A 288,358-nucleotide genomic window follows, 5' to 3' on the forward strand; every position below is an offset into this window, starting at 1 on the left:
TTATTGATAGTAATTCTTTATAATGAACTGCTGTCCTCTAAATGTTTATACTGCCATTTCCTCTTCCCGTTAACCTACACGTCCCCCCCCCCCCTCCAAGGTCTTGTGCACAAATGTTATTGTTCCAAACCCAAGGCCTTCACTAGTGTTGGTGACAAACCAAATCTCACTTGAGGATGTTTTGTCTGTTACATGGCTAAAGAATAAAACTTTTTATTGGCTGGCAGACCTTTATGAACATGTGAAACTGTGTGAATTTCCCTTTTAACCATTTATTTTGGAATTGTCTAGCTACCCAATCTTACTGGGTTGAGGTAATAACAAAAATTTTACTTGTACTCAGCTTTGGGCTACCATATGTTTAGGTAAGATAGCATAAATACCTTCTTAAAATATTCCTCATAACCAGTTTAAATACAATAACAATGTGACAGTTGAATAAGGATCCACCAATTGCAGGGGAATGATTGGGCATTTTGAAGGATATTTATTAAATGAACCTGAGGAATAAAAACTGAAACTTTATGACTGTTTTTCCTCTTTGTAACCGTCTACATTGCACTGTTAGTATATGAACATGAGTACGTTTGTAAACATGAAATATGTAAACATAGTTATTTCTTGTTGTTTCTGAAGGTAAGACTGCATCAAGTTTCTGATATGTTGATTTTTCTTACTGCTGTTTCATTTTAGTTTAGTTTTGATTTAAAAAATAATAATAAATTTATAAGCAAAAACTTTTTTTTTCCTCCAGCTCTTAGAATGAATAATTTATCATTATCTTGAAATGTTCATTCCTGTGTGTTTGTACGAAAGCACATTATTTAAAACAAACAGTTTTTCTGTAAAACAACAAGCGAAAATTGATACCAGTTGAAATGTGGGTCAAAATTGTAGAAATAATGACTCAGCATTCTTGATATTTTTTTTGTTGATACCCCTATCTTTTCTGCCGTATACTGATTATATTGTCACTTGTGCTTCTGAGGGATTATGTTATGAGCGCTAGTATTAACCGTTACGATACTGATTTTAAGAAGTTTTTACGTTACTTAACGTGCACACACCTTGTACATGAAAAAAAGGCACTAGCAAGTGTCACTCAAACCTAATGTGAAGTTAAAACTTGCTGGTATAAAACACAAATTCTTTGGCATGGATGTCTTTTCAAATCTGTCTGACCCACTATAGCGTATACTGTCCATACATAGGAAATAATAGACTTGGTATAGGAAGCACTTGCACTCATTTGCAGAGTTATAACTACTGGTTGAACAGCTGTGGAGAAGAGAGGGTGAACCAGGGACAAAGATAAAAGTGGTGGGGAACTAGACGAGTCCATTAATATAAGAGGTAAAAGGATAAAGAAAAGGGAGAAGGACAAGTCTGGGAGCTGCCATGATGGACAGGCAGGGAGGAAGGGAGGGAGGGCATGTCTGCGTGGAGGAGGGTGTGAGACTACAAGAGAAAGGGGGAAGATGGATGAGTAGGGACCAGTGAGAGAAGAGTGAAATAATGCAGAAAAAAATAAATGGTTGGAAAAGAATAGGCAAATGTACAGGACAAGAGTGTAGCTGTAGCTCTCAGAATCAATTGTTTATGTATTAGTTAAACGGACCCAGTATACGGGAGTAAGTGCTAAATGTTTGTGTTTTCAATCAGTGAGAGTCAGTCAATTCTCTTCTGCAGGAGAGTGTGTGTCTGTGTCTGGCAGATGGTCAGGGCCACACACACACAAATACACATACAGCTGACCGTCCCCAAGGGTCGTATAATAGCTTCTCCTGTTGTAGTCGTTCTACCCTTCAGAGGAATCCACTCTCTCTGACCCGGCATGCCTTAGAAGGACTTTTACTGTGTACACTGAAGAGTCCTGAACCAGCCAGCTGTTCCTTTCTCTAAACCATTATTTGCATTTTTATTGATATTCATGATTACAAGCTGGTGGCTCAGTGACCCCCTGCTGGAGTTAAGTTTTAGCATTTAGTTCCAGTTTAAGGCGGTCCTGGTTTATTTATAGGAGTGACCAAACTCCAAGAACCTACTGAAAGGTTGTGTCCTCTCGTTTGTAGCCTTCTCCTTTGAGCTGGTGTTAACTCTAGCGTTTGCCATTTAACGTGACAGCAAACAACAGCCGTAGATGAGAAACTATGCGAGTATTTTTGCCAAAAGACCAAAAAAGTGCTACTAAACACAAATCTTGGAGACATCACACAGGGTATCAATCATCTCAGTCATTGAGCATACTTTAGCACAGCCCTGGAAGCGGGGAAATTGACTTCTGTGGCTGTAATGCTGCTCCAACAAGTGCTCCAATTTATGCTTTCACATATTTTTAAGCGCTAGTTCTGTTCGCATTGGCAGAAGTCTAAACAAAAATGCTACAAAGACATTTTATCATTTCGGCTTGCTATCAAAGTATTAAATGTAAGACAGTTTGCTGCTAGGAGGCACGTTTCTGTACTGTACACATGGTCTGAAATGATGTCCGTCTGAGCTGTTAGTTTTTGTTGTTTGTTGCGGATCATCTTTTTTGTTATTATCATGCGCATGTAAAAGTGGTCCAGCAGCATTTTTCTGCAGTTACTGCAGGTCAGTTGAACACCGGTCAGTTTGATTATGTTCCTTCAGCTTGTGTTCTCTGATCATAATCAGGCTGTTTAACAATAGCAAACACGGGCTCAGTTGTTCAGATCAGATTCTTAGGTTTGAGATTAGAGAGCGGGTCAGTTGAATCCAGTCTGCTACCGTGTTATTTTAGTTTGTACAGTATGACTAACTGCTGTGCTGTGAGTGATTCAGAGCGGATAAAGCTGTGCTGTTCACTCATCGTCACACAGCAGGGGAATTTCTCTGTCCTGTGTTTTAGTTCCCTGTCATCCTATCGGTCATGTTCATCATGCTGTATTTATAACTGTGTCTGTCTGTTCATTACACAAGATCTAGCTAATGGGCAAAAATAAAGTTGGGTGCAGTGCTGCTCTCTTTTCTTTTTTTCTGTTTTCCCTTTTTTTAAGTATCTGGTGTATGAATCAGTTTTTAAGGAGATTACTGGAATACAAAGTATTTTGAAAATGTCCTAGTGTTATACTGATACTGATACTCAGAGGTTGTTGCTAAAAATATCACATAACACTGAGGCACACAGGGTCAGACCTCTATTCTGTTCTCATATCCACTAACAGAGGGCTGAAGTCAGCCTTCAGTCTGGTGTGGGAGAAAAGAAAACGTGGCTCCGATCCAACTATTGTATAAAAATTGGCTCAGGCGAAATTCTCAAGCACATCTACTTTACTTTAATCTTCCCCTCTTCAGTGGAAATATTAAATTGTTATCCATTTGCTAACTTATGTGGATTTTATTGGCTTCGTTTTCAGACACAGTGTAGCTACAGATTTTGTTTCAGAGTGTGCACATGAAATTTTTTGTTTTTTAAAAAAAAAAGGGGGGGAAATCCATTAAATAGAGATGGGGTGTTATTCAGAGGTCAGATTAACTTGCTGCATCTACTAAACATTAGCGAAAAGTGCTAGTAAGTATTTCTGTATGTATGAACACTTGAAAGAGAGTGAGAATGATGGCTTTGTGTCTCCATTAAAGAGAGACAACTACTGTATACTGGCTGTGTGCGCCATTTCATCTCAGTCAGTGCTTCATGTCAGCCATTGTTACACAAATGTATAGCTGAGATTACTGTTCGTTATAACACACCTGAAGACAGCTAATTTGTTTGATTCATTCACTTAGTTTCCTTTATATTTGCAGGAACTCAGTAAAGTTCTTAATCTTTATTAAGTAATCCAAAGTCATGGTGTATGTCATTACTGTTTAACAGTAAATGTCTGTATGTGTTTTGTTTCCAGAGTTGAGGATGATGGCAGAGGGGCGTTTTGCTAGTCTGCCCAGGTCTCTTCAAGCACACCACACCCTGGGAGGAGGCACAGGCCACTCTGGAGTACCCAGCAGCCCTCTTGGTGCCCCAAGCAATAATACCTGCTCCTCCAGGAGGCACCAGGCCTCTCTCACATCCTCCATGGATCTTCTCAGCTCCAGACCTGGGTAAGCTGTGTAACCATCATAAGCTCACTGCTGTTGAGTCATTTATTAGAAATCAGCAATAGTAACATTTCCCAGTGTGAGTAACTGTTTGCTTTTTGTCCTGCAGTCTCCATCCAGGCCAGTGTGGCAGCCTATCAGAAAAGCCAGCTGCCACCTACCAGCCAATCTCTATTCATGGGACTCTGCCTCGGCGCAAAAGAGGAGGGGTCAACCTCACACATGGAAACTACACCTGGGACCCCAAAGCCAATCACACAGAGCCTTTAATTTATGAGAATGCATTACTGACTGCTGAGTACCCTCATCAGTCCATGACCTCTTCACTGGTCCAAAATATCGCTGATGACTTCCATGGTTACAGGTAAACATGTTCACAAACACAGACAAACATGGATAATGCTTCTGGATGTTTATAGTTTCATTTTCATTCTGCGGTTTGTTCTTGCACATTCTGGGCAAATGACAGTCTTCATCACAAGTACGACTGTTGCTTATCTTTATATCTGTCAGATGTTTGTGTAGGGAAACCATCTTTCAGAAGAAGCACCTTTTGTTCAGTACTATCATGATAAAAGGTGATTGTTGCAGGGGTGTCTTGTCATTCTGAAGGCTGGCAATGTTTGATGATCAGAGACTGTTAGTGCTCTCGAGAAAACACTGCTCCTCTTCAGACTGGAGAGTGAGACAGTGTGGAGTTGGATGGAGAAAAGTGAGGTTGTATAGAGACCCCTGAGGGGGTGTAGTGATTAGCTCAACTTCAGAGGGAGCACACACACACACACACACAAACCCACACACATCTCATCCCTCATCATGTCCTCCACCTTTCTATCTCTAGTGTAGAGTTACAACAGACTGTATCTGATGTAGCCAGCTTTGTGTGTGCATGTGATGTGCGTCTGTGGGCGCATTCGTGTAGCCCCCAGCAGTTGGGTTACCTTTGTTGGTCAGGGTGTGGCGTGGCAGATCAGAGACTACTGTGAAGTCTTTGTCTCTACTTTTTATCTGTCTGCCTCCATGCCGGATAGATTTCATAGACCGCTGACATACAGTGGGACAATTTGTCCAGGTCAAATTCAGCCTGTACAGGTGGCAAAATAATGAGTAGCATATTGTTCTTTTTTTGTGTGTTCTTTCACAACGTTAGTACAACTTCATGGGTATTTTCTTGTTCTTTTAAACAGCTAGCACAGAAAGTGCCAGTTTTTACACCTTTCATGCATAAATGAGCCTTTTGACTGATTAAAGTTCATGAAAATTCAGCCATTACCTGATGATAAAGTTCATCAAGAAAGCATATTTCTAAAGTTTTGGCATGTCGGTTCTCATCCACCCAGGGGCGTAATTTCCAGGGGGGTTAAGGGGGTTATGACCCCCCCCCCTCAATAATCAGACCCAGCCAATATAACCCCCTCAGTAAAATTATGAATTATCTTGCATAAATAGGCTGCTAATTGTCTTTACTCATTTTGAATGTGAAATAGTTGCATGTTTAATCATCTGGGAATTTACCCAGATTTATTTATTTATTTAGACAGAGATCTTGACACCGCCCCCACCCCCCACCCCCAGCCTTACTTCAAGTTAAGACTGTGAGAATCAGGCAAAAGTTGCTTTTGATTATTCCTTCAGATTACCTGTGCAGGTTTGAACCATTCAGATGTTGAGTCCAAATATCGAGACTACAGATAATTAAACATATCTTTTTAAAATATCTACATACTCAGGAAACAAATACGATTATTAGGTTACTGGGTAAAGAGGGAACGGAAGGAAAGTGAGCATGCTGTTGTGTAGAAAAACACGAAAACACAGTCTTATCTTTTGCTCAGCATGAAACTGGAGATAAACAAACCACCAGGGACCTGCTGTGATAGCTTGATAACCTGGTCGTTTCAGTGATGAATCAGCGCAGTTGAGTTTTTAAACTTATCCATCTACTGACTCAAATCCAGAGTATTTCCAAATAAGGCTCAGTTAGTATATTTGTCTCTCTCGTGTTGTGAACTCTCTGTCGTCATTACCACTCAGTTGTTGAATTATTCCAGGCCAAAACTCACAGCCCCACTGGGGCGAGGCACCTTGAGGAGACTGTTGTTGTGATTTGGCGTTATACAAATAAAATTGAGCTGAATAACTTCAGATGATATAACACAGTTTTGCATTCTGAGCTACTTTTCATTTTTTAAAAACGTGTCTAATTTGATTTAGATTGTTTGCCATTAACTCCACTTTAGGCTGACAGCAAAGAATGTCAATAGTGTTCCCTTTAAGCAGTCAGAGCAGATCCAAAATTATTGCAACTTTAAGTAATAAACTTTGGATCTCGATGCCTTTGAAATGGTTGCTTCAAAGACGAGGACCAGGTTTGCACCCACTCAGTCAATTGCTGTCGTCAGATTGATTACAGTGTGTTGGCAAGCTGCAAGTCTGCATTTATGAATTAGACTGCAATAATTTGCTTGCGCACTCCAATCTGTCGCAGTGTGGTCGCAGTCAAGCCAAGTTGGGCCACAGTTTTTGTAGCCATGTGCTTTCTGCACCCAGGCAAACCTTGTGATTGAAAGTGATCACCCTGAGGTTGAGGACATGTGCAACCATGACAACCACCTAGTCACACGCTCTTCTATTTTGACTCTAGGGTGACTGAGCCATAATGTAAGGATGGCAGCTAATGACCTGACAGAAAGGAAAGTATCTTATTCAAGTCCACATCCTCAAATTTAAAGTTTCCTGTTCAATTATGCTGGTTCTTCTTAGTTTTTATGAGTTGACACAAATTCTTTTTCCTATTCAAACTAAAACATTCAAACTTTTTATTTTTCTAGTGCACATATAGATTGCTTGCTTACTGTGATCTTAACACTCCCAGAAATTTTCCAAATTCCAGAGTTTCCTCCCACCTCTGGTCATTTGGTTTCAAACTACAAACAATTCACAGCAGAGATTTCTATAAAATGATGAGTATGTCTTTATGGAATGTAACCACTGACTGTCCATTGCTGGCCTATGACCCCTAACCTTATGTCACACTATCTTCCCATTGGTCCATGTGTCTTTGTGTTGACCTTTGAGGGCAGCTCTAGGACCACCAAGAAAGGAGGGGGAGGAGGAAACTGAGCAGACAGAGTTCAGAGTTGGAGGGAGTATAGATGGACAATAACAGACTGGTGATATCTGAAACTTTTCTTTTTATTTGTATAGTGTAAATGAAATTCTGAATTCCCCACCCGCTAACAATAATTCACTAACAAGTACTTTATGTAAGGTTTGTTCATATAGTGCTTTTTAAGAGCCAGAAAGTGCTTTACTGTATAAAATAAGATGCAACAAATTGTATAAATGGATAAAACGAAGCAAACGCAATCGTGCACGGATCTCAAGTCCAAGGAAAGCAAATTCTACACAAACAGATATCAAACATTTCTTTAGAACAATAGTTCAGTGTTTAATTTTAAACATTATGCTACCTTGGATACCTTGGATGCACTATAAAATGCATACCAGTAAACAGATCATCATTGATCATCAAGAACAAAATGGACTTCCTTTTTCCAAATGCACTCAATATTATTGTTTTTTTTTTTTGTAGTTTTGTGAAAGCTGAATCATTACAAAAGGTTCACTAAAAATGTCCTTTTGTAGGCTAAACTCAACAGATTGTCCTGGAAAGGGGATGATTCAGAGTAAATCTGCTATCTACAGCAGTGCAAATGACATTTAGCCTTGTATTTTACCTGTTTGTACTGAAAAGATGTTGTATCTGAAAAGATGCCAGGTGTCAGAGCCGTTCTTATTCTAATTTATTCTAATTTATCAGTTTATTTAGTTTTTGTTACTCCGTTTCATTTCTGCTTTGCATTGTAGGACAACTGTCTGCCAACAGAGCCAGTGTGTTTTGCAGCATATTGTACGAAACTAAGATCAAATGCCTTTTGGGAATTAATTAATGCCATTTATTTTAGAATAACTGTTCAGCCTGTGGTATTAAAACTAGAATGCATAGAAATCAGCTAAGATAAACACAAACTGACAGTAAATTGAGACTTTTCACTTTCTAATGGAAGCACACTGACCTCTGTAGGCTGCCTTCAGACTCTGCATGCTGCCATCAACTTTTTCCATTTCTCCCTATCCTTGTCTGTCTCTCTCTCTCTGTCTTAGCCTCCCTTCAACACACTCTCTCTCCCACACACACAAATATAGTGTAGTTCCTAACTTAAGCCAGTTGTGGTCTTGCTGAGTATTGTGCGGTGAAGCGCAAAGAACAACAGTAGCCAGAAAAAGATTGTGGCGAGTGCTGCCTCGCAGTGGTCAGCTCGTGTCCCCTGGAATGCTTCGCTATCGCACATCCATCATGCTCTGTTTAAATTCTTTTAACGCTGTAGCCAGGATGAGTAAACATTGCTAACCTAGCACACAAGGAGTGACACCGAATCTCTGTTTGCTCCGGGGCTATCACTCTGTTTGTGAGCCTGACCTTTGACCTGCCTGAGGGGAATTTTCAAAAAAGGGAATTTCCCTCCCTCAATTTTGGCACTTTTAACCCAGGAGGATGTAGATGGGTGTTGTCTGTCTGCATTGAACCCACCTAATCCTGGAGATCCAGGCTGAGGTTACAAGGGGCAAGTGGTTGGAGTGGTAAAAAACTTTGGTCCCATCAAAGGTCCAGCAAACCACTGACCTCGGAGAAGCAACACACATGGATACAGAAAATGTTCAGTGAGTTTCTGATTTTAGTTCAGATTTCAAACCACAGAAATTCCTCTACTGCTTCTATGTCCTTTATCTTCAGCGTTGAATATCAAGCACTAATCAGTGTATGCCAAACATAATGCATTACCTGCAGCAGGTGCTTTTATAACATAGGACAGAGGCTCTGCAGCCACTCACAGCTCTTTTCCCATTGGTAGAAGCTTCCCATTGCTTTGATATAGAGTATCACACCAGCAGTTCACATTTTAAATTTTGTCAGCATGTCAGCAGTGCAGTGGTTAGCACTGTCATCTCACGGCAAGAAGGTCTCTGGCTATTTATAGCTTCCTCCCACAATCCAAAGACATGTGTTAGATTAACTGGTGACTTTTAAAATTGAATTTAGGTACAAATGTAAGCATAAATGTTTGTGTCTCTATTACCCTGCAGTAGACTGGTGACCTGTCCAGGGTGTACACAACCTATCAGACAGCTGGGATAGGCGCCATCCCCACTGTGACCCCTATATTGGATAAGTGAAAGAGGATGGATGGAGTAAAAGAAAGCTACATCTATCGCTTGGTGCTTCATCCTGTAATTTTGGAATAGCGGGGGAGAGCATGGATGCATACACATACCCATCTAGTTTTTTATTCCTCATAGTTGTATATTTTACTTTTTTTTAAAAAAGCAAAGGAAAATTGAGAATTTAACAGCAGGCAAACAGATTCGTTTGCTGTCTCTGCTAATACCTGAAACTTGTCTTGTCTTACTTCTGTAAATGGTCTACAGTGAAAAAAAATAACCCCAAAAATGTGAAAAGACGTTTCAGGAATGAGCACACGGCATCTGTATGGGAATGAATGAAAGGGAGCAATTTCGGAAATGCTGTGGAAAGTAGAGTAGATCGAAAGCACTTGATCACATCTTCAAACTCGATGCTGCTGCTAGTTTTGTGGCAGTTTAGGAGGTGAGGCAAGGGGGCGGTTCAGAGCGTGAATTCCTGAAAGAGCGCCCCATTCTTAGACTTCAAAAAACTTTCACAACATTACATTCGATACTGTTGACCATAATATCCTATTAGAGCGATTAGAACATGCTGTAGGTATTACAGGTACTGCACTGCAGTGGTTTGTATCATATCTATCTAATAGACTCCAGTTTGTTCATGTAAATGGAGAGTCCTCTTCACACACTGAGGTTAATTATGGAGTTCCACAGGGTTCAGTGCTAGGACCAATTCTGTTTACATTATACATGCTTCCCTTGGGCAGCATCATTAGAAGACATAGCATACATTTTCACTGCTATGCAGATGACACCCAGCTCTATCTGTCCATGAAGCCAGATAACACACACCAATTAGTTAAACTGCAGGAATGTCTTAAAGACATAAAGATCTGGATGGCCGCTAACTTTCTGCTTCTTAATTCAGATAAAACTGAGGTTATTGTACTCGGCCCTGAAAAGCCTAGAAATATGGTATCTAACCAGATTCTTACTCTGGATGGCATTACCTTGGCCTCCAGTAACACTGTGAGGAACCTTGGAGTCATTTTTGACCAGGACATGTCCTTCAACACACATATTAAACAAATATGTAAGACTGCGTTCTTCCATTTGCGCAACATCTCTAAAATTAGAAATATCCTGTCTCAGAGTGACGCTGAAAAACTAGTTCATGCATTTATTACTTCCAGGCTGGACTACTGTAATTCATTATTATCAGGATGTCCTAAAAACTCACTGAAAAGCCTTCAGCTAATCCAAAATGCTGCAGCAAGAGTCCTGACAGGGACTAGAAAGAGAGAGCATATTTCTCCTGTTTTCAGGCCCCTCTTCTGTGGAACCAGCTTCCAGTTTGGATTCAGGAGACAGACACTATCTCTACTTTCAAGATTAGGCTTAATCCTGAGCCCCTCCCTGAGCCTGGTTCTGCCGGAGGTTTCTTCCTGTTAAAAGGGAGTTTTTCCTTCCCACTGTTGCCAAAGTGCTTGCTCATAGGGGGTCATATGATTGTTGGGTTTTTCTCTGTATCTATGAAGCGCCTTGAGGCGACTTATGTTGTGATTTGGCGCTATATAAATAAAATTGAATTGAATTGAATTTATGGCGCTTTTTCCAAATACAGTGATGGACTGAGTCATACAATCGTCAAATAAACCTCACAAAGAAATTAGTTCAGCTCCAGTATAGTCAAGTGCTTTAAGTTTTACTTTATAATACATTTAATTTGATTTATTTTGTACTCAGGTATGCATGCATACATTTATAGATCTGTTTCCAAATAGGACTACACATGCTAATGGATGTTGTTTTCATCCGTTTGGCAATTTTGAAGTTTTGTTGGTAATCATTCTGTCATAATGTCATAAATGCAACACACACATATACGGTATTATTGCAATGGCTGAATGTTTAGTGTATAGTATAGGGGTTTACACTGGTGAAGGATGCCCAGTTTGATTTTAGGTGACAATACAAAACAAAACAAAAAATCAACCTGGCAGAGCGACCTACTGTAGCGACTCCTTGTGGTGCAGCTGAAAGTGCTTTCTCTCAGCACCTTCAGGAAGTTCCTGATTGTGTCAGACACAGCCACTGAGAGGAAACCTCGGTGCAGATTTCATCTGTAAGCCCTGACAACCTGCCAGATGACTGATCTGTGCACCTAAAATAGAATCAGGTTTAATATGCTGCATTTCATCGGTTCTGCAAACTCATTAAGGGTAAGAGTGATCTGAACACCTTCCATGAATGATGACTATACATTGTTGTGAATGGGGGCTTCTGTTCAGTTACATAACTAAATCCCACTCATTATTTGGGGCCATGTTTAAACTGTGAGGGCTTAGAGCTGCACATATTTGGTTAGGTAAGTAATGGACTGTGCTAATATTCCCGTGGGAAAACCAATGCAGGCCTAAGGGATTTAAACTACCAACCTTGGTAATGTAGCCACGGATTTGAGCTAATTACCCCTTTCACTGAGCCCCTGGTTGTAAGCCTCCTGTCGAGACTGAGCTGCAACTCGAGTACCAATGTTCAACGCAGAGATGGAGAGCACAGAAAGAGTTTTGTTAAGGGATAAAATGTGACAAGCTAACATTGGCGGAAAAAACAAACGGAGAACAAAAATACGAAGACTGAAAATGAGTAATCTGATCTTTAAACAATTGATAAACAAAAGTGATTAAAAAAGCAGATAAAACTGCAGCGCGTGTAAGCTGAGATTAGGAAGATGGACAAAAGCATTTTTTTGTGAATAAGAGAATTACAGAAAAATGCAAAAAGAGGAAATTAGAAAAGTGTGTGTTTGTGTGTGTGCTCTAACCTCTCTGTGAAATTGTCAGTGGACTCTGAATGGCAGGCGTGTGGCTGTGATGTGTTATGATGGGGGAGGAGAGAGAGAGAGAAAGAGAGAGAGAGGCCAAGTCAGACAGGCAGTAAGGGAACATGTTTACCACTAAAAGAAAGGGAGTGAAAGTCAGGCAGCGAAACCGGGAAAACAGGAGACTTAAGGCAGTGTAGTGCAAACTTTGGTTCCACTTGATTCTTTTTTCTTTTCTTTGAGAAACCCACTCCCAAGTGGGACCTACAGTAGTAGATGTGGATTAACTCTGCGTTGCCACAAGAATCAGCCCTCTGCTTTAGAGCGCAGGTTTGGCTTCTTATCATACAGGCACTTGTTTGGATCACCCTGTTAGACCTTTAAAGAAAAAGTGCCACACCTCCACACCTATAATTCATCTCCTACGGAGTGACGAGGGCTGAATACCCATCTTCAGCACTAGTCAGCGAGCGGCCTTGACTGTGCAGTTTATTTGTAATAGGAGCTATAAGGAGGACCTAAAGGTCCCATCTGGGTCCTTTTGGCAGGATGTGTTCTCTAAATCGGACCTTGTCTCTGTCTGTGTTCCCCAGGGAGCCTGCAGCCGGGCCCGACGCCACAGTGGACTACGTTAAGGTAGGAAAAGCAGTGGTGCTATATTGTTTGTCTGCTGTTGCTGAAAATAAGCGGTTCCATGATAATCAATGTAAATATTTTGTTTACTGAAAATATGGCTGCTTATTACTGCCTATAACGCATAAAACAGTATTTAAAAAGACTGATTGTAAAATGGTAAAACAATGGCTTAATTTAGTTTAGCAGACTAAAGTGGAAGCTTGTTGTGTGTATTATAGTAGGAAGGAAAAAGTTATACTAGCAGTTATGTAAAACCTCAGACCTCCCACCCTGCTGTGAAAATACTGCAGTACTAAAGTAAAGACATTTTGCAAGGGGGAATAAAAGTAAAACATTTAGTAAAGCCCACCAATAAAGGATTACATCTAACGGGACACATCTGCCACTGGATATGAAACACCAGCTGTTTCTGCAGACTGAGGTGTAAACATCACTCTTAGGTGAGGTTAATCTAATTGCACCTCGACTACTTGGATAATGTGCCTTTAAATCATACGCTCAGTTTTGTTGCTGTCACACAGCATTAAATCATTTTCGTACCACCTGCACCGCAGTTTTCAGTCAAAGACAGATGACGACCGAGATGCGATGGCTCTGTTAACACAGTTCTTTGCCTTTCTTATTTTTGGCTCCTGTCTGCTCGGTTGTTAAGAAATTTGTATTATTAAGACCATCAAACAAAATACAAACCTTCTGTACTGCACATTTAGTGGAGAAAAGGCAGGGTATCTAATCTAAATACATTTTGAGCAGCAACCAAATTGAGTGCTGAAGCTGGTTTACCTAATCTTTGGTCAGACATTGCCTTATTTAAATCATAATTATGCCTGTATTTTTGCAGGTTTCTTAGAACAACAGTGTTAAACAGACACTGACATGATTGCATTACTGGGAAAGAGTCTGTATTTTTATGTTTTGTTTTGGTTTTAAATCAATGAATGAAATTAAACAGGAACGATTTTCCGATTCCCACGCTTGCAACTGTGTGGCTAGAGAAGAGACAAGTAAACAAATAAACCAGCAAAAATCAAATTGTATTATGAGGCAAAGGCGTGGGAGGAAAAAGCGCAGCAGATAATCAGGCCTGTAGTCACAGACAGCTGTTCATATATCAGCACAGCTCATCGTAGACGGCTCGTCTGTACCTTCTGTTCATAAAGAAATGCGCAGGTTTGTGGACGATTTACACTCAACTTCATTATTTATCAAAATAAATAATTCTGTCATTTTCCTAAATGATATTTGTTTGTGTGAAAATGGTAAACTTTCTTTCCTTGAATGGGGGAAAAAACTGTTTTTATACCTCACAATAAAAAACAAACAAATTACTCAATCCCTGCATCTCTGTCATAGATTGTAGACGTAGGCAAGAAACAGTGGAAATCAGAGAGAGGAGGGTGGCATGCAAATATGTCCTGAGCTGGAGTCATGCATGAAGTTTGCATTATGTGGTGTCCACACCGACGCTTTGGCCCTCATGACACTGACCTATGTGATCTAATTTTGTCCTGTGAACAGCGACATCATTAGTTTCTTTCAGATCTTTGCAGATGTCATAACATTTACTGCAAACTACTAGATTTTACTGTAAATAAAGCCTGTCATTACATACAAACCCGCAGTGGTTTCTCCACTTTTCTTTTTCCCAACATTTTCTTTCAAATCAGTTCTTTTTCTCTGCGTACGACCACGTCCCAACTACTCCTCTCTCCTCCATCTGTTGGCTCATATGTTTGGATGCTAACACCCCATTGTAAAAAGCTAACTCTGTCCTTCCCATGCGAGCGGGTCACACATGTGGGAGCTAACCTCACAGAACACTTATGGGCTCAAAATGTGGTCATAAATATTTTGTACTTGTAAATCAGGATTTGTATGTGTAAACAGAATTTGTGTGTGTGTAAAAGAAGATTTGTGTGTGTAAAAAAAGATTTGTGTGTGTAAAAGAAGATTTGTGTGTGGACTTAGCCAAAAAAAAGCAAGTTACAAGTACAAATTTTGACCCTATTTTTCTTCCTTTCATCTGATTGGCCAATGTCATGTCAATCACAAATGTAACTATCCAATCAGAGAACAGATGGGTTTGGCTGTCGGATGGGGTGCTTTTTTGGACTGCAGGTCCTTGAAGGGTAATACAGTTTGAAGCTGGAGGATCTCTATATAAATATCTGATAGCAGTTAGGTGCCCTAACTTTCAGCAGCTGTTGAAAGGATAAAGTTGTGGTATATCAGTGGTTAGAAATACCATTATTACTTTAGGATTAGTTTAACGCAAAGTCAGGGCTGACCCGGGACCATGGCTGTGAGTCACAGTGCGCAGCATAAAGGTCCTTTCACATCGGATGCAGGGGAAAGCGCATCAAATCCGACTTCTTTGACCCTCTGCGACTCATCTATCCGATCATGGTGTGACGGTGTGAACGACACAAATTCAATATTTTCAAATCCGATCTGGGTCACTTTCGTATGTGGTGCTGAATCCGATACATATCTGATTTTTTAGAAAGCGACTGCTGTTTGATGGTCATGTTGCATTAAATCAGTCTTCTACGTCACTGACACAAGACAGACGCCAACTATCAGCGCCCGACATGGTGAACGCTCCTATCCAGTGAAACTGTTGGGAAGACAACGTTGGAGAAACGTGAACATTTTATTTGTACTGTATAATCTGCAGATTCTGACAGAAATCTGCAGCTAGAAGCAGCGCTCCTCTAAAACAGCAGTAAGGATCATTATTAGGCCAAATGTAAATAACAAAACTTTATAACTTAAAGCAAAACTGGGAAACGTAAAGTCTGAAGTCTTTACATTAAGGGCCATCAGTCACACAATACTGTTTGCTCTGGGTCTAAACAGAGCGCGTCGTGTGTGACGTCTTCTTTTGCGCATGCGGCCGCTCTGAGCGTTCACACTAGAGCGCGTTTGCTGTCGCATTTTAATTGTAGTGTGAACAAGCAGACAAAAAAATCAGATTTGATCAAAAAATCGGAATTGAGCATCAAGACCTGCAGAGTGAATGTAGCCTAAGACTGTTTTTTGATTTTTACAGTTAGGAATATGGCTCTCTGTCTACAATGTGCCGTCTCTCAAGACAGTCAAAACCCTTTAACTGGAACTTGATCAGTCAGGCTAAAATCAAAAGTACTGATATCATCAGGACATTTTCACACTGAGCCAACACCTCTCTGTTACAGAGCTGAGGATGCCTTTGTGCCAAATATCTAGAATAAATATCTACATTTAACCTACAATGACAAAACCAACTCAAAGTGCTCTGACTAAATAGTTTGTGCGATTGTCTCTACATTGTGATTGATGAGACTACAAACCATTATACACATTTAACAATTAAATGTTCTGACAAACACATTTGTTTCGTTTTCTGCTCATTTTATTTCCAAATTAAGAAGCAAATTATGTGAGTGATTTAGAGTGTCCGATCAAAGTGCATGTCTGCACTGTGAGAGGCCCCACAGAGCCGCTGCTGCTCACTCTGTCACTCTGTTTCTGATTCGCTGCTCATGCAGCAACTGAACAGCCTCCTCAAAGATCTACAAAAAGAAGCGAGGGCCCTAACGATACAGTTTCTCGGCCTGTCTTTCTGGGAACCTGTGGATCCATATTGTACCTTGTCCTCACTAGCAGATTGTTGCGTTTTGTTCTCACTGGCTGGAGAAACGCTTTTGTCACTTTCTAAACGTCTCAGCGCGTGACTGGAGCCACTCGATGCTTTTAGCTCCGCTTTTAATAGGTCCACAACGGCTGCTACAAAAGTCGCGTAACCCTTTTCCATCACAAACTGAAGCACGTATTTGGATCCAAATTTGCGACACAGGTCTTTGTACATTATGATGTACAAGTTTTTTACAGTTTTTAGAGGAGTCAAGTCTCCCCCAATCTTCTCTCTTATATCAGTCACTATCTGCTGAAAATTCAGCTTTACAGCAGTTGTTTGTGTTTTCTCAGAAACGTGAGCGACTAAATTTGCAAGACACAAAGTGAGAAAGGTATCGGTCTCTGCAGGCGTAGGAAGCGTCCCAGACGAACACTGCAGGGCGTCGCTACATTTTTCTTCACTCTCTGAACTCTCACAGTCAAGATTTTGGACATCGGTGATTTGAAATATATCACTGTTGACCTCGCTACCCAAATCTCCCTCACCTACACAAGCTTGAGTCTGTGTGCCAAGCCCGGATAAAGGTGCAGGGTTGGAATTGTGACATTAAAAAAAAATTGCTAAAAATTTAATTTGTAGTTCTAAATAAATTCTAAATGCATTTAGGAAATTTTTTACTCACTTTATGTCTCTTCCACGGTTTTATTTCTCTCCAACAACGTAGGTTACAATTACATTAGCATGACCAATTATGCAAATTAGGCGATGACATCATTTGGCGACTTCTAGCGACTTTTAGGACAACCAATAGCGATTTTCCTTACTGAGGAGTTGGCAACACTGCATGGAGGCAGCATATGCCGCTAATGCTAACTGCTAGCTAAAGGCCAAGGATCCAGAATTTGTTGCGCTGGCTGCTGAGCTCTGTGGGGTTTTGCGGCAGCTCTACCTGTACTAGATTCACCTGCTCCTTGTAGTTTCTATCTCTGACTTTATGTCCTCTACAAGAGTTTCTGTTTTTTTATCTTCAAATGTTCAATAAAAACGTATTGCTAATTCAAAATGAAGAAGGCTTTGTAACTATCCCCACTAGTGAAGACTGTGCCATTTCCACAACACTGCCCCCTCTCCCGAGGTCCGCAGCGCTGTTGAAAAGGCTCTGGAGGTCCCTGTATTAAGCACGTAAACCTGTGACACAAAAATCACCAAACTCGGGCCACCACAGACTGTTTTCCTTCGTGGTGATGAAGGAAAACGCTGGGTTGGCATGTAAAAGGGCATTTATTCCCTTCAAAGACCTGCAGTTCAAAAAAGCGCCCCTCCGACAGCCAAACCCATCTGTTCTCTGATTGGATTGTTACATTTGTGATTGACATGACATTGACCAATCAGATGAAAGGAAGAAAAATAGGGTCAGAATTCGTACTTGTAACTTGCAGGTTTTTTTTGGCTAAGTCCACACACAAATCTTTTTACACATACAAATCCTGATTTACAAGTACAAAATATTTATGACCACATTTTGAGCCCATAAACACTCTCAAACCTGTGAGCCCACATGCACAAATAGTACTTTGTGTGCATTTCTTTGGTCACACACATGGTGTATCAACAGAGTGCGTAGCCTATTTTGTGTGTGTCTGCGTGCTGACCGCATATGTGGCCTACTGTATTCCAGGTATTATATAATATGTGTGAAAGCCTAGCTGTCAGCTCTGCTTCTGTGCTGCTCCAGGTGTGTTTGCATTTCCACTGTGGATGAATCCACACACATAGACCGTACAGGTACAGTACAGGTGTTGTGTGGCATATGCTTTGGAAACTGTTTTTTTACAAACAGTTGTCAGTACAGTGAGTGTTGCATTGTTCTCTGTGATTATGTCAAGTAGATGTGAGCAGAATGGGTGTTTGTTGGGAAGGAAGTCTCTGTGGAAAACAATAGTTTTAATATATTCTCAACTTCACCACCTTATGGCCAGTTTCTCTTCTCGTTGACAGCCTCTGTTTGATGTTCGTCACTAAGCATCCAATCAGCTTGTTTCCTTCTCTAGAAATAGACATAACATGAAGAAGAAGTCTAGTACCCTGTCTTCCAAATTTAAAGACAATGGAACCTGATTTTGCTAAATGTACTAGGTTCTTCCTTTAATCATGCTCCACCTATTGACCAGATTAAAAGAAAACCAACAAGGTGTTGTTTAGTAATCGTGCTGACAAAGAGGCAAAAGCACTGGTGAAGGAATGAAGTCAAATTGAAGTGTCTCTTTCTCACAGAAAGTAAAATTTACTGAGGATTATAAAGTAGGTATCAAGATAAGTACTGTATAACTTTACTGAGTAGAAAGTAATAGGAGCAGATTGTTGATTTTACTATGACTTGGCCAGACTTAATAGTATAATACAGCACGATCTCTGTATTATTTGATGACAAATTAAATGATAGAGAGGAAAAGAAAGACCCTCAGTGATTCAGTGTGAACACAACTCTTCTTCTACTAAGCCTTTGCTAAAAGACTCTTTTGCACTCTTTTATTCCCACACAATGAGTTGAAAGTTGCTGTAAACCCTCATGAGAGAGCTTTAGGAAACAATAATGCTCTGTGTGTGTGTGCGTGCGTGTGCGTGCGTGTGTGTGTGTGTGTGTGTGTGTGGTCTTGGGTTGCAGTAGCTATTAACTCTGTGTGGATGACACTTGTATAGAGCACACACACATACTGAAGGCACCAGTTTAAAACTGTGCTTTGCTAATAATAAAGATAAAAGAGCAGTAACTGTTTGAATTCACTTACAAACAGCTATTCATGCATTTGTTGAGTTTTAGAGGAGTGCACCATCTGCTGGCCAAACTGAGGAAAGGGACTGTCAGACCCGAAAGTAGAAATGTCGCTGTAGATGGATGTTGTTGTGAATGTTTGTTAATTAGAAGTCCAAACAATAGTGTGACTTTCATACCAGTCTGTCAGTGAGCCAGCATGACTTCAACAGCAAGCAGCCAGCCACGCTCGGCACCCCACCAACCAGCTTGGTTTGTCTCTCTGCTCGTCCATGAACTGGACACCCAGTCAGTTATTCAGTTTGTCAGCCTATAAGTGGAACAGGCAGCTGGCCAGTAACCCCCACAGCTTGCTACAGAATATCATCAGTAATAATTTTCCTGTTAATTCATCAGTGGCTGTTCAGTCTCCAGATTTTCTCAGTGATGATTTTGAGCAAGTGTGGTCAGGTTACAGAAATCGTGATCATACGCTCTATGCTCAAGGGAAAAAGCAAGTAACATCAAGGTTTGTCTTTGTCATCTTATATTCAGATTTACCTAAAAAAACATTAAAACTTTTGGGTAATAATCTAGACACGGATATTTTTTTTCTCCTTTATTGAAGCTATCGCCCGTTTTTAAACAGCTGTAGCTCAAGCTGAGTAATTGTCTGTTTTTAGATTTGGGTCAAACCATATGAGCCAGTTTCTCAGACATGGATTTAATCTAAATCTGGGCTAAAGAGAGAGTCACAGAAGAATCGTACTGAAGAAAATAGTCTAGAACCAGTCTTCGTGTCATGAAAATGGAAGTCACGTTGCTCATATGTATGGATGTATTAATGTTAAAATACTTGTCTTTCATGTTATATTAAATTGTCTGCACTGTAAATAAAAGATGAAAAATTTTCCAGTGTTCAAACCAAATATCAGATGCTTCTTGCATTAACTGTGAAGCTGATCTTCTCTTTGTAAAATTGTTATGTTTGTATTCTTGTTTTTCAAGTATACAATAAAGTAAATAAGTATGAGTAGTAGTTTGTATTTTTAATTGTAGTTTATGGAACTTTGGTGCTCCAGTGTACTTTACAAAAGCAAATACACCAACAAATTAGTTTCTCTTTTGACCCACATAAGATGTATTGTAGCCTCTTACTGCATGCGCTTTCACTGACTATATAAGGATCACGTTGAACCAATCAGTACGGCTCGACACCAGTCTATTATATTATTGATCACTCAGTCACCAACACCTCATATACACACACAGTCTGCACATGTGTGCATGTGACAGACTCACCCAGAGGGTGAATAGAAGTGTCACTGATTTTATTGATGCATTAGGGGATGAGGAAGCGTGATGAATGCTGCCTAACTGGTACAGAAGGACAGTGAAGCTTCGATTGTGGTGTGATATCATACTGCACCGTAGAATCCAATTTCTGCCAACCAAGCTTGCAGCCACTGTCAGGAAATGTAAAACCTGTACCTACTGCATGTCTCCTTTACTGTATTTATCATTGAGACTGTTGGGAATCGTGACCTTGTAAATGGATGTGTAGTACATTTGGACATGAATTCTTTATTAGGTTTACTACCTAATGCAATTTGATGCAGATTGTATGAGATGTGTTTATAGAACAAATGCAAACTGAAAGATGAATCACTTGTATTTGTTCGTTCTCGTAGAAAGCACTTCTCATCTTTATATTTTGCTACTGTTCTGATCAGTTTTGTATATTGGTGGCAGCTCAGGCTTACATTAGCATCCCATTGTCCTATTGTACTTTGGCCAGTTAAGCTGCATTATGGGAAATTTAGGGGCCTTGTATGTCTTTAGGTACTTCAATTCAGGCTTTGGCAAAAGAAGTTAAAATAAATCCTAGGATGAGTGAAATATTCTGTTAACACATCATGAAAAGAGAAAAGATCCTTTACTTTCAACATCATTGACTGCATATAGTTTCTCTCAGTCCCCCCGGACAGTAAAATATACATCCTGAAATAAAACTACATATTTAAGCCAATTTTTACATAGAAAATAGCCCTCTTTCATCCCCAATTTTCCATTTTATTATATTTCATGTAATTAGCTTAGGTTGCTGAAACAGCACAGTCTCTCGTATTTGACAGAACCAACAAACAGATAGAAATAGAAAACATAGAACCTCAGCGCCCCAATTTCTGTCCTTCACTGTTTTTCCAAAGCATTCCTGGAGCGACGGATGTGTGTATTTTAAGGTGGACGTTTAGCCTAGCTGGTGATTTGGGGCTTCTGTGGTCGCCAGTCGTGTGTGTGTGTGTGTGTGTGTGTGTGTGTGTGTGTGTGTGTGTGTGTGTGTGTGTGTGTGTGTGTGTGTGTGTGTGTGTGTGTGTGTGTGTGTGTGTGTGTGTGTGTGTGTGTGTGTGTGTGTGTTTGTGTGGGAGTGTGTGCGCCTCTATGTGGTGCCTTAGGGAATGTTCTACATGTATTTCCTTCATGGGTCCTCATGAGAGTTCACACTGTAATTAGTGGCTCAGTTTCCTGCGACCGAATATTCCCTTCAACTTGTTGCTGCTGGCGTGTCACCCTCAGTGTGTGTCTAGTCTTTGTGTGCATGTGGCTGTTCTTATGGTAAATGGCCTGTATTTGTATAGCGCTTTTCTAGTCCCTAAGGACCCCAAAGCGCTTTACACAACCAGTCATCCACCCATTCGCACACACATTCACACAATGGTGATGGCAAGCTACATTGTAGATGGTAGTGTTTGTGCTGTATACTCATGGTTATTTCTTTATTTTCTGTCTTTGTACGCTGCCATGTACACTCTGGATCTAGTTACGTTTGTCCAACCGTTTTCCTCACTTTCTTCCCTGAAGAAGTTGATAAGTTTTACTGGCCTGAAACATGCCAATATACTTTTTTCACTTTCCTGCTTTGGGGCCAGTTTCCTTATGTCAGATGTCAGTATGGGTCTGTGTGTGAACTGGTGTGAAAGCTAAGAGTTTCACCAGTGTGTGGGCGTAATTGCTCAACAAGCATTAAGTAACACAAGTGGCCAGCATCAGTCCACAGCACACATGCGCACTCACTCTTAGCAGACCCTTCCCTTTGTCTCCAAGTGGATTATTTAGTACACAACACTGGTTGAACAGCAGCTATTTCCTATTGAAACTTTCTTTGTGACTCATAGCTGTTTTCTTAAAATACTTACTGCCAACTGTGGAAGTGATATACTTTTAGTTTTTTTTTTTTTTCTTCTGTGATGTGTTTTCTGTTCTCAAACTGCTGGTTTGAGCAGTTGGAAGAGCCACAATTCCAACCATGGCTTTACACCAAAAAAGAGCATCTCTTATGGAAACGTTAACATCGTCTATATGAGACTGAAAGACAGTCGCACAAGGGCTGGACATTGTTTTTGATGGGCAGATAAACCTAAAGTAGTAATGCAGAAACTCCACAGCTGTGAGTACTCAGAAAGAAAAGGCATACATAATTATTTGGCCAGTATTTTGGTCAAACTGTCACTTTAGAGACTAAATTGAGTAACAAACCAATCAGCACAATCAGTGCAAACTCTGAAAAAATGATTTTGAGTCAGAGGGAAACAATAGCAACAGTTTAGGTTTGAAGTGTCATACTGAATGCATGCAGAGGATGCAAAGCCGATGTACACAGCTTTCTTTCCATTGCCCATGTGTTTGCAGTGAGAGCAGGCGGGAGACTCTGCCTTTGGGTCACTCCTAGTTTATCAACACTTGATTGGTGCAAACCACCTCACATGGGTCTTTCTCTCTCCCATATATGGAGCTTAGGGGGGCAGGGCAAAAGGGAAATTTAAAGAAAAAATGTGTGAGAAAGTGGAGGGCTCACTCTGCGGGGACTGTGGAGGAGAGAGGCAGAGACGACAGAATGTTAGTAACAGTTATCCCAGGGGAGATGTTCACTCCTTAGTCTGAGAGACTGGAAAAATTCTGACTTGTGATATTGATCCAGCTGCAGAGTTAGTACTCGACCATCTGTGTAACTCTTAATGAAGGTTTTACTGGAAGAGGCAAATGGGAATCATTGGGAACTTGTCGTTCAAGTTGTTCTTCAGTCACCTTGACCGCAGATCTAACTGAGCTGGCCGAAGGCAGCATTTGTTACCCCGTTAGTGTCGGCAGATAGAGTCGATAATGTCGGAGAGATGCAACCTCAAAGCCCTGACAGCAGCTCTGTGTTGCTTCTACCACAAGAATTCTGTCATCGGCGCAAAGGTGAGGAAACACAGGAGAGTGTGTGTGAGAATGTGTCCATGTTACCTATTTTATCATTGAATTCATCTTCATGTTTTGTACTTTTGCTTTGTGTAAAATTCATCATACAAGGTGTAACTGTAAGTGCCCATGTGCAGGTGTTTTGTGAATGCTTGCATGCTACAGACTTTATGCTGGTGTTGTCCATCATGAGATGATCTTAGTCCAGGGGTAGGTTAAAAAGTAAGAGGTTTGTTTGCCTTTAAAGTATTAATAGCATGCAACTTCAGAAACATTCTTTAATGCAAGCGTGCTTTTCAAGGCTCGTTTCATCCTGTTGTTTCAAGGAGATGGTGGAAAGAAAACAACATATTGCCCTGCAGAAAACAGTCTGAAAAGTGCGTGGTAACACTTCCAGCCTGAGCAAAATCTAATCAGCCTAAATAGTCCTTCTCTTTCCCATCGCTCTCACTGTGAACACTGGGCTTTTATTAGTCAGACCAGACACTCTCATAAATGGCCAACTGTGTGACTGTCTATCTGAGGGTGTGATTGTGAGATATATGCTGGCTTCATCCATAACTAGTGCTGGCAGACAGATAAGGCTGTGTGTGAAGGAAGTGGTGAGATGGTTAGACAGTTAACAGGACAGGGGTAGTAGTCCTCATGTGAATGATAAATTACCAGCTTGTGCTAGTTTGTCTTCTTTATGACATCAGTAAATTGTATGAATGTCATTACTTGATTGGATGCAGCGAGCAGCAGTGGGGCAGGAGGCTGAGGTGGGGTGGTGTGTCCCTCTGTGGATCAGCCTGTACATTTCCATCTGCTGCTAAAATGCACTTTGTGCCTGGATAAAGTCTGTTTACAGGTCTTTATATGTATCTTCTAAGAGCACACACTGATCTCACCACAAAGTATGCCCAGAAGTTGTTCTGAAGTTTTCAGCATATTGCATCTTCATCAGACTATATTTTTGTGTGCATTTTCTCCGGTCAACTCTCAACCTTGCCGTGCTGATGTTGCAGCGTGCTGTCATCAGCACGCTGCAACACTTAAAATCCATTTCTCTTCAAATGGAAAGCTGTCAAAGAGGGGGAAAAGTATTACTCTGTGCTCTCAAACCAATCCAAACCATCCAGGAAAACTTGGATTCCTACTTAATGCATATGGCAGTTCATCAGCACTTCCTCTCACTAAGAGTTGCCTCTAATGGCTGTTGTTGTTGTGTGCAGTCTATCCAGACCTTCTGTTTCAGAGAGAAAATAAATGACCAATAGTTACATTACTGCTCATTTAGAAATTGAATGAATAAAACCTGAGATGTTCTGTCTGTCACTCTCTTGGTTATTTTAAGAATCCTCCAGTCTGTTCATTTAAATGATGCTTCGATGCAATGTGAACTTGTTATCCTTATTTGATATCTTTGTTGTTTTCTCAAGAACCAGAACTGCACAGCACCGCTCCCATCCATCTCATGCTCTTCTGTCTCTTTTGTGAGTTTTCCCCCAGCTCATCCTCATCCTCTTCATTAGTGCTTTTCTATTTTCTCTCTGTCTCTCTGTGTCTTTACTTTTGACTCCATATTGCCTGGGGTTTTGTTCCATTCCCCTTTTCATTCTCCCCTCCATCTGTTTCTCTGGGAGGTCGCCATTTATCCACAGAGGCCCTGCTTCCTGTTTCTGTGCCTGCTGAGATTCAGGCTTACTTGTGCTGGTATCCTTAGCTATTAGATCACATCATTGACACTTTTTCGTTGTTTTTTTTTTGTTTGCATTAGCTGCCATGATCCAACATAGCTGGGTTGTATGCATAGTTAGATTGCTTCTGTGCGTACATTTGCTGTAAAACGATGCATTAAAAAGTTCTTTTTATCTTAATCCCGTTGCATGATAAGGTTCTTTCTCTATCGTTGTATAGCAGAAACCATTATTCATCTTTAGCTCTTAAAACATGATGCTCTAAAACTTAAAAACCCTCAGTTGCTATTTCAGGCTTAGCTCATTGCTTGGAGATCAATCCTTTCTACTGTTTCTAAAAAATCTTTTTACATCACTAAGCATGAATCTCATCTGTATCTTTGAGGCAGTCGACCTCAGTTATCGCTGTAGGATTTGAATCTGGAAGCAATCCTCTTTTGACTTTCACAGTATATGACGAACAGGCTATAGCCATTCAGTCGTTGTTCATACAGGTTCAGGAACCTAGCTGCAGAGATTTGTTCCCACTCTTCCACAAGAGCATTAGTGAGGCACCGATGCTGGTGCTGAGATTGTGGCTTACAGAACAAATTAAGATGGCACTGACGATGAACTCTCTTTGGCTGCCCCAGGCTGACCAATCAGATGCTCTCTGGCCTAAACACAGGAAGATGTTTGTATTTAGTTGTGTGTAAACAGGAAAGGAAGGGACCTTTTTGATGACGAAGACAACACGCAGAGATAGAAAATCAAAACATCAACAGCTATTAGGTTTTATCAACTGTCCTCAGCGGTAATGATGCCCATTCAATTCAATGTTAGAGTCAAACACAGTGTTGTTGTCAGGCCCTAAAAAGCTAAACTGAAGCTCTGAGGAAAAGCATTTGGATGCTGCATGACTGTTCAGCAGGAATATTCTCATTAAGCCCACCTCAATTCTACATGTATTCTTGACACAACCTGCACTGCTGTTTGCATTCATGTATTCACTTTTTAAAGCTTTGTGACTTGATTGGGGATGCATACTATGCAGTATGTAGACACAGTGGGAAATGGTAGCATGAAGAGAGGGAGGAGGAAAAAACTGAAATTGTTAAGAGAGATGAAAAGAAAAGGAAATGCCAGAAATACAGCAGACCAAAGAGTTGTTATTTTAATGATGATTGCCCCAGTGAAACCCATTTGATGGGTATCCCAACTCTCATTTAAGCATTTTGTTTGTTGAACTTTCAAAACTTTTGCCTTTAGCAACTCAAGACTTTCATAATACTAATTGGTTGCATTCTAAAAATAGAAATAAAGAAGATGAAAAGCTGCATAGCCTGACTTCACCTCTAAAATGATCTCAGACGTCACCATAATTGTAATGATGTGTCTGTTATGGTGCTGCGTTGCTTGTATACTGTTGCAGTGGTCATAATCCCACTGTACAGTGTAGCATCACAGATAAAGATTATTTTGAGACCCAACCAGAGACCAGGGCAATAGTTTTTATTGTTTCTTCTTGAAAGAAATGTGTTGCAACTGAGGCAGCAGAAGAGTTTCCTCTATGGTCTTCTACGGTGTTTTAGTTGGTGTTTGAAGAATTGTTAATATACTGACTCCGCTGCATATTTGAACATGATTCAAATGGAGCTGCTTCTTCTAGTCAGTCTTCAGGGTTTTTTGTTATCTGCAATCCTGCAGGCTGGCGGTATCAACTAAGAATCTCAGGTTCACTGCTTTATTTCAGCTCATAAGCCGCATAAGTTGAGGTAAGGTGAGGATTATAACGTCATCTAATGTATTTGTAACTTTACATGTGTGTAAGGTGATGAGGGATCAGAGTTATGATGTTAAAAGGTTGTTTGCCTTTTGTGTTCAGTGAAGTGAGGACAAGCAGCTTACCCAGGTGGCCGCTGCTTCTGAATGGTTGCCACACACGACTGGATTATTACAGAAATGTATCATCGTCACCATATATAGAGAAACCTTTAAAGGGTTAAAAGTACCTTCAATCTTCAAATCCATGAAATCAGAAGAAAATCCAATCACTGCAGAGATCCTTTTTAACAGTACCTTTGTTTTTAGTTGGAGATTATTTTCTGTGGCATGTCAGATTTTTTTTTTTTAAGCTGCTTAACACTGAGCTATGAAATCACAAAACATAACCAACTCGAGGGATGAATCACTGTTGTCTACACATAACAGATGACAAAGAATCAATTTTTAGGTGCCTTGTTACAAGCAGTCTGTTGTAAAAACACATCATTTGTTCATCTTGATGCATGCTCATCCAGGTAAGTAAATCCCAAAAGTTGATTCTGTTCATCTGGATGCAGCGTTTTCAGTGGGAGAAACATTTCTTCACTCATCCAAGTGACTTCTTCAGTCTCTGCTGACTGCAGGTTTCCCCAATCTTATAAACAGTACATTTGCACAATGACTGAAACCAGGCCACTTAACAAACAATGGGCTTTGAGGTCAGATCCCTTGATCATTAATATGCAAATTGTCATGACCATCCAGGCTGGACATTCGTCAAAGCTGGGAAGGCGCCAAAAGAAAGCTCCAGCCGATCCAGGAGAGAAGGACAACCGATACCTAAGCGAAAACCCTTAGTGATCCTGTATGTGTCAGGAGTATCAGAACAGCTGAGATGCATTTTTTCTAAACACCGTGTCTCTGTGGCTTTTAAACCCCAAAACACGCTGTGCTGTTGTTTATCAATGGTCACCTCACCTCACAGCCCATTGTTCATTCAGTGGGCTAGTTTCAGTCATTGTGCAAATGTACAGTTTGTTACCGTTTGCTGCAGGGTCTACCTTACCATATAAAGCACCTTGAGGCGACTTTTGCTGTCATTTGGCGCTGTATAAATAAAACTGAACTGACTAAGGTTGTGGAAACCTGCAGTCGGCTGAGACTAAACAAGTCACTTGGATGAGTGACGAAACGTTTCTCCCACTGAAAACATTACGTCCAGATGAACAGAATCATCCTTTTGGGACATCATTTATTCCCATTTCTTTAGTTTAAGCTATGAAAAATACCAAAGATAACAGTTGAACAGGCATAAAATAGGATTTTTCCAACAACAAGGAGGCTCCCAAAATGCTGTTAGCTGAAAACTTGGTGCATGGTGTGCAGTGTATCCTCATTAGAAACGGTCTCAGTGGCTGTTACGAAATCATTCTTAATGAAAGGACTGAGAAAAGGCTGAATTACACAAGAACTGGACCGAAATTCACTGAATCCAAAATTTAATGATTTGATACAAATTATCATTAATTTGTATGGGGAATGTCAGGAGATTTTGCTAACTTAAGAAGAACGTTTACCTTAATGCATGGGTTTTATTTTGATTTCAATGTGTGTTTCAACGGTAAGCATCACCATGGGATAACGCTGAGCAAGTTTTGCAGTTCATATGAAATGAAGCTTGGCGTCAGTGTATTGTTTATCCCATATTTTGTCACAACTGAAGTCATTCACGCTAGAAGGAAAGGCTGTAGGCCATGAAGCAGGCCAGTCCAGTTCACTGTACTTCACTGCTGTGTTGTGGTCCACACACAGGCTGGTACGGTATAAATGTAGCCACTCTCTGAGGATGACATCATATTGCAGGATCTTATTAAAGGCCAGGCTATTAAACAAAACCTCACATCCAATATATCCATCTCCTCCCTCCTATTTCCTTCTCTGCTTCCTTCCTCTTATTCCTTCAGTTTCTCTTCAATTTTTCTTTCTGTGCTCTTTCACTCTTCTGTTAATTTGCATTAACCATGTATCCCCATCTCCATTAATCACTGTTCAACTTTATATGTACATGTCATCCTTGCCGCTGCCGTGCATCCCTCTTCTCACCAGCTCTCCCGCGCTTTCATTCATCAGTCTGTTGGCACTGAGACTGCAGACGTAAAAGCAACGTATTGTGTCTTTTGAAATAAATGTGAGAATCACAAATGCGAGTGGAGTCGGTAACAAATCCAGATAAGCTGGGAATAATACAAACCAGCAGCCGTCATGTTTTCAGTTATTACAGTTGATCATGTGCATTTTAAAATTGTTGCGCAATGCCCGTACAACCGGAAAAACATGCTGCAAGCCGTGCGTTATGGGTGTAGTGTATCCTGTTTTAACACATCACAGCACCTAAGGAAAGAAAATGATTAAAAGCAAAACAAAAAGTGAAACAAAAGAAAGGTGCATGAATTTGGAGTTGTAGTTTGGTCCCAGCCTATCTCTGTCCACGTGTTGTCCCTGTCGGAGACATATCCAAATAGCTATGGATGATCTATAAGTAAATATAACAACAAAAAGTGCATCTATGAGCAAATGTTTGTCTGTCAGTCAGATGTTAGAAAGACAGATGTTAGATAGACCATTAGCTTACTCCAATGGCACCAACTGTTAATGTTGATTGATAAGAGAAAGCTCCAATAAAATGATCGTGTAATTCAGACTGTCTGCTATCATTTACTTACTCATTGAATCTTTTGTTTAAAAAATGGCAGGAAAAAAACACGAGCCCAGGAGACTTAGTGACAGCACAATTACACCGCCCCAAGTATTTTCCACTGCTACACACACACATACACAGTGTTTCTGGTTCAAACTGGAAATAAAGTAAATTGTTGGATGTGCACCATGGTGCCAAGCCAGTGATCAGTTTAATATTTGCTGTAATGTGACACTTTGATTTTCTGTCATGTATGGAGACTCGGGGCAGGGGGTCTATTCTAATGACTTTAGAGAGGAAGAGAGCTAGTGTAGCCGCAGAGAGATAAAAATGGCACAGATATGATATTCCAAGTTTCCTGCATGGACATGGATTAGTAATTCCTGTTTGTGTGAGCGTGTTTGCTTTTTTCCTCAGTGTTCTACCTCAAACCTCTTCTTCTTCTTCTTCTTCTTGGATCAAAGCCTTCTTCTGAGAGCTTGTCCATGACGACCTTCAGTCTTCAGACTTTTAGCTGAAGACTGTCAGTTGAAACTTTACCTGTAACTGTACCTGAACCTGAGCCAGTACTGTTACCCCAGAGGCTGTGAGACATGTAAATATGTATTTATCATCATCATAACAGTTGCCTAACTTCGGTCATCATCATCATCATCATTACGTTGGCAGTGTTTGTCATGCTAAAAAATCTGATGATTCTTTTCTACATTTATTCAATTGTAACAATATCCCCGGCACCACAAACGCATCCCAAACCCTGACAGATCCTCCATCATGTTTTAAAGATGGAGGTAGACGCTCCTTGTGGTACCTCTCTCCTTTTTTCGGACCACGTTGACAGCAATTTTAACTAAAAGTTGCCAATTTGGATCCATCGCTCTACAAGTCTTGTTGCCACAGACTTTCAGTCCAGTTCTTGTGTAATTTGGCAAAACCTCAGCCCTATTCTCCCTGTTTCCCTCAGTTAATAAGGACTTTCTGACAGCCACAGAGACCATTTCTGATGAGGCTTCGGTGAACAGTAGATCAACTTAAAGGGCCAGTTGCTTCTCTTAGGGGCTTTGCTGTTTCCCCCTACTTCTTAAGTAGAATAGAATAGAATGCCTTTATTGTCAATATACAGTTGTACAATGAGATACAGAGCATCTCCTACTCAGTGCAAACATGAAGGGGGGGGGGGGGGGGCTGTGTTATCGGTGCATGTGTGAGTTCAGGGTGGTTATGGCTTTGGGGAGGGAACTGTTTTTGAGTCTGTGGGTTTTTGTGTTGATGCACCTGTAGCGCTTCTCTGAGGAAAGCAGGCTGAACATGTTGAAACCAGGGTGGGAGCTGTCCTTGATGATGTTTGCTGCTCTGCTGAGACAGCGGGAGGAATAAATGTCCATCAGGGAGGGGAGAGGGCAGCCGATGATCTTCTGTGCTGTCTTGACCACACTCTGAAGCCTCACTCTATCCGCCTTGGTGCAGCTGCCGTACCATACCGTGATGCAGTAGGTTAGCAGGCTCTCAATGGATGAGCAGTATAAGGTCAGCAGCAGGTTGGAGTTCAGCTTGTACTTCCTGAGGACTCTCAGGGAGTGCAGCCACTGTTGGGCCTTCTTGATGACCGCTGAGATGTTGTCTGTCCAGGAGATGTCAGCAGAGATGAGGACACCAAGGAACTGGAAGGTGTGGACCCTCTCCACACATCCACACACTCCCCGTTGATGTAAACGGGGGCCAAGTCAGTGCTGTGTCTCCTGAAGTCAACAATGAGCTCTTTGGTTTTCTTAGTGTTCAGTGCCAGGTTGTTTTCTGAACACCAGGCTGCCAACTTCAGGACTTCCTCTCTGTAGTCTGCCTCGTCTGCCTTTGAGATGAGTCCGACTACCGTGGTGTCATCAGCAAACTTGATGATGAGATTGTTGTTGTGGGTCGGACTGCAGTCGTGGGTGTAGAGAGAATACAGGAGGGGGCTCAGCACACAGCCCTGTGGGGAGCCGGTGCTCAGTGTGCGAGTGGAGGAGAGATGAGGGCCAGGTCTTACAGTTTGGGGTCTGTTTGTGAGAAAGTCCTTTATCCAGGCACATGTGAGAGGAGGGAGGGCAAGAGTGACCAGTTTGGTGATGAGGATGTCCGGGATGATTGTATTAAAGGCTGAGCTGTAGTCCACGAAGAGCATTCGGACGTAGCTCTGCCGCTGCTCTAGGTGACTCAGCACAGCGTGGAGGGCTGTGGCGATGGCGTCTTCTGTGGATCTGTTTGTGCGGTATGCAAACTGGTGGGGGTCGAATTCTGGGGGGAGGTAATCCTTGATGTGCTGAAGGACTAGTCTCTCGAAGCATTTCATGATTACCGGTGTGAGGGCGGTAATCATTCAGGCTGGAGATGGGAGACGTCTTTGGCACTGGGATGATTGTGGCTGATTTTAGACAGGATGGGATGGCTGCCTGATCCAGTGAGAGGTTGAAGAGTCTGGTGAAGATGAGGGTGAGCTGGTGGGCACATGCTCTTAGTACCTTGCCAGGTACTCCTTCTGGACCGGCCACAAGTAGTACTTTACTTGCGGCCGTACAAGTAGCACCGCAAGTCATGTACTTTCAGTATCTGAAAGTACATGACTTTCAGATACTGTTCATGCTGTAGGGAATTTTTAGGCTTTACACTTTTTTATGTTCCATTTTTCCTAACATTTTTTTTTTCATGGACATGCTGCACAACATGCCAAGACATTCCATGTTTTCAGCGTATAACCCTTTGGGAATCACCTGTTGGTATGAAAATACAATTTTAATACTAACCTGTGTTAGAAGCAGTTTGACAAACATACAACCAGCATAAAACCAGTGTTATGTCTACACAGCCAGTGTTGTTTAGACACAACACTGGTTTGTCCATACAGTTAGGTGTTTTATGCTCAAATGATGCAGGTCAGTGAGGTCAGTGACGGATACAAGGACTAGAGCAGCGGTCCCCAACCCCCGGGCCTGGGACCAGTACCGGTCCGTGAGTCGTTTGGTACCGGGCCGCGAGAGTTGAGGCTCAGGTGTGAAATGTATAGTTTTCAGGGTTTTTATCGGTTTTCAGCTTTATTTTGTTATCATTTTTATCGTTAACTCGGTTTTCCTTGGTCTTTTCACGTGTGTTATGAATAAATCTTCTTTTTTTTCGGTACCGGTACTAGTTTTATTTTGTTGTATTTATCCGCGACACCTTAAAGGCTGGTCCGTGAAAATATTGTCGGGCATAAACCGGTCGGTGGCGCAAAAAAGGTTGGAGACCGCTGGACTAGAGTGCAAATGAGTGAAAAAGCAGCCAATGTCCAAAGAACCATTTGGAAATCCCTTCAGAACGTCTGGAGGAATATTGCTCTGGGCCATTTGAAAAAAATTAGAATAAAGTCCTGCTGCTTGGATAAATAAATAGCTCAAGACATTTGTACTGACATTTAAATGATTGAAATGCAAAAGTATAGAATAAACTGACTGAGTGTAGCAGTAATGGGTTAAAAAGAAAAAAGGTTTAGTTTAGATAAGTTTATGCGTCACTCAGAGGTGTGTGTGTCTGTGGGTGCGTGTGCGTGCGTGTACTTGTCTACGTTAGGTGAAGGTGTGCATAGAGGCCGGTCTGGGTAGCTGGGCGGTGTCAGGATGATGACATTTCTTTGAATGACTCTGGACGAAGGCAAGAAAGGAAGTGATAAAGGAGAAAATCACAGAGGAGGCAGACGCAGACAGAGGCTGTGTGCGGGCTTGTTGTTTGAGCAAACAGAAGAGACTTAACTATAGTGTGCGTGAGTTTTAATGTGTCTGCTATGAAGTTTGTTATTGAAGATCAGAGAAAGGTGGCAGGATGGAGAGACCAAGCAGCTGTCATGTAAGTGTGTGTGTGTGTGGTGTTTGGGGTGTGTGTGTTGTGGTTCAGGTGGTTGTGTTGACTCGACATCCCGTCAGGGTTAACAGAGCTGTCTGTCCTTTACTTTCCATTTAGGCAACCTTTTTGGGCTTTGCTGGGATTAAAGTGGCTGATCAATAGTTTCAGTAATTTCACTGGAATTAGATTACAGTCCTGGTTTCTACCTATCCCGGCTCTGCGGTGTTTTATTTGGTGTTGTTTTACTGTAGAACAGCAGAGGCGACTTTAAACAAATCAGTCAAAAGTTTCCTATTTTTTCCTGCTTCCTTTTTTACTTTGTTGAAATAAATAAATAAATTAAATATGTGGATGTTGAATTTCTGTCATCTGTCTTTGGGTTTCTCAGCTATGCAGGATAAAGTTACAAAATCAGCTTTTTCTGCTTTTATTCCAGTTCTCCAGAGATCAGTTCATCCTGGACTGTCCTTCAGAGAAACTTCGCAAGGAGCTCGAGGAAGAACTGAAGATGGACTGCGAGGAGCCGAGAAGTCACGCGTGGTACCACGGATCGATTCCCAGACAGGTAACACTGCTCGCACACAAATCTGAGTCACAAGTCCCTCCTTTTAAAAGCCAGGTTAGAAACTTGTTGAACCAGATTACCTATTATTAGTCTTCCATGCTACACACATGGTGCTTACAGGAAGACTGTTGCGTAAAGAGTGGCCCCTGCAGCAGCGCTGACAGAAAGAAAGGCTTCATTCTGTATGGTGTGTTTATGTGTGTTGTGTGTGCGCGCATATGTGAGAGAGAGATCTTGTGTGTTCCCCTGAAAACCAGCACTGAGATGTAATCTTTTTTAATAAGCTGCTTCCCTTGGCTAAGCTAAACCACCGTTCTAACTTATACAAACATTTGCTTAATTAAAGTCTGAAACTGTGGATGACAGAGAGTGTATGTGTTCGAGAAGAGCGAGCGAGAACCAATAAATGTAACAAGGCAGGGAAATAAAGAGCACTGCATGTGTAAACGGTCAAAGAAATATCGGGGTTTTTTTAATCATATAATAAATGAAAGTCAAATTTATTTTTAAAGTGCATTTAACAGTGCTTTATAATACTTTATAACACATCCAACAGTTGACACTGGCCAAGGTGCTCTTTAAAAGACAGAATGGATAAAAATAAGTAAAATACATGCTAGTAGGTGGTAAATATAAACAGTCATGGCTTACATAGGCACATATAATGACCATAAGAATCAAAAGCCAATAAATAAATATATGTGTTCAGTCTAGTTTTATCAGTCATTTGAAGGAAATGCTGTTCCACAGTTCAGGGGCAAACACAGAGAGTAGACTGAGCTGGAAGGAGCTAAAACAGGTGAAATATGATCTCTTTTTTTCTTCTTCTTCTTCTTCGGGTGCCTGTGAGGAGCCTACAACTGACTGAGACCCGTGTAAAGTGATTTGCAGTAGTCCAGGAGGAGGAGATTAGGTCATGAATGACAATCTTGAGATCTCTTATGGAAAGAAAAGGCTTAATTTTCTTTCCATAAGAGAAGGCTAATTTTTAACCACCGAGTTACTTTGATAATAGGTCTCATTTTTTCTGTGGTAAATGATAAACGGGGATCAAGCTTGTCAAAAATGTTGTCATTTGACTTGTGCATTGATAGATGCACAAAAACACTGAAAAGTTTTCTGGATTAAAGCTTTATTATTTTGATTTCCCATATAAAGGTTTTAGCGTGAAATGAATGTGATTCTACATGAAACTGTCCCTTAAGCGTCTAGGTCACTAACTGGATAAATTGGAATGGTCCTCGTGTCTTACATAACCATCACTAAGCTCGCAAAGCTGGTACTAGCCTACCATTAAACGTTTGTATTGTAAACAATCACTGTGGGCCACTGTAGGTGTTCGTGTGTGTGTGGGCCGGTTATTATGGGCTCCTAAATCTGTTTGAACAGTCACGTGATGCAGGCTGGGCTTTCTCAGGGGCCAACATCATCTATGAATTTTCAGGTTAGGACATGTCTTAAGGTTAAGGTAAGGGTAACGGTTAGGCATGTAGTTGTTATCGTTAACGGTAAGTCACCAGGAAGTGAGTGAGACAACGTAAAGTCCTCTAATGTCATGGCTGCGTAAAGTTGAGTGTGCCCGTGTGTCACTTATTTCTTTTTGCAGGTTGCAGAAAACCTGGTGCAGCGAGATGGAGACTTCCTGATCCGTGATTCGCTGTCTTTACCAGGAAGTTACGTTCTCACATGCCAATGGCGAAACACTGCTCAGCACTTTAAAATTAACAAGAAGGTACATATGAGCTTCCAGCTACACTGAGGTGAATATTTGACTAGAGTATATAAAAGGTACAATAGCTAGGTCTGTTATTTTGCCTGTCGCCTTCAGGTCGTGATGCTGAATGAAGCTTACTCCAGAGTTGAGTACCGCCTAGACAGAGAAGGGTTCGACAGCATCCCTGCACTCATCAGATACTATGTTGGCAACAGAAAACCTGTCTCACAGGTGGGTTTAGTCACTATTTTTCTTTTAATTAATCTTGCTTCAAAGTTTATTTTATACTGTTATTGTTCTGGTTGGTGGTTTTCCTCATTATAGCACATAAAAGAAAAACTTTTGGTAGTTAATAGTAAGTTGTGTTTAAGTGCTAAGAGTTTCAAGCTTGTGAGATAAATATAGTCGCAGATAAATAAAATATGTTGAGGTTTCTTTAGGTCACCTTATCTGTTCTTCCGCCCACACATTGAAGGTGGTAGGGGCCATCATCTTCCAGCCAATCAACCGGGGGCTGCCGCTGCGCTGCTTAGAGGAAAAGCACGGACTGTCGAGCAGTCACCGGGAGAGGCTGATGTCGCAGGAGAGGCGGAACCAGAAACGCCTCAGCCTCAATATTACCAACGGACACACATACGACAACACACAGGCCATGCACGACAGCACACACTGCCAGGACAATGGCATTGCCCGAGGCAGCCAGCTCAGGTTTGCGCTCTAGAAACACACGCAAACACACTAATTAACACCTGAACACTGTAATTCCTCGCTGGCTCTCATAACGTGGTTGTTGTTCCACTGAGCATGTGAGATTTCTTGGATTTGATTAATATAAGCCTATTACTGCAAGTGGATAGTGGGCTACAGACCAAATACCAATCTGTCTGCTGTGTTTGAATAGTAGAGACCCACCTTTGCACAGTCTCCACCTCCACACATCGTTCTGCTTTTAAGGTTTTACTCTTTGCACTGAGCTGTTTACATTCAATCGTTCTGACTGAAGTTCGCACATACACATGTCCCATACACATCATACGTCCTCTGTAAATGAAGAGCTGTTGTCTGTGTGCAATTTCAATGCACACAGACATTAAACAGGGTTCTGTATCTATCTGAGAGAGGTCAGACCAGCTGTGAGGGGATAATAAATACAGAGCTGAGAGTAAAACAGAACACAGAGATGAACAAGAGGATATATGGACAGAGAAAAGGCTTTTTAAAAAGTCAAAGAAGGGATGAAAGGATTAGTGTTTATAACGTGATTTACTTTTTTTTGAATACTAATGGTACCTTTTTATTATTATATTGGAAATATTTGTAAGAGGTTTATCCGATGCCCATGTGTGAGTGGGATGTTTTTATCGCCCTTCCTCCTCTTTCAGGTTGAAGGATCGCTGCGGCAGCCAACCAGCAAGTCTCAATCAAGTCCAGGAGCGGCGACACCCACTCAAGGCGCACCAATCAGAAAGCTTCCTTCCTCTTGGTAAGTAAAAGCTAGGAGGTTCTGAAAAGCTGTGTGACCTTTGAGGAGAGGCTGAAAGTTTTTATTATAATTACACATCTGTATAATAAACACTCAGAGAGAGCTGAGTGTAAAAGCGAAGCTGTCGATTTACCACTCGACCCAAACTCCTCAGCTCTGGTAGAGACCGAAAGAATGAGGTCATGGACACGAGCAGCAGAAAGGAACTTTCTCCAAAGGGCAGCCGTGCTCTCTGTAAGTCAGAGGTCAGCAACCTGCAGCTCACGAGCCACGGATTAGGATTACATCTCTCCAATTAACTCTAAAAAGTTTAATACATAAACTATATGTACTAATTTATGCTCTTCCAATTACATCTGTTATACACTCGCATCCACAGTCACACGTGTCTGCCGGTTGTTTTGGGGGGTTTTTCTCGCCACCGCTCCTCCACATCAAAAGGAGCCCATTGAGGTGGTTTGAGTGTCTGACAAGGATGCCTCCTAAGTGAGGTGTTTGGGGCATGTTCTGCTGGGAGGATGTCTCAGGGCAGGACGTCCAGACATGCTGCAGAGATGATAAGCTAGAGGGGGTCTGGGGAGAGAGCGGTCTGGGTTTCTCTGCTTAGGCTGCTGCCTCCATGAATCGGTTAAGTGGAAGAAAATGAGATTAATAGATCTTAGTGGCTTGAAGTATTTTGAATCCTTTATTTTTCTCTGTATCTGTTGTATCTAATTTTTACAAACTGATCTAATGTATATGAGACCTCAAAAACAAAAGTGGGAATTCTAATCAACTCAGTGCCTTTTTTTAAAAATTATTTCCTTTCCTCCCCACCTCCACCTCATCTTTTCCTTTTTTTTTGTAACCTTTTTTTTAATTTATTTCTATTTACCCACTGTCTCATTATCTTCTCTTTCATCTCTTTAACTCCATCTTCTGTAATTTTGTTCCGTCTTCAGGATCCAAACCGCAGCCCCTGCAGACACCTGACTCGCTCCTTCCCAGCCCAAACTCCAAGTCGCCGGTGTTTCGGACAGGCAGCGAGCCACTGCTGAGCCCCTCTTTCCCACGGAAATCAGCAGAGCCTCTAGCAGGTATACAAATATTTTGGTGGAGAAGAACCAGCAGTATACAGATGAGTTTCTTCAGCGATAATTGCGTTTATACAGACGAATCCCTGAAGACTTTTACGTATAGTGGTTCATATAATAGAAAATGGTAAATGGCCTGTATTTGTACAGTGCTTTACTAGTCCCTAAGGACCCCAAAGCGCTTTACACATTCAGTCATTCGCCCATTCACACACATTCACACACTGGTGATGGCAAGCTACATTGTAGCCACAGCCACCCTGGGGCGCACTGACAGAGGCGAGGCTGCCGGACACTGGCGCCACCGGGCCCTCTGACCACCACCAGTAAGCAACGGGTTAAGTGTCTTGCCCAAGGACACAACGACCGAGACTGTCGAAGCCGGGGCTCGAACCAGCAACCTTCCGATTACAAGACGAACTGACAATTCTTGAGCCACGATCGCCCCTAATAGAGTCTATTAAGCCTAACAATTGCAAGACATGTGATACAAATAGGTGTTTGGCTTTATTTGTAGTATTACTGTCCTCTTTATCAGTATTAACTTTTAATGTTAACTGTAAAATAGATTAAAATAGATTTGCTTGGTCATAGTGCATAAAATGTACAGTATAGAGCAGCACTCATGCTAGACACAGAGCTACAAACAGAACAATTGAGAAAAAAACTGCAATTAACAAAAGCAGCCTGAGCGCCCACAGCTCTGCCAAGACTAAAAGTTCCCTATACAGGTTGTATAAATCAAGTCCCAAAGGACAAGGATGGCCTGATCCAGGGATTGAGTTTGATATTTTGTTGAGAACATCATGATGATGTCTCCAATTTTTGTTTTGGTATGAATTTATAAAGATTAGATGCAAGATGACAAGTTTGCCCTGCGTCATAATGACGGTTTATGGACAAATCCAAAATGTACTGACTTCTAAATGTTGGTACTTTTCACCTCTTTCTTTATTTTTAATCCTGCAAACAAAACCACTTTATCACTTTGATGGAGGAAAAAATGACAAGAATAGCAATCGAGGATGAAATAAAGTAGCCTTGGTCCAGGCATCTGAACGGTATAGAAATAATGAAGCTAAACAAAGTGGCAGTTTGGACTGATTATCAGGCTAAAAATAACTGTGTGGTGCTTGCTAGGAGCCAATAAAAGCCCACGTGGGGTTTTTAAAATTAATCAGCCGTTGTGCCTTCCTAAGTATGTGGGTGTAATATAATACACTCTCCCGGGCTGCTCCTGCCATTGCTTGAATGTTAGACAATGAATTTTCCTCCTGTTCTGCTGGGGCTCTGTGCTCTAATTCACAATCTGATAATATAGCTGAAATCTGAGTGTGATGCATGCTTTTCATTGTATTTGAATTTAAATAATAATATCTTAAACATGTTAAAAAGTCAGAGGGGTTGTAATATTAGATACTTAAAAACGTTCCAAGTCTTTATATGTATAAAAGCCAAAACAGCTTTTGTGTAACTTTTACGGCACTCGTGTTCCTCCAGGCCAAGCGATCCGGGGCTCTGACAGCCAGCTGTGTCCTAAACCGCCTCCCAAACCCAGCAAGGTTCCTCTGGCTAGGCTGGCTCACTCCTCTTGTCCTCAGGCTAGAGTTCCCTCCTCCAGCTCCTCAAACCTCACAGACACCTCCTGTGTCTCTCCCAGACTGGCTGCACCTCCACAGGAGCCCAGACGTGTAGAAACCCCTGATTCTTCCTGGGCGGGTGGAGGTATCCTTTTATTTTATATATCTTTTTTAAATATATTTATGCAAAGTTATTTGATTATTATTGGATGGTAAACATCTGTTTACATCAATATTGACTTTTATTTTCAAATGCAACATTATAGATGGATGTGTTTGTTATTCCACAGCCACTGCAGGCCCTCCTGTTCCTCCAGTGAAGCCCCTGAAATTGCAACATCTACGGCTGCCTGCAGACTCCTGCTGCTCCTCTGGGTCTCTAGTTTCACCTGCTGATGCTGCTAAGTGTCCCGATTCAGAGACAATAACAGGACAGGGTGAAAGACTGCAGCCCAGCCCTGCAGACCTGAGGTCCTGCAGCCCTCTGGAGTGGGAATCGTCAAACTCTGCTAACCCCATCACAGAGCACAGCCGTGAAGCTCAGCTAACACTCTGCAGCTATGTGGAGAGACTGAAGAGAGAAGGGGAGATGGGGAAAGAGGAGGAGGAGGTGTCAGGAGACAGAAGCTCCTACCATCATGCTATCGCAGCCTTGGAAAACACCAGTGAAGAAGAGGATGAAGATGCAGGGAAAGACGAGGAGAAGGATAAGAGGAGGAAAAAAGAGAGGAGTAGTTTTCAGCGGCCTGTCATAGAGACGGAGTCCATGTTCAGGCCAGCAGAGTTCGACTCGCGACTTCTGCCTCTAGAAAACAAACCACTGGAGATGGCGGTTCTGAAGAGAGCAAAGGAGCTGGTGCTCAGCCACAATCACCACAGCCTAGCCAGACACCTGCTGATGGCTGACTGCCAGGTATACATACACTCTCTCTAAACCTAAATATAACAACCGTAATTTATTTTTCACATGGTTATATCCTCCTCCGCAAAGTCATTATCTTTCGTCTTCCTGATTTTTTTCTTTTTATAGACTGATTTTCTGGATGCTTTAGAGCTTTTCTTTTTTTAATTAGTTAGTTGGTCGTGACTACTATATATATATATATATATATATATATATATATATATATATATATATATATATATATATATATATATATATATATATATATAAACAAAAACAAAGGAAGCTTGTTATGAAACAACTACTTAAGTAGAAAGTGAGCAGTGAAAAAGAAGGAAAATAAAAGAATATTTCTATTTTCTGTTGCCTGCGTTGTTGACTGTGAGTAGGGAAGAGGTTAAAGTGGGATTGAGCGTGTGGTGAAACTCTAACATCAGCTGTCGTCGCTCAGCGTGGAGAAAAGAATCACAATTTCTATTGAGGGCTGCAGTGAGTTTCTTTGTGTACAGGCTGTGATCAGCTGATCTGGGCTACTGCTCTGAGGTTTACTGCCCTTTGTGGATTTACACACCTCAATTTAAGATGTAAGCAGATGTTTTATGAGTTGTCCTGTTCCATCCTCTACACTGTTTGTACTGTCTTTATATTAGACAGTATAAAATTGGTGAAGGTGGAATTTGATGAATGAATCTCAGCATCATTAGCTTAACTTCAAATTCATCTGTGCTGTACCTGATATAATCTAACTCTGACCATGAAACACAGCCACTGTGCACCAGTCACACACTGTTCTTTACTTTTAATCCATCACAGTACAGCAAACTAACCTGTTTTTATCTTCACTAACTGCAGAGGATCTTCATCCAATTCTTAAAAAACAGTCTGCCTCAGTTTGATTAGCAGTAGTTTCGCATTATGATAAAGCGTAATGTGACATGTGCACACATAATATTTGGGTTAAAACATGAGGATTTATATTAAAGCTTTTCCAGTATATCAAATCCCACTGAGCATGCTTACCTGTACATCTAACCTGTTCTTCCTCTCCTGTCCTGTCTTATCTTTCTCCATCTCTGGGTGAGCTCTTTCTTTTCTCTCCTTGTGAAATACAGCAGCTGGACCTTTAGCTAGCAACACACTGTGCAACAAACTGCACACAAGCAGTTTGTGTGCTTGCTGATGTTTGTTAAGCTGATAGAATTATTTAAAAAAGATACTCGTTTTGCTCCTCTCACTCTTCGTTCCTCCTTTGTAGCACTTGTGCACACCTGCAGTCGTTCGGGTGTCGTGCCCAAAAAGCACAAAACAAAAAAACTCACCCCAAAACACCAGCCCACTTTAATTCCCGACTATGGTACATGATTTTACCTCTTTCGTCTTTTTATACAACCTCGTGATTAATACACAAACAGAATTGTCTTTCACGTGTTACTGTTTAGGCTCAAATTGGTTTGATGGAGTGACGTAAAAAAAAGGTTTGCCTCACACCTCAAAATGCATCAAACCAATAGTAACGAGCCTGTTTTGAAAATGTAAGGAGAAGAAAGTACAGATTTTTATTTAAGAGAGTAAAAATAAAAAGTTGTCAGAAAGATAAATAGTCAAGATACCTGAAAATTCTACTGAAGTACAGAAACTAAGTATTTGTACTTCATTACTTCCCACCTCTGGCAGTAACTGATGGTTTTAGAATTTAGTAAATGTACTAGTGCTGCAAAGACCCGGTATGATTCATTGTTAATAATAACATATCAGAAAGTGCTGCAAACAGCATCACCGTGCTGGGAAAATGAAAACTGACACTGACGCGTGCATTTAATCTGCAGGTAAACATGTTTACTGCTGCTGTGACACACAGATCCTCTCTGTGTGTATGTGTGTGTGTGTTTGTGCACTATAGAGAATTAGATTTCCACCCTGCACCTGATGATGCTGCTGCAGAACAAAAATGATCTTCATGATGCAGAGACACAACCAAATAAAATGTTTTGCCTCATCCAAACACATGCGCTAGGCACATCCAATGAAGCAGGGTGACAAACTATAACAGAAAACTGTTCTAACAGCTACTTGTAAAATTTCTTTTCTTCCCACCAGGTTGCCAGGATACTGGGAGTGACTCCAGAGCTTAAAGGTCAAATGGGCGTGTCCTCCGGTCTGGAGCTGGTGACATTGCCGCACGGTCGTCAGCTGAGGCTGGACCTGATGGAAAGGTAAATACACTGTATTGGTTAGCTCTTTTGGGGTAGTAGCAGACACAATTCAATTCTCTTCTGTTTTGATTGTATAGAACCAAATCACAACAGCAGCCGCCTCAAGGGGCTCTATACTTTAAGATAAAGATCCTACAATAAAACAGTCAAATGACCCAGTACGAGCAAACACTTGGCGACACTGGCAAGCAAAAAGTCCCTTTTAACAGGAAGAAACCTCCAGCAGACTCAAGGAGGACAGCCATGACCAGTTCTGGGTGAGGGGAGGAAGACAGGACAAAGACGAGATGTGGGCGAGAGCCAGAGATTAATAACAACTAATGATTAATTGCAGAGAGGTGTATAAAGACATGGAGAGTGATGAACAAAGCTCAGTGCATCATGAGAAGCCCGCAGCATGACTAAGGGACTAGTTGTTAGAAGTTTGAACTGAAGCTGATATACCACCATTAAACATGGTGGTATATCAGTATATCGTACAGGGGAACCCATCGTGGAACTCGCCCCTCCAGGCAGTGAGGTCTGTAGTTAGACTACTGCACCGCTGGACGATCAGATAAGGAACAAAAGACATTGCTGTTGGGGGCTGTTTGTAATCCACCCATCTCCTCCATCTGTCTCCTAGGCACCACACCATGGCAATAGCTGTTGCTGTGGATATTCTGGGATGTACGGGTAGCGTGGAGGAGCGGGCTTCCACTTTAAATCGCCTCATTCTGGTTGCTATAGAGCTGAAGGACACGGTTGGGGACCTGTTTGCTTTCACAGCCCTGATGAAAGCTCTGGACCTGCCTCAGGTAATGAATGCCTAGCCCTAAACCCTAAGCATAACCCAATCGTAACAATGACACTAAAGCCACATTTTGAGTCTCAAAAATGCCTTCAAACTTGTGGGAACTGGATTTTGGTCCCCATAAATTTAGTAAACTTCCAATTTATGGTCCCCACAATGATATGAATAGACACACACATGAATATGACAACTAGAATCTCTCTATCATGTAAAAAAACAAAAAGGAGAGATTTAATTGTAGTTTGAAACTCTTAAAGTTGATGTTTGTTGTTGATGTAGATCAGTCGTTTGGAGGAAACATGGACGACTCTACGAAGGAATTTCACACAGACCGCTATCAGCTACGAGAAAACACTCAAGCCTTTCTACAAGAATCTGTACGAAGGCACCGGTAAGAGGACAAACACAGCCTATAGCCACTGATAACAGCTTAAATATATAATATGTATTATTTCCCAAAAAAAGAAAAGAAATTACATCAAATCATCATTTAGACTTACAGGAAGTGTGAGGCTGTGTTTTTGGGACTCTCTGAAAATGTAGCATCCAGGTTACATGGTCTCCATCTCTGTGTTAGTCAGGGCTGTATTAAGGGTATCGAGGATGTGCATGTCACTTAGAATCCAGACACCACACGACTGACTTCATAGTTTTCATCAACAACCTTTGTTTTTCCTGGTGAAAGTAAGATGATGAGCAGGTCTGGACTGGGACAAAAGATTGCCACGGCATTTTTGCTCCAGGCAGCCCACCTCACTCTCCGCTAGCAACAGCAGCCTCCTGTGACTGTGAGGGTTGTTGTTGATGCTACTGTTAACGGTACAGCAGCAGCAGCCCGATAACTAAGGTGTCAGCTAATTTGACACATTTTGGTGCATATGTTTTTGCTTTATTTTTATTTTTCTCTCTTAGTTTTGCCCCTAAATCTTTTCACTTTTCTTTGGCCAGCAACCAATTCTTCCACACTTAACTTTAATCTGCATGAACACACAGGGAAGGTAGGGGAAGGGCCGGTTGCCAAGTTGATCGTAGCCTGTATGACTATATCGAAAAGAACAAAATGTATATATTATAACAACAAACATGTCGTGTTCGAAGTCACTTAAATAACCTCGCTTCCCCATTTTAAAGTTCAAATTAAACTTCAGCAGGTCGCCTTGACCACGTCTACATGACTAAATGCATCAAGTTGCTGCCATGTGATTGGCTGATTAGACATTTGTGTAAAGGAGCAGTTGAACAGGTGTGCCTGATACAGTTGCTGGTGAATGTGAGAATTTGGATGATAGCATTACTGTAATTTAAAATATATATATCCTATTGTTCATAAATGAAACATCATCAAATAAATTGAGTATATTTTGTTTCGTCTTTTTAATAAAATACATGGGGTAAGTAGATCCTAAGCATTGTCTTATAAAAGGGTTACTGTTGCTATAAAAAACCCTTTTGTTCAAATTCAGCCAGTAAGGATGAACATTGCATTATTTTTTTTTCTATATTTACAGTTTAAAAAAAGCAAAAGTCAGTGTTTATGTTTTTTATGGCGCTCATAAACTCTACTAACCTCACTCTGCTGCAGCCTCCTCTCCTCCGGTGGTCTGTGTGCCCCTCCTCCTGCCATTCCTCACGCTGATGGAGCGTCCTTCAATTGCACCTGACGGGGTGGAGCTCTGGGAGACCAGCGACCAGGGCTGTGACATCATGCTGCGCCACCTGGAGGCTGCACGCAACGTTGCACGCAATGCGCACGGCTACACTGCCAATGCACAGAAGATCTTACAAGGTAAACACCAGAAGAGTCCACCAAATTCTACCAAAAACGGGCGTTACGTGTTCCTTTAAAAACAAATGAATAAATAAAATCCACCTGTGTGTTTGTTCTTTAGGGTTTCAGTGTGACGACGATCTGCTCGAAGTTTTTAAGACAGACTTTCAGCTGCGACTGCTCTGGGGAAGTCGCGGAGCTACGGTCAACCAATCAGATCGCTACAACAAATTCAACCTCATCCTCACTGCGTTGTCACGGAAACTGGAGCCTCCATCTACAACACCAACCATAATCTGACTTCTTCTACGCGAACACAGCAGAACAGAAAAGACAGGAAGTGATTAGTGAGCCAATCAGGATCATCAGGAGGATCACTGTTCTCTGAAGGCGCTCAGCAGCACAGCAGGCGGGAACGTTCACCTTCAGGTCAATGTGCTCTGATGGAATGTGAACCAAAGCCGGGCTCATTTCATTCATGAAAAGCTTCAGAACATCTGTGAAAACTGAACTCCTTTTTTTCAGTCCAGATGTTCACTGTCCCGTCAGGTCAGCTTTAATTATGTAGCCCAATATTACACATCCCAGGTTTGCCTGATGGCTTTTTAGAGTGAAACAGCTTCTGATTCCCTTTGTCTGAGAAAAGGATTAAGGGGAATAAATACAAATTTTAGGAAGGAGAAAGAATGAATTTACAGTACGGACAATCACCAGAAAAAAACCTTTACAGCTAAGTAGTTTCAGTCAAATAAAACACTGGAAAGCTCAAAAAATATTACCGCTGTCATGACACACTAGACTGAAAAGTGATGTCTGCACCCAAACCCCTCAGACACATCTCGCTTTTAACTTTTTTAATCAGACTGATGCAGTGGAAGCTATTTCAGGAAGTGATGTGAACACTGATCCACTTTTAAATTGATAAGTTAATATCACATGGTTGTGTTTAACTTTGCAACAGTGGATTTGAGACTAACTTAGGTAAACTGATTCATACTCATTCATGTTCATTCATTTTCAGTGGAACAGCTGTCCATCGTTTCCAGCTGTTTTAGTCGGTCTATATCACTGTTTTGAAAATCAGGGTGTAGAGGGGGTAACAAGAAAAGGGTCTGTGTACTGTCTGTACACAAATCACTTGTGCGTCTAATTAGAATGACTGATGAGCAGCAGCACGGTGGTGCGGGTGTCATCTCACAGCAGGTGGGCCTTTGCGTGTGGAGTTTGCATGATCTCCCTGTGCTTGCATGGGTTTCCTTGCACAGTCCCAAGACATGCACTTCAGGTGAAATGGTCTTTCTACACTGACTGTAGGTGTGGTTGTCTCTCTGTGTTCAGGGTTTAAATGGCCTGGTAAAAAAATAAATAACGCCACATTGTCGTTCTCATACTGTACATTGCTCCAGCAGCTGTTTTTAGCCTTTGTCTGCAGTGCTCTCTTTAAGATGACTAACGTGTGTGTGTGTGGTCATTTCTGTCAGATGATGTTGCTCGATGTCGTCAGTGTACATTAGCAGGTTGAAAAATGTCACACCTGCGGCACCTGAACAAGTGATAGAGAAAAAGGACGGACGATTTCCAACAGTGTCAGAATTGTATTTTTGTTCTGTTTTCTGTTAGCCTCATTAGCTTTGCACTATTATGCTGGTATGTTACATAACAAATATATATAATAATCAGGGCACTTTAAATCTATGTGGCCATTTGCTACAAACACCGCTCACCCAGCAATAAAAGAGGTAAATATCTGAGATGATGAATTCTTCCACTCAGCAGGCGACAGAAGGAATCAGCAGGTAATCATTTTTTGCGAGCAGAAAGTCATGATCTGTGTGCCTGAGTAATGTGTTTGTACAGACACACACGCAGAAATAATGGAAATATGTTAATAAGCAAGACATTAAAGCTGTACATATTTAAAGCATGTTAATAATAGACTGTAAATACTTTCTGTAGATGACTGTTTAAGAAAAAAAAACGTGCTGATAAATTTTAATGTTTATATTATTATGAACTACTGTGGTAAGATTAAATGCCATAAGCACGATCTGGAGAAGTTGAGCGTGTTACCATTGAATGTGTGCACTGTCATTGTTCTAAAATCTTCCACAAACTTCCACTGAAACAACTCCACTTCTTTTCAATGCTGCTTATTTTATTAGAACAATATTCTGAGAGAAGAAAAAAAGCATTTTGTTCACAAAGTGTCCAAAGACATTCAAAGTAAAAAGATGTGCACAACAATACGAAAAGAGAAGTACTGCAATTGGTTACAACATGGTAGAAACACAGATTTACATGTTAACATCCTGCTAAAGCACCTTGTACCTGCTGTTCTTGTATTTCTTTCTGATTTTAAATAAAAAGTTTAAACAGCTGGAAAGTATCTTTACATGGTTGCTGGATACAAAGTTTCCACAGGACAAAAACAGGAATGTGGAGAACATGTGGTTTTTGCTGGGTAGTGAACAGCACCACGCTCACAGTGTTATTAAAAAACAAACCGTTTGTACATAAAACTTACTGCAGATTTAGTATAGCGTCAAAGCTCAATTGTTATTTAGTACTTTTGCATTATATTCAGAGTTACAGCACAGTGTCCATTAGAATACACAGTTTTATGCATATATTTGGAGTCTGGTGTGTTTTCTCACTTGCAAACTGCTGCATCACTCAGCAGCTCTATAGGGACGGCACGCTCCAAACGGGCCTTGAGCCAAACCAAAGTGTAGCAGTCACATATAAAGCATCACATCTAGTTAAGGGTTTGCATGAAATGCTTACCATTCTAAATGCTCTGCAACATAAATGTCAGCAAAATTTTAATCGTATTCCTGTTGGAAGTTTATCACACTCACAACATGATTTCGCTGTCTGACAATAATGGCCTGAAGGTTATGGTGGGGTAAGTTTGAATGCTGAAACAATCAGTGGAACATTCAAGCTTCTCATATGTGAAGCTAACTGGAAGTCATATCTTGCAGTTTGTTGCAACTCGTTCATAATTGTTACACTTGACTGTCCGGCGATTAAAAACTATTAGCTGTGGTCTTCACTGCTTTAAAGCAGAAACTGGATGACCTGATATGACTGCATTAACACTGGAACAAAAAGTCATATGTACACATAAGAAAAATCACTGATGAAGCTTGGTGACGTCTTTGCAAATCAAATCAAATGTACACTGAACAAGTCCTGGAAGTATCAGTTGTAGTCCTAGATGAAGAGGGCGGGGCGAAAAGTTCAAGTAACAACATCTACAGCATTGTTCTGCACGGTTCACAGCTTCATCAAAGAAACATAGATTACAACGAAAGCATGGCCACCTGCTGTTTACACTTACGTCACGTGAGATGAATCGTTGGCGGCTTTTTACGTTAAGTAGTAGGTGTATAATTTTGTTAGTCTAACAGAAGATCAAGTGGGCCATTAAAAAAAAAAAACTAACTGGTGAATGAATTCAAAGACTACAAAATCATGCACAAAAAAAAAAAGCCTCTTTGCTCAAAATGAGATACAAAAAGAGTATAAAACAGTCAAGAGAAATTACTCACGCTTATTTGTTTGGTTTCTCACGTCTGCACAGGGGTCATTCAGATAGTTCACGTGTCTCTCACCTTCATTCATTCATTCATCTAGTCACTGTTTGTCAGATTTAAATGCTGTAGTACTTTCGGACAAAGTGCATCGGTTCAATTCAAAACATGTCTCTCATAAAAATGGCCGATAAACCTAAAAACAATCACCACGGAAACACATTCAACATGACAGATGTTAATATGTACAAATCATTCAATGGTTAAAAACTAACAAAAACGCACATGTGCACAAATTAACATGTTCACATGTATGGAAAGCCTATCAAGCCGGGGGGCAGGGAGGGGACAAAAAACTCATTGGTATGTGTAAATGTTTGGCCTTCCGTACACGAGTACATGTCGCTGATGCATGCGTGCTTGTCATCACATTCACATGTACAACCTATTAAATGGGAAACCTCTTCAGTCGCCCGATAGAGGTCAGGTCAGCCCAGTTGGCCGATGGGAGATGTAGTCAGGCGGAAAAGCAGACGCATCGTTTTATGCTTGTGAGAAAAATCCATCCACAGGAAAACAAGGTGAAGTTTTAAGGCAGTCTTAATTGCAAAGACACCGGAGCTCCTCCTCCTCTTTCTTAGTTTGGTGTTCAGGCACAGTCCGGAGCGAGCAGAGCTGTGGTTTGGTGAGGGAAGGCCGCCATCTGCTGGTCAACTGGTGGAATCGCAACCCAACGAGGAAAAGGAGAAGAAAGAAAAACGGAAAGAGGGGAGAGAGGGCCTGTATTTCCCCGATAGTCCTGCTATCTGTCTAATGAGCCGCACGGAGACATTAAACCGAACAAAATCCCATTCATGCTGGAACATCATGGCATTCGACACACACAGAGCTGGAGTCACATATGCACAGTCACAGGTGGAAGGAAAGAAAGAAAACTCGCACAGGATCATAGCTGAGACACATTTATGACACATTATTTTTTTTAAAAAAACAAACAAACAAAAACCCCACATGCGACTGTAAGAGAGTGAAGGCAGGCAACGAGGAGCAGAGTGGCTCAGGCAGGCAGACACCAACACAGCACAGATAAGGATGAGGAGTGAGCAGGAGCGGGACAGGACTGACTGTTGGTTAGTGGCAGCAAATGCTGGATGAGCACCTGACCCTGAAAGATAAGAAAACCCTGGCGTGGACTCTGACGTCTGCTGTTATTTTTAATTTATTTATTTAAATCTTGCCACAAGCTGGACGCAAAGTCTGAGAGAAAGTGTGTGTATGTGTGTGTGTGAGAGAGATACACTTTAAAAAATATGGTGAGAAATTTTTAAATAAATAAACCAGCAAGGTGGGAACAAGTTGTACTTGTGGGGCACTTATAAAAAACAACTTTGTTATTATAGGAGAAAAATTTTAAGACTTGCCCCCAAACAGTGTGTCCAGCAGATACAGAGAGTAATGTAATTTATAGAAGGGATAAGCTGATATTTAACACTAAAAGATAAATTCAAGAAATGTAAAACTAATCAGTTTATTAGGTTCACCAAGCAGAAGTGGTCCTAACCTACCTTTAAAATCCATTTCTTATATTTAGTCACATTTGTACGTGATACAGGTGACCCATCGATACAAGGTCAGAACCAGGCAGCTCGACATAAAGGCCCACAAAGTGAGCAGCGTGGCACAGAAATAAAAGATCGATGCTCAGATTTTACTGAAGCTGCTTATGATGGTTTAACAGGAAGTAGTTGGTAAAATCCGGAGCTTTCTGTAGTTTCAACATAAAGTCTTTACAATTCTCACTTAATGTCAGGACTGCATGCAGCTGAGCTTGGTGTAGCTAATAAACTGCTGTGGTTGCTACTTCCTACCCTGAAAGACAAAAATGGTCCACAGCTCAGAGGTCAGTTTGGATCTCATGTGAAGATATTAAATCCTTTATTGCTTGTTCGTGGCTTTGGCATCATCTCTTCTACCTCCCTCCTCTGAAAGCCCAGAATGCTTTGCTGCTTATGGACACGTGAGCATGCAGACATGCAAACCTCCCCGGCAGCTCGCCTAATCTCCGACCTCCTCCACCTCCCTCTCTCCCTTTTCCGCTCTCTCTCTTTCTTAGTCACCCTCCCCAGCACCAATAATCAGCAATCAGCACGAGCCCTCCACCAGCCAATCAAACCGCCCGGCCACTCTGCGGCCCCTCAGGAACCTGCAGTCACATAGAGGAGAAGAGACCGTTAACAGAAAAGCACACACGAGCTGAACCTGCTCACACTCAGCTCAAGTTGAGGATGCTCGCGTTTCGGACACAGTAGAAAAGTTCAAATGGCGAATGGAAATGAAGGATGATGTGGCGCCCTTTGCTGCGATAAACACTCTTCAGACACGACTTGCTTCAGCTTGCACAGACGCCGTTAATACCTGCGCTGCTTGGTTTTTATCCTCATGGATAGCGGTGGAAACACTGAGGGTCAGGCCAGGTTTCAATCAGTGACTCAAACAACAAACCAGGTCTACACATCTTAGTCTCCTGGGCCTAAAAAAAGCTCTATAACCGGTTTAAAAACAATTAGGCTCACTAACTGCAACTCTTAATTTGTGTTGATCCTACATAAGACCCTCTGATAGAATTATAGCACATAAAAGCGCTATCCTGATTCAAAAAGGACAAAACAGTGACTAATAATTTTAATTTACTGCTTTGCTTTGCTACAAACTACAGCCTTTAATTTAAAAAAAAGATACATTATTCATTGTGGTCTGTTGTCTCAGTTAGTCCTAATCTAAAAGGCTGGACTGGACTGAAAGTTTACAGAATGTGGGTGTTCAAGCATCCTTCAATAACCTGAGAATTTGACCCACATGAGGAACAAGAATTCCTGCCTCGTCTGATGAACATGCACCAGAGCAGGCGACTCCTGTAACAACATGCACTGCCCACTCTGCAAAACTAATAGGTAGAGATTTTATCCAGATCCTTTACAGAGATAACTGATAAATCGGCATTACAATGGCACAAAAATGCATACACACACACACACACACACACACACACACACACACACACACACAGAAATCAGACAGAAAGGCAAAGTAAATGCAGCATATTTCATTTCAATAAACACAGACATGTCAAGAGCTTAAAATCAAGAATTTGATCATCTCCAGTTAAAAATAACATAGACAGTAAAATAATTAGAATACATGTTAAAATAAAAATAAAGTCTTTCTAACGTATAATATAAAACAATCTTAATTCATTTGATCTAGGAGAAGAGGTGTAGCTTACATACAGCGGTGGATGCGCACACGAATGCCTCATATATTACACACAAATCGCTCAGACACCGCACGATGAGTCCTTCCTGTTTGTGCTTAGAAACATCGCAGGTATGAGAGGAAGACGAGTGATTATGGGGTTAAAAGAATGAGCGGGCGTGCAGGATGAAGGGATGGGATGGAAACGAGGCAAACAAGACGACAGGAGTCCATGCAGATGTTTCACAGTGATGTCTCTTTTCCTTTTAGTGGTGTTACACTGAGAAGCAGGCAGACATGGAGAGCATGACAGACAGAGGACAGCGGAGCCTCAGATGTAGGTGACGGCACCTTTGCTGTTTTTCTCCAGCGTGATTTCTACGTAGGAAGTGGGAACGTAGCCCTCCTCCCCGCTCTGCTTCCTCGCCCGCGTCCACCCGTCGCCTTTGTCCTCCTCGATGATGTACAACACCTGCGGGCAGGCAGACAGTCAGGACGTCACGTTCTCCCACGACTCACCGGAGACGAGTTTTCAAATTGCACCATTCAAATCAAACTCAAGAGTCTCACCTCGTCTTCTGCCATCACTAGCGTGCCCTCGTTCTGACCTGAGAGTCAAACAAAAACAGGACACTTAGACCACATCAGGCTTGATACTCTGTAACCAGCTCAGTTCAGACTGCATGTGCTTACCGTCAAACGAGTAGAGCGCTTTGCAGTGTCCGATGACAGGCAGAGGGTCGTCGTCGTCGAACTCGTCGTCGAACTCGTGTGGGTCGGGGTTGGGATGTCGAGGCTGCGCTGGACCGGGCCGGTGATGAGGCGTTTGATGCTCCTGGCTGGTGTCGTCTGTGTAACTGCCCTCAGGGCTGACAGGAAACAGGCGTGAGCTTAGTGTGCACGGGACTGGTCACACTTATATTTGATTTAGAAGATAAACAAGAACCAGCGAGAGTACACATGGAAAAATGGTGACCAAAAAAGGGAAAAGGCTTTACTTTGGCCCATGAAACATTTGTACTGCTTTGAGGCAACTGTTGTTGTGATTTGGAGCTATATAAAGAAAACTGAATAAAGTTGTAGAAAATATGCTGGACAGAAAAATGAAAGGACGTGGGGGCGAGACCAGCCGCTGAATACCAATTTAAGCTGCCGCAATTAAATTCAGCAAAGTGGACAAGCTTGCTGCATCAGTTTTCTTTGATTTGATTTTTGGGCTATCTCTGAAATCTGCCCTTTCATTTCCATCCAAAGATGTGGCATCTTTTCATCCTTTAAGTCCTAACTCTGGTGCATGATTGAGATCTGATGTGTTTTCAATCTGTTTCTTTAACTTTTCTGAACAGTGAAAAACAAAGGTCCATTTTCAGTGAGGAACATAAGTCCTCCAAAGAAAAGACGGGAACATTTGATACCTCTCTCTGCCTTGAGGACCATGGTGATGGTTATCAGCGCTGTGCCTTCTGTCTCCTCTGGAGCTTTGCTTTCCCTCCACCTCAGACAACCACGTCTGTCAGTGACACGGTTCATTAGTATACATTTCAACAGGTGGCCAGAAGCTGCATGTAGATAATGACTGAGACCTTGTTGTCCCGTCTTTACCTCATTTTTGTGGATTTCGGAGCGCAGTTTCTCCATGTTACAAATGGTCTCTGATATTTTGGGCTGCAGGCTGTTGGGGTCTCCCATCTGAGGATTCTTCTCATACACGTCCTTCATCTTGTTCAGAGCATCTCTGACAGAAACACACAAGCAAACAAGCGAAGCTTATAGAGCAGACTGATGGCGATAAACAGTTCGAGGGCCATAAAAGCGAAACTGGATCCTGGATGGAAATATCTGACAGTGACATCATTTAACAGTTGTAAGATCCAGAGCAGGTTTCCTACAATCTTGCTGGTTTGGATGGCTTGGCCAGTGTCTTACCTCTGATCCATCTCTTTCTGGAGCTCTCTGTTGAGTTCATCAATCCTCTGCTGCAGTCGCTTCCTCCTCTGCTCAGGAGGTAAGTGGCTGAAATCCTCCAGAGACGGTGCCTGGGGCAGGAAAAAACAAAACAAAAACAGGATTAGACTCTGTCGCGGAATTGATTAACTTTAGTGATGCCAGAGAATGATCCCCAGAAAGCACAACAAAAGCAACAAAGCTTATTGCATTTGCTTTTTTGTTAAGATGCAATTACACCAGCGACTCATTTCCATTAGGAGCCCAGATGATGCAGCGTGAGCTGGTTTGTTGTGGAAATAAGCGGCTCAAATGTTAGAGGTGAAAGAAACAGCAGCTTTTCTAGAGCCTCTGATCCAGAAACTGTCAAAAGAGCTTCATCAGCAATTCATTTGTTCGGTTGTCATGGAAATGTTCACATTGCTGTTTTCCCTTTCTCTGAATTTTAAAGAAGACCACCAAATCAAACCTTTGATCTTCAGTAGTAAATATCCATCTAGAGTGCTTTGATGCGAGTCGCCTCATTCTTGAGACATCAGCTGGAGAGATGTGTGCCTTAATTTGAAAAAAGGGGAACTAATCAACGTGACTTTTCCACAACGCTCAAAAAATATATACATTAAAGAAAAAAAAAACATTTTCTTCCACAAAGCATGACCTAGCTAGTGAAAATAACAACACAAACAAACCTTCCTATCCATGCACCACCAGCCTTATCAGTGTGCCTCCGCCTGTGACGCGGGCTCGTGACGGTATGCAAATACTGAACTGTAACGCTAGCTAGCTGCATGCTTCACTTGCTTAGCTGGGCGACTCACACCAAAATAATCTGCAGGGATAAACAGCAGCACAGTGTAGAGGGAAAACATGAAGACTGGATTAATGTGAGCTCAAAGGGACAGCTCACACACTGTGCTGGCCTTAAAGTCCACTCATGGTGTGATGAGTCTGCTTCATCAATTCCATAGCAGAAAATATATAAAGCATGATAATAATATAAATAATTTATATATAGCCTAATAAACAGCTCTGAATGCAGCTGACAGGAACAACAGCTGTTCCTCTAAAACTGAGGAAGTCTGTATTCGTGAGGATCCACATGTACTGTTTGTACTGACAGACAACAGGAAATCTATTCTACCTGGAGAGGAAGTGGCCAGCTAACACTACTGGGCTGTGCACTGTGTGTTGGACACTATGGGAGTCCTACATGGTGAGGTTAGATGCACTGGCACCTACATGGCCGAGTCTTCTCAACAGCACTAGTCTACACACTCACGCAGACTCACTTACCATCTTCACTGACCACTGAGCCGTCACACATTAACAAAAAAAGAAAGAACAACAGTGGATGCTGTTAGTTGTCAGAAGAGTGTTCACACAGGTTACTGGATGTGTTTACTGTGTGCGTTCTCAGTGTGGTCCAGCACCTCGTGTTTACTAAACACAGCAGCAGCGTGTGTGTCCCCCCCCCGTGAAACTTCCCGCTGATTGTGTTTTACGCTTTCACAGGTACACACCACTCCTGCTTGTTTTTGGTGCAAAGTTACAGCACTTTCCATAACTCAGGAGATTCTCATGGTGGGAAGATTTCTTGCTGATTCATTAAGGGACAAAGGAAAACACAAAACTAACAGAGAGCAACAAACGTACTGGTAAACTAGTTAAAAACATGTTCTTGCATCAAATAACAACATCCCAACTACCCAATGTGTGGGCAGTGACAGCCTGCAGAGCGTTTGAGTCACAGTTCACATTTAAAGGAATGTCTTGTAAAGTACTGCATCCTGCTGCTGGCTTTGTGCTACTCTGCTCTTTGACAGCAGGTGGCAGCACAACAGTCACTGATGCACAGTTCATTCTCCACATAAAGCCGGGCTTGCTGCTGCTGCTGCCATCTTGCTCAGGGAGGTCTGACTACAGGCTCTGACCCAGTCCTATAAAATGTCATATGCTGTGCTGCTAAATGGCTCATCGGCAGCTTCCTAACCAAGTCAAGCTCTCTTCCACAATGTGTCTTCAGTCTTGTCTCCCATCCCTCACCCCCAATCGGTCGCTGCATATGGCTGCCTCTCCCTGAGCCTGGTTCTGCTGGAGGTTTTCTTCCTGTTAAAAAAACATTTTCCTTCTCACTGTCGCCAAGAGGTTGCTCAATAAATAAAAATTAATCGTATTGACTTGATCCTGTCCTGTTTTACATTTCACGGCAGAGCCTCACAATAAAAGCAGCTGCAGAATAATATGGACCTTGCACAATATTTTATAAAACTCATACTAGGTCTACAAAAACAAGCATTTTCTAACTGAAATTTTTCATTTTAAAATGTCCTCACATCATCTGTAAAAGTAGAATGAACACCGTGCTCCAAATTCAGCAGCATAAGATTTCTTTCTTTCTTTCTTTCTTTCTTTTTTTTTTTTTTTTAAATCCTCTGTCCTCGTTCATACATGGCCCAGGCATGGCTGCACCTGAGCAATAACACAGGAGCGCAGATGCATTTTTTCAAAGATCAGCAGCGAGCAGTGTGTGTTATATTCACAGGCACAGTACCTGTGAGTGAAGATGGCAGATTCATGCTGGCAGACATGGAGGTAAACAAAGTACGATCCAATAACAGGGCTTCAAATTGCAAGATATTATCACGTTCCATACTGGTACTTCAACTATCCATATATCCATGAATCTACTGTTAACAGTATACTGCTTTGTTTTTACCCTGTCCAAGAAGAATAAAGCGGCTCAAAGAGATGCACTCAAAATGAATCCATTATCATAAACACTTGCTAAAATATGCCACCTTGCACATTTGTTTAAACTCTCAGATTGCATCAAATTTAGTAGACCAAACAAAAAGCCGCCAATCACAGATGAAGCTGACAGACCTGAAAGGAATAAAAGCCAATTAAAGCAGAGGACTGAAACGGAGTCTGAATGTTATTCACATGTTTGTGTTAAAACTGTGAGAGAGCAAAAAGCTCTGTTTGACAGCTGAATGAAGCCATTAGCAGAGCGACACACACACACACACTACAACTACAGCCTCAGACCAACATCTGCACAACACGTCTGATGTTGGCATCTCTGTTTTTATTTTGTATGCCTCCCACAAACACAACACTGCAGCCACAATGCCAAAAATACCCTCTGAATCCCTCGCACACCGACACACCGTCAATCACCAAGGATCCTCCGTCTTGGGATTAGAGCAAAATTCCATCTTATACATGAAGGAAGCAAAATAATCACACCAAGAGAAAAAAGAACGAGAGATAAAAAGAAAAGCAGAGGGTGGAGGATATGGGAGGAAGGGAAAACAGGAAAAAAAGGAGAAATGAGAAGAAGAAATTATATTTTAGGGTGTCTGCAAGTTTCTCAAGTCAAATGACAATGTATGGGCTCGATGTATTCATCAATCAAGGACAAAAGTAGTTAAACGATCCAGGTCAAAACTGAAAGTGTGCTTTTTGTGCTCATTGTGTAAGTCAAGATTGTTATCGTCCACAGAGGGCCTGCAGACAGCCTGTAGAAGAATCGAAAACCAAAAAACACATCAACCTGTCTCACTCGAACACACTACAGGCACTACTGTTTGTCTCACCCCTCTCCTCAGGCTCCGCAAATTTCGCGGGATTCTGGGAACTGTAGTCTTTATCTCAGATAGGTAGTGGCTGACGAGGTCAGAACTAAACCGGCGTGCAAGGAATAACTGGGAGGTGGACCAGGGACGAGAGGAGGAAGGTGGTGGAGGAGGGGAACAGGCGGGGGACTGGGTGGGGGGCAGGAAGAGAGGACAGAGCCAGAGGTCAGGATGACTTATTGGATTCACGGTGCAGTGTTTCTCCTGACGGCAGGTCGTTTTAGATCAGGATGAAATTCTGGGTTTTAACGATCGCTGGAACTTCTACATTTAATTCGCCGAGCCCTTTAAACCTAATAAACTTTGAAAATAAAACAGGAAGTAAGTTTATGACGCTGATTTGTTCAAAAAAAGTGACACATACACAAATACATATTCAGTTTATCTGATGGGAATGCAAACAATCCAGATGAAAAGGGTGCTTTCCCCACTCTGCTGGTACGAGCTCTGCATGCGAGTCCTTTAGTGGTTCAGCCATCATAATCCATCCACAGTCGAATCCTCTAACTCAGCACATTTTTGTTGTAGAGATCTACCAAAAACCTCCACATGCAACTCATCAAATCTCCTGAAAAATCTATCTCAATCAGCTTCTTCACATGATCGCTGGAGCCCGGCGTGGACACTGTTTATTCCAAACTGAGATCAGTTTCACTTTAACATTTTTCTGTCAACGTGGATCGGGGGAGCTCTCTGTTGAAAAGAAGTGATGTCAAATCTAAGCCACACAGTCTTTAAAAAGAAATGATGATGCTCAGATGAACCAACAGCAGGCAGTTAATGATTGATCAATACGGTCTTTATGGAGAGGGGCAAGGTCCAAGGAGTGTGTTGGAGGAAGCATTTGAGGGTGTTGTTATTGGAAAGGTGACAAAAAAAAAAAAGCTGCAGCTCAACGCGAGCTGAGAATACAAGCTTGATCCAGAGGAAGTGATTAAATATGGGGGAATAACATTAATAATATCTGAAAATATGCAAAAAAAATGACTCTGTAAGAGAAAAATGTATGATGGAAAAGGGCAGGGACGGTTAAAATCAAATGAGCTCCTAATGAAGCTGTCTGACTGTATGTATGAAGTCTGTTAAAGAACACGCTCTAGTGCAATGTAGGTATGTAGGTCACTATGGAGAGCCCTTATAAAGATCCTACTGAGTGATAAACATCTAAGGATTATGGGTAAATAACTGCAAATTCACCTGCAAACAGAAATTTTCAGATCTTTTCTGGATGTTTTACGTTATGACACTATTATTTTTTTAGGTCTATATTTTGATTAGGGGCGATCGTGGCTCAAGAGTTGGGCGTTCGTCTTGTAATCGGAAGGTTGCCGGTTCAAGCCCCGGCTGTGACAGTCTCGGTCGTTGTGTCCTTGGGCAAGACACTTCACCCGTTGCCTACTGGTGGTGGTCAGAGGGCCCGGTGGCGCCAGTGTCCGGCAGCCTCGCCTCTGTCAGTGCGCCCCAGGGTGGCTGTGGCTACAATGTAGCTTACCATCACCAGTGTGTGAATGTGTGCGTGAATGGGTGGATGACTGTGTATAGTGTAAAGCGCTATACAAATACAGACCATTTGATAGACTAACATGAACAGGTCCACAAGGGTGAATTATTCAACAACAAGAAGCATTCATCACTTCCTGTACCTTTGGTTTCTTCCCAAACAGCCAGAGCTTGTTCTTGGTTCTGCTCATGGGGTGTTTCGGATCAGATCGTGGCCCCGGTGCCCCGTCTCGCTCTCTGTCTCCTTTGGGCGTGTTGCTGATGGTACCATCTGAGCCCGTTCTGCTCAAATTCTGACTGAAGTCCTCGAAGGGGAAGTCAGCAGGAGGTTCAAAGCCAGATTTGAATGACTCCACAACTATTGCTGAATCCTGGGAAGTGAGGAGGAAAATAAGTTTTCCTATCTTTATCCAAACACCAACCCCACGTCTAGACAGACAGATTTCTGAAGATGCTAGCAATAACCGCTCTTTTTCCTTTCTTCCTACACTTACCCTTCGCTCGTCTACAGCCTTGGCAGCTGAAACCATTCCCTCTAGACATTTGGAGATGATGGGAATAACTCTCCGCTCTGCCTCAGCAAAGCTTCGATATGTCTCTCCAAGCTTTACCGTCCGACGTTCATCCATGTTCTGCAGATTCTGTTACACAGAGCACAGGAAATGGAATCAACACTAGGAAGTAGCCAAGTACTACACACACATAGACACACGTGCAAACCCCTGCAAGCAGATCCTTTTAATGACAAACACTGATACCTGGTTAGAAGATCAGTTAAAGCCATGTGTTAAACATTTAATGGGTCACTAACACAGAGCACTATGCTTTCACTGAAATGGAAACCTTTATACAAAGTCATTGAAAAACAATGAAAAAGAATCAGTGAGATTGTGTCCGTAAATAACAACGTGGACTTGAAGGTACAATTCCCTTCAAATCGTTTCAGTTTTATTTATATTGAGCCAAATAACAACAACAACCTCTTCAAGGTCCTTTATATTGTAAGGTAAAGACCCCTCAATAAAATCAAATGACCCCCCAACACCCAACCCAACCCCTTCCTCCATGAGCACGCACTTGGCGACAGTGGGATGGAAAATCTCCCTTTTAACAGGAAGAAACCTCCAGGTTCATGGAGGAGGGACTATGTGTTGTGACAGGTTCTGTGTGAGGGGAGGAAGGTGTGCTGTAGAGAGAGAGCCAGAGCTACAGTTCAACATGTCTGAGTTACCTTAAAGATCTGTGGTATGGCACTGTGGAAATGTTTCCACTGCTCTGCATTGAAGCTCTGGAGCTGAGCGGCGTACTCGTTCTTGCTCTCATCAGCCGCGTGAGTGCGCATGTAGAACTGGGCTTTGGCCTGAACAGATCATACACACCAACACAACATCAACAGTCACTGATGTCCCACCAACCTCCAGTCTGTCCACATTATAAATCACATGCATCACGGTGCTACGACTAATTCTGAAGCCATAACAAATTCAAATACTGTGTTTTCCAATTTTCAAAAGGAGGGAAAAGTCACGTCATTGCATAGATCCCACAGTGCAAACAAGCCGAGGAGACTGCTACCACAGCATCTTACAGTTTAAGGCACATAACGGTGTTATTACAGGTGGGGGCTTCCTACCTTCTCCACCTCTGATTTGGTGGCGTTGATGTCATTATCTAGCCGCTCATAGGTGATCTGGGACTTCTCTGCTTCTTTGCACTCTCTTTCAAATTTCTTTTTACTCTGAAAGGGAGAAAATAAACGCACAATTTTAAATAAATTGAGTAATCAAAAGATTATATAACATTTTCGCAGCCTCTCCATTTCTTGTCTCAATAAAAAAAATGTAAAAATAAAAAAAAATATGTGAATGAGAGGGAGATGAATCAGAGAGGAGGATAGTTTATTTCCTGCCAAGCCATCTGGGTTACATTACCAGTGAAGGAAACGCAGCGAATAGCTGAGACATTACAGTTCAGTCACCAGGTAGTCACCATTAAAGTCACGCAGCCCACACACTGAAACACTCGAATGGTTGTGCAGCACTGAACTCAACTAATGGGCCTCGGGCCAGGAAATGTGAAAAGATAAGAATTATTAACTTTTTTATTTACGTTTATTTTGGAGTTGTTGTGATTACAGAGAGGTCTTGTAATGAGCACTGGTGTAAAATAACTCAGCTCACGCAAGTGAATGATCTCAGATGAACAAATGCAGTCTCTCGCTCCTTCTTTCTCTCTCTTGAGCCCGTAAAGAGCCAAAAAGCAAGCCTGTCAGGGGCCAAATGCGGCACATGGGCCTTGCCTTGCTGTGGGAGGGGTTGGTCTGCACTGAGGTCTCTGTGTATGTGTGTTTTTTCAGTGTGTTTCCTGGTCTTGGCCCCTGTCTTCAGTCCCTGCAGACTGGGAAGTTTGCCAGGAAGAAGAAAGGAACCCAGCTGTCTTTTCACACTCAGAAACATGTGCTTTAATATTACAATATTACATATACATACATACATATATATGTGTTTATATATATAAATTAGCACAGATAGTGAAATGCTAAAATCAAATGCAAGTACCCTGAAATTGCATATTTCATTCTTGTATAAATAATGTAACGTGTGGAAGTGGGGGATAAAGTGGATCCTATTTGTCCTTCTGTTACCTTTGTTAACATATCTTACATTCCTCATGCAAACAAGTATGAGATGAATAAAGCCGGCTGTCCTGAGCAGATGATATTTACACTAAACAGTACATTTTTCTACTCAAACCTCCTCCTTCTCGCCTCACTTACATTGTCCATCTGTTTCCAGCAGTGATCCAAATGCTGCTGGGCCTTTCTGCCCTCCTGTAGATGCTGCTCATTTATGCACACACACAAACACACACAACGAGACACATTTACACAGAAGCAGAAAATACATATAAATATGTGCACAAATACAAAATTACTGGACTCTGTGTCACAGTCACATATATAACAACAATTACTTGAAGGAAGAGTTCAGTTCAGTTACTAAAGCAGTAAATGTCCTCAGCTGTACCAGACGCCTTAGTTTGTGCGATTGTCATGGAAATGAATCTGTTGACATGCATATTGAGAACTATGTGATGCACTTAAAAGTTTATAAGACTAATACTGCAGTGGCTGTTCAGCTGGGATTGTTGCCACACTGATATTAGTATATTTGTGATAATATATTATAAACGAAAGAATGGACAGCACTTCTCTGCCAGCATTAGAATCTATGCCAACCTTTCATGCTTTTCAATCCTAAATGTACAGTTACTCTGTTCAAAGATTATATTATAGATGGGAAAGACTTGAGCTGCTACGAAGGATATCACGAAGTCTCTCTAGCTGCAGCCCCACCCACCTGCTATTAAAACGTCCTGATCCTAAACCTATATGTAGTCTTTAAACATCTAAATACAAACAAAACCCACTATCATGTTGGTGTAATCCTAAGATACTACTGTCCCTACAAGAATGAGTGTTGGATTGCTATAGAGCACAAAACCAGCAGAGGGCGCTGTTTTCCCCCAAACACATGGCTTTTAGCCTTTCACTTTTTGCCATCAGCAGATGGTGGAAAAGACAGATGGTTAACATTACATCCAACATATTTATCCTCTTAAGTAAAGCCAAGCAGAACACAAATTCATATGAAGGCGACACAGCGGATGTTAAGGGCAAACAGCAACATCCGTTTTATGACGGGAAGCAACAGTTTCTTTGACAAATGTGATCTAACAGCGAATGAGCTGAAAACGGACAGAAAAGAAAGCACATGTTTGGCTTTTGTTCAGTGGCACGCAGCGGGAGCAGTGAAGTATGAACATGTTAATGTACTCACATGCTTCCTCTCAGCTTTCAGGTCCTGGCTGTACCTCATCAGCTCGCCATAAACCCTGTGAGCCATCTCCTCCGCCACCACCTCCCTCTGACCGGCATAGTCATTAAGCTCATTGAGTATGGAGTAGAAAGACAGACATGACGTGAACCTGCAGGAGAGACACATAATTAACACGTGATTAAGACATAACATGTCCCGTGTCTTCTAGTGTACTACACGCATATGCACAAAAACATAAACTCTAAGCCAGGGACATCAAACTCATTTTACATCATGGGTGCATCTCCCTTTGATCTTAAGTGGGCCGGATCAGTGAAACTCCCTTTGTTTTTTATAGTGTAAAGAAGTTTATCTACACATTTAGTCCTGAAATATCTTAATATAAGAAAAAGAAGTGAAACTGCAACAGCATGTCTCAGTTTTGAAAAACAAAAAAAATATACGGCAGTAGTAAATGAAAGAAATGGGCCAGCACTGCTCTTTAGGCTTAAATTGTAAGAAATAAATGTGTAAAATTACAGGAAAGGATCTGGTAGCTCAATGGACATATTTAGATAGTGAAATACAGGAACCTTTCAGTCATTCCATTGTTTAATCTATTACTTAATTACATTGGTGTATTATTAATGGCCATGTGGAAGGTCTTTATCGCCTAAATGTATGAAAATGCAGTTACAACTCCAAAATTTATGCTCTTCTTTACATTTTCCATAGCTGTCCAGTGGGCCCGACTGGAGTCTTTGCTAGGCTGATTCTGATCCCTGGGCTTCAAGTTTGACACCCCTGCTCCAAACAAACTACTACATCCAAACATTCTGCACTGCTTTATTTAGTTTTTTTTATTTGTGTCATATTCTTTAGTTACATATAAATGACACTCAAACTGGTGTGGAACTCATTTTAACGTATCCCGCTGCAGTTAGAAGCTTACATACATTCATCATGGAGGTGAATGTTTTGTTAATATTAGCCTTTCAATTATTTCTGTGAACTGTTGTTGTTTTGAGGCTGAATGATTACACTGCAAACATCATTTAAATCACAGCTTTAATTTTTGCAGAAATAAATACAGGGTATACATACTTTACATGCAGCGCACCTGATTTAAAAAAAACAAAGTGACTCTCAGGAAGCTGCACCTTTACCAGGTGCTTCTGGTGTCAACAAGTTTCTGGCACAATTTCTGGTTGCTCTTCTAGGAAGGATTAGTGGAGTTAAATTGAAATGGTTGTTTTCCTGGCAACTGACTTTTAGTTGTTTTATATATTTCAGAGGCAGCCTTAATGTGCGACTGAGGTCACTGCCCAGCTGAGTCCAAGCTTCAAATGGCAGTTTGAGGTTATGCTGAGGCAGTCTACCTTCTTCATTATCATGGGTACAGTGCTCTCGTTCCTCACTTTTACGCCTACAAAACAAAGTAGCATCTAAAGGTGTGACTCATCTGACCATTTAATTTCCAGAAGCTCTCAGTACTAGAGAACATGCATCTTTCTTGGACAACAGCCTATCAGTCCATGGCGATGTGAAGCTTCTTGACAGCAGACTGTGACATTGATGTTTCACTGATGTCTTGGAGGATTTTTTTTTTTCTTCTGACCATCTGAACCAACTCATCTCAGGGTGACAGCCAGCCTCTCTTTCAGACCTAAGCTAAATGGATATCCTCCCCAGCAACTTGTACTTTTCACCTGATGTTCTGCAAACATTAAACTCTGGAGCTCTCAGGCACATGGGCCCAGAAACCAGTTGGCAACCCGCTGGTCACGTCATGTCCCAAGGGAAAAATGTGTCGTTTCTGAAGGCTGTAAGCTGGGTGAAATTAGAGAGTCGCAGAGAAGCTGGTTTCTTCTACACAAACTACGGACAGCTGTGGCAATCTGCTCTTGCTAGGAGGTTTTCACTGCAGCATGATATACCTCTAAGACCAATTTCACCAACAACCTTCCACAACCGTTCACCAACCGTTCAGGGAATGCACATTGTTCCCCAGTGTCCTGTGGCTACCAGGCAGTCACTGACCAGTCTCTTGGCCTGCATAACTGGAGCTTTAACAAGAGATTTCCCGACAACTGCCAGGAACCATCAACAGCCACTCACAACTGGTCAAATTATACTCATTCTTCCACAGTGCCCAGTGGTTGCCAGGCAGTTGCCAACTGGTCTCTAGGTCTGTGTGACTGGGGCCTTAGAAATGGCTCCAAGAAACATTATAGACGCGTGTGAATCTACAGTTCTCCTCTTCAGATCTGAACTGAGCACCCTGGACTTTTTTACTGTTCTTGGTCAGACCGACGAGTGCTGTGAAAAGAAAATCTATAAGAAAAGAAGCTGCAGCTGTGATCAGTCAGGATCACTCACAGGAATTGTGAGTGCCTTGTCAACACATTTTGAAACTTTTAGTACCTCTGAAAGACAGTGCAAGTATATTGTTGGCTATGTATATTTAATTTCAACTTAAAACATATTTTAGGAAACCCATAATAAATTCCTGAGTCATTTGCATGTTATGCATCTAGTCCAGCATTAAAAAACAAAAAAAAAAAGCAGTTCACAGAATTTACTGAAACCCAAGATAGCGAAAATATTTACATCCATGATGAGTGTGTGCCAACTTTCTAAAGAAACTGTGTCTCCAAACCTTCAAACAAAGAAACAAAGAATCCACATTCTCAGACTTTTGTTTGTAAGACATCAGCCTTCACAAACTCGCAGCTTAATGGTGTATTATCCTTTTCTACTTAATGAAAATCAAAAATCAGTCATGTGATTCGGCTGTGGCTTTTGCTTACAATTAAAGAACAGAAAAACAAAGACTGAACAGTTTTGACATTTTTAGTAATTTTTTTTATTTTTTTATTTTTTTAGCACACATATGCCATGGCATCAAAGCCAGCGTCTGGGTCCTTCCAACGGACAAACAGTATTTATAAAGTGTCCCACAGGCCTTTTCCGCTCTTACCGTCTGCAGACATCCGACAAGTAAACAAAAGCAGAAACACAGACACTTAAGGTTACTCACCTCGGCTCCTCATCTTTGGAGCGCTTTGGACAATATTTCTTCACCAAGTTCCTGACAGACAAAAGACACAGAGAAGCAGACTTGTGTAAGACATTTTAACTGTGGTAGAGAGACACACACATGTATACACACACACACACACATATAGAAAATAGGCATCATAGTTTATTATTAGAGATGAATAACACATTTAAACATCAAAGTCTCTGCCTGTCCATTCCCTCAGGCTCTGCTAGCACAAACTACAGTTACAGTGTGATTTAATTATTTAGCTAGAGTGCAGAGGAATGTGTGTGTGCAACAAACTATGCATGCGTGTGTGCGCACGCACACACGCAGGCATGCGAGTTGTCTTGCTATCAGTGACAAAATAAGGAGTTTCTGCCTGATTTCCTGGAAACATGTTTCATGCAGACCTTTGATCACTCTTCACAAATCCTCAGCGGTGTGCGTCTTTTTTTCATCTATTCACAAGAGATATCCCCCCTTTGAAATCCCAAATGCGCCGCCAGTGGGACTCTACTGGTTTTTAAATGTGAGTTACTAGGTCCGTGCCCGGTGAGTTTTGAAAAAGGTTGAATCAACAGACACAGTGAATAAACACACGAGGCACTGTGCTGATGCTGTTATAGCTCAGACTTTGAGCATGCTGGAGACAAAGACAGGCTGCTGTTAAATACATATATTTACTAGAGATGGACCGATCCGATATCGGTATCGGTCCGATACTGACCTAAATTACTGGATCGGATATCGGAGAAAAATAAAAAATGTAATCCGATCCATTAAATATCACGAAAGCACCTCACAAAACTTGCAACACGCCGTAACTCACCTCAGAACGTTAGCACGTCGGAGCAGTATGCATCACGTGATAGAGCGGCTGTGGCATGCGGGACCTGTCGGTGGTCTGGATAGCATTTGGAGCTTCGCTAGCAACCCGGCATTTCATCTCCGACAAAGTTATCCCCGAGAGAAGTAAAGCAAGTGTGTAAGTCCATCTCTGAATGTTTGTAAAGCATTCCTGCATTAAGCTTAACAAACGATATATGGAGCGACTGCCTCTTCTTGCTGCTACTTCAATCATGAAACTGCTTAACGATCAGCTGATCGGCTTTTCTGTCGCGAGTCCATGTCTCTAGTTTGCTTTTGGCCCACTTTGCACCAGAAAGAGGAAACCAGCAGCTGAACAACAGCAGCACGTTTAAGCTTGATCAGCTGTTGTTAGAATTTATTTATTATTACTTTCTACTCCAGGATCTTTTTCTACGTAGCTGACGCTGTGCGCCCTATGTGTTGTAAGGAGGACGTAGTAGAGAACACCATGAGAACGTTAAAGGGTGAAGTGTGGGCGTTGATCGTATATACCGGGACAATCGCACATACCTGTATAAAAGAACAGGTATGTGCATTATGCAGGACATCGTTGTTTTAACAACCCTCAAAATGGCAAAGAGACACGCTTACGAAGCACAGTTTAAACTGAAGGCCATCAGCTACGCGGAGGAACATGGAAATCGAGCAGCGGCGAGAGAATTTAAGATTAACGAATCGATGGTTTGCAAATGGAGGAAGCTGGAAAACAAGCTCCGGCAGGTCAAGAAAACGCAGCTGAGTTTCCGCGGACATAAGGCAAGGTGGCTCGAGTTGGAGGAAAGACTCGAGCGGTGGATCATCGAGCAAAGAGCGAGCGGGAGAAGCGTTTCGACGGTCACCATTCGGCTAAAAGCAGTTTCACTAGCTGAAGAGATGAACATTGAACATTTCCAAGGAGGTCCGTCTTGGTGCTTTCGTTTTATGAAACGGTGCCATTTTTCCATCCGGACCAGGACTACGGTAGCGCAGCAACTTCCAGCGGATTATAAGGAAAAGCTGGCCATCTTCCGCTCCTACTGCAGCAAACACATCGACGACAAAAACATCCAGCCCAGCCACATCACAAACATGGACGAGGTCCCGCTCACTTTTGACATCCCGGTGAGTCACACTGTGGAGAAGCAGGGGACCAGCACGGTAGCGATACGCACAACGGGGTATGAAAAGTCTTCTTTTACTGTTGTGCTTGGCTGCCATGCTAATGGACAGAAACTGCCGCCTATGGTGATTTTTAAGCGAAAGACTTTGCCTAAAGAGAAGTTTCCAGCAGGAATCATCATTAAGGCAAATGAAAAGGGCTGGATGGATGAGGAAATGATGAAAGACTGGCTGAGGGAGACCAGGTGGTTTTTTCCACGCATCACCATCGCTGTTGATCTGTGACTCTATGCGTGCCCATCTCACAGCCGATGTGAAAAAACTTGTGAAGCAAATGAACTGTGAGCTTGCTGTCATTCCGGGAGGCCTGACAAAGGAACTCCAACCGCTGGACATCGGTGTGAACCGCCCGTTCAAAGTAAGGCTGCGAGCGGCCTGGGAGCGATGGATGACCGGTGGAGACCACAGTTTCACTAAGAGTGGAAGGCAGCGCCGGGCGAGTTACGCCACAATTTGCCAATGGATTGTAGATGCTTGGGCTAACATGTCTGCTGGCACTGTTGTTCGAGCTTTCGCAAAAGCCGGCATCGTTTCCGAGGAGCCGCACGGCACGGAAAGTGACTCTGACGGTGAAGACAGTGAACCTGGCATGTTTGATGGAGATTTAGCGCAGCTGTTCAATTCAGACACAGAGGATGAGGACTTCGATGGGTTTGATTGATGATAAAAATGTGAGTACCAAACTTTGTTTTGCTCCTGCTTTATTTTTAAATACGCACACTTGTATGCTTGTGTGTTGTTGATGATGACGATTACCGGCAATAGAAATGTGAGTAAGGTACCGAATTCAGGTTTGCTCCCGCTTTATTTTTAAATACGCATACGGTACTTGTATGCGCCCTATGGTCCAGTGCGCCTTATGTGTGTGTTAAATACAGTAAGGGCACACATAACTGAGACTGCGCCTTTTAGCACAGTGCGCCTTATGGTCGTGAAAATACGGTATTCTAAGTATATTGCATTTTTTGTCTTGAAGAAAGGCTTTTTGCTGTTGGTGTGTTACTGCTCTTAATGAACCCAACAGTGCACACGCAGCTGTATTATACCAAAGGATATAAATATTCATTTGGGATTCAGTCCCAGGAGTGGCAGCATTTACATTAGCCTGATCAAATGCACAAAAAAAAGCTTCAATATAGAATCTTCAGCATCAAAGGATTACCCAGTATGTATATGAAGGAAAAGACAACACCATCACACTTAATCTGTGTCTCATAAAGCTGCATTTTATGCTTTTTTTGTCTTAAAGTATATCAATATAACTTTCTGTATTTGACATTTCGAATATGTGTGTGTGTGTGTGTGTGTGTGTGTGTGTGTGTGTGTGTGTGTGTGTGTGTGTGTGTGTACCGTAGCTGCTTGGCATAGTTTTGCTCTATCTCCAGTCTCTCCTTGACAAACTTTGCATAGCGCTCAAGAAAGTCAATCCCCCATTGAGTGTGTTTGTCCAGATTCTCGAACTGGTCCTAAAGACAAAAACACAGTAAGACAGAAAAAGACACATTTAATAAGGACTTTCAGGACACGGTGAACAAAGGGTTCAATTTCAAAGATTAGTCAGCAGTCCATGTGGAATGACTCTGAACATACAAATGAGATACACATTTCCTTCTGCTGGCTCAGCTCTAAAAAGTATTAGTGAGCTGTGTACATCTCATGCATCCCTGATTTAAACCACCACATGTGGACAAATCACAATAAATCAGCTGCAGACTCGACATCAGAAGCAGCAAAATGAAGATCAGCATGAGGACGGAATAATGATTGATTCGTACAAATTACATATGACATACTGTTTCAGACTTCAGTATTATTGGTGGTTTGATGAGGAACCCAAAGGCCAGTGAAATCAGTGTCTGTGGCCACATGCCCACATTCGATCCATTCTCATTGAAATCCATCCAGCTGAAGGTTTTCGGGCCAACTGTTTACATTTATTGTGAGTGAACAAGGCATTTTCATGTCCAGATGAGTTGAATCAGCATGATGCATGCAACAACTGTCAAATATGTCCTGCATCATTCTTTTTCATGGGCTACCAATCATCTGTTCACTGCAGTAGTTGCAGTTATTGTCCTGCTCCTGCAGTCAAAGGTTTCTGACTCTCCAGAGGGGATCAGTTCAGCTTGGAAGAGGAGATGTTAACATCTCCATGTGCTTACACAGACGGAGGATACGCATGCAAAGAATGGAGACAGAAAGCAGCCAGGGCGAACATTTACATCCCAGAAATGCTCTTTATAGTCCATCCCTCTCAAACTGATGGAAGCTTCATTGGGTTTGGGTTCTGGTTGCTTTGCTTGAGGTGTTTTTTGAAAAGGAAACCAAGACTTCACTGTAAACTGGTGGTGCAACAATTTTAAACTTTATAATTTAATATATTAGCTTTTTTTGTTTTGTTTTTTGTTGCATTGTAGTTTTTTTTTTTTCTATCCACAGTGCACTGCCTCATGGCGGTAAACGATCAAGCATCCTGCTCCACAATCACCCTCATCAAACACAATCAACCCTGGACCCTGCCCAGGACAAACACTCTTATCTATAGCCCACATTGGTGGTTGCTGGTCACTTAATTGTTTTGCGTAAGGCCACCACAATGGCTGTAGATTTGCTAATGGCTGTAGCAATTCTTCAGCTGGAACCAGCTTGCACTGTTACTGCTTTTATAGTGGATCTTACTCTGCCTTTTTCACTCAAATACTGAACATCCTTGTCACTTCTGTCAACTCAGATGAACACCATGACTTTTTCAAAGTACTGAAAGCTCTCCATTAAGACAAAATCAAACCAAAAATGTGGAAATATGTCAACTACTGTGGACACTGACATCAAAATACCCATCAAGTGAGCCACATGAGCTACTGCTCTGTGTGCTTTAGGCTGCATGTGGGTGTGTGAGCGTGTGTGTGTCAACATGAAGCTTGAACTGGAGAAAAAGAAGGTCACAGAGGCAAACATGAAACAGCCAACCCTTGCTTGTCCAGTTATTACTTTCTTCAAACACAAAGAGAACAAAAGGAAGCCGAAACAATACTGCAATTTACCTTGCTGTGTACATAGAACAGCAGTGTCAGCAGCAACTGATACCCATACTTAAATGCCAAGTATGGTCTTAAAATCATTAGCAATATGTTCAGAAGTTAACTGCCAGAGTTCTCACCCACCCTAAGCCTTGGCAGCACATCACCCCCACCCTTATGCATCTTCACTGGCTCCTGGTTAAGTTCTGTATCTCCTACAAAATCCCCCTCCTCACCAACAGATCCCTACACAGCACTCTAGGACGTCCTCCTTCCCTTCACATCATCCTGGAATCGGATTTCCACCAACAGGGATCTACTGTTCACCCCACACACCAGCCTGCCATCCTAAATTTGGCAATGCCCCTCTCTGGCAATTTCAAAAAGCAATTATTATAATAATTATTATTATTATAACCTCAGTTCACACACAGAAACAGCTTCTCTAAATCATATTTCTCTAACCAATGTGGAAAAATCTGCATGTTACTAAAAATGACAGGCATTTTTCCCTCCTGCTATACTTGAATTCAATGTATCACTCTACTATTCTGCCACGTTTTCCTCCCCACTGTCCACTGAGGTCCATAATAAGTGCTTCACTAAAGCTTGTAACATCGTGTTTCCACTGTGAAGTGTGGAAGAAATTCTGTCTGGTTCAAGACAAAAACTGCAAACAAGAGGGGGGGCTGCAGTCCAAAAGCAGCCATCAGTCAAAGAATATGCTCACTAATTACAACCAGTGAGATAAACAAAGCGACCCCAGCATGTTCACACAAGCAGCAGGATGAAACACAGAGTTCCCATTGGTCTCTATGGAGCGTGCTGGCAGTTTCCTCTAAGTGAGAAATAAACTGCAAAAGGGCACATTTTCTTATTCAAGCATAAAGATTTCACCCAAAACCGAGCAGCCAAAGACAAAACAAGAAGCCGAGCAGCAGGGTGAAAAAACAAAAATCAAAGAACGGCAATCTGCATGTTTTGGTGGAGCTTTTGGATCAATATTTTCTGCATCCTGTCTGTCTGGATGCATCTGGTTAATGCGTACCGGCCCTGTTTCTTGCCAGCCTGTCTGGCTCGTTTTAGCAGCATGTCTGGCTGTGGTTGCGTCAGCCTCTGTGACGGTGCCTATGAATAAGTAATACGAGTATGAGCTCATCCTGTAGTTTGTGGCAAGCTGAGCACAGGCTGCCTCACTGGGGAAATGACAGCATCTTCCCGGTCTTCTCTGGGATGAAAATAACGCTGGCTGAAGAGTTGCAGCCTAAATCTGGGATTTGCAATGTGGCTTGGTCTCAGTAAAGGCACCTGCACCACTCACACTTTCTCTGCAGGGAGTCAAATATCAGTTTTTGGACATCTAGTATTCCTCATAACTACGGTAAGTACTAAGTAACAAGACCAGCAATAGTTTTTTTAACCTGTGTATCCAGTCCCGTGTTAAGCCAGTCAGCCGTTATCAGAGTTAGACTGCAGTCTAAGAAGAGAAACTCAGGCATCCCCAGCAACCTCTTCCAACTAGTTCAGGGGAACACCAAGGGTTCCAAAGCCAGCTGGGAGATCTCATTTCTCCGGAGTTTGTCCCAGGTTCTCTTCCCTCACAGAGGAGACATCCAGGAGGCAACCAGTCTCCAAACAGCTGCAGTCTGACTGCAATCACTCTCAGACAGATTGGTGAAGGTTTGCAAATAACTGCCGTCCAATTTGTAGATGGAGACAGACTGCCTACACAATTAATTAGAGTCAGTCTGCACCAGTGATCATCATTTTGCAGCTGAGGAATTGCAGGTCTGCAGACTGAGTAGTGGAGACAGTGGATGAGAGGTTGGGTTTTTGTTTTTTTACAATAATTTATTAAAACGTCTTTCTCATTTTGATGTAGACAGCCATGTGGTCAGATTTAAAATGCAAGCAGTGAGTGGTTCAGTGTTTCGCAGCGTATACACAGTGTATTTTAGCCCAACTCGATCCAAAATTCATTGTGAACTTTTCAATGATGATATTCTACAATGAATTACTGAGATGTGTTATGTGTGTTACTTGTTATACTCTTTGCTCTTTAATACATTTTACCCATTATGACCTGTAATTAATTATCAGAATTTTATTTTTTATTTTTTTGTTAAACAAATACAACCACTAAAATTGAATCTTAAATGCTTATTTTGTTCATTCTAACTTGTATTTGGAAAAATTTGCTGGAAATTCACAACTTAACTTTTTTCAGGAAATGACTTCTTTATCACTAATGCTGTTGTTCCAGGACGGGGTCAAACTTTTCCCTGCAGTATCGAAAATGGTATTGAGCAGCAAGTATTTTCCTCAGTATCGAGTTTGAAATTCTAGTATATTGACAACTCTAGTATTAACACGAGCAGAGGGAGCTCATTTCTGTCGTTTGTATCCGTGATCTCTTCTTTTTTCCACTGCCCAAAGCCTGCAGACACAGGTGAGGACAGGCAGGTAGACTGACCAGTAAATCAATAGCTTCAGTTTCACACTCAGTTTTCTCTTCACTGCAACATCTACCAATCTCTCCATTTCTTGTGAACAAGACCCCAGGGTACTTAAACTCCTCTACTTGAGGCAGTAACGGTGGTGCCAATTATCATCTCCGCAACTTCACACTGGGCTTCAAACCTCCCCAGTATGAGCTGGAGGTCACCATCTAATGAGCCAAAAGAACTACATCATCCACGGAAAACAGAGTGCTGCTTGGCTGTGCCTATCAACTAATCAACTAAGTTTAATATTTAAACTGCTGGTACATTGATCCAAAACAATGTTCATATGTACAAATGAAATATTAAAATGATAAACATACACCTTGGGATTTGATTTCACTGTTTCTGTTTGTATACTATGTGATATTTAAAAAGACTAGCTCACAAAATAACACACATCATACGAGCTGAACCCTCAAAGCAGCAGAAAGGTGAACTAACAGCAATATTATCATCAGCAGGAACACAACATCCTGTCACACAATCCCCACATAATCACAGGAAGAGGTGCCTCCACAAACACAGCAGTAACACTAGACCCCTCCATCACAATGCATTTGGACTGTTGTACAGTGTGTGCTGGGGATAAAAATACTTGCACTGAAAGCGATATCATTTAGCCAGAGCGAAAAATACTTTAACTGAAAATCTTTTAACAAAATAAATAAACCATGCTATTTTTTTGGTTTTAAAGTCTAAACTTTAAAAAAAAAAAAACAGAAAAATTAGAGGAAATATTTTTTTTAAGTCTCTCCACCCAAACTAGCATAGATAGCATATCAAAAATAAATTAATGTTGACCTTTGGCTTCATGCACAATCCCAGCTCAGGTAAATGTCCTCTGCTTAACCCATTATGCCCATTAGCCCATTATAACAAAATTCCGGACCAGAGAAGGTGTAACAGTGTAAGTTCCCTATCAGTTAATTACAATATGATGAAAGATTATTACAGATTTTTTTTTTCTGTCTAGTCAAATCATAACACACTCCACTTTTATGACTCACTAGTGGAAAAAAAGATTGTCATTATCTTTATATAACCCAGACTGAGAATCATAGATGACATCAATGCTGCAGTAATGCTTTTGAACATTAACACACATGAACATTTCACTATAAGGAAACTAGGGAGCAAAAAATAAAAATAATGACAATCAATTCCAGTTAGCCTTTATTTCTGCTGGGAGATACAGATACAGGTCCTAGTGAACAGTCTGAACACAGCCGGTCGATTGGTAAATTCATAACATCAGTAAATGTGAAGCTTCATGCTGTCCTTACACTGTACTTTTAAGATAGCTCCAAGGTGGACAAGCTTATATAGCCAAGGCTTGTTTGCTGATTGAAAATGTTCATAAAGTCGTTGCAATCTTAAAAAAATCTTAAAAAAACAAAACAAAACCAAGTACACCCTCGCTGTTCCATAGGAACTGAGCGGTAGTCAGGTTATGAACACTTGAATAATTGATCATAAGCAACTGTGAGAACTAGAGCTGGGCGATATGAGATTTTTTCATATCACGATATGTTTTTTTCATTTCAGGCGATAACGATATCTATCACGATATGAGCCAAATAACTATATTTGTAAGATTTAAATGTGCCGTTGCTCACAAGTAAAATGTGAAATAATCACCAGCTTGTTTTTATTTAAATATTTATTTCCCATAATAAGTTCAACAGGGTAGATGTACTTAAGGAACATGAGACTTTTTCAGATAAATAAAGGCAAATATTGCAAACTACACAAAAGGCAGCCGCTAAAGCGTTTAAGTTTCAAAATAGAACAAATGAAACAGACTAAATTGTCAATTCCACTTAGAAACAAAATATTAATTCTAAAAATAAATCTTAGTTTGTTTTACAGAAGAACAGACAAAACTGACTAACTTTTGTCAATATCAAATAAACTGAGAACTAAAAGGAAATTCTCAATCTCTCCTTGTTGTATAGCTTAGCTTTTCAAACAGTTTTAACAGTTACTTTAGTCTGACAAAAGCCGAATGACGAATTAGCGCTTCCAGTCAGAGACTGAGGCTACGTCCACACGTACACGGGTATTTGTGAAAACGGAGATTTTCCGTTTTCGTTTTAAAAAATAATCCCGTCCGCACATAAAGGCAGAAATGAAGGAAAACGCTGCTATGAACATGCCAAAGCAGCAGGTGGCGCTAGATTCCTAACCGTGCAGAAATGTTGGCCAATCAGAAGTCTAGAAGCCTCGGTGGGAAAAAGTAAACAAAGCTGGGGCATAGAAGCAGAACCGAGTCGTATGTGTGGATGGACAGTAACTGTGTGTATATGTAAGCATTTAAACACTGCAGAGAGTAGAATTAACAGTATTGTAGAAATTCATTTCACCGAAACAATAACGTGGCGCACAGTGTGACGCATGCTCCAGTTTATTGTATTTCCAGACTTGCTTTCGGCACAATTTACAGTGCACGTTACTCTGTTTTTTGTCAGACTTGAAATTAGGGCTGCTCAATTAATCGAATTTTAATCACGATTACGATCTGGGCTTTCAACGATCATTAAAAATGACTGAGCCGATTATTAGCCCCTCCCTCATGCTTTACTCTCGCGCTGCTCCGTGTGGCAAATCAAGCGCACTGCTCTGCATTTCGAACACGCGTCACAACAATTAAGAGGACCCGAGGGAAGCTCGGAAAGCTAAGCAGAAGTTATTTGGAGAGGAGAGTGACTGCCGTTGGTTGAAAAGAAAGGTAAAGAAAAAAAACTTCAGTGGTGTGGAAACATTATGGGTTCGCGGAGTCAGATGTGGATCAAGTAGACACAGTGTGTAAACTTTGCTATGGTGTCGTAGCTGCACCACAGAGCAACACTGCAAAGTTCACATTTTTCATTTATTTCTTATATTACAAACATTTGCACTGTTATCAGTATTTGCACACTATTTTATATTATTTTTTTAAAGTCATTATTCAATACATTGTTATTCTTAACCCTTTAAAGCCGGTCAGAGCAGCATGCTCATTTTGTATATCTATTTTTAAATCCCTGTAGAACCTGAACCGCTAAGCTAGCACAATAAATTTTTTTCCATATGAAACCAGAGGAGTTACATCTTATGCCATCAGCTTGTCCTAGGTCACGGTTTCCTTCCACATATAGCTTTGCAAAAATTGCATAAAAAGCGCTTGCAGGAACAAAAACATAATATTCCAGAAACACGCTTTGCCGATCCGATCAGCTGTTCATAACACTTCCCACATTGAAAAAGACGTCAACGCGAACTATCGCAAGTGACGTCGTTTTTGCGGAAAATGTAGTTTTTTTTTACTTGTAGGCCTTAGAACTCGAATTGCACTGCTGGAAATTGTTTATTTTGATGCACATGCACATTCTTTGCAAATTTGCATCATAGGATTGTTTTTTTGTTTTTCCTGCAGTATATAAAAATTGCTGTATCTCCAAAAATAAAACTATGAAGACACTCAAAATAAATTTCCTGTTGTTGTAAACTATTTTTTGCAACTTTTTTGTATTTAAAGTTTTGAGGGATAAACCTCTTAAATTTCTCCAAGTAGAAATATATGTAAAAAAAACAAAACAAAAACGATTTTCAATTTTTTTTTGTAGTTTATTGCACTTTTTTGCAATTAATGTAGTTACTATGGACTTAATACATACACATTTTAAAAATATGGGCTATAACAGTTGTATTGATGTATAGCAACGTGAAATGCTCCCACAAATGGCACTACAGCATGTAAAAAAAAAAATATATAAGCTCTGGCGGACGAAATAAATATCGTCAAATAATCGTGATCTCAATTTCAGTGAAAATAATCGTGATTATCATTTTTGCCATAATCGAGCAGCCCTACTTGAAATAGCCGAAATACCTTCACACTACGGAACTTCTATGGCTCTTCCGTTCGACAATCTCTCCGGCATTGGAACCATCATCTGTTTTCTCTTCGGTCACGCTCGGTTGATTTTTCTAGTCGGCACACTCATTTCCTCCATTACGCGCTGGCTCCATTACCCGCTGGCTGCTTCCCAAACAAACACACGTGCGGCTTGGCACTTGTGCTGTACGTAACAAGCCACGCAACGTGACGCTGCGGCTGTGATTGGTTCGGCTCTGCGCTACTTAATTTGGATTGGCTGACCTTTTTTTTTTTTTTTTTTTTAAGAGGACAAGAGCGGCGAGGTCTATCGCGATAGCTTAATTTCTCTATCGAGTAAAAGTTATATCGCGATACATATTGTTATCGTTCTATCGCCCAGCTCTAGTGAGAACTTCTATAAAAGCAGATGCAGCAATCTTAAAGAAGCAATTTTTGTGGGCCATCAAGCTAGGAAGCTTGTTTTAAGTCCACTTCCAAACAATTTTCCAATCTTTCCACAGTTAAAAACAGAATTCACAAATGGAAAACATGGAAGATAGTCTTTCCAGGAGTGGATGTCCCAGCAAATTCACCACAAGATCAGATAGTCAGACTTTACAGGCCTCCGTTTGCATGTTAAATGTTCATGATGGATTCATGATAATGCACTTAGAAAAAGACCGAACAAGTATGGCTTAGTTGGATGGGTTGCCTTGCTTCTTCTCTCTTAAAACATCGCAGCACAGCTTTCGGTTTGCATGAAAAATATACTAAACTTCTGGGACAAAGTCATTTGTACAGCCGAGGCCAATGTGAAGCTGTCTGGCTATAATGCACAGCACCACAAAAACCCCAAACACAGCATATCAGCACAAATAGAGCAGTGCGATATGACCAAAAATATTTATCACGATATACATTTGAAAATTTGCGATAACAATATAACTGACAATATAATTGGCACTAGACAAAATACTTTACAACTCCACAACTAGTGCAAAAAAAACCAAAAAACAAACCCATCAATGTATTTTCACTTAAACAAGCAGCTGTTTTTTTATGTGCATTAAAGTCATAAAAATTTAACAGTGCAAATGCAAATTCCTTGCTGACAGTTGAACCAAAAGGCATTTCCAGTGGAAATTGGCCGACATATCCTCAGCATAACCATGTATAATATCCACAAAATTAAAAAGAGGTTATACACACACAATACGGTAGAAGCACAGTATGTATCACTCCGCGAGGCTCCTGCCTACGATAGCCGCAATGCTCCGACAATCCACGAAGCGGTGCGGCTTTGTAGCTTAGCAAAGTCGTACTGAAACATTTGACAGATTTTCAAGCGCCGTGTACGACATAAAATCGTTTCGAGGTCAGTAAACACAACCAGAATTCATACATAAGGCCCGCGGGATTATAAGGGGCACTGTCGATTTTCAGAAAAATCAAAGGATGGATTTTAAGTGTGCTGTACTTTCCAAAAAACACGGTAATAACGATGGCCCGCTAGCACGCTCTACCAAAAATAGTACTTTGTTGTGTATCTGACGGACGAAAGCTAACCCAGTTCCACACCACTGAAGTTGCAGCATTTTTACAAACCAGTTCTGGTTCATCAGTTTCATTCAACGATCCGCTTTCACCCTTCTCATTCTCCGTCATGTGCGTATGAAAACAACGGCACTGCGCATGCGCGTTTTACCCATATTCTATCGCGATATTTCATTTTCTTATCCTTGCCCAAAATTATACCGGTATATGGCCCAGCCCTACTCACAAACACTTCATACAAACTGCACGGTGGTGGAGGGGTGATGATTTGGGTTTGTGTTGCAGTCACAGGACTTGGGCAAAGTATTTTAGAGTCAAATGTGATTCCATACAAAGAAAAATGTCAGCCAATATATCAGAGTCAGTGTTCAGGTGAGGCCATTAAAACTAGTGTTTAACTTTTAGGCTGACACATGACTAATTGGACACATGACACTGTAGCTGGTATATGGTGAAATCTCTAAAAAAAAAATGGCTCACAGCATGATAAAAATGGGTCACAAATCTACTTTGGCTGAGATTCTCTCTAACAAAGCACTGCTCTGCTTTAATGAACTTAAATCTCAGGGTGAGAGAATAAATTAGTCATTTAGCTCCCAGTTGCGAGGGGCTAAAGATTCTTTGTGTGCAGATTATATAGCAAATACACCTCCTGCTAACCAATCAGACGGCCACACGGCACTTCCAAAGCCAATCAGATACTCAGCCAGCCTGGGAGCATTCAACGGGATAACGCGAGGTTAATTAGCATAGAGAATACTACTAAGACAACAGACTAATTACACACTGTTTCCTTCAAGAGCGTGGTGCGCACACGCACAAACACACAGACACACTGGTGTGCACAAGGCAGACACTGGGTGGGAAATGTCAACTTGTCTGAAATACTGGCATCACACTGAAGACCCTCAGGCTATGTCTGCACTGTGTGTATATGTGTGTGTGTGTTTACTGTGTCTATCGGCGCTCACGCTACCCAAAAACCAAAAAAAGAAAAAAGAAATTTCTACCAGGAATGTGGTGGGGAGATGAGACAGAAATGTGTGTGTTGGAGGCTGAAGAGGGAGCGTGCGGGAGGAGAGGCCTGGAGAGAGAGGAGGTAAGAAAAACAAGTGGATAACAGGAGGAAGATTGGTGCATGAGCCCTGTTTGAGATAATTATTTTGTCTAAGTCTGCATACAGGGACGCAGACGGTGAGCCATGACACAACCACAGCCCAGCAAAAGAAGCCTGAGCCATAAGCAGATTTTAGATTTATTGAGGATACTGATCAAGTCAAATACTTAAAAAACAAAAAAAACAAAAACAAAAAAAAACAGGACAGCAAAATGTTTTTTTGTCTTTTATGTTGTTTTTATCTCCATCAAAAATAAAAGTGGGTTCATTTTGAGCGTAAAACTCCTGGCTACCTTCAGCCCTGTTAGAGAGCAAGAGGTAAAAACACATAGTGTGTGTGTACCTGAATGTTACACAAACACACACACATTGCTTTTTCCCTTGATGTGAGCATGTGGATTTGAATAGACTTGGGTTTGTTGCTGTAAGGTTGTTGGGTTGAACAGCATCCAATTGCCATCTAAGGGCAAAGCAGAAGGGGGCTCTGGCATGCCGTCGACTTTACCTCCTTAACTGTGCTGCAGACAGCAGGAACAGCCAGCTTCTTGAACCCATTTCACTCTCTGCTACAGGTGTTATTCAGTTTTTCGAACTGACTCCCCAGAGAGCGCTCAGAGAGCTCTTCTATCCCATTAGTATGATTCTGTGGTGGAGGGTTTACTAAATGCTTAAGTACTCCACACAGCACTGCACGTTCTTTCACCTGTTCTCGTACGCAGCTTCTAGCTTTCAAACCAGCAACAAAAATACAGTACGGGGGGTTAAGGTATTTAACCTTAGATTTGTGTTGTTTGGATAGATCTCAGTGTGCCAGGTTGAAAAGTTAATTGAGATAGTTAATTGAGCGTTTTCACACACTGTAAACACATGCGCAAAAACACACACCTATACATCTACTACTATTTGTTTTGCCTTGCAGGCCTCATTCTTTGCCCAGCAGAAATAGAAACCAGTGCATGCATCACTGTGACCCTGCACAAACAAACCTGCCTATCCACACAAACCTTAAAGGAACTCTGTGATTCACAGGTGTCCAAATTATAGACCATTTTGGTGGATTAAAACAAATCGGTGAGTCTTGTGGATTACACTCTGCTCTGAGTCAGTGAGCTGCTTCAGGCCTGCAGACACACACTGAGACTGTTTTCCCATGTAAACCCGCTAAGCTCTTGTCCAGTCAGGGTGTGTGTTTTTGTTTACCACTGCAAATGGTTCGGTTGAGGTGAGCACACGGGTGTTTCCTCTCATGTGATAGTCAGAGCATTTGTTTTTCAGTCTGCGTGTTTACTGTCAGATTTGAGGATTATCTCCAAGAGTTCACAGATGTGTGCAGTTATTACAGAGGAAACTATTAATTGATTTCACATGACTGCAACCATGACTTGGCATCTGCGGAGGTTCAAAGCAAAGAAATTGGATTGTAACTGAGAATATTATTAACCATTGTCAACAGATACTTCTCTAGCATAGGTCATACATTTTTGGCCCATCATTGGTCCTGGACCCCCTTTAATAGAAACCAGCATTTGCTGTGTTCCAGCAACTGTGACTTTGAGGAAAACATCTAGAAAGAAAAAAAGCTTTACAGATGCTTAAAAAGAAAAACTCACTATGAACACAGATGTTTTAACACAAACTGAAAAATGGAAAGTTGGAACAGATGCTGGTTGAAAACACTGTACTTTTACAAGTAAAAATGCAACAGTGCAACAGTGGATGTTCACCTGTTTCCAAGCACGTTAAGAGGTCATCAAATACAAGATCAACGTCCATTAACCCATAATATATAAATTAGGGGTGCAACAATACTCGTATCGATATTGAACCGTTCGATACAGTGCTTTCGGTTCGGTGCGCATATGTATCGAACAATACAAAATTTTTAATTTATTTTATCAACTTTCTTTCTGACGATGCTGTCTGTGTTGAGCGCTCAGTGGATCTGCGCTCGACAGTGCAGCCTAGGTGGAGCAGTCGAACGCAGATTCACTGAGCGCAGGGTAAGCTAGCGAGACAGAAGTTAAGCTCTCCTTGCAACATGGCAAATTGAACCTCCCCCACCCTCATTCAGATGTGGCGTTTGGAACTATTTTGGTTTTCATGTGAAGTATGACCTTGAAGGTAAGCACGTCATGGACTAAAGTAAAACAGTATGTCGGATGTGCCACGCAATGCTCAATTACATGGGTGGGAACTAGTGCGTTAGCGCAGTTTGCTTGTTAACGTGTTGGCCATCCAGCCCCACCCACGTCGCGATCCGCGGTAGCTCGTTAACGGAGATTTGCCGTGTTGTGGCGTTAACGTCATTTCAACGAGATTAACGCTGACAGCACTAGTGGGAACACAACGAATATGACTGCACATTTACTCCGACATCATCCTAGTGCAAAGACAAGTGGAAGCAGACAAAAACAACAAGCAGGCATGCTACAAACTTTACCCGAGTCATTTAGACAGCCGTTAGCACAGGATTCTCCTTATGGGGACCTGATATGTTTAATATGCTGCTGAGAATATAGCCCAGAAGAAGCGTATAGTATAGCTTTTATTTTGGAAAGAGCCATTTCTCTGTAATAAACTCTCTTTTCCAAAGATGAGTGATTTCTCGATCAGATAGATTTATTTTTTTTATTACTTTGTTGTTTCAGCAACATTAAATTTAAAAACTGTACTTTTGAGTTAAAATATATATTTATAATTTTAATAAATGACATATTAAAAAAGGCATGAACATTTTTTTGTATCGAAAAAATATCGAACCGTGACACTAAAGTCTCGAACCAAACTGAACCGTGAATTTTGTGTATCGTTGCACCCCTAATATAAATATATCAAGAGGTTACCTTACACGTGTAGGAACACCTTTACCGTATTTTTGGGACCATAAGACGCAAAGGATTATAAGGCGCACTGCCGATGTACGAGTCTGTTTTCATACATAAGGCGCACCGGATTATAAGGGGCAAAGCAAAACAGATAAGTCAAAATTTACTCAACTCATTCTTCTTGCTTCCTCCACTTCTGTACCATTAATGCTGAAATCTCTCGCAGCTGCTCTATTCCATGTTGTTGCAGTATATTAATGACTAACCTCGTATTGTGAATGGATTATCTCAGTTGTTCTCCTGACTGAAGTTTGGTCCGTTTACAGCATCCTGCCATGGGATTGCATTTGTCCCTGACCATTGGGAACCCTTGCCTTAACTTTTACCGAGTGGAAAACAGTTGGCGTTCATCCTCCAGCTTCACTGTGTTTATGTTATGCTAACATAGCTGTGTCGCTAGCAATCACGTAGCACATCATTATATACCAGCTAGCCAAACTTCAGTAACCCTAAAAACATCACTGCTGTTTAGTTTTCTGTCTTCATTTATGGTATAAGTGATAGCAGAGCTAACTTCCTTCTAACTTCTAACTCTGTTAAATTTCATAAAGTCTGTTTTCATGGATGCCTGGATGTTAAACTTAACTGTTACACCCTGTAAAGCAGCAATGCTGATCATTTTATTAAAGATGAAAAAATTTAGACAGTTTTTAACTCTCAGTGATGCCGCAGTGTTCGTTTGACTTTGGGAGCTGAAGGGGACGGAGTTTTGAACCCACATTACTCCGCGAGGCTCCCGACTACAGTAGACGTAATGCTCCGACAATCCATCAAGCATTGCGACTTCATAGCTTACCAAAGTCGTACTAATACATTTTTTGACAGATATTTTAGTGCCGTGTACCACATAAGGTTCAAGGTCTGTAGGAACAACCAGAATTCATACATAAGGTGCACTGTCGAATTTTGAGAAAATTTTGGATTTTAAGTGCACCTTATAGTGCGGATAATACGGTAGTCAAACACAGTGGCTAACTGTGTAACTTATGCAACTGAAATTGTGCTGAAATCAGTCTGCTGAAGGTGGAAGTAACAAATCTGTTTCAGCACTTGAAACAAAAACACACCATCAAGTACTACCAGGCTATGGAGGAGAAAATGCTAGCAGGTGCTCCACTGAGCACAAGCTAGTTACACTCCAAAAACTAATGCAGGACTTTAACCCTTGTGTGGTGTTCATATTTTTGTTACTCAGCCAGTGTTCATGGGTCTGGTGGACCCGCTAGAGTTTTGGCTTTCCAAATGAACACTATCAAACAATTTTATGTTAAATTACTCAACAGATGTTTACTTCATCCCAATTACAAGCCATATGAACAGCAAACATGGTTAATTTTTTCCCTTTACCTTTGTTAGATCACATTTATGAATTAATGTGCTTCTCGTTTTTTTTTGTTTTTTTTATAAAATGTTATAAAAAAATAAATCAGTTATAATCAAGTGGAGTGAGTGGAAAGACACAACACATTTACACGTGAAGCAATATGTTTCACAACTAAATGGGATCAGCTGCTCATCAATGGTGACATTAGGCCCAGGGTTGTAAAACAAGGGGAGGTGGTGCACACACTTATCCCACACTGTCCTGATGGCAGCTAGCTTGTCTCTCTGCCGTCGAGCTGGTCTGTTGTCTCGGTTATCAAAACTGATAATCCTGGAAATTTTGTGGAAGTTTTCCAGAGACACTGATGCACGGAAAGCTTCTTGCCGGTTTCTGCATCCCACAGGGATTCTGTGGATTCCCCTTTGGACCTGAAAACTCCTGCAAGGATAAGAACCCCATAGTAGGCCTTTGGGGTTCTTAGATGAATTTGGTCCATCTCCTTCCACCTCTCTCCAAAAACACACCTTCCTTCTAGATTACTGCAATCCAGAATAATTTTCTGGATGGAATCTGGGATGAAAAGCTCAAATGAAGACTTGATGTCCTGCACATGAGTAAATGTCAGCCGTGTTGGCCCTGGCTTATCACAGTAACAGCTCTGCAGGGTGGCTCATTTCTTGGGCAAGAAGACCATTCAATTTCACCAGTTATTGACATCCATATTTCTTCACTTGCTGTCTGGTGGGCTTGTTCTGGTCCTGAGCTGGCTGCAGATGGGGTACTCGTCTTCGTTTTGTTACTAAATGGTGCTCAACCTCATCCTCTTCTTCAAAGTCACTGTCAGACTCTGAATTTTCAGAAATGTGAAATATTCTGAAACCTCTTTGTCAACATCATCATCAGAAGCCCCTCTCTCTTCCAAAATCAATTGGATGGCCCTCGCAGCAGATAATCTTTTGCCATCTTGATCAGTTGTGATAAAGAACCACACTGGCAAATTCTTATTTATAGTATTATGCCCCTAATTTGCAGGTGGGACAGGGTATGAGAAAATAAAATTTGGATCCCTCAAGAAAGAGGGTAAAATGTGTGGGAATGTAAGAGCAGACGGTGTTGATAGTTGAATTTTCAACAATGTTGCAACTTTGTGCGCCAGCAGGAGGGGAAGAAAACACTATCAGCAGCACCAGAAAGGAGGAAGACAGAGTGTGGGAACACAGGACCTACACTTTCAACACTTTTATTAGACCTGGGTCCAGTGGACCCGAACACCTTGTATGTAATGTAAATGCGTGGGGGGGGGGTACAGTATGAGGTCATTGAAAATTAGTTCGGATTTATGTTCTTCACAGAAAATAAGCCAAAGCCAATGAATTTCAGGTTGAAAAAAGAATTAATTGTTTAATTTTTCTTTTGAGAAAAACTGAAAACGGGTCTCACAGACCCGAACACCATACAAGGGTTAAGTACATTGCTAAAAAGCTTGAACTAAGATAAAACCCAATTTTAAAACTACAGCTTTGAGACTAGCTAGCCTAGAACCTTGTAATTTCCACTCAAACTATGACCACAGCAATGTGCTAGTGAAATCACAAAAAGGGTTTTGCCAACTAGTTAAAGGAATACACATTTTTCCCGTAGCGACAAGTGCTCGCCAAGGTGTCACTGACCAGTCTGTAGGCCTGTATGACTGGGGGCTTAGCAGTCATTTTCTCAACAAAAGCCATCAACTTCCAACTGATCGAGTAATACTTGTTTATTACTTCATGACTGATGCTTGCCAGATAGTTGCAGAGGACTCCAGCCTCTGTGACTGGGTTCTTAAACAGTCCAAAGAAATAATGAAGAATAAAAACGACTGCACACCAGCTACACTTGAGCTAGTGAGCCATTTCAGATAGAACATTGAGATGTGTTTAAACATTAACCAAATGCTTCCCTGCCACAGAAGAACACCCCGGCGTGTATTACCCCTGCATCAGTAATTTAGCCACTGTTAACTCCAGCAAATAATGACTTAAAAAACACCTAAAAACAAACAAAACTACGTATTTAGTGTCTTTTTATAAACTCATGTAGTGCACTTTTTCTAATTTTTCTTGTTCTTGATTCTTAAATCCACATGTTTTCTGGTCATGTCAAAGAAAAGCTGCCTCCCCCTCTGCCATTACAATCCAACCATAAATCACTAACAGTTACACTTTAACCACATCAGACTTACTCAGTGCATAACAAGCTTTTGTTGCTGACAGATGAAAAAATATTAAACTAGTTTAAGCAGAGTGCACGTGTGTGTCATATGCTGATCATAAACATGGATGGATGATGCTAATCATCTGATCACATTTACCACGATACACACTCACACACTGTTTTCCTGTGTTCTTTCCATATCAGCAGAACAATATATGAATATCTTTGTGCCAATGTGCCCCATGAAAAAACAACAATCCCTGTAACTTATTTTCTTTTAGCTAAAATAAAATAATAATAAAAAATAAAATAATGTCTCTTCTTTAAATTTTCATTTATAGGCCATTGTTAAAGCTAAAACTGATAGATAGCCTAGTCTAGTAGACTGTGTGACTTGTAAAAAAATGTTGCTTAAATTCAAAGATATATAAAGTAACATTTTCATAGTTGCATATTTTTACTATGAAATTACACATTCATCGTCTGTAGCTACACACAAAAATGCTAACAAACAAAATAAACCTCGCATTTTGTTGCAACAAAAAAAAAGAATGAACACACGAGGCAACATTTAACAATACCAAATAAGTTATGGCCTTTGGTCAATGTTGAATGAAACTATTTACAGCTGGTATAGATAACTGATAACGCAACCACCCACTCATTTTAATTCCAAACACTGTGGTTTTGCTCTTACACGTCATTCATGTTATATTTAATACCTGTACGAGCAAAACAAACTTATACCTGGGCACTCCTGCATGGGCCTATCTAGTCTGGTTTCATTGCAACCTGATCCCTACCATTGTCTAGCTACCCTGCTGCCACGCATACACACCCTGATAGACTAGTTAGACCAGAGAGAGTGAGAGAGTGAGAGAGAGAGATGTGATAGATAGACATGAATCTAATGATATGATTGTGTTCTAGCAAGTTCTGGTTATAGCACATTTTTAAAAATTTAACCATGTTACCAATACAAGTAACATAGTCCATGGCTATTCTAACCAGTCTTTCAATGTCAACTGAAAACATGCAGATATGATGATGCTGTGACAGATCGTAGTAGTGTTTCACAGGAGACGACAGAAACTTTATCCCTTTTTTTTGGGAGGGGAAAGGACCGCTGTTTAATTTTGAACATCTTGTTGGTCAACTTCAGGTAATTTGCTTTAAAAAACAAAAACTAAAAAAAAACTAAATAATTAAGTGCTTTCAGTTTGTTTTCAAGACTGAAAGGGAACAAAATTTTCCAGTTAGTCACACTTGTCCTGCGATATTTAATGAAGACAAAATGTGAACAGAGAAAAAGATGCTTGGGGAAAACAGGCGACCCTTTGACACTGAAGGGTGATGCTGGGTCACCATCTGACTCTGAAAAGGAGCAGCAGGGGAAACCCTTTGGACAGATGTGTGAGGGCCCTTTTATTCTGAGCCTTTAAAAGGCCAGATGTGTTAGAGGATGACATCAGTTCACAGAGCAAGCAGATGTGCAAAAAGACATTTTTTTGCACGTGATAGGATGGACTGAATATTTTTACAATTTGAAGCCACCAACAGTTACACAGTCTTTCTATACATGTTCTCCCTCAGCCCACAAAAATATTATAGTGGTTTTCTTGTGTGGTTTAACTCTTTCCCACAAAAAAGACAACATTTGATGAGCTCCCCTGTACCCTTAATGATGACTTTTGAGACTTCCTTACATCAGTTAAAATGTTGATATATGTTGCGTCGTTGATGACCATTAGAACAGGTTCTGAGTTTTTCCAAGGTTTCCTCTGGTAAGCTGATCATCCTCATTAATTTCTGATCCATCCTCAATTTGTCAATGAAATCTGACAGAAACCATTCAGTTCAGAAAAGAAAAACAAGGGTTACCCTTAATTCAAGGTTTTCAGTGTTGCACATACATGTATGTATGTGGGTACTCAAATCCTGGGTTGATTTCAATCTGATGAAACATGACTATTACAAAGCTTGAACAGTTATTGGGCTCATTACGTTGTCTTTTTAAGGCTTCTGTAATTTGTTATATTGAATATGAACAAATATAACCCACACAGAACAAAAATGGGAAAACTTTAAGCAAGTGCTTATTTTACATGAGCATGCATCTCAGACTTAAGTCTCACATCATTACTCATGATTTGCTCATCGAAACAGCTCCTTTTCCATTTTTCCAGTTCAGCATAATTAAAATAATTCTGTATGAATCAAGTAAATGTAATGTTACATTAAAAAAAAGGCAAAGGGCCAACTTCCATGAGTAAATCATGAGACATACAAGTCTTAAGAGACGGTTATGACTTATACCGCATGAACATGGACTCCAGAAGCTCTCCCAATATATACATCCTGGTGAGCTGAAATTCAGACTGAATTGGGGAAGAAAGGTGATTTAAGTGACACAATTGTTGATACCAGAATGGCTGTTTTGAGTATTTCATGAAGTTCGAGTAGATCAGAAGTCACCACCCAGTAGGGAGGGTAATGGTTTTGGCAAAAAAACATTTTTCTTAAAATGGTCCAAAGACAAATTTTAAAAAGCATTCACTGGAGATCTACTGCTAAAGACCACTGTAAAACAGCAGTCCCCAACCTTTTTTGTGCTGCGGACCGGCCTTTAACCCTCTCGAGGCAGGCGTTGCCGATTTGCAACAGTTAAAAACTAACAACCTGATTACCCCACATACATATTTTATGAGTTTTATTTACTCAGAAGTACCACTGCAGGACTTGGTTGTGCATTAGCAACAAAAAGTTTAATTTGAGCTTGAGAGGGTTAAGGTGTCGCGGATGAATACAACAAAATGAAACCAGTACGAGTGAGTTAACGATTAAAAAAAACAAAAAAAACAATTGCGATAAAAAATGATAAAACCCCTGAAAACCATAAATTTTTCACCCTAGCCTCAACTCTCACGGCCCAGCACCAAACGACTCAAAGACCGGTACCGGACTTTTGTTCAGTACTGAAGCTTCAGGTTAGCTCAGAACAGCTGAAAGCATTGTGTTTATCGTTTTCTGCACTACTGAGACGGTAAAAGTTTACAACTTGGAATATATTAAGCATATCAGTCCATCTGTTTTGCTAAATTTGTTGTCAGCATCTTTAACTAGTGCCACAGCACATTAGTGGTATGTCTATTACAAAGAGTAAAAATACAGATTTTTGACAGCTCTTTTAATACCAACACGCCTTCTCTCAACTGAAACTACTACCAATCCCTTTAGGTGATGACTATTCTATATCCAAGTTGTAGCCTCCTAGTATATATTAGTCATATCAGATAGAGTTAATGGTTAAACCACATGATCCACATTCAGTGGGCTGGCCTACACAAGTTGTCCTTTCAACATGTAAACACCAAAGGGAAAAAAAACCTGTTCACAGTCACATGATGAGTGCAATCATGCTCAGACACTCCCTAAAGAAGGGCATTTCTGCATGCTTATGCATACCAGGGTAAAGAGTTATCTGAGGAGATGTTTCCACTGAAGGCATGCACTTTCTGAGTTAAAAAGCTATTTAAGGAAATTTTCCACTGGCTATACGGGAACACTGTGGTATCATTGTAAGGAATATTCCAATGATACTGCTATGTGAGGCGCTCTTCATTTGCGAGGCACACACAGATTTAAACATTTGTTAAAGTCTTGTCTGAGACTTTGAACTGTTTTGCTGAAAGGAATGGGTCATAATTTTGTCTAGCATTTTTTTAAGACAAGAGCTGCATAAATAATCGACCCAATCCTTGATAGTAACTCTGTTATTCACATTTCAACAGAGGTAAAAAAACACAAGCATTTTCCCATATCAATAAAAATAATTGTTTTTTTTAGATTTGAGTCGATTTAAACCGATGTGATGTGTTTGTTGTCTAAAGAAAAAACATGCCCGCTCTCAGCACCCAAAACAAGCGTCATAACCTGCAGTCATCCACATTAACCAGTATGTATCCTGTGTTGGGTAGGTGTCATGATCATTACACACATTCTACCACACACACGCACACAGCTGGACCCTCATGTTGAACCCTGACTGTGATATTAAGGCACTTTGCAGTTAGCGGTTGGATAAATTGAGCATGCTTGAGCTTTTTTTTCCAGAGATGAATGAGCTGTTTGTTTGTGATTGTACACACAGGCCTGATGACACAACTCAGTGGACTGCTGAACAGATTTAGTAATTATCACATCCTGCACTTTCATATTGTGGACACAGACACACACACACACACACACACACACACACACACTGGATGTGTGGTGGTTAATGTGAATAACCACTGAAACTCACTGTGCGGAAGTCGTGCGCGCCTGTGTGTGTATATAGATACTCAGATTTGTTTTTACTTTTTTTTACTCTTTATCAAGTACTTAGGCTATAGATAAAAGACTTTAGGCTGTTCTGTGGTTGGTGGGCAGTACCTGTTCTCAGTCACATACTCTTTATGATGCAAGGAAAACCCCACTATGTAACACAGACAAGTAAATTGTTGACTTCTCTTTAGAGAAATGGTTGCATCACTTTTTTTTTAGGAGAATTTCCCGTGAGTAAATTGACTGACATATCAGCTCAATGACTGTTTTATTGAGCTCTTTTCAAGAAATCACTCCAGGAATTTTGGTCTGGCAACAAAAGCATTTGTGCAGTGCTTTCTGATGACGTATCTATCCGGCCTGTACTACACCTTTTTGCCAATAGCCAGCTAAGACATGCTCCAAATCCTCTGTCCAAACCCTCTACAGAATAAGGGTATGGCATGCGCTTTAATGGCCAACTAAATGTCAGTAACTGAACCACTTTTTTAGTTGACCAAGCTAAATGGTCAGTTGAACATGAGTCAATCAGAAGATTAGGCTGGAAAATTTCAGTGTGTGAGCCTGTGGTGGTGACATGAAGCGTCTGCAGGCAGATTTCAATTTAAAAACATGAACAGTCTGGATTTAGCCACAGTCTTATTATTACAGTTGAAAATTTCACTCAATTGTAGGACGGCGTTAAAAATGTAACTTGGAACACTTTTTATCCGACCTTTATCCAGACTAGTGACTAGGAAACCATTTCATTTTTGCTAGGGAGTAACAATATAGTACATGTTCATATTAAGTGCTTGCATTATAAATAAAAGGTAATGTTAAAACATTTCATTGATACTTTTGGTATCATACAATGAATTTTAATAGCACTGGTAGCAACAAAGAATGGTTCGGATGCCTTCCTAGTTAGTACTAAGACCATTACTAGCTTTACTGCATCTCTTTTTTTTTAACCTTTTTAACATTGTTTGTCTGGCCAAGAGGGTTTAAATGAACAATGGAGAGTCTAGACTAAATCAGAATAAAGTAGTGTTTGTTGAAGACTGCCTTGAGACAATACAGGGTCACAAATGGCTTTAAATTGGTTCACAAATGGCTTCAGTAATATGAATCCTGTTTGGAGGCTATTGTTGCCATCTACCTAGACTGGGTTTCACACAATATCAAGTACTGGATAGAAAAAGGCTGTCAGGAAAAAAAAGAGCTACAGTAAGTATATTTCCCACTTTTCAAAGAAAGAATAACAGGTCTTTTACATGCTCTCATATCATGTTTCCTGAATTTGGAGGTAGGCTGCTACTCTCAGCAGTCTGACTACCTGATATATTATGGTCTGGGGTGCCTGCTGTAACCAGGAGGTACTTGGTAGACAGGTTACCAAGGTAACCAGCAACCCTCCATGCTGAGCAGCTAGTGCGAGTATGTGCAAATGAGCAGCTCACAGTGTAGCAACACAGCATTTTTATGGGCCTCTGAAACTTCATTGGCCAAATAAAAAGCCTGGGAAAACTCTTGCTGCTAGAATGAGCATTGTTTCCTCATATGCAAGCAGGCTGTATGTTGGGCACGGGAGGGGGGGTGAAAGAAAAGAAAGACAGGAAAGGGGAGAGGGGCCTGTCCTAGTTTCACTCGAGCCATGTATATGCATTCTCTCAATATGTCACTATATTTAGGGTATGCAAAATATGGCAAACCTCTGACAAAGGCCAGTGATTCCCATACATGCTACGTCACAACAAGAAATACCCCACAAATACGTCCACTGTATTTTTCCCATGCAATGTGAGCAGCAAGCTAAACAATCAGGATTCATAGAAATCACTGAGAGGTTTCTTGTAAACCACAGCTGATATCAGACCTGTGGGACTGACATCCAGTTGATGACTTTGCTCAACATATCAAAATTTCAGGCATTTCTCACAATTTCCTGACTTTACACATGGACCAGTAAAACCAAATAAGCAGCATTTTGTTGTCTCTTTCGCATACTTTACTCACACCAGGATTTCATCCAGTTTAACTCAAACAGACAGAAAGAAAAACATCTTCCCACATGCAGCCCATGGGAGAAAACTTCTTTGAAAAGCGTTTCACCATCACTAAAGTCTATTTGAGGCTCTGTGACATTAAACCATTTTGAAAGACTTCCTATTTTATCTTGGCCCGTGGGAAACCCCTTACCAAAAGTATCTGTGCTGGAATTGTCCAAACATGATCCCGGGACAGAAGAGGATGGGTTGGATTAAGTTCTTTAGCATAAGAATGGAGAAGAATGGAGTCATTACAATTACAGTACAAACCAATCAGCCATGAGATGACAACATTCTGTCTCCAAATTTTACCATTTAATCCACACCTTCGATGCCATAACTTGACTGTGAAGTTGGAATTTCCATAACAGTTCATCTTTTTATCTTCTTAGAGCACCAGAAACCCCTCCCCATTTGTTGCTTTGCTTGCCGTAGCAACATCATCACACAGTTGTGTCTATTTATGCCAGCCGTTAAGGCATCATAAGCTTGCTGCGGTATTCTCCTGAACAATATTTGTCACCACTCAGACAATACTGCCACATACGTGTTGATGTAGGAAGAAAATATCTCAACAATGGAAGCAAAGACTTTGCCAAGTGTTTCCTCCTTACATAGTCTCAAGTTTTCAAACTGTTGCAACCTCTCCCTCTGTATATAGAGGTAAAAAACCAGCATGATCCTGCACCTGTGTCTTTAACCCAGCTGCAGCGGCAGGTTGCAAAAATCGAGAGGCCCACGACCGACCGAAGTACAACAAAGATTATGCCACACAGCACATGATGTAACGTCAAACTCAGCAAGCGCCATGCTTGCATGACAACCATAAAAACACCATTAGAAGTTCCTCCTTCTGTAATCAGGGATTACAGTTATGGATTGGTGAATAGTAAGTTTCCCACATTCATCACTTGATTGCTAAATCAAGTCTCAGCCTGCCATAAATCACTCAAGGTGAAGACGCCTTTAGGGAAAACACTGAGAAAGATCACTAAACTTGAAACTGAGGACAATGAGCGCCTCGATGTTGTTCTTGTGAAACACTGCAAGTCCCGGTGTTTTGTTTTTAAGTCTGTAGCGATTTGGTATCATGTCCAGCCGCACAGCAGATATCATCAGTCCAGCAGGTGAGCAAGTTTAGCCGGCACCTGACATGTTTAGTACACAACAAGCAAAGGACATCAGCTGGAGGGCATTTATCATCTATGAAGCGCTCTTGCATGGTCTATCAGGCTCACCAAAGACTCCACAGCCTAATAAAACCTTGCTTGGATCTATTTTAATCGAATTTATCAAAGCATGCTGCTTCTATGTAAAGGCAATAATATAATTATATAAAATACTATATTAAATGAAATAGTAGTAGTGGCTTCTGTGTAATCCATAGAGTGGTATACTGAAAAATAAAAACCATGTCATCACAGTGATGTAAACAGGATGTTGATAAAAAGGACTCTGCTCACTAACTTGCAACTGAGCTGTTTCCCTAACAGGTAGATGATCTGCTAATTATTTTGTTGATTTAATATTTAATAACAATAAGAAAGAAAGAAACCCAGAAACACCACACAAGCAAATATATTTTGAAAATTAATAAATAAAAAATAAATAAAAACCTGATTTACAAAGATAAAAAAAACACGTTATAATATGACTAATTGCAGGGGGCTTATTCCATTAAAGAGAATTTCAGCTTGAAGGTTGGTACACTAAAATAAGGAGGTAACAAGTCAAGTTTTTACAGCACACAAAAAAAATGTATACTGTAAGTAAAAGAAAAGAAGCAGTACCCAACTTCGTGTATTTTACAGGAAATAAGAACTAATTAGAAGGTAAGTAACTTTAAGTAGTGAATGAGTCATTGTAAGTTGAGTAAGTAGTATTTTAGAGAAAAGGAGAAAATACAAGAAGCAAGTAGTTTTAAATACTGTGTAATCTCATGGTAACTAATAATATTTTCCCATCACACACTGTATTTTTGGGGTCCAGGCTGTATTATGAAGTGGCTTAACCTTGCCTAACTTCCAGGTATTTTGCAGGACATGGGACCCTCCCTTCCTGTACACCAAGTTATGTTTGGACAGTGATGGTGAAAGAAAAAAAAAGGTTAGACTGCATCTTCATAAAGTTGCACAGGCCTGCAAATGTTGATGCCATTTATTTTTTCTTAAGTTGGTAAGGGAGAACAGTCCTCATTAAATTCATATTAGTAGACTGTAAGGACAGTTGAATCACAGAACATTTCATACTTGCAGTATAATCATTTCTTTGCTTCCTTTAAAAACTGGATTTTTCGCTCCCTTATTCTAGAACATTGAAATTCTGTTGAATGACAGGGGAATTATGCCCTTGGTTGGGGACAGTATTATAAAGTGTGACCTAAAATGCTTATATTTAATAAGTAAATCGATTATTTGACCTAATTTTACACACAGCTATAAATAATGTAGCATACACTAATAAGCGGGCACAGTTATAGGATTTGCTCTGAAAAGGTAATACAATATTAATTATTAACAAGTAATGGGTTCCTTATTCCTTTTTTAAACTTTATTTATTAAAATTATTCACATTTTTTAATATACTTTTTTTTTTTTTTTTTTTAAAGGAATAGGCCATAGCATGCTCAATACCATACTTCAACCAGGCAGGCTTCAAATACACTGATGGAAACCCTGCATGTCATGGCCATAGACCCCCACCGACTTTAGACTCTCCATGTTAAAGATTCAACATGTTGCACTGTGTTTTGTTTTTTATCAAACAAAGTTACAAAATTCAGTAAAGAAAACAGCAGCTGTTGCACACTGTAAACTGTGTTTTGTCACATAAGACCACTTAAATTCTCCAAAAGGTGATGCTGTAAGGCTTGGCATTTTAATCCGAGTCCGTGGGGTTTAACTTGCTTTTAAAGTCAGCCTCAGGTGGCTTTGTGAAGAAACTGCAGTTTTCAAATCTTCTATGCTGTCTTCATTTTTCAGCCCCTGTGGGTTCCACTTGGTTGTAAGTGCCAAATTCTAAGATGTTATATTGATAATTTCAGCAAGCTTAATTCCTTTAAATTGATGGACTGTTTAAGATAAAGTCAAAATATTGCAAACAAAGACCTAATCAAACCAAATATGCACATATATTAAAGAGATACATGGATATAATAGTATTTGAAGCTGTATTTTCTTAAAGACTAGTTGTGATAATTAATTAAAAGAGAATTAATATAAAATTTACCATTGTCTGTTTTCATGTTACACAAGCAGAGATTGACAGCAGCCAGACATTCAGCAGAGGTTTAGTGTAATGACTGGTTTGGAGTTCTAGGGAAAATTCACCAGAAAAATTCCCAACAGCTTCCAATTTTCCACATGTCCTAAAGCAGCATTTTTATCCACTGGCTAATAAAGTAACTGACTAATAAACAGTTGACAGACTGACTGACTCCTGGAAGACAGCGCAACACTGAACCCAGCTGCAGCTCTGACAAGTCGTGACTCTAAGCTCCAAGGTCTAAAACTGGTTCTGTCTGTGGTGAATCACTTTATACTTCCTGAAAATAAATCAGAATAAATGATGAAACATCAAAATGTATAAATAGTAAGATGTTATGTTTATGATTAGTATGAGGAAACACAGCTAATGAGTTAAAGTCAAAAATCTAAAATGCATCTAAAAATAGGCCAAATGTCACTCGCCAAATTCCCAAATAGGAACCAGTACGGAAATTCCAGGAGACTTGTAACCACAATTAGTCCCCTGGCTAAAGAACAAACAGTAATAACAATCCCAAAGTTTAAAAAAGAACAACTTTAATGTCAAATAAAGGTACTGTTTACAGCAACAATAATTTCTGACACAGCTAGGTCATGTAGCACACATTGACCCATGTAGACAGATGGGACAAGGGTTCATCCTGGGTCACAGTGCTGGTATGAAAGGGGCACAGGTGTCCTGTGGTCTGAACTCAAGAGGAGCTTGACTGCTAAACAGCTGGGAGGATGGATGCAGCTGTGATCGAATCCAGAGGGAGGCAATAGGAGGATAAGAGGAAGGAAGAGAAGAAGGGACGAGTGGAACAGTGGAGATAAATTCTGTAAAAATGCCAAGAGGAAGGAGGCTCTGTGTTTGTGTGTGTGTGTACTAGCCTGCAGGAATGAAATTAGGTGGGATGGTGATTCTGTAATTCATTTTCTTCTTTTTGTAGCCAACTGTTTCATTTCACCGTCTCCCTTTCCTTGTCTACGGCATCCCTGACATTGCTGGCACAATTCAAACGCACAGATTTTGATTAAATCTCACCATTACGTCGGGGATAGGGTGTGCTAAAATCACTTTCCAGAGAGACTAGTTGATTACTAATTGAAACATTGTCTTTCTGAGCTCTTCAAAGCTCTGTACACCCGACAGGTGTTTTCAATGAGTCTGCTTATATGCTGTGTTTTGGAATTTCAGGAAATCTGTCAGCAACGTAGACAGATGCATGTGAGAGACACATTAGTAAATTGAAGCCTTCAGCTGAGCATTTAGGTCACTGTACTGATGGATGTGGACTCCAAATCGGACATTATTACAACAGCATGACTTGAAACTATCAACCAAGGTTAAAAACTTCTCAGGAAATTTTCTTCTGAGGTCACATAGTGAGCGAGCTAATGCCAATTTTCTCAAAGACTTAACACATGCAGAATTATTTTTGCAACCAAATTCATCACTCCCTGGTGGCCAACAGAACATATGCATGTTTAAGGTAAGTATTTTCAACCCTGCAAGCTGCATCAATTTTGTGTAGGTGTGCCTCAGAGGAGGCAGAGCAGGTTGTGTGTGTGTGTGTGTGTGTGTGTGTGTGTGTGTGTGTGTGTGTGTGTGTGTGTGTGTGTGTGTGTGTGTGTGTACGCTAGAAAGCAGAAAAAGTTGCTTGTACGAATCAAAATTTAGTCCATTATTATCCTTTATGTCCAGCATGTGATGAGGTAACCAAATTTAAAGACCTGGAATAAGGCCTTGATTACAACTTCCACTTCCATGAGTCTCAACAAAATTTTGGCATTGGACATTGAGCGTAAGGGTCTCTATGGCTGTTTCTTACCACCACGCAAATCATTCACACTAGCTGTGTGTATGTCCCAGGTGGCAAACGCAAATACGTTTAATGGAAATGACTACCTGGTTGTTTCTCCAGCTCTCTGTGTTCACAGTGGAGACCTTTAAATATGGTCTAAAATGTCCAGTTTAAGTAAGAGCTCTCAAATCATGCACAAAACAACTCTTCTGGGCGCTTTGAGTGCTCGGAAGAGTAGAAAAGCGCTATATAAGAACCAGTCCATGTATATACGTGATGAGAGAAGTTGTAAAACTTCAGCAGGAAGTATTTTATCATTACAAGGTAGGTTTGTGATTTCTGGGACTATCACAGTTCATAATACCCATCATAGTCCTCCATGCTCAGTGGCTGACAATCACAAGTAATTTCTGCTTTCTCTACCAACCAAAAGACAGCGAGCAAAGTGGCTACATTCATATTTCAGACCGTATAAGCTCTGATATAACTAATGTAATCCATAAACTAATGAATAACCTAAATCGCAGCACCAAAAAACAGACACAAGTAACAGCAACACTCTTAACAGCGCCCACTTCTGACTGACATCTACTGAGCCATGCTGGCATCTCTTCATTAGAAAATTAGATGTTCCAGTCATTGAATCCAAATATTTCGATAGACACAAACGTGAGACTAAAATTTTCACCCGGACGTTTGAGAGAAAAACAAAGAGAAAAAGACAGCTTTGTAGGGTAATTTCCACTGCCATTCAGCAAAATTGATTAATGTTTGGATCCGTTTATCTAAACTCATTATGCTCTGCTTTGACCCACTACATCCTATTCATACTTGATGTACCCTGTCTCTAATGATTTTCCCACTAGGATGATTAGAGTTGCATCTCACCCATTAAGTCTTTAAAATCTACTTGCTACGCAATCCATCCGCCTTCATCTATTCACCTCCTACCACCCAAAACCTCCCTCTTCTCTCATCATTAACCTCCTCCCTCTGCAGCGTTTCTTCTCTCACACTTCCTTCATTCCTGTCCACCTTCATCATCATCCCTGTCTTTAGTAAATGTGTGTTGGCACAGCTTCAGTTAATTAAGAAAGACATCCACCCTAACAAGCAGGACGTCCACGAAGCAATGTGGGCGTCAAGCATCAGTCGCGTCACACATCCAGAGCTGAAAACAACGTGCCTCTCACTAGCACCTACAAAAACACCCCCTCCACATTCATGCAATGTGTTGACAAGCTTGGCCAGGCCTGACTGTAACAGCTTGTCATGTCCAGGCCACTGCCCTTGGCTTCAACATGACATCATTCGCACCCGCTGTGACCTGCAACGAACCGGACCACTGCCCGGTTAAACAGTAGGAACCTTCTTAAAAGACCTTCCGCTATCAAAGTGGAAGACAAAGAGAAGACACTGCCCATAAAAGCCTGAGATTTGTTCTCTGTTTATGCTACACAGACAGTCACACAGAGCTGTCAAAATATTTTACACATTCAGAAACTAAAGCTAAGAACTCCCCATAAAATTTGAATAATTACTCTGCATGCTGCAAACCAGATGTACTCTTAAGTTATCAGTTTTATATCATCATAAGAATAACAGACCCTGGGCTACAGTCAACGGAAACTGGAAGCAGACATTATCAGAAGTCTGTGGACATCAGACTAAAACCAGGCACAGCCTCAATGGGAGAAGGAGTGAGGAGAACTCTGGAAAATGATCAAGGGACTTGTTGTTTTTTAAAGATTCAGACTGAAATGGCCCAATAATACCACTGCAACAAAGTCAGAAAACAATAGAGGACAAAATGTAGCATACGTACACAATACAGCACATCCTCAGAGCTGCACATTGATAACACATCACAACTGCCAACTACACAAGTGTAAATCCTGACTAAAAATTGAGTGACATCAATTGTACAAAAGAAAATGGTGAAAAAACCTCCAACGGTTCAGAAAAACATGCCTGGTAAGGGGGGGGGGGGGGGGGGGGGGGGGGGGTAATACTCTGGAAAGAAGAGGAATGAAAGTCACTAGAAGAAAGACAAAAAACGTGTGTGCAACTGACACTTAGACAGGTGGAAAGGTAAACAGAGATAGTGAAGATAGGAGCAGCGATACTGAGGGTCGATACATGGGTTTAAACATCCAAAGCAACAGACAATGTACAGGAGTGGATAAGAAGAGAGCGCACACAGGGTGGAGCAGCTGGAGATGAGTGTCAGAGGGATTTGTTAGAGAAGCATAGCAACAAGATTGAAAGGAAAGTTTTATAAGATGGTAGTGAGTCCTGCTGGTTTGGTTTGGAGATGGTGGCACTGACAAAAAGACAGGAGGCCAAGCTAGAGATGTTAAGATTTTCACTAGTCGTGACCAAAGTGGACAAGATTAGAAATTAGCACATCAGAGGGACAGCTCAGGCTGATTGATTTGGAGACAAATTCATAGAAAAAAGGCTGGACATGTTCTGGGGAGGAATAGTGGATATATTGGAGCTGCCAGGCAGGAGGAAAGGGGGGAAGACCACAGAGAAGATTCATGTAGTGAAGGAAAATGCAGAGGGTTGGTGTGACAGAGGAGGGACAGGGTGAGATGCTGAAAGAAGAAAAAGATGATGATGAAACAAAAAAAAAAGAACAAATAAAAGCTGCAAATGTGAGGTGTTTGGTGGCAAATCGATAGCTGAATGGCTGCAAAAGACAACAAACAGGAGCAGCTTCCAGCTGTCAGCACCGAGTCTCAGGTTTAATTCCAGCCTGGGTAAAATGTATAGCCCTGTTCAATTTCCCAATGATTTTTGTCTTTCTCTAATAATGGCACAATGCCATATAGTAAGTATACTTTTTACTACTACTGTATACAACATTATTCAAAAGTATCTAATCTTTTGCATAAAAGACACAAAAAGACCTGAAAGCAGCAAGAATAGTGCCATAAAAATAGATGACGCTAGACTCTGACATACTGCAGGCCAGTCTATAAATATCACCAACACGAGCAATGATAACAAACACCCTTGTATGAGTCTGAAGGCCACCTGATGCCAAGAACGCAAACAATCCTCTTGCTAAATGCATGAAATCATTTACACGTAACCCCCACTACCCTGCACAGCACCTCCCGTGTGACATGTGAAGAATCAAAATAGCGAGTCTTTTCTGACAATGTGCACGACAGATGAAGGAAAGAGCACCAAAGTCCTGTGAGCCTTTGTGCATGAAGCTAAAACCAGGTCGCTGTTCTGAATCTGAGCCTCGACAATCAGTCTCCTTTCCATCGGACGGCCTTTTAAGTGAAATCATGTCCAGCCTGTCCTTTCTCCAACTACCCCACACCTTCCCATTCTCGATCCCCTTATCCTAGTCTTTCGGTTTGGCCGATCAGCAGAGACGACCGCCCGTCAGCCTCTTGTCCTTCAGTCAGACTTGGCTGCTCCACTGTGCTGGCCTCCAACTCACCTCGTCCAGAGAGACCAAAGCACAGCATGGCAGCATCCTGGCACTAACGCACACACTCATACAACACACAGAAGAGCTTTAATTCAGACAAACGCTTCCTACTTCACGAGTGTGTGTCGGACGGCAGGAAGCCAGCGAGGTAATAGGATGTTCCTTGCTCGCTTTGTAGCGTCTCAAAGAGCTGGGCTAAAGCCAAAGAGTGGAGTAAAAGCACAAAGCCGCACTGAAAACGACGCTGGCTTCCCTTCTTCCCGTTTCATTTAGGGACGACACCTAAGAAGGTGATACAGGGTGAAATACAAACAAACAAACTGCGATTGGGGTGACTTAGTGTTAAATTCTGCCGCCCAAATGTGAGAATTTCATTTTTTTTTAATCTGATTGAGTTTTGAACTGCTCACATTAGAATATAGCAAAATGTAGCCAGTATCTTAATAGGTGAAGCAGCCACTTACCCAACTGTACATAGAATAACAGTTTTTTAAGCCAACTGTAATCTTTTAGTTGGACACAGTTTTATTGTTATTCTCAGACTTTTATTTGAAATCAGAGACTTCAATTTTAGAATAAAACAAAAACAGAAAATAAAAGCACACTTCCTGACATTAGAGGGGCAGTCATCTGTAAAGCACAACAGCCAATCAACAGTTTTATGTGGTGTCTTGGGGAGGATAAGCCCTAATCTGACATCAGACAGCCAACACATTAATCCCATCAGCGGACTCGGGGATTATGACGGTGTGTGTCAGCCAGCGTCTACAGTCAGCATATCGGAAGCGCTTCACTGATGGTATACAGACTGGAGCATGTGACAGCGTATCTCATCATTCATAATTTTCTGTTACTCATATACAGTACACTGCTTGGGCTGTGGTAAACACAAGACAGAGCATTTCATGTAAAACCCCCACACAGACTTATGCTTTCCTTTGTTTATATCAATGCATTTCTGCAGCTCACAAACTCATCACAACCACAACATTAGCACAGTGGATCACCATTCATTCACATCTCTTTGTGATTTTGATCCACAGAAGAAAAACTGAATGGGAAACTCTCAAAGCAGACGCGAGGCCAACAAACCCCTGACAAATCATATGTGAGTCCATGTGTGCTTTATTTCCCAAGTCTTCCCCCCCCCCCTTTTTTTCTTTTGCATCTCAGGCAACCAAACAGATCTCTCTTTGTGGGTAGCAGATGATCGGGTTACATGTGAGGGCTGAGCAAGAAAAAAGAAAAAGAAAAGGAAAAAAATATGAATTTATTTTAAAATGTAGATAATAATCACTGAGGTCAGCCGGAGGAGTATCATCTTGGGGAGATGAAGTGCTCCCTCCTCCTCCTCCTGCACACACATATACAGAGAGAGAGGGGGGGGAGTGCTTCTGGTAGCCTTTCTGGTTACACAGCTCGTAATGGCCAACACCCAAAAAAAATACAGGATGGAGCCCCACCGCAAGATTAATTTAAGCTAAAATCTGCATACACTGCAACTAAGAAACACTATTTTGAGAAAGGGATGGTAAAAAAAATCATCTTCTAATATCGGCTGCAGCTCGTGTTTGACACACTTGTAACATTTAAATGTTACTCACATTTTAGCCATGATTTCACTATAAAGGTAGGACACACACGGCGTGAGGTCCACATGTAACGCCGTATGTGTGTCTATAATAACCATGTGTTCCTTCCAGTAACATGGAAGTTGGGACAAAAGGCTGGAGAACTGGCAACAAAGGGAAGCGTTATGCCAATTAGTAAGTGAATCAAACGGCTGTGAAGTTGCGATTCGTTTAAAAGGAGACCGAGCAGGACAGTGGGCTCTCTCCCCTCCACCCTCCAGCCGGGAGTCCCTGCCAGAAACTGGGTGTAACACATGTAAGAAAACCGTCAACATCCAACTTAGTAAGTTGCCAGACAAACAAACAATTTTTTAAAATCAATTTACCACCACAGATATTATTAAAGCTGGCAAATAGCCGGGTGGTGGAGGCAGCGTGACCCGCACCCCGGCTCGCTGTCGTGGCCGTGTGTCTGCAGCCGTGCCTGCCTATTGTTTCCTCCGCTGTCACAGCCGTTAAGGTGCGCCTCGGATTAGCTTTAGCTTTAGCCTCGCCGGCTACAGCACCGCAGCCGACCAGGCTAGCACCAGCGCCTAGCCGCTCTCCGCGACACAAAGCTAAAAAGGTAACACGGCACCTTTCTTCCGCTCTATTGCCCCAAAGTCGCGGCGGTGTCCGGGCCGAAACACAAAGAAAACAAGCCAAGCACTTTCTCACAAGCACACTTAAAAAGAGTTGAAACGTACCCAGAGCTCCGTTCCCCAACTCATTGCGAAATCCTCTTTCTGAGTTCTCCAGTACTGGAAGCAGTTTTCCCCCCGCTCAGACTCTCCAAACGGCCGCCGGGATTCGGTCCTTCCGACTGTCTGCCGACTGAACTCACACTCCACCTCCTTCACCTCCTCCTCCTGAATCAGCAGGGACGCCCTTCCAGGGGCCCTGGACCACAGACAATCTACAAAGAGAAAAACGGATTTATGTTCAGTGAACATTTTTAATCAGGTCTTTCATATTAAGTGTATTTACCTGTAACCAACAATAAAGAAAGAACAGAGTAAAGCAAAAATACAAATAAAAAAAGACACATTTTCAGCAGCTCAGTTTAATTCAAACACTGATTAAATGTATGAACTGGATACAAACTCGAGTATAGAAATGGAATGAATTATTTAGTCGGCATAATACGAAATGCTGCAGGAAAAAATTACAAAAACAGATTTTATGGTATGACAATGTAATACATTTTAATTTCAGTCATTTTCATATTTCACGAAGCTCTCTTTTGGCGCATTTGTTGACTGGTTATTTAAAATTAATTAAAATAAGAAGTAATTTACATTGTCCCATTTTACTGGCCAATAAAACAAATATTTAGATAAATATTTTAATTTCGTTTGTCTTTGGTGTATTTTAATTATTTTTTTTATTTTTTTATTTGTCCGGATCTCTTACCATATTTCCATCATTACACATCATTTCTATAAAGCCGGTTGTTATTGGTGTTAATAATAAATTAATTTATAATTCATTATAGTTCCTTTTATTTCAAAAAGTCATGTTTAAAGCTACGTGTTTGGATAGCTTTATTTTTGTTTTGTTTTGCTATTTTGACATCAGCGCGTATATTAAAAGTTCGTACGAGGCAAAATATTTATTTGAAAAGTGTTGAAAAGTATCAGAAAAGTATTTCTGATGACCTAGAGCATTAAAAACGCTTTAAATATAATCCGTTTACAGTTTCTTTAATAATGATTTAGTGGTTCCCTCTAGCGGCCAAGATGAATGATTACAGATCTTGATTTATATATAATTAATAAATAAATATTGTAAATTTTTGCAAGTTGAACCTGGAAATAATCCAAAAGGTTGAAGAATTTAAATACTACGTTTAAAATTAAAAATAAATGTTTTTAATTCTGCTCCATTCCTGTCTACATAGTTGCAAATTCTGCTGCATTAGACTGGCTCTTCACAGGTTTGTTGCCATAAATCAGCTTGATTTATCATATTTATTTGCTGTTAAATTTGATAGTAACTCACGTTTCCACCTGAAAACTTTGTATTATGTAGGCATTAAGTTTAAACTGCTGGCTTGAATCTTTCTGTAGAAGATTAATACCGCAGCAGGACAAACTGCACCACAGAGCTTGGCAAGAACTAAAGGCCAGTGAAAACTAAAAATTACTGACCTCAGCATGAGGCCTCCTTATAATTATATTGCTTACACGGATACAGTGGATATAAAAAAAAAGTCTACACAACCCTGTTTAAATGCATCATTTTTGCGATGTTAAAAAATGTGATCACAATGATTCAAAAGTTTTCCCACTTTAATGTGACCTGTAATAATTCAACTGATGAACAAATGTGTTAGGAGAAAATAATAATTTTAATAACAAAAAATGTTTTTTAAGGTGTATTTTTGTCAGAAAACACTTCTGTCCTGCAACCCTATCACATAATTTCGACATATGGAAATACATGACATTGTTGCCACGTGTAATACACATCTAGTGCATGGCGAGTCCCCTGGCAGCCTCACTGACCAGTATTCATCTTGGCTTTTAATCAGTTTTGGGGGGCATCCAGGTTTTTCGTCCCATGTTTTCTCCACTGGGTTCCACAGTATATCCAATGTTGTGGAAATTTTTTGTACCCTTCTCCTGCCTGATACATTTAAACAATGAGATCCTTTGATGCTTTTTAAATCCCTGCTTGCCCTGCAGGGGGTCTTTGTTTATCCTTCAAGCTCCCAGTTTGGGGGTCCCTCCTGAGTGCTCCATTTACCACGGGGATCACTATTGCCTTCACCCTCCACATCTTCTCTAAGTCCTGTGTGTTTCTCAAGCTTCTTGCGTCAGTTCTCTCCAGGTACATAGGCCCATAGGAGTGAATGTGAGCATGAATGGTTGTCTGTTTCTATGCTAGCCCTGTAACAGCCTGGGGACTTGTCGTACTCTGCTTCTCAGCTTTGGAAGCTGAGATAGGCTCCACTGCGTCCCTGTTTCTTTGCTCAAATACTGCAGTAATTTAAGACCAGCAAAAGCAACAAATGATCAAATATGAAATGTTTTATTGACACTGCACAATACATGAAACATTGCTAAGGCAAGAGGCAAAACAAATTTCCCATGTCTAGTCATAAACCTAATTCAGTAGCATAAAGGCACAAATTACACTTATAGTAAAAGTAGTAATTATGGGAGCTGCTGGGTGAGTTTTTAATAATACCGCATGATATTTTTTACACCTGCAAAATAATAAGAAACTAAAGCTTTGAAATGAACGGAAGAGAGTAGAGTAGGTAGATTTTATTTGCCTCCAAATTATTTTGGAGTGGAAGTAGCAGCATTACCGTCTAATCCAAACTCCGTAGCGGTTGGTGGCGGAATTGCGCCACCCTACAGTATACCGCGAGGAAGAAGAAGAAGAAGAAGCAGCACCATCTGGAGGGGGATTGAGTTTCTGTTTGGTTCTGATTGGCAATGCACTTACGAACAATTAAATAATCTGGAATTTATTTGTATGACAGATATGCACCGCTACACTGCAAGGTAAGAGGTGTTTATATGTCTCCCAACTGTCATTTATCAGCAGACTGACCTTTGGCACACTTTGCAACTGCTGAGCTCTGGTGGTGCGTTAATTTCTGATAAAAAACAAAACAAAAACACAACTGTTGGCACATAGAGGTTAACGCTTCAGCAACACTTTGCCGTTTAATCAAATTTGTTCAAGCTCATAAATATTACAGACTTATTTTATTTCTTTTTTGCATTGGGGGGTAAAAGTTCCAAAGCAGCCAATCATATACATGCTAACGCATGGGCCAATCATCGTCCCTGGCAAAGGATTCAATAGAAAACCTGGCTGATGTCAGGTTTCAGTGTAAATTAGGGGGCTCAAATTTGCGGCCCGTATGTTGACGTGAAGAAATATGCAATTTGGCCCTTGAAGTTACTTTTTGTTTTGTTGTTGACTGAAATGTTAAAATAAGTTCTTTAAAAAGTAACAAATTATTAATGAGCAGGAAGTACAAACATGTTGAGGGATTGGCTGTGTTAGTTCAGTGAGAGTTATTTGTAAAGAAAACAATTTAAGTAGCAGTTAAAAACTAATGTGCACACTTATGTCTGCATTTTTATTTTGTTAAATACAAAGAAAGTTATAGCAGAAGTGCTGCCACATGTGTGGCCAGGAAGAGAGCACTAATTTGTTTATTTGGTAGTTCAATGAAAGGCTTCAGTTAGTTAAGAGCAAGAAGAACAATAATTGACAACAACAAGAACTAGAATCAGCAAATCTAAGCTGATGTGACCAAATGAGGGAGAACCCAGTCTATGTACCATTACAGCTTTGCCCCCTCCAGGAGCAAAAAAACCCCCAAACACTACTGCAAGGGTGTCCAACTCCAGGCCTCGAGAGCCAGTGTCCTGCAGGTTTTAGATGTCCTTGATCCATCACAGCTGATTTAAATGGCTAAATTACCTCCTAAACATTTCTTGAGGTTTTCCAGGGGCCTGGTAATGATCTAATCATTTGATTCAGGCGTGCTGACCCAGGGTGATATCTAAAACCTGCAGGACTTCAACCCTTGAGGCCTGGAGTTGGCACTACTGCATACAAAATCCTGGAATTAAAACAGTAATTTGAACTCTTCAGTGTACTGTTGGACAATAATTTACTCTCCAGATTTTCATAATCTTTTTTTTGCAGTTCTCTCTTCTTTTGTTGTCATGTTGCAAATAAGTCTTTAAATGTTTTTTCCCTGATTCTTGTTTAGCAGGTTTGTTGAGCGGTACTGGCAGCGTTCAGTCTGCGGTATGAGCTCTGTTGCAGGGAGGAGGAGAGCCCTGCCGAGTGCCTTCCCTGTGCTGGACCTGCCCCTTCTGCCCATCCACAAACACATTTATGAAGCAAACCTCAGAAATAGCAACGCCTGGTGTAAGAAGTAGGTTTTGCTCACACATTTGCTCTCACATTTCCTAGTGTATTAGTATGTGCTTTGTTGCAATTTGGTGTTTCTAATCAACTATTTTAGATTTATTAAGTGGATTTTTGTTTGTTTTTTTAATCTCAAAATAAATTCCCTGCTTGTTTGTGTGTGACAGTGTGTTGCCAGATCTGCACTTGTTGTCATTCATTATCCCTGGTTATCTCCATTTATTAGGTACACAGAGTTTAGTGAGAAGGTGATGGAAGGGGGAGGGGAGAGGGCCATAGCCAGACACACTCAGAGAAACAGGAAGTTGCTGGTCAGAGACAGGCTTCGCCTCCTATTGGATGACGAGGACTTTCTGGAGCTGTCACTATTTGCTGGTTTGGGTCTTCCGTACGGGGACATACCTTCAGCCGGCAGTATGACTGGTCAGAAACGACTACAGATTAGTGTGACCGCAGCTAAATACCCTCATTTAATTTCTTTATTTCAGATTGTCTTCTGTTTACTCCACATCTTCTGGGATCCGAGTGTGACACTTTATGCATTTTTTTTATTCGTCTGTACAAACATCATTCAGGCATCGGCAGGATCAACGGTCTGTGGTGTGTGTTTGTTGCCAGCGACGCTACGGTGAAAGGAGGCACATCGTATCCTATCACGGTAAAGAAGAATCTCCGAGCGCAGGAAATAGCAATCAAAAATCGTTTGCCTTGCGTGTACCTGGTCGACTCGGGTGGAGCGTTCCTGCCGCTGCAGGTTAGCGCACGCACACATAAGCACATCTCCGATTTAATATGCGTAAGGGTTCTACCTTTAGAGTAAGTGAATGCTAGTGGAATTTATACTGACTGCTGTTTCCTCGTCTGTGTATAAATGTCCAGTCAGAGATTTTTCCTGATAAGAATCACGGAGGAAGGACGTTTTACAATGAAGCCATCATGTCTGCCATGAAGATCCCCCAGGTAAGGATGAGCTAGAAGGCTTTGGTCTTTACATAGATTATCATTCCTGTTTATAAGCTACACTTTGCCTTTAAAATGTTTCATATGCACACACTTGTTTTCTAAAACATTCTCATAATTTGTGAACTGTTGTGCCCCTCCAGGGAGACCATAATCTGAAGACCGTGACTCTATTTAAAATTTTGGCATAATTAATCTCCACAGGCAGAGAATTTTTAAGTCTAAAAATGAAGAGAGAACAAGTTACCATTGTTAAGTTCTCATTGTTTTCTTTGTTTTTGCTTTTGGTTTTTTCACTATTTCAAATTGCAGTTCTGATATGAAAATTGATCATCCTAAAGGTAGCTGTTGTGTGCGGGTCATGCACGGCGGGTGGAGCTTACATGCCCACTATGGCGGAGGAAGCTGTAATGGTGCACAGAATAGGAACCATATTCCTGGGCGGACCGCCACTTGTGAAAGCTGCCACTGGAGAGGAGGTGACGCCAGAGGACCTGGGAGGGGCCAGGCTCCATGCTGAGTATGTGTGTAAATCTAATCAGTCCTGAATAGTATCAGAAGAATTAGTTCATATCATCATGTATCAAGTTACCATCTTGTTCCAGAGTGAGTGGCTGCGTGGATCACTTTGCCTGGGAGGAGAAGGAGGCTTTTGATTACACTAGAAACATTATATCAACCCTCAACTTCCTGCTGCCTGAGGAAGAGGAGGAGACAAAGAAGAGGAACGCAGAGGAGGAGCCACTGCACAGTCTGGAAGAGCTTTTAGGACTCGCCCCTAAGAGTTACAACTACAGCCTGGATGTTAAGATGGTACAATGTGACGGACACAAATGCACAAAGTGCTCTAGTCGGATGAGTTTGTTACTCTTATGCTGAGTTGCGGCTCTGTGACCTTTAGTTGGTTGTTTCTGTTGTTCTGCCCAGGTAGTCAGTCGACTGGTAGATGGGAGCCGCTTTCTGGAATTTAAAGCTCGCTATGGAACCTCACTCGTCACTGGCTTTGCAAAGATACATGGGTAAAAGATATAAACACAACCAATACGCTCACTGAAGTCTTCTTGTAGCACATAAACTCTGATTGTTGACATTGTGTTCCTAATGTTTTTTGTAATACTGAGGACACAGTTTACATTTACTGCAGTCCTGCTTTTTATTCTTGGACTCAACTAGAGTAGCTCTGCATGATTATCTAAAATAATCCTTATTTATCCCATACGGGCCATGATGGAGCTTCTCATTTCACCCACTGCCTGAAACAAGCACTTGCCGTTCCTTTCTCTTCCTTTTAAACCAGCTTTCCTCTGATTGGCTGCCCCTTGTGTGCAGTAGGTGGATTGATCTGTTGTGTATGTTATAGCCAGAGTTGTGCGCTTGAGAGGGCCAGATTAGGGAAATTGGCTCACACTGACATCAAACTGAAACAGTAGCAACATTTTCTTTTAAAAGCGTTTACAGTAGCCTGAAACCCGAGCTTTCATCTAGTAGCTTTGCTAATATAATTTTGGTTTCACTTTAAAATATGATGTTACACCTGTTACATGTGGCTGATAATGAATACCTTAAGTAATACTTCACCTAAACTTAAGGTAATTCTTTCTTTGTGTTCACTGCGTCAGTCACCTAGTTGGAATTTTAGCGAATGATGGACAGCTGTCATATGAGGCCACACTGAAAGGAAGCCATTTTGTCCAGTTGTGCAACCAGAGAGACGTCCCACTCCTCTTCCTCCAGAACACGGCACCCACTGCAGCACTGACACTGTCCACAAAACAGGTATTCACTCTCACTTCATTCTCACTAAAAACAAATGCACAGGGACTCAAGTTTGGGAGAGTTTAGAATCACTTTGAGTCCCCAGTAAGTGTAAAAAACCATCCCAAGTACCATTTATTCATGTGTGTCTCCCAGGCAGAGATGAACAGTAACCATCTAAAAGCTCAGGGTTCAATGATGTCAGCAGTAGCATCCGCCTCTGTCCCCAAGATCACTGTGGTGATTGGTGGTTGCCATGGTGCAGACAGCTATGCTATGGTGAGCGAATCAATTTATTTTTCAGTCTAAAGTTTGTACATGACCATTTTCAGATCATTTTTCTGTTTGTTAAACCATGTAACACTGATCGATGAATCAAACGTGATATAAAAGGCACCTAAATTAAGGGATGAACCAGTGTTGTTCCCATATAACAGACAACCTGGCAAAGAGTCCATTTTTAATGTGCCAGTGGGTTTCTGGTCGCCTCTGCAAAAACAAGTGACGCAGTTTCACAGGCATAAAATAGTATTTTTACAGGAAGAAGGTGCTTCCTAAAGAACTTTTAAACAAAAACTTGGAATATCTAAGCTTGGCGTGAGGTGTGTTCTTAAAAAAAATCTGAAGTGAAGGACAAAATAAGTGACATGCCTGGAAAAAAACTAGAAGATAAACAAATGTCATAGTTTGAGAATACATATCCGGAAGTGATGTTAGGGATAACAATGATCCCAAACATGCTGCCATTACAGTAAAAGCATTTCTGGATAGGAAAGCAAGCAATGAAACGCTATCAGTCATGTCATGGACTGACCTGCCAGGAGCTCTGACCGCAACATGACTAAAGCCGTGCAGGATCATCTTGACAGTGAACAGAATAAAAGGCAGCCAACTTCCAAAAAGATTTGAATGTCCTTCAACTATTCCTTAAGACTGCTTAAAGACACAAGACAGCCTCAAGTCTCTACCGCAGAGAGTTTAGAGAAGATATTAGTGGTGCAACGGATCACAGTTGATCCGTAATCCGAACCGATCCCACTCCACGGTTTGGCACGCACGTGATTCGAAAAAGAAGAAAAAAAGTATGTGTATAAAAGCTATTGGGGTGTTTAGCTGCAGACGGGAGGCCGTTTTCCGTTGTGCAAAACAAGGGTTTTAAACTAGTCAACGCGTTAGTTGACGCATTGACGCCGTGCAGCCCCACGCACGGGGCGATAACTAGTTAACAGAGATTTGCCGCATTAATGCAGTTATGGCATTAACATCATTTTAACGAGATTTACTCTGACAGCACTAGTTTAAACTATGATGAACGTGCTTGAGCCACGCTATGATATCCCGTCGCGCCTCCACTTCAGTGACAAGATCGCTCCAAGCATGTATGAGCAGGAAAAGTTTAAAGTTATAACTGAACTGTCCCAGGCATCTTCTGTTACAAACGGGTGGACCTCCAGGGCAACGGAAAGCTACGTGACCGTGACCACTCATTATATCACAGCGGAGTGGGAGATAGAAAGCCCTGTACTGCCCTATATTGCATCTTAATTTGTTTTTATATAATTGCGTGGAATGAGTCTTGAGTGGAATGCTTTTTAATAGGCAAAAAATACTTAAATAAGTAAATGGCGAGTTAAATTTTTGTCTTCTTTTTTTCTGCTGATCCGAAAATTGATCCAATCCGTGACGAAAAAAAACGTGATCCGAACCGTGAGACTTTTGATCCGTTGCACCACTAGAAGATATGCAAAAAAAACCCCAGAAATTGCACATAATGATAATTCTTACCGATTCATTGTAATCTTGTAGAATGTGGCTTACAGTAATAATTCCTTCTTCGTTCCTCACCAGTGTGGCCGAGCATTTGATCCTAATTTCTTGTTCCTGTGGCCCAATGCCAAAGTTTCTATTGCCCCTCCGGGTCACATTGGCTCTCTGCTTCCCCTTGATGGTGAGCAAGAAGGAGAGCAGAAGAAGCAGGAAGAGGAACTAAACAGGATGTTGGTGGAAGAGAGTTCAGCTTTCTTCTCCTCCAGCAGGATGTGGGATGATGGAGTCATTCTGCCGCAGAACACCCGGAAGGTAAAAATGACCCATTTTTAAGGGATTATCTGTGTCTTTGGGAACATTCGAGAGCACATTTAAGAACGCTTCTTTTTTGTTGTTGTTGTATTTATTGCTTTTTGGTTTCAGGTTCTTAGAGACGTTTTGGACATCATCAAACAGCAGCGGTATCAGCTGTCTACAGAGACTCTGCAATCGATACCTCTGCGTATGTAGAGGCTTCTGTCCCCATCAGATTTAACTGCTCCTGTTGGACTCACAACAATCCCGTTTTCACTTGTAATGGAAGAAGCTTCTCTGTAAATTTGTTGAGGTCACCACAACAAATATGTAATCAATCCTGTGTACTGTAAATGTAGGCGCTAAGTCAAACCACTCTGGAGAGAGGGATTTAAATCCTGCACAGTTCCTCATCAGGTTTTGATTGTCAGCACTTTCAGACCAAGTTGCAGAACAAAATATTTCTCTGGGATGTTTACACACAGCAGCCTAGTGGTGGATCATTCCTCACACAGAATGCCTGACAGCGAGTTGATCTATAAGCGATTCAATCAGTTCAGTTGTTTGTTCTTTACAACACAAAGCATGAACAGCAGTGCATTGGCTCCTTTTACCTGTAGCCTTACATGTAAAAGAATGATTTCCAGTTTCTTTCTCACAGTGAGGATTAATGCTTATTAATATAACATGAGCATCACTTTGGTACTTAAGCTACGTATCTGCATTGGATCAGAACTGGAAAAGTTGGATCAGTGCAGCCTGCATTTTGGTTTAAAATTAGTTTCTTCCTAAAAAAAAAAAACAGTTGCCTAGAAACGTGCACTCTATTTCTGTCAGTTTGTTCCAAAAGAAACCCAGTTTAGAAAAAAAATTATAATGTAACTATTGTAGTACAGTTTTTAGTTTAATTATCATGGATTTTAACATTTTGTGTAGTCATTTGTTTGTAATGTTTTGAGGAAGAACAGAGAACACAAGTTTTGTTTTTTGTTTTTTTTATTAACCAAAAAGTGAAATTACACATTCACATAAAATTTAAAAAACTCATCTTATATCAATTAAAAAACTACATGTAATATGAGACGAGAAGACACGTACATGTCGTTGGTCAGTGGGAGTGCTGATGCCAGGGTGGTATGCTGCTGAATAAACAGAGATCTGCTTTAGTTTAATAACCCAACATTTGACCTGGGGCCCGTTCTTCGTACGTCGCTTACTACATCCAAGATCAAATGACACATCCAAGATCAAATCATCGCGCTAACCGTGAGCTCGCTAATCCGGTTCCCCGAACACACCTGCTGTTGACGATTACTACAGCTGGACGCAGGAATGTGACATCACTGGGTGTCGTAAAAGGGGCTACGCATCGATAGTAGAAACATTGATCGGCAACCCGCTGATTGGTCGGCGAAAATGTCGAAGGGGCGTGCTCGGTATTTTCCGGCAGCAGAGCAAGAACTCATGAGTGAGGGATTTCAGGAGTTTCAGAGTTTAATTAAAACGCAAGAGAACACTGCAAAGGCTGCAAAAGCAAGGAGAGAGGGCTGGCAGAAAGTTGCTGACAAATCAAACTCGTAGGTAATTTAATAATAATAATAATAATGGATTGGATTTATATAGCGCTTTCCAAGGCACCCAAAGCGCTTTACGATACCACTATTCATTCACTCCCACATTCACACACTGGTGGAGGCAGCTACGGTTGTAGCCAGGCTGCCATATCGCGCCATCGGCCCCTCTGGCCAACACCAGTAGGCGGTAGGGTAGATCTATCATATGACACTATATTGTCCAATATCATATGGCATTATATTATATTATATTATAATATGTTATATTATATCCCCTTTCACATTAGAGCCACAACAGGACCCACAAGAAAATGGGAACAAGTAAAAGTGGAATACAGGAGTATTCTACAGAATGGTAATATTTATCTCTTAGATTGCTTTGCGTCTCTTGGCAAGGTAATACTGGCCTGTAATACTCTGTTAGTTTGTTCATAACAGCAACCAAGAAAAGGGCAGAGGAAAAAAAGACAGGTGGTGGTCCTGCACCCCCTCGTCAACAAGTTGGTTAAGTAAATAATACCCTCACGGGAATATCGATATCTCTCTATGAGCACACTGTCGCGCTGAGGTAAAGGATCCTGTCTGTCCCGCAATATACGCTGAATTCTGAGGACTCTCCTTATCAATCTTGCACCTTCCGCAATGGGTTGGTCGCGTATACGGACAGGACATGGCTGCGACAGGCTTCCCAAATCCACCTTCACTTTTATAGCCGTGGTCTCTCATCTTGATTACACAAAGTAATTTGCAATTACTACTCTGAAATATGAATTACATCTGTAATAATCACATACATGTAATAGAATGTTAATAGTTCATTTCCCTTTTTTAGGAAATGACCTGTATGTATCTGTGTGACATCAATAAAAGGATCAAGTGCTGCATTACCTTTAGTTACATTGATAATATTTATTTATGGTGAAACAGTGGAAAAATATCGCTGTTGCTTTCGTATAAATGAAGCGGACATACCTGCGTGGCCGCGATCTAATCCTGTTTACATAAAGTAAACCTGCTCCCGAGCAGGTTTACGCTTACGGCTCTGTTGCTATGACAGCAAGTCCCGGATGAGCTTCGGGGAACCGACTGATCCAGGATCACGCGAAATCGTCAACAATCTAATCCGGCTAACCTACTTAGCGAGGTACGAAGAACGGGCCCCTGCTTGTGCAAGCTGTGGACCTGCAGCCAGCTTTATTTCCAATCGTAGAAAAATAGTACTGCTTTTATTTGCATCTACATTTTTTTCTTCTAAATTCAACAATATAATTGGCTTATAAACAGTGCTGCATATACATGAAGGTCAACGATAAACAGCTAGCTTTCACAAAGCACTGTGGAAGTTTGATTATACTCCATATTTACTGTATTTGGTGCCAAACTAAGTTGTAACAACCACAGTGTGTACACAGAAACAAGTTTAGGAACATATATGTATAAAGTACAGTTAATCCACAACTATTCATCTGGTATTATAACATGCTGTTGATTTTCTAAAAAGATGTTGAAATCTGAAGTTTGAATGCAATGAAGAGTCAAATTTAAAGTGATATCAAAAGTCCATACGCAACAAGCAATGGTGCTTAATCCAAATGACATGGATGCACCAATATATAACTCTTTTCTAATATCATGTTAATCTCAGTTTTGGATTTTTAGTACGTGGTCAGACCCATATCCTGCTCATCATATAATTTTACTGGATTGGTAGGATTACATGTTTTTATAGCTCACATTTCCAAATGTTGCCTCAATTTTGTGATGAGTGATGAATGTATGCACAGATTTATTTTTACAACATGTGTTGTCAAAACAAATACACATTAACAGTTTTTGTATTTGACCAAAATTGTTTCAAATACCTGTAGCAAAAATACCGTCTGTGTACATTTGTGGATTTACAACAACAATTACATAAACAAACTGATTATGCAGTAAATGTGGTTGATGTAATGCTTCGCTGGGCTTCTTCTCACCACCAGCTACAGCTACAGGAAAAATAGAACCAACATGCATTGTGTGGCCAGGTAACATATGACAGAGACTGCTGAAGATTTTTATTTTTTTTTTAGCAGCATTGTAAAGCAATGATGGGGTTTCATTTCCATAAGAAAACTCATCTATGGTGGGAGAAAAGAGCCAGACTGGTGTATTTCATGAAGCACCTGTTTGGAAGAAACGCAGCTTCATGGCTTGTAAGTCCCATGCAGGGTGATGGGGATGATAGTGTTGACCTCTGCCCTGGCGAGCTCTGTCAGGTTTCTGGCATCCAGCACCAGGAGGGAACCTGGTCTCTGCGCACCTGGCTTTACCACAATGCTCAGCAACACACCTGTAAAACCCAGACACGGGAGGCAACTGCTTGCGTGTTCTACAGCAAACGTTCATAAGGAAAAACGCAAAAAAGTTGTTTCAAATGAGCGTAATGTGTCTACAGTTAGAGTTTGGGTGTGTAAAGATTATAAAATATGTATATTTGATGCTGAATGAATGAAAGAAAGGATACGTTTGCATCCCATATTTAGGTTGTGTCATCTGTGCTAGGCAGAGATTTATGTAGCGCTAATAAAAACTTTGGTTTGAAACATACATTACACAAAATCGACTTGTATATCAAACACTTGCCAATGTGTGAATGACTGCAGTGTAGCTTAAAATGTAGCTTTACTCATCTAATTTTCCATGAAAACTTAAAGCATTTACAGGAGTTCCACTTACTGGACATAGAAAATAATGCGCCTTTGGATGATAAACTGTATATAAAAACATGGAGGCGGTCACTTTACCCATTGAGCATATTCTAGATGATCCTTGTTCGTTTGTTTTTTTTTTTACTTAATATAATGACAACAACAAAAATGATAAGCATCTAATAAAGAAGACAATAATTTAATAAATTAATTTCATGCTTGATTCAATATGATCTGAAAGCCACAAACACCCTGAAGACCAGTGTTAGTGTGTAATTCTGTGGGCTAAGATGTGAGAATGTGTCCTACCATCATCCTCCTCTGTAGCTCCGGGTGACGGCACAAACAGTGGCTCTGATGGGTAACTGTCCTCCTCCTGCCACACCCAGGTCTCTTTGGTCTGCACATTCAGCTTGACGATCTAAAGCAGCAACCAGTTGCTTTTAATGTCTTGTGGAGTTAGCTAACGTCACGGGCCCTGCAACTGTCCTCGTCTCCTGATGTGTTCAATGAAAACCCTTCTTACCCTGTCAGGAATGAAGTGGTTGAGTCCCAGGCCATAGGCGAAGGAGTACTTCTTCCCACAGCACTTTGAATAGTTGATCTGTGGAAACTCGAAAGCTGAGAGAGTGACACAGAGAAAAGAAATGAATATGGGCACATATTTAATATGTTATAACAATCAGTGTATTATGTACCCTTCAGGATACACATATTGGAATATACAGAGAACATGTAAACTATAGTGTATATGTGATACCCTGTCTTGGTCCAGAAAACAGCACTTCAGGTTCGAGCCAGATAGTACCGTCGCTGTGAAGAACGGCGGTCGCTGTAGTGTACGACAGAGATACCAGATTCTTCCCCCGATCCTCCTGAAAACACACACAAAGTTGTGTACAGAATACCGTGGAGCTTAAAGATAAAGAGATATCATTCCTAGGTTACAGTAAATGTTTTGGCTTCATGCAGGGTTTTTTTTTAGGGTTGAATAAATATGGAACGACAGAACATTTTGTTGTCACAAATTAAAATTATTTGTGATGCTGCACAATTTTCTCAGATCTCAGATCTTGTATGTCATATTACAACTAGATTTTTATTTGGGCTATTTTGTTACTTCCTGATATGACAAACAAGCTAACTAATTGATCAGTCCAATGTTGTAAATCCAGCTCTATGGGAACCATTACAGTAAGGATCTAATAAAAGCAATACAAAGTAAAAATACAATTTTATTTATATAGCACTTTTAAAGGTAAATATCTCAAACTGCCACACAACAAAATGCTGAAAATACAAAGATAAAATTTGCCCCAAAGCAAGTTTTAGCCTTTCAAAACAGATCCCATTATTTCATTATTTTCTGATTCATGAATGTCTAATACCGCTCTCACAGTTTTGATGAAGAGTTTAACGGGTGAAACAAAAGGTATTTAAATACATTATTAAGTTTTTAAGTACATTTTCGGTTACACAGAGAGGCTAATGATTGTTATTCCCAATTATACTATGATATAATATAATAATAATAATATAATATTGCATCTAATATAAGTAGATTTAATTTAACTTGACCTATATTCAGATAAACAGGTACACATAAATAACAGTGACAACACCTTTTCCACTTATACTGTAGTAGCAAAAATTAGCTTTAGAGGCTGTGAGCTGACCAATTAAAACTGATATGAAGAAACGATTCCATGAGTCCATTAATCACTATTTGTCATTTACAATGTTTCTGATCAATCCTATGACATATTAGATTAAAAAACTGGTAACACTTTATAATACGACCTGTGTATTAGGTGTAAGTACCCTGTAATTATATGCAATTTGCAGGCCAGCGTTTGGAGGAAACAATGACACTGTAAGACCCACGACAAAGGTGCAAGTGTCCTGTACTTATGTGGAATTTGCAAGCAACAAGTCAGGTTTTTGCAGGACAAGCCAGGACCCTTACTGGATACTCGGTGGGAATTGAGCTTGCAACTCTCGCTCTAAAGGTTTGTAGTCTTACCACTACACCATCTAGCTGCTACAATACCTAATACCGTGTTGTTATAAAGAATTTTCTTCTGCATTTTAAAAAATGTGGCCTGCCTAATCAGTATGATGGATCCTGTTACAGTGCTAAATAATCACTATTAATGATCAAACATATAACTGATGACATAAATAACTTGCACTATCTCTGTGTGTAGACTCACTCTGTGAATATCCAGTGGAAGGACATATCGTCTGACCTCAGGCTGTGGAGCTCGTGCAGCTGCTTTCTTCACCTCCTCCCACTCCTCTTTCACATTAGCCAGGTACAGGTAGTTATACACAAATTCATGACTGTAAAGAAACACAGAGAGAGTGAGAGAGAGAGAGATGTCACATAATTGCATGTAAGACACTTGCACATACACACAGCTTTACACTTACCCTTTCCACGCGCAGAGATCGACAACGATGAATCCTTCGTCTTCATAGGCGTTAATATGGTGAAAGAGGTTGAATGCTGATGTTCTGAACTTGTGACTACTCAGATAACCCGCTGGCTCTTTACTGGCCAAGTGGAACCATGTCTGCAGCACACAAACACACATACTCACTGACCAGATGATACCAAGCAGACACACATGACCAATCAATTAACTTTTTCCCAGGAGAAGGCTCAGAAACTTGGAGCAAGCAGGTGACTTTAGTAAATAGCACAGCTGTGTGGCTTTTAGTGAAATTAATGCAAAAGAGTCCAAAAGATCTAATATAAATTATATTCAGATATTGCAGGTGTTTGTAACTCCAGCATTCAAGAACAGACTGGATTCCAGGGGCCTTCTTTAATGCCTGTGCCCTGCCTACCCCCATGCTGGCGTTGGGCTCAAAGCAGTCCATGTATGTGGCTCCTCTGAAGCTCCAAGCTGACAAGAACTTGAGCAGGTTGATCTTCACCGGCTGCTCCACGAATACAAAATAGTTGTCTGTCATACCGAAGCTGGAGACAGATAAGCAAAACAGTGAAAGACACTCAGAGGCAAAGCACAGTTCATCTTAATGGTAAAACGTCAAATACAAAGAGAAAGGAACAAAAACAAAAACCAGGCTTTGTGTACATGTATGAGATAACTCTGTACCTGTGTACGTAGGAGGGTTTAAGCCTCTCACTGCTTGGCAGCTGGACCAACACTTGGGACTTCTCTATGGGGTCTGATTTATCTGGAATCACAGAGATACAAACATATACATTGTTCCTGACAATTTTATTTGAATTCTCTGCATTCTGCTTGCTTCAACTTTTCTTTTAAACCTTTTTCTTTTTTTAAATCTTTGTCTCATTTTCTTTTCTCCTTTTTTCTGTTATCCACCGTTTTCTTCTATCCTGTTCGCTCCCTTTTTATCTATCATATTCTTCTTTTTTCTTGACAGTCTATCGTCGCGGTAACAAACAGTCAGTGCTTAAAAGCTTATCTGGAAAACTCAGGCATGATACTCCTTTCAAACCCAAATCTCTATAAGATAAAAATTTACAATATAATTTAAAGGTCAATAAACATCAATAAACATAATAATAATAAAATAATAAAATAATAATCAATTAAAACATATCCATTGATAGTCATTGAGAGTATTGTGTATAATGAACTCACCTTTCGGAACAGGTGGGATCTTAACAATGTTATAAGCCAGACTCATGTTCTTGCCAAAGCAGTTGCCAATGTTGTAGAGCGTGCCATCTCGTTCAGTGTGGGGGTGGGCGGTCACCCCATTCACTGAGAGGTACTTACAAAGATCCACCTATTGCAAATTGGAAGACATTCAAGTTGAAAGCTAAATATGTAAAATCACAACCGGAAACAGTCATAGATGCTGCAAGGAAAGAATAATAAAGCAACTGAAAATGCAGCAATGTTGAAAACTAGAACTCTTCCTTCTGGCATATTTGGGGAGGGTATAGGTTTAATAACGCTACCAGAAAATGACGATGGCTCTAGCTTACTGTAAATTTAAACCAATCAGCTCCCACCTTTTTTAATGTCTCCAGTGAATCAGGGTCAACTTTGGTAATGTAGTTGGTCTCAGTGACTGCGTAGAAGTCTTCACCAATCGGGTAGACGTTCACTAAACAGTTATCAGTCACTTCAATGCCTCTGAAGTAAGTAAAGAACCTGAAATTACAAGCACGAGGAAAACTTTATATTAAACCAACCGTTTCCCTAAACCCATAGTAATAATACAACAACACAGGCACAACATGATAAGATCAGTGTATGTGAACCAAAAGCTCAAGTTTGACACTGTTTTACTCCTGGGATTTGTAAAGCATCAAAGAGGGAGGATACCTTAATATGGTCATCTCAGGAACCCCAACCCACCTACTGGTAAAACTACCTGTTTCTGATGAAGGTTGAGTTACAAGGAGGGAGCTAAATGGATTGTTTACAGTGTATGAGCTGAGAGGATGCACCAAGGCTCATTATAATATAACATGGATATTTATTAGAATATTGATAGTTATTCATAACTATGACTCATGAAAACTACTATATGAAGTTCCAGAATAAAAATATAGCACTGGGAATGAGCACGGTTCATTTAAGAACACTGAAAGGGGATATGTGGAACATAAATGACAAACACTAAGGATTTTTTTTTAAATCTATAAATAGATCTTGAAAAAAAAAACCCCAACAGGTTTCTCCATTTGAACGCTTTCAACATCGTGCACTTCACAACCACAGGAATGTTGGACGCTTCCAGTCTAACTGTTCAGTACAGTCTCCTGGCCTCAGCTTCGCGCCAAATGAAAGGTTTTATCTTCTTATCTTGTTTTTTTGCAATACATCAATAAACCAATAATAAAGAAATAACCGTACATTGACAATTGATTAAATGGAAAATCAAATGAGAAAAGCACGTTTAAATGCAATCAAGGAAGCACAATAATTTAAGTCATATAAATAAAATGTTTTTTAATTGAATTGCATATTAAGTTATTTATTTATTGAGCTATTTGTTTTAATTCGACAGCTTTTGTACAGTGTAATGTTCCTTTTGTGTGCATTTTAGGGCATGGGTTTGGGATTACCTTGAGAAGATGTTTTTGCAGGGGTCTGGGTAGGCTGCCGTGCCAAACTCAGTGATGACAACTCTGTTCTCTGTCATGGCCCGAACATAAGCATCTGTCCTAATAAACCTGAGCACAAACATCAACTAGTATGTCAGCTGTTTTTGAATCCCACTCATATTACTTAAAAGATTTTCATTGTGACACGTGACTGAAATCTTTGAAACACAAAAAGCCTTCTTCATTCGTTGCCTGTTTCATTGCAACATCCCACTTTTCCTCAGCTGCAAAGAACTGCAAACCAAAATCAGATGTCATAAAAACCCACAACTGGAGCTTGGAGCTGCTGGGAATATGAGAACCAGATTTTCTTCTTCTTCTTTTTCTTTTGTGATTTAAGAAAAAATGCCTTAACGTCCTGATGTCAGTACAGCTAGAAACGTACGTTCTTAAAAGGTATTTCCTCAGAATACTGCAACTTGAAATATGAAATATTAAAAATAATGTGCTCTGCTTTTGTAGATTAATCCGTTTTCTTACTTCCGGTAATAAGTCACCTGACCGTTTTTCAGGTCAAACTTGTGGATGAGAGCCTGTCCATCAAACAGGTGCTGGAAATGTTCATCTCCCACCTCGAAGAGACCTGGACCCATCCTCAGAAGACTTCCCCCCAGCCATGACGGGATAACACCTGCAGTGATAAAACCATCAAACGAAGCCGTGCACATCCTGACCACATGATGCCACATTCTGCTGTCTAAAAACTCAGACTATAGGATTCTGTCTACACTTGTTTTCACACTATGCACATCAAGTGGTTAGTATCAAACTTTACCCATTTCTAACACCCCAGTGTCACTTATAACACTACAGTATTTTTATCCACAAGACTGATCCTGGCAGTAACACCAAAAATGCATTTTGCGTAGATGGGTGAACAGGTCAGGCCTGAAGCTGAGTATATCTCAGACTAAGTCAGACTAATGTCTTCTCTCTATTTTCCTTGCATCAAAGGATTTACTTTCACAGTAGCCTTTATGTTAACCAATGTACAACATTTAGTTCAATCAAAAAACATTATACTCCATGAGGCAGTACATATACATGCCACACATATACATATTTATATTTATTCGTATATGTTACATAATAATGTTATTATAAATCCTAACTATTGATTTTCTTAAGTATTATGTTCATTTTATTATCCTTCTGTGATAGCAATGTTTGTGTCTTTTGCGTGTCATGTTCAATGTACGTTACCTGTGAGTAACCTAATGGTCACCAAAGGAGTTTTATTTGAGTAAACACTAAATACAGAACTAACAAATAACTATACGTAATTTAAAAAAGCACACTTGTGTAGTGATAATGCTGGCCAGTGTATTTTCAGGCGTTATGCTACTATGCCGTACATATTTATTTTAGTGTATATTAGATGATTGCGTTAATATAATCCGCTAACTTGTGTTTATTGTTTCACTATGACTTTGAAATAGGCAGTGCACTTGTGGATGTCATAGGAGAAATGCCTTTTGCAGATGTTTCCATTTGACATTTCAGATGATAAAAAAATAGGAGAAACCGCACGCTTGTGATGAAATTTAGTTGTTATATCAATGCAACCATCAGTGGAAGTTTTCAAGAGAGGGGTTAGAAAACCATAAATGTAGATTCCATGTGAGGAAACACAGCCAGTGTAAAATGCTTTAGCCCTGCATGCAATCTGAAGGCCACCAGATGGGGATAGCTGTGGTTACTGAAAGTGTTCAGGTCCCACAGCAGTCTATGGGAAAAGTCTTCCCGCATTCCCCTGTGTTAACCCTTTCCTGAGTTTATGGGCTCAGTCACTTATTTCATGAAGAACAGTGAAGTCTATTTTGTAAATCTTGGTTATACTACGTTTCAGAATGACATGTCAATTTGTTGATGACTTGTGATTGACAAGTAGTTAGGGAGAGAGCAATCACACCTGCCCGTGTTTGTCGCACCTGCTTAAATTTTTGGTGACAATGAAAACACCAATCATGACGTTTCAAAACTGCACTTTAGAAATCAACAGATGACATTGTGACAGTAGCTGTATGTCCAGTTTTTATACTGTGCATGGCCTGGATCCTTCCCCTCCCCCTTTCCTACAGTCCATCATTGTAAACATATGCAGTGACATGACCTGAAAGTTGTTGCGCAAGTTATAAAAGCAAACCAATATACTTTTAAGTTTAGAAAAATGGGCTCCCCCTTGTATACCTGCCATTACCTGCCACCTTCACACTGCAAATGTGAACATATAATAGAAGAGTGTGGCACATTGTTCTTTGCTTCTGCCACTCATAAGTAATAGTCATCAGATCATAGATGCAAGTTTACGGAGACAGGAGATCTATCACAGCTAAATGTTCCTCAGCAAAATAAAGAATTTCTAATTTCCCACATGTGATCCTTGATTTGTTCATAATTGCCCAACCTGTAATGATAAATCTTTAGAGGACTCTCATAATATCTAAAGCATATTTAACTGCAGATTATTCATTACCACTAAATCAGAAATCTCATGAACACTGGTACTGGAGGAAATTTCAGGTGATTCGCTGTCTTGGAACCATAAATGTTAGTGATTAAAGCCACACTGCCATCGACACAGCCATGCATTGCTACTTGTTTTTTGTCAGTCGCTCTTTCCTACCAGTGATAACTGCTGGTATGGGTTCACTCAGCTCCTCCACAGACTCAAAGATCTTCTTGTAGCTGGCAGCAGGATGCTCCACGCTGCAAACAAAATACAAAAAGTTTTTCTTTTTTGGACTTCAGAAATAATGAAATATGTCTACAAGTTTTCTCAACTGCTTGTTCCTTGTTTGTCTTGTTAACAGCCAGTTCGTTTGTCGTTTGTTGGATATCTTACCCATTGTCCTCCCCTCAAAGGGAGGAAGTATGTAATTGATTCCATTTGTTTGTTTGCAGTCTAGCATCCATAGCTGTCAAGATATCATTTCCACATTTTCTCAGACGGTAGATACCAACAACAGCTCGAGCTGATTTACTTTTTGTGAAAATCAGGTCAAAGTCCAGGTCACACTGCATTATATTTCCTCAGCTGTCTTCAAACTTCACAGAAGTACAGTGGGCCTCCTCTGGGGGTTCTGAGTGGTCTTGTTTTGTCATGTATTATTATTTTTGTGTTTTCTTACATTTCTCTATTCCTTTTAAAATCAACATTCTTTCTCACAGTTTTGTTTTGCTTTGTTGCATTTGTGTAGAAGCAGGGCTGAAATTCTTCCTCAGTTACTGGGCCAAGATTCCTTCAGAGTACATACATCAGCTTTTCTAAGCTTTTCTAAGATCCATCGAGTATTTTACTACAGCACCAGTGACTTACTGTGAAATTTCAGGTTGAAACTCCCGAGGTAAACTGTTTGAAATCTGCTCCGATGACTCATCATCAGATCATTTCGAGCAGAGCAGAACAAAGCACGTCTGCCAGCTGCTTTCTGTTATGTTGTTGGGGAAAACCAGCAAAACCCAACCTTGAAAAGTCATTTTCAACCTTTCAAGCTTTTGTCTTCACTGCCATGCATCTGAGAAACTAAAGAGAAGGTGTTACTCACCGGCTGACCATGCTGCTACGCTCTTCACACACTTTCACACAAGCTGCTTACAAAAGAGGCTCTGGCTGGTATTTAAACCCTGCACAGATTTCCTGTGGTAAGCAATGGAAACGGTGCCCCATCCACCCTCCTCTCCTTCTCCCCTCCCCTTTTCCATCCCTCCTCGCTCCCCGTCCTCCTCTCCTCCTCTTATTTTCCCTTCATGCCTTTTGCTCCCCCTTTTCAGCACCCCTTCCCAAACCTCTTCCACCTCCCCCCAAGTCTTAACCAGAGCTGAACAAGCCAGCTTTGTGTCCTCTCCTTTCAGACGCCAGGCCCCCGGCTCTTTGCAGAACTTTCTCCGGCCCACCTAAACAAGGTCTGGGAACACAAACAGTCACCAGTGATGTGGGTCAAACTAGCAAATTCAGCCTTTAAAAGCAGTGTGTTTGAAGGTGGATATGCTTGCAGAAAGAATCTTATCTAATTAGTTCCAGACAGCTTTGACAAAGGCTGAGAAACTATTTTAATTAGCTACTCAGTGAGGAAGGAGAGTAACACACACACACACACACACACACACACACACACACACACACACACACACACACACACACACACAAATGGGCTGCATTTCATCCTGCAACAGGTGGAATTCTTATTGGTTTGAGATGCTTTCCCTACCACCTGCGGCTTGCAGTATCACAAGAAATGAAGGTGGGTAAGTCAAGGAACCGTATCAAAGTGTTTCTTTGTTTGTTTCCTAAAAGCTGATAGCTATCTAGACAAGACTTTTGGGTCTTGACTGCGATCGTAGTGTTGCTGTCTACTGGAGCGCGTTCAGTTGCATAATCTGACAAACATTAAGACACAAAACAACCATTTATTTTGTGATTCAGATTTAGTGAATTTAATTCTAGTATTTTAATAATCTGTTGGCACAAATTATCAGGCATTTAGCAACTTATTGTCACATCTAAATATCTCTGCTTCTGGATCACAAAATCCAACAAGACAGCAGCCAAAATGCTATAACCTACGTTTTTAAGGCAGAATCCAGAAATTAATCGGAAATCATACTGTGTCCATCTTTTAGATACATGATACTTCTTCCATGGCATAATAATATGGTTGTTATTATGATGCCATGGAAGAAGTATCGTGTAAATATTGGATCACAAGAAAGATCACGGAGGTAATAGAGGACAATAAAAATATGAAATCATGAAGCCCGCCAGTTTACACATTTGCAAATAATAAACTTTGTGGTTTAATTCTGACTGGCTACACTCAGATTATAGTTACTTCTAACAAGTAACAAAAAGTTGAGAAACTTCGGGCACACTGAACGAGCTTCTTTAGCAGCGGCCTGGCTGCCCGTGTTTGTTCTGCCTGCTGCTTTGTGAAGCAGCTTTTAGGTTTAAGGAATATTCAGGATATTAAATGCATCTAAGTGATTCTCTATTATAATCTTCCCACCAGGAGCATCAGAGTAACGTAAAAAGAAGTAGGTAATATTACCTAACTGGTGGCCAGGCAGATGTAATCGTGTACCTTTATTGCTGTCCTGTCAGTACAAACACTACTGAAATACTGGACAGCTACACAAGTTTATTCCCAGGACTTTGCAATGGAAACAATGTAGGTACAAAACACCGATGATGAATGCATGTGTGGTTAAACATGCACACGCCATCTGATCTGAGGTAAGCTCAAACATATCAGGGGAGAAGTAATACTTCATGCAGCTTAAGATAAATAAAAAAGGAGAGTTTGACACTTGGGAGTTGAATTTGTTGAGATTTTTTCAGATACTTGAGACAGGTTGTGTAATTCACCCCAGCGTACACCTGTCAGCATGAAACACTGGAATAAATGGATGCTGTTTTTTTAGAAACAAGAAGTCACATGGTACTGCCCGCTAATATAAAACTGTGAAGCTGCTTTTAGGTTTAAACAGTCTCCAGGATACAAAATGCATTTAGGGGTTGCTCGATTATAATTTAAAATCAGTGCAAAAATCTCTCCAACACAAACATCAATTTAATATCAAAGGGAAAAAAATCCTGCCAGGTAGATGTTCAACACCAGAAATAATAATAATGTTCTAAATAAAGCTGTCACTTCAATACAAACACCACTGAAACACTGAACAGCTAAAAACAATTTATTTCCCAGGACTTTGCATAGTAAACAATGTAGAGGAACAGTTGTAGAACACCAATGATGAGTGCGTGTGCGGTTAAACATGCATGCACCATCTGATCTGAGGTAAACACAAACATACCAGGGTAGAAGTAATACTTCATGTAGCTTAAGATAAATAAAAGAGCGTTTGACACCATTTGAATATTAAGATTTCTTCAGACACTTGACATGAGTTGTGTAATTCCCCTCAGTTTACCAAATACCTGTCAGCATGCAGCACTGAAATGAATGGATGCGCATTCAGGTCAAGCTCTCACAAGGCACTACCCATACCAAGGGCATATCAGGTGTCTGATGGAAAAACTTGGTTTGGGAAGTCTAATAAGCCTTAAATATGTATAAATGACCACACTGGTGATTGACATAAGCATGCTGGCCTAGCTCCAAGTGCAAACAATCCACTAAACAAAGCAGGGATGAGACACACAAGCTCAAGAAGTAAAAAGAAACTGGAAAGATTAACGCGATTTAAATAACTGAGCTAGATATGAAAAAGCTGGCATCCTGAAAAAAGATCACCAAGAAATAAAACTAAGATTTCAAAAAGAGTTTTAAAAACTCCATACTTGACAGAGGGAAAAATAAGATGAGGGCAAAGAAAGAGAAAATGCTCAACATCAGGCCTGACAAATAGTTTCAAATAAAACTTAAGCATCTATGATAGAAAATATTGAAACTTCAAAAAAACATCAACATAACAAAAAACAAACAACAACTAGCACTCCCTCCTGCTGTCGACATTCATATAAATTAAGAAATCTAATTGCTCCCATATTGACCAGTGATCTTAGAATTGCATATTTTTCTCCCAATTGCCTTTTGGAGCTTGCTTCTTACTTGAAGTGACGCGCACGCACGCACGCACGCACGCACGCACGATACAAATAGAAAAGAAAAGTGAGGGGACAACAGGTAAAGTACCTTTCTTCATAAAACATGTAAATGGTATGAGCGACTCTGTAGAGCTACGGTCACAAGCCTTCATCTAAGTCAGCACACAAAACTCAATACAAATATACACAACACATGAATACACAAATCAACTCCTGTTAAAATCATCCAGTCTACATTTACTTACAATAAACACAACAGTAAAAACAGCATTTCCAATGTAACACACTGCTTTTGGCTGCCATGGGAAAAACGACTTCTCAATTGTCCTGCCAGGAGTGTGATATCAGTGCAGCGATCACGACGTAAGCGGCGAGAGCGCGCCTCCTGCAGTCGTTCAGTTCCTGATGCTGAAAGCTTTGGTCTTCTTGATGTTGAGGAGTGGAGGTTTAATCTTTGGTTTGTTGTCAGTCTTGCTCTCTCGGTCTGGGGAGGGGAATCGTTGCCTGTAGATGTCTGGGTACTGCTTCTGAAACTTAGGACAACAATAAGAAAATTACACTTTGCTGAGTCTGCAGATTTCCAGCATTTTTGAGGATATGAAGTGACTTGTTATATCCTTGTGTGAACGTCAGGAATCTGAAGGCTACTGAAAATAGCTTTCAAGTTGAAAACACTGCAAATTGACTCAAAACCAAATATGTGTGAGTGTGTATCAAAGACAGCCACTGTTACCTCTCCCATAAGTAAGTGGGAGACTGTTTAAAACCATGGGGTTTGGCATGTTAGCTACCACTGTTACAGTTTAAAACATCACGCCATACTGAAGGAAATTTGAAACTTGATGAGAAACTCATTGGTCAAGTACTAGGGTTACAAATCAAGACAGGAAGAGGGACACTTCTTTATTCACTTTGCATCTGTGTGCAAACAGAACCAGACTTGAGGCATCGCCTGGACTTTCAGTAGACCGTTACCTGTTTCAGTTTCTTGCGTCTGTCCTTCTCACTGATGTTTTGATCTGTCACCAGGATCTCTAGCAGCTCCTCCATGGCCTTCTGAGAAGACTCCAGTTTTTGCTGTTCAAACTCAGCGCCACTGATCTGATGGCAGAACGTGTAGACCGGCAATGGAGGGCAAACCGGATCGCTTTTGTCAGTCTTTGAAACAGAGTCAATTGGGACCTGAAATCAGGACAGCACAAACATGAAGAAATCAACATGTTAACAGATTTTAAAGCTCCCAATGAAGCTGGCAGGTTCCTCCAGCAGCATGAAAAGGTGTCTTTTGAGCATTCACAGCTATCAGCTTGCTTCTGCAGTTGTATTTGAACAGACATGCAGGGTATCACTTACTCTGCTTCTTTAAGAATTAGTTGGTTGTGGTTTACAGTTTGAAGGTATACCTGTGATGTTCGTAGGTACTGTATATGGTCACTGATGGCACCAAGCAGGTACTCTGGGACTGAGAGGATGCTTTGCTGATGATCCATTAAAAATGACACCAGCCTGGTTGCTAACAGCTCATCCAAATCACACTCTTCAGCACTGCCCAGGACACAGCCTGAAAATGTGTGAACCATCTGAAATCCACGACAAACATCCAGATACACAAGTGAATAAAAGGTAAACAAACAGGGACATCATGATAAAAGAACATGACATACATGTCTGTGCTCACACTTCTTTAGGGAATGTTCAGAGTATTAGACAGGAACAAAAAATATTTGCTAGCTCCTTACCAATGTCCGGGTGCCGATAGCAGGGTGGAGGAGAGGCATGTCTACATTCTGGCTGATGCGTGACGCCATCCTCATGAGCAGCTGCAACTTCCTGCGGGAGGCGGGTGGAAGGAGGAGGGTGCAGAGCTGCAGGGCCTCGATGGCTACACGTTCACACTGAGGCTGGAGAACGCCTACATACAGGAACACCGTTAGAAAGTCACGCACACGCAAGTAAGTGTTTTCAGTCAAACTGAAGAACCACACTTCAGCACCACATTCATCCATTGCTACGTCACACTTGCTAGACTACACAATGAATGGATGAATGAGAAAATGAATCGACTACAGCTATGGTGTGAATTGAGGCAGGTAAAGCTTGTGAACATGACACTGCAGCACGACTGTCATCCAGGAATGAAGGACTCCTATGCCATCTTCCTTTTAGACTGTTTCTATAGATTTTAATGAAATCTGGGGGTCTGTATGAGAAAACAAGCACTATTTATCTGGCTAAACTGTGCTGCAGCTACATGATCTGTGAAACAGACTTTTGCCTTTTTCCTGTTGTTAAATGTTAAAGGTCAACTGCTGAATACAAAAACAGAGGCCATTTTCTGGAACTGGCCTTCCTGCTTTGAGTGAGGGAACAAACTGGAGCTAGTAGGGGTGAGATGTTAGATGAGGTTAATTTGATTAGACATAGACACAGAGACAGGTAGAGGTGAGAGGGTCTTACTGTGCTCATTTTGGTTTTTGGGGGGTTGGGAGTTGCCGGCGGACACAGACACAGGCGCTTTGAGCAGTGAAACAGGTTGTGACAGGTGGGACACTTCCAGAGAGCTGAGGCAGCGGCGAACAGCAGCAGGTGCAGGAAGCGTCCAAAGGTTAGAGGTGCTGGAGGCCGGTCTGGGTCCTGTAGCAGCATTAGACCCTTGTGCTTTGGTTGCAGCAGATGAGAAAGAAGAAGGGAAAGGACGAAAGGAGGAAGAGAAGGGATGACAGGAAGATAGTGATGGAGGATGTGAAGCTGAGGAAGCCTGACACTGACTGGAAGGAGAGTTTACACTGAGGCAGCTTGCTGCTCGACCCTGCCACTTAAGCTCTTTGACATCTTCCTCCCTGGTCTCTATGACGATGTCCAGGCAGCTGCTGAAGCTGTGAGGCCGTAAGGAACGAGACCTGTGTGAAGCTGACAGTCCAGCCAAGGGTATGACAGACAGCCTGTTTCTGGCTGTAACTCCTGGAGCGTTTTCAGAAGTAATGGGTGCTGGTTTGGACACAGATGTCCCGAATGAACGAGTGTGAGGTGTTGTGATGGAAGAGCTGTCGTCCTGGCTCCTGCTGCTATAGGCAAAGGATGCCAGGCTGTCACTGGACTGAAACAGCTGTTGTCTAGTAAGAGGGGCAGAGTCATCCAGGATTGTTTCCAGGGAGCAACTCCTTGTTTGAGGTCTTGTGGGAACAACTGTACTGAGGCTGATGCAGCTGCCTCCTAATGGGCCGTCATCGGCACCGCCGCCTCCTTTCAGTGCTGCCAGCCGGGACTGAAGTTTCCCACCAATTACCTCCCTCATGGGGGATTCTGTCTCGTCGCATGTCCCCTGTCTGAGCAGCGACAGGAGGAGACACTCCGTGGAGCGAAAAGACGACTTGGCTGGAGGGGGGACTGCAGGAAGGTCTGATTTCTTGCGCTTCAAATGCTGGCACATAGAAGGCGCTGCAACGTAGCCGCAGAACACTGAAAGTGAATGAAGACATGGAGAAGGGGGGCAGAGAAAGCCAAGGGGGCAGGCAGGGTGTCAGTGCAAGCAGACAGCAAAGGGGAAGGAGAAGGTTTAGTTAGTTCAAACCATTACTGTTCATACAGCTGATCAGCCACAACAAAAACAAAAAGTGCAGCAGCTCACATCACAGTTAGGATTCCACAAACAACCAAAACTTCTGTTAGGGGGTCACAAAGCACTGTTAGAGCTCAAACACTCAACTCACATTGGAGACAACATGTCAGAAAAGACCTGCAGCCGAATTTGATCCTAACACAACACCAACATGTAGATTCTGCAAGGCCTAAAAGATTAACAGGAAGCAGCAAACCCACCTAGAACATTGATAAACAGCTCATACAGTTCATATGTGAGCAGTGGCTGTGGGAGGCTGTAGAAGTAATCGGACACTGTTTTGAAGACATCTCTTTCAAAGCCAGGATAGGATTGTTGTGTGCCGTTGTACTTTGGCCCTGGAAATAAACACCATGTTACTGCAACTGTAACAACACTGAATAATATCTTCAGTAAATAGATCCATTAAACCACATAAAAAAATCTATTAAAAAAATAATAATAATAAAAAAAAAAAAGCTTTTTCCTTTTAAAACTGTTAATGCAGGACATAGTTGCAGCTACTCACAATTGGCCAGGCTCCTCATGGCAGACAGAACCCAGTCTGGAAGGTCATCTATGGAGGCAGTTCTAATGTTAGACTCTTTGTTGGTTTACAGTATAATGAGTCAAACTCATTTAAGTTCGAGACCTCTGGATTAAATTATGTCCAGACTTTTTGGTTCAAAATTGCCCAGAAACACCACATTTTCACAGATACTTTTACCTGAAGAAAAAAAAAATGTATTATGTTGTTTTGGCCTTTTACACTGGAGAATGGCACTTCTAGGACTTTAGTATGTGGTTCAAAGCACATCCTTATGGTAAAAAGTATTTTTTCAAAGATGAGGTCTTTATACATAAACTATCCTGTACATTTTTTTCCTTTATACTGGTGTGTGAACCTACTGGTCTTGTCGTCCAGTGTGACCACTCCGTGTTTGTTGACTTTGGTCATATTGTGGATGATGTTCTGTGGATTCACATAACGATGGTCTAAAACCTCGTCAAGAGATGGAACATCCAGAATCCTCTGAAGACTGAAACACATACACAAGTTTTAGATATACATGGAAGTCTTTCTCATTTTTTTTTAATTTTTTTTTGCACAGAATGGTTTTTTGGGGGGTTAGATTTGTGTGTTTATACTGGGTCAGCGTGATGTCTCTCCAGATCTCCTGTTCATCCTCCACTGTCAGCTCTCGTCTCTGTTTCTGCTGCTCTTCTTCTGGCTGATTGTCGCCTTCCTGCTGTATTCGGAGTGCAGGATCCACATTTTCCTGAAACACATGTACGGAACAAGGACCAACATCACAGAGTGAATCTTATTTTTTTTCTATTAGTGCAAAACTGCATCTATGAACTTGTTTTTCTCTCAAATGCAACATATTATTGTTTTAAATTGAAACAGTGATAAATCTAACTCACCTGGGTTTCTTTCTCCTGCCTTCTTGTGCTTCTAAACCTGAAGAAACCTTCTTTGTCCTTGAATGAAGGTCTCTTTTTTATGGATCTGGACTCTGAGGCTGGAGCTAAACAGGGGATGGGTTTCAGAGGAGAAGTGGAAGGAAACCTGTGGACAAAGAAAACAAAACCAAAAAAAAAACCAGACTGCTTGATGCTGTGTGGAGCACAATCAACATATTAAGCCCCGTTTTGTTAAATAATCCCCAAAAGCACATTTCTGCCAACAGATTACCTGTACAGCACATTGTTGTCCTCCAGGTCCTCTGTTCCCCAGCGTCCCTTTACATCTTCAATCACATGGTTCTTCAGAAACTTCTTTAGAAGCTGAACTGTCTGTTGCCTGGTAACGTCGGGGCCAAAGTTGCTGTTGTTACAGAGCAGCTGGTGCAGCCAATCAACAGCAGCAGAAGCAGTGAAACAGGAAGCATAGTGCCTGAAGTTCTGGCGATGTTTCCTGAGGGGCATGCCAGCCCGAAACAAACGTGTCACCTCATTCCACTGAAACAGGACACGCACAGTTCAAGCAAGGAAACAAGATAACAATGTGTCATACGGTACAGAATTGCTCCATTGGAAAGCTGATAAAAGTGCACAACAATATAATGACAATTGACCGTGAGAAGTAACAGTGGGTAAGACAGGACGCTTCTACTATAGAGAAGATCGCTAAGCTGTAATTAAGCCAGCACAGGATCTGCTGATTCAGATGCTGGCAGATATAGCCAAGCGTTGGTACACATTTCATCAACTGGTAGCTCATTATGCACAAAATTCAAAAAGCATGTGCAGCGTTAAGACCAGTTTTACTTTAAAACAAACTATTTTGGTTTCTGCAGGCATATTGCAGATTCAGGAATCACAAGACCAATGACCTGCAGAAGTCACTTAAGTTGTGAAATAAATTCCTGCACTGATGGACTGGAGGTTTGACAGCAACCGGATTGACAGGTGATCTATCCTTTAGGTCCACCATTAAAGGTGAATGTTAAATGGTCTGTATTTGTATAGCGCTTTACTAGTCCGTAAGGACCCCAAAGCGCTTTACACATTCAGTCATCCACCCATTCACACACTGGTGATGGTAAGCTACATTGTAGCCACAGCCACCCTGGGGCGCACTGACAGAGGCGAGGCTGCCGGACACTGGCGCCACCGGGCCCTCTGACCACCACCAGTAGACAACGGGTTTAGTGTCTTTCCCAAGGATACAACGACCGAGACTGTCCAAGACGGAACTCGAACCGGCAACCTTCCGATTACGAGCGATCGTGAATTTTCTTTTTTAAAAACATATAAACACAGTTTCTTTAAGAACCATATTTGTCAGCCCTATGACACCTGCGCATCTGTTACACTTATACAATAACAGAGTAATCGAGCAGCCATGGGACGTTAATTGCAAACATTATTGGTTTAGGATAAGGATTGATCTTAATGAATGAACTAATATTTGTAAACAGAATTGCTCTAAATATTCCAATTCCACCATCCCAGTGAATTTCTTTTATTAGAAACTCAAATATGTGAGTGTCTATAGCTCACTGAACAAAGGTTGTTGACATATATATTTAAAAGACATCACCGCATATATTGGATTAAAATCACATCAGTGTCGTTAATGAAAATTCGTACTTTGAGGTCCAGTTTTCAAACGCCATGTAAACTAATCGGTCTCGTTAGCTGGATTACAGGTGACGTTTGTTGCTGAAACAAAGTCATGAAGATGATATTAAATCAGAGAGAGCCACAATTTTGCAACGCTGAAACACAGAGAGGATACTTTACTGTGAATTTCTTGCAGTATTGCTTTTAGAGAAGCCGGCAAAACGCGTGTGTTTAAAAGCAGCTGCAGCTCAGTTTAGCGCTTCCGTTGATGACGATCTTACACTGGGTAGCTAGGTATTAGCTAGCTCGTGAACTTTAACTTACCAATTTCGTGGCTCGGTACGGTCCAGGGCTGATAACATGAGAACTCATATTTATCACGGAAGGGCAGCGCTAAGGGTTTCCTTCATTCGCTGTAGCGACGGATACTATCCATCACTCGAAGAAATATTTACGCATTTCTCGCTACAACCTTTAGTTTAGTTACGGAGAAACTCTCCACAGCCTGGCAGCTCCCCATCTGTTCAAAATTACGAGCCCTGTGCTTCTGCCACCGGATTGGATGGACGTTCTGGTCACGTGACCAGCCTCTAACGGAAGAGGGTGGAGGATCAAAAACAAAAAGTGGACTGTGGGGTATTTGGTAGTATGGCTATTTGAAAATTCTCCCAGTTGACACTAAATTTAGGTCTACAGTTAGTTACAGCTGTGTCAGCTGTAGAAAATGACTGTATTGCTATATGCTGAAAGGCCATGCAGGTGTATTTCCTCGTGTGCTACGGTACCCTTTTCTTCAGTTTTCGTTACATTGCGCATTCTTATATAATAATATTCATTAAATCACCGGCACGTAAGCTGTTAAAGTTAATTCCAGGAATTTCCCACCTCTATCATACGCTGTATTTGTGTTTTAGACCTGAAGATTCAGTAATTATAAGCCAGTGGTATAATGCATTTGTTATCTAGATGCCAATTTAAGATTTGTATAATTATACTTGTAAACCAATGCAACATCTAAAAGTATGCCTTTGACTGTTGCACTCTGATGGCTCTTAAAAACCTCATTAATCTTTGCTTTTAAACACACTGGATGCTCCTCCTCAACCAAAAACTCAAACATATTTGACTACAAAGCCCAGCTACAGAACCAGGCTCATCACCAGAGCCTATATTTAAACTTCATGCTCTTTGCACATGGGTTTCTATTTAAAAGGTTTCTAATAAAAATAATTAATAATTATACATTTTATATAAAGATGTGAGTGTTTTACTGTTCGGACTATCCTTCTGTTCCAGCCTGTCTTAAGTGAAGGAGCAAGTCCTCCTGGGGAGGCCTTTTGCATTCACTGAGGCATGGAATTTACATTAGCATATCTTTAAAAGCACTCTGTAGGGGAAATCATTTACAGCCACAAAGAGATGAAAGACAAAAAAGACAGTGGGTGTTAGAGACAATTCTAAAGGGATAGATACCAGGAGGATGTGGTTGACTCTGGCCACACAGTAATGATTCCTTCCACTTGCCTCCGAAGTTGGGAATTGGAAGTGACATGAGTCCTAGACTGAATGCTTGGCTTTCTATCCTAATGATAGAGCCTAATGCTCTGCGATTGGCTCATTTAGCGAGTCACAAAAGCTCAATAGTGGCAGTACATATTGAAGCTTTTACAGTTTTACTGATGTTTACTTGAAATATCACCATCTTGGTTTGTTAAGTTGGGGTTGGTGGAGCTGCTCCAATTTTCTGAGTGGCAAGATATTTCCTATTTTATGCACCCTTGTATTTTTACAGTTGCATTTTTTCTATTGGTATTTGACATTGAAAATATCTGTGGCTCATTTGATGGATTATGAGATGATAACTTTTATTCCCCAGTGGTTCCCAAACAAGATTTCCAGACAATAATTCCCCCCCCCCCAATCCTCTCACACTTTTTTCATGCGTTATCTGCTATCCAGATGTTCAGGCCACAAAGGCCCTAAAAGATGGGCTCCATAGATCAAGTCAGCAGACTAACTGAGGAAATCAGAGACTGAGATATAATTTGTCTTGGTTCCCCTTGAAGGAAGCCAGTCTGCAACTGTAACCCACCTCTGATGCACAAAGTAGACAAAACTAACATCATATGGATGAGTTACAACAGTAAAATGCTGCTTTTGGATTGCTGCATAAGTGAACATAGCTACAGCGAGGGCCTTGAGCCACTCAGGGAGAGCTGGGTCAGGAAGGGCATTCGGCATAAAAATGCCAAATAAAATGCATAGATCACTAAAATGCATCAGTGAAGGCAATCTACAGTAATGTCATATATAACAATACTTGATAGGGGTCCTTTTCAATCATTTTTAAGATTTAAGTTAGAATTCTGGGTCTGCTGTGTATGTGCTGAAAAGTGTAATATCGAGTTTCTGCTTATCATTATAGTTATTATTTAAAAAACTGAAAACGTTTCATTCACTGCGTAATGAACTGATTTAATTCATTCCCAGCCGAGAAGACTGTATTTGTGTCTTTACTGTATGACTTGAACGGAAATCGACAAGCTGTTGCTGAAATAATGAGAAAGGCTGCCCCCAGCTGGGCACAATAGGGAACTACTGCATTTTTGGAAACCTAGTCACTCTTTGGTAATTTCAGTATTTTTGTTTTTACGCTTGTTTAAGATAAGAGATAAGATAAGATAGAACTTTATTAATCCCTCTGGTGGGTTCCTCTGGGAATTTCGATTTCCAAAAAGCACAGCACCGACAGAAGTTACAGTTACAGAATGTTATATATATATACACACACACACATATATAAATACAGAGACAAATATAAATAAAATATACAAAGGGGATAAATAGAATAAATAGGAATAAAAATAAAAATACAAGTGAATTGCACATTTCAAGTATTGAGGTCTATTGCACTGTTGACTATTTACAAAAAGTATTGCACAAGGTATTGTACAGTGAGGTGAAGAGGCACTACAGCTTAGTTGTTCCCCCCTCCTTTGTCCTCCTGTTTCCCCTCCCTCTCCCCTCCAGGGAGGAGTTAAACAGTCTGATGGCGTGTGGGACAAAGGAGTTTTTAAGTCTGTTAGTTCTTGTCTTGGGGAGAAGCAACCTGTCACTGAACAGACTCTTCTGGTTGTTAATGGCCGTGTGCAGAGGATGCCCAGCATTGTCCATGATGTCCATCAGTTTCTTTAATGTCCTTTTCTCTGCCACTGTCACCAGAGTGTCCAGCTTCATGCCGACCACAGAGCTAGCCCTCCTGATCAGTTTCTCCAGCCTGGATGAGTCCCTCTTTGCTGTGCTGCTCCCCCAGCACACCACAGCATAGAAAAGTACTCCAGCAACCACCGACTGGTAAAACATCCTCAGGAGCTTCCTGCAGATGTTAAAAGACCTCAGCCTCCTGAGGAAGTACAGTCGGCTTTGGGCTTTTTTATACAGGTGCTCTGTGTTGCAAGACCAGTCCAGTTTATTGTCCACCCACAGCCCGAGGTACTTGTACTTGTTGACCACCTCCTCCCCCTCTATCTGAACCGGCAGTGGACCTTCTCTGGACCTCCCGAAGTCCACAACCAGTTTATATGTCACAAAGACAAACGGGAATATTTTGGGGTATGCACTCTTCACTATAGTATTTGATTTTATTCTGTACAGTTGTGTACTGTATTTATTCTTATTATATTCAAATTTTTGCTACATAACTTTTGCACTGTCCACTTCCTTCTGTGACAAAACAAATTTAGTTTTGTAATAAAGGTTATCTTATCTTATCGTATCTTAGAGAGCGAATAAAGATCTTACAAGTGTTAAGGACGACAGCCAAAGTGCTAGTTAAAGTTGGTTTCCAATTACAATTCAGTTATGTTTTTTTCACTTCCTAGTTCAGAAATAACTTAAAATATGTCTGATCCGACAGGATTTGTGTTACTTTTTTTTAAAATAATATTTTTTGCAGGGAAAAATTTGCCGTGACCCGGATTCGAACCGGGGTTGCTGCGGCCACAACGCAGAGTACTAACCACTATACGATCACGGCGAGCTATCCGTGGGATGAGAAGCACGAGTCGTTGACAGAACCCCTATGCTCGCATAGTGGTGAAACACTAAAATCCTATTAATTATGGCCAATACGGGACCAACAGAAAAGTCATTTAGAAATTCGAATTACAGTTTTTATCAGACTTTGCTGAGCGAGCAGCAAGTTACTTCTAAAACGGTGAGAGACACGTTTGCGGTCTGTTTGCTTATGGCTCTACTTTCTTCACGTAGTAGAGTGGACATATTTTCTGTGCCTCGTGGTGTGGGCGTAGCCTACGGCGTTTTAAAAACGTATTCGCTTGCTGATTGGTCAACCGTCGTGTATTCATACGGATTCAATGCATTCTCTTTACCCATTGGTTACGGGGTCGTTATCTCTCGTTTATCATTGGTTCAATAAACAAGACGTCCGAATTTCAAACTAGATTGTCTGTCAGTGTGTTGTCGAAGGAAGCGAGAGTGAACGTTTGCTAGCTAACAAGTGTTGGGTCTAAACGGCCATTTGGAAACAGTTAACATGTAATTAATGTTAACTAAGCTGTTTTTTTCTAATTCATTTTATAAGCTACAAGATTGACTTTATTAATTACAAATGGCACAAGGCGTACATTCGGGACAGAGAGGATTTTTGGACTTCAGTCCAACAAGGAGAGACTACACAGACAAAGAGAACGATGTTCCTGTCCTGAGTTTGATCCAGTTTTCAAAGGCTCCTTTCGTAACCTTTGGGTCGGTTAAGCTGGGTACCTCCAAGTCGGCTGTTCTGAGGATTGAGAACCCTACAGAGTATGCTGCAGCGGAGGTTTCTGTTGATAAGATCCCCTCAAGTAAAGGCTTTTCAGTGGACTGCAGCACGTTCAAAATCCAGGTATGTTTTAGCTTATACAGAAAATACACGAGTACCCATTCACACACCAGATTCCAAAATCCACGGGGATTTTCATATCATTAAATACACTCTTAAAGATTTCTGTTTATAAGAGTCGGTCCTTGTTTCCAGCCTGGGGGCTCATTCACTCTGGTGGTGACCTGGACGCCAACCGAAGAAGGTGGGATCAGAGAGCTAATCGTCTTAAATGCCAGTGGTGTCCTCAAACACCAGGCTGTCCTGCTGGGGAGAGCAGAGGCACCAAAAAGGAAAAAGGTAAGCATCCACAGCTTTACACGGAGGCTCTTACAGCTAATGTTACTCTCAGATAGCTGAAGTTTTTTTTTCCGCCTTCACTTTGCAGTATGTCTTGATGAGCAGCTGCCAAGTAAGAAAGCAGCAGTGAAGACATTATTTATTCCAAAATACACTGTTAATCATCGGAGGTCACATCAGTCACTAAACAGAAGTGAAACCATGTGAAAAGTAAAACAAAAGCATTTTTAGATCAAGACAAGTTGTTGGATATGAAATATGGTCATTGATCTGTAAATTGTAATGTGCACGTAATGACAGACTCAGTGAAAACTGAGATATATTTATATCAGGATGTTCATCATTGTGTTGTGTCTGGCTTCAGCTTTTTTTTTTTTTTTTTTTTAAATTTTAATGTTGCCTATTGTAACAGTGTTTTTTAACATACATTGCATCCACTGGCCTGTCTCACTTGAGGTTAAGTTAGGCTGTATGTGAATGAATGACTTTAAGCTATTTTAGGTAAAGAATATCACATTTGACCTCAAATGAGAAAATGCCTTGCCTTTTTTGTACCAACAGTAAGATACAAAAGTAAGGCTTTTGGTGATATTTGGTGAGTTCAGTGCAGTTGTGATGTGTGCTTTCAGTAATAACTGATATGACTCTTTAGTCTGATTATTATGAGGCAGTTATAGCCTTAACTGGAGGCCTAGCTTATATGATTTGTTTTGTAGGCTGCAACTTTACACATCATTGAAAATGTGTGTGTGTGTGTTTTCAGAAGACCTTATGGGACACAATCAAAAGCAAGAGAGAGGGTGAAAAAATGACAACACTCAGAAGGAAGGTCGAGCACCCCCCTCTCAAGATGGCTGCCAATAAAACCTTCCAAGTGTCTCGAAATCCACAGTACAAACGAGACAAGCCACGCAGCCCGCTCGCTTCACTTAACGAGGGCAAAGGTGCCATAGAGAGGTCCCTAATCAAGCACAGCCCCGCTGGGGATCGCTGCCTGAAATCAGACAAGCAGAAAGCCTTAAATCTGAGCCAGGAGCAACAGTCTCTGGTCTTGCCAGAAAAGGAGAACGTCCAACAACTTAATAGGAACTCTCCGCTGGTTTTGCTTGTCCCGGCTGCACAGGTGGTAGACTCTGGTAGCATGTCCGCGAGCCCAGATGTCCTTGCAGGAAAACCTGAAAACAAAGATCTTACCAAAATCCTCAACAGGACGCTGTCGCCAATTGGGACGCCAGAGAGGTTTAAGAAGCTCATGCCTTGGATTGAGTCAGAAATCCCACTCCCTGCTACTGCAAAGTCTGCAGCTGCTGCTGCTGACAGTGAGTTACCTAGAAGCCCCCTCCCGTCTTTGAAAGAGGCCCTGTTTCTCATCGACTCTGATCTGATCGATGTTAACACCAGCCCTCCAGATAATAATTCGAGCTGTAACTTTTCAGATTCGCTCGAATCTAACAGTGAAAAACACGGCTGTCGACCTGACACAGATGTCCTCAAAGCGTCATCTGGTAGCCCTGAGCTGTCAGAGTCCAGCGAGCCCAGACTTACTTTCTTTGTCAGCAAAAAAGCAGAGAAAGTGAGAGAGCTGTGTGTTTCGGAGGCTGATAAACTTCCTGAAAGGACAAAAAAAGGTTCTTTCACCTCTGCCACAGTGACAAAGGGTAAGGCACCGGTGGAGGCAAATGGTTCAAGTGGAAGGAAAATAAAGAAGTCACGACGAAGGCTCCTGCAGAATACGCTGGAGCTGTCTGATGGCAGCTGTCCGTGTGAGTCAGGTCCAGAAAGTCCTAGCCTTCCTGTCATCGACTCGGACAAAGGAATCAGCCCGTGTGATGACAAACCTCAGGTCCCAGAGTTTATCTTCTCCAGCACCAGCCCGAGGCTCGCTGCCTCACCTGCACCCATCACCTTCCCTGTCTCCTCCCCTCCACCTGTGGCTCCTTCTCGCTTTTCTTTCTCAGTAACGTCCCCACCTCATTCAGTCCTTGCTCCTGTTGCTTTTACCGTCGCCTCTCCAACACCTGTGAGCTCATCTTCTCCTCATCATCATGACCTTTTGTCAAAATCTAAAGTGTACGAGCAGCCCCTAGCAGTTTTTACACCTCCTCATGTTCAGGAAGACTTGTTTCCCGTTAACGTAGTAGCGAAGAGCAAGAAGAGGAAGAGTGAGGAATTTCTGAAAACTGATGGGAAGAGTGAAGATGACAGGAAAACCAAGCAGGTAAAAAGGAGCAAGGTAGTTCCTGGGAAAACCGAGCCCTCCCGATCAGTCCAGGAGAGGAGAGGTGCATCACAAAGGCAGAGAACATCAGGTGAGCCTCCTTCAAGAAGGTTGTTCATGTCTTTGTTGAGTTGGAGGCTGTAGCTTGTGTGTCTGCTGTTTTAGATATGCTTTATACTAACAGCTCTATTATGTTCAGAGAGAGGAGGAATAAAAAAATCTAGACTATATCTCCACAAACTTTAAATCAGCTCCTTTTGAATTGTTTAAGCTACTTATGCTCAACACATTTGTTTTCTTTTTGTATCACATATTTATTTATTTATTTCACTTTCAATAAAAGGGTTGCTGGTGATAGTGATATATGGCTCATGCCAGTATCGGTTGATGTTGGTATCAGCCGATGTTGTCCTTGCTGACTGATTATTAGTGGATGTCACTGGCTGATATTTATCTGTCACATCAGTTTTGCAAACTGGCTACAAAACCAGAGACAGTTCAGTTGATTTTAAAAAGATTTCATTCCCTAAACAAAGGGCTAAATGACAGACAGAAAAAATTAAATTTAGCCATCCATCATGGGAAGCTGGAGTTTCTCTCAGTCTGTCACAGGGTTGTAAAATAAAATAAGAACGGAAAAGATATCGTTATTTTAAACTTTGGTGCTGGACTCGGAGCACGGGGTGTTATTTTCAGGCCGTGTTTGTAATATTGGCAGTTTGAAGGTGAATAACCTGCTGACGGTTAATGTCCTTATATTGTGGATTTATTGAAGTCTGATGCAATTTCTATCCCTCCCCGTAGGCTCAGTTCGCTCAGTGACCGCATCATCTCTAAGGACTATGAAGTCTGCAGTTCCCGCCCAGGCTAAGCTACCACACTCCAAAGCAGTCTCACAAGGTATACAGGAATATGTTGAAAAATTCGGGTTAAATAATGCTTATAATCCTTTCTGCACTGTTACAAAAATGGATATTCGTACAACTCAGGGCTAAAGTTTTAAGTAATAAGTTAGCTTGCATACAAGTCATTTGTACGAGCTAAAAACTCTTTTCCTTGACTTTGGTAGGAAATGTACCATTGGTGGGGAAAAAACAAAACAGCTTAATTAAAAGGATTGGAAAAGAGTGTGTTTAGCCTATAAAGTGACATGAAGTGCTATCATCTATCTTAATCACTTATCCAGTTCAGGGTTGCAGGGGATGGACGTAGTCCTGCTGTCACAGGGTGAATGCCAGGCTGACAGGTTGCCAGTCAATCATTTAGCTTTTTCTTATTATGGTTATCAGAGATGCTTTGAGTCACTTCATTCAATAAGCATCCTCCTTAAAGAAAATTCACTACTCCATCACAGCCATAAGACCAACACAGATTATTTTGATCTGTGTGAGTCCAAAGATAAAAGTATGGAGCTGGAAAAGGGCATAATATAACACATATAACATAATATATGTTTAACTGCAGCAAAGAACCAAATACTTCATGTGATTGTGTGCCAAGAGTGGAACTGTGGTCATTTATGTGGGAGTCAGGAGTCAAAGTGAAGTATGTGAGGGTGGTGCAAGACATGTATGAAGACATGTAGGAATTTCAGGGTGGCTGAAAGGTATGGTCAGATAGGAGTCTCTTCAACTATCTTTACCCATCACACGACTCACTATGAGCAAGGATTTGGTGACAGTGGGAAGGAAAAACTCCCCTTTAACAGGAAGAACTTTAACTCGGCGATCTGCTGCGATTAGTTGAGGGAAGGAAGAAGAGTGAAAGTCAGTGGAAGTGTGATAGAACATACGTGTGTGTGAATGAAGGATGATACCCTGTTACGACTCATAAAGGGAGCAGCTGATGATGATGAGGATAATGGCGTCAATAACAGTTCCTTCTGTTGTTCACAGGTGCTCCATCTCGAAAGGCACCTGGTGCTCCCTCTATGAAGACAGCAAAAGTAATCGCTGTGGCACAGTCGAAGCTGAGCTTTATTAAGCCTGCACAAACAGGTGTGTGAACATTGGAAGAATCATAAACACTGTGAAATGAGCTTTGTGATTTGCTTTTATCTTTAATTTGTTTGTTTTTTGTTTTTGTACTATTTTCTTTCAGCTCTACCCAGACACCCGATGCCGTTTGCTGCCAAGAACATGTTTTACGACGAGAGGTGGATAGAGAAGCAGGAGAGGGGTTTCACATGGTGGATCAACTACGTCCTCACCCCAGATGACTTTAAGGTCAACACCGAAGTCGCCAAAGGTAACAGGCAGCAGGCTCAAACATGAGAAGATCATGGTAACACCTTAAATATCTCTAACCTCTTAAATCTGTACCCTCCTCTTGTGTGTCTCGTGTAGTAAATGCTGTGTCCCTTGCTATGGGCGGTGACGACAAGTATAGTGTGCCCAAAGCTCCCACCAAAGAGGAGATGTCCTTCAGCACTTACACAGCCAGACGCAAGCTAAATCGCCTCCGTCGCTCCGCCTGCCAGCTGTTCACATCTGACGCCATGGTCAAGGCCATTCAGAGGCTCGAACTGGAGGTGGAGGCCCGGCGACTGCTTGTCAGGAAGGACCGCCACCTTTGGAAGGACATAGGTAAGAGTCCTGCTTAATGAAAGCTCAATGCTCTGAGATTCCTGTCACTAAGGCCTGTTCGTGTCATCTTTCAGGTGAACGTAAAAAAGTCCTCAACTGGCTCCTCTCGTACAACCCTCTGTGGTTACGGATCGGACTTGAGGTATTCTGACACATGTGTTTTCTTCTAATGTTCAGCGTTTGCCATTTCCAACAATGTTGTTATTATTTATTTATTTATTTTTACCCTGAATATTGCTCATCTTCAGACGATCTACGGAGAGCTGATCTCACTGGAAAGCAACAGCGACACCTTGGGCCTGGCTGTGTTCATCCTCCAGCGACTGCTGTGGAACCCGGACATTGCTGCAGAGTTCAGACACCCCCGAGTGCCCCACCTTTACAAAGATGGTAATTTGAGAGGATGTTGGGTCAGCGTCAGAGCTAATAGAAATACCAGGAGAGCCGAGACTTTTAGTTTAATTGAATTCAAAGTAATTAAAAATGGGGCATTGTTTGTGTGTTGATCAGCCCAGGTTTGCTTTTGAATTTCCCACTTGAGCTGTAGCACAAGTCTCGGTTTGCCTTTATCATCACCAGACAGAAACACTTTATTATAGAAAATTAACAACTTGGGCATGAGTGCAACCTTAATTAACCGACTTCTTGTTATTCCTTCGCTGACTCAAACTTTTAATTTCCTTCTAACAACACAACAACAATGACATTTTGCACTGGAATAGATGTGCTTTATATTATTAGACCGAGAAAAAAAAGAAGTAAAATAGATGAGGAAATGGGCAGCACAACCAAATAAATATAACTAAATAATAAATATAGATACAGTGTGCATGATGCTCAATGTTATGCTGCCAGATCTATAACTGTCTGAAATGTGCAGCTGCAGTTGCTTCAGTTGATGTGATGATTATTGGATGATCATGATTATTCAAATGTTCCAAACACAAACATAATTGATTAACACTCAGGTGAAAAACAGGATGTTTCACTTTTTCTTTTCCCCTCTTCACTTTGAGTAACCGATTACTTTTTGAATGTGATTAGTTCTCATGAGGCTTAAAGATCACTTTGGATTCATTGGATTAATGTCCCAAAACCTCTAATGTTTTATTCCTAAAATTAATCTGGGAACATAATGCTGAAGAGCCCAAGACAGATGACAGAGCAAAGGATGAAGGAAATACTTTCCTGATTTTGTAGATGTTTGGAATTCCTTTTTAATCCCACTTGCAATTAAATAATTCAAACAACTTGGGAGTGTAAAGACTACTTTTTAAAACAAGGATATCTTGTGATCAAAATAAGATTTCCTTTGTAAACTGGAAATTGTCTTGATTGTCACTGTATGAATGCCTGTTTACCTTTTCTCGGTTAGGCCACGAGGAGGCGCTGTCCCGCTTCACTTTGAAGAAGCTGCTGCTGCTCGTGTGTTTCCTGGACAAAGCCAAAGAGTCCCGGCTCATTGAACACGACCCCTGTCTGTTCTGTGTTGATGCTGAGTTCAAGGTACGCCAGAGACACAATGTGTCACCAACAAACATTTGTGGAAAATTACAATTTTTGTACATTGAATAAAAGCTTAAGATAGTTACTCTTTTCTTGGTATTGAATGGGAGAGCATATGATGTCATTGTGCTTTTGGAATGATGATAAAGAAAAAAAAGCTTAAATAGGTTAAAAAGATGAGTCTTGAACTGCTTTTTGAGTATACTGAGCTCATGGATCAAAGAATCGAGGAGAGAGATTTCAAGAGTAAGGGTCACGATTGCAAAGGCTCAGTTAGCTTTAGTTAGTTTTTCTTCTAGATTTAGGGATGGATAATAAGCTCTGATCAGGCGCCCCAAGAGTCCTGGTGAAAAGTTAATCTCTGTACAGATATGCTTCACCATGAAGAGGCCTGAAGATAAAAACTAGAGGTTTGAATTGAATTCGAAATTTAATGGGGAGCCAGCACAGTGAGATCTGCAGAGGTGTGACGTTAGAGGTCTCGAAGGATGTGGTAACGAGCCTCGCAGCAGCATTTTGCACAAGCTGGAGACGATCCAGGGAGGTTTTACTGAGGGAGGCGAAGAGTGACTGAAATAAAAGCATGAAAAACAGTTTCCCCTCTTCTGGTCTTTTTGGCTTGTGTTAACCTCTGTCGTGCTATGTACTGCTCAATTTTTTACATTTTTATTTAACAGGCAAGTAAAGACCTGCTGCTGGCCTTCTCAAGGGACTTCCTGAGCGGAGAGGGGATCCTCCCGCGGCACCTCAGCTACCTCGGGTTACCCGTCTCCCACGTTCAGACGCCCCTGGACGAGTTCGACTTCGCTGTGAAGAATTTGGCAGTTGACTTAAAATGTGGCGTTCGTCTAGTGTGAGTGTGTCGGCATGAATTTTAATGCGATGCTCGGATCCCAGATGCGTGTGTGCTTCTCTCAGAGGTCAGGCTCAGATAGGCAAGGGAATTGGGAGCTAAGGACTCTCAGACAAGGCGGTTTCAGACAGGGGATTTCCTTCCTTGATTTCTCACTGAAGGATTGGCTCTTAGACAGCCCTGACAGTGGTTCAGTTTGTGTCTGTGAGTCTGTTAAATAAATTTTTTTTTTCTTCAGAGCAAATCTTTGACTCCATTTTATTTGTGTCAGGTTCCCTACAGGTTATGATGCAATTTAATGTTACATATTTTTCTGTTTTGTAATTACATGGGTATTTTTTTTTTTTTTTTTTTAAATATCCTGTATTTCAAGTGGGTATGTTGCCCCTAATGTTGTCCTGTACTCTGATTGGCCAACATGTAGTTAGGGTTATAACAGCATTTAATTAAATGTATTTAAAGAATTCAAATTGACATGAGCCAGATTTAAATTGGCAAAAGCTGGATTTGACCTTGACTAGCCCTGTATGTGTGGATCAGGTTCTCATTAGATACTCATTTATGTTCAGCTGCTGCTGCTGTGGGATTTAAATGTGTGACATAAACATTTCATTGCATGACAAATCAGTTGAAGCGATGATGATGATGATGATGGAAGCTAAGGATCATCTTTTTGCTTTAGGAGAGTGATGGAGCTCCTTGTCCAGGACTGGACTTTATCTGTGAAGCTCCGCCTCCCGGCCATCAGCCGCCTGCAGAAGGTCCACAACGTCGATGTCGCTCTACAAGTTCTCAAAAGCAAAGGGATCGACCTGAAGGACGAACGTGGTAATTAATCAATTTCTGAAAATCAAATTTGTATATACTGTTTAAGATATGAACATATTCGTTGTGTTTTATATTCAGACACTTTCTTTGGAAATCTCACTGCTATAGTTTTGCCTTGAGTGTAAACAAGTTCTATATCACCTTGTAGTCTGCTGACTTTCTTTCTTACTAAACTTTATTGAGCTTACATGAAAAGAAAATTCAGAACTTTGCTTTGATGGTATTTAAATGTTTTGTTTTTATTTTCAGGCTCAACCATTGATTCAAGAGACATTGTGGATGGACACAGAGAAAAGACGCTGAGCCTGCTGTGGAAAATCATCTTTGCATTTCATGTGTGTATGCCTTTGTTTCCCCCATTTGAGAACCCCCATCCCAATAAGTGAAGAGAGTTGATTGATATGGTGTTACTGCATCATATGTTCAGGTGGAGGTGATTCTGAATGAGGATCAGCTCAAGCAGGAGATTGGCTTTCTGAAGAAAACCCTGAGGACTAAACGGAGGCTAGCATCTCTGAAGGCCGATCGGGGTCTTCGGCAGACGCCTGCAAAAACCAGAGTCCCGTACGAACATGGCAGCACCAAAGTTACCCTGCTTATGGACTGGGTCCGTTCCGTTTGTGACTTTTACAACCTGCAGGTGAGACTAAATAGTTTAATTTTAGCTAAGAAACCAAAGAAAATAGTTTCACATTCAGAATTAAACTGATTTAATTGAGGCTTGTTTAAGTTTTATCTCTTTTACTGGTTGCTTTTACACTTTGCCCACTAACTACATTTTTTTTTTTTTTTAACTTGAGGTTGATGCACACTAAATAAAACGTTACCTTGATCTTACAAAGCTGTAATACAGTAGATTTTGGTCATTGTTTTGTGTCGCTTTTAGATTATATCTACACACTTTTCCTCATTGCTTATCATCTTCATCTTTTTATAATCTTTGCAGCTTCTTGTTTGCATTTTTTTTATAAAGAAAATAAATAAATAAATTATCTACTTTAGGCTACTAAATCTCAGTTTATTTGCAATGCATGTATTCTAACTCCTTTGCAAAGACCGCATCATGATTTAGACACAGATTTTAAGAACATGGAAGATAACCTTGTGCATTCACGTGACTTACTTTATACAATGTTACAAAGATATATTTTCACCCAGGCAGTGTAGGCGTTTACCCATTTCAATGTGCGTTGTAGGCAAGTTATCCAAACAAGGATACATTTAGCTGAACCATGGAATTCGTGGTGGGCTACATTGCTAGAGCACCCAAAACCCGCAAATTTTGGATGTGGTTGAAAAACGCCTTTCAATGTCTATTTTTTTTTTTTTCTAGCTTAAACCCTAAATATGCTTTTCGGTGGCATCTCAGGGCTTTCAGAAGAACAAAACGAAACAACACTGTAAATATAAATGATATTTGTGTGATGCAAAATGACAGGTTTGTTGGTTTTTGCTGACCTTTGGAATTATCATATTTGCCACAAAACGCAACCTTGACATTGTAATATATAGATATAGAGAGAGAAATTTTCAGAAAACTCTAGTTGGAAACGATAAATAAAGTCTCTCTCTGCCTGTGTGTGTGCAGGTGGAGAACTTCACCGTGACGTTCTCGGATGGCCGCGTCCTGTGCTACCTTATCCACCACTACCACCCGGGTCTCCTGCCAGAAGCGTCTGTCAGTCACCGCACCACTCAGACTGTCGAGTGCTCACCAAGAGGCCGACTGGAGCTCAGCTGCTCAGCCAGCGACTCCGACAGCTCCTTTGAGTCCCTGCCCACAGGCCCAAACGGTATGTCAGCTGTGTGCTGCAACCTTAGTGCAACCATCTGTGCCGGGGGGGATTTAAAGAGGAAAAAAAAAAGTTCACTTGGATGTTTGTACCTCAGACATTTGTAGTCTGTCAGAACATGAAAACGGTGAATATGAAAGGAACTCTGAATTATTAAAAAAAAAAAAAAGAAGAAGAAAAAAAAAAGAAATGTAACAAATAAATAACACAGTACGTTTATTACATTACATCTTAATTTTTAAATTTTTTTTAAGTCACGGTTACCTCAGCTTCGTGATGTCATAACATCAAAATACATACACAATACAAAAGAGAGTTGTTACTGACAGTATCTATTTATTCGCCAACAGGACCTGATTCTCCATCGCTGGAGTTTAAAGAGCTACTGAAGAACGAGAAAAGCAACTTCAAACTGGTCAACAGTGCGGTGTCTTTTCTGGGCGGTGTGCCCGCTATGATCAACCCGGCCGACATGTCCAACACTATCCCCAATGAGAAGGTGAGACCAGGTGGGAGGTGTGTCATAGCTTGCAGGAACACAGAACATTGTTTTTGGTGAAATTCATAACAACTGATTATTAATCCACATTCAGTGTGTTTTATATGTACTTAACAAAGAGAAACACATTCCCAACACTACACTAAGCTTATTCCCCCGCTAATTCCCTGCCTGCAGTCTTGTGCTACAGATGTATAAATGATCATGTGTAAAAACAATAATACAAATGTAGCTTTCTGATTCAGTAGCTCTGTGACAGATGTTGGCTTTTAAATGAATTAAGCTCACTTTACAGGAGTTGGCTGACTTTGTGGCTGCCTCACCCATGTAACCTGACTAAATTTCCGCCCTCATGAGGACAAACTCTCTTGCAATCATTTGTCTTTAAAATCTCAGGATTTGGTAAAATAAGGCTTTTAACGCCTCAATTGTAAAGATATTTAATGTACCAAAATGTGAGAGAGAATGCAGCACTGTCTTCATCCACGTAAACTGACTTGCAGGTGGTGATGTCGTACTTGTCCTTCCTGTGCGCTCGCCTGTTGGACCTACGGGACGAAACCAGAGCTGCGCGGGTCATACAGGGAGCCTGGAGGAAATACAAGCTCAAGAAAGATTTAGAACTCTACAAGGTTTGTGGTTTTTACTTATTTATCATTTAAATTAAACTCACAGTTAAGTCAAGTGTTAATGAGACCCTTTAGCCCTTTATGTCTGATACTGGCCTAATATTGGTCATGGGTAACTATGGGTGTTTGAGGTGTACTTGTCAATAAATGAACCTTGAAGACGTTGGTGGATGTAAGTCACACGTTAAAGGATCGTTAACTCTACACCCATCATGTTTGCAGACTGATACGCTTACAAAATGCTACCAAAAAAGTAACCTCTGTAGAGAAGGTTATAATGTGTTTAATGTAGAGCTGGGCGATAGAACGATAACGATATGTATCGCGATATAACTTTTACTCGATAGAGAAATTAAGCTATCGCGATAGACTTCGCCGCTCTTGTCCTCTAAAAAAAAAAAAAAAAAAAAAGGTCAGCCAATCCAAATTAAGTAGCGCAGAGCCGAACCAATGACAGCCGCAGCGTCACGTCGCGTGACTTGTAACGTACAGCACAAGTGCCAAGCCGCACGTGTGTTTGTTTGGGAAGCAGCCAGCGCGTAATGGAGGAAATGAGTGTGCCGACTAGAAAAATCAACCGAGCGTGACCGAAGAGAAAACAGATGATGGTTCCAATGCCGGAGAGATTGTCGAACGGAAGAGCCATAGAAGTTCCGTAGTGTGAAGGTATTTCGGCTATTTCAAGTCTGACAAAAACAGAGTAGCGTGCACTGTAAATTGTGCCGAAAGCAAGTCTGGAAATACAATAAACTGGTGCATGCGTCACACTGTGCGCCACGTTATTGTTTCGGTGAAATGAATTTCTACAATACTGTTACTGTTAATTCTACTCTCTGCAGTGTTTAAATGCTTACATATACACACAGTTACTGTCCCTCCACACATACGACTCGGTTCTGCTTCTATGCCCCAGCTTTGTTTACTTTTTCCCACCGAGGCTTCTAGACTTCTGATTGGCCAACATTTCTGCACGGTTAGGAATCTAGCGCCACCTGCTGCTTTGGCATGTTCATAGCAGCGTTTTCCTTCATTTCTCCCTTTATGTGTGGACGGGATTATTTTTTTTAAAACGAAAACGGAAAATCTCAGTTTTCAAAAATACCCGTGTACGTGTGGATGTAGCCTCAGTCTCTGACTGGAAGCGCTAATTCGTCATTCGGCTTTTGTCAGACTAAAGTAACTGTTAAAACTGTTTGAAAAGCTAAGCTATACAACAAGGAGAGATTGAGAATTTCCTTTTAGTTCTCAGTTTATTTGATATTGACAAAAGTTAGTCAGTTTTGTCTGTTCTTCTGTAAAACAAACTAAGATTTATTTTTAGAATTAATATTTTGTTTCTAAGTGGAATTGACAATTTAGTCTGTTTCGTTTGTTCTATTTTGAAACTTAAACGCTTTAGCGGCTGCCTTTTGTGTAGTTTGCAATATTTGCCTTTATTTATCTGAAAAAGTCTCATGTTCCTTAAGTACATCTACCCTGTCGAACTTATTATGGGAAATAAATATTTAAATAAAAACAAGCTGCTGATTATTTCACATTTTACTTGTGAGCAACGGCACATTTAAATCTTACAAATATAGTTATTTGGCTTATATCGTGATAGATATCGTTATCGCCTGAAATGAAAAAAACATATCGTGATATGAAAAAATCTCATATCGCCCAGCTCTAGTTTAATGTTGCTTCTTGTTTCCATGCAGGAAAGAAACATGGCTGCCATGAAAATCCAAGTATTTGTGAGGAATTTTCTTCAGAGGCGCAGAGCTAAGAGGCAGAACCAGGCTGCTGTTGTCATCCAGACCTCATGGAGAGGTTATGCAGCCCGCAAAAAGCTGCGACTTAGAAAACAGGCTCAACTTCGGGCTATGCAGCATGAAGCAGCAACCGTCATCCAGGTGTGTATGTGCGTTATATATCTGAGGGTTAGAAGTGGTGTTTGACAAAGTCACATATGGCTTTGGCTTTTTGAATCTAACTAGATTCAGCTTCTCAGGTGATGGTTAATCTGACTTTGTTTCTAGTTGTGAATGACTTTGTTCAAGGACATTTTGATGTTCATGATCATCTATTAATGTGCTGTCTAGTAAACACTGTGATTACACTTCTTTTTTTTGGATAATTTTACTGTTTTGTCATATCAAGGATAAATCCAGCATAATGAAGCTACCACGTGTTTTTGTTCTTTGAATTAAATGGGTCTTATCTTGTCCTTGCAGGCTCAGTGGAGGATGTTTTCAACTATGAGGGCTTACCAGTGCCTCAGATATCATACCATTGTTGTCCAAGCACAATGGCGAATGAGGAGGGCGGCCTCCGCTTATGGGAAAATCTACTGGGCAACGACAGTCATTCAGAAGTACTCACGAGCATGGGCCATCTCAAAAAGAGACAGAGCACATTATCTCTTACTAAGGAGCGCTGTGGTAAAAATACAAAGAGGCTATAGAAGATGGAAAGCTCAGAAAATACAAAAGGAAAACTGTGCGGTCAGAGTGATACAAGCTGCTTTTAAGAAATGGTACGGAAGAAAAATGTCCCAAAGAACTGCCGCTGCTGTGAGAATCCAGTCCTGGTACAGGATGCAAAAGTGTCTCAATCAGTACAGAAAGATCAAGGGAAGTGCTTTCCTCATTCAGGCTCAGTACAGAGGCCTTGCACAGAGGCGCCTTTTTCTCACATTAAAACTGCAGCACCACTCAGCTGTTGTCATCCAGAGTGCCTTCAGAGGGCACGCTGTCAGAAAAGAAGTGTCGGAAATGAGGTGTGCTGCAGTCGTAATCCAGCGCTGGTGCAGAGCTTCCATAACAAGAGACGCGGAGAGGAAAAAGTTTGTCAGGATGAAACGCGCGGCCGTTACCATACAGGCAGCGTATCGTGGGAAAGTGGCTCGAGACTCTCTGAAAAAACAGGACAGGGCAGCAGCTGTGATCCAGGCAGCTTTTAGGAAGCACGCTGCCCGTAGGCGCTACCTGATCTTGAAAAGAGCTGCAGTTCTAATACAGCAAAAGTACAGAGCAACACTTTTGAGTCGCAAGACAAATAATGAATATAACTCTCTGAGGGCCGCTGTGCTCACTGTGCAAGCTAACTGGAGAGGCAGAGTGGACAGGAAGAGGATAGAAAAGTGGCATCAGTGTGCATCTTTTATACAGGCTTGTTATCGTCGGCACAAAGTGCAAGCAGAGTACAGAGCCAAGAGGGCAGCAGCTGTGGTTCTACAGAGCCATTACAGAGCTTATTTGGCTGGAAGGAAGATGAGGAGAGGATACCTAGAAAAGAAAGCGGCATCCATTACTCTCCAAGCTGCATTCAGAGGGATGAGAGTTAGGGCAGAGTTGAAGAAAAAGCACCAGGCAGCGACTGTCATTCAGGCTTTAGCCAGGATGTTTTTATGTAGGAAACGTTATCTTCTGCTTCACAGTGCAGCGATTGTCATCCAGAGCCGATACAGAGCTCTTTTGCTGTGCAGGGTGCAGCTAAATGAATTCAGAAAACTTAAGCAGGCGACTGTTAAGATACAAGCTGTGTTTCGGGGATTTAGAGAAAGGCGGGACTTGAAGAGGCAACATAAAGCATCCAGAGCAATCCAAGCTCACTTCAGGATGCACAGAATGCGTGTGGCTTACCTTGCCCTTAAGTGTGCCTCCATCATTATTCAGGAAAGGTACAGGGCCAAACGGCTCATGGATCAACAGATGCAGAGTTACAGAACAATGAAACATGCAGTCATAGTAATCCAAGCAGCATACCGTGGCCACAAGGCCAGGAGAAAGATTGCAAACATGCACCAAGCTGCTTCAGTCATTCAGCGAAAGTTTCTGGCCATCCGGGATAGAAAAAACTTCCTGGCTGTCAGAGTGGCAGTTTTGGCCTGTCAGCAGAGGTACAGAGCAGTAACCCTGGCAAGAAAAGCACGGCTGGACTATCTCTCAAAGAGAAGGGCAGTAGTTTGTCTACAAGCAGCTTACAGAGGATATGTAGTTCGAAAGCGGCTGTGTATTGAGCACATGGCAGCTGTAACAATTCAGTCTCAGTATAGAATGTACCAGCAGAAAAACAACTACAAGAGACTCTGCTGGGCAGCCACTGTATTGCAAACACGCTACAGAGCTAACAAAAAGATGAGAGCAGAGGTGCATGCCCTGAGTGTTAAGAAAAATGCAGCTGTTGTCTTACAAGCTGCCTTCCGTGGAATGAAATTAAGACAGATGATCAAACTACAGCATCAAGCTGCCAGTGTTATCCAGAGAGCTTACAGAGCTCACTGCGAACACAGGGAGTATCTCACTCTGAAATCCTCTGTCCTGACTCTTCAGAGAAGATATCGAGCCTCTGTAGCAGCAAAGAAACAGTGGCAAACATATCAGAAACTGCACAGAGCTGCTGTTGTTCTTCAGGCAGCGTACAGAGGGCAGCAGGTCAGACAGGAAGTTGCTCGTTGGCATCAAGCTGCTACTGTGATCCAGTCTGCCTTCAGAAAACACAGAGAAGTCGTCAAATTCCAGGCCATGCGTCTATCTGCCATCATCATCCAGAGACGTCATCGGGCTCGTGTTCTTCAGAGGCAAGAAAGGGAAAACTTCCTAAGAATGAGACATTCTGCTGTGGTCCTACAAGCAGCTTTCAGAGGTCATCGTGTCAGGTCTGACATTGCCAAGATGCACAGAGCAGCTACTGTCATTCAAGCAAACTTCAGGAGATATAAACTTCAATCAGAGTTCAGGCGACAAAGCTGGGCAACCTGTGTCTTACAGCAGAGGTTCAGAGCTCAAAGAACCAGAAACCTTGTGGTGAAACATTATCAAGAGGTTAGAAAAGCTGCCATCATTCTACAGGCTGCATATCGTAGAATGAAATCCAGACAGATGATCAAACTACAGCATCAAGCTGCCAGTGTTATCCAGAGAGCTTACAGAGCTCACTGCGAACACAGGGAGTATCTCACTCTGAAATCCTCTGTCCTGACTCTTCAGAGAAGATATCGAGCCTCTGTAGCAGCAAAGAAACAGTTGCAAACATATCAGAAACTGCACAGAGCTGCTGTTGTTCTTCAGGCAGCGTACAGAGGGCAGCAGGTCAGACAGGAAGTTGCTCGTTGGCATCAAGCTGCTACTGTGATCCAGTCTGCCTTCAGAAAACACAGAGAAGTCGTCAAATTCCAGGCCATGCGTCTATCTGCCATCATCATCCAGAGACGTCATCGGGCTCGTGTTCTTCAGAGGCAAGAAAGGGAAAACTTCCTAAGAATGAGACATTCTGCTGTGGTCCTACAAGCAGCTTTCAGAGGTCATCGTGTCAGGTCTGACATTGCCAAGATGCACAGAGCAGCTACTGTCATTCAAGCAAACTTCAGGAGATATAAACTTCAATCAGAGTTCAGGCGACAACGCTGGGCAACCTGTGTCTTACAGCAGAGGTTCAGAGCTCAAAGAACCAGAAACCTTGTGGTGAAACATTATCAAGAGGTTAGAAAAGCTGCCATCATTCTACAGGCTGCATATCGTAGAATGAAATCCAGACAGATGATCAAACTACAGCATCAAGCTGCCAGTGTTATCCAGAGAGCTTACAGAGCTCACTGCGAACACAGAGAGTATCTCACTCTGAAATCCTCTGTCCTGACTCTTCAGACAAGATATCGAGCCTCTGTAGCAGCAAAGAAACAGTTGCAAACATATCAGAAACTGCACAGAGCTGCTGTTGTTCTTCAGGCAGCGTACAGAGGGCAGCAGGTCAGACAGGAAGTTGCTCGTTGGCATCAAGCTGCTACTGTGATCCAGTCTGCCTTCAGAAAACACAGAGAAGTCGTCAAATTCCAGGCCATGCATCTATCTGCCATCATCATCCAGAGACGTTATCGGGCTCGTGTTCTTCAGAGGCAAGAAAGGGAAAACTTCCTAAGAATGAGACATTCTGCTGTGGTCCTACAAGCAGCTTTCAGAGGTCATCGTGTCAGGTCTGACATTGCCAAGATGCACAGAGCAGCTACTGTCATTCAAGCAAACTTCAGGAGATATAAACTTCAATCAGAGTTCAGGCGACAAAGCTGGGCAACCTGTGTCTTACAGCAGAGGTTCAGAGCTCAAAGAACCAGAAACCTTGTGGTGAAACATTATCAAGAGGTTAGAAAAGCTGCCATCATTCTACAGGCTGCATATCGTAGAATGAAATCCAGACAGATGATCAAACTACAGCATCAAGCTGCCAGTGTTATCCAGAGAGCTTACAGAGCTCACTGCGAACACAGGGAGTATCTCACTCTGAAATCCTCTGTCCTGACTCTTCAGAGAAGATATCGAGCCTCTGTAGCAGCAAAGAAACAGTTGCAAACATATCAGAAACTGCGCAGAGCTGCTGTTGTTCTTCAGGCAGCGTACAGAGGGCAGCAGGTCAGACAGGAAGTTGCTCGTTGGCATCAAGCTGCTACTGTGATCCAGTCTGCCTTCAGAAAACACAGAGAAGTCGTCAAATTCCAGGCCATGCGTCTATCTGCCATCATCATCCAGAGACGTTATCGGGCTCGTGTTCTTCAGAGGCAAGAAAGGGAAAACTTCCTAAGAATGAGACATTCTGCTGTGGTCCTACAAGCAGCTTTCAGAGGTCATCGTGTCAGGTCTGACATTGCCAAGATGCACAGAGCAGCTACTGTCATTCAAGCAAACTTCAGGAGATATAAACTTCAATCAGAGTTCAGGCGACAACGCTGGGCAACCTGTGTCTTACAGCAGAGGTTCAGAGCTCAAAGAACCAGAAACCTTGTGGTGAAACATTATCAAGAGGTTAGAAAAGCTGCCATCATTCTACAGGCTGCATATCGTAGAATGAAATCCAGACAGATGATCAAACTACAGCATCAAGCTGCCAGTGTTATCCAGAGAGCTTACAGAGCTCACTGCGAACACAGGGAGTATCTCACTCTGAAATCCTCTGTCCTGACTCTTCAGACAAGATATCGAGCCTCTGTAGCAGCAAAGAAACAGTTGCAAACATATCAAAAACTGCGCAGAGCTGCTGTTGTTCTTCAGGCAGCGTACAGAGGGCAGCAGGTCAGACAGGAAGTTGCTCGTTGGCATCAAGCTGCTACTGTGATCCAGTCTTCCTTCAGAAAACACAGAGAAGTCGTCAAATTCCAGGCCATGCGTCTATCTGCCATCATCATCCAGAGACGTCATCGGGCTCGTGTTCTTCAGAGGCAAGAAAGAGCAAAGTTTTTGAAGTTTAAACAATCCGCCATAGTTCTCCAGGCAGCACTGAGAGGCTGGCGCGTCAGGAGGGATGTTAGCCTACAAAATCATGCTGCTGTTGTAATCCAGTCATACTGGAAATGTTTGGTGGAACGACGTATCTTCCAAAGAAAGAAAGATGCAGCTGTGAAACTTCAGCAGAGGATTCGAGCAGTGCAGCTCGGCAGGCAGGAGAGAAGCAAATACATCCAAGTGAGGCAAGCTGCCATCACACTTCAGAAACACTGGCAAGCCTGGATTGCAAGACAGCAGGTAAAGTTCATTTGCAGTACAAAAATAAACAGAGTACCGTAATTAAGAGGAACTGCAGCTTGTTTGGAGTCTCACAGTGTTGAAATGTGATTTGTAGTAAGCAGTCTCAATGTGTTATGTGGAGGGGAAAAAAAGTTGCTGGTTAAATGTAAGCCAATGTTTTTCAGGTACTAAAGGCCGCTCGTGCAGAGAGGAGGCTACGTTTTACGTCGGCCATATTTCACCATCTCAGTGCCATAAAGATCCAACGAGCACTCAGAGCTCACTGGGCTTTGGAGTCCGCTAAAAGACAGATCCATTCTGTTATCACCATACAGGTAGAGTCACAAAACATCCACAGTGCTACATCTATTGAAGAGTACAACAGTTTTTACAAATGGCATCTTGACTTTTTTTTTTTTTTTAAGCGACTGGTGAGAGCGAGGCAACAGAGAAGACGCTATCTGGAGTACAAGCTGAAGGTGGCTACAGCTCAGAGAGCAGTCAGGCACTGGCTAGCTCGTCGCCACAAGGCTGCGACTGTCATCCAGCAGGCTGTCTGGAAATTCCTCCTCCTCAGGCGTCAGAAGAGGGTTCAGCAGGGTATTCTCAAGGCCCAGGTACCGTAGTCAGTGCTGAGTGTGGTAAAGATGTTGCCTGTAATTCTAAAGGGGAGAGTCGCAGATTTCCAATTCAGTCTATATTTAGGTGTCCAAAGTTCATTCAACCCTCAGTCACCTCAGTTAGAACAGCCCATTAAAGATTTGCTAAATCTTTTCTTTCTACAATGATCAGTCCATGACATTATAACTGGGAAACAATTTCAGGAGGAGGACTGTTTTTAACATCTGACTGTTGCGAACATGGCCTAATTTTACAAAGAAAATATAGGTAACACTTTATATGACAACCCATAGGTAAGCAAAGAAAGGGATGCACAGAACTCCCCTGTCCCCAGCCACCTCTTCCAGCTCATCTGAGAAACACAGAGATGTTCTCAGGCCAGGCAAGAGATATAAACTCTACAATATCTTCTGAGTCTGCCACGGGGCCTCGTCCTGGTGGGACAGACCTAGAACACCTTATCCAGGAGGCATTCTTATCTGCCTCCTGGATAAGAATGCCTCCTGGATAAGGCACCTCAACTGGCTCCTTTTACTGTAGAGGGTATAGCGGCTCTACAGTAACATTATTTCTAAGTAAAAAGGCCACCCATCATTCCAAGAAAGCTCATTTCTGACACTTGTATTCCTGATCTCATTCTTTAGGCCATTACCCAGAGCTTGTGACTAGGGCTGGGTGATATGGCCTAAAATCCATATCGCGATATAATTTGAAGCACGTGCGGTAACGATATATATCGCAATATATTCTTTTCTTCTGTATAACGTATTTTCCACACTATAAGGCACACATAAAATCCTTTCATTTTCTCCAAAATCGAGAGTGTGCCTTATGTATGAATTCTGGTTGTGCTTACTGACCTCAAACCGATTTGGGCGTGCAGAAATCTGTTAAAAATGTTTTAGTACAACTTTGGTAAGCCGCACTGCTTGATGGATTGTCAGAGCATTACGGCTGCCATAGTGAGGAGCTTCGCGGAGTAATCTGGGTCCAAAACTCCTTCTGCTTCAGGTCCCAAAGTCAAATGAACACTGAGCGTTAAAAACGGTCTAAATTCTTTCATCTTTAATAAAATCATCAGCGTTGCTGCTTTACCAGGTGTAACAATTAAGTTTAACATCCAGGCTTCCATGAAAACAGAATTTCTTAAATTTAACGGAGTTAGAAGTTAACAGGAAGTTAGCTCGCTAGTTTCCACCTAAACATTTCATACCATGTTCTGACAGAGATTTTTGAAACTAATTAAAACGTACAGCTCTGCTACCACTTCCAACATAAATGAAGACAGAAAACTAAACAGCAGTGGCGTTTGCAGGGTTACTGAAGTTGGACTACCTGGTGTTTAATGTTGTGCTACGTGATTGCTAGCGACACAGCTATGTTAGCATAACATTAGCACAGTGAAGCTGGAGGATGAACGCCAACTTTTTTTCCACTCGATAAAAGTTAACGTGAGGGATTCTGGTGGTCAGGGACGAATGCAATCGCATAGCAGGATGCTATACACGGGCCAAACCTCAGTCAGGAGAACAACTGAGACTTTTCATCCACAATAGGTTAGTTATTAATATACTGCAACAACATGGGGATAGGAACAGCTGTGAGAGAATTCAACATAAATGAATCAAATTTACGGAAGTGGAGGACGCGCAGTTTTTGGCTTTCCCCATATTTCAAAAGTGCTTCATCTCTTTGCTATGACTGTCGCCTGGCATAATTTGCAGATGATAATGGTTGTAGCCGCTGCGATGCTTTCAACCAAAACAGGCATCATTAACATGCGGTAGAGCGGTATAGTCAAAATCTCTATCGTTGGCCAAATTTACATTGTTTCTATCGTATATCGTTTCTATCGCCCACCCCTACTTGTGACCATAGATGAGAGTAGGGACGTAGATTGACTGGTAAATCGAGAGTTTCACTTTTACTCTCAGCTCTCTGTTCAGCACAACGGATCGGTTCAGCATCACTGCAACCATAGACCCGTCCGTCTCCCGCTCCCCTCAGTCATGAACAAGAGCCCAAGATGCTTGGGCCATGGCCTCAGACTTGGAGGTGCTGATTCTCATTCCCACCACTTTATACTTGGCCAGTGTCAGCTGGAGGCGACAGAACTGATCAAGTCAAAAGAACAACATAATCAATGAAAAGCAGAGATTCTGGGACCACAAAAGTGAAAGCCTCCTGCCACTTTGCTATGCCTACAAATTCTGTCTATAAAAATTATAAACAGAATTGGTGACAAAGGGCACCCTTGGAAGAATCCAATACCCACTGGGAATGAATCTAACTTATTGCCAGTAATGTGGACCAAGCTCTTGCAACGGTTGTATAAGGGCCGAATGGCTCATATTAACAAGCAACACACCAAGGAATCAAACCCTCTCGTCTACCGGGGGAAAAAAACTCCAATATACAGGCAGCCAGCCAAGGACATGCCAAGATACCGCTTGTCACCAAAAGCAACTTCTAGCTGGGACAGAGTCCAGCCCCTGTCCAGGAGGCTGGTTCCAGAGCTCAAGCTGTGTATTGAGGTGAGCCCGGTTATATCTCTTTGGTACCTTTCAACCTCACACACCAGCTCATGCTCCTCCTCCACCAGAAAGTTGACGTTTCACCAGCCTCAGTAGCTTGGGATCAGCCCACCAGGGTCTCCCTTGACTGGCACCCGTCACACACTGCACCCAACCCCTATAGCACCCAACCCTCTCCTGTGGATGGTGGGCCTACAGGAGGAAATGCTCATTTGCCTTCTCCAGGTTGCGTCCGGTCAGGCCTCCAGGCCACCAGGGGCTCTCCTTCAGGTACCCTCCCCAGACCTGGCTCCAGGGCAGAGCTCCACTAACCTTATCCCAGGCAGGGTGAACTGTTCCCTTGATTGTGTACACATAACGGTCTTCTAAACAGCTCTTTGTCTGGTTCCTCACCCAGGACCAATTTACCATGGGAGATCCTACCAGGGGCAAAAGGCCTTCCGAGTGCATAGCCCCTGGAATTCTTGGGACACACAAACCCCTTGACTACAATAATATAGCAAATTACAGAGGAGAATTTATGTAATGCATAAGTAACGTTAATAATTTTATAACTTAAGGTATTTTATAGGAAAAAAGACAATTTATACTTTTAAGTACTGCCCAATTTCACGGAAATTTTATGGACAAGCAATTTCCCAATTTTACATCATAAATAAACTGTACTGTTCTATGGACATGTCATAGTATGGAGTAGATTAATTGTGCCTTTGTATATTATTATTATTATTATTATTATCTTTTTTTTTTTTTTTTTACATCTTTTCTTAATATTCATCATGTTTGTGAGTATGACAGATCTTTTAAAAATAAAATTGATTTCTCCCAACCCCTGAGTTTTTGTAGGTAACTATAATGACATTGTTATTAAAAGAAAAATAAATTGAAATTCAATTTAATGATGGAGGAATCACTCCCTTAGTTGCAGGCTGTGTTTTAAAGTGTTACCAAAATTAAAAGCAACAACTTGTTATCCAGTCTTTACTTTATCCTCATCATTTTGATATTTGTTGACAATGTAGTCAGCAAAATGTTGTTACAACCTACAAAGTAAGGCAGTAACAGCCTTGCTGGGATCATTTCTTTAATTTTGCTGTTAATATTTAATACTTCTAATAACAGTTTACACTAGCAAAATGTTTGCTATGAATTGATGGAAATCAAATAATTTTATACACATTTTGCCCTGAAAATTGTTAACTTATTTAGTTTTCCAACAGTTTGAAACTAATGTGAGTTTTTGTTTTGTTTGTTTGTTTTTAATTTAATTTAATTTTAACCACTTTCTCCTTCTAGGCTCTGTGGAGAGGACACTGCTCCCGCAGATTGAATGACAATCCCAAGATTGTAAAGCTGAGGCACCGCTTACGTGTGGTCACTGCCAGTGTCCGAGAGGAAGACAAACTGTGCAATAAAACCTCATGTGCACTGGACTACCTTCTTCGTTATAAACACTTCTCGTACATTCTGGAGGCCTTGAAAAATCTTGGTAAGGCTTTTTGTTGTCTACTCGTTTCCCCTCATGCTGAGTACAAAAATGGAAAAATAGTTTTAAACAGCATTTTCCCTGCAAGTCATCCCACAGCTTTAGATGTGGCAACTTATGTAACACTAAACAGCTTAATGACAATATCTTTGGCTCACCCCACCACAGCACTGAACAAACGCCATGCAAGTTATAGTTTACTCAGCTTACGATCAGACATTATTTTCAACTGAGTGAATGAGCACACGTGAGCCATGACGAATTATTTCACATATCATTATGAGAGGCAGAAGATGCATGTAGTTCCTACCAAACATTTAGATGGTCCCAGTAATATAGTTACTTTTCACTGTGAAGTAACAGTGATTTCTGGAAGTGTTCCTGGGCCCAGGCAATGATTTCATGACACAGCCATGCTTGGTTTTAAAGCAGTGTTGCCTGAGGGCCCAAAGATGGCAGATATTCAATACTGATTTGTACTTGTGCCTCTTGCATGCTGATATTTCTCCTCATTCTAATAATCTTTAGATGAGATATTCTGTGCAATTTAACATTGAGGACCATTATAAATGAGTGAATGGACAACTCGAGAATGAGTATTTAAATTGATACCATAGACGTATCTACTAGAAATTCTTCTGAGAAACTGCCTCTTTAAAACGCTTCAGCATTTCTGGAGCATTTCTTTGTGTTTCTTGTCTTTCTAATGTGTGATGTGTAGAATCAAAACCCACTTCTGGTCTTTGAATTATGGTGGGTAATATTTTAGGGACTATTTCTACAATCACTCCCAAATCTATTAAATATTTTATAGTTTAAAATGTGTAAATATATATGTGCCTAATTGGCCAAAATGCATACTTCTTATTCATGTAAGAGTGCATCTTATGATTTGTCCTGACTGAAATCTCTTTGTGCGTGCCTCTGTGTTTGCATGTTGCATTCGTGTGCAGAAACCGCCACCAGGCTGTCCCCAGAGTGCTGCGAGCGGCTTGTGGAGAGCGGAGCCACTAACGTCATCTTCACACTAATCCGTTGCTGTAACAGGAGCGTCCCCTGCATGGACGTCATCACCTTCTCCATTCAGATACTTCTCAACCTTTCCAAGGTACTGCAGACACAGAACAGCACTTTGTATTTTATGCTTCCTCATGAAGTAATCCGGTACTCTCAGGTTATAAACATAAAAGGTAAACCGGTTAATTAGTTTAGTGTGACATTAAAGCTGAAGGTAGACAGTTGTTTATTTTTTGTTTTTGTTTTCCTACAGGCCCAACATTAGATTAAGCTGTTTTAACTGTCTGTAGACACATGAAATGGAGGAGATGTTTTAGCTTATATTTTGCTATCTCCACCTCCTCCACTCCTCAGTTCCAGCATATTTAACAATGTCAGTGTCAGATTTCACCTAAGACTAAGGGTAGGACAGCAACCTCCTTGTGACTAGAAAGAAATTATAGTTTCCCATTGGTTGCATTGAATTTCTTCACATTAGGCAAAAGTTAACAAGTATTTCCACCTAGGTGTGTCACGATACTGGACATTAGTAGTCGGTACAAACAGCAGTAGAACTGAACAATTCTCACAGCCCAATTCGATACCAAAACAGAAATGATCTGAAGTGACATCTCGCATACTCGACCATAAACTGCCTCATTAAAGTCATTTTTAAAACACTGGCAGATCATTTATTTAAAATGTTAACATTGTATAGCCTACTAATGTTATATTACACTAGCATAAGCATTTAATGTTAGCCATTGCAAACATTTTAGCCAGTGGAACAAAGCTGATTTCACAGCTTTGTTGGTAATTTACATTTTGGCATAATAAAAGCAGGATAATGGTTTGGATGTTTGTAATGTTAATTGAAAAGCATTCACGCTGATCTATTCAAACTGATCTGGGAGCTATTCTTTTAGTTCACTTAGGCCACACAATTTCAGTACAGTACAGTAACATGCTTGCATACGGCTTTTTGGGAAATCAGTCCTTACTCACATTTTCAGAATTTTGGTAGGAAGTGATACAACACATATTGGTTCTGGTGACATCCCTAGTTACAGCAACCAACCTACCACACACTTACACAATGGTTTTGGGCCAGCCATTGTTTTCCTTAGTGTGACTGTAATATAAGGTGGTAACAAATACTTATTTATGTACAGATATGTTAAATGCAGAGTACTTTTATACAGTATTCTCATGGCTAGACATTTTGTGTCATCATATAAAGGTACATAAAAGTATATAAAAGTTGGTGCTGCATCACTATCCAGTATTTCTTAAATTCAGCAGTATTTTTGGTTGCATTATTTTAAACAGTAACTTGCAAGAACACAGAGAAGATGCATTTAAAGAGCTCTATCACTTAACTCTGGTTGTCTGAAAATATCAGAACTAAAGTGTTATCAAGCTTTCCTGTTTTCTCTAAAAGCATTTCCCATTTCCTGTATATAGATCTGACCCTCTGTCAGACTGTTTGCTGTTATCGATTTCTCTCTTCTCGCTGTGAACTTTGTTCTTCTTGCAACATAATCTGCCTGACTGTGACGGGAACATGTTGGCGTGGTAGACCCAGACATCTTACTTATTTGTTTTGAATCTTCTGGCTGGAAAGGGATTGTTTAGACAAGTGGGGGTTGAATAAACCTGTAATCTGTATACTGTCGATGGTAAATGACCGTCAGCACACCCGTGCTTTTGAGAAGCTTACACTGCTGTGGATGAGGGCAGCAGCAAAACATTTGTATGGGAATGTAAAGCTTTTGGATCCAAATATGTTCCCTCACAAAAGCCACCAGACTCATTTGACAAAAACAGGTTAATTTGTACCGTTCTAAAACGTCAAACAATAGGACAAACTAATCCCTGCTTAGTTTTGAGAAATTACACCTCCCATCATTCTGTGCAGTGTTTAATGAAATGAGATTACCAGCATGGAAGCTGTCTCATGATTGTGGCTTTAACAGCTTTGCTTAAGGCCTTACATGTCATCTACAATCTATAAGAAACTGCTTTCTGTAAAGCTAATTTAACTGCAAAGTGACCATTTATGTGGATATGTAGCAGATAAAACATGTATTATGTTCACTTTTTTGTGTGTGCGTGAAGCATTAAATATGAAGAACAAAGTGGACGAGGGTGGTGTTTATTTTTGAGTGTTTCTGTCTTTTTCAGCCAAAATAGAACATGCAACAGTGGATGCGTTAGTGTTGTTTAAGTGTGCAGGACTAACATCGTCTCCCCTCCCTCCTCAGTACCACAAGACCATTGAGGCGGTGTATTCAGTGGAAAACTCTGTGGAGACGCTGCTGGACCTGCTGCAGAGATACCGGGAGAAGGCAGGGGATAAAGTGGCAGAAAAGGGTGGAAGCATCTTCACTAAGGCCTGTTTCCTTCTTGCGCTCCTGCTGCAGGACAAGCAACGCACTGAGGTCCGTAGACACTGTAACAAACGGATAACACGAGTGCATAAATACCAATATCAATGATATTTTTACACAAGAGAAAATGCTAACTATTTTGCTTACTGTATTTTCTTTAGGAGGTCAAAAAGCTACCCAAGGTCTTGGATAGGATCCACAGTATTTACCGCCTCACTGCTCGCAAACACAAGATGGACACAGAAAGAACAATCATCAAGCAGAAGATGAGCGCGTCGATCAACGGGAGCTTCTTCGTTCCAGTGACGCCTCGTAAATCCCGCGCTGCACCAAAGTATGGATATTCCTGAGTTACATAATATACTGAAAGTGTGCTTGTATGTTTCCAGAGATAACTAAAAGTTTTTTCTTTTCTTTCAGGTTTTCACCAGATTGGGTTCTCAGGCGAGATAAGCTCAAAGACATTGTAGACCCCCTCAGGGCCATTCAGATGGTGGCGAACACACTGTCCATTGTGCTGTAAATAAACATGCTCATATATATATATATATATATATATATATATATATATATATATATATAAAAAATTTTAATCCATGATCTTCTTTTTAAAAACTTAAGAAAAGTATTGCCGTCTTATTTTTATTTTTTGTAAACCAATTCATTTTTATGTATATAATAAAATGGATTTGTCTATTAAATTGTTTCTTCTGGATCTACTACAGTGGGGAGAGGCATGCAAGGTTAACCTGTAACAGCACATGTCAGGATCGCCATTACTCCCAAAATGGCAGTTTTTACTAAAATCCCTTTTGATGTAATACCGGCCTGTGCAAACAAGAAGACAGTATGAACAGATGGGCGCAGGAGTGTGTCATTGGCTGCTGACTTGTGATTAACAAGTCCTGTGATAATCCTCCACTCACACTTAGAATGACTGAAATTTACAAAATGGACTACAGTAGGGGTTAATGGTTAAGGTGTGACAGTGGGTAAAAATGAGCCACACCCTGTTAGGTAATCATAAGCAACAGTCATTATGTGACAATAACCACTGAAGAGTTGAAAGAGCAGTAAGCAAACTAGACCAGTGAAAATTATTTTTGGCATGTTCATATAAGTTCATTTAAGGCAGCGGTCCCCAACCTTTTTTCCGCCACGGACCAAAATTTAACGGACCGGCCTTTAAGGTGTCGCGGATAAATACATCAACAACAAAAAAACTAGTATTGGTACCGAAAAAAAGATTTATTCATAACACACGTGAAAAGACCCAGAAAAACCGATTTGGCGATTAAAAACAATAACAAAATAACGCTAAAAACCGATAAAAATCCTGAAAACCTGAATGCCATAAATGTCATCAATTAGGCTGGAATAATTTGTTTCTAGTGGCTTCTATTGTAAGTGCTTTACATTTCAGCATGACATCCTGTATGTGTCCTACAATGAGGACACTTGAAGCTGGTCATTTTCTTAGAATGGAGCTAAAGATAAAACCAAAACAAAACAAAACTTTCATAAGAAATCTTTATTCTGCAGTAAGGGACATTAAAAACCTAATAATGTTATCATTAAAAATATTAAAATGTGAAGTAAGAGCAAAATGTATGTTTGATACATTCAGTCATGAGTATTTTATACTCTTATTATTCCTGTTAAGAGTATCTGGAATATGCACTTCTTACAGTGGCCATGTTACACAGTACTCTGCTCAAATGTAGGTAATGTTAGACATGAGTCTCCTGGAATTAGACCTCAGTACTGTTAAAGTTGATTTACTGACCCGTTGCTGTGTCAATAAAAGTGCAAAAAATAAGAGTGCTTCTGGTGTCTTGCTTTAAGATAAAGTCCCATATTTTTTTTTGTTGTAGCTTTTTGAACAGATGGTGTCTTATTCTCAGCGATTTTTTCTAATTATTGTTCTCAGAGTTAAGATTTAATTCTTATATTTAACTCAATCAAGAAAGAAACAATTCAGTCTCTTTCCTTGTAATAAGTCAAATTTTCTTCATTTAAGCATAAATTTTAGACAGTTTTGTCTAGTTAAAAGGCATCGATTAATTTCTAGTTTTAACAATTCTAGTCAAGCAACTTTTGCTCACCACAATGGCAGATTTTTTTTCTTCTCAAAACAAGAAACTTTTGTCAGATTTAAGAATATTTGGCCTGTTTCAAGTATAACTGTTTATGCAGTGCCGGATCTCAGTGGGGGGTACACTGCGAAAACTCAAAATCTTATCAAGTATATTTGTCTTGTTTCTAGTCAAAATTTCTAATCACACTTAAAATACGAGAAATCAGCTACAGAGCAACATTTCAGTGAGATATAGGAACTTGTGAAAAAGTCTTGAAAACATATTGTTTTATTTTATTGTTTTATTTTTTGTACCTTTTTAACATTTCACAAAGTAAACTTGTTTTGTATTATGAACACATGTTTTTGTTGGCTGGTTAGAGTTACTTTAATAAATGCACGACATCTTGCATTACTTAAGAGTGCTTGTGGATTAGATTTATACATTTTAACTTAACATATGAGTTTTACTTCTAGTGTGAAGTAGAAGAAAGCAGAAAACGGACCAAATCAGACAATCTGTGATTTATTATTCCACATCTGAAAACAGAGGATCAGAAATCATTTCAACTTTTCACTCTCGGCATGTGGGTAGGACTAACACACCACTATTACATCTCTGACGCATTGCCACAGTACCAGTAGATAATCCTCTGGTACACCTGAACTCTATTATTTCATCATGAACTAAATACTTAGTGCCACTTGATTTCAAGGTGATGTTATGCTGTCTCATTTCATCTTCATTCACAATGCAAGGCCCTGCAAGAGACAAAGATATAAGAATATTATGATAAAGATGTAAAAGAATATTATGATAAAATTATTCTTAATATTGGGGAGAACTGTAACTTACTGAGGCATCTCATGTGTCCAGTCCATTCACCATAGAGGCAGGTTTTGTAAGGTTCTCCCTCCATAATGTAGTGACTCTGACACATGTATTCAATAGTTTCATTATGGCTGTAATGCTCTTTGATGGCAGTCTTGGTGTCTCCATCCTCAAGAGCTGGAGGTATCCCACAGGGTGGAATTTCTGAAAATAAGTGAAGAGCCAAGATTGACAAAAAGATGATCATGTGGCGCAGCTGTGATACTTTCAGGAACGTTGGTATGCTGGCTTTTGAGGAAATGCTGTTCAATTATGTTTTTTCCTTCAATGAAAAATGCCTCAAAACCTTAGAAAGAAACATGTAGCTGTATTTGTTTTCCTGAGTAACTAATATTATTTTCTCATATTTATTCTATATATCGTTTACTGAAGGACATGAATAATTAAGTAAATGTCTAAAACATGCATTTGCTAATAATAAGCATTAAAAGTTTTCTTAACCATTCATTAATTTACTTAAGAAACTGTTCCCTTAATCACAAGTAGCAGATCTGAGTTTTTTTTCTTTTTGACATTTTTCAGGGAATTGAATTCATATGATGCTATAATAAGTGAATTCATTTGAAATTGAACACAGTTTCACAAATTTAGTATTTGTATCCATTCTTGCCGGGGGAGCTAGATGATTTTTGTGGGGGTGGCCAGCCTGAAAATATGATTTACACATGATTTTAAATTCAAAATCCAGAAACTCACAATTCACTTACTGTTCTGTACTACTACAAAACACTGTGTGGCTACAACACGCAACTCAATGATGTGGTCGTACATGCTACTTGCAAACTGAAATAGTAGTAAAAGAAAAAGCCAATTTTCGCCTCTTGTATCCTCGATCTTGTTCTTTCAGTCACTACCCACAGCTTGTGACCATAGGTGAGGGTAGGGACGTAGATCAACTGGTAAATCAAGAGCTTCTCTTTTACACTCAGATCTCTCTTGAACAAGATGGACCAGTATACCGCATCACCAATCCATTTGTGGATCTCCTGCTCTCTTCTCCCCTCAGTTGTGAACAAGACCCCGAGATACTTAAACTCCGAGAAACACTTGGGGCAGGAACTCATCCCTGACCTGGAGTGGGCACTCCACCCTTTTCCAGCTGAAGACCATAGCGTCATATCTGGAGGTGGTGATTCTCATTCCCACCGCTTCACAGTCAGCTCCGAACTGTTCCAGTGCAAACTGGAGGCTTGCCTAGATTATTTTGTGCACTGGAATTTAATAGTACAATTTTAAATAGTATATTACTAATAGTAAGAAAGTAAGTAAGTAAAATTTATTCATATAGCACTTTTCACAGATAAAAATCACAAAGTGCTTTACAACACAGGAAATGGAAATATAAAAACAATATAACAGTAAATAAAACAATGTAAAACAATAAAACTATAAAAACAGCATAAGAAGAAATTAATCAAATGCTTTTCTAAATAAAAATGTCTTCAGCTGTTTCTTAAAAGAATCAATGGAGTCCGTGCAGCGAAGAGACAGTGGGAGAGAATTCCCCAACCGTGGTGCCACAGTCTGAAAAGCCCGATCACCACGAGTTTTAAAACGAGTGTGCGGTACCACCAGCAGTCTCTGATCTAATGACCTTAAAGCCCGAGAAGATGTATGTGGTTTCAGCAGGTCAGATAAATATTGAGGAGCTTGACCATGTAGGGCCCTAAAGGTTAGAACTAAAATTTTAAAATGAAACCTAAAATTTACAGGCAACCAGTGAAGGGAGGCCAAGACTGGAGTGATATGCGATCTTCTCTTGGTGCCTGTTAAGAGACGTGCTGCAGCATTCTGCACAGTCGGAAGACGATTTAAGGCTGATTGGTTAAAACAAGTAAAAAGGCCATTACAATAGTCTAAACGAGAAGAAATAAAAGCATGAATAATCATCTCACGTTCAAGCTTTGATACCATTAGTCTGAGTTTAGAAATATTCCGTAAATGATAAAAACAGTTTCGGACCAGCTGCTTAGAATGCTGCTCGAGCGACATCGAGCTGTCAAATATGGCACCGAGGTTTCTAAGGGTTGATTTTACAGAAGGGTCTAAGAAGCTGATATGCTGTCTAATTTCTGGGACCATGTGGTCTGGAGCAATAATTAGAGTTTCTGTTTTATCAGAGTTTAGTTGGAGAAAATTATCATTTAACCATTTGTTGATTTCTGTCAGGCAATTACTTAAATTAGACAATTTATAAAACTCAGACATTTTGAAGGAACAGTATAGTTGGATGTTGTCAGCATAGAGATGATAGGAGATATATTTATAGCGCTTAATAATTTGGCCTAGGGGAAATACATAAAGTAAAAAGAGAATTGGACCCAGGACAGATCCCTGAGGTACCCCACACGGCAAAACTGTTGATTCTGATGTGACATGATTCATGCAAACAGTAAAAGATCTCTCAGACAGATTTGATATAAACCATTTTAAAACAACACCAGTAATCCCAAACAAGTTCTTGAGTCTGTTTATCATGATACTGTGATCTACTGTGTCAAGAGCAGAGCTGAGATCCAACAGGACCAGCACTGTATATTCTCCAGAGTCTGCTGCCATCAAGATATCACTAGATACTCTAAGTAAGGCCGTTTCAGTGGAATGCAATTTACGAAAACCAGACTGGAACAGCATTTTTAACGGCATTTTTATCCAGAAAATAGTTAAGTTGTTCTACTACTGCTTTTTCTAAAATTTTCGATATAAAAGGCAATTTGCATATTGGCCTATAACTGTTAGGAAGAGATGGATCCAGCTGGGGTTTCTTTCATTTTGGCTCAACAATAGCTTGTTTAAAGAAGCTGGGGACTGAGCCAGTATGAAGAGAAGTATTTATCATTTCCACAATATAGGGGCCAATTGAATCAAACACACTAGTGAAAAATGAAGATGGAAGGACATCAAGGGGGCTTGAAGTCTGTTTTATATGACAAAGCAGGCATCTGATGTCTTGTAATGTAAAAGGAGTAAAAGAGGACCAAGTATCAGAGGAGAGCAAGTTGAAAGTTTGATATTGAGAAGATGATGGAGAGAGTAGTATAGTATAAATAGTATAGAATAGAATAGTATAAAATGTTGTGTGTGTGCGTCTGCTGTTTGTGAGCTGGAAAGGTGCCAGTGTCCCTGAGACATTTTCACAGCATGCACATAATCATGTGGTAAAAGATTTCAGTCTGTGTAACTGTAATAAAGAAAACAAAATCAAAAATTTTCTGTGTTAAAAATAGTACAGGATACTCCCAATACCTAGCTTCCAAACACTCACTGCTTTTTAACCATTTCCAGTTTCTCATTGCTGCAGTGAAACTGAAATTAATGCCCAGTTCTTACAGGTTTTTTTTGATGATGTAAAGTATTTGCCCCACCATTTTTATTTATTTATGTCATGTACGTACGTAAACACTTAATGGCGAGCTCCTTCCATTCCCCAGCTATGCAGTTAATCGTAGCTTTTCCTTCCATAATGTAATTGTCAAAGCACTGATAGGTTACTTCAGAGCGAGATGGGTATTGCTTCCGATAACAAGTTGTAATAACAGCATTTTCAACTTTGGGTGGAGGGCTGCAGTTATCATGATTAGCTGTAAGACATCACAACATGTACACTATTAATTTACACTCTGTAATCTTTTCATAAAAACATGCATCAAAATAATGCTTGAGGTGACTGACATTTACAGATATCATCAAGTGATCCATTTAAATCCCATCGTCCGTCACGACAGGTTAATTCCTCAATCTTAGCAGAGTATCCTTCATTGCAATCAATGAATATCATTTCTTGGGTCTGTCCGTGTTGTTCAGTATTCCCTAGTATTCCTTCCCCATTAGGAATCTCAGGAGCTTCTCGACACTTTTGTTCCTCTAAGGTGGATATGATTACAAACAATCAGGCAAAATATTACAGATGGATGAAATCCATTTCCATATTTAAAAATGTGATCAGAATAAGCAATGGAAGAAACTCTGTATGAATGCACTTATTGTAAGATATTACAGAAAATATTTTCACACCAGTTTTCTTAAACATAACTGCAGATAAAACTCAAATGTTAAAAAGATGTTTAAAACAGATTTCAAAACTTATATTTTTCTACCTAAACATCTTATACTCCCCATCTTGACATTGGTATTGAACAAGTCACTGTGTTTGCTTCAAGCTAATAACAGAAGATACTTTAATTAGAAACTTTAATTACCAATACAGCTTTCAACTCCAGACCAAACACCGTGCACACATGTGGCTTCACCCCACCAGCCTTTGCTGAGAGGTTTGTAACCATCCTCACACCTGAAGTAAAGTTTGTCACCATGTTGCCAAACTTTAAGTCTGCGGTCAAAGCTCGTTGTTGGACATCCTGTTATAGCTATCAGAAAGACAGATATTACATTTAGATATTATCAAAGAGCAGTCAGAATACATTCTTGTGTTATTAGTAGTGATTCATAGATAACATTATTCAACTATCTTTGGACTAGGCTTAAATATCCTTAATACTATTGAATAGACTGTGTAATGTCTGTTATTAAGTGACTAGCATTGAATCCTGCTGACTTTGGCAAACCTCCATTTCGTGTGGTTTTTGATTGTCTTTACGTGAGATGTTTGGATGAAATTTGGTTCATGACTGTCACTACTATTAGACTTTCAGACTGCAGCTTTAGATTCTTACCAAAACAGCAAAAACCTCAGCCACAAGTGAGACTGAGCTTTCAACTTGCATTTGACTTTTACCACTGCCATCTTAATGGATGGGTTCACCCGGGTCTACGCCTTTAGCAAACTAGTGAACTCAGTAGGCATTAACAAACATACTTCTCTTTTGTATTTACCACCCCAATATCAAATTTTTTGAGATGCAGTACAAAAGGTAAATGAAAAGATACAGAAATGATTTGCAAATGTCATAAACTGAAAAATACACAATTTTAGGATTTTTCTTTTTTAAATTTGATGCTAGCGACACATCTGAAAGAAGTTGACAAGGAAAGAGTCATCCTTTCTACTAGCATCCCTTCTTATATATTAGAATTGAAGAAATCAGGTGCTGGACCTTTGGGACAGCCGCCCTGTGGAATAGGCTTTTAGTTGCGCAAAGCCTTCCCATGATGTGTCAGATGTTAGTGAGCGAGGACCCAAAATGCAGACTCAGGGAAGCAGAGGGAGCTAAACAAAACAAGAGCTGGTGATTTCAACTGATAAACAGACACAAATCAAATAATAATTTTTTTTATATTTGCGGTTCTATTTCTTACAGGAGCATGTGTAACAGAAAACAATACCTCATCTCATTATTATTATTTTTGTTGTGTATGGTAAAGATCAATATAGACTATCCAGTCACTTATACACTGCAATCCAAAGTGTAATTAAAGAAATATTATATAAATAATACATAAATATCTTATTCGAATGGTTACTGTCATGAGTGAAAGTTAGAAAGTCAGCCACTGGAGTTGGAGCTCCATTCACTCATATCAGCAAGGAGAGAATGGCACAATGTACTGTAAATTCATTAAGATCAAACAGCCTCTGTTTTAATAAAACAGACTTTTACAGCTATGACTCCATCTGTTCTCTGTAAAATGTTATTTACTGCATTAACTGACTTCATGGTCAGTATATAACGTTACTCATATACTGCACTGACATAAGGAATATATATATACCTGAAAATTAAATGTTAGAAAAACAAATTCATTAATTAGAGGCGACCTACTTCTTAACAGTTTTTTTTTTAATTCTCACTGATGCTTCTGGTGTGAATCTCTCATAAAGAACAGCAGGAGGTTCGCTATGACAAAAACTCCAGACCCTGAGTAAAACATCATGCCCATTATCATGATATGGCAATAGCCAAACTGGCCTCCAGGTGTCACTTTGGAGATTTCAGATTGAGGAAAAAAGATGAATGAAGCAAAACCAGAAGCAAAACATAAGGAACACAAACTCTCAAAATAAAACAGGAAGTGAGATATCACAGAAGACACATAAATGAACTAAATAAAAGGAAGACGACACAAGCATGGAAGACTAAAGCAGGAATCAAACTAATAGAAGTGGGAATTAGGAATAGAAGTAAATGTGAACGCTAAACAAAAAAAGGATTCAAACAGATACTTAAGCCAAGGTTAAAGTCGGATGCAGACATGGACAACCGGAGACCCAAAGGCCCAGTTATTATTCTGTGTTAAACTTCTTTGATGTCTGCTCGACGTCTACCACCAGGTGCAATACCATACAAATTCTTTTTGGATAAGTTAGCTCCGTCAAAAAAAAAATCAGTACCTTGGCACGAAACCTCGCTCTAACCATCTGATGACAAAATTTACGGCACTGGGATCCGAATGAGCCCCAAGCAGATTTGTATGTGTGGAAAGTATAACCTTTTCTTTATTTTCAGGGCAAGAAATCCCAGAAAAAGATGGACAAGGCGATGACATCATTGTCAAGGAAAATGCATGTTACTCTTTGATAAGAGTAACATGCATTGCTTCACAAAAGAAAAATGTTTGTGGAGCTCATCAAGGAATCTAAAGACAAAGATAGACTAAAGATAGACTTCTGTCAGAGGGCCCGGTGGCGCCAGTGTCCGGCAGCCTCGCCTCTGTCAGTGCGCCCCAGGGCGGCTGTGGCTACAATGTAGCTTGCCATCACCAGTGTGTGAATGTGTGTGTGAATGGGTGGATGACTGAATGTGTAAAGCGCTTTGGGGTCCTTACGGACTAGTAAAGCGCTATACAAATACAGATCATTTACCATTCTGTAGAACCAGATGCTTTTCTGCAAGTTCCCCGATTTGAGAGAATTCATGTTGACTGAACTTTCATATTAGCTTCACTTTTCAGTCCTGAAAGCAATGCTCACCTTTTATATACAGTTTATACATTTGTCTTTTGTCATCAGTTGTTTACAACATTTATATTTGTCATGAAAAACAGTAGTCCTTGAATAACTGAATAAATGTATCCTTTTAAGTTTATTGCATTTTCTTACCTGTACATTCATTAGACCTATGCCAGCCATCTTCTCTACAGGTTAGAGTGAAACTTCCTTCATAACCTCTCCTGCAGTTATACTGGACACGATCGTTGTACCTGTATTCAGCCTGAATTTTTCCAGTAATATCTGCATTATTAAACTGTTGCCTCCTGCATTTTATCTCTGAAAGGAACAAAACCACATTTATTAAGCTTCTGCATTTACTTTGATTCAGATAATTTTGTCATGTAAAACATTCAGATACTTTCATATAATCATTTAAGTAAAAGCAGCAGCTCCCCAGTGTAAATGTGATTCCATTTAACAGTTCTGCATTTTATATTTGAATATGTTCAGTCAAAGGACAAGAAAAGTGTTCAGTTGTGGATTCAACATCCAGCTGAAAGTTGTTGTGGCAGTAGAAATGTTTCTTGCAGTTTGTACAGAAAATAGTATCCAGTGAGTATTTGTACACTCTTTCGGTTAGTGCTTGGTTAGTACACAAATAAACAAAAAAATGAATGTTATTACCATTTTCTCTCACTATGAACTATCACACAGAGTCTCTAAAATTTATATTGCTGGTTCGTAAGATTTTACTCTATGACTGAATGATCCTTTGAGGCTTCTGTTTGACCAAAGACACTCTGCAGTTCTCTCCTGTTTTCTCAAATATGGACTAATATTAAAGAAATTAAAAACGATCATGTCAGAATTAGAAGAAAAGTGAACTAAACTCCACCATACCTTCACAAAGTGGATTTGGTTCCCATCCATCTCTGGTGCATGTGGCCCGAGTGACGCCATCTTTCCTCCTGTATCCTGATATACATGTGTACCTGACAGTATCACCCAATTTCTTTGTCTCATCACGCCAAGACGCCTCCCAGCGGGACAAAAGTCTATCTTGTGGACGGATACATGTAACCTCTGTAAAGAAAGAAAGACTGGATAATCTTCAAAAAAATTGTTCATCATCCTCATGGCTGATTGAACTACATGAAAGCAAAGAACAGTGAGCTTAGAATATGTGTCTAAAGCTTTTGTAGTTTTATACCTTGACATACTGGTCTGACAGACCACTGTCCATCCTCATTGCAAGTAGTCTCAACTGAGCGCGTGCGGGTTCTCCCAATCCAGTATCTCTCCTCACATGTAACTGTTACCGTTTCACCAGGTGAAAACCTACTTCTATGAGCAGGTCTTACGAGGACACAGAGGACGCAGCGGAGGATCTGAGAACACGGGGCATAGAGGTGGTCCCCACACGCGCAAACTCGGGGCCCAGCACCGAAGAGAAAGTATGTAACGCATTTTCATGGCAAGGACCACTCCTTGCCATGTCCCTCTCCATATGTGGATATGGAGAGGGACAGAGGGCCACGAATGGAAACTCGAGTCCGACGCAAACTGCGGGAATATAGAAGAGACTACTAAATATGAATGACAAGGAGGATAGGAGCTACACTCACAGGCAAGCAGTCTAAATAAGAAGGTAATATGCTCTATTTGGTTTCATTGTGTCCAAGTCGGTATGTTGATAGTTCAGTTGATCAGATTTATAAGTTACCATATATGTTGGACTCATCTAGTGTAAGTGGGATATACCAGTTGGACAGTCGCCACAACACTAGGGAAAGCCCCCACCATATGGTGGGTCCTTTCTCTCCTCTCTCCAACAGGGACCTAAAGGGGTCGAATGATCCTGAGTATATGGACGACTCTATATTGGTTCTATTGTTTTTGTGTACTAATCTTAGTTTTGTGTTAACAGTGGGGGCACAATGTTTTATTTCAGTGACATTTGGAATGCACATTCATGGTTCTGTCTGGCGGTATAATAAAGCCAAATGTTAAAGGTACTCTCACTTAACGTAAATGGACTCCAAAGCCCGACAAAGCAGGGAAAAATTCTTAGTAAACCGAAAAGAGAGGATATTGATGTGGCATTTCTACAAGAGACACATTTGGTGGGCCTTGAGCACGAGACACTTAAGAGACAAGGTTTCAAGCACGCTTATTACTCTTCAAATGGTTTAAGACATACAAGAGGAGGGGGGTTATTTTAATATCAGGGAAGGTCATTCTTGAACACTTTGCTACAATTAGGGATAGAGAAGGCAGATTTATCCTGGTACAGGGCAAATTGGATGGGGAATTGATCACGTTCTATAATGTTTATATTCCTCCAGGTTCCACATTTGATTTCTATATGCAAGTACTCGAGAAAGTAGTGACAGAGGCACAGGGATTACTTGTCTGCGGAGGAGACCTTAATATTACATTAAAACCACATCTGGACGCATCGGGGAAGAGAATATCTCAATCACAAAAACTAACTAGAAAACTGAACCTTCTGATAGAGGAGATGGGATTGGTGGATACTTGGAGGCGTCTTAATCCAACGGCAAGGAACTATACTTACTATTCATCTCCACATGCAACTTATTTGAGAATAGACTACTTCCTCACTTTTGGTACTGATATGAACAAAATACACGAGTACCATATTGGGCAAATGGACCTTTCAATCATTGCCCTCAATATTTATCTTTAAACTCTACTCAAAGGAGAAAAATAACCAACTGGAAATTAAATTCTAGTATACTGAACGAACGGACATGTGAACAGTTGACAAAAGACATTGCTGAATACCTGGAATTCAATGATAATAATAATAATGGATTGAATTTATATAGCGCTTTTCAAGGCACCCAAAGCGCTTTACAATGCCACTATTCATTCACTCTCGCATTCATACACTGGTGGAGGCAAGCTACGGTTGTAGCCACAGCTGCCCTGGGGCAGACTGACAGAAGCGAGGCTGCCATTTCGCGCCATCGGCCGCTCTGGCCAGCACCAGTAGGCAAGTAGGGTAAAGTGTCTTGCCCAAGGACACAACGACCAGGACAGAGAGCCCAGGGATCGAACCGGTGACCTTCCGGTTACAGATACACTTCCCAACCCCCTGAGCCACGGCCACGGTCGCCACGCCTGATAAAGATGAGTTACCCCCACCGATTTTGTGGGATGCGTGCAAAGCAGTGATGAGAGGAAAAGTTATTGCTATAACCTCCAATATTAAAAAATCCAAAGTTGCAAGATTCCAGAAGTTGCAGTTGGAACTATTGTAATTAGAGGCCACACATAAAAATACTATTGATACTAAGACAAAATTAGAAATGGCAAAGAAGAGAAATTTAATTAATGAGATATACACTCATGACATCCAAACGAAATTAATGTTGACCAAACAAAGATATTATGAGGGGGGAGCTAAATATATGAAACAATTGGCATATAGATTTAGGAAACAACAAGCAGACAGAACAATGTACAGGATAAGGGACCCGGAAACCAAAATGGAAATGCAGGGTATAGAGGAAATTAAGGATTGCTTTAAGAGATACTATGAAAAATTATATTCACAACCACCCACAAACAACGATGATCAAATGGAGAGTTTGCTTGACATGTTACACCTCCCTAAACTTACAGTAGAAGAAAACAAATCATTAGTGAAGCAAATTACAAGGGAAGAACTTCACATGGCGATTGGAAAACTTAAGGCAAACAAATCTCCAGGTACAGATGGTTTTACTGCGGAGTGGTATAAGAAATTAGGGGAACCTTTGACACCGGTCTTACTTAAAACATTTAATTGGCTACTTACGAAACTAGAATGTTCCAACTACAGGCCAATAAGTGTATTAAATGTAGATTACAAATTGTTTACGTCAATCATAGCACGGAGACTTGAAGGGTCTAGACCAAACTGGATTTGTTAGGTCGCACCAAACCCACGATAGTGTTAAGAGAACTCTGCAAATTATTAGACATATTAATCTAAATAAAATACCAGCTATATTATTGAGTCTAGATGCTGAAAAAGCTTTCGACTCTGTGAGATGGGAATTTTTATTCCAAGCAATGCTTAGATTTGGGTTTAATGGGTCCATCATTACAATATTGAGGGCTTTGTATAATAGCCCAACTGTAAAAATAAAGATTAACGGTGAACTTTCAGATGCTTTTAAGCTTGAAAGGTCCACAAGACAAGGATGCCCACTGAGTCCACTCTTATTTGCTATTTTTATAGAGCCATTGGCTCAAAGGATTAGGCAGAATGGTAAAATAAAAGGGATTAATATTGCTGGAAGTGAGCAGAAATTGGCCTTGTTCGCAGATGATGTTTTGGTTTACTTATCAAAACCTACTGAATCACTTATGGAGCTCATGTCAGTGTTAAAGGAGTATGGGCTATACTCGAGTCGGGATATAAATTGAATATACAAAAAACCCAAGTTCTTAGTGGGCGACCGTGGCTCAGGGGGTTGGGAAGCGTATCTGTAACCGGAAGGTCGCCGGTTCGATCCCTGGGCTCTCTGTCCTGGTCGTTGTGTCCTTGGGCAAGACACTTTACCCTACCGCCTACTGGTGATGGCCAGAGGGGCCGATGGCGCGAAATGGCAGCCTCGCTTCTGTCAGTCTGCCCCAGGGCAGCTGTGGCTACAACTGTAGCTTGCCTCCACCAGTGTATGAATGCAAGAGTGAATGAATAGTGGTATTGTAAAGCGCTTTGGGTGCCTTGAAAAGCGCTATATAAATCAAATCCATTATTATTATTATTAGTAGCTTTTATAGCCCCCCCCCCCAAAAAAAAAATCTGCACAGCAAACGCAAACTAAGCTGGGACAAAAGAACTATCAAATATCTGGGCATAAACTTATCAATGGATACAGGGATATAGGGCAAGGGCAACCCTTGGATAGTAAGTTCATTAAAGATATGGGAAAGAGTACTTAAAAAGTATCAATTAAACCAGAGGGCCGGATTCCTTAAGTGGTTTGCATATGACCCAGAATTTTTGCCTAGTAAGAGCGACTCGACATTCAAAACATGGGCAAATAAAGGTTTCACCACATACAGTACCTTGTTGAAAAATGGAAAAGTGATGAGTTTCCAGGACCTTAAGAAAAAGTTTGGGTTGCAAAATCAAGATTTTGTTAGATACTTGCAACTGAGGGACTTCCTGAATAAAAAGTTAAAAAATCCTCAGTTATCGACTGGGAAGGAAGAGATTATATATATATTCGAGAATGCATATAGAGATGCACCCTATCAAAAAATTATTTCCAAATTATATTGTTCACTGATCAATCTACAGGATGATGATACAAGATATGTTAAAGCAAGATGGGAAACAGAGAGCAATCTATCCCTAACAGGAGAGGAATGGGATGGGATCTGTAGGCAGCAGTGGCCAGTAACAAGCTCTCCCTCGTGGAGGGAATTCAGTTGGAAGAATGTAATTCGTTATTTTATTACCTCAGCTCAAAAATCCAATTATTCTCAGAATACAACATGCTGAAGGCATTGTGGACATGCAACAGCAAATCATTTCCACATTTTTTGGGAATGTCCCCGTGTGGTTCCATTTTGGAAGGAAATACATAAGGTCATGGAAACAATCTTCCAAAAGAAAATACAATTTCATTTTGCATTATTGTACCTAGGCAACCTAGAGAGTCTTAATCTATGCAAACTGGATAAATATTTGTTCAGTGTGCTGTCAGTAGCTTCCAAAAAGGCCATAACTCGCCTTTGGCTTAAAGAGGATGCTCCTACTATAGATGAATGGATTGATGTGATATATACTATTTTTGTTATGGAAAGAATAACTTTTAGGCTAAAGTGGCAGGCGGACTCATTTGAAGAATATTGGTTGAAATGGTTGAAATAAGTACAAAATGGGAGGCCCAATTTTGTATAATGTCATTTTATTTCTTGGTTTGTTTCGTTTGTTTTTGTTTTTGTTTTTGTTTTGGTCCGTTTGTCTCTTTTGTTGTTGTTTTGTTTTGCCTTGCTTTTCCCCCCACGGTGATTAAGTTGAATTTGTTGTACATGTTGTATAAATAAGAAAACTAATAAAACATAAATTAAAAAAAGAAAAAGAAAGTGTACATAAAAGGTAATTGCTGATTAACCTGTTGTAAAAGGAAGATTTCTGATAAAGTGAAAGCGATCGCTTTACTGGCAAAACCAGCAAAGTAGCTGCAATGTTTTCTTATTAATTACAATTTTAGAAGTTCAGTTTCAGAGTTGCTGCTCTATTCTCTATCAGGTGGTTGGTGATTGTTTGGCTGTTACTATTTAACTGCTGAAAGAAGGCGCTTCTAAAAGCAATCTTTGCTTTACTGTCACATTTTGGATTGCCGTACTCCAAAGCAGTGGCAGTCCTAGCCTGTCTGGTGCCCTTGGCAAACACTCACCACCACCCCCCTCCACACACACACACACACACACACACACACACACACACACACACACACACACACACACACACACCATATTAAAGATTGTACATCAACATAAAACTGTTGTCGCAACCATACTGAATTTCACCAGAGAAACACACACACACACATATGAAGAGAGAGAGAGTATGCATAGTATGCAAATGGCTACCAAACAGCCATCATAATTCGTCATACAATGAGAACAGGACAAATCAGCAATTGACAATGACTAATTAATATTAAAATCTGCAACATAATGTATTGTTTGGAGTTTAGTCTGTTACTGTTATCATGGTCCGGGTGTGTGCCAGTGTGTCTCCCTCCGAGCCGGCATCTCCACCCCTGGGAGGGGCCTCAGTGTTCTGCTGATTGCTCACACCTGTGGGTAATTTAGCCGGGGTCTCATAAGGCCAGCGCACTCAACCTCTCTTCGCCAGATTCTCAGCTAACCCTAGTTAGTGCAGGGCACCACCGTGATTTCGCACTCGCTTTGTGAATTACCTTGTCTCATCATGTGTTTCTCTCATAGCCACACCAAGCTGCCAAACACTAATCTCTGCCGAAGAGCTCCAACCCGGACGCTGGACCACCTGACAGTCCCACAGGCTGTTCACCCGAACCACCTGCCTGCCTCCACGCCAGGAATTTCGGACCACACACCCGGACCACTCACCCCTCCACGTCACCACCGACCGACTCTGACCCTTTCCCTGGACCCAGTGTGACTCTCCCTCCAGCCCAATCCCCGGAACTGCTGTTTCCACTGACCAAGACCAGATTGCTTACTTAGCCCAGGCTGCTTAAGACCCCTTTGATTCAGTTGTGGCACTTCGCACTTGTTAACCTCACTTTCCAGTTTATGAACACTTACTGAGTAAATAAACATCGTCTCTAAAACTACTTACGTGCTGTTCGGCGTCCTGCATTTGAGTCCTTTCCCCTTTGAGGCGGCCTCGGCCGTGACAACTGTTACTATTTTTACCATTTCTTCTCAGAGCAACTGCAACCCACATAATTTCCTAAGTATTCTGATTCTGATTGTGGAGGTCTAAGTGCTGTCTCCGTAAGTCTGCATTTAAGTCCTACCCTGCCTGCATTACACAGCCAGTTCATGACACCAACTCCTGGATAAACTCCCATTATTCACATTAACATGAAAACCATCAAAATATCATGTAATAATTGAAATCACTTGAAGTACTTACCTTGGCTCTTCACTGACGTCAGTGAACATATGCACAAAAACAGGATTTTGGTTATTGCATGCATGTTGTCTTTGTGCGTCTGATCCCTCAAAGAAAACTAAACACTGCAGACAGAGAAAAAAAAGGTTGTTCAGTGATTTACACAAGTCTGTTCCTGCCTCCAAAAACAATCTCAGGCTCACTGGAAACAGATATAAATACTGTGATCACATGCTGCCACTTTAAAGACACAGTGGGACCCTAACAAACTGTTATAAACACCATAATGCTTCCCTAATGTTATTACACATAACAAAGTCACACACTGCAAAAACTAGATAATTAGATAACTCAGTAGACAAATAGTAGATTTTTCAGGCTGTTATATAAATTATTATTATGAGGTCATGTCATGCCATTAAAAATACAATTCACCAGTTGGTGAAAACACAAATATTTATAAATGGCTAAATGTTGATTTGATTTTTTGTTCCCGTTAATCATCTGCAGGAATCAATAGAGCAAAGAACATTTTTAACCTTACCAAGGTTTGAGTTGGAATTTTTTTTTTTTAAAGTACAGCAGTCTGAATATAAATGAACAGTCTGAATTACACTTAGGTACAAACTGGGAAAAACTTGGATAATCTTGTAAGAAAGGAGAGAACTGCATTCGAAATCAACAGTGATGAACTCTGACCTCTTGCAAACTACTAAAACAAAATGTAGCTGTTGAGCAATGCAGGATTTGCCTTTGTTTCTTAATATGGCCTCACGCTATTTATTCTACTTCTTGTCAACATACTTTACAGAAAAAGTAAACAGAAAGTTCAAAAACATGTCCCTGCCAGCACCACTTTTTTCCAAGAAATGTAAGACAGAAAGTAGGCCAGTGCTCAATGTTTTCACTCTTTAACACGTGTTTTCCTGTGTTTGCTCCAGAAAACATTGGTTTGATTTTATGCATATGTAGGAAAGTATAAAAAAGTTGTTTGTCTATTAATTAATATATTAATTTATAGCATTCAAAGCAGGAAGAGACAGAGAGGACAAAGTAATGTTGAAATGATGTAGGCTTTTGAAAAATTAAAGAAAACTCAAGTAACTCTCGTGAATGAAATGTCCATACAGTTTTGTCCTTTCCTTCATCTTCAGTCATTTTGATTTGAATTGTAATGTAAATCTAACCTTTTCCAGCTTTTGTACTTAACAAGTTCCTTCTAAAGAAGAGATTAATGTCACATTTGGTTGGTCTAAAACATTTGTGATGGTAAATTGTGAATCATTTTCTAATTTTGAAGTTTTGCCATTGGACACGACTTGGTTATAACTCAAATATACATGTTCAGTTCAACCTAAACTCATACAAGATAAGAGGCCAGACTTGGAAACAACTGCACGTCACTAATGTTGTGTTGTGTCCCGAGGCAGTCAGTATACATGAGATTTGTTTTGTGTGTGTAATGACAGGAACAACTACAAACTCAATAAAGAGCCAAATGTTTTCTGTCTTTTATTGGAAATGAAATCAGAAGTAAAGAAGGAGTGAATACAGATTGTCAGCAAACATTTGTCTCTAGTGATCCACTCCATATTTGCAATTATGTTCAACCTAAAAACAGCAAAAATGGTCAAACTCACATCTCTTTCCATAACCATTTCCATTTACCCTTCAATTCATCTGATGTAAGAATTGTTGTATAGATTTAGTAATATCATGTCCCAGATTAGGAGCGCTTATTATGACTTCAGTATTATACTGTAATAAATTTTGCCAAAAATAGTTTTGAGATCAGAAATCATAATTAGAATTTGTAGTTTGTCTCATTTATTTTTCTAATGAATTTGAATGTAATGAATTTTTCACACAGGGCGGGGTAGGTTTGGATGGATTTTCCCTTAATAAAAAAAATGATAATTTAACAACTGTGTTTTGCATTTACTCCTGTTATATTTGTCTAATATTAAAATTTGTTTGATTGTCTGAAACATGTAAGTGTGACAAATATGCAAAAAATCAGGAAGGGACAAAAACTTTTTCACAGCACTATAAAGTTGAGAAAGAAAGAAGGGGGGGGTCCAAATTCAGGGGCTGCATCTTCCTGCGGACCTGGCCTTCGCGGTCTACGTGGGCTGGATCCTCTGACGGCCAGTTAGACCGGAAGTGAGCGGCTGTGAAATTGGATGGTCTAGCCTTCAGATTTGCGTCACCACCTGTCTCGGTGGAGTTCAGCTGTCTGCTCCTTACTTTTTAAAACATAACAGGACACTGGCGCAAATTCTCGATCATGTCACACTTCTGTTTAATCAGTTTTCCGTATGTCGTTTATTCAGCTGTAATCTCAGCCAAACCGATTTACTCACTAGCAAATAAAACATTGAAAAAAGCCAAACAATAACATTTTTAAGTTATCTAAGTGACCTATATATCATGTTTAACCTGAGTAGCGACAACCTGTTCTCACGTACTCTAGTGAACCGCCTAGCTATCGAGCTGGTGGGTAACAGACTTCTCCGAAAACGTCAGAGCTCTTTGCAAATATGTGATGTCTTAAAAAAACGAGCAAATATTTGAAGGTTACACAGCTACATTCTTGCCTGAAAATATCTTAAAAGTTTATTTTGTGACCCAGAAAGAGTAATAAGAGTAATATTAAAACTAAGTAGCAGCCGCCTATGGGCAGAAATCTGTGCCATCAGAAACAGAATTTGAATAAGTTAAATTTGAATTTGAATTGCTCGGATTGAATCTGAATTGTAACTTGAATAAAAGCTTTTAAAAACTGAATATGAATTAGCCTAATTTGAAATTCAATTTATTGGTTTGAAAATGATCATCACTAAATTGAAATAGAATTTTATATTTTGAAAATGAATTTATTTGCTTTGTAACCGTATTTTATCCTTTAAAAGTTTAGCTCTCGAATAAGTTCAGATTCACTTCTCACCATTCAGTTTCAGTTCTACAATTTAATTTCAGTTCCAAAATTCAGTTTTTTGGGACTTACATCCGGTTCTGGTTCAAGAGTAATCGAGCGCAGATTAATAGAACTACGTTTTACTAGCGGACCGAAAGTGTTACTGACGGGAATCTACAGCATCTTTAGCTGAATTAACACTTCAGAAGTCATTCGTCATGTCGAATGACCAGCGGATAAACTCTCAGGTTGGTAATAAATGTATTACATGTATAAGAACAAGCATCATGTTAACAAATGATAGCCGTAAGGTAACTTTTATGCTCATTGTAGCTGTTAGCTAAAGACGCCAATTTAGCGTAGTTTGCCCTGGATTCAGCTTTGACAAACAAATAGGATCGACTGTTTCTAGTAGAATTCCAAAGTTGTCATCTTGGACCCTGTCAGAGCCCTGTATGCTGTAGAGACCCCTATAGTAGGGAAACATGCAAAACGGTGTCCAAACCTTTGTATTTTAGCTTTATTTATGTCTTGCACAGCATCCCAACTCTTTAGCTAACTTAATAACTTTAGCTAAAGTGAATAGTTAGTGTAATTCATTAGTGCAGCATTACTGGATCACCTCTGTTTGAAGTGATATGATATGTGACTATCACTGTGTTTAACTATCATAATAATTCTTAGGGTACCGAGTGCATGCTTAATTCGTTGGGGTTTTTTTAAACATACTTCTCCATTGCTATGTTTGACAGGCTGAAGTTGTCGGGTCACCTCCTAAATCGATCATCTGTTACAGGTGTTTTGTGCCAGAAATGGAGTGTCCACTGAAGACTGAAGATACTGAATCTCTACGCCTTGCCATTGATCCCTCTCGTGCCTTCATCTAGACAAGTGACATTAACTTAACCACTCTCACATGCTCTGTACCTACATCACCTTCCCTGACAGTCGTAGCTTGGCTCATCTGAGGGTGAAATTATAAGAATGTGTTATTTTGCAAAGTGCTCTCTAGGGTTCCTAAATAAAATATGACATTGAGGTCATTTCTTTTGAATTAATCCCTTCTTCTGAAATATAAGAACCTCTCCTGGTTTTAATGGCACTTTGGATTTCCTTACTTTCTGTTCCACTCCCAACCCCAAATAGATGCTGACAAGCTGACACAGTAACATGGAAGAGGGAAAGAAGTTGGAAAGGACTACTACAAATAAACCTAATGCCTAACAATGTAAAATAAGAACAATAATAATAATAAAGATAAAAGATGAAGTAACAATTTTTTAGTTTCTTGTTTATTCCAAATGATCATCCAGATGTCTGTGACATGTGATGACAAACACCATAATGGAAGGCCTTTGTCATCACATGCTTAAACTCATCATATATTTTTGCATATGTTGAACAGGCAGTCAGACATGCTGTAACGGTGGGGTAGAAAACTGCAGAACACCATACGGCAGGGGTCTCAAATTCCAGTCCTTGAGGGCCACTGTCCTGCAACTTTTCCATGTGTCCCTGTTGCAACACACCTAGTAGGTCATTAGCAAGACTATAGAACTTGACTGCATGCTGAGTTGGCAATTCAGACATTTGATTCATGTTACAGCAGCTCATGAGTGAATGAACATGGTGCAATAAAAGTATTTTTTTTAGAAGTATATGTTTCCAAATACATACATTTACTTAAATTTCCTTGAGTAGGGTTAGGGGTTGCCACCTCAGCATGCAGTCAAGTTCTATACTCTTGCTAATGACCTACTAATTGTATTCAGGTGTGTTGCACCAGGGACACATGGAAAAGTTGCATGACACCGGCCCTCAAGGACTGGAGTTTGAGACCCCTGTCATACGGAATATGACAGGTGTGGTTGAACTGCATGAAGACTCCTAAGTTTCTCTTCTGGCAGGACAGGAATGTAGCCTTGTCCTGTGAGCCACCGTAAGGGTGTACTTGGAGTAGAACTGGACTGTCACCGGCCTCAGGCTCTTCACCTTTTCAAAGACAAAGCAGTCATTTAGATAAAATATTAGATATTGTTTACCTGAGGATCTGACACAGACTGATTCATGTTCTACACAGTTCTGACAAGTTCATAGAAATTTCTGTTCAATTAGAACCAAGTATTTGAGGTGAATTAACACTTCTGAATTGTTAATTCAGCTAAAGACGCTGTAGATTCCCGTCAGTAACACTTTCGGTCCGCTAGTAAAACGTAGTTCTATTAATCTGCGCTCGATTACTCTTGAACCGGATGTAAGTAAACTGAATTTTGGAACTGAAATTGAATTGTAGAACTGAAACTGAATGGTGAGAAGTGAATATGAAATTATTCGAGAGCTAAACTTTTAAAGGATAAAATACGGTTTCAAAGCAAATAAATTCATTTTCAAAATATAAAATTCAATTTCAATTTAGTGATGATCATTTTCAAACCAATAAATTGAATTTCAAATTAGGCTAATTCATATTCAGTTTTTAAAAGCTTTTATTCAAGTTACAATTCAGATTCAATCCGAGCAATTCAAATTCAAATTTAACTTATTCAAATTCAGTTTCTGATGGCACAGATTTCTGCCCATAGCCGCCATTGTTGGAAACTGGAGTAGGCTGGGCTGCGCAATGAATTCTGGGATATGGTGTAGTGATGTGTCGGTGGCGAACAAAATGGATAGACATGATCAGAGCATCAGGTTTACATGTAAAGTCAATGTAGAAGCACGATTGTGGGTCCCGCGAAAATTCAGAAGCAGATTTGCGTCGCAAAAACGCGTGAAACGCGCGTCAAAGCAGCGTGTCTGGCGCGTTTGAGTCGGGCCACCGTGGCTCAGGGGGTTGGGAATCGCATCTGTAACCGGAAGGTCGCCGGTTCGATCCCTGGGCTCTCTGTCCTGGTCGTTGTGTCCCTGGGCAAGACACTTTACCCTACTTGCCTACTGGTGTTGGCCAGAGGGGCCGATGGCGCGATATGGCAGCCTCGCTTCTGTCAGTCTGCCCCAGGGCAGCTGTGGCTACAACTGTAGCTTGCCTCCACCAGTGTGTGAATGTGAGAGTGAATGAATAGTGGTATTGTAAAGCGCTTTGGGTGCCTTGAAAAGCGCTATATAAATCCAATCCATTATTAAAAACGCGTGAAACGCGCGTCAAAGCAGCGTTTGACTCGTGAATAAAACCACACGCGTCAGTTATTGTGTTGCATTTTGTGCATACGCGCGTTTCGCGTCTACCGCTGGAAAAATATGAACTCCAGCGTCAATTCGCGCCGCGACAACCAATCAGGAGCCTGGTGACGTGGCTCTGACCTAAGTCAAAGGGGCAGATCCAGCCAAAGCCCTTCATACTTCATTCAATATGGAGGAAAGGCTAATCAACCGTAGCAAACCACCCAGAGCTGTACGACACCAGCTGCTTTCTTTACCGAGACAGGAATATAAAGGACCGAGCTTGGAGGAAGATATGTGAAGAGATCGGGCGAGCTGGTAAGTTCATTCATTTCTCTTTTGAAATTTTTGACTGACCCGGGGAAGCTGCCCAAAAGCTAGCAAGCCACCGCTATTTTCCCACTAACGTACAAATACCGTTCTGCTTTCATGCATGTTGTCATATAGGAATATATTTTATTGTTTATTAATAAACAGCACACAGTGGTCCCGGTGTTCATCCGTCACTGCTTCGCTTTTTCGCTGATTTTTTATTGCACCATACAGCATTGCATTCTGCAGCCTGATTGACAAATCTCCTCCGTGTGTGTCTCCTGCGCTTGCCAAATTTATCACGTTTGGCTTTGATAACCATCACGTCCAATAGAAAAAACAGCACAAAAACACCCATAACTATGACCTTCATTTGGAAATAGACACCTGCACCGGGAGGGAAAAAGGCCCACGAAAGTGGCAGGCAGATGAAGACAAAACGCGGCATAATAATACTTTTAGGTTTTGTAATCTACAAAGGTTTGCACTTTGAGAATCAACTTGTGAGAACTGTGACTAATGTTCATGTGAGTGGGGAAAAAAGTGAATAAAGTGCGTAGCCAGGGGCTAGTTATTCTGAGAACCCCTGCTGCAATAAAGGAGGGACCCCTGTATATACTTTCTCTGATTATTGTTTAAAACCTGTTAACATTTATTATTGTCTTGATAGAACCAACTGAATCTGCAGCAGAGCATCCCCTGTTGCTTCTCCTGGCTCCCCGGTCCCTGATCCCTCCGCTCCTGCTGCTGCACCCACAGGTATGCAATTGTAGCATCAGATGTACAGCAAGCACTGATAGCTTTTTACTCGCTTGGATTCCCTTATGATCACCTTTACTAAATATCTACAACCAATCTGATTATATCCTGTTTTGTTGTTTTTTTTTTTCCAATGTTGAAAATGAAAATCTAGTAGCAGCCTTCTCATTTCTTTGTGTTTTACAGGCCCACAGAGGAGGACAGCTCCGAGGCAGATGAGGGACGGGTCCCAGGACGGTCCATCGGCGGTGGAGCTGGCCATTCTGGAGTCCCTGAAGAGGCCACACCAGTCTCCAACGGAGCATTTCCTCCTCAGCCTTGTTCCTGCTCTGGAGAGCAGCTGGGTCCTTTTTATTCCTGTCTCTCTGTAAATACTTATATTTTATATATTTATGTTTAATGTTTTTCTGTTTGTAAATTTTAATAATTATTTCAAATAAATTTTTATAATGACTAATGTCTCAGTTCTACTACACAGCAAACGTTGGCACACGACTTGACACATGTAGAATTTATTTCATATTATACTAATGACAAAACATACTAATACAGTGGGATGCAAAAGTTTGGGCAACATTGTTAATAGCCATTATTTTCCTGTATAAATCGTTGGTTGTTACAATAAAAAATGTCAGTTAAATATACCATATAAGAGACACACAGTGATATTTGAGAAGTGAAAAGAAGTTTACTGGATTTACAGAAAGTGTGCAATAATTGTTTAAACAAAATCAAGCAGGTGCATAAATTTGGGCATCACAAAAAAAAGAAATAAATATTTAGTGTATATCAATGTGTGTGTCTCCTATGTGATTTTCCAGCACGTCCAGCCTTTGTCTGGACGTGCTTCCCATCCAGAGCTCCACAGCAGAGAGGGAAATTCCAGCGCTCTTGGAATCCCTCTGTGATGGACCGCCAGTCTGCAGCTGAAGGCAAAGCCATGAAATCATCCACTAGACAGTCCCAGATGGCCGTCGCTACCTGGGGGGTGATCTGGCACACCGTGGACACACCAACTCTAAAACTAAACGCGATGGCCCTGAAGGAGTCCCCGGTGACAAGGAACCTGGACAAAATTGTTCAAAATTTGTATTATGTGTGCTGCAGTTACAAAATACATTATTCAAATTCCAAAACACTTTTGTGATGTCAGATTTAAATTACAAAACATAAATCTTACATAAAACATTTTGTAATTATAAGGATAATTACATGATATATATTAGATATAATATAAAACAGTCAGTTGTGTTTTGTTTTAACTTTACTATATCATAATTTGATTGGCAGCAACTTTTACCAATCACTCATAATTCCTAGACATGTCAATCAGGTAGGAATGAAGTAAGACATTAATAGAAATAAAGAGTTGTATGCTGACATGTAGCCCTTTCCTTCCTTAAATCATTGTATATATTTTTGAAAAATTAAACTGTGATAAGACATCGCATATCAAGATAGAATATGCTAGATAGAACCATATAAATAAAGGTGAACCAAACTGTTCACAATTTTATCTAGCTCTCAGTTTTAAAAAGGCTGGTGACCCCTGTTATAGAGTCTGACAGCTTCGAGGATTATATACAAATATTCAACTATACCAGAATTAAACCAGGTCTAAATAAAAAAAGGAGTGAGTATCACAACAAAGATTAACCCACAGTGGTCCTCATACCACATAAGACACCACAGCCATGCCATCATTGCAAACACTGATAACAGCATAAATCGAATTAAATCGGGACTTGATGAGACCTTTCGAGTATCATCAGAAATATTATACAGTCGTCTCCATACCAAAGTTTGCTATCAGTAAACAACGTAGGCATTCACTGATAGCATACACTGATTTGACACCACAGCCAAGCTATCATTGCTAACACTGATAACAGCATAAATCGAATTAAATCGAGACTTGATGAGACCTTTCGAGTATCATCAGAAATATTATACAGTCGTCTCCATACTGAATGACTGAATGACTACAGACCTGTCGCCTTGACGTCTGTGGTCATGAAATCCTTCGAACGACTGGTGTTAGCCCATCTGAAAGACATTACAGGCCGCCAGCTGGACCCTCTGCAGTTTGCCTACCGGGCAAACAGGTCGGTGGATGATGCAGTGAACATGGGGCTGCATTACATCCTGCAACACCTTGACCGCCCGGGAACTTATGCCAGGGTCCTGTTTGTGGACTTTAGTTCGGCTTTTAACACCATTGTGCCTGAACTTCTTTCCTCCAAACTCTCCCAGCTCAGCGTGTCACCAGCTACCTGTCAGTGGATCACCAGCTTCCTGACAGACAGAAAGCAACAAGTGAGGCTGGGGGAGATCACCTCTGAAACCCGGTCCCTCAGTATTGGTGCCCCTCAAGGATGTGTCCTCTCACCACTACTGTTCTCCCTCTACACTAATGACTGCACCTCCAAGAACTCGGCTGTCAAACTCCTAAAGTTTGCAGATGACACCACTGTCATTGGCCTCATTCAAGATGGTGATGAGTCTGAATACCGGCAGGAAGTTGAGCGGCTGGTACTCTGGTGCAGTCAGCACAATCTGGAGCTGAACACTCTTAAGACTGTAGAGATGACAGTGGACTTCAGGAGACATCCCTCAACTCTGCTCCCCCTCACCATATCAGACAGCCCTGTGTCAACTGTGAAGACCTTCAAGTTCCTGGGTACAACCATCTCCCAGGACCTGAAGTGGGAGACCAACATCAACTCCATCCTCAGAAAGACCCAGCAGAGGATGTACTTCCTGAGACACCTGGGGAAGTACAGTCTTCCACAGGAGCTGCTGATCCAGTTCTACACTGCGGTCATTGAGTCTGTCCTGTGCTCCTCCATCACAGTCTGGTATGGAGCAGCCACTAAACAGGACAGGAGCAGATTGCAGCAGACTGTACGGGCAGCAGAAAGGATCATCGGCACCCCCCTGCCCTCTATCCAGGATCTGTACCTATCAAGAACCAGGAAACGGGCAGGGAAAATCATCACAGACCCCTCACACCCTGGACACAGACTTTTTGATCTGCTGCCCTCTGGCAGACGGTACAGAAGCCCGCAGACCAGGACCACCCGACACAGGAACAGTTTCTTTCCCCTCGCCATCTCCCTTCTTAACAGTTGACCTGTCACACTGCTCCCACTGCCAGACTGCAGCTGCACCTTATGTACATTTTGTAGTATTCATTCCACCTCATTCATTTCTGTATTTTATGTATATAAGTTTAGATTCGTTATTTATAGTTGGTTTACACAGCTTCGTGTATGTATGTGTAATGTGTATATATAGACACGTGTGTGTGTGTGTGTGTTCTTGTCTAGCTATCTTTGTGAGGACCGAAATCTGCATTCTGCTGTACTTGTGAGAACCAACAGTCACTTGTGAGGACACACTCGCCGGTCCTCACAAGTTTGAAGGCCTTTTTGAGGCTCAAAATGTGGTTTTAGTGTCAGGGTTACAATTAGGTTATGGTTAGGTTTAGGGTAAGGGTCAGGGTTAGGCATTCATTTTTAATGGTTAGGGTTAGGGTAAAGGGCTAGGGAAACCATTATGTCAATGAAGGTCCTCACTAAGATAGTTGAACGGGGTTTTGTTTGTGTGTGTGTGATTTACATTGCCGTGCTTGAGAGCCACCATCTACCGGAACCAAATTCCCTGTATGTGTCTGCACATATACTTGACCAATAAACACGATTCTGATTCTGATACCACAGTTTGCTATCAGTAAACAACAATGGCATTCACTGATAGCGTAGCACATCCATGTTAGCAGTGTATGAACGGATAGCTTAGCATATATTAGCACAGGAATCAATAAACGACTACGTATTAAACACTTTTACTAACATGAGCCTTGCGCCGTCATTTGTGAGCCGCGGTCAAGCCAGCCGCCTCCTATCCGACGCATAAATTTCCTTGCGCTTTTACACCAGTCTTTACGGTAGCGCCTACCCGCGCACACATGCGCGCGCGAACAGGCACAGACACACGCCCGCACACAAATTACAATGGAACAGCCCAATACAGCCATCGTGACAATCTGGTTGCATATTCAAAAATTCATTAAAAATCATTCCTAAAAGTTGATGCTTTCAACACAATCCTCTTCTGGGACACCTACTTTACCTGTGGGCCAGGTTTTACCCAGATTTACTGTAATATTACTCAGAAATCACAGTAAACTCATATTCAGTTCAATACAGTCAATACACTACAATTATGTCTATTTCAAAAATTCATTAAAAATCATCCTGAATAGTTGAGGTCCAACTTTCAACACATCCCTCCTCTCGGACACCTACTGTACCTGTGTGCCAAGTTTCATCCAGATTTACTGTAAAATTCCTCAGAAATGAAAGGAAACTTATATTCAACGCAATACAGCCAATATACTACAATTATGGAAATTTCAAAGATTCATTAAAAATCATCCTTAGTAGTTTTTTTTTTTTGTTTTTTTTTGCCTGTCCCGTTTGGCTCTTTTGCCATCAGAATTGTTGTCTAAAGGCAAAGAAAGATGCCCAACGGATTTACTTTACCAAATTGACCATCCCAGCCTTGCCATAATGGTCCATTTGATTCACCTTTTATTGTTTATTTTATTTTCACTTGCTGAATACGGGACAGACTTGACTGGAGGAAAGAAGGGGAGAAAGAAAGAGGGAAAGAGAAACAGCTGAGAAGAGGACAGGGGAGAAGGGCAAAAAACAAAAACCAACAGAATGGGCAGAAAAAAAAAATGCATCTATCGATCACCTGGATCACCTGTTGAGAAAGAAAAAAGAAAACAAGCAGAAGAAAACAAGAGTAATATAATAAACAACATCACAATGATATATGGGAATATGACAGTAAATACTAAATATTAAACATTATTGTGCAGCACATAAGATCAGCAGAACACAGTGTGCTTTGAGGTAGGAGCCAAAAGGGGTGTAGTTTGTGGGTGTGATCACCCATGTGTACACCTGTGAGCATGAACGCGCTTGTTTTTAAAAGGTTCCTTCGTGTAATAATCTGCTAGAGGGTGTGGGGGAGCCACTGCCCCGTCCTCCAGGGCATGAAGCAGGTATGGAGGAGATCAAAACTCCAGACATCCAGAGGCCCCCAGAACACAAGAGACCAAGGAAGAGGGGCAGAGGGGCAGCCGCGCCACTGTCCCAGAAAGAGCTGAGGAGAGTCCCAGATGAGGGCTCACCCAGCAGCCGCGGAGCAGAAGCCAGGGGGGGTTGCAGTGACGCGCCCGTGAGCTCCGCCGGCAGCCAGCTGTGCCTGAGTGACCGAGCCCCAGGCCGAGAGGTCGGGGGCACCCCACCTCCGAAGTGGCCCGAGCGAGCCCCAGGCTCCATAAGCGGCCGCCAAGGAGTGAGCCGGTGTGTACCTGGACGCCCATCCCCAGACACAAAGAACCACCAACGCACCGATGTCTGAGGGAGTCCGCCACTGGCAGGGGAAGTGGTGGGGGGGGAGATAGGCCTCCAAACCGTGGAGGGCCTGAGATGTCCCCAGAGAGGTGGCGTCTGATACCCAACCTGACATATAGACACAGACATACAGGCACACACAGACACAAACATCCATTCCCACCCTCCTGCTCTCATATACACTTACTCCACACTCAACCAACGTGGAGACGGACATAAAGAGACGCTGTACACACGATCACACTCCCCAAGCGTACTCTACGAACCGGGTCTAGGTACCCTTGCCCCTGGAGGGGGGGACTGCACCCAGACCCAGGTGGTGTTACCCTTTTCCCTGCGGTGGGGAGAGGCAGACCGCCCCGACTCCGCAGCAGCAGGGAGGCCCCACACTCCAGACCGCAGTCGGACGGCCAACTCCTCCTCCTAGCCCCCCCGCTCCAGCAGGCCGCAGAGAACGGGGGTGAGAGAAGACTCCAAACCTCCCTCCACCCGCTCATTGTAATGTTGATGCATGTGTGTTCTAAGGTGCATTTAAAACCCAGGAGGGCATGGAGCTACCTGCCAGAGAGCAGCAGGTAAGCGCATAGTCCCTCCTGCTAGCCCTCAATGTCTACGTGTATTTAAAATTGAGAGGTGGGCAACGACGCCAGGGGTGAGGTATACACCCTGATGGTAATTTGGATTCCGTGTATCGTGCCCATCCCCAAGATCCTATATGTATGTGTAATGAGGGTGTGAGTAATGGGAATGTCTAAGTTGTGGGATAAAATTGAGGCAGAGGCAGCCGGAAGGGGACAAAGGGGGGGGGGGGGGGGGTAGCCTCCTCTGCACCCTGGTGACATACCCCTACTCCAAGGCCCTGCATGTGTGGGTGGTTGTGGTGGAGCGGGAGGCAGCTGGAGATGGGGAGGGAAGGAAGGGAGGGGCAAGTGACCCCTCCCTGGGGCCAGCTCCCCTGCTGACCCCAGTAGGCACCCCCATACTCCACGACCCGCCAGGGAAAGGGGGCCCAGGCCCATCCAGACCGGGGCCCAGTGCAGCAGCACCGCCCGGCCCCACAGAGCCCGGGACAGTCCACCCAACCCCACCACAGAGAAAACTGCACCCACCCCACCATCCACTCATCTTCCAGACTACATAAGACAATAGACGCCCAGGCTGAGATCTTCCTCCACCTCTCCTTAGTAGTTGAGGTCCTTGGCACACAGGTACAGTAGGTGTCCCAGAGAAGGAATGTGTTGAAAGTTGGACCTCAACTACTAAGGATGATTTTGAATGAATTTTTGAAATTTCCATAATTCTATTGTATTGGCTGTATTGCGTTGAATATAAATTTCCTTTAATTTCTGACGAATTCTACAGTAAATCTGGATGAAACTTGGCACACAGGTACAGTAGGTGTCCCAGAGGAGGGATGTGTTGAAAGTTGGACCTCAACTACTAAGGATGATTTTGAATGAATTTTTGAAATTTCCATAATTGTAGTATATTGGCTGTATTGAATGGCATATAAATGTCCTTTAATTTCTGAGGAATTTTACAGTAAATCTGGATGAAACTTGGCACACAGGTACAGTAGGTGTCCGAGAGGAGGGATGTGTTGAAAGTCGGACCTCAACTACTAAGGATGATTTTGAATGAATTTTTGAAATTTCCATAATTGTATTGATTGTATTGGGCTGTTCCATTGTAATTTGTGTGTGCGCGTGCGCGTGTTACTGTTCGCGCGCGCGCACGTGTGCACGGGTCTAGGCTTTCAATCAGGATATAAAGCGAAAAGGCGCTACCGTAAAGACTGGTGTAAAAGCGCAAGGAAATTTATGCGGCGGAGAAGAAGCGGCTGGCTTGACCGCGGCTCACAAATGATGGCTCACTTTACCGCGGTTTGCGCTTGCGTTGAGCAGGGAGGGGGGCGGCGGTAGTTACACTGGCAGTAGCAGAGGAACAGAGTGGGAGGGAAAGAGAGAGAAAGAGAGCCAACAAGAGACAACATCATCACATTAGAAAGTTATAGTAATCATCATGTGACACCTGATTGTTAAAATGGAAATAATTAGTTGACTCCTTTGAATCTCTATGTTAATAGTTTGGCTCTGTGACCTCAACTTACCTGTTTGTTCTTCTCTGCTCATAAAATCTGGACCCACTGACAGAAAGAGAATTCCAGTCCAGTCCACATAAGCGGCACCTCAATCACACCTCGCCGGCTTAAAGTCTGTACTGGGTCCTGCTGTAGCTGTTGTGAATGTGTCTGGCTGGCAGCTATTGTAAGAACAGTAACCAAGAAATAAAGTGTGTTTGGGTGTGACAATGTGGTTAGGTCTGCCACGCTTCTGTGACACTGACATGTTTAACAACACCTCTCTATAAATTATAAAATATTTAAGTAAGTTTGAACTAGAAAATAATTTGCAGACTTTAGATTCTGTTTGGCGTTTATTGGTAAGTTTTTGATGTGGAGTTAGTGGTATTCCAGTACTTACGGCCAGATTTTTTTTGGAACTGAATATTGTCAAATATAATGTTGGGTTATAATATTATTTTATGCCTAATTAAAGATTGTGAATTATTATGTAGTTTTAGTTTGCATTATTTTCCTGAATTAGAAGAAGCTGATAACTATTGCATTTGTTAGACTGATTTGCATTACATTAGACTGCTGATTTATTGTGAATGAATGATGTTGTTTTATGATGCATTATACTGCTAAGTTATAAGAAATACTGTTCGCAGAAAGTCATCGTCTTATTTGTCTGATTAGAAGAGAACAGAACATACTGGAGCTTTTTGCTCCATCTCAGCAAGAGCAGATAAACAGGGAGCCAAGGTCGTAGCTTAGGCGCCGTGAGAGAAGGAATTTGAATGTTTAGGCTTTTATGATAAGGTGGGAGGACCAGAAGCTATAAGAGTTTGAGCAATGCTCCACCATTTTGAGATCTGAGGCTGTCTGCATACAGTGTCCATCTCCCACGCGTGTGATCATTAAAATCATTGTTTGACTGAACCCGACCGGACCAGTGTTGTTCTTTTGGTTTTTCATCTTGTCTCCATCCCCAATATTTTGAACTCGTAACAATATGATAACTGTTTATTCTTAATTTAATTTAATACAAATGTTATGTTTAATCAAACATAAATTAACCCCATAAATAAATGCAAGCTGGAGGCTAAAAACAAAAATTGAGGCCCATCTTTAAAAGTTTATTTTTTCTGTTTCTGCTCAGGGCTTTTAGTTATGTGCTGTTAATAAAAAGTTGGTCATAAAATGACACTATCTCATCTCAGTGTAGTCTTTAGGGACTATTGACATGAAATACAAATGCTCTTAAAGTGAAGTACTATTTATCGGTCATCGCATGATATGTTGTTGTGTTGGGTCTGCCACTTGTACAACAAGAACAACAACAAACTGTATTTAAATAGCACATTTAAAACCAGTGGTGTACCAAAGTGCTTAACATACAAGAGGGTAAGATGAAGTAACAGGGAGGATGAAGGCTATGGCAAAGTACCACCATGCAAGCATGTTAAATGGAATTAAAAACACAGAAGCAAAAGAAATGCATATAAAAGCATAAGAGACAGGTGCAGCAGAGGAGAAACACGGGCCAAAATTGATCGAGAAAGACCTATTAGAAAGATATGACTTAAACCAATCTGTAGGTGTGCTGTTTTTGCAAATGCTCGTATGGGTTGTATTTGAGTGTAGGAACAAATCCTCAGTTGGACTGGACGAATTGTTAAATTCAAAATTCCTGAAATGAGTTTTTCTTCTAGAGCACCAACGAATAACGGACAACAGATTGCATTATTGAGGGAAGTACATGTCAGGTTTTATTGTCTCAATGATTATACATGCAATGAAAGAGAAAAGTCTTAGCAACTACAGAAAGAACAACAGGTTTTATGATTAAACAAACATCAGTCAAGTACAACTTTTATGCAGAGCATTTGATAACTTTTTCAGCCAGAAGAGGCTGCAGAAATATTTCTCAGTGTTATTGCAACTTCATCCACAGAGGAAAGATTTTCTTCGCTGAAATATGTGTGGGAAGCAGATTTGTTATCAAACACCATCACAATGTAGGAAACCTTTGGAAATGTATTCAAAATTGTCAACTGCTCCCAGAAACTGTCTTACGCTTCTAGTGTCCTTGCTTAACTAGAAATTCACAAATGTGAAGCTAACAAGATCCTACCTGTCTTGGTCTCGTCAGTATTCAACATTCAGTTGCTTGGCAACCTTTATTAAATAATAAAGCCAAATTCTGTATATTTGTTCTGTATTTGTGGTAGAAGATTTATGCGAGATTGATTTCCCTGAGAAAACACATAGAAGCAGAAAACAGACTCAGTCAGCATTTATTACGTTTTATTGAAATGACCACATACAGCACTGGTACTTCACTGGTCTATGTCTTTAATCTGCTCTTCAATTATTGACACATTGGTGTACTCGTGTTTATCTAGTCTTGTACACAAAAGCGTTACTGGCAAGTCGGCAAATGTACCACACCATGTTCACACTTCTGACGCATTCCCAGTGTCCCAACGGGTCTTCCTCTGGTACACGTAAACTCGATTTCATCATCATGTTCTGTATACAGTTTATCATCTCTTGAAAATCTGAACCGAATATTATGTCTGTTCATGTCGTCTCTATTCACAGTGCAGGCTTCTGTAAGACATAAAAGATAAACAGTCTTTTAATGTTAGTAAAATACATGAATGTACAGAATATTGTGTTCTGTAAAGGACTCTGTGGCTACAAAAAAATTTGATTTTCTCCTGCCTAATTCTAAATTGTGGTCAAACACTGGAATGGTACACAGATGATCTACTGTTGCTGTTGCTCTTGTGGGGTGATTACATTCACTGTTAATTTTATGTAATATTTCTGTGACTATTTTACATGCTGAAGTCCTGTCCATCCCAGCCTGACTCCTCTCAGCCTCACTACAGTACTAGACACTTTAATACCCACCTGCACAATGTACATTTTTCAGATGTTTCAATTTGAAATTTCCAGATTGTCTTATTTTATTTAATTCACTTTTATGGTTATATGTATATATGTTCTCTCTTTTTGCATGTACATAATCTTCTCTCTCTCTTTTTACACAGTCGAGAAGTGCGTCAGGATACATTTCACTGCGTGTTGTACTCGTATAACTATGCATGCGACAAATAAGGAATCTTGAATCTTGGAAGTCACATTTCAATGTAAACCTACTCATTTATTTTACTCATTCTCCAAATAAGTAAATTAGTTTCTGTTATTTCTTTTAGATAAACATACAGAATTTCAGGAATCTGGATCACTTGTTGATTTTAAATTGTGATTTGATTTCATATCTTGCTGCTAGAATTAACTTTATTATTATTTATTTATTGTTATTTATTGCTGTCAGTTTGAAGTGAGCTTTGTCCCAAAGGTTTTGAATTGCAGTTCATCGGTCAAATGTGATATAATAACCTTCAACAGAAATGATGATTTGTTTTTCAGACTAAATATTCATTTAAGTCAATATGCTGTTATTATATCTCTAGACTGCACACTTTGTTAAATGAAGAATTAATAATTAATCAGAATTCCTGCTTGCACCTTTCACTCCAATACTCAACACAGTTCTGAGGTTTGAACCACACACAGTATCATAAATACTTCAGTCATGCTCTTTGAACTTTGAAAAACTACCTAAAAAATCTCCATATATACAGCTTCACCAAATGCAACAACTACATGTTTTTTACTAGATTATTACTAGAATCAGCAGCTGGGATGTTAACAGGTTTTTGAGGGAGACAGCTCATTCACTGGTTCCAGCGTCCATTCACCAGCTGCTTTTTATATTAGAACTGATTTGAAAACTTTATTATTTACTAAATATATCCATAATTTGAGTCTTAGAAACATTTCAGACCCACTGACCTTACTGGCCTAAAAACCCAGATAAAAAAATTACAGCAGGGCCCTGTACCACAATTCAACGTCATCATGACTATTGTTTAGAATTACCTGAAGTCAACAGAAGAAACAATTAAAGAATTTCTTACTTGATGCTCATCTCATCAAACAAAAGATTTTTTTCAGTAAACCTCAGACCCTACTAACCACACAGTGAGAAATGATTTTGTACCTGGTGATTTCTTATGTCAAACACAACATGCCTCAAAGCGTTTTATCCCCCCAATACCTAGTGTATCATATTTGATAGATACAGCCTTTGGGAGTTTTTGATCTATGACATTAAGTTCTCAAAAATCCAGTCTTGCTTTTTTTGGACAAATTTCCAAAATTCAGCTTAACAGTAAAGGGTTCTGGACTTTCTGTCACAAATGAATGTTTTTGTCTGTATTTTAAATGTTTTCAGTGTACACCACCACAGTGGATTTTAAACTGAACAGTCAAGATGTGTCATGTCTGTGTGTAGGCAGGCAGGAAGAGAGGACCCAAAATGCAGGACTCACTGAGGCGGAAGTAACTCAAAACACACAGCTTTATTGCTGGTAAGAAGCAGAACAGAAAAACACTAACTCAACTGGAAGAACAGAATAACTAGGCAGGTAGGCTGGCTGGCAAACGGAACACACAGAGGAAGCGAGGGTGAACAGACATTAACGACGCGACACCGAGTAGGGGAAGACACAGACACTAAATACAAGAGGTGAACGGAACGAAGAGGAAACAGCTGGGAGACACGGCTGACGCTGATTACACTGACGAGACAGGGAGAGCACAAAGCTGAACGCACTGACATAGGACACAGACCTACAAAATAAAACAGGAAGCACACGACAGACAGAGACACAGACTCGTAAACAGGCATAATGACGTCATGGGCAAACAGAGGGACATACGGGCAGAGAAGACTAAGCACAGGCAACCTAAACCAAACATGAGGGCAAGATAACAAAACCTAAACCAGAAATAATCATCATCGTCATCATCATTGGATAACTAAAGAATCAGAATATAATTATAATCAAAACGGTATCACCAGAGAATAAGAACTACTCCATAATACAAAAATAAACCAAAACATAAGAAACTCAAAATACTGGGTCGAACCGACCCAGGACCGTGACAAGATGTTTATTGAAGGGCTTCAACAAAGTAATGCATTCGCTGTTTGTGAGTAACATATTTAATTTCATATTTTATACATAGTTTCTCATCTTGAGAGGCTCACAAGCAGTTGTGTATATTTTTGTAAATATCGATCACACCTCTGGAATTAAACAAAATTAAAAAACAAAAACCAAAATGACTTTTTACGTTTCTCTTCACAGAATGTAACATGAAAAATATAAAGAAAACTTTTACTTACGGAGGCATCTAATCTCTCCAGTCCATTCACCATCATTACATGTTTTGAACGGTCCACCCTTCATGACGTAATAACGCTGACAGATATATTCAACCTTTTCATTATGTTGGTACAGATGTTTAGTACTTGTTTTGGTGTCTCCATCTGAAAGAGGTGGTGGCCTCCCACAACCCTGGGCACCTGCAAAAGTGTGAGCAATGGAGAAAAAAAAAGTTTAGACAACATTTAGTCACAATAATTTTTTAGTCACGTTTTTATGTTCATATACCGTCACATATTATTTTACATTTCAGGTGAAGTTTTCATCATGCAATCCGAGTGCAGATCACAGCCTTTAAGACTGCTTTGTCATCCTATATATGTAGTTCTGTTATGCTTAGAAAGCGGTCAGCACTCTTTGTAACTAATGATAAACTGTGTTGTACTGGTATCAAACTCATGTTGCTGTTGAAATGATCTGCTTCTTTGATATATTCATCTACTGCCCTCTCCCACATCTTACAGATCCTATCCTTTTAATTGTTTTAATCATTTTATTGTGAAAAAACAATTTATTTTTTTTTTAAAGTTCAAACTCTTCTATGGTTCGTGTGTGCTCATCAGGTTCTCACATTTCCTCTGACATGTCCATAGCATGTTGTATTTCCCTGTTCCTCCATGTAACCCATGTTAACTGGTGATGAAATGTGTGATGTCTGTGGCTATGATAGAGGGCCACTTAAAAACACTGAAATCGTGAAAAGGCAAACCTGACATTAAATCTCTCAAAGTGTGACTCAAAGACTGCAATAGTGTATCTAGGAGAAGTAGTGGGTGGTGAACAAGTGAAACCCATCCACTTAAGAACTGAAGCCATTGTGATGTTCTCAGAGCTGCAGCACAGTTTGGGGATGGTGGGTTATTACAGAGGTTTCTAAAAAAACGAATTCTTCTTGTTCGTATTAATATTATTATTTAATGATATAACTGCAACTAACCCTGAAGTCTACATTGTGGTGTGTTCAGGTATAATCTTAAATGCACCACATTTCAAACAGTTTTGAGCTACTGTCTGTGTTAGTGAAAACAACTTTTCAGCGTCACACTTAACCAACTTCTCAGATTTAATAAACTTGTCAAACTGGTTCCAGCGGCCCTCCACTGGCTGTTTGTTTACTTAGAACATATTTAAAAACTTTGTGTGCAACAAAAGGGAAATGTAACTCACGGCGGCATCTCATCTCTCCAACCCAATCACCATCGACACAGGTTTTGAACGGCCCACCCTCCATGCCGTAGTCTCTGTCACACACATATTCGACCTTTTCATTGTGTCTGTACGTGTTTCCAGTCGCTGTTTTGGTCTGTCCACCTGAAAGACGTGGTGGCGTCCTACATTGCTTGGCAGCTAAAAATTGTGGGCAATAACAGAGGAAAAACCAACATTAGATAATATTTTGTCACAATAATCACATTTTCACTCTGACCTGCTGTCATGCATCATTTTTCATTTGAAGTGAAATATTTGTCATACACCCTGTGCATCACTCTCCTTTACCTTAACACTGTGTGGCCATGTGTGACAAAGAATTAACCAGAAACAATGTTCACACAAACTAATTAGCACAAGAGCAGATCAGGCAGAGGACATTTTACTGATAACCTGAAATGTGTTTTTGCCTCAAAACAAACTATTAATTTCTGGTTTAAAGTGTGTGTAACTTACACTCATTCACACGACACCCCAAGAAATACCAAAAACAGCAATAGCAATCTTTTTCCATCCTTTGTACTGATAAACAGTAAGATCACAAGAGGACAAGTGTTGTACCTTCACATGTGGGACGAGGATTGCTCCACTGTCCATTTTCCAAACATTCAAGCGTTGCATTCCCTTTGATGATGTGATTACTGTTTTCACAAGCAAATGTTAGATGTTGTCCTTTTTTCATTTGATCGTCTGTTACATCTGTGGTGATTGTTAGACCTGCTGGTGTTTCAGGGACTCTACATTTCTCTGTTTTGAAAAAGAGAATCTGTTTTATTGTGAGGTTTACATTATAAACATGAAACCAAATCAGATTCAAAGTAATAAGACACTTTCTCACTACATTTTCAAACTAAGCAAGTTTTTCTTTAAATATTTATTATTAATAGGCATTCAGTTTCTCATTGCTGTAATTAAGAAGTAATAAATGTCCAGTCTTTTAAGAAGTCAGAAAAGAATGGCAATTCTACCCTTAACCAAGTGTAGAGAAAAAAAGATGAATAAAGATGAAATATGTCAGCAGGCAGAATGACAGCCAGCAGTGTTTTTAACTTGACTCCAGTTTTAAATCTTATTCACAGCAATAGTTTATTTTGATGTACTATAGTGAGCTCTTTTCTTCATAGGTATTGTTTAGCTGAGTTGACGAATAACTGTTCAATTGCTGGGAAGTATATGTTAACACACACTGAATGATCCAGATGAACAAACTACCAAAACATCTGTGTTTATAGCAGTGCTAATGATTGCTGACGATCTGTTTAATGTAGTGAATTTAATTAGCAGCACCTGGCAGAAAAATACAACCTTAATTCCTATAAAAGTTCTTCACACTTGAGTCTTCTAATGTGGACAATAGTTGCCCATTATTTCCTTTAAGCAGGGCAGACTGATCAACAGTGAATGAAATGATATCTCGGCAGAGAAAATTCCCTATTGTTGACAGATATTGATAACCACAGCTATCAGTCATTGGATATCATTCGAAACTGAATAGTTTTGAACAAAAACCCGATATTCTAATTTCATTCTAGTTTCAGTGTGCATTTTTGCCTTAGACAACTAAGCTTTCAAATCCCCTTGTTAATTTTAGATTAAAATGGTATCAAGCTTCAATCATTTACATTAAACCTCAACAAATCTCCTTTAGCTACAGCATAACAGGGAGAACAAAACTAGCAAATATATATTTTAAACTGGCACCTTAAACTGGTGGGTACTTAAGGGACTGAACATTTCTGTGTTTTGAAGAAGAGAATCTGTTTTACTATGAGATTTACAGTATGAACAAGAAACCAAATGTGATGCAAATATCTGAATAAATCAGCATTACATTTTCAATATATAAAAAAAACTTGAAAGTAAAAGATTTCAGTATAAAAAATACGTTCATGAAGAGACATTTTCCAAATAGACAGGTGTCTCTTTCTTAAAATGATTAGGAAAGATTAAAAAGATGAAAACTGGAAAATGTATCCAGTTCAGTAATATTTATGTGATGCTAGTTCACAACAGCCGTTATCTCAAGAACCTACAATATTAGACATAAACAGCAGATCAAAAATATAGGATTAGGATTAGAATACTTCCTATGATGACTTTGACCTTACAGGGTTCATCAGGATCATTATATTAATGATTTATGTGATACAAGGGCAACAACACAACTGCTACAGAATGCTGATGTTTTCCTGCAATACAAAATTGCTCCTAACAGCAACTTAAAACAGAAACCCTTATCATAGTCACAGCTCATTTCTGTTACCTCACGTCATTGTGGTAATAAAAGTACACATACCAGAGCAAGAAGGAAAGGGGGAATTCCATTGTCCATTTTCTAAACACTCAATTTCTGTAGACCCAATTAGTACACGTGTATTGCTGCAAAGAAAACGCAATTTATGTCCAGTCGCCATTATTTCATTTGATGGTGGTAATCCAGCTACGTAGAGATGAGGATCCATAACACCGATTTTACAAGATCGATCTGAAAAAAGCAAAATATGTAGAATATATGTGAGTTTATGTAACAAAGCTGCAAAGAGCAAGCAAGAGAGTAGTTGGTTTTAGTGAACACCAGAAGAGCGGAAAAAATCATGAAATCTTATTGGATATTTAAATTATGCTTCAAAATACACAAAGATCAAACCTGAACTATTGCCATATTGTTTAAACAGGCATTGCATTTTGTCAGTAAAGGGATTTAAACATGTTCTTACCTATGCAAGTCGGGAATGGATTATTCCATTGTCCGTCTTCTCCACATATCAGCACAGAAATTCCATTCAGATACTTCCCAGGACCATCACAGCTGAATGTGAGGATGTGATTGGGACGTATGGGAATACAATTTTCTGGTAAACCTTTCACTGTTAACCCTTGAACTGTAGGAGGAGGGTCACATCTGGAAGATGAAACTAAGGTAGAAGAAGAAGAAAAAAAACAGTTCAAAAGGCAAGATTCAGATGTAGAAATCACTGGCCAGAATCTTTATATTTGCTGCAGTTTTTATATTTGCCAGATCATGTCAGAATCCATTTTGCCAGGTTTCAATGTGTGTCTGTATTTGTGCTGGAGACACGAAGGTTCAGACCAGTGGAGATAAACCACTGTCAAAACTACAGCTGTGGTCAAAAGTTTTACAATCATCACGGATCAACATGGATATCATTGTAATTTTGGGCTTTGAATGATTGTTGAAATCCTGTTTTTAAGTGTGGAATGACTGATTTAACATTGAGCACTCAATTTTTTTTAAAAAGATGTATGACATGCAATCATTCCACCCTGGAATGGAAAACGTTTATCTAATTTCCAGGCAAATAGTTTCAAAATATCTGCCCTTTGCAAACTGTTTACAAGGACAACCTGTGTAAGCAAACCATCTGCTGTGTCAGTTTAACACGCTAAGATTTAATTCATTAACCCTATAAGTTCCCTTATGTAGGGTGGCTAACTTTAACTCTAGCCTATATTTTGGTGAAAGAAAAAATACAATGCTTCTGGAAAAAATGTGAATAGTTTTTGACCTGTCAGTAAGTCTGACTTTTCTGTCACAGTCTGGCTGAGGCAGACTGTATGTGTTGTGAAAAAGGACTCAAGTGCAAACCAAAAACTATGAAACGTGATGTGGATTAACAAAAAACAAGCAGTTTATTAAGGCTTGCAAAATAAATACAAACAAAGGGCATGGGTGAAACTAAACAATAACCTAAACTGGGTGAACTAAAAATTAAACATGAAAAAACCTTAAACATGGAGAACTGACATGATACCTAAAGACATGGTGTGGACGAGCAGACGACCTGAAGGAATGACTGAAAACACATGGCACAAATAATTTGTGTGCTTTCTTATTTGTTGCAGATCACCTGATTGTTCTGTAAATAGATTTAAACGGTTATATGCCTGAGGCATTGGCTGCATTTTTAGTTAAATAGTACCATATAACTTTCTTTGCAAAACTTGTGCATAATATTTAGAAATGTACAATTTCTATTTGCATTTCAAGTTATGAAAATGATTCGTTAAACATGTTTGTGGGTTTTACAGTAAAAAAATATAACTTTTTTCTACTCGGATTTTGAATTTTTTCTCTGAATTTAGATCAACTATGGTAATATAGTATGCCAAAATGAAAAAATAACTCAAATTTCAGATATTTCAGGTTGTGCTGAAAATAATGATACCAAACAAGTAGTCAAAAATGGCCAATTATACCCTGGACCCCAGAGGGTTAAACTGATCTTTCTGACATCGAGATGCTGGGTCATATTTCATAATGACTTGACAGAAACATTGTTGAATAAAATGATGACTGATGTGAATTCAAATATATTTGGAGTCTGATCTGACATGACAAAGTCTCTACATATTAAAAATCATTTAGAATTAAATTCTGATTTTGCCTGTGTGCAGGAAAAATATATATAGAAATAAAGACCGTCATAGCAGTCTTAATGAAGGCAGGACACATCTGAGTAAATGAGATTATATGTCCAAGGAGATAATACCAAATGAAGTTCATACGTAAGTTCAATAAGAACAATCTGTAGTCACACATTTCTGCTTCCCTGGTGTTTGTTGGCTAATCTAAGCTTTACATCATTTCCACTTTCCCATGCTGTGAAGCTAATTGTGCAATCACTGGTCTAGCCCAATCAGATTTCTGCTGGCTGTCTTCCGGCCAATCAGTCTCCACTCCATGTACTTTAAATCTCACTGCTCATCGGTCATTCTCCCAGGCTTCCATTCAAGCCTCAATCTTCATTTCCAGAGTGTAATCACCAACAACCTAAATTGAATTCTATAGATCAATAAATTATGTTAAATTCATTTTAATGATCTCTGCTTATTGAACTGTAGTCATTCACATGAGAGTGAGAGAAGAAAAGAAAGCTTTTGAACTCACGGTAGCACGACCCCCTTTGGAGTGGCTGCCAGCCCTCAGTTGTACATACGTATTTGATGGTGAGAGCTGATGTATAGCCAGGTTCGCAAGCAAAATGTATCATGTGTCCTGCTTGATACTGAGATGTTCTTGTCTCTTGTGTTACTTGGGCATGGGGAACATCTGGAAGCGTTGAACATGCTAATACACAAAACAATATAAAATGGGAAAAGAAGAGAAAAATACACAAAGATTGAAAACATACTGAGTGACTAAGCCAAGATATACATGTGTGTATAAGGAAATGACTACCCGTCATTGCTACGAACGATAGTAATGCCAGTAATGTGCAGTTGTGTTAGGACAGGCAACCTGCGGCTCCGGATACGCATGCGGCTCTTTTGTCTTTATACTGCGGCTCCAGGTGGTTTGGGAAAATAAATTAGAAGTATTTAGCTGAAGTGTATTTTTTGTATTAGTTCTTTTTAAACTTGTAGTTCTAAATTGGAAGATTATTGTGACATTGAAATATAAAAATAGAATTATATTTTATTTTTCATCGCTCAAAATAAGCGTCACACTCGCGGAAGCCGGTATACCCGCCGAAACGCCGTGCATTTATCGAGACTTTCAACCCCAGGTAGGCCAATTATGGATCTTCGGATCCACATTATGTCAGCAGCTGTTCTCCTCCGTGAACTATGTTAAAACAAACACCGCTCACGCCTCACAGATGACAGCTTACAGTCCTGCGTAAAGATGAAAGTGACTTCGTACAGCCCCGATTTGCAGAAGCTGTGCGCAGAGGTTCAGGAGCAGAAGTCTCATTGTAAACATATCACAGCAGACCCGACGATGTTTCCATGGACACGCTTTTCAGCATCTCTTTATTGACCACTCTTCACACACGGTTGCTGTAAGCATACAGCCGGCTGTAGCTTTTCAGCTCACAGTCCGACAACACAAGAGCAGAGAGAGCACAGACTTTAAGTAGACGAGGCGTGATTGCGGGTCCCGCTCAGGTGCGTCCGACTCCCATGCAGTGGCGCTGCAGACCACGCCTCGCCACACACATTAACCAGGTAAAATACATATTTAGGCAGAATTTTGCAAATATCTATTTTTCATTTTTTAGCAGCATAGTGCTGTATATATTGTAAAAAAACAATATATACAGTGTTATTTTCATTTTTGATGTCAACAAGTATTTGCGGCTCCCAGTGTTTTCTTTTGCGTGGAAACCGAGTCCAAGTGGCTCTTTGGGTGTTAAAGGTTGCTGACCCCTGTTTTAGGTCAAGGGTTGTTGAGGCTGGCTGAGCTCTGCTGGCCATCACCAAATTTGAGCAGAGGAACATGGGTAATCATGCTTTGGAACAATCTTTCTGATGTGATACTTTTTTACTTTTATAACCAGGCCTATTGTGTGCCTCCAGAAAATGTACCTATTTAGCTCTAAACCCAACGCCTTACCTGACGTGTAATGGGTCGATCCTATGAAAATCCATTTATTAATGCTGCTCTTGGTATGCTTTACAACTTTTTGTGTTTCATTTTTTTAGCTTTTCATGTGACATTTTTTGGGGGTACATAGCATGTAGTATGGTTGGGTTAGAGTAAGAGTCAGGGTAATGCTGTCATTAATGAACCCTAACAAAAACAAAATATGCACTCTGTAATATACATAATTGAGGTATTCATACACTTTTCATGACTGTAGAGTTTTTGACGATTTAGTAATATAAGAAAAAAAAAACACATTTACATGAGTTATTACATCCACAGTGCAGCAATAGCACAAGTTTAGTTAGTGATGATAAAAACATGAAGCCATGCAACTTACAGTAGCACTTTCCCTGATGGACAACCAGCCAACCATCAGCTGTGCATACAAATTTCGAGATCTGATCTGATATGTAACCAGATTCACAAGAAAAATGTATCACATCTCCTTCCTGGTACACAGCTTTGCTGGTTCCTTCTGACACATGAGCGTGAGGAACATTTGGGAGCTCTGAACACACTAAAAGAGAAAAAGTTACAATTTGTCACATATAAAGTTGTTAAAAAACAATGACTGAAGCTCTACAAGGAAAACAGTTACAAAATCAAAGTATGTCTACAACCATTCTCCTAAATGGTTAAGACCACAAAACAGTTGCATCTACATAATTTGTGGATATACTTCACCTAATAACACAGATAGCAGGATTTATGTTTGACATACATAATTAAAGAGTAATATAAGAAATGTACCATTAATTACCATTAATGGTAAAGGGAAAAAATAAGTATAAGTATAAAATTACTAGAGCCCCCCCCCCCCCCCTTCAAAGAAAACCCCCAAAATAAAACAAAAACAAGCAAAAAACCCATAGCAAGTAGTAAAATCATCTATAATTACTATTTTGTCCTACATTATATTACTACCATATATATGTATGTTAACACAAAAATATACATATTTTAGGGTTGTGTGAATGCATGTAAATTCAAATAGTTGTAATAGTGTAAAAATAAGACAATTACATTCATACTGTGCTTTTCCCCCTGCTGTAAGTAAATACCTGTGATGACCACACGCAGTGTATATGTCACTCTTCTTAAAGTCTAACTGCCTTTCCACAAAGGTAAAACATGTGATTTTAGGTACACTGAAAAACGATAATAGATCACTTTACCGTTTTGTGACAAAGAAACTTCCACACACCCCCACAGCTGGAGAAACAGAAGGATTAAAGACAGCTTCATGTTCTTTTGACGAATGCTTTCTGAGGAGAATTTCAGTAGCTTCATTGTTCAGTGACCTCCCCCAGCTCGAACTCCACCCAGAGAGATCAGGTCACAGCACAGACTGTCCAGTGGCGCTGTCCAAATGTCTCTATTTAAATACAACCTTGGACTCCTGTTGTACAAGTGCTACGGAGAAGGACTGGATAGGTGGTTAGGTGTACAAAGCACAGGACTTTCAAATGTACTTTGCTAGCGTTTACAAAGAATTTTCAGAAAAAGAGAAGATATCCAGTGATGCGCAGTTTTCTTGCTGAAAGAGCCTCGCTGATGCCAGGGGTTAAGGGAGAATGGCCAGAATGCATCGAGTTGGTGGGAAGGCAAAAGTAACTCAACTTAAATGATAAGTGGATGCTGGACTCCAGGCCTAAAAAGACTGTGGAAAAGGGGTTGTTTCATTGTTAGGCCATGAAACCCAAAGCCCCAAGACTTTCAGCAGAGTTAAACTTATGTAAGAATTAAAACAGACCCCGTGATGCTTTTATTAAAATAACATTACATGCAATTACTGTTACATGTGTGTACATGTGTGTGCTCATCTAGGTTACAAAAACACTTTAATAGCAGGTATGATCTCCTGCCAAAGGGAGGGAGTTTGTTATTTTATTTATTTTTTACTTCTTTTTGTTATCTTTATTTAATCAGAATATGTTCAGACTGGAAAGATAGGGCCACCATTTTGTGTATTTGTCCACAAAGGATTTATGAATGACTTTGATTTTACACAAAAAAAAAAAGATGTACTGGAAGAACACAGACTGAGTACATAGGCTTTTATTAAAATGACCACACACATCAGTGCACTAATCATTTATAGATTTGCGTGCTCATGCTCATCGTATCCAATAGACAGAAATGTTACTGGCATGTGGGCAGATGCATTACGCCTTCAATGCACGCCTGACGCATTTCCAAACTGCCAACACGTCTTCCCCTGCTACATATGAACTCAATTACATCATTATGTTCTGAATACAGCTTATCATCGCTGACATATCTGAATTGAATATTGTGTTTGCTCATGTCTTCTCTTTTTACAGTGCAGGGTTCTGTAAGAGTTAAGAGAAAAGATTTTGTTAATGTCAGTACAGTACACCAATGCAGGAATGCACAACATATATCATATATAACTATTCAAGTCTTGATTACAAAGGCACAGTGCTTAAAACCAAGCAAGTCTGATAAAATGCAATCTGTATCTGTATCAAAACTCCAGATATAGTACAGACCTCACACAATATCAAATTATGAAAGTCTAATGTTAAATTGTCTTAATTTTCCCATTTTTTAAAATAACATAAAACAGAGCGCATCTAAGAACATGAAGCCCCCAAATTCTGCATCCTTTCTCAAATAAATTATGTCAACAGCTTGAAAGGCTGATTCCTGTGTAAACTCAATTTTCTCTAAATTTAAGAGTAAAAAAAACTTGGGACCCCTAAAATACTTTTACATATGCAGAATCTTAGAAAATACAACATAATATAGCTATAACTTACTGAGGCATCTCATCTGTCCAGTCCATTTACCATTTTCACAGGTTTTATATGGTGTACCTTCCATTTTGTAGTAATTTTGACAGATATACTCAACCCTTTCTCCATGGCTGTATTGCCTTTTAGTACTGATTTTGGTGTCTCCATCTGAGAGTGGTTGTGGTTTCCCACAACCCACAGGATCTTAAATAAATATAGACAAAAAACAAACAAAAAACGTGAAATTGTTAATATAACATTTTTTAATATCTACTCACAATACTATTAGTACCATTATGCAACATCTTACAGTAAATTTTTGTGTAAATCTTTTAGAGATTCAACTCTCCAAATTACTGGGGGTTTATTCCGACTTCTCTTTTTTATATTTACAGCTGTTATTAACATGAGCAGCTTATCTGGGCGCTTATTACTGACTGGGCTTCGCATATGTACATGACATTTCCTACACAGTGATTGTAATTAGGATCAACCGCAAGACTTGTCCAAAAACATTTCCCGTGTAATTTTTGCCTGAGTAAAAGTAACCGTAACTGTTTTGGGGATTAAAAAATGTGATTAAAGCCTCCTGAAATTGCAGTGCACTGTGACTGGATGATCTTTTCTTGTCACATATTACGGGTGAGTTGACATAGAAAAAAACTGGCTTACCTCCGCATGTTGGAAACGGATCGCTCCACTGTCCATTTGCCAAACATTCAACTGTTTTATTGCCTTGCATAAAGTGGTTACGTCTAAGGCAAGTAAAGGTTAGCTTTTGTCCTTTCTTTAGCCGATTGCCTTGTATGTGTGATGTGATTCTTACACTGTCTGATATTCTTGTGACTTTGCATTCATCTGTTTTAAAGAAGACAGTCTTTTAATCTTTCAGTTTAAAGTGTAATGCAGCAGTAGTCTAGACCCAAAGGAACCAAATAAAATGTAAATCTTAATCGTTATATAAGTTTAACAAATGAAATATAATGATTACATAATTGTTACACAAATATATGGACATTTAAAAAACATGTCAAATCACGTCAGCTTTTCTCAGTTAAAGTAAACCTACCAGAGCAGGATGGAAAGGAAGCATTCCAGTACCCAATTTCTAAACACTCGATTACTTCAGAACCTTCCAGTTTATACTGATCAGCACAACGAAAATGTAATGTGTCCCCAGTCCTTATCGCTTCATTCCCTTGTGGTAATCCAGTTACCTGCAGATTAGGGTCCATTACTCCAACTGCACAAGGGATTCCTGAAAACAATAAGTAAAAGTCATTATTGCGATTGTAGACATAATAAAGTTTTTTTTATTATGCCCTGTGAATGCTACTATTAAACATGGAGAAGCTTATTTAAAGATAACCAAACATGCAATTTGAGAGTTAAACACGAGCAAGGATACTTCCTTTATACTATTTTTATAGTTTTGCACATAGCGGCTGCAAAATGGCTCCATAGTGCTCCCCTCTGAATTGCAAGAAAGCAGAATGCAAAGAATGGACTATGCAGAAATATAAAGAGATCTACATCTTACTGAGGCATCTCATCTCTCCAGTCCATTGACCATTTACACAGGTTTTGTACGGCCCACCCTCCATTCTGTAGTAATCCTGGCAGATGTACTCAACCCTTTCACTATGACTGTACTGCAGTCTGGAACTTTCCTTCGGGTCTCCATTTGAAAGATGTGGTGGTTTCTCACAACCCTCGGCAGCTACAAATATGGGCAACAAAAATAGGAGTTTAAAAATGTTTTCATCACAATAATCACATTTCACCATGAGTGACACATCACTGACCTTGATCAATTAAATTAAATTAATTACGTTTTATTCATATACCAAGAATTCATAAAAAATGTTTTTGCAAGAGGCTTCATAATGTAAGGTGAAGACGCAAGAGCACAAAAAGATAAGGAAAGATAAATAAACTATATGAGAAAGAAGCAAGTCACAAATAAATAGAGGGGAGTGAAGAAGAAGTGCTAAAAGTATGAACCTCTAGTAGCATAACCTGAATGCCTGATAACAGCAAAAAGATGTACTGAGGTACTGGACTGTAAGTATATGTTCATGAGTTCAAGGTTCATGTAAGAAAAAAGCCGAAAGGTGTATTAGGTGTCCTAAGTCAGTGTTTCCCAACCTTTGGGAGCCACGGAACATATTTCACATTCGAAAAAACATCACCAAACAAAAATGCCACAAAAGTATATTGATAATTTTTACCTGCACACCAAGCATAGCAGAATTGGTTTGATCTGCTCCCAGTATACCCTTTTTGCTTTCTTCTGACCACTACTCATGCTAGGGCCTCCATCTGGGTCAGAATTTTCCCCAGGACCAGGTCAGACTGATTACTTTTTCTTTTCAAATATTTATCTGTTGCTATTACGTGCTCCATTGTTTTACAGCATGAGTATTATGTAATTTCTTCTTTGTCTTCTTCTGTTTTAATGGCAGTTGGCAACCCATTTAATTAGAGCAGGTAGTTGTACTACCCTCTATTGGAAGAGAATGAAATTGTTCTGCCCATTACACCGATCGCTTAGAGTAGTAATCAGGTGGAATCAGATAATCTTCCATGGCACACTTGATCATTGCTCACAGCACACCTATGTGCTGCGACACAGTGGTTGGTAAACACTGTCCTAAGTGACTGGTTGGGTTATATACAAGCACCAGTTCTTGCTTTATATGTCATGTGATACCATCGCAGGTGCAATATGGATCCACAGGAATTGGTACAAATCTTGAGCAATATATATTTAAAATGTAGTACACAGGGTATATACAGCAAGCTCATTTCTCATACCTAACAGGACGACTGAAATTTTCACATTTTTCGAGTGTAAGCAGAGGACCTTATAAATATACACTGTTAAGCTAGTTCAAACTACAAATGTCGATAAAAGTAACATTGCTGGTGTGTTGACTGAAAGACTTACTTTCACATACTGGCACAGTACTACTCCATCCGTCCAACTGACAAGTTCGGGTGCCATCGCTATCTCCCATTGTATACCTGCAATTACAACTCATATCTCATTTTGTATTTTCACCCACACACTAAAATTTATAGAGTACTTGAGCAATCATTTTGCTTCCAAGTAACCATTTTACAGGATGAGTTCCTGCCCCAAGTGGAGGAGTTCAAGTATCTCGGGGTCTTGTTCGCGAGTGATGGGAGAAGGGAGCCGGAGATCGACAGACGGATTGGGGCTGCAGCTGCAGTAATGCGGACGCTGCACCGGTCCGTCGTGGTGAAGAGGGAGCTGAGTGTAAAAGCGAAGCTCTCAATTCACCGGTCGATCTACGTCCCTACCCTCACCTATGGCCACGAGCTGTGGGTAGTGACCGAAAGAACGAGATCGCGGATACAAGCGGCAGAAATGAGCTTCCTCCGAAGGGTGGCTGGCCTCTCCCTTAGAGATAGGGTGAGAAGTTCGGCCATCCGGGAGGGGCTTAGAGTAGAGCAGCTGCTGCTCCACATCGAAAGGAGCCAGCTGAGGTGGTTCGGGCATCTGACAAGGATGCCCCCCTGGGCGCCTCCTGGGTGAGGTGTTCCAGGCATGTCCCACCGGGAGGAGGTCCCGGGGCAGACCCAGGACACGCTGGAGAGATTATATCTCTCGGCTGGCCTGGGAACGCCTTGGTATTCCCCCGGATAAGCTGGAGGAGGTGGCTGGGGAGAGGGAGGTCTGGGCCTCTTTGCTTAGGCTGCTGCCCCCGCGACCCGGCCCCGGACAAAGCGGATGAAGATGGATGGATGGATGGTAACCATTTTAAGTTGTCTTGAGATCGGACATCAGTGATTGGACACTGAATTATTTTTAGGTTTTCCCTTGTACCTAAACCACTTAACACTGTTGATCATCTGCTGTTCACTTAAGCCTCATCGGAAAAGACCTGAGTGGAAGTGTGGCCATTCTTCAGGAAGGGAAACTGGGAGAAAAGACTGAGGTATGTCAACCTAACACAAGAAGTACAGCAAAAATCAGCAGAAACAGATCTTGGAACTCACTTTCACAGTGAGTTCTAAATTTATGTTTAAACATTTTTAAAAATAAGCCTGAACTCTCTTATGCAAGCTTTCTTGCAATTTCTTTAATGCAGTCTTAGGAATAATGTAGTTAATGTAGTCTGCCAGGCTTCTTCAAAGCTCCTTTGAATAACGGCTTCCTTTTATCCCATTCTTGTTGACATTTTCCAAACAGCATTGTTGTACGGGACTTTTGTCTTAAAACAACTTGAAGAGTTTCTGTTTTAACACACAAATATAAGCAATCCTCATGGGACTTTCAGAGCGTGTACATTATGTCACTGAATTATTATAGATCCACATACCCTAGATTGCAAAAGTATTTGATAGCTGTTCCAAAAACGAGCTCTTCTCCGCGGATAATTTCATAATAGCCATTGGGAACGTCCTCAGGGAGTTCACATGGCTTTACTGAAAAAAAAGAAAAGAGAATATTTTTCATGAGTAAGTATGAATTAGACCTTATTCTTCTCTTATTATTGCTTATTTTTAATTGAAATCAGGTGCTTGCCGACAGTGACATAAATTTTTTACAAAACTCTTTGTTAATAACAGTGTTGAAGTGTGGGTACAATGTTATTGATGCAGGGATTTGAGGAAGCGATTTGCTATTTTCATACAATAGATTACTGTTAGCAGCATACTGCAGCAGTTTTACAACTGTCTCAGTACAACTCTTTCTAATTCCAAAAAACTAAAGTTTTGGGATAAAACTTTGGTAATTGATATTTTGTGAAATGTTATGAATTGCATCTTAGAAGGGATTAAGGATTATTTGTAACCCTATAAATACAGTCATAAGAGTAACAGCAAAATAGCAGGCAAACCATTTAACTTACAGTTGCATTTTCCCTGACGCAAACTCTCCCAGCCAGTATTTGTGCATATATATCTGAGGGTTGGACCAGATATATAACCAGTCTCGCATGTGAAATGTATCACATCTCCTTCGCGGTACTCAACTTTTTTAGTATTTTCTGACACATAGGAGTGAGGAACATTTGGAAGCCTTGAACATACTGAAAAAAACAACATGGAAAGAGACATATACATAGATTGACCAAGGATTCCAAAATTACATCTACATTTATATTACATATAAATGTTGATGTAATTTTGGAAGAGATAGTAGAACAAATAAAAAAGAGGGTAAGTAGAAGTACAAGAAATGTCTTCTCTTTTAAACTAAACAAAGAACACAGCATTTAAAAAAGTCTGACTTACCGTTTTCTGAGAAAGAAACTTCCACATGTCCCCATAGATGGAGAAACAGAAGGATTAATGACAGTCGCATTCTGTCAAGTGGACTGCAAACCAAATTTTCACTGTGCACAAATCCTTTGACAAACTGTGCGTTTTCTGTGCAGAACTGCTGTGTGTTTATCACAGTATTTGAGGCCAATGGTTAAAATATGGACTTCCCTACTGGAATTGCACAAGCCTCAAAATGACATATCGCAAACAACAAGTTTCACTGAACATGCCAGAGGAGTTCACAGACAACAATTCACAAACCTCACCCTATAATAATTTATAGACTTTATAGAGTTGATTTCTTTCATTGCCTATAAAATAATTTCTAACATTTTACAAAAGAAGGTTTGTGTCCTCTTTCAAACATCATATAAATTAATCCGTCTATTTTTATAATTAAATTAAAATATGAGATTAATTAGTCCTGAAAATATAGACTGGTGTATGATGCTCAAAACAAGTTTGCAAAATGTAACAGATGTTATATCTTATTTTGTGATAGAATGATTAGTGTTCGCTGAAAAGGCTACTGTGCAGTTTAATCACCACGACTAGTAAGTCATAAATGGAGATGGTACTGAGGTACAAAGTCCATTGTAAAAGTCAGCCAGAGATTCAGGTCGGTAAATAGTTTTAAAGAAGTTGTTGTTTAAGAGAACATCTTTAAATTCAAACATAACCAATATCTATGCCCAGGGGTCGGCAACCTGCGGCTCTTTAGTCCTTATAGTGCGGCTCCGCGTGGTTTGGGAAAATAAATTAGTATTTAGCTGAAGTGTATTTTATTTATGTTAGTTCTTTTTTAACTTGTAGTTCTAAATTGGAAGATTATTGTGATATTGAAATATACAAATAAAATTATATTTTATTATTTTTTCATGCTCAAAATAAGCGTCACACTCCAGGAGACCGGTATACCTGCCAAAACGCCGTGCATTTATCGAGACTTTCAACCCCAGGTAGGCCAATTATGGATCTTCGGATCCACATTATGTCAGCAGCTATTCTCCTCCGTGAACGATGTTAAAAACAAACACCGCTCACGCCTCACAGATGACAGCTTACAGTCCTGCGTAAAGATGAAAGTGACTTCGTACAGCATTTGCAGACGCTGTGCGCAGAGGTTCAGGAGCAGAAGTTCCATTGTAAACATACCACAGCAGACCCGACGATGTTTCCGTGAACATGCTTTTCAGCATCTCTTTATTGACCACTTTTCACACACGGTTGCTGTACGCATACAGCCGCTGTAGCTTTTCAGCTCACAGCCCAACACATACCAACACAACAGCATAGATAGCACAGACATTAAGGCGGTGAGGCGTGGTTGCTGGTGCCTCTCAGATGCTTCCGCCTCCCCTGCAGCGGCGCTGCAGACCACGCCTCGCCACACACATTAACCAGGTAACATACATAATTAGGCAGAATTTTGCAAATATCTAGTTTTCATCTTTCAGCAGCATAGTGCTTTTTTTCCAATTATTTTTTAAAAGCCAGGTCAAGGCTCCAAAAGCTCAAAGGCGACATAAGGGTGGCGGCACACAACAGTTTTTGTTTGCTACATGGATCATCTTAGTTCAGGTTGGTGTCTTTCCTTTTGTAATATTTCTTTAAGAGTTCAAAATGTGTTAATTACATAAATGTAATTTTCTCTGTAGCAGCTTAGTTGTTCACACAAAGCATAAAAGTAAAAAACAATATATACAGTGTTATCTTAATTTTAGATGTCAAAAAGTATTTGCGGCTCCCAGTGTTTTCTTTTGCATGGAAACCGGGTCCAAATGGCTCTTTGGGTGTTAAAGGTTGCTGACTCCTGTCTCTTTTAGAGAAATTTTCAACCAAGATGAAATTTAGTTTTGAAAATTTGAAAGAACTTTTGTCATATTTGAATTTTTAGGAACATAACACAGGACATTATATATCTTCAGCCTCTGCTTGTTGTTCACCTTTACCATATGATTTTCAATGACTCCATGTAATGAATACATGGTTTTTCATTAAACTCCTTCATGTAAAATCTTACACATCATATACAGAGTCATTACATGATGAAATACAAAAATATAAACATATTTTAGTGTTGTATCATACTGAGACATTTCATTGATTTGGTCTATTCACCATTATTGCAGGTTTTGAATGGCTCACCTTCCATAGTATAGCAGTAGTTTTGACAGACGTACTCAGCCTTTTCATTATTTCATTGTTCATGATTTTCATTATTATGCATGGACCTTATGCAGTGCATGGGCACTGCTCTTTCTCCTATGAGGCCACATAGTCAGTGTGTCATGTTTAGACTCTGGGCTTGTGTCTGAATGTCAAAAAGTGACGGAGTGGAGAGTCCAACTGCAGGTGGTACCACTTCGGGAGGGTGGAAGTTGACCTTGTTGTCTCCAGGGAGACAACACATCGCCACCTGTTCTTCTTCCTGGAAAACGGCAACTCTCCACTGGTGTTGGTCCACAGGGATTGGTGCAGGTTGCTGCTGTACGGGAATTGGTCTTCCTTTGATCCAACCCTGCTTTTCTTCCAGAGGCTCTGTCAAATGCCACCTATCCCAGTCAGCTGACCTATGGACAGCTCCCACTCAGGGCTGGGACTGGGTGACAGCTCAGCTTTGTGCCATGTTGGTGTACGTCAGCATAGTTGGGAAGGTTACTTTTTTTTTTTTTATGTATTCATTTATGCAAGTTTAAAAATTTTTACACATTCACAAACAGCGGGACAGAGGAACACAGACAATAAAGACAATAACAACAAAAAAAAAATAATCAAAAACAAAACAGGAGCAAACAAACAAAAAAACAAAAACAAAAAAAAAACAGAGCAACAAACCCCACAACAGGGTACACGGCCAGCACTTATTAAAAACAGCAGAGAAGAAAAAAAAGCAACTGGTATACATGTCAAACAACTCACAATCTAGTGAGTCCAATCCACAAAATCAAATCCAAAGATCGCTAGGAGGAGCTGATAACAATTATGCAATAACAGTTATGGGCAACAGCTCAGAATGAAAGCAGTTAAAACAACGTGGTCAGGACCCAGGGCGTGGACTGTCCTTCTTAATGTGGTCTATAAAGGGCCCCCATATCTTCCTGAACTTCTCCATGGAATCAGACGTAGAGAACCGAATTTCTTCCAGGTATAAACAGGAGACCATCTCCTCGAGCCACCTCTTGAAGCAGGGAGGGGAGGCAGATTTCCACTCCCCCAGAATCAGACATTTGGCAATCACCATACCAAACATGAGGGCCTGTTGAACAGCAAAGGGAAGTGCCAAGGAGTCGCCGGAGCAGCCCAGGATCACCATAAGACAGTCAGGATACAGTTGCCTATCATAAACAGTGCTATAGAAACTAAAAATACTAGTCCAAAAGGCTGTAAGCGTAGAACAGGACCAAAAAAGATGGCCAAGAGTACCGTCCAAAAGTTTACATTTATCACATTTGGGGGAAACGTTAGGAAAAATCTTGTTCAATTTGGTTTTGGAATAGTGCAGTCTATGGACAACCTTAAATTGAATTAACTGAAGCCGGGCGTTAACAGAACATAGTTTTATCCGGCTTAACACTTCAGCCCATAAATCGTCAGTGATAACCAAACCAGTGTCCCTTGTCCAAGCCTCTTTAATATGGCAAGAGGGGGCTGCCGAAGAAAAAGGTTAACAAGCCGAGAAATTAAGTGTTTTGAGGTGGGAGGTTCGTTCATTATATTGTAAAAGACATGCTGTATGGGGATGGTATCTAAATTTGAGAATGCTTGCTTGACATAATTCCTAATTTGTAAGTACCGAAAAAAATGACTTGTAGGGAGATTGTACTTTGTCTGAAGCTGAGCAAAAGAGGCAAAATGATTGTCAATATAAAGATCCTTTATAGCAATTAACCCTTTGACAGGCCATTGTTTGAAAGCAGCATCCATTGTACTAGGCGTAAAGCTAGGATTGTGGCAGATCGGGGCAAAAGTTGACACTACCGGGAGGTTCAAGATTCTCTTAATTTGATTCAATATTTTTATGGAGTTGCAGGGAAGGTTACTTTTAAAATAAATTCCACTACTGGTTACAGAATACATGCCTTAAAATGTAGTCTGTAATGTATTCCATTAAGTTCCTAAATGGAAGTAAGGTATTCTGAATATTTTGGATTACTTATTATATTGTAATGCTTTTAAAAACTACATGAATGTACTATTGCTGTGTGATTTATTACTGTTACTGAAGGCTACTGCTTTTCAGAACTGCACATGATTAATGCTAGCCATCAAATCTAACAGCCTGCAGTCTATGAACTAACCTCAGCTAACGCCAGCTAACAATGTTAGCTTGGTGGCAAGTAGTTTTCAGTAATAGCAATAAATCACACAGCAATAGTACATCAAAGATGCTGAAGTGGCACATAACCCAGGTAGCTACCACAACTAAAACAAGGTAGTAGCAGTAGGCTAATGTTAGCTTTTAAGAAAGAACTTACTTCCAGATGTTTCTTTAGCTTGGAGGTGGAGTCTTTTGACGCTGAGAGCAGCTTGGTTGCTGGCAAACAGACTTTGCATTGCACTGGTCAGATTTCGCCCATCCCTTTCTTCTCTAAATGTGAAGTGGTGTTGGAATTTCCAAGTAAGAAACGCTTTCGTGCCTGTGCACTGTTGACTCTGTTGTGCTGGCTCCGGGTCAATTGTGTAACTGACACCACCAGCATTATTAAGACGCTTACATTAGAGCCTCTTATTGCGTGTTTTGTTTTGGTTTCTGGCAATGTATGGAATTACCAGAATTAGAGAGGGGATAGCCTAACATACGAAACAGGAAAAGACTGTCGTGCAATCCATTAATTTCAACAAAGTAACTGTATTCTAATTATCACCTTTTTAAATGGTAACTAACGGAATTGACACTATAATCAAACGATGTGTCCAAACAACAGTCGGAGGTTCTGAAACGGGACTTTACTGGATTATTAAATACTGTAAACTCTCTGAATGCAGCTGTATTCATCAGTGGACCTGTACTGCCCGTCAGAAGAGGAAGCGAGAGATTCAGCAGGTTGTTTGCACTAAATAAATGGCTTATATCAGCATGTACTGACCACTCAGTGCATTTTATCAACAATTTTAATAATTTTTGGGTATGCAGGCATCTGTTTAAAGCAAATGGATTAAATTTTAACAAGTCAGGGATGAAACTGTTCACCTCCAACTTGTTTTATTCCATATGTCATCCATCTGTGCTTGGTGCCAAGGCTGAGATAAACGAGGAGTTATCTCATAAAGAGGAACAAACAATACTCCAAAAACAGACAAAGCCCAGCAGAAACCTTGAGGAGGAGCCTCATCTGCCCCCACCCCGGAAGAGCTTCAGAAAGGAGAGACATCAGAGGCAAGAAGAGGGGTCCCTTTTTGCCTCCAACTCTCTCAACAACACCAATGACCAGGACCAGGGACCACGACCTCCTCCAGTCCCCCAAACCCCTGACAGGCCATCACCCTCCTCACCCTCCCTTTCTCCCTCCTCCCCACACCTGAAATTCACTGAGGAGATGATGGAGCGGGTCAATGCTGGGCTCAGATCTACCCCCCGGCCCAATCCCTTTTTGTCCCCCATAAACCCCCCACCAGAGCAGCCAAAGGTTTGCCATAGAGCCCCACCCTCAACAGAGCAATCGAAGTTACTTTGCCCAGCCTCGCCCCCCTTAGTTCCTCCTTACCACCTTCATGCTCTGTCTCCGCAGTCTGATGTGTGATGTGTGAAGGGTCTGGGCTGCGAGGATTATGGCAGTGGTGACTTTTCCCAGGATAAGCTGGGACCCTGTTTACTAGAAGGTTTTAAAATTTCTGTAATTTTAGGTGACAGAAGGAGACATGTGGCCTGGTCAAAACACAGAGAGCTGCACCCTAAAAGATCTTTAAACATAGTAAACATACCTTGTGTGCCACAGACTGCTCCCAAACACGAGGGGGCAAATAATACCTCTAAAACACTTACGTTGGCTTTATTAAACGTTAGATCTTTAGCTGGGAAAACATTTTTAATTAATGATTTAATCACTGAGCACAGTCTTGATTTTATGTTTTTAACTGAAACTTGGTTGGACCAAAGTAACAGTGGAGCTGTTCTCATCGAGATGACCCCTCCTAACTACAGTTTTATCAGTGAGGCCAGGGTGAGCAGGAGAGGAGGGGGGGTTGCTGTCTTATTTAATGAATCATTTCAATGTAAGCAGCTATCTCCTGGAAGTTTTCAGTCTTTTGAATATGTGGCTTCACAGCTGAAAGCCCCATCCAAAGTTGTGTTTCTTAATGTTTACAGGCCTCCCAAATACTGCACAGACTTTTTTAATGACCTCAGTGAACTGCTGTCTGTGATCTGTGTTGATTTCGACTGTGTAATTATTGTTGGGGATTTTAACATCCATGTGGACAACCCTCAGGACAAAGGGACTAAAGACCTGAGTAACACTCTGGGCAACTTTGGGCTGACTCAGCATGTAACAGAGGCCACACATAATAGAGGACACACTCTTGACCTACTGATCTCCAAAGGCCTGAGCATTTCAAAGGTTACTGTGTCTGATGTGGGCCTGTCTGATCATTACTGTGTTTTCTTTGAAAGTAAAATTTCAGCCCAGAGTGATCACAAAACGGTGTATAACTGAAAACAGTAGTGAGATCTTTAACCAGGTCTTCCCATTAACACTTGGCCTGTCCAGAGGTTCAGTCAATGAGCTCGTCAATAGCTTCAATGCTAACATGTTAAATGTAATGGACACCATTGCTCCCGTTAAGGTGAAGGTTATCTCTGGAAGGAAAAAGTCTCCATGGAGAAACTCCACACTAGTGAAAAATGAAAAAAGAGAGTGTAGGAAAGCTGAGCGCAAATGGAGAAAAACAAACCTCCAGGTTCATTATGACATCTATAAAGAGAAACTTCACAATTATAATTTACAACTGAGGAATGCAAGGAGGTCCTACTTCTCTGATATCATCATCAAAAACAGTCATAATGCTCGTGTCTTATTTTCTACAGTTGACAGGCTAACAAACCCTCCTGTGTCAGTGGCAGCTGAACTTCATTTGACCATGGCCTGCAATGACTTCGCCAAATTCTTCACAGACAAAATCCAAAAGATTATACAAGCAATTGGTACATCAACAGCAGATTCAGGATATGTACTGTGTCCACCGAAAAACTGTTTAAACACCATCAAACAGTTTCACCCTATTAACAGCAAAGACCTGGAGGACATCTTAGGTCAACTGAACTCCTCCTCTTGCTGTCCTGCCAACATTTTGTTTTCAAAAAGGTCTCAAAGACTTTAGAGTCAGACCTGTTACAGATCGTCAACTTTTCTTTAATGTCAGGTGTGTTTCCAGAACCACTAAAAGCTGCTTTAATTAAACCTATACTGAAAAAGGACAATCTTGACAAGACACAAATGAAAAACTACAGGCCAATCTCAAATCTCCCATTTTTAAGTAAGACCATTGAAAAGCAGTTTCTCAACAGCTCAATTACTTCTTAAAACAGAATAACTGCTATGATGCCTTCCAGTCAGGTTTTAGACAGAACCACAGCACTGAAACCGCTCTGACCAAAGTGATTAATGACATATGTCTGAATACAGACAGTGGAAAAATGTCAGTCTTAGTTTTGCTGGATCTCAGTGCAGCATTTGATACAGTTGACCACAACATATTACTCAAACGACTGGAGAACTGGGCAGATATTTCAGGAACTGTACTAAACTGGTTCAAAACATACTTAGAAAACAGGAAATACTTTGTATCAATAGGTTACTTCACATCTGAGCAGACTAGTATCACATGTGGAGTTCCCCAAGGTTCCATCTTGGGACTCCTTCTGTTTAACATTTACATGTTCCCACTGGCACAGATTATAAAGAACAACAAAATAAACTATCACAGCTATGCAGATGACACACAAATATGTATCACAATGTCACCAGGAGACCGAGGCCCTGTACAGGCTCTTGGTAAATGCATTGAGAAAATTAATGACTGGTTGTGCCACAATTTTCTCCAGCTAAACAAAAACAAAACTGAGGTAATAGTCTTTGGTGCCAAAGAAAAACAATTACAGGTCACCAGAGAACTTCAATCTATACATCTAAAAACCACAAACGAGGCGAGAAATTTGGGTGTAGTGATGGATGCAGACCTAAACTTAGAAAAACACATTAAGACAATAACAAAATCAGCTTACTATCACCTCAAGAATATTTCAAGGATAAAAGATCTGATGTCTCAACAGGACCTGGAAAAACTAGTCCATGCATTCATCTTTAGTAGGCTTGATTACTGTAACAGCATCTTTACAGGTCTACCTAAAAAATCAGTCAGACAACTACAGCTCATTCAGAACTCTGCTGCTCGAGTCCTCACTAAGACCAAAAAAGTGGACAACATCAGTCCAGCTCTGAGGTCTTTACACTGGCTGCCTGTCCGTCAGAGGATAGACTTTAAAGTTCCGATGCTGGTCTATAAAGCTCTGAATGGTTTAGGACCAAAATACATCAGTGACCTCCTGACCTAGTATGAACCTTCCAGATCCCTCAGGTCAGGTTTTTTATCAGTTCCCAGAGTCAGAACCAGACACGGAGAAGCTGCATTCATCTTTTATGCTCCATATATCTGGAACAAACTCCCAGAAAGCCTCAGATCAGCTGAAACACTCAGTTTATTTAAATCCAGTTGAAGACTCACCTATTCTCAGCTGCATTTGAGTAAAACACCAAATCCACACTTTTAAGCTTAAATTTCAAAACTTACATTTTAACTACTGATTTTATCTACTGTTTTTTAAATCAATTTTAAATCATGCTTTTTATTTGTTTTTGTTTTTTAATGTCTCTGTAAAGCACTTTGAATAACCTTGTTGTTAAATTCTGCTATATAAATAAACTTGCCTTGCCTTACATACTGCCCTCTCGCACCTGGAGAAGAGAGACACGTATGTGAGAATGCTGTTTGTAGATTACAGCTCATCATTCAATACCATCGTTCCCTCAAAGCTGGAAGGAAACTGCAGGAAACTGAGACACTGGTGCCAAGACAACTAGCTCACCCTCAATGTCACGAAGACAAAGGAGTTGATAATGGACTTCCGGAGGTGTAGGGAAGCACACACCCCCATCACCATCAACAGTGCTGCTGTGGGGAGAGTGAGTATCTTTCGTTTCCTAGGCGTACATGTGGCGGAGGATCTCACATGGTCATTACACACAAACAAAACAGTGAAGAAGGCACAGCAACACATCTTCTTTCTCAGGAGACTGAGAGATTTAGCATGAGCCCCCGCATCCTCAGGACCTTCTACCGCTATGACACTGAGAGCATATCTCACCACGTGGTATGGCAACAGCACCGCCTACAACTGCAAAGCTCTCCAGAGAGCGGTGTGGTGTTCCAAAAGGATAATTGGAGGTGAGCTTCCCTCCCTCCAGGACATCTACAAGAAGCGGTGCCTGAGGAAAGTGGGGAGGATCATCAAAGATTCTAGTCACCCCGGCCATAAACTGTTCAAACTACTTCCGTCAGGCAGAAAGTACTGCAGTATCCGGTCCCAAACCAGCAGACTGGCCACCATCAGGCCACCAGACTGCTGAACACTGACCACTAACACTTCATAGACACCTCACTCTCATCTGCCGGAACCTGAACACTATGCACTTCATAGTGCTTAGTGTCGCCGGGGCGATCGTGGCTCAAGAGTTGGGAGTTCGCCTTGTAATCGGAAGGTTGCCGGTTCGAGCCCCGGCTTGGACAGTCTCGGTCGTTGTGTCCTTGGGCAAGACACTTCACCCGTTGCCTACTGGTGGTGGTCAGAGGGTCAGAGTGCAGACTAGAAAAAAGCGCTATACAAATACAGGCCATTTACCATTCATATTCTACATATATGCTATTTCTTTTGCACAGTATTTAAACTGCTGACCTCTGTATATTTTACACACACGCACACACACACACACACATATGTATGTATATATATATATATATATATATACACACACACATATGTATGTATATATATATATATATATATATATAAAACACCCAGCACGCCCCTGCGGGCGGTTTATCCTTCAAGCTCGGGTCCTCTACCAGAGGCCTGGGAGCTTGAGGGTCCTGCGCAGTATCTTAGCTGTTCCCAGGACTGCGCTCTTCTGGACAGAGATCTCCGATGTTGTTCCTGGGATCTGCTGGAGCCACTCGCCTAGCTTGGGAGTCACCGCACCTAGTGCTCCGATTACCATGGGGACCACCGTTACCTTCACCCTCCACACATCCTCTCGAGCTCTTCTCTGAGCCCTTGGTATTTCTCCAGCTTCTCGTGTTCCTTCTTCCTGATATTGCTGTCATTCGGAACCGCTACATCGATCACTATGGCCGTCTTCTTCTGTTTGTCTACCACCACTATGTCCGGTTGGTTAGCCACCACCATTTTGTCCGTCTGTATCTGGAAGTCCCACAGGATCTTAGCTCGGTCATTCTCCACCACCCTTGGGGGCATCTCCCATTTTGACCTCGGGACTTCCAGGTTGTACTCAGCACAGATGTTCCTGTACACTATGCCGGCCACTTGGTTATGGCGTTCCATGTATGCCTTGCCTGCTAGCATCTTGCACCCTGCTGTTATGGATTCTTCGATACCCAACATCCACAATGACGGCGAAAACAACTAGTAGCTCAGTGTTCCAACATTCGAAAGAAGGGACTGCTCTCACAGCTAGAGATTGACGAGGTACAACACAAATGCTACGGCAAGGAGGAGTCAGGACGCCAGGTCAGGGGGGAGATATCATCACCCCCACCCGAGATTGGGTACATAGCCCCAAGTGCGATAGGAGAAGGATCGTTGAGTGCGAGAGGAACTGACCTGAAAAATAGGATCATGGCCAAGCTTGAAACCTGGATCCCCCGTAGCCGGTTACCAAGATTACGTGAAGTACCCTCAGAAGGTCTGCTAGATGATGTTAATGCAGCACTACGGAAGCAGCTGGATAGCGTAGTGGTTAGACTACACGCCTTTGGAACAGAGGATCGCAAGTTCGATTCCTGCCTGGGGCGTCTGTATCCAGTAAGGGTCCTAAGGCTAGACCCCCTATGCTAAGCGAGCCTACCGCAGACATGAGCGAGACAGATAAATATGAAGGCATGCCGGCTCGGACATCGCCCGGATCAACAAGGTCCGCGTCAGGTGTTGAGGAACCAGGGCACCCTGACGAAAAGTGGGCTACTGGAACAAGAAGGCATCGGTGGGCAAGGGACGAAAACAGGGCATTGTTGGAATGCTACTACGCAAGTAACCCCGGCGGAAGGGGCTACATGAATAGGATGAGGGATATATATATATATATATAGACGCACACATACAGTATATAGATGCATACATATACAAGAATCACACTCGCATCTGCTGTAACAGTAATGTGACGTGACGTGATTTGGAATACAGTTACTCATATTTTGTATTTTAAATACATCACAGTGGTAAATGAATCCCATTACTCCCCAACACTGTACATCAGCCTTCCATACATATTGAAAATGTAAGGGAGTGCAGAGATCTTGAGTATCTCAGAGTATCTTGGCACAGCATGCATGCAAGATAGAGTTCACTTAGTAAACATGTAAAGGTAGAAAACAGACTCAGTCAGCTCATATGCTTTTATTAAAATGACTTCAGTGATCTAATTATTCACTCAGAATAATTACTGATAAGTTCGTAGACCCATTTCTATCTAATTTAGTACAAAAACACCATTACTGGCAAGTTGGCAACTGTATCACACCCTCGACCACCTCTGATGCATTCCCACTGCCCCAACATGTCTTCCTTTGGTACACACAAACTCAGTTTTATTATTTTCTCAATACAGTTTATCAACACTAAAATATCGAAACTGAATATTATGTCTGTTCACGTCTTCTCTGTTCACAGTGCAGGTTTCTGTAAGACAAAAAAAAGAAAGGCCTTTTAATGTTAATAAAATACAGGAATGCACAGAATATTGTGTTCTTTAAAGGACATTATGGGTATGATTTATTTTTTAGTTTATTTTTTCCTGCCTAACTATAAATGTCATTATCTTGTTTTTCTATGGCTATTTTACATGCCATCTCTAACATAGATTTCTGTACTGAAATTTTGAAGAATAAGAAATGTTTAAAAGTCACATTTGGATTTAAACTGAGCTTTCTCTAAATAAGTGGGCCAGTTATTTAATTTATGTACTTATTTATTTTTGGATTTTAGAGCAGAGTTATTTGTTAGACAAATATTCAGAATTTTAAGTCAGAAATTTGCACACCTGTATGGCTGCGGTGCTGTAATGTCAGCCATTCTTAAACTCTCTGTGAATTGTACTCATGACCATTGATCAATGACCATTTGTATATTATTGATCATGAAATTGACCTAACAGGCCACTGTTAGTCAGTGGTGCTAGTTTCAGGTTGAAAAAACCTGCGTTTAGTTGAGACTGAAGAAGTTACTTGGATGAGTGATTAATTATTTCGACCACTGAAAACACTACATCCACATGAATAGAATCAATCTTTTGGGACATCCTGCTACTTCTATCAGCAGTCACATCGTCAGTAAACACTGGTGACCCAGTTCATCTGACAGCCATACATGTTCATGCCATAATATTACCTCCACCACATTTCAAGTGTCAAGTGGCTTTTTTTGTTATTTCAACCATGTACAGTGGTACAGTACAGAGTGAAACAAGACAACGTTCCTCCGAGACCACGGTGCTACATATGACATGTAACAGACAATCAACACAGGACTACGTAAAGTGCAATCTGCAAATACTGCAAAAAAAACGGGTGGACACAAAGGAATTTGCTGCTCTTGACAACCTCCACAGAGCATCCATCAATGTTAAGTTTTACAGTGATCTCTGCTCTCCTGAAGTCAACAATCATTTCTTAAACAGGTTGTTGGTTATACACCAGTCCGTTAGCTATGCTGGCTTGTCGTTCTTGCTGATGAAATCCACTACAGTCATGTCATTGGCAAACTTGATGATGCATTGCTGCACAGTTGTGAGTCAGCAGAGTGAACAGCAGTGGGCTGAGCACACTGCCCTGAGGGGCTCCAGTGCTCAGTGTGGTGGTGCTGGAGATGCTGTCGCCGATCCGAACTGTCTTTCTGTCAGAAAGTCCAGGATCCAGTTGCAGAGGAAGGTGTTCAGATCCAGTAGGCTCACTTTTCCGATCAGGTGCTGAGAAATGATTGTGTCTATGAACAGCATTCATACACTACTTCCTTATTATCCAGGTGGGAGAGGCCGAGATGTAGAGTGGTGGCGATGGCATCATGATGGTGACAGGCGAACTGCAGTGGGTCCAGTGTGGGTAGCAGCAGGGTCTTAATGCGCCTCATGATGAGGTTCTCAAAGCACTTCATCATGATGGGTGTGACTGCAATAGGATGGTAGCCGTTGAGGCAGGACACTGGGGACTTCTTTGGCACAGGAACCATGGTGGTGGCCTTGAGGCACCTCAGGGAAAGGTTGACGATGTCAGTGAGGACATCTGTCAGCTGGTCTGCATATTCTCTGAGTAGTCTTCCAGGAATGTTATCTGGACCAGCAGCTTTCTTTGGGTTAACTCTGCGAAGAGTCTTCCCCACATGAGCAGAGGTCAGACACAGAACCTGGTTGTTGTGAGGATCGGAGGACTTCCTCACCAACACATCATTCTGTGCGTCAAACTGTGCATAGAAGTTGTTTAGTGTGTCTGGTAAGGAGGAGTCACAATCGCAGGCAGGTGTTGTCTTTCTGTAGCTTGTGATGGCCTGGATGCCCTGCCACATGCGTGGCGTGTCACTGCTGTCTTGGAAGTGGCTGTGGGTTCTTCTGCCATGCGTGTGCTTCGCTGCTCTGATGGCTCAAGACATGGAAATATTTGTGTAAACAAGATCCAGCGCGTTTTCCCCCCTTCTCGCGATGTCCATGTGTTGATGAAATTTCAGAAGCACTGACTTGAGATTTGTGTGGTTGAAATCTCTGGCGATAATAAACAATCCATTGGGGTGTGCATTCTGGAGCTCGCTGATCGCTGATATTTGATAGTTCATATATTATCAAATGTAATATGCTTCAGATAATGCTTTTTCTCTCATTCTACATACTCTTCTTCATCATTCTATTACACATTAATCTTTGTTTCATCTCTACAAAGGAAAAAATATCTGAACTGTGCTGGCTCTTTTAGAGGTTTTGTGACAAAGTCTAGTCTGGCCTTCTTGTTGTTGGTATTTTTGTACTTGAGTGGACCAGCTGTAATCTATCAGTTTTTAAATTCATGAAGCATCTCCTGATTTTGACAGTGATATTCCTATCTCCTCAAGATTCTCGGGTAGATGTTGTGAAGTTGAAAGCATTCTGTGATTATCCACCCTATTTCTGACCTGGTTTTGTTTATCAAAATAAAACAATTTCTCAGATTATTGATTTGGTCTCTCCCAAGGTTTTCTGTGTTTCTTTCAAGTCTAATGATGACCTTCACTTGCATCAACATCTCTTTGGTCCTCATATTAAGAATGAAAAGACAACAAATGCAAACTCAAGATTCAGAATAAACTTCAAATCTTTTCTTCTTTTTCTGTATTTAATAAAATAAAAAGGGAACATATAAAAGGAACTGTAATTTACCGAGGCATCTAATCTCTCCAGTCCATTCACCATCGATACAGGTTTTGAATGGTCCACCATCCATGAGCAAGAATTGCTGACAGACATATTCAACTCCTTCATTATGTTGGTACTCTTGTTTAGTAGTTATTTTGGTGTCTCCATTTGAAAGAGGTGGTGGCTTCCCACAACCACAACATTTTATACTATTAGTAATATATTTTTTAGAATTGTATTATTAAAATCCAAAATTCTAGTTGATTTTTGTGAAAATAGCTATTCAGACTTATTACTGTATGAAATGATTGTTTTTTTTAAATGAAATGTTTTAAATATTAGTATAGGTATACTGAAATATTAATATAAGTATTAAAGATATTGGCTCACACAGAATGATTCTGCAAGTTTTATGTGATTTGTTTACCGTTTTCTTCTTGTCATTCATTTACATGTTTGTTCAGGCAGCTTGTGTCACTTCCAGTTAAGGAAAAAAGCTTTATTGGCAAGAGGACAAGGTCATTACATCAATAAATAACCAAAAGGAAACAAAAAGACTCAAACTAGCACAACCATTATGAAATGTTCAGTGGTCTAGGCCAGCGGTCCCCAACCTTTTTTGCGCCACGGACCGGTTTATGCCCGACAATATTTTTACGGACCGGCCTTTAAGGTGTCGCGGATAAATACAACAAAATAAAACTAGTACCGGTACCGAAAAAAGAAGATTTATTCATAACACACGTGAAAAGACCCAGGAAAACCGAGTAAATGATAAAAACGATAACAAAATAACGCTGAAAACCGATAAAAACCCTGAAAACTATACATTTCACACCTGAGCCTCAACTCTCATGGCCCGGTACCAAACGACTCACGGACCGGTACTGGTCCGAGGCCCGGGGGTTGGGGACCGCTGGTGACATCATTATGATTTTTATATTTTATGATATATAATATAAAATATATAATATCGTAATTATCTCATAAGAGAAGCAGCAATTAGGAGAGCAGCAGTAAGAGAAAATAGCTTGATGTATTAATATAGTTTTTTAGGAAAGGCAACTGTGGCCAATTGCTACTGTTTTCTTGGATTTTGTGAAGCACTTTGGTGTACCTCTGGTTTTAAATGTGCAATACAAATAAAGTTGTATTGTATTGTATTATATTGTATTGTACAGTGTCCAGACTTAAACCCCGTAGAGTTTGGGATGGACTGGACAGAGTGAAAGCAAAGTAATCTGCAAGTGCTACACATTTATGGGAACATCTGTAACAGATGTGGGAAGAACTCTCTGAAGAATATTTGATTTCTATTGTAGAAAGAATGCCACAGGTTTGTTCAGCTGTTATATCTGCCGAAGGTGCTACTTTGATAAGTCAAAAGTTTAAAAAATACATTTTGGTCTTTAAATTAATTCCATGATTTCTCTTTCAACTCCAATTGCTTTTTTTGTACTATACTTTCATTTTAGAGTGCAATGAGACAATAAACAGCATAATTTTCAATAATAAACTAGAAAATTGGGGTGTTCTAAACCTTTAGACCTGCTGTGTACATAAGGTATGTATAAAGGGGCCATGAAAAGGGAAATATGCTGTGTAAAAAGAAGATTATGCAATTCTTGTACACGGTTTTCATGCTTCATATAATAGCTTCCTCCGTGAATGGAAATCTTAAATATTACTGGCATAAAGTATATAATTTTTTTACTTACCTTAAATGAAAGGTTAATTTACTTTTGTTTGTCTGTGACCATTATCAGATTCATCTTAATCCAGTCACGTCAGCTTAGGATTCATGTGCTGATTTAGCTGCATTACATTCAGTCTGTATTTAGATCAAATGGGGAAGTGACAACCAGATTGAATCAGCTTCCATATGAGTGAGGAGGTGGAATAAATGACTAACTTTTTGTCTCTGCTTCCCATTGCAATCAAATTCATTTCCAAATGAGGTTTGTGGTCTGTTTATTGTGCCACTTACGTAAATGTGTAACGTTCACATGTTCAGGACTGTGAAAATCTGGAAAAGGTGAGGAAGAGTCTAAGGTAGAGATTTATAAAAACCAAAACATATTGATGTATGAGGATTTTAAGGAAGAGTTTGTGCATGTACAATTTTACTACAAAGGTTTCAAAAGGATGCAAAGTGCATTAATAAAGTATGGATGACATATAAGAGTACAATACACTAGATTTAAAAAAACATACTCAAAAGAAAAAATCTGATTGCCTAAAGGAAAACAAAGTACAAAAATGCCTGATATGGTTTCTTTAATTGCTATTCCTAAAAGCACACAACTCTCCAAAATCACCAGACCCCTGACATGAAAGTTAAGTTGCTCTACAGTTTATTCCAGATTCAAATGTTTATACTCCATGCATATAGTGTGTTTGCAATCGATCATTCCAGGTGTATGAAGACAGTCTGTTGCAGGTCGGGTCAATAAAGTCCAATAAATAAATACATTTTTTTTTATTCTCCCTTTCTCTTTCTACTGTATTCACCCAGTGGAGTGAATCTTATATCAATATGAATATTATGTCACAGTCCTCCATTCCTCTCTGTGTTGTCTAGGTTTGTGTTTTTCTATCTCTCTTTTACACACTCCTCTCCTCCTGGGTGTTACTCATTTACAGGGTCCTTGACCAACACACTTGAAGGCAGCTGGCTTACCTGTAATTCATTGTCCTGGATTACCCTGCCTACTACTTAAGGTGATGGCAGAGTGATATTCTCCGCTGGATTGTTGTACTTACCTCTGTTAGTGTCAGCTGGCCTTGTGATTCCTGTTTTCTCTCTACATGTTTCCTTTCCATGTACAGAACTTCCTGGACCCTTCCCTGTTTCCCTCCGAACCCCCATCGAGTGAGTGTGAGTGGACCTCTGTGGATTGTGAAGTGCTAGTGTGAAGAGGAGTTTAATTGTGTTTGCCTTTTTCCCCTTGTACCTCCTTGGATTCCCTGGAGCCCCTCTCACCCCCAACACTGTATATATTTATATATCTCACCTGGTGGCATTGTGTAAATAAACCTCTTTTGATTGCACTATTTAGAGTCCTGTGTTTGATTCCTGCCTTTGTGATTGTGACACATTAAAAGTTATACAAGAGGAGAGTCGGATTAGCCAGGATTAACAAATGTTCACAATCAGTCTTCTTTATGTAAAGTAATGACATGCCTTCCAACAATGCCCATATTGAGGCCATTTTCTCCATTCCTGTCTTGGCCTGGTCAGAGAGCTCATAGAGGCAGGGCCACTTTCTTTTCTCCTGGCTAAGCAGAAGAACAGATCACAGACTGAACATTTTTTCAGCTCTTTCAGGTAGAAAAATGTTAAAAGTATCAATTAATTATTATATAAAATCAAAAGATGTATATATGACTTTTATGTCAGAAGAGAATGCAGTTGCTGTCCACCTAACAGCGTACTTGGATAAACATAACATCTATGACCGTTTCTGTTTCAAATGCCGCACTAATGAATTAGACCAACTATTCACTTTAGCTAAAGTTATTAAGTTAGCTAAAGAGTTGGGATGCTGTGTAAGACATAAATAAAGCTAAAATACAAAGGTTTGGACACTGTTTTGCATGTTTCCCTACTCTAGGGGTTTCTACAAGCATACAGGGCTCTGAGAGGGTACAATATGACAACTCTGGAATTCTACTAGAAACAGTCGATCATATTTGTTTGTCGAAGCTGAATTCAGCTAAATTAGCATTTTTAGCTAACAGCTACAATAAGCATAAAAGTTACTGTATGGCTATCATTTGTTAACATGACGCTTGTTCTTATACATGTAATACATTTATTACCAACCTGAGAGTTTATCCGCTGGTCATTCGACATGACGAATGACTTCTGAAGTCCGTGCCCCCCAGCTTTGTGGAGTCTTTGATAAACTTTTCATGATGCCAACAGACTCAATAAATATAAATAATAAATATCTCATAATTAGCTTCACATATTTGTGTTTTATACTTTATTGCACATAGTTAATCATTGTAGAGTAGTATTAGAAGTAGATTGCTACACTCAGATACTAACAGACACAAATAGAGAGGAGCTCCCTTCTCTAATGAATTTGCGGGTTAGGGTCTGTCTCACTAGTGAAGGCACCAGAAGGTAAACATGGTCATAAATTTTGGGATTGGAGAAGCTCTTTCTCTCTTTCTGCAAGTCTGACCGAAAGCCACTTGAAGTGGCATCTCCAAATAAGGAGATGCTCAGAAAATTGCAGAAGAAGAAATGTGAGCCGACATCAGACCTAAGGCCACCCTAAACTGTTTCGACCAATCATGTTAACATTATCCTTATCAAACATAATAAAAAAATGTTTACTGCCTGGGTGCAGCAGCCCTTTGTCTCTGAGCCGGAGAGAGGAGGTCTATAGCGCCATGTAAAACCAGTTTTTGATAATAAATTGCGAAAACTTATAATTGGAGCATATTTGTCTTCTCTCTCACAAAAACCTCTGGTCACGATAAAGCCATTTTAACCACTGTATGTGGAAAAACTCACAATACATTGGACTAGTCATTAAATTTTCCTAGAAAAACAGTGAGCGGCTGCCTAACTAATCAATTGGTGTTAGCTGCAACGGCGGCCTCTGGAAATTACAACAAGGACTGCACTGGATTCAAGGTTGGAGACTTCGTTCTACAGTTTGCAGCTGCCTGGGAGGAGGCTTGCTGCTTTTCTTCCTGTGTGACAGACAGTGCGGCAGGGAAGAGGACTCCTCTTGGATTTGACCAGATTCCTCCTCAGAAGAGAGGTGCCAGTTTATAATTTTTTTTCAGGGCCACTGGCTCCCCCGACCACAGCGATCCAGGCCTGCAACCATATCGGACGTGGCGATTCTGGGTTGGTTTGTGTGTGTCTGTGTGTGTGGTGGTGGCCCATTAAACTAAAGTGGTGAATTAAATCACAAGTTACTTTGGGACTTTATTCTACTTATTCTATTTTCGAAACTGAAGGTGACTAATTGATTTAATTATTTTTTTTGCTTTTTACTCAGTTAACAAATTTAATTCAACTTGAAGATCTTGTTGCAATTGAATGTTTCCTATTCCCAGATAAGTTTTTAGTAAGTAGTTATTGTGTGATTAGAGTGGGAAAAGGGAAACACTGAACTTCCAAGCAAAGTGAGAAGAGCTTCTGAAAAGAAAGGGAACGCCTAAAAAAATTCTATGTATATAGAAACAGGAACCGATAACAAAATTAGCAGGTAAGATATAGCGATGGGAATTCCGGCTCGTTTTAGAGAACCGGCTCTTTTTAGTGAGCCGGTTCTCTAAAAAGAGCCAGATGTAACAGTGTTGGCTTCTTAGGGCTCCCAAGCGGCTCTTCAGGTTGTTTTGTTGTTTTAATTAATTTATTATCAACAATAGAATATTATGCACAAAATGAATTACAAATGTAAAAATGTTTTTTATTTATTTATATATGTTTATTATATAAATATGCTTTTATTTATTTACTCCACATAACATAATGAAATACAAAAAACAACTATTTACAGTTAAACTTTGAACTATTTAAATTTTCAGCTTTTTCTTTTAAACAAATTTAAAGTGAAACAACACAAAACACTGGAAACCACAACACAATAAAATATAGATTAAATTATGCAAAGCAAAAAGAAAAAACTGAAGACCCAGATCTTTAATTTAGGTAAAGGTTTGCATTCAGATGCATGATGCTGTAGATACTGCAGCAGAAGCAGCAGCAGCAGCAGCAGCAGTTGCAGTAGACACACTGGCACCTTCATTAATATCACACTCAACTGACTGTGTTTTATCTTCCCATTGCACTGATGGGTGGACAGTTCTCAGGTACCTGTGCAGTTTGTTTGTGAAGCCTATATGATATTCTTTTCTTGTAGACTCTACACTCTGCCTTTGTAATGTCAGTAGAATTGAAATGGTTCCAGATTTTGCATCACTCATTTTCTTTACTATACCTTTCTAATATTGTTTCTTGTTGTTGCCTCTGGCTCTCTCTCTCCCTCTGTTCATGTGCTAATGCTGCTATTAGTGTAACTATCGCCCCTCCCCCCTCTGCTCAGCACAAACAAAAAAACAAACACATATTGATCAGTGTGGCATGAAGCGAAAAAAGTGTGAGAGAAAGAAAAAAATAAAGCAGTTCCAAAAGCCGTTTTGTTCGCGACCGACCCATCACTAGTAAGATAAAGTAAAACGAACTCTAGGCGGGCCTAGCTACTTCAGGGTCGCTACATTAGGATGATTGGTTTTTGCTCTAGATTAAAGAATGGCAGTTGATCAAATTAATTTTCATCAATAATGCTTTTACCTCATCATTTGCATCAAACATTTGTTTTATCATTTACTGCACATAGTTATGTTTAGACTTCTACCCTCACCCACTAACAGGCATAAACAGAGAGAAGCCTTCTTTTCTGTGGAATGTGTGATGAGCAAGGTCTGCCTGAACTGGTGATGGCACCAGAAGGTACAAAACCTTGAGGCCCACTCTGCTAGAGGAAACTCGGCTGTTAATTTCTGGGGTTAGAGAAGCTCTTTCTCTCCCTTTTCTTTTCCTCGCTCCCTTCGCTATCTCTTTATGCAGATCTGAGCAGAGGGTAAGAGGTGGTTGCCATGGTAAAGGGAGCGTTGCCTGCAAGAGAGTCATCTCTAAATAAGGAGATCCAGAGAGGTGCAAAAGAAGAAACACAAGCTCATATCAGACCACCCTCAACTAGGGTTGCCAACTCCCCGAAAAATAAATAAGGGACACCTCGTGGCCAGGGCCGGGCGACCCAGTTGTCTTCACCCTTCCCAGTGTGGTGAATTTTTAGCTCTTTTTTTGTGTGAAATTATTTTTTTAACCATTTGACTTGAAGTTGATTTAAGTAGATGCATATTCTATTCTTTGTGATATGACCATATGTGAAACAAGTGATCATTTAGCCATTTATTTTTAGCTCAAAATGACAACATTAACACAGTAAAACAGGTCTCTTTCTTAAACTGTCATGCTTAACTTTTGAGAATATAAGTAAATCTTTCTTTAAAAGAACTCTGTCCTGCTTAACTTAAAATAATAGAAAACAATAGAAGGAAAAACATTCTTGTAACAGTGCACATTTAGTGCATTTAGTACAATTGGCTTCAGTTGAGGTATTATTTCAGACGCTCATCAGCTGCTCCTGTTTCTAAACCAGCTTGTTCCCATGATTATGCATCTTAACTCATCATCATTATTCATCTATGTATTACTTTTATGTATTAGTGATCTATTTGTTGTAATCATCTATCCTTGCAGTTGTTTATTACACAAAATAAATTATATTATCACACTTCTGGCCACATAGCGCTGATATTCACTGCACATGCCCATATTAACTTTTTCCAGCCAGGTGTTTTCCTTTTCCCATTCTTCCCTTTCTCTGAGGGGAACAAACATTGCTGCTCTAATGCTGGGCTCACACTGTGCGGTTTGTGGCCCATTTTGAGCCGATTTTTGAGTCGTGCGACCGTTTTGGTGATCGGACCGATTTTGGCCTTCATCGTGCATCGTGTAGTATACGTGGGGTAACGAGAAGTGATTAACACCTCACAACCAGCTCCCGATCATCAATCGCTCGTGAGGGTCTCACCGACTGCAGCCGCTCAAACTGCTCACGCGCAAACACGTAAACGTCGGTGAAAAACACGAAATAGCACAGCAGTGCAGCGTGTGATCTGGACACAAGCGATGGAGGCACAACTTGTAGAACTTTGGAAAGCTCATCCGAGCCTTTTCGATGTGGCATCACAAAATTATCACGACCACAACAACCGTGAAAATAGTTGGATCTACACTGCTGCTCAATCACAGCTGTCTGATCAGTGTTTTTCATTAGCAATTTAGCAAAGTTGATGGTGGTGGTGTGCGTGTCTGTGTGAGTGAAAGACAGAGAGAGCGAGAGCGAGTGACAGATTTTCTGCTATAACCTTCATGTTATGGACGCACAGTGTGAGCTCTCAGGTCGCATCAGAGCATCGGGCGGTATAGTGTGAGACCCTGCATCGTGACCTACCAACTTCTAACCCCTGCGAGTCAATCGTGCAGTTTGAGCAGGAGCTGAATAATGTGACTGAAAAAAATCGCACAGTGTTTGCCCAGCATTAGGTTTACTGTCATCCGAGACTTGCACCGCAGTGTCGGCGTTGGTTTCCCTGTTGGCCATGCTTCTTGTTGTGGTCATCTGTTGTCTTCCGGTATTTTCTCCACAAGCGACCTTTCCTCGACCAATGAGATGAGCGGTAATCTGAATTGTCATACTCAAATTGTCATAAGTGTGCTGTCAGCTCATTGGTCACAAAGCAGGAGAGGGGCTGGGAATTATGTTTTCAAACAAAGCGTTAATTCCATTAACATTTATAGACTACTTTTGATTCTCACTGTATTACGGGACAAAGTGCGTCCCTTATTAGCTCAATACGGGACGTGTACTTTTGTTTCTAAATACGGGACGATTCCGTTTTTTAAGGGACGGTTGGCAACCCTATTCAGACCGGTCACATGATGTTAACCTGATGTTTCTGTGACATGCAATAAAAGTCTTTACATCCTGGGTGCTTTGTCTCTAAACCTCTTTGTCTCTAATAAAAAGTGAAATCTAATTATTTTGAGCATATTTGTCCTCACTCATGGAAAAAACCCAACACAACTGGAATAAGTGATCCTTTCTTATATTTATTTTTCTAAAGAATTAATGAGGATTTTTGACCTGTTTTAAAAAGCCTCTGTATAAATTGTATAATATTTAAGTAAGACTTTGAATTGGAAAATGATTTGCACTGTTTAGATTCTATTTGGTGTTATTTGGCAAGGTTTTGATGTGGGTCTAGTGGTATTTCCGTAGTTAAGGACAGATTTTATGTAACTGAATATGTTAATTGTTTAATAATTTATTATTGTTTAATAAAACATACATTAAACCCACAAATAAATGCAAAGTGGAAGCTAAAAATAACGAGAACGTCTGTCTCTAACAGTTTCTTTTCTCGGCTCTTGTAGTTATTATCGGTGCCATGATTTTCATTTCAAGCAGACTGTGCTGTTACTAATATGCTGATCATAAAATGACACACTGTCTCATCTCAGTGGAGTATGTGAGGAATAAAGAGCATGCGATACTACACAAACAGCTTGTATTGACATGTGTTATAACCTCAGGATAAAAATGCTCGGAAACTCAAGTGCCAGTTTTAGGACGTTTACTGACCACTTTTAGAAACAACCACAGCTAGTCGCACACATACAGGAAAACTGTCCCACCCATAACAATCCGGCAGGGAGAACCCTGAAAAACCTCTGAAGGTTCCAGGGTGCAACGCCCCCAAACATACATTAACAGCAACACTGTCTATAACAACATGAATGCTCTTAAAGTGAAGTAATTTACTAGCCATCTCATGATAACTGGTTTTGTTGGGTCTGCCTATTTTGCAAACGCTCATATGGGTTGTATTTAACTGTAGGAAAAAATCTTTGTTTGGACCAGAAAACCTGTTAAATTAAAATTCCTGATATATTATAGAGGAAAGTACACGTCAGGTGGATTTTTTTCCTTGTCTGAATGATTCTACATACAGTGACCCAGAGAGAAGTTATGGAAACTCCAGAACGATGAAAAGGTTTTTATGACTGAACAAACATCAGCCAAGTCATGTTTTTATACAGATCATTTGATAACTCTTTAAATCAGATAGTTAGTATTCAAAATTCAGTTGCTGGGCAACCTTTATTAAATCATAAAATTCTCAGGCTAAGCCAAGTGAGGCATATAGGTTGTGAATTTGTGTTAGAAGATTTATGCAAGATAGATTTCACTCAGAAAACACGTAGTCGCTGAAAACAGACTCAGTCAGCATTTATTAGCTTTTCTAGTCTTGTACAAAAAAGCATTATTGGCAAGTCGGCAAATGTACCACACCATGTTCACACTTCTGACGCATTCCCAGTGTCCCAACGGGTCTTCCTCTGGTACACATAAACTCGATTTCATCATCATGTTCTATATACAGTTTATCATCTCTTGAAAATCTGAACTGAATATTATGTCTGTTCATGTCGTCTCTATTCACAGTGCAGGCTTCTGTAAGACATAAAAGATAAACAGTCTTTTAATGTTAGTAAAATACATGAATGTACAGAATATTGTGTTCTGTAAAGGACTCTGTGGCTACAAATAAAATTGATTTTCTCCTGCCTAATTCTAAATTGTGGTCAAATGCTGGAATGGTACACAGATGATCTACTGTTGCTGTTGCTCTTGTGGGGTGATTACATTCACTGTTAATTTTATGTAATATTTCTGTGACTATTTTACATGCTGAAGTCCTGTCCATCCCAGCCTGACTCCTCTCAGCCTCACTACAGTACTAGACACTTTAATACCCACCTGCACAATGTACATTTTTCAGATGTTTCAATTTGAAATTTCCAGATTGTCTTATTTTATTTAATTCACTTTTATGGTTATATGTATATATGTTCTCTCTTTTTGCATGTACATAATGTTCTCTCTCTCTTTTTGCACAGTCGAGGAGCGTGTCAGGATACATTTCACTGCGTGGTGTGCTCGTATAACTATGCGTGTGACAAGGGCTCTGTACTATAATTCAACTTCATCATGTCTATTTTATAATATCACCTGAAGTCAACAGGAAAAAAATTAAAGAAGGTCTTACTGGAGCTCATCATGGAAAAACATAAAAAATGTTTGTCAGTAAACTTCAGACCCTACTATCCACACAGTGAGAAATGATTTTGTACCTGTTGATTTCTTATGTCAAACACAACATGCTCCAAAAAATCTATCACAGTGTTTTAAATGCGTGCGGTGTACACCACCACAGTGGACTTTAAACTGAACATTTAAGATGTTTATTCAAGGGCTTCAACAAAGTAATGCATTCGCTGTTTGTGAGTAACATATTTAATTTCATATTTTATACATAGTTTCTCATCTTGAGAGGCTCACAAGCAGTTGTGTATATTTTTGTAAATATCGATCACACCTCTGGAATTAAACAAAATTAAAAAACAAAAACCAAAATGACTTTTTACGTTTCTCTTCACACAATGTAACATGAAAAATATAAAGAAAACTTTTACTTACGGAGGCATCTAATCTCTCCAGTCCATTCACCATCATTACATGTTTTGAACGGTCCACCCTTCATGACGTAATAACGCTGACAGATATATTCAACCTTTTCATTATGTTGGTACAGCTGTTTAGTACTTGTTTTGGTGTCTCCATCTGAAAGAGGTGGTGGCCTCCCACAACCCTGGGCACCTGCAAAAGTGTGAGCAATGGAGAAAAAAAAAGTTTAGACAACATTTAGTCACAAAAATTTTTTAGTCACGTTTTTATGTTCATATACCGTCACATATTATTTTACATTTCAGGTGAAGTTTTCATCATGCAATCCGAGTGCAGATCACAGCCTTTAAGACTGCTTTGTCATCCTATATATGTAGTTCTGTTATGCTTAGAAAGCGGTCAGCACTCTTTGTAACTAATGATAAACTGTGTTGTACTGGTATCAAACTCATGTTGCTGTTGAAATGATCTGCTTCTTTGATATATTCATCTACTGCCCTCTCCCACATCTTACAGATCCTATCCTTTTAATTGTTTTAATCATTTTATTGTGAAAAAACAATTTTTTTTTTTAAAGTTCAAACTCTTCTATGGTTCGTGTGTGCTCATCAGGTTCTCACATTTCCTCTGACATGTCCATAGCATGTTGTATTTCCTTGTTCCTCCATGTAACCCATGTTAACTGGTGATGAAATGTGTGATGTCTGTGGCTATGATAGAGGGCCACTTAAAAACACTGAAATCGTGGAAAAGCAAACCTGACATTAAATCTCTCAAAGTGTGACTTTGGGCAGACTGCAATAGTGTATCTAGGAGAAGTAGTGGGTGGTGAACAAGTGAAACCCATCCACTTAAGAACTGAAGCCATTGTGATGTTCTCAGAGCTGCAGCACAGTTTGGGGATGGTGGGTTATTACAGAGGTTTCTAAAAAAACGAATTCTTCTTGTTCGTATTAATATTATTATTTAATGATATAACTGCAACTAACCCTGAAGTCTACATTGTGGTGTGTTCAGGTATAATCTTAAATGCACCACATTTCAAACAGTTTTGAGCTACTGTCTGTGTTAGTGAAAACAACTTTTCAGCGTCACACTTAACCAACTTCTCAGATTTAATAAACTTGTCAAACTGGTTCCAGCGGCCCTCCACTGGCTGTTTGTTTACTTAGAACATATTTAAAAACTTTGTGTGCAACAAAAGGGAAATGTAACTCACGGCGGCATCTCATCTCTCCAACCCAATCACCATCGACACAGGTTTTGAACGGCCCACCCTCCATGCCGTAGTCTCTGTCACACACATATTCGACCTTTTCATTGTGTCTGTATGTGTTTCTAGTCGCTGTTTTGGTCTGTCCACCTGAAAGACGTGGTGGCGTCCTACATTGCTGGGCAGCTAAAAATTGTGGGCAATAACAGAGGAAAAACCAACATTAGATAATATTTTGTCACAATAATCACATTTTCACTCTGACCTGCTGTCATGCATCATTTTTCATTTGAAGTGAAATATTTGTCATACACCCTGTGCATCACTCTCCTTTACCTTAACACTGTGTGGCCATGTGTGACAAAGAATTAACCAGAAACAATGTTCACACAAACTAATTAGCACAAGAGCAGATCAGGCAGAGGACATTTTACTGATAACCTGAAATGTGTTTTTGCCTCAAAACAAACTATTAATTTCTGGTTTAAAGTGTGTGTAACTTACACTCATACACACGACACCCCAAGAAATACCAAAAACAGCAATAGCAATCTTTTTCCATCCTTTGTACTGATAAACAGTAAGATCACAAGAGGACAAGTGTTGTACCTTCACATGTGGGACGAGGATTGCTCCACTGTCCATTTCCCAAACATTCAAGCGTTGCGTTCCCTTTGATGATGTGATTACTGTTTTTACAAGCAAATGTTAGATGTTGTCCTTTTTTCATTTGATCGTCTGTTACATCTGTGGTGATTGTTAGACCTGCTGGTGTTTCAGGGACTCTACATTTCTCTGTTTTGAAAAAGAGAATCTGTTTTATTGTGAGGTTTACATTATAAACATGAAACCAAATCAGATTCAAAGTAATAAGACACTTTCTCACTACATTTTCAAACTAAGCAAGTTTTTCTTTAAATATTTATTATTAATAGGCATTCAGTTTCTCATTGCTGTAATGGAGATGTAATCAATGTCCAGTCTTTTAGATAACTCTTTATTGTCATTGCAGAGTCATACTAAGTACAGCACTACAATGAAATTGGAAATCTGTCCTATGTCGGCACTAAATATAACACAACACGATACGATACAAAACATCACAGCGCAACACAAACAACACAACACAGTAACTTAACTTAGTAATAAAAAATGAAGAAAAAGTGTATGTGTATTGCACACTGTTATTATTGCACATTAATTATTATTGCACCTTGTTATAAATATAATTATTATTACTGTTATTGTTTTTACCGTATAACAGTATATTTAAGGTTAGTTAAAGATTGTGTCTTTGGTACAATGTTGCATTATATTATTTCCATTGTTTTATCCCTCAAAGCAGGACTATATTCTTTCTCTACCCTTAACCAAGGGTGGGGAAAGAAAGATGACTAAAGATGAAATATGCCAGCATGCAGAATGACAGCCAGCAGTGTTTTTAACTTTTAAGACTCCAGTTTTAAAGCTTATTCACTGCAATAGTTTATTTTCATGTACGTACGTATACACTGAATATTGAGCTTCTTCCATTTCTCAGCTGTGCATTTAATCAAGGCTTGTCCTTCTAGTTAAGCACTGATAAGTTACTTTACAGTCAGATTCAGTATTCCCTATAATAAGGAGTTAGTAGTAACTCAATGGTCATAAACGTATTTGTCCCTTGTATTCATGATCCAAGCTCTAGTGGTGTGTAAAAGTAAATATAAACAGAATGCAATGATTTAAAAATTTCATAAACCCAGATTTTTTCACAATAAAACATAAAACATTTGTCTTAGATATCCTATACAATCTTCCTTTAAGACTGCTTTGTCAAACAAACTGCCAATTCTGATTCAAACAGCCCACTGAACAACTGATATTACTTATGATCTCTCCTTTTGATATATATCCTGCTGTTATGCTCAGAAAGTGGTTAGCACTCATTGTAACTAATGATAAACTGTGTTGGACAGGTATCAAATTTATGTTTGAGATTTCTAATTAATTCCCTCCTCACAAAGGAAACGTTGCTGCTGCAATTATCTGCTTTATTTTAGGACGGAAGTGACGGACAAGGTAAGCGACTCATGTTGTAACTGACGTCAGACGCCGGAGATTTTGGCGGAAAATTAAAGCAAATGGTAGTTTAGATTTGAACAAATTCATTTAAGCTTCAGCATTACCAAATACACTTATCAATTGTCTTATAACTAACACTATTTGTCTAAATAATCTCCAACACCCTGGAGAACAACGAGGAGAGTTTAGAGACTCTCCAAGATTATATTGATCAGTGCTTTCAGGATCTCGTGATGAAGAAGACCCCGTGTGCAGCTTCCCCGGCCAAACCTGAGACGCCGTCGTCGAAAAGACAACGCCCGGCAGATTCCCCCGGCTCAACATCGCCAGCCGGCAAAGATATTGCCGACATATTGGAGTCAATCGACAAGCGATTGTCCAGTTTCGACGCAAGGCTGTCCTTGGTGGAGATTCTTCACCGAGAATTTAAATGCTTGCGAGAATCCCTGGAGTACAGCCAGCAGCAGGTGGAAACGCTTGCTGCTGAAAATGCCACGCTAAGGGAGTCGGTGAAATGTCTCACAGATAATGTTACCCAGCTCAATAGAGAAAATAAAAAAATAAAAGAAACAGTTATCGATCTACAAGCTCGTAGCATGCGTGATAATCTGGTATTTTCTGGTATTCCAGAAGCCGCTGGAGAGGACGCGGAGACCACGGTAAAAAGCTTCATCAAAACCCACCTGAAGCTGCCGGAGGACACTGTGAAGAACATCGTCTTCGATCGGGTACATCGCCTCGGCCCCATTCGGGCTACGGCCGGGAGACCACGTCCTATCGTGGCCAAATTCGGCCACTTCAAACAAAAGCAACATGTGAAAAGCCGCGGCAGGGAATTAAAAGGAACGGACTTCAGCGTGAACGACCAGTTCCCCAAAGAGATCTTGGAACGACGCAGGGTCCTCTTCCCAATCCGACGCGGCTTCATCCAGAAGGGCTCCCGCGCTGTCATCGCTGTGGACCGGCTGTACGTGGACGGACAGCTCCACCGCGACCCCAACATCACTCCGTGGCTGTATTCACCTCACACCAGATAAGAATCAGCTGCACCATTTCCCTATCCACTCACACTAACTTGCATTAACATCTGTTTAACTTACCAGCATCAAATCGCATCTTAAAGTGTGATTTCATAGCAGAATTAACACCGTCACTCTCCGTCAGTGATTTAATTGGAATGTTTACGTTTTGTTTTGTGTTTTTTTTTTCTTCTCGTTTTTTTCCCTCTCTTTCCCCCCCTCTTGGTTTTATACTGCTCACCCCTGTCCTTGGTTTCTTTCTTTATTCCTTTCACTGCCTCGATCACCTGCTACGACACTCATCCACAAACATCCTTTATTTCGACACATACGCACCATGCGCTCAACGGCAGCACATTTACATCAGTCAGACAGCGCACACAGTCGTTTAGGATACACACACTTAAGCCAAGCCTACTCATATTAGTAACTATGCATACACAAAGTCAGACTCAGGGAGCATCTCGCCACACATTTTTTCTCTCTCTCCTTCTCTTTATTTATGAACAAGTGACATATTCTCTCCACCTGGCTAAGCGACGCACACAGCATACATCCCTAGTTATACACAAACATCTATGGGTACACTGAGGTTCATTACATGGAATATAAATGGAGCTGGCTCCAGAGTAAAGAGGTTAAAAATATTTAACCAACTCAAAAAACTACAGGCAGATGTTGTCCTTTTACAAGAGACCCACAGACCTCTTAGAGGTTCGAATGAACTTAAAACACCTGAGTTTCCTAATGTGTTCTCAGCTTGTTATAATTCTAGACAAAGGGGAGTAGCAATTTTAATACATAAAAATATTAATTTCACAGTACTCGATACAGTTATAGATCCAGAGGGCAGATTCTTAATCATTAAACTATCTATACTTGATAAAAAAAAAGCTATGTATTGTAAGTGTATATGGTCCAAATGTTGATGATCCCTCATTCTTTCACGGTTTTTTCAGTGCACTCTCTGAACACTTAGATGGCACACTTGTTCTTGGAGGTGACCTCAACCTTGGACTAAATGAAGACATGGATAGGCTCAATACAGCGGGAACTCAGCGTAATTGGCAGTCCACAAATATAATCAAACAGTATATGAGCGACTTTGGTCTTTGCGATGCATGGCGCTCCCTTCACCCCACCAGTAAGGAATATACTTTTTTCTCACATGTCCATCACTCTTACTCTCGTCTGGATTATTTTTTGGTCAGCAGCTCACTGCTGAACGACATTTCAGACACTGAGATTCATCCTATAGCTGTCAGCGATCATGCTCCTGTATCTTTAACACTAATGCACAAGAATAATACTACGCCAAGAAAAAACTGGAGATTTAATGTATCACTACTTAAAGATGAAGACTTTATTAAATATTTTAAAAAAGAGTGGACTTCATATTTGGACTATAATGACACTCCCGAAACATCAGCTTCTGTTCTATGGGAAGCAGGGAAAGCTGTGATGAGGTAAAATAATTTCTTTCTCATCACATAAAAAGAAAAAAGAAAACAAAAATATTCAGGAATTAGAAAAAAACATCAAATCACTAGAAGAAGCCTACGCGTCCCACCAAGATCAGGAAACATTGAACAAAATAAGCAAAACAAAACTAGAATTAAATGAGATAATTGATAAAAAAACAAAATTCTTAGTACAAAGACTACGCCTACAAAATTATGAACATGGTAATAAATCCGGTCAATTTCTAGCAAACCAGCTAAAAATAAATAAAGAAAAAACAACTATATGTGCTGTTCAAGATTCATCTGGGAACACAATATATGATCCGATACAAATAAACAACATTTTCAGGGATTTCTATAAAACGTTGTATTCACCACAAATAAACCCAAAAAGAAATTGATCAGTTTTTGGACAACATAACTCTTCCAAAATTATTGGACACTCAAGCAATGGCACTGGATTCACCATTGACACCAGGTGAACTCCAGGAAGCTCTGATAAGTATGCCCAATAATAAGGCTCCAGGTCCAGACGGCTTTCCTGCAGAATTCTACAAAGAATTCTGGTTGATTCTAGCACCAGTTTTCTACAGAACGTTGTTGGAAATTAAAGAAAAGGGCAGACCATCAAATATGAATTCTGCAAACATTAATCTCCTACTAAAACCAGGCAAAGACCCTGTATATCCCTCAAGCTATCGTCCAATATCCCTTATAAACGTAGACCTTAAAATAATCTGCAAAGCTCTCTCAAAGAGACTGGAGAAAATAACCCCCCTCTTAATTCATCCTGACCAAACTGGTTTCATAAAAGGTAGGCACTCATCAACAAATACACGTAGATTACTTAATTTGATAGACTACTCATACAGTAAAAACCTAGAAACTACAATATTCTCTTTAGACGCAGAAAAAGCATTCGACAGAGTTAACTGGAAATTTCTATTTGCAACTTTACACAAATTTGGTTTTGGATCCTCTTTCATAAACTGGTTAAAAATATTATATAATTCCCCAACAGCTTGTGTTAGAACAAATGACCAGACATCCTCCAGCTTCTGTCTCTTGAGGGGCACCAGGCAGGGATGCCCACTCTCCCCTTCACTGTTTGCAATTTTTATTGAACCACTAGCAGCAGCAATTAGACAGAATTCAGTAATTAAGGGCATAAAATGCAAGAACGTGGAACATAAAATCAGCCTTTATGCGGATGATGTGTTACTCTTTCTCCAAAATTCACAAACCAATATCTCTGGGGTGATTGAATTGATAAACTCTTTTGCAAGAATATCAGATTACTCAATTAACTGGTCAAAATCTACAGTTCTACCAATTAATTGCTCCCTCCATAATTCCTCTTCTACACCACTGCAATCGGGAAATATAAAATATTTAGGTATTAATGTTTCTCCCAAGCTTGCAGATCTAACTAAATTAAACCATATCCCACTTTTAAAGAAGGTAGAAGATGATCTGGCTAGATGGAAATGTCTACCCATATCACTCATGGGAAGGGTTGCCGCTATAAAAATGATGGTCTTACCAAAAATAAATTATTTATTCTCAATGATCCCAACTAAACCGCCACAAGATTGGTTCAGATCTCTAGATTCATGTATGTCCAAATTCCTTTGGAAAAATAAACCCCCACATATAAGCTTAAAAACACTACAAAAGACCAAGGATAAAGGAGGACTAGAACTGCCTAACTTTCAGCACTACTTCTTAGCCAACAGGCTTCAGTTTATCTCAGGATGGCTAAAACATACCCTCTTAGATGAACCTTGGCTAGATGTAGAACAAGCACTTTGCAATAATCTAGAGATCAGCTCAAACATCCAACGACATGAATGCTTTAAAAGCATCAACATCAGCGCTTCTCTGACAGCATGGTGGGAGTTTCTAAAATTGACAGCGTCTTCATTAATCCCATGCAAACGTACACCTATCTGGAACAACCCTGACATATTACAAAACAATAATATGATAAACTTTTCAGATTGGAGTGGTAAAGGAATCAAATATTTAGAACATATACTAGAAGGAACAGAATTTATTTCATTTGACAGACTAGTTACACAATATGGGATCAACAAGAAAAGATTTTTAGAATATCAACAAATTAAATCCATAGTAAAAAAGAAATTTAAACCGGGTCAAGTTGAACTACAAACCCCACCAAGTGTGGTTCAATTTCTTACTCTTAAAACCCCCAAATTACTATCCAAAATATACAGAATGCTTTCTAAAACAGATGAATCAATATCACTTCCTATTGCAAAATGGGAAGCGGATTTATCAGTTAACTTAGACCTAAACTTCTGGTCTCAGATTTGCTTCAAAAACTTTCATCTAATTAGAAATCCCAGTCTTCAATTAATTCAATACAAAATATTACATAGAGTGCACTATACAGGTCATCGGATGTTCAAGATGGGCTTTACGTCTACCAACAACTGCTCACACTGCCAAACCAATTCACCGGACAATTATATCCACGCTCTTTGGTTCTGTCCACCAGTTCAGAAGTTTTGGCGCGAGATATGTGAAGACTTATCGAAGTGTCTGAAATGTAACATTCCAACTTCCCCCTTAGTGTGTTTGTTGGGCAGCTTAGATAATGTCACTTCAGAAAAGAATATCGCCCATATGGTTTTCACTGCCCTATGCATAGCCAAGAAAACAGTCCTCATGAACTGGAAAAATAAAAATAATCTTAACTCTAACCAATATAGAAATTATCTATTAGATTACATTAGTCTTGATACAGCCTCTGCCACCACATCAGATCAATTGCTCTGGGCTCCTTTGATCAGCTCCATCACCTAGTGGGGGTGGGGGGTCATAGTTTGGTCCCGCCTTCACTGTTGTGATTGGTGTGGGGGTAGGGACAGGCTTAGGGCGTCGGGGGGTTCCCCGGAGGCATTTTCCTTGGGGGGCTTAACCCGGGGTAGCGGTCATGTCCGGTTAGGGGCTCTGTTGGCTCTCAGGTGACTGTTTCCTCGCGGCTGCGTGCAGCGGGACTAGGGGAGGGTCTGTGCTGACGGACGTGGGTTACTGACCTGGTAGCCTGGCTGCCCCTGGGTGGGTCCGGGATGGGCGTGAGGTTCTGGGGGCGCTCCGTCTCTGGGCCGGGGCCCGGGCCGGGCCTCGGGGGCTTGGGTCCTGGTTGGTGTGTTGCCGGGGTTGTGGGCGGGTGGGTGCATGGGGGCCCAGCCCTGGAGCAGGGTGCCGCCGGTGCATCGAGCCACCTGGGGGGCTCTTCAACTGGTGGGGAAGATTGTCACATCTTGCAGGAGCTTTCCTCTCCTCAGGGGCTCTCTCTACAGGAGGGGGAGATACAGGAGAGGTGGAGGAAGATCTCAGCCTGGGTGTTTATTGTCTTATGTAGTCTGGAAGATGAGTGGATGGTGGGGTGGGTGCAGTTTTCTCTGTGGTGGGGTTGGGTAGACTGTCCTGGGCTCTGTGGGGCCGGGAGGCGCTGCTGCGCTGGGCCCCGGTCTGGATGGGCCTGGGCCCCCTTTCCCTGGTGGGTCGCGGAGTATGGGGGTACCTACTGGGGTCAGCGGGGGAGCTGGCCCCAGGGAGGGGTCACTTGCCCCTCCCTTCCTTCCCTCCCCATCTCCAGCTGCCTCCCTCTTCCCGCTCCATCACAACCACCCACACATGCAGGACCTTGGAGTAGGGGTATGTCACCAGGGTGCAGAGGAGGCCACCCCCCCACCCCCCCTGTCCCCTTCTGGCTGCCCCTGCCTCAATTTTATCCCACAACTTAGACATTCACATTACTCACACTCTCATTACACATGCATATAGGATCTTGGGGGTGGGCACGATACACGGAATCCAAAGTACCATCAGGGTGTACACCCCACCCCTGGCGTCGTTGCCCACCTCTCAATGTTAAATACACGTAGACATTGAGGGCCAGCAGGAGGGACCATGCGCTTACCTGCTGCTCTCTGGCAGGTAGCTCCATGCCCTCCTGGGTTTTAAATGCACCTTAGAACACACATGCATCAACACTACAATGAGCGGGTGGAGGGAGGTTTGGAGTCTTCTCTCACCCCCATTCTCTGCGACCTGCTGGAGCAGGGGGGCTAGGAGGAGGAGTTGGCCGTCCGACTGCGGTCTGGAGTGTGGGGCCTCCCTGCTGCTGCGGAGTCGGGGCGGTCTGCCTCCCCCCACCGCAGGGAAAAGGGTAACACCACCTGGGTCTGGGTGCAGTTCCCCCCCTCCAGGGGCAAGGGTACCTAGACCCGGTTTGTAGAGTACGCTTGGGGAGTGTGATCGTGTGTACAGCGTCTCTTTATGTCTGTCTTCACGTTGGTTGAGTGTGGAGTAAGTGTATATGAGAGCATGAGGGTGGGAATGGATGTTTGTATATGTGTGTGCCTGTATTTCTGTGTCTATATGTCAGGTTGGGTGTCAGGCGCCACCTCTCTGGGGACATCTTAGGCCCTCCAAGGTATGGAGGCCTATCTCCCCCTACCACCACTTCCCCTGCCAGTGGCGGACTCCCTCAGACGTCGGTGCGTTGGTGGTTCTTTGTGTCCGGGGATGGGCGTCCAGGTACACACCAGCTCACTCCTTGGCGGCCGCTTATCGGGGCCTGCAGCCTGGGGCTCGCTCGGGCCACTTCGGAGGTGGGGTGCCCCCGGCCTCTCGGCCTGGGGCTCGGTCACTCAGGCATGGCTGGCTGCCGGCGGAGCTCACGGGCGCGTCACTGCAACTCCCCCTGGCTTCTGCTCCGCGGCTGCTGAGTGAGCCCTCATCTGGGACTCTCCTCAGCTCTTTCTGGGACAGTGGCGCGGCTGCCCCTCTGTTGGTCTTCCTTGGTCTCTTGTGTTCTGGGGGCCTCTGGATGTCTGGAGTTTTGATCTCCTCCATACCTGCTTCATGCCCTGGAGGACGGGGCTGTGGCCCCCCACACCCTCTAGCAGATCATTACATGAAGGAACCTTTTAAAAACAAGCGCGTCCATGCTCACAGGTGTACACACAGGTGATCACACCCACAAACTACACCCCTTTTGGCTCCTACCTCAAAGCACACTGTGTTCTGTTGATCTTATGTGCTGCACAATAATGTTTAATATTTAGTATTTACTGTCATATTCCCATATATCATTGTGATGCTGGTTATTCTATTACTCTTGTTTTCTTCTGCTTGTTTTCTTTTTTCTTTCTCAGCAGGTGATCCAGGTGATTGATATATGCATTTTTTATTTCTTTATTTCTTTTTTTCTGCTCATTCTGTTGGTTTTTGTTTTTTGCCCTTCTCCCCCATCCCTCTTCTCAGCTGTTTCTCTTTCCCTCTTTCTTTCTCCCCTTCTTTCCCCCAGTCAAGTCTGTCCCGTATTCAGTAAGTGAAAATAAAATAAACAATAAAAGGTGAATCAAATGGACCATTACGGCAAGGCTGGGATGGTCAATTTGGTAAAGTAAATCCGTTGGGCATCTTTCTTTGCCTTTAGACAACAATTCTGATGGCAAAAGAGCCAAACGGGACAGGCCAAAAAAAAATAAAAATAATAATATCTGCTTTATTTGTTTATTCAAATACTGCCATCTCCCACATCTAACTCATTCAAATCCCATTCTTCTAATTCTTCTTATTTTTATTATGAATAATAATTCCTAATGATGTTTTTTTTGTTCAAGGTCAGCTAAGTAAAAGCTGCGGTGCCCTTGTGCTCGAACACCGAATAAATAGTCCCTACCTTGCAACAATTAGCTTTATCAAGAAAAGCAGTATATCACAAATGAATGTGAACAATCACATTTATCCTGAACATTCTTACCTCTACATTTGTTAGAGCCATGCAGGCCATCTTCCCTAAAGATTGGAGTGAAACTTCCTTCAGAACCTCTCTTGCATTTATACTGGACACTATTATCTTTCTTTTATCCCAACTAAATTTTCACAATAATATTGTGAGTAGACTGGCTCTAATATGGTGCATTTCTTCTCTATGTGAGCACTCAGTATACTTAATATAACATGCATCGTTCATTTATTGACAGACAAGTTTTGAAAAGATGTGCAGTTATTCACAAGATTTTTTAAATTATATTTTTGCAAATACATGAAATGAAAGAAATAAAAGCAGAATTTGAAGAAAAACAAGCTACACCTCATAATACCTTGACAAAGTGGATTTGGTTTCCATCCATCTCTGGTGCATGTGGCCCAGGGAGCGCCATCTGTACTCCTGTAGTCTGATCCACATGTGTAACTGACAGAGTCGCCCAGTCTTTGTTGTTGCCCAGAATCACCCCAGTAATCCAAATACAGAGCTTGTGGATGGCTACATGTAACCTCTAGAAAGAGATATAGACTAACTAATAGGGGCAGATCATCTTCATGTATAAATGAACCGCTGCAAAGCAAGAAACCTTAACCTTGAAATATGTGTATAAAGCAGATGCAGTTTTATACCTTCACACACTGGTCTGATAGTCCAGTCTCCGTCATTTTTGCAAGTAGTCTCAGCGAAGGTGGTCTGAGTGTTCAGAATCCAGTATGCCTCCCCACATGTAACTCTTATCTTCTCACCGGGAGAAAACACACTTCTATAAGCAGGTTCATATGTGGTTCCTCTGAGTGGTGGAAGTGTCAGTTGACATTTTATTTCTGAAATTGTTGAAAGATGAGGCATTTTGACCATTAGTATGTTATAATAAAAGATGCAGTTTGTTAAATGAGATTTGAAGGGCAATTGTGAGTGTGACAGGAACAAACACACAGACACACACACACACACACACACACACGCACAATATAAACAAATTCCCCTCTTGCCCCCACGGTCATCTACTAAAGGCCTGGGTACTTGAGGGTCCTGCTCAGTGTCTTAGCTGTTCCTAGGACTGCGCGCTTCTAGACAGAGATCTCAGATGTTGTTCCTTGGATATGCTTGAGCCACTCGGCCAGCTATGGGGTCACTGCAGTGAGTGCTCCGATTACCGCTGGGACCACTGTTACCTTCACCCTCCACATCTTCTTGAGCTCTTCTCTGAGACCTCAGTACTTCTCCATCTACTTGTGTTCTTTCTTCTTGATGTTGCTGTCGTTCGGTATAGCTACATCTATTACTACAGCCGTCTTTCTCTGATTGTACACTGCTACTATATCTGGTTGGTTAGCCATCACTAGTTTGTCTGTCTGTATCTGGAGGTCCCAGAAGCAGCTGGTTCATTTGTGCTGCCAGATGCTCATGGAGTGCCGTCAGCTTTTTCAGCAAGTAGTCATGAATCATGTTGGGGCCTGGTGAAGTCCAACTCTTCATTCTGGAGTTCTTCTCATGGATATTTACCTCTGTAATGATTACTGGACCCTGTTCAAGGAGGTTGCTGTGGTCTGTTCTTAGATCCACTAGCCACTGAGCATTGCTGTTATGGGTTGCCTCTTGCTCCCATATGCTCTTCCAGTACTGCTTTCTATCTCTCGGTTATGATTCTTCTGGCCAACACTGTGAACTTGGCAGTTCCCAAGGCCTCCTGTCTGCCACAAGAAAGATGATCACATCACATGCCTGAAACCTCCAGGGTGTGTCGCTCCTCCTGTCGCCCACCTGGAAACAGTGTTTACATTGCAATCTGCCTTTCATGGCTCTTTGGCCAGCATCTGTGACATTCAGTAGTAGCCTCATTGTTTTGACACACAAAACAAAACAAATAGCAGCAACCACACTACACACTCTAAACACATTAAATATTAAAAAACTGTTAAAATTGCTGTTCTCTCATTCACTGGCAAAAATGATTTATTATAATTCTGGTTTTACTTGGCCGATCAACACATTTTAAAAATTGGTATGCAGTTTGAAGTCCTCGCTTTTGACACAGGGTGAAATAAAAACTCAGCAATTGTGGGTCTTGCTGCCATATATTCTTAAATCAATCATGTGATTTAGACGCACCAGCATGTCTGGCAACTAGTGGGTTAAATGACTAAAATCCTTCCAGGTTTTCATGAGTTTTGCTTTCAGCCTTTTTCTCCATGGAGTCCGGCGTCTACATGAAAGTTTTATGTGGTTCTATTAAATTAAATAACGTGCATCGCCACTTTTGATTATAAATATTAAACATAAACAATAAAAATAAGAATCTATGTCAGCTGTATGATGTGATGACGTCTTTCATTTTGCATAAAACTATTCTTAAACAAATGTTGTTTCTGACACAACTCCAAAAAGGATTTGTGTCTTCTCCTGGGAGAGCTGAGTGAATGTGCAAAGCACTGCATTAAAATGAATAAATGTGTCATTGACTAATTAAAAGGCTGATTTCAATCCACTGTTTAAACATCTGTTTGTTACTGTAAACTATTATTAAGACAGAAACTAGTAATAAGACTTTCTTACCATTCTGCTGTAAAGATTCATTTGGATTCAGCCACAGGAGAAAAAGCCAAGAAAGGCCAAAGAGTCTCATTATTCAAATCAGGGATTGCTGTGTTCAGGAAATACTGCCTAAGAAGTCATTCACCTCCACACTTACACAGACTGAACTTTTTTACCACATGAATATGTGCATGCTGTGAAACTTACTCAGGGACACTGGCATTTAACCCTTCCACCTGACACACACACACACACACACACGCACACACACACACACACACACACACACACACACACACACACACACACACACACACACACACACACACACACACACACACACACAGTGTATTGTTAAAATCAATTATTTAGATTTATGTCTGTTTTCAATTGTTGGGTATAAATATAAGTATACTAAAATGTTTAATATTTATATCAATAAGTATTAGACAAAGTTATAGCACACTGCTGGCACACACAGAGTTGTTCTGCAATTTTTATGTGATTTGTTTACCATTGTCCTTGTCATTCATTTACATGTTTGTTCACGCAGCTCATGTCACTTCCAGTTAAGAAAAATCTTTAGTGGAAAGAGGACAAGGTCATTACATCAATAAATTTCCAAAAGAAAAGAGAAAAAAGACACATGCTCCATCCTCCTACTTTTTATTATATGGAAAATAATAATAATTATTTTTCAAAATAAATAATTGACAATTCAAATAATGAAACTGGCATTTAAACGGTTAAAATCCTGAAATACTGACTGAATGGTTTATCATTTGATAAGGGGTCAACTTTATTAGGTGAAGCAGAAAAGATATTGATCTATGAGTATTTTATGGCAGATTTTGTATAGATCTGCGTGAGGACAGAGCCAGAGATTTGAATGTGTTTTTCAACAGATTTGACACTGCAGTGAATGCTTACCCCTTCTGACTTACCTGTAGCCAGCCTACAATCCACAGGTACACTACACTCTCCCTCTCTCCACCTTGCACCATATCCTCCTGTGAAAGTCCTGAGACCCCTCCCCCACCTATCACTTTCACTCATGCCCAGGTTTAAAGACAAATGAGAAGACTCCACTCAGGCAAGTCTAAGTAGGGTGAGTCCCTGTGTGCTCACGGCCCGTGCCCCCCAGCTTTGTGGAGTCTTTGATAAACTTTTCATGATGCCAACAGACTCAATAAATATAAATAATAAATATCTCATAATTAGCTTCACATATTTGTGTTTTATACTTTATTGCACATAGTTAATCATTGTAGAGTAGTATTAGAAGTAGATTGCTACACTCAGATACTAACAGACACAAATAGAGAGGAGCTCCCTTCTCTAACGAATTTGCGGGTTAGGGTCTGTCTCACTAGTGAAGGCACCAGAAGGTAAACATGGTCATAAATTTTGGGATTGGAGAAGCTCTTTCTCTCTTTCTGCAAGTCTGACCGAAAGCCACTTGAAGTGGCATCTCCAAATAAGGAGATGCTCAGAAAATTGCAGAAGAAGAAATGTGAGCCGACATCAGACCTAAGGCCACCCTAAACTGTTTCGACCAATCATGTTAACATTATCCTTATCAAACATAATAAAAAAATGTTTACTGCCTGGGTGCAGCAGCCCTTTGTCTCTGAGCCGGAGAGAGGAGGTCTATAGCGCCATGTAAAACCAGTTTTTGATAATAAATTGCGAAAACTTATAATTGGAGCATATTTGTCTTCTCTCTCACAAAAACCTCTACACATAGTAACCTATACTCGATGGTCACGATAAAGCCATTTTAACCACTGTATGTGGAAAAACTCACAATACATTGGACTAGTCATTAAATTTTCCTAGAAAAACAGTGAGCGGCTGCCTAACTAATCAATTGGTGTTAGCTGCAACGGCGGCCTCTGGAAATTACAACAAGGACTGCACTGGATTCAAGGTTGGAGACTTCGTTCTACAGTTTGCAGCTGCCTGGGAGGAGGCTTGCTGCTTTTCTTCCTGTGTGACAGACAGTGCGGCAGGGAAGAGGACTCCTCTTGGATTTGACCAGATTCCTCATCAGAAGAGAGGTGCCAGTTTATAATTTTTTTTCAGGGCCACTGGCTCCCCCGACCACAGCGATCCAGGCCTGCAACCATATCGGACGTGGCGATTCTGGGTTGGTTTGTGTGTGTCTGTGTGTGTGGTGGTGGCCCATTAAACTAAAGTGGTGAATTAAATCACAAGTTACTTTGGGACTTTATTCTACTTATTCTATTTTCGAAACTGAAGGTGACTAATTGATTTAATTATTTTTTTTGCTTTTTACTCAGTTAACAAATTTAATTCAACTTGAAGATCTTGTTGCAATTGAATGTTTCCTATTCCCAGATAAGTTTTTAGTAAGTAGTTATTGTGTGATTAGAGTGGGAAAAGGGAAACACTGAACTTCCAAGCAAAGTGAGAAAAGCTTCTGAAAAGAAAGGGAACGCCTAAAAAAATTCTATGTATATAGAAACAGGAACCGATAACAAAATTAGCAGGTAAGATATAGCGATGGGAATTCCGGCTCGTTTTAGAGAACCGGCTCTTTTTAGTGAGCCGGTTCTCTAAAAAGAGCCAGATGTAACAGTGTTGGCTTCTTAGGGCTCCCAAGCGGCTCTTCAGGTTGTTTTGTTGTTTTAATTAATTTATTATCAACAATAGAATATTATGCACAAAATGAATTACTAATGTAAAAATGTTTTTTATTTATTTATATATGTTTATTATATAAATATGCTTTTATTTATTTACTCCACATAACATAATGAAATACAAAAAACAACTATTTACAGTTAAACTTTGAACTATTTAAATTTTCAGCTTTTTCTTTTAAACAAATTTAAAGTGAAACAACACAAAACACTGGAAACCACAACACAATAAAATATAGATTAAATTATGCAAAGCAAAAAGAAAAAACTGAAGACCCAGATCTTTAATTTAGGTAAAGGTTTGCATTCAGATGCATGATGCTGTAGATACTGCAGCAGAAGCAGCAGCAGCAGCAGCAGCAGCAGCAGTTGCAGTAGACACACTGGCACCTTCATTAATATCACACTCAACTGACTGTGTTTTATCTTCCCATTGCACTGATGGGTGGACAGTTCTCAGGTACCTGTGCAGTTTGTTTGTGAAGCCTATATGATATTCTTTTCTTGTAGACTCTACACTCTGCCTTTGTAATGTCAGTAGAATTGAAATGGTTCCAGATTTTGCATCACTCATTTTCTTTACTATACCTTTCTAATATTGTTTCTTGTTGTTGCCTCTGGCTCTCTCTCTCCCTCTGTTCATGTGCTAATGCTGCTATTAGTGTAACTATCGCCCCTCCCCCCTCTGCTCAGCACAAACAAAAAAACAAACACATATTGATCAGTGTGGCATGAAGCGAAAAAAGTGTGAGAGAAAGAAAAAAATAAAGCAGTTCCAAAAGCCGTTTTGTTCGCGACCGACCCATCACTAGTAAGATAAAGTAAAACGAACTCTAGGCGGGCCTAGCTACTTCAGGGTCGCTACATTAGGATGATTGGTTTTTGCTCTAGATTAAAGAATGGCAGTTGATCAAATTAATTTTCATCAATAATGCTTTTACCTCATCATTTGCATCAAACATTTGTTTTATCATTTACTGCACATAGTTATGTTTAGACTTCTACCCTCACCCACTAACAGGCATAAACAGAGAGAAGCCTTCTTTTCTGTGGAATGTGTGATGAGCAAGGTCTGCCTGAACTGGTGATGGCACCAGAAGGTACAAAACCTTGAGGCCCACTCTGCTAGAGGAAACTCGGCTGTTAATTTCTGGGGTTAGAGAAGCTCTTTCTCTCCCTTTTCTTTTCCTCGCTCCCTTCGCTATCTCTTTATGCAGATCTGAGCAGAGGGTAAGAGGTGGTTGCCATGGTAAAGGGAGCGTTGCCTGCAAGAGAGTCATCTCTAAATAAGGAGATCCAGAGAGGTGCAAAAGAAGAAACACAAGCTCATATCAGACCACCCTCAACTAGGGTTGCCAACTCCCCGAAAAATAAATAAGGGACACCTCGTGGCCAGGGCCGGGCGACCCAGTTGTCTTCACCCTTCCCAGTGTGGTGAATTTTTAGCTCTTTTTTTGTGTGAAATTATTTTTTTAACCATTTGACTTGAAGTTGATTTAAGTAGATGCATATTCTATTCTTTGTGATATGACCATATGTGAAACAAGTGATCATTTAGCCATTTATTTTTAGCTCAAAATGACAACATTAACACAGTAAAACAGGTCTCTTTCTTAAACTGTCATGCTTAACTTTTGAGAATATAAGTAAATCTTTCTTTAAAAGAACTCTGTCCTGCTTAACTTAAAATAATAGAAAACAATAGAAGGAAAAACATTCTTGTAACAGTGCACATTTAGTGCATTTAGTACAATTGGCTTCAGTTGAGGTATTATTTCAGACGCTCATCAGCTGCTCCTGTTTCTAAACCAGCTTGTTCCCATGATTATGCATCTTAACTCATCATCATTATTCATCTATGTATTACTTTTATGTATTAGTGATCTATTTGTTGTAATCATCTATCCTTGCAGTTGTTTATTACACAAAATAAGTTATATTATCACACTTCTGGCCACATAGCGCTGATATTCACTGCACATGCCCATATTAACTTTTTCCAGCCAGGTGTTTTCCTTTTCCCATTCTTCCCTTTCTCTGAGGGGAACAAACATTGCTGCTCTGATGCTGGGCTCACACTGTGCGGTTTTTGGCCCATTTTGAGCCGATTTTTGAGTCGTGCGACCGTTTTGGTGATCGGACCGATTTTGGCCTTCATCGTGCATCGTGTAGTATACGTGGGGTAACGAGAAGTGATTAACACCTCACAACCAGCTCCCGATCATCAATCGCTCGTGAGGGTCTCACCGACTGCAGCCGCTCAAACTGCTCACGCGCAAACACGTAAACGTCGGTGAAAAACACGAAATAGCACAGCAGTGCAGCGTGTGATCTGGACACAAGCGATGGAGGCACAACTTGTAGAACTTTGGAAAGCTCATCCGAGCCTTTTCGATGTGGCATCACAAAATTATCACGACCACAACAACCGTGAAAATAGTTGGATCTACACTGCTGCTCAATCACAGCTGCCTGATCAATGTTTTTCATTAGCAATTTAGCAAAGTTGATGGTGGTGGTGTGCGTGTGTGTGTGAGTGAAAGACAGAGAGAGCGAGAGCGAGTGACAGATTTTCTGCTATAACCTTCATGTTATGGACGCACAGTGTGAGCTCTCAGGTCGCATCAGAGCATCGGGCGGTATAGTGTGAGACCCTGCATCGTGACCTACCAACTTCTAACCCCTGCGAGTCAATCGTGCAGTTTGAGCAGGAGCTGAATAATGTGACTGAAAAAAATCGCACAGTGTTTGCCCAGCATTAGGTTTACTGTCATCCGAGACTTGCACCGCAGTGTCGGCGTTGGTTTCCCTGTTGGCCGTGCTTCTTGTTGTGGTCATCTGTTGTCTTCCGGTATTTTCTCCGCAAGCGACCTTTCCTCGACCAATGAGATGAGCGGTAATCTGAATTGTCATACTCAAATTGTCATAAGTGTGCTGTCAGCTCATTGGTCACAAAGCAGGAGAGGGGCTGGGAATTATGTTTTCAAACAAAGCGTTAATTCCATTAACATTTATAGACTACTTTTGATTCTCACTGTATTACGGGACAAAGTGCGTCCCTTATTAGCTCAATACGGGACGTGTACTTTTGTTTCTAAATACGGGACGATTCCGTTTTTTAAGGGACGGTTGGCAACCCTATTCAGACCGGTCACATGATGTTAACCTGATGTTTCTGTGACATGCAATAAAAGTCTTTACATCCTGGGTGCTTTGTCTCTAAACCTCTTTGTCTCTAATAAAAAGTGAAATCTAATTATTTTGAGCATATTTGTCCTCACTCATGGAAAAAACCCAACACAACTGGAATAAGTGATCCTTTCTTATATTTATTTTTCTAAAGAATTAATGAGGATTTTTGACCTGTTTTAAAAAGCCTCTGTATAAATTGTATAATATTTAAGTAAGACTTTGAATTGGAAAATGATTTGCACTGTTTAGATTCTATTTGGTGTTATTTGGCAAGGTTTTGATGTGGGTCTAGTGGTATTTCCGTAGTTAAGGACAGATTTTATGTAACTGAATATGTTAATTGTTTAATAATTTATTATTGTTTAATAAAACATACATTAAACCCACAAATAAATGCAAAGTGGAAGCTAAAAATAACGAGAACGTCTGTCTCTAACAGTTTCTTTTCTCGGCTCTTGTAGTTATTCAATCAATCAATCAATCTTTATTTATAAAGCACTTTTCATACAGAAAAAATGTAGCACAAAGTGCTTTACATAGTTAAAAGCAGCCCACCCCACCCTCCAACTCACTCCCCACACTCTCAATACACATATATCCCCCCACCCCCACCCACACACACATACACACACGCGCACACTTAAAGAGTAAAAATTGGGCTGGGCTCGCATGAGCCAAGTGAGGAAACATTATAACAGGGAGCCGTCTGCACCGGGAGCCGGTCACAGACCGCAGCCTCCGGGCTGGGCACACAGCAGGAGGGAGGCCAAGGAGCCCCCCAACCAGGCTGAGAGGACCCCAGAGACCCAGCAGCCACGGTCAATAACAGCCCCGGTGCAGAGAGCGCCCTCCGAGGAAACACTGGAGATATGACGCAATACGATATATACAGGGTAAAATGATAAAATAAATAAGAACAGGATACAATATAAATATAAATATAAATAGAGTAAGAAGATTAAAAAATGAATAAGAATAAAATCAATAAATATTAGGTAAAGTCTAAATTAATAATAGAATAACAGGATAGAATAAATAAGCATAAAATAAATAAACGTTAGGTGAAAGCTAAATTAAAAAGGTGGGTCTTGAGCCTGTTCTTAAAAACATGTACGTTCTCTGCGGCCCTGAGCTCCTCCAGCAGGCTGTTCCACAGACGAGGACCATACCACTGAAAAGCTGCCTCTCCGTGAGTATGTGTCCTGACTTTAGGGACAATCAAAAGGCCAGTACCAGAGGACCTCAGGGTCCGCGAGGGTTCGTATGGTAAAAGCAGATCTGAGAGATAAGAAGGCCCAAGACCATTAAGACATTTAAAAACCAATAAAAGAACTTTAAAATAGATCCTGAAACACACGGGGAGCCAGTGCAGCGATTCTAAAACCGGTGTAATGTGGGCCCGCCCTCTGGTCTTTGTCAGCACACGAGCTGCCGAGTTTTGCAAGAGTTGTAAAGTTGAAATATTCTTCTTAGGAAGACCAGAGAGCAGGGCATTACAGTAATCAATGCGACTGGTAATAAAAGCATGCATCAGCATCTCCGTGTTGGCCCGAGAGAGAATAGGGCGGACTCTGGCTATATTTTTTAGATGATAAAATCCAATTTTGGTTACATGTTTAACATGTGGGATAAAACCAAGCTCAGAGTCAAAAATAACACCCAGGTTTTTCACTTGTAGCGAAGGACATAGTGAAAATGCCTCTAATTTAGACAAGAGTTTCTCTCTCTGAGCCTCATGACCGACAATTAAAACTTCAGTTTTGTCCTGGTTAAGCTGTAAAAAGTTTTCTGCCATCCAAGATCTTATATCCAAGATACAGTTAAAAAGGGCATCCATTGGTCTGGTGTCATCAGGAGACACGGAGATGTACAGCTGCGTGTCATCAGCGTAACTGTGGAAGTTCACTCCATGCCTCCTGATGACACTGCCGAGAGGCAGCATATACAAATTAAAAAGTACAGGGCCTAGAACCGACCCTTGAGGCACACCACATGTCATTTTATGGATCTTAGAGGAGCATGTATCCATACTCACCATAAAAGTTCTGTCAGAGAGATATGAAGTGAACCAGTTGTGTACAGCACCAGAGAGGCCCACCATGTGTTTCAGTCTGTTTAAAAGAATAGCGTGGTCTACTGTATCAAAGGCTGCGCTTAGATCCAGTAGCACCAGGACTGAGAGCTTTTGGGAGTCCCATTATTATCGGTGCCATGATTTTCATTTCAAGCAGACTGTGCTGTTACTAATATGCTGATCATAAAATGACACACTGTCTCATCTCAGTGGAGTATGTGAGGAATAAAGAGCATGCGATACTACACAAACAGCTTGTATTGACATGTGTTATAACCTCAGGATAAAAATGCTCAGAAACTCAAGTGCCAGTTTTAGGACGTTTACTGACCACTTTTAGAAACAACCACAGCTAGTCGCACACATACAGGAAAACTGTCCCACCCATAACAATCCGGCAGGGAGAACCCTGAAAAACCTCTGAAGGTTCCAGGGTGCAACACCCCCAAACATACATTAACAGCAACACTGTCTATAACAACATGAATGCTCTTAAAGTGAAGTAATTTATTAGCCATCTCATGATAACTGGTTTTGTTGGGTCTGCCTATTTTGCAAACGCTCATATGGGTTGTATTTGACTGTAGGAAAAAATCTTTGTTTGAACCAGAAAACCTGTTAAATTAAAATTCCTGAAATAAATATAACTGAATTTTATTTTACAGCTCCAAACAATAACAGATTACAGCTTATATTATAGAGGAAAGTACACGTCAGGTGGATTTTTTTCCTTGTCTGAATGATTCTACATACAATGACCCAGAGAGAAGTTATGGAAACTCCAGAACGATCAAAAGGTTTTTATGACTGAACAAACATCAGCCAAGTCATGTTTTTATACAGATCATTTGATAACTCTTTAAATCAGATAGTTAGTATTCAAAATTCAGTTGCTGGGCAACCTTTATTAAATCATAAAATTCTCAGGCTAAGCCAAGTGAGGCATATAGGTTGTGAATTTGTGTTAGAAGATTTATGCAAGATAGATTTCACTCAGAAAACACGTAGTCGTTGAAAACAGACTCAGTCAGCATTTATTAGCTTTTATTGAAATGACCACATACAGCACTGGTACTTCACTGGTCTAAGTCTTTATTCTGCTCTTCAATTATTGACACATTAGTGCCCTCGTGTTTATCTAGTCTTGTACATAAAAGCATTATTGGCAAGTCGGCAAATGTATCACACCATGTTCACACTTCTGACGCATTCTCAGTGTCCCAACGGGTCTTCCTCTGGTACACGTAAACTCGATTTCATCACCATGTTCTGAATACAGTTTATCATCTCTTGAAAATCTGAACCGAATATTATGTCTGTTCATGTCGTCTCTATTCACAGTGCAGGCTTCTGTAAGACATAAAAGATAAACAGTCTTTTAATGTTAGTAAAATACATGAATGTACAGAATATTGTGTTCTGTAAAGGACTCTGTGGCTACAAATAAAATTGATTTTCTCCTGCCTAATTCTAAATTGTGGTCAAACGCTGGAATGGTACACAGATGATCTACTGTTGCTGTTGCTCTTGTGGGGTGATTACATTCACTGTTAATTTTATGTAATATTTCTGTGACTATTTTACATGCTGAAGTCCTGTCCATCCCAGCCTGACTCCTCTCAGCCTCACTACAGTACTAGGCACTTTAATACCCACCTGCACAATGTACATTTTTCAGATGTTTCAATTTGAAATTTCCAGATTGTCTTATTTTATTTAATTCACTTTTATGGTTATATGTATATATGTTCTCTCTTTTTGCATGTACATAATGTTCTCTCTCTCTTTTTGCACAGTTGAGGAGCGTGTCAGGATACATTTCACTGTGTGGTGTGCTCGTATAACTATGCGTGTGACAAGGGCTCTGTACTATAATTCAACTTCATCATGTCTATTTTATAATATCACCTGAAGTCAACAGGAAAAAAATTAAAGAAGGTCTTACTGGAGCTCATCATGGAAAAACATAAAAAATGTTTGTCAGTAAACTTCAGACCCTACTATCCACACAGTGAGAAATGATTTTGTACCTGTTGATTTCTTATGTCAAACACAACATGCTCCAAAAAATCTATCACAGTGTTTTAAATGCGTGCGGTGTACACCACCACAGTGGACTTTAAACTGAACATTTAAGATGTTTATTGAAGGGCTTCAACAAAGTAATGCATTCACTGTTTGTGAGTAACATATTTAATTTCATATTTTATACATAGTTTCTCATCTTGAGAGGCTCACAAGCAGTCGTGTATATTTGTGTATATATGGGTCACACCTCTGGAATTAAACAAAATTAAAAAACAGAAACCAAAATGACTTTTTACGTTTCTCTTCACAGAATGAAATATAAAGAAAACTTTTACTTACGGAGGCATCTAATCTCTCCAGTCCATTCACCACGATTACATGTTTTGAACGGTCCACCCTTCATGACGTAATAACGCTGACAGATATATTCAACCTTTTCATTATGTTGGTACAGCTGTTTAGTACTTGTTTTGGTGTCTCCATCTGAAAGAGGTGGTGGCCTCCCACAACCCTGGGCACCTGCAAAAGTGTGAGCAATGGAGAAAAAAAAGGTTTAGACAACATTTAGTCACAAAAATTTTTTAGTCACGTTTTTATGTTCATATACCGTCACATATTATTTTACATTTCAGGTGAAGTTTTCATCATGCAATCCGAGTGCAGATCACAGCCTTTAAGACTGCTTTGTCATCCTATATATGTAGTTCTGTTATGCTTAGAAAGCGGTCAGCACTCTTTGTAACTAATGATAAACTGTGTTGTACTGGTATCAAACTCATGTTGCTGTTGAAATGATCTGCTTCTTTGATATATTCATCTACTGCCCTCTCCCACATCTTACAGATCCTATCCTTTTAATTGTTTTAATCATTTTATTGTGAAAAAACAATTTTTTTTTTTAAAGTTCAAACTCTTCTATGGTTCGTGTGTGCTCATCAGGTTCTCACATTTCCTCTGACATGTCCATAGCATGTTGTATTTCCCTGTTCCTCCATGTAACCCATGTTAACTGGTGATGAAATGTGTGATGTCTGTGGCAATGATAGAGGGCCACTTAAAAACACTGAAATCGTGAAAAGGCAAACCTGACATTAAATCTCTCAAAGTGTGACTTTGGGCAGACTGCAATAGTGTATCTAGGAGAAGTAGTGGGTGGTGAACAAGTGAAACCCATCCACTTAAGAACTGAAGCCATTGTGATGTTCTCAGAGCTGCAGCACAGTTTGGGGATGGTGGGTTATTACAGAGGTTTCTATAAAAACGAATTCTTCTTGTTCGTATTAATATTATTATTTAATGATATAACTGCAACTAACCCTGAAGTCTACATTGTGGTGTGTTCAGGTATAATCTTAAATGCACCACATTTCAAACAGTTTTGAGCTACTGTCTGTGTTAGTGAAAACAACTTTTCAGCGTCACACTTAACCAACTTCTCAGATTTAATAAACTTCTCAAACTGGTTCCAGCGGCCCTCCACTGGCTGTTTGTTTACTTAGAACATATTTAAAAACTTTGTGTGCAACAAAAGGGAAATGTAACTCACGGCGGCATCTCATCTCTCCAACCCAATCACCATCGACACAGGTTTTGAACGGCCCACCCTCCATGCCGTAGTCTCTGTCACACACATATTCGACCTTTTCATTGTGTCTGTACGTGTTTCTAGTCGCTGTTTTGGTCTGTCCACCTGAAAGACGTGGTGGCGTCCTACATTGCTGGGCAGCTAAAAATTGTGGGCAATAACAGAGGAAAAACCAACATTAGATAATATTTTGTCACAATAATCACATTTTCACTCTGACCTGCTGTCATGCATCATTTTTCATTTGAAGTGAAATATTTGTCATACACCCTGTGCATCACTCTCCTTTACCTTAACACTGTGTGGCCATGTGTGACAAAGAATTAACCAGAAACAATGTTCACACAAACTAATTAGCACAAGAGCAGATCAGGCAGAGGACATTTTACTGATAACCTGAAATGTGTTTTTGCCTCAAAACAAACTATTAATTTCTGGTTTAAAGTGTGTGTAACTTACACTCCTACACACGACACCCCAAGAAATACCAAAAACAGCAATAGCAATCTTTTTCCATCCTTTGTACTGATAAACAGTAAGATCACAAGAGGACAAGTGTTGTACCTTCACATGTGGGACGAGGATTGCTCCACTGTCCATTTTCCAAACATTCAAGCGTTGCATTCCCTTTGATGATGTGATTACTGTTTTCACAAGCAAATGTTAAATGTTGTCCTTTTTTCATTTGATCGTCTGTTACATCTGTGGTGATTGTTAGACCTGCTGGTGTTTCAGGGACTCTACATTTCTCTGTTTTGAAAAAGAGAATCTGTTTTATTGTGAGGTTTACATTATAAACATGAAACCAAATCAGATTCAAAGTAATAAGACACTTTCTCACTACATTTTCAAACTAAGCAAGTTTTCCCTTTAAATATTTATTATTAATAGGCATTCAGTTTCTCATTGCTGTAATTAAGAAGTAATAAATGTCCAGTCTTTTAAGAAGTCAGAAAAGAATGGTAATTATTTTAAAAGTGATTAAAGGGAAGAATAATTGTCTAAACCTACAAACTGCACCACATGGGGGTGTTTGTATGAAAACTGCATTTTTTTTTTATGTCTCCTTACCTTCACATTCTATTGCTTTAGCCCACTTGCCATGTTGGCACGTTGCAGTGCCAATAATTCCTGCTCTATTCTTACACTGATATTCAATGATCTCTCCAGTCATGTATTTCTTTTTCTCTGCTCTGAAGTCCAGAGACTCATCCATAAGCTGGTCACAGTACACTGAAAATACATAATAGTATTGTCAATATTATATACATTGTTACATACATTATTGATTTGACCAATAGTGCTGAAAATGAAGATAACGGCAGGTGTGTAAACCGAGGTACACATGCAGACTGTTCTAAGGCAAAAAAACAAAAACCAAACTAAAACAGTATATTTAAGGTCAGTTAAAGATTGTGCCTTTGGTACAGTGTTGGGTTATATTATTTCCATTGTTTCGTCCCTCAAAGGACTACAGTCTTTCTCTACCCTTAATGAAGGGTGGGGAAAGAAAGATGAATAAAGATGAAATATGTCAGCAGGCAGAATGACAGACAGCAGTGTTTTTAACAGTTTTAAAGCTTATTCACAGCAATATTTTATTTTTATGTACGTACGTATACACTGAATATTGAGCTCCTTCCATTCCCCAGCTGTGCATTTAAGTGTGGCGTTCCCCTCTATTGTGTACTTATCACGACACTGATAAGTTACTTCAGAGCCAGATGGGTATTGCTTCCGATAACAAGTTGTATTAATAACAGCATTTTCAACTTTGGGTGGAGGGCTGCAGTTATCATGATTAGCTGTAAGACATCACAACATGTACACTATTAATTTACACTCTGTAATCTTTTCATAAAAACATGCATCAAAATAATGCTTGAGGTGACTCACATTTACAGATATCATCAAGTGATCCATTTAAATCCCATCGTCCGTCACGACAGGTTAATTCCTCAATCTTAGCAGAGTATCCTTCATTGCAATCAATGAATATCATTTCTTGGATCTGTCCGTGTTGTTCAGTATTCCCTAGTATTCCTTCCCCATTAGGAATCTCAGGAGCTTCTCGACACTTTTGTTCCTCTAAGGTGGATATGATTACAAACAATCAGGCAAAATATTACAGATGGATGAAATCCATTTCCATATTTAAAAATGTGATCAGAATAAGCAATGGAAGAAACTCTGTATGAATGCACTTATTGTAAGATATTACAGAAAATATTTTCACACCAGTTTTCTTAAACATAACTGCAGATAAAACTCAAATGTTAAAAAGATGTTTAAAACAGATTTCAAAACTTATATTTTTCTACCTAAACATCTTATACTCCCCATCTTGACATTGGTATTGAACAAGTCACTGTGTTTGCTTCAAGCTAATAACAGAAGATACTTTAATTAGAAACTTTAATTACCAATACAGCTTTCAACTCCAGACCAAACACCGTGCACACATGTGGCTTCACCCCACCAGCCTTTGCTGAGAGGTTTGTAACCATCCTCACACCTGAAGTAAAGTTTGTCACCATGTTGCCAAACTTTAAGTCTGTGGTCAAAACTCGTTGTTGGACATCCTGTTATAGCTATCAGAAAGACAGATATTACATTTAGATATTATCAAAGAGCAGTCAGAATACATTCTTGTGTTATTAGTAGTGATTCATAGATAACATTATTCAACTATCTTTGGACTAGGCTTAAATATCCTTAATACTACTGAATAGACTGTGTAATGTCTGTTATTAAGTGACTAGCATTGAATCCTGCTGACTTTGGCAAACCTCCATTTCGTGTGCAGACTCAGGGAAGCAGAGGGAGCTCTTTGATAAGAGTAACATGCATTGCTTCACAAAAGAAAAATGTTTGTGGAGCTCATCAAGGAATCTAAAGACAAAGATAGACTAAAGATAGACTTCTGTCAGAGGGCCCGGTGGCGCCAGTGTCCAGCAGCCTCGCCTCTGTCAGTGCGCCCCAGGGTGGCTGTGGCTACAATGTAGGTTGCAATCACCAGTGTGTGAATGTGTGTGTGAATGGGTGGATGACTGAATGTGTAAAGTGCTTTGGTGTCCTTACGGACTAGTAAAGCGCTATACAAATGCAGATCATTTACCATTCTGTAAAACCAGATGCTTTTCTGCAAGTTCCCCGATTTGAGAGAATTCATGTTGACTGAACTTTCATATTAGCTTCACTTTTCAGTCCTGAAAGCAATGCTCACCTTTTATATACAGTTTATACATTTGTCTTTTGTCATCAGTTGTTTACAACATTTATATTTGTCATGAAAAACAGTAGTCCTTGAATAACTGAATAAATGTATCCTTTTAAGTTTATTGCATTTTCTTACCTGTACATTCATTAAACCCATGCCAGCCATCTTCTCTACAGGTTAGAGTGAAACTTCCTTCATAACCTCTCCTGCAGTTATACTGGACACGATCGTTGTACCTGTATTCAGCCTGAATTTTTCCAGTAATATCTGCATTATTAAACTGTTGGCTCCTGCATTTTATCTCTGAAAGGAACAAAACCACATTTATTAAGCTTCTGCATTTACTTTGATTCAGATAATTTTGTCATGTAAAACATTCAGATACTTTCATATAATCTTTTAAGTAAAAGCAGCAGCTCCCCAGTGTAAATGTGATTCCATTTAACAGTTCTGTATTTTATATTTGAATATGTTCAGTCAAAGGACAAGAAAAGTGTTCAGTTGTGGATTCAACATCCAGCTGAAAGTTGTTGTGGCAGTAGAAATGTTTCTTGCAGTTTGTACAGAAAATAGTATCCAGTGAGTATTTGTACACTCTTTCGGTTAGTGCTTGGTTAGTACACAAATAAACAAAAAAATGAATGTTATTACCATTTTCTCTCACTATGAACTATCACACAGAGTCTCTAAAATTTATATTGCTGGTTCGTAAGATTTTACTCTATGACTGAATGATCCTTTGAGGCTTCTGTTTGACCAAAGACATTCTGCAGTTCTCTCCTGTTTTCTCAAATATGGACTAATATTAAAGAAATTAAAAAGATCCTGTCAGAATTAGAAGAAAAGTGAACTAAACTCCACCATACCTTCACAAAGTGGATTTGGTTCCCATCCATCTCTGGTGCATGTGGCCCGAGTGACGCCATCTTTCCTCCTGTATCCTGATATACATGTGTACCTGACAGTATCACCCAATTTCTTTGTCTCATCACGCCAAGACGCCTCCCAGCGGGACAAAAGTCTATCTTGTGGACGGATACATGTAACCTCTGTAAAGAAAGAAAGACTGGATAATCTTCAAAAAATTGTTCATCATCCTCATGGCTGATTGAACTACATGAAAGCAAAGAACAGTGAGCTTAGAATATGTGTCTAAAGCTTTTGTAGTTTTATACCTTGACATACTGGTCTAACAGACCACTGTCCATCCTCATTGCAAGTAGTCTCAACTGAGCGCGTGCGGGTTCTCCAAATCGAGTATCTCTCCTCACATGTAACTGTTACCTTTTCACCAGGTGAAAACCTACTTCTATGAGCAGGTTCATATGTGGTTCCTTGGAGTGGTGGCAGTGTCAGCTCACATTTTATTTCTGCATATGATGGGAAATGCAGCACATGAGTTAGTGTGTTGTACCAAGACAGAGCAATACCATAACATCCAAACATCCAGCTCCAGATCTCACTAGTCAGTGGCATTTAATGTATAAACTGTATGTAATTTATGTTTACCTTCACATTCAGGTGTGGGGATCCACTCTGCTCTGTCTCCTGTCTTTGTGCACCTTGAAGGTAATTCTTGAGCACGTTTATGTTGAAGATTGCATTCAAAGTTTAGGATTTCACGTTCATTGTACTCTTTGATATCTCCAAGTACAAAACCATTTTCAATCCTCGGTGGTTCACATTTTACAACTGTTGAAGGATAAAGTCAGAGTCAGGAATAAAACTACAGCAACTGCTCATAGAAAGGTACATAAAAGGTAACTGCTGATTAACCTGTTGTGAAAGGAAGCTTTTTTGATGAAGTAGAAAAGTGAAAGTGATCAAACAAGCAAAGCAGCTGCAATGTTTTTCTCATTAATTACAATTGTAGGCCAATTTTATGATGTTGTTCGTGTTTTTTTGTTTTAGTTTGAAGCTGATATTTTTGGACTTACTATGTCCATAGCAGTGGTGCCTTTATTTTAACCAAATAGGCAAATATTCCCCCAAACTATCTAAACTTAAGTACAAAAATTGTTTTGTTTTTTTTGCCCTAAATGTATTCTGTTTTCATTTTCTATTCCTGTACCTTTAGTACAAATAAACTAATTTTGTATGCAAGTGATAATTATTTAATTCTAAATTTTGACCTAAATAAAATACAGCATTACACATGGCACATACATTTGTGTGACACATTTAACACCATTTTAGTTATAAAATAGTGTTAAATATGTCACAACTATTACGAAACTAATTGTTTCATAATAGCTCAAAACTGAATATACAATATAGAGTTGCTCCTCTATTCTCTTTTAGGGGGTTGGTGATTTGGGTGTTACTACCTAATTACTCGAGAACAAAGTAATAGTAACAATAGTAAGCCAGCTTCACTTTACCTTCACATGTTGGATTGCCGTCCTCCAAACCTTTCCAGTCTCCATTTTCATCACAATAAATTTCTCTTGCCCCTTTCATAATGTGATTGCTGGACTTGCAGCTAAATCGAACTACATTGCCGTAGGTAGCTTCTTCTGCATCTCCCATCACGTTCACATTGTTGGGAACATTAATTGATGGACACTGCTGAGCTGGAGTGAAAAACATTAGGAAAAAACCCCTCAAAGTCAGACAAAAACATAAACACAGGTTGCTATTTCTTTCTACGTGTATATTACTGATTGCATAATTTCATTTATATCAGCTCCTACCTTCACAGACGGGGATAACACCATCCCAGCCTTCTGCCATACAACGTCGGAAGTTTGTCCGACTGACCATTTGAAATCTGAATCAGGTTTATAATAGAGAATTCATGAAGATGACTAAAAGAAAAGCCAAATGTACAGATAATATGCACAGAGCATGCATAATTATTCAGATTAAGAAACACAAAACAAATAAAATCACAAGGAAAATGTGATTAAAATTATTATGATACCCTTTGTGGCAGGTGTATACAACTTCTGAGCCAAAGACAAAATCGTCCCCCTTTCTAAGTTGAAAATCGGCAAACTGGGCATCGCCAGGATGACCACATGATCTCGCTTAAAGCAAATAAGACAAAATGTGGGTAAAAGTACAACAGAGAAAAGTGGAATTTGCTGTACATTTCATAAAAGTACACTACATATTGTTCAGCATTGCAGTCTGTGATATGAATTTTCGAGCAATAACTCAAACAAGCTAATGATGTTTATGCTGCTTTGGTAAGGCAAGTTCGAGTAAGCAAAACATATGCAAATACAGCAAGACATATATGCAAGTGTTAACTGGTTATACTGGAAAAAGATGATATTCATAAGTGAATGTTAACTTACGTTGACAATTAGTGCCTCTGTGTTGCCATTTTCCCTCTACACAGAGCAGCTTGAAAAAGCCACTGTAGCCCACATTGCAGCCCACTTTCACTTGTCTCCCACCTGGGTAACTGGCCTGCATACCACTTATGTCAAAATTGCCATCGTAGAGAGGATACTTTTTAAAATCTTCAAGGGTACATGCTCCTGGATTATCTGGATAGCGGTAAATAAAAATCAGCATACATGATTTTTGTGTTTATTTCAACATCAAAATATCGTGTAATTAAAATGAGAAGATCATAGAAATCACCCGAAGTACTGGGTCTTACCTTGGCTTTTCACAAAGGTCAGTGTATGCATCCACAAAAGTAGGATACAGCTTGTGGTTGTTACATGCATTTTATCTTCGCTAGCCTCATTCACCAAACAGAACTAAAGACTGGAGACTCAAAGGCTGTTGTACACTAGAGGAGCTTGGATTTCACAGGGAAAGAAGAGATTGCTCAATGATTTACAAAAGGCTGTCCTTGCCTCCAAATATGACCATACCCATACGGAAAAGAAATAGTAAAAACTTATATGTGATTACTCATGAAAGTGGCCACTTTCATGAGAAAATCATATAAGGCTTACATGATTTACTCATGAAAGTGGCCACTTTCGCATTACTTTCATACATTGTTTTAGTAAGTATCCAAAACATACAAGTTTCATTATATCATTTTTCAAGGGATCTTATATCTGTTTTCACACTTATATGCTTGTCATACAAGTTTCACACAAGACAGATACAAACTTTATAAGATTTATATATATCTTTTCCATATGGGTAGGCTCGCTGGGAAAAAACCCCAAAAACAAACAAACACTTAAAACACCCCCCCCCCCCCCCCCCCCACACACACACACAGGAAGTGATTACATATAACTACTTTCATGACACAATTGATGTTTAACATCTTCATCACCAACTTTAAGGGCATTTATTTGCAGCAAAATAATTTCATGGCCTTGTGTGGTTACCATGTTTATCGTACAGTGACAAACCAAAGAACAAACAAACTTTTACGGGAATATTCACTTTCTTTTGCTTTCCTGTTAATCATTTGCGTGAATCAATAAGGCAAACAAAGTATGTTGCATCTTGGCAAGACAAATACAAAGTGAACTGTATTTTTCATTTCAAAAGCAGATCAATACATCATTTTTTACTCACCAAACTGTGAACTGAACCTAATTTTTGTGTGCACATGAATACAATTGTTGTAACCATGAAAAAAAAAAATACACGCACACAAAAACTAGTTTTGTATGGGAGGAGAGAACTGCCAAAAAATCTGGCAAAAGAAAAAAAGAAAGGCAGCCTGACTTTGTTTTGCAAACTACTGAAACAAAATGTAGCTGTTGAGCAATATTGGATTTGCCCTCATTTCTCTCCATAGCTTCATGTTACTCACTTCTGAACGTACATTACATGTGCCACTCTACAAATGCATTTCTTGGACCATACAGTATGGCTTTGTTATGATTTTCAATAAGCAAGTGGCATCTGTGAGTCAGAAAGTAAACAAACACTTTATACAATATGTATTTTTCCATTTTTCACCAGCAGACCAACTATTATTCCCTAACATGGGAATTTTAACATTTCTGTCTGACGTTTTGCATAAAGCTGAATTTCCTCCAACACTGTGAAACTATTTCTACTGACTGAGAATCACGGGTACTGTTTGCTATGCAAACTACCTCCCTGCCTGCCCCACTGCTGACAAAGCAGAAAGAGCGAGAGCAATGTGGATTGATGGTCAAATGATTAAACCTTTTAAAGAATCTAGCTGTAAGAAGCAGATATTTTGTGTGCTCACATCAACTATTATTATCTTCAAATGTGAATAGTATGATGATGAAATGTTAACTTGTTCATTCTCCAGGTTTCTATCAGATTGAAAAAGACTGTGTTGTGGAATATACACAGCTGGAGGTCATAAAGAAAACATTCTTGTGTTTAAAATGTAATATGGAATAACATTTACAAGAAAGTTTTACAACTAACTATTATTGAAAAACATTCCTGATAAATCAATTGACGTAGGTGTGCAAAGGGTACCTTCAGCAACCATTACCCCATATCGCAATAGCACATTGTGCAAGTTTAGCATGTTAAAAGACTGACTGATCTTTAGATAAACAGTTGCTTTCATCCAGCTGCAAACTGGCTGATTTGGCTAGATGAACTTCTGGATCATTAAATGGAGCAAGAAATGACCAAATACCTAGATTTCACACCTGCAGTTTTCACTTAATAAACATTTATGCTAGGACTTTGGTCAGATTTGCATTCTTTTGGCATTAAAATGTGTTTTTGGGATTCATTAAAAAGGCACAAAAAAAAGTGACTACCCACATAGCAATCTGGTCTGGCCCAGATCTGGTATCAAGCCGGGACTGCTGGCTGACTTCTGGCATGGTAAGTGGTATGTCATCCAGATATGGGCCAGGCCTGGCATAGATGGCACTGTCTATGTAATGGCATGCCATATCAGTTTTGTTGCAGTTTGGTGTATGTGGCCCAGGCCCATAGAAAACAGATCTAGCCCTGATCTGGAATCAAGCTGGCACTTCTGACTAGGTTTGACAGGTTTGTGAGTGTACACTCTATCCAATACCTAGTGACGGTTTACACATCTTTGCCTGTAGGTGTTGTAGCTCAGCAGGTAGCGCAAGTCAGCTACTGATCAGAAGATTAGTGGTTCAATCCCTAGTTCATCCAGTCTGCATGTCAAGAGTGAGAATGTGTATGAATGTAGCTAGAAAGCACTCAGTTTAGAGAAACTGTGTGAATGTGGCATGTTGTACAGAGCGCTTTGAGTAACCTGGAAGAGTAGAAAAGCACTATATAAGAATCAGTGTCTGAACAGTTCGGTCATGTTACTTTTGCACTATTATGTCCTGGTGCATGTTGTTATTACATGACTTGATTAACCCTTTAAGACCTACCATAGAACCAAGTCCGCCAGAGCTTATATTATATTTTTACATGTTGTAGTGCCATTTTTGGGAGCATTTCAAGTTGATATACATCAATACATCCATTATATCCCAAATTTTAATAATATATATGCATTAAGTGCATAGTAATTACATAAATTGCAAAAAAGTGCAATAAACTACAAAAAAATTGAAAATCTTTTTTTTTTTTAACATATATTTCTAGTTAGAGAAATTTAAGAGGCTTATCCCTCAAAACTGTAAATACAAAAAAGTTGCACAAAATAGTTTCCCCACCAAAGGAAATTTATTTTAAGTGTCTTCATAGTTTTATTTTTGAGATACACCAATTTTCATATACTGCAGGAAAAACGAAAAAAGATATTATAGTGCAAATTTGCAAAAAAACAGCATATGCATCAAAATAAACTATTTCCAGCAGTGCAATATGAGTCCTAAGCATCCCAGAAACGACACAGAAAGTCATAAAGTCAAACATAACTTTTAAGAACACAAGTATAGACTCATAAGGCCACGATGGTAAAAAACTACATTTCCGCAAAATGACGTCACTTCCGGTTTCGGGCAGGTCATGGCGGACATGCGATAGTTCGCGCTGATGGACGTAGGAAGTGTTACAAACAGCTGATCGGATCGGCAAAGCGTGTTTCTGGAATATTATGTTTTTGTTGCTGCAAGTGCTTTTTATGCAGTTTTTGCAAAGCTATATGTGGAAGGGAACTGTGACCTAGGACAAGCTGATGGCATAAGATGTAAGTACAACTCCTCTGGTTTCATATGCAAAAAAAATTATTGCGCTAGCTTATGTGGTTGCAGTGCTACCGGGATTTAAAAATAGTTACGCAAAATGGAGCGTGTCCGCTCCAACCGGCTTTAAAGGGTTAACCTACAGAGTGCATTACAGTAGAGTGCTCTGTTTTTGGCAGCAGTACAGTCTTGCAAGCATAAAGAACCACTGTTGAACCAAGAGGCTCATTTAATGTGAGTTACCCTCACATTAAATGACCCATAAATCCCTTGCAGAAGGTTGCTACAGTTGGTGCCATGACCAGGTGCTGAAGGCGGTCGCAGAAAGTATAGTATCCGAATACTTTTGCAAGCCACTGTATCCAGTGATCCCAGGTTACGTCACTGATGATGTGTCCCAGCGCATCCAAAGATGTAACACACATTTTATAAAATGTAAAATGTGTGTTAACAGGCAGAATATATTTTTCTTCTGTTCATTTAAAAAGATCATACATTTCTATAGATAGATCTTTAAATAAACAGGAACTTTGTCATTATAGTATTACTTATTTACTTGTGTAACATGAATGGTCATGGAGGAGGTGTTTTATTTAGTTGTAAAATTTTTACAATTTGTTAAAAGTCAAAAAAGCATGCCCTGTTTACAGTTTCCAAAGCCATCCAAACCCCTGGTTTAACTATTTTAGGAAGAGAAGCTTTTGATCCAATGGCCCATCCCCCCCCCCCCCCCCCCCAATATACCCCCAGACATTAATTTTATATTTTTCTGTTTAAATGAAGCAACCTTTTTGGCAAATTGAAACTTGGGTTTATGTGCACGATACATCTTTGGATGCGCTGGGACACATCATCAGTGACGTAACCTGGGATCACTGGATACAGTGGCTTGCAAAAGTATTCGGATACTATACTTTCTGCGACCGCCTTCAGCACCTGGTCATGGCACCAACTGTAGCAACCTTCTGCAAGGGATTTATGGGTCATTTAATGTGAGGGTAACTCACATTAAATGAGCCTCTTGGTTCAACAGTGGTTCTTTATGCTTGCAAGACTGTACTGCTGCCAAAAACAGAGCACTCTACTGTAATGCACTCTGTAGGTTAACCCTTTAAAGCCGGTTGGAGCGGACACGCTCCATTTTGCGTAACTATTTTTAAATCCCGGTAGCACTGCAACCACATAAGCTAGCGCAATAATTTTTTTTGCATATGAAACCAGAGGAGTTGTACTTACATCTTATGCCATCAGCTTGTCCTAGGTCACAGTTCCCTTCCACATATAGCTTTGCAAAAACTGCATAAAAAGCACTTGCAGCAACAAAAACATAATATTCCAGAAACACGCTTTGCCGATCCGATCAGCTGTTTGTAACACTTCCTACGTCCATCAGCGCGAACTATCGCATGTCCGCCATGACCTGCCCGAAACCGGAAGTGACGTCATTTTGCGGAAATGTAGTTTTTTTTTTACCATCAGGGCCTTATGAGCCTATACTTGTGTTCTTAAAAGTTATGTTTGACTTTATGACTTTCTGTGTCGTTTCTGGGATGCTTAGGACTCATATTGCACTGATGGATATAGTTTATTTTGATGCATATGCTGTTTTTTTGCAAATTTGCATTATAATATTTATTTTCATTTTTGCTGCAGTATGTGAAAATTGGTGTATTTCAAAAATAAAACTATGAAGACACTTAAAATAAATTTCCTGTGGTGGGAAACTATTTTCTGCAGCTTTTTTGTATTTACAGTTTTGAGGGATAAGCCTCTTAAATTTCTCTAACTAGAAATATATGTAAAAAAAAAATCAAAAACGATTTTCAAGTTTTTTGTAGTTTATTGCACTTTTTTGCAATTTATGTAATTACTATGCACTTAATGCATATATATTATTAAAATTTGGGCTATAATGGTTGTATTGATGTATATCAACTTGAAATGCTCCCAAAAATGGCACTACAGCATGTAAAAATATAATATAAGCTCTGGCGGACTTGGTTCTATGGTAGGTCTTAAAGGGTTAAACAGCTCATACTGAGACATACAGTGGGGCAAAAAAGTATTTAGTCAGCCACCGATTGTGCAAGTTCCCCCACCTAAAATGATGACAGAGGTCAGTAATTTGCACCAGAGGTACACTTCAACTGTGAGAGACAGAATGTGAAAAAAAAATCCTTGAATCCACATGGTAGGATTTGTAAAGAATTTATTCGGAAATCAGGGTGGAAAATAAGTATTTGGTCAATAACAAAAATACAACTCAATACTTTGTAACATAACCTTTGTTGGCAATAACAGAGGTCAAACGTTTACTATAGGTACTACTGGTATTTTGGCCCATTCCTCCATGCAGATCTTCTCGAGAGCAGTGATGTTTTGGGGCTGTCGCCGAGCAACACGGACTTTCAACTCCCGCCACAGATTTTCTATGGGGTTGAGGTCTGGAGACTGGCTAGGCCACTCCAGGACTTTCAAATGCTTCTTACGGAGCCACTCCTTTGTTGCCCGGGCGGTGTGTTTTGGATCATTGTCATGTTGGAAGACCCAGCCTCGTTTCATCTTCAAAGTTCTCACTGATGGAAGGAGGTTTTGGCTCAAAATCTCACGATACATGGCCCCATTCATTCTGTCCTTAACATGGATCAGTCGTCCTGTCCCCTTGGCAGAAAAACAGCCCCATAGCATGTTTCCACCACCATGCTGCACAGTAGGTATGGTGTTCTTGGGATGCAACTCAGTATTCTTCTTCCTCCAAACACGACGAGTTGAGTTTATACCAAAAAGTTCTACTTTGGTTTCATCTGACCACATGACATTCTCCCAATCCTCTGCTGTATCATCCATGTGCTCTCTGGCAAACTTCAGACGGGCCTGGACATGCACTGGCTTCAGCAGCGGAACACGTCTGGCACTGCGGGATTTGATTCCCTGCCGTTGTAGTGTGTTACTGATGGTGACCTTTGTTACTTTGGTCCCAGCTCTCTGCAGGTCATTCACCAGGTCCCCCCGTGTGGTTCTGGGATCTTTGCTCACCGTTCTCATGATCATTTTGACCCCACGGGACGAGATCTTGCGTGGAGCCCCAGATCGAGGGAGATTATCAGTGGTCTTGTATGTCTTCCATTTTCTGATGATTGCTCCCACAGTTGATTTTTTCACACCAAGCTGCTTGCCTATTGTAGATTCACTCTTCCCAGTCTGGTGCAGGTCTACAATACTTTTCCTGGTGTCCTTCGAAAGCTCTTTGGTCTTGGCCATGGCGGAGTTTGGAGTCTGACTGTTTGAGGCTGTGGACAGGTGTCTTTTATACAGATGATGAGTTCAAACAGGTGCCATTCATACAGGTAACGAGTGGGGGACAGAAAAGCTTCTTACAGAAGACGTTACAGGTCTGTGAGAGCCAGAGATTTTCCTTGTTTGAGGTGACCAAATACTTATTTTCCACCCTAATTTACGAATAAATTCTTTACAAATCCTACCATGTGAATTCATGGATTTTTTTTTCACATTCTGTCTCTCACAGTTGAAGTGTACCTCTGGTGCAAATTACTGACCTCTGTCATCATTTTAGGTGGGGGAACTTGCACAATCGGTGGCTGACTAAATACTTTTTTGCCCCACTGTAAATACCCATTCATACATAATGAACTTGTTTTCAATAAGTATCACTGAATACACATTCTCTTGTCACTAAAGCTCAGTTCCAGGCATTTGGTGTATGTGAAATTAATGACAGAGATAACTCAGCAAAGTACATGAAGGGCTGGGGTACCTGGCAGTGTCATTCCTTCTTATTTATGTGTACACTTGGGGTTATCTCTACAAATGAATGCCTAACAGTTCTGTCGCCTAACCAGAACCCTGCCTGTCAATATTCAAGTCATCACCCTCCTCTCATACACTGGCTCAAATAAAGCTAGTGCAAGTTAAGCTATTATAACTGCAATAGAAACTTAGAATGTTCTGAATGAGTAGTAATGAGGGGACCGACTCATGGCGGGGGTTAACTACCAAAAGGAAGTTACCTCCCACCCAAAAACAAACAAAAAACTGACCACTGTCCACAGAGAGCCTGGGTCACCTATAGCTCTCAGCCTTGCATGATGGACAGCCAGCAGGCCCTGATCACATAACCCTTATGGGGTTTATAGTTTATAGTTTTATATTATTTATTTAGTATTTATAGTTCTTGGTTTCTTTCTAGTCCTTGTGTGTTACCCAGTAGCTCGATAGCTAGCCAGCTCACTAGAGCCAGAGAGAACAGTGAACTCCTGGCACATCGTTTTCAAACCCCCAGCAGTCTTTTACTACTCAGGTAAACATGAAATATTAGTCACTTAGATAGGTTAAAAATGTTATTGTTTGGGTTTTTTCAGTGTTTTATTTGTTTGTGACTAAATCGGTTTGGCTGAAACTACCTCTGAATAGATGTCAAACAGAAAAATGATTAAACAGAAGTGTGAGATGGTCAGTCTGAAGACTAGACTGTCCAATTTCACAGCCGCTCACTTCCGGCCTACCCGGCCTTCAAAAGACCTTTGCCCACGTAGACCGTGAAGGCCGGGTCCTCAGGAGGATCCAGCCTCTGAATTTGGACACAGCTATAGTGTTTGTTTCCTTCTGTCCTTTTCTATATTCCTCATGTTCTTTAGTTTAGCCTTACCCAGTCTACGTTTTATTAGTGTTTTAAATTCTCCCCTTCGTTGTTGACTTGTAGTGTTTTTGTTCAGCCAATAATAAAGGCTTGTCTTTTGTTAATGTCCACCTCATTCCCGTGTGTCTGCATTCGGGCCTTCTTCCTCTCATCTCGACACGGTTTGCCTAGCTAACAATGACCGTTTTAAACTTACATGTTAGTGTATCTTAAATTGTTTACAAGATTGCAGTCTTACACTTTCAAAACCATGCAGTCCTGATGTGATGTAGGCAATTCTGAATAATTTTTTTTTTAAATTTGTTGACCTTGTGATGCAATTTGACTCTTGTATGAATTTCAGCTAGACTTAACCAAAGACTTTACAGTAACTATTGTATCTTGACACATTTCCCCCCCTATTTTTAAAACCATTTAAAATAACTTTCATGAATAGCAGACATTAAAGCACTACCCACATTTTTTATCCATTTAATGTTTAATTAAATGGATAAAATGAATGAATGTTATTAATTTCTTTAAAAGTCCCGTTTCCTAAAGTGACTGGTTTACAGTGTTTGTGTTGGGAAGATGCCGGATAACCGAGGGGAGACTTGGTGTCTAATCTCATAATTTTATTGTTTGTAACTGTTCACAGTATTTTTGATGTATAAACATATATGTATATTAACACATTTGTGTCCTGTTCAGATTTGTGCAGAGTGGTTTACGAAATTTCCCACTCGTGGGACTAATAAAGGTATCTTATCTTATCTTATCTTATCTTATCTTATCTTATCTTATCTTATTTTATCTTATCTTATCTTATCTCAACAAAACAGAACAACAACACTAGTAAATAAGGAATATTGAATCTATTCTTACTACATACATGTTGGGTCTGTGTTTCCACAAACCCCGCTAATTCTAGAGACTTATTCATCATGAAGAAAACAAGACAGTCGATCGATCCATTACTTGCACAAGGGAGGCCTCGTCTGTGTCCAGCACGACAAAGAACCCCCAAAAAATGGTGGCCTCCTCTCGCTGCCTTTTATTGACAAACTTCAAACAATAGTTTACAAAGCACCTCCCCTTGCAACCCCCCTTTGGTTACAAAGACAAGGCACTGTATGTAAATGTATACACTGAGTGTGTGTGTGTGTGGTGTGTGTGTGTGTGTGTTACCTCCTGCTGACCAAAGGGTCATAAACCCAGGAAGCTTACATCAAAAGAAACAGATCTTTCAGATAGGATGTATCTACAATAAAACCTCCCCCAGCACAGAGTGGCTGGAGAGGTGGTCAGAATCAAAGGAATGGCTTTGATCCTACTGCTTAAACTAAGACTGTACAAATTTAAGAAACACAATGGCAACATTCAACAATTAGACTTAACATTTCCCTCCTTTTTGTCATTGTTCTTAAATTTCAACTTATGCACCCTTTGTTCAGACAGTGTCAGTGTAGATTTCATTCATGCACAGTAAACTACATCCTATACATAAGCAAATCAATGTCAACAGTTCAAAAACAGGAATTAATATTTTCAAAAGAAGATGCCACCAAGGACCAGACGGTAACCAAGCTATCCAGCCTTGTGGCGGATCTACTCCTGTCGTGCAATTCATTATGTATTTCTTCAAGTAAACAACTGAATGTCAAAGGTCAAACAAGAAGAATCATCATTCTCAAAAATCATGTGTCACTACAATCCAACTGTATACAGACATAGGTATTTAAACGCATCAGTTGACTTTATTGTTTGTCCATATGGCTCTCAGCTAACTTCAAAGCTGCAGCAAGTCAACACCCTTCTTTATGACTCCTATCAACCCCCCAAATCTTCTCACTGTAGGCATCCTGTGGGGGTTAGAGTCAACTGGTGAATTATCTGCATTTACAACTCTTCTCCTGTCCTGTTGTCACCACAGAAAAAGCTTTGTAAAGGAAATTGGATCAAGGTGTTTTGATCTTCTTGGCTCAAAA

The 288,358-nt window shown here is 40.5% G+C and overlaps 10 protein-coding genes, 1 long non-coding RNA gene and 1 other non-coding gene across 21 annotated transcripts in view; 4 read left to right on the top strand and 8 right to left on the bottom strand.

Moving 5' to 3' along the window:
- Nucleotides 1-47,776, top strand: part of bcar3 (BCAR3 adaptor protein, NSP family member) — a 79,784-nt gene extending 32,008 nt beyond the window's left edge. For 3 of the 4 annotated variants that reach the window (XM_076875674.1, XM_076875676.1, XM_004562057.5), the window contains 16 exons: nucleotides 3,864-4,059; nucleotides 4,166-4,420; nucleotides 12,679-12,721; nucleotides 33,743-33,871; nucleotides 35,478-35,603; nucleotides 35,700-35,816; nucleotides 36,061-36,293; nucleotides 36,968-37,068; nucleotides 38,010-38,144; nucleotides 39,642-39,866; nucleotides 40,012-40,634; nucleotides 42,723-42,838; nucleotides 43,464-43,635; nucleotides 43,911-44,022; nucleotides 45,214-45,417; nucleotides 45,521-47,776. In XM_076875674.1, coding sequence (XP_076731789.1) covers nucleotides 3,864-4,059; nucleotides 4,166-4,420; nucleotides 12,679-12,721; nucleotides 33,743-33,871; nucleotides 35,478-35,603; nucleotides 35,700-35,816; nucleotides 36,061-36,293; nucleotides 36,968-37,068; nucleotides 38,010-38,144; nucleotides 39,642-39,866; nucleotides 40,012-40,634; nucleotides 42,723-42,838; nucleotides 43,464-43,635; nucleotides 43,911-44,022; nucleotides 45,214-45,417; nucleotides 45,521-45,699 — 2,966 coding nt within the window. In that variant the 3' untranslated portion in view covers nucleotides 45,700-47,776. Of the gene's footprint in view, nucleotides 1-3,863; nucleotides 4,060-4,165; nucleotides 4,421-12,678; nucleotides 12,722-22,952; nucleotides 23,335-33,742; nucleotides 33,872-35,477; nucleotides 35,604-35,699; nucleotides 35,817-36,060; nucleotides 36,294-36,967; nucleotides 37,069-38,009; nucleotides 38,145-39,641; nucleotides 39,867-40,011; nucleotides 40,635-42,722; nucleotides 42,839-43,463; nucleotides 43,636-43,910; nucleotides 44,023-45,213; nucleotides 45,418-45,520 lie in introns of those variants that run through there. The other variant, XM_004562058.5, reaches the window with a different exon arrangement.
- A 2,151-nt stretch (nucleotides 47,777-49,927) lies between these two features.
- On the bottom strand, nucleotides 49,928-103,995 carry fnbp1l (formin binding protein 1-like). 3 transcript variants are annotated; one of them, XM_012922127.5, is made up of 17 exons: nucleotides 103,798-103,995; nucleotides 69,512-69,627; nucleotides 66,128-66,178; nucleotides 63,109-63,256; nucleotides 62,046-62,108; nucleotides 60,903-61,007; nucleotides 60,501-60,629; nucleotides 59,764-59,910; nucleotides 59,413-59,640; nucleotides 55,425-55,439; nucleotides 54,114-54,223; nucleotides 53,790-53,922; nucleotides 53,603-53,697; nucleotides 52,881-53,056; nucleotides 52,758-52,795; nucleotides 52,539-52,659; nucleotides 49,928-51,138 (listed from the first exon to the last, which is right to left on the bottom strand). In XM_012922127.5, the coding sequence occupies exons 1-17, from the start codon at nucleotides 103,819-103,821 to the stop codon at nucleotides 51,131-51,133; spliced, it is 1,707 nt and encodes a 568-aa protein (XP_012777581.2). In that variant the 5' UTR covers nucleotides 103,822-103,995; the 3' UTR covers nucleotides 49,928-51,130. The 3 variants fall into 3 exon arrangements, with proteins under 3 accessions (XP_012777581.2, XP_012777580.2, XP_004562112.2); XM_012922126.3 differs by having other exon boundaries at nucleotides 49,928-52,659; XM_004562055.4 differs by lacking the exon at nucleotides 55,425-55,439 and having other exon boundaries at nucleotides 49,928-52,659.
- Nucleotides 103,271-116,934, top strand: si:ch211-198n5.11 (methylcrotonoyl-coenzyme A carboxylase 2). Of its 4 annotated transcripts, none has more exons than XM_076875678.1 (12): nucleotides 103,271-103,394; nucleotides 107,835-108,002; nucleotides 108,222-108,418; nucleotides 108,571-108,749; nucleotides 108,875-108,955; nucleotides 109,297-109,475; nucleotides 109,561-109,768; nucleotides 109,883-109,974; nucleotides 110,575-110,731; nucleotides 110,867-110,989; nucleotides 112,559-112,789; nucleotides 112,901-116,934. In XM_076875678.1, exons 2-12 carry the CDS (start codon nucleotides 107,875-107,877, stop codon nucleotides 112,985-112,987), a joined length of 1,662 nt encoding a protein of 553 aa, XP_076731793.1. In that variant the 5' UTR covers nucleotides 103,271-103,394; nucleotides 107,835-107,874; the 3' UTR covers nucleotides 112,988-116,934. The 4 variants fall into 4 exon arrangements, with proteins under 4 accessions (XP_076731793.1, XP_004562110.2, XP_004562111.2 ...); XM_004562053.6 differs by lacking the exon at nucleotides 103,271-103,394 and adding an exon at nucleotides 106,451-106,605; XM_004562054.6 differs by lacking the exon at nucleotides 103,271-103,394 and adding an exon at nucleotides 106,451-106,605 and having other exon boundaries at nucleotides 107,838-108,002.
- LOC101479363 (retinal Mueller cells isomerohydrolase) lies at nucleotides 113,750-125,836 on the bottom strand. Its single transcript, XM_012922137.4, has 15 exons — nucleotides 125,700-125,836; nucleotides 124,778-124,860; nucleotides 122,632-122,782; nucleotides 122,113-122,220; nucleotides 121,051-121,192; nucleotides 120,674-120,821; nucleotides 120,161-120,242; nucleotides 119,889-120,021; nucleotides 119,469-119,611; nucleotides 119,249-119,378; nucleotides 117,796-117,910; nucleotides 117,562-117,656; nucleotides 117,345-117,456; nucleotides 116,511-116,677; nucleotides 113,750-113,910 (listed from the first exon to the last, which is right to left on the bottom strand). Exons 1-14 carry the CDS (start codon nucleotides 125,708-125,710, stop codon nucleotides 116,532-116,534), a joined length of 1,599 nt encoding a protein of 532 aa, XP_012777591.2. The 5' UTR covers nucleotides 125,711-125,836; the 3' UTR covers nucleotides 113,750-113,910; nucleotides 116,511-116,531.
- Nucleotides 125,837-127,829: 1,993 nt separating this feature from the next.
- Nucleotides 127,830-135,937, bottom strand: depdc1a (DEP domain containing 1a). Of its 2 annotated transcripts, XM_004562049.6 has the most exons (12): nucleotides 135,714-135,937; nucleotides 134,017-134,282; nucleotides 133,746-133,890; nucleotides 133,467-133,597; nucleotides 133,227-133,357; nucleotides 132,847-132,894; nucleotides 132,539-132,676; nucleotides 131,177-132,178; nucleotides 130,459-130,631; nucleotides 130,123-130,299; nucleotides 129,695-129,901; nucleotides 127,830-129,252 (listed from the first exon to the last, which is right to left on the bottom strand). In XM_004562049.6, the coding sequence occupies exons 1-12, from the start codon at nucleotides 135,759-135,761 to the stop codon at nucleotides 129,115-129,117; spliced, it is 2,604 nt and encodes an 867-aa protein (XP_004562106.3). In that variant the 5' UTR covers nucleotides 135,762-135,937; the 3' UTR covers nucleotides 127,830-129,114. The 2 variants fall into 2 exon arrangements, with proteins under 2 accessions (XP_004562106.3, XP_012777560.3); XM_012922106.4 differs by lacking the exon at nucleotides 131,177-132,178.
- A 3,416-nt stretch (nucleotides 135,938-139,353) lies between these two features.
- On the bottom strand, nucleotides 139,354-139,425 carry trnah-gug (transfer RNA histidin (anticodon GUG)). Its single transcript has one exon. It is a non-coding gene; the product is annotated as a tRNA-His (tRNA).
- Nucleotides 139,426-139,848: 423 nt separating this feature from the next.
- aspm (assembly factor for spindle microtubules) lies at nucleotides 139,849-168,794 on the top strand. Its single transcript, XM_024799933.2, has 27 exons — nucleotides 139,849-140,295; nucleotides 140,428-140,571; nucleotides 141,335-142,880; nucleotides 143,594-143,689; nucleotides 144,685-144,786; nucleotides 144,890-145,036; nucleotides 145,135-145,374; nucleotides 145,449-145,516; nucleotides 145,623-145,764; nucleotides 146,750-146,880; nucleotides 147,558-147,733; nucleotides 148,416-148,561; nucleotides 148,811-148,896; nucleotides 148,989-149,201; nucleotides 150,150-150,354; nucleotides 150,705-150,853; nucleotides 151,357-151,485; nucleotides 153,183-153,377; nucleotides 153,699-158,978; nucleotides 159,146-159,295; nucleotides 159,386-159,577; nucleotides 163,412-163,604; nucleotides 164,555-164,709; nucleotides 166,862-167,038; nucleotides 167,149-167,321; nucleotides 167,408-167,538; nucleotides 167,575-168,794. Exons 1-26 carry the CDS (start codon nucleotides 140,020-140,022, stop codon nucleotides 167,508-167,510), a joined length of 10,614 nt encoding a protein of 3,537 aa, XP_024655701.2. The 5' UTR covers nucleotides 139,849-140,019; the 3' UTR covers nucleotides 167,511-167,538; nucleotides 167,575-168,794.
- Nucleotides 168,795-169,574: 780 nt separating this feature from the next.
- On the bottom strand, nucleotides 169,575-184,623 carry LOC101478424 (complement factor H-related protein 1). The gene is made up of 8 exons (XM_024799932.2): nucleotides 184,443-184,623; nucleotides 177,686-177,868; nucleotides 176,954-177,121; nucleotides 174,156-174,323; nucleotides 173,629-173,820; nucleotides 173,352-173,537; nucleotides 169,921-170,100; nucleotides 169,575-169,826 (listed from the first exon to the last, which is right to left on the bottom strand). The coding sequence occupies exons 1-8, from the start codon at nucleotides 184,504-184,506 to the stop codon at nucleotides 169,639-169,641; spliced, it is 1,329 nt and encodes a 442-aa protein (XP_024655700.2). The 5' UTR covers nucleotides 184,507-184,623; the 3' UTR covers nucleotides 169,575-169,638.
- Nucleotides 184,624-190,680: 6,057 nt separating this feature from the next.
- Nucleotides 190,681-191,962, top strand: LOC143413208 (uncharacterized). The gene is made up of 3 exons (XR_013093829.1): nucleotides 190,681-190,815; nucleotides 191,480-191,568; nucleotides 191,755-191,962. It is a non-coding gene; the product is annotated as an uncharacterized LOC143413208 (long non-coding RNA).
- Nucleotides 191,963-201,355: 9,393 nt separating this feature from the next.
- Nucleotides 201,356-220,182, bottom strand: LOC112431351 (complement factor H-like). Its single transcript, XM_024799929.2, has 18 exons — nucleotides 219,999-220,182; nucleotides 219,614-219,793; nucleotides 219,080-219,185; nucleotides 217,681-217,757; nucleotides 216,271-216,450; nucleotides 215,800-215,988; nucleotides 215,403-215,588; nucleotides 214,755-214,934; nucleotides 214,118-214,304; nucleotides 213,176-213,183; nucleotides 212,309-212,488; nucleotides 210,490-210,669; nucleotides 208,298-208,495; nucleotides 207,877-208,065; nucleotides 206,142-206,327; nucleotides 205,539-205,718; nucleotides 204,332-204,511; nucleotides 201,356-201,678 (listed from the first exon to the last, which is right to left on the bottom strand). The coding sequence occupies exons 1-18, from the start codon at nucleotides 220,066-220,068 to the stop codon at nucleotides 201,488-201,490; spliced, it is 2,847 nt and encodes a 948-aa protein (XP_024655697.2). The 5' UTR covers nucleotides 220,069-220,182; the 3' UTR covers nucleotides 201,356-201,487.
- A 24,381-nt stretch (nucleotides 220,183-244,563) lies between these two features.
- LOC106675151 (complement factor H-related protein 1-like) lies at nucleotides 244,564-260,111 on the bottom strand. Its single transcript, XM_024799931.2, has 7 exons — nucleotides 259,951-260,111; nucleotides 258,024-258,218; nucleotides 257,729-257,905; nucleotides 247,646-247,831; nucleotides 247,043-247,222; nucleotides 245,836-246,015; nucleotides 244,564-244,809 (listed from the first exon to the last, which is right to left on the bottom strand). The coding sequence occupies exons 1-7, from the start codon at nucleotides 260,018-260,020 to the stop codon at nucleotides 244,619-244,621; spliced, it is 1,179 nt and encodes a 392-aa protein (XP_024655699.2). The 5' UTR covers nucleotides 260,021-260,111; the 3' UTR covers nucleotides 244,564-244,618.
- Nucleotides 260,112-268,888: 8,777 nt separating this feature from the next.
- Nucleotides 268,889-278,465, bottom strand: LOC105941283 (complement factor H). The gene is made up of 17 exons (XM_076875937.1): nucleotides 278,308-278,465; nucleotides 277,997-278,191; nucleotides 277,618-277,723; nucleotides 277,388-277,464; nucleotides 277,076-277,267; nucleotides 276,204-276,386; nucleotides 275,870-276,064; nucleotides 275,561-275,743; nucleotides 274,830-274,997; nucleotides 273,898-274,065; nucleotides 273,371-273,562; nucleotides 273,091-273,279; nucleotides 272,546-272,707; nucleotides 272,039-272,224; nucleotides 271,436-271,615; nucleotides 270,229-270,408; nucleotides 268,889-269,211 (listed from the first exon to the last, which is right to left on the bottom strand). The coding sequence occupies exons 1-17, from the start codon at nucleotides 278,375-278,377 to the stop codon at nucleotides 269,021-269,023; spliced, it is 2,817 nt and encodes a 938-aa protein (XP_076732052.1). The 5' UTR covers nucleotides 278,378-278,465; the 3' UTR covers nucleotides 268,889-269,020.
- Nucleotides 278,466-288,358: the final 9,893 nt, after the last annotated feature.

Source organism: Maylandia zebra, linkage group LG17, assembly GCF_041146795.1.
Source record: "Maylandia zebra isolate NMK-2024a linkage group LG17, Mzebra_GT3a, whole genome shotgun sequence".
In the NCBI taxonomy this organism is placed as follows: domain Eukaryota; kingdom Metazoa; phylum Chordata; class Actinopteri; order Cichliformes; family Cichlidae; genus Maylandia; species Maylandia zebra.

What these genes read in the sequence shown, in the direction of transcription:
- fnbp1l (XM_012922126.3), bottom strand. Translation starts at nt 103,821, where the DNA reads ATGAGTTGGGGAACGGAGCTCTGG. An exon ending in AGCGCTCTACTCGTTTGACG is followed by an intron (nt 52,796 to 52,880) that starts GTAAGCACATGC and finishes TTTGACTCTCAG; the next exon opens with GTCAGAACGAGGGCACGCTA. An exon ending in TAGTGATGGCAGAAGACGAG is followed by an intron (nt 52,660 to 52,757) that starts GTGAGACTCTTG and finishes GCCTGCCCGCAG; the next exon opens with GTGTTGTACATCATCGAGGA.
- si:ch211-198n5.11 (XM_004562053.6), top strand. Translation starts at nt 106,577, where the DNA reads ATGACAGATATGCACCGCTACACTGCAAG. An exon ending in GAGCGTTCCTGCCGCTGCAG is followed by an intron (nt 108,750 to 108,874) that starts GTTAGCGCACGC and finishes ATAAATGTCCAG; the next exon opens with TCAGAGATTTTTCCTGATAA. An exon ending in CTGCCATGAAGATCCCCCAG is followed by an intron (nt 108,956 to 109,296) that starts GTAAGGATGAGC and finishes ATCATCCTAAAG; the next exon opens with GTAGCTGTTGTGTGCGGGTC.
- LOC101479363 (XM_012922137.4), bottom strand. An exon ending in CACTGGAGACATTAAAAAAG is followed by an intron (nt 120,822 to 121,050) that starts GTGGGAGCTGAT and finishes AATTTGCAATAG; the next exon opens with GTGGATCTTTGTAAGTACCT. An exon ending in AGCCCAACGCCAGCATGGGG is followed by an intron (nt 119,612 to 119,888) that starts GTAGGCAGGGCA and finishes TGTGTGCTGCAG; the next exon opens with ACATGGTTCCACTTGGCCAG.
- depdc1a (XM_004562049.6), bottom strand. Translation starts at nt 135,761, where the DNA reads ATGAGTTCTCATGTTATCAGCCCTGGACCGTACCGAGCCACGAAATTG. An exon ending in CATGAGGAGCCTGGCCAATT is followed by an intron (nt 132,677 to 132,846) that starts GTGAGTAGCTGC and finishes GTTTATTTCCAG; the next exon opens with GGCCAAAGTACAACGGCACA. An exon ending in GACGCAAGAAACTGAAACAG is followed by an intron (nt 129,253 to 129,694) that starts GTAACGGTCTAC and finishes TGTTGTCCTAAG; the next exon opens with TTTCAGAAGCAGTACCCAGA.
- aspm (XM_024799933.2), top strand. Translation starts at nt 140,020, where the DNA reads ATGGCACAAGGCGTACATTCGGGACAGAGAGGATTTTTGGACTTCAGT. An exon ending in GCCCCACCTTTACAAAGATG is followed by an intron (nt 145,765 to 146,749) that starts GTAATTTGAGAG and finishes TTTCTCGGTTAG; the next exon opens with GCCACGAGGAGGCGCTGTCC. An exon ending in AAATCCCGCGCTGCACCAAA is followed by an intron (nt 167,322 to 167,407) that starts GTATGGATATTC and finishes CTTTTCTTTCAG; the next exon opens with GTTTTCACCAGATTGGGTTC.
- LOC101478424 (XM_024799932.2), bottom strand. Translation starts at nt 184,506, where the DNA reads ATGCATGCAATAACCAAAATCCTGTTTTTGTGCATATGTTCACTGACG. An exon ending in ACCAAATCCACTTTGTGAAG is followed by an intron (nt 177,122 to 177,685) that starts GTATGGTGGAGT and finishes TGTTCCTTTCAG; the next exon opens with AGATAAAATGCAGGAGGCAA. An exon ending in GCTCGCCATTAAGTGTTTAC is followed by an intron (nt 170,101 to 173,351) that starts GTACGTACATGA and finishes ACTTATTTTCAG; the next exon opens with AAATTCCACCCTGTGGGATA.
- LOC112431351 (XM_024799929.2), bottom strand. Translation starts at nt 220,068, where the DNA reads ATGCGACTGTCATTAATCCTTCTGTTTCTCCATCTATGGGGACATGTG. An exon ending in CCAAAGGGGGTCGTGCTACC is followed by an intron (nt 208,496 to 210,489) that starts GTGAGTTCAAAA and finishes CTTCTACCTTAG; the next exon opens with TTTCATCTTCCAGATGTGAC. An exon ending in TCCATTCCCGACTTGCATAG is followed by an intron (nt 208,066 to 208,297) that starts GTAAGAACATGT and finishes TGCTTTTTTCAG; the next exon opens with ATCGATCTTGTAAAATCGGT.
- LOC106675151 (XM_024799931.2), bottom strand. Translation starts at nt 260,020, where the DNA reads ATGAGACTCTTTGGCCTTTCTTGGCTTTTTCTCCTGTGGCTGAATCCA. An exon ending in TGAATCTTTACAGCAGAATG is followed by an intron (nt 258,219 to 259,950) that starts GTAAGAAAGTCT and finishes CAACAATTTCAG; the next exon opens with AAATAAAATGTCAACTGACA. An exon ending in TATCAGACCAGTGTGTGAAG is followed by an intron (nt 257,906 to 258,023) that starts GTATAAAACTGC and finishes ATCTCTTTCTAG; the next exon opens with AGGTTACATGTAGCCATCCA.
- LOC105941283 (XM_076875937.1), bottom strand. Translation starts at nt 278,377, where the DNA reads ATGCATGTAACAACCACAAGCTGTATCCTACTTTTGTGGATGCATACA. An exon ending in GTATACACCTGCCACAAAGG is followed by an intron (nt 277,465 to 277,617) that starts GTATCATAATAA and finishes AACCTGATTCAG; the next exon opens with ATTTCAAATGGTCAGTCGGA. An exon ending in TGGAGAGATTAGATGCCTCC is followed by an intron (nt 269,212 to 270,228) that starts GTAAGTAAAAGT and finishes TATGTCTTACAG; the next exon opens with AAGCCTGCACTGTGAATAGA.